The sequence below is a fragment of the Haematobia irritans genome, chromosome 4 (genome assembly GCF_050003625.1).
Source record: "Haematobia irritans isolate KBUSLIRL chromosome 4, ASM5000362v1, whole genome shotgun sequence".
NCBI classification, from domain to species: Eukaryota; Metazoa; Arthropoda; class Insecta; order Diptera; family Muscidae; genus Haematobia; species Haematobia irritans.
The window spans coordinates 129,135,397-129,423,754 of NC_134400.1; the positions used below are offsets into that span (position 1 = coordinate 129,135,397).

The 288,358-nt window shown below is 34.9% G+C and overlaps 8 protein-coding genes and 7 long non-coding RNA genes across 19 annotated transcripts; 6 read left to right on the forward strand and 9 right to left on the reverse strand.

Moving 5' to 3' along the window:
• Positions 1-4,531: 4,531 nt before the first annotated feature.
• Positions 4,532-45,665, reverse strand: teq (Tequila). 2 transcript variants are annotated; one of them, XM_075306136.1, is made up of 14 exons: positions 45,406-45,665; positions 40,354-41,410; positions 30,643-30,927; positions 30,092-30,589; positions 29,664-29,909; positions 20,808-21,335; positions 20,520-20,744; positions 18,411-20,374; positions 17,652-17,772; positions 17,187-17,578; positions 16,966-17,121; positions 5,207-6,014; positions 4,964-5,140; positions 4,532-4,903 (listed from the first exon to the last, which is right to left on the reverse strand). In XM_075306136.1, exons 1-14 carry the CDS (start codon positions 45,502-45,504, stop codon positions 4,761-4,763), a joined length of 6,699 nt encoding a protein of 2,232 aa, XP_075162251.1. In that variant the 5' UTR covers positions 45,505-45,665; the 3' UTR covers positions 4,532-4,760. The 2 variants fall into 2 exon arrangements, with proteins under 2 accessions (XP_075162251.1, XP_075162252.1); XM_075306137.1 differs by lacking the exons at positions 29,664-29,909; positions 30,092-30,589; positions 30,643-30,927.
• LOC142233365 (peritrophin-1-like) lies at positions 39,542-40,340 on the reverse strand (the record flags this gene model as incomplete). The annotated part of the gene is made up of 1 exon (XM_075304262.1): positions 39,542-40,340. A coding segment is annotated over one exon (609 nt), but the record flags the coding sequence as incomplete, so codon positions are not given.
• Positions 45,666-53,147: 7,482 nt separating the features above from the next.
• Positions 53,148-74,888, reverse strand: LOC142234929 (uncharacterized). The gene is made up of 4 exons (XM_075306140.1): positions 74,066-74,888; positions 67,600-67,851; positions 62,373-62,588; positions 53,148-53,341 (listed from the first exon to the last, which is right to left on the reverse strand). Exons 1-4 carry the CDS (start codon positions 74,814-74,816, stop codon positions 53,178-53,180), a joined length of 1,383 nt encoding a protein of 460 aa, XP_075162255.1. The 5' UTR covers positions 74,817-74,888; the 3' UTR covers positions 53,148-53,177.
• A 24,554-nt stretch (positions 74,889-99,442) lies between these two features.
• Positions 99,443-140,580, reverse strand: LOC142234928 (uncharacterized). 2 transcript variants are annotated; one of them, XM_075306138.1, is made up of 5 exons: positions 140,306-140,577; positions 123,535-125,437; positions 110,177-110,449; positions 109,900-110,115; positions 99,443-99,721 (listed from the first exon to the last, which is right to left on the reverse strand). In XM_075306138.1, exons 1-5 carry the CDS (start codon positions 140,363-140,365, stop codon positions 99,555-99,557), a joined length of 2,619 nt encoding a protein of 872 aa, XP_075162253.1. In that variant the 5' UTR covers positions 140,366-140,577; the 3' UTR covers positions 99,443-99,554. The 2 variants fall into 2 exon arrangements, with proteins under 2 accessions (XP_075162253.1, XP_075162254.1); XM_075306139.1 differs by lacking the exons at positions 109,900-110,115; positions 110,177-110,449 and having other exon boundaries at positions 140,306-140,580.
• A 12,381-nt stretch (positions 140,581-152,961) lies between these two features.
• LOC142233908 (cytochrome c oxidase assembly protein COX18, mitochondrial) lies at positions 152,962-155,638 on the reverse strand. The gene is made up of 3 exons (XM_075304972.1): positions 155,004-155,638; positions 154,662-154,937; positions 152,962-153,423 (listed from the first exon to the last, which is right to left on the reverse strand). The coding sequence occupies exons 1-3, from the start codon at positions 155,553-155,555 to the stop codon at positions 153,058-153,060; spliced, it is 1,194 nt and encodes a 397-aa protein (XP_075161087.1). The 5' UTR covers positions 155,556-155,638; the 3' UTR covers positions 152,962-153,057.
• Positions 155,639-155,800: 162 nt separating this feature from the next.
• Positions 155,801-156,262, forward strand: LOC142233909 (uncharacterized). Its single transcript, XR_012721511.1, has 2 exons — positions 155,801-155,991; positions 156,049-156,262. It is a non-coding gene; the product is annotated as an uncharacterized LOC142233909 (long non-coding RNA).
• Positions 156,263-157,156: 894 nt separating this feature from the next.
• Positions 157,157-157,520, forward strand: LOC142233215 (uncharacterized). The gene is made up of 2 exons (XR_012721357.1): positions 157,157-157,347; positions 157,415-157,520. It is a non-coding gene; the product is annotated as an uncharacterized LOC142233215 (long non-coding RNA).
• Positions 157,521-159,427: 1,907 nt separating this feature from the next.
• On the reverse strand, positions 159,428-159,919 carry LOC142235766 (cathepsin F-like). Its single transcript, XM_075307023.1, has 2 exons — positions 159,757-159,919; positions 159,428-159,690 (listed from the first exon to the last, which is right to left on the reverse strand). Exons 1-2 carry the CDS (start codon positions 159,917-159,919, stop codon positions 159,428-159,430), a joined length of 426 nt encoding a protein of 141 aa, XP_075163138.1.
• A 1,787-nt stretch (positions 159,920-161,706) lies between these two features.
• Positions 161,707-162,135, reverse strand: LOC142236841 (uncharacterized). The gene is made up of 2 exons (XR_012722225.1): positions 161,970-162,135; positions 161,707-161,902 (listed from the first exon to the last, which is right to left on the reverse strand). It is a non-coding gene; the product is annotated as an uncharacterized LOC142236841 (long non-coding RNA).
• A 5-nt stretch (positions 162,136-162,140) lies between these two features.
• Positions 162,141-162,652, forward strand: LOC142236840 (uncharacterized). Its single transcript, XR_012722224.1, has 2 exons — positions 162,141-162,379; positions 162,437-162,652. It is a non-coding gene; the product is annotated as an uncharacterized LOC142236840 (long non-coding RNA).
• A 1,501-nt stretch (positions 162,653-164,153) lies between these two features.
• Positions 164,154-164,994, reverse strand: LOC142236824 (uncharacterized). The gene is made up of 2 exons (XR_012722216.1): positions 164,434-164,994; positions 164,154-164,366 (listed from the first exon to the last, which is right to left on the reverse strand). It is a non-coding gene; the product is annotated as an uncharacterized LOC142236824 (long non-coding RNA).
• A 363-nt stretch (positions 164,995-165,357) lies between these two features.
• LOC142233243 (uncharacterized) lies at positions 165,358-165,838 on the reverse strand. The gene is made up of 2 exons (XR_012721366.1): positions 165,628-165,838; positions 165,358-165,560 (listed from the first exon to the last, which is right to left on the reverse strand). It is a non-coding gene; the product is annotated as an uncharacterized LOC142233243 (long non-coding RNA).
• Positions 165,839-166,394: 556 nt separating this feature from the next.
• Positions 166,395-183,775, forward strand: 4E-T (eIF4E-Transporter). 3 transcript variants are annotated; one of them, XM_075304644.1, is made up of 2 exons: positions 166,395-166,958; positions 179,609-183,775. In XM_075304644.1, the coding sequence occupies exon 2, from the start codon at positions 179,623-179,625 to the stop codon at positions 183,649-183,651; it is 4,029 nt and encodes a 1,342-aa protein (XP_075160759.1). In that variant the 5' UTR covers positions 166,395-166,958; positions 179,609-179,622; the 3' UTR covers positions 183,652-183,775. The 3 variants fall into 3 exon arrangements, with proteins under 3 accessions (XP_075160759.1, XP_075160760.1, XP_075160761.1); XM_075304645.1 differs by lacking the exon at positions 166,395-166,958 and adding an exon at positions 178,920-179,061 and having other exon boundaries at positions 179,568-183,775; XM_075304646.1 differs by lacking the exon at positions 166,395-166,958 and adding an exon at positions 178,929-179,061.
• Positions 167,921-221,152, forward strand: Got1 (Glutamate oxaloacetate transaminase 1). Its single transcript, XM_075304647.1, has 6 exons — positions 167,921-168,378; positions 217,169-217,276; positions 217,578-217,651; positions 217,721-218,364; positions 220,481-220,623; positions 220,700-221,152. Exons 1-6 carry the CDS (start codon positions 168,264-168,266, stop codon positions 220,846-220,848), a joined length of 1,233 nt encoding a protein of 410 aa, XP_075160762.1. The 5' UTR covers positions 167,921-168,263; the 3' UTR covers positions 220,849-221,152.
• On the forward strand, positions 195,248-196,099 carry LOC142235056 (uncharacterized). Its single transcript, XR_012721778.1, has 2 exons — positions 195,248-195,828; positions 195,886-196,099. It is a non-coding gene; the product is annotated as an uncharacterized LOC142235056 (long non-coding RNA).
• Positions 221,153-288,358: the final 67,206 nt, after the last annotated feature.

Consider the following 288,358-nt stretch of genomic DNA (forward strand, 5'->3'; position numbering starts at 1 on the left):
CTTCTGAATCAATAAATTAACACAAAACAGAGTAAATCCGTATTCTTCGTCCATTCCAAGAAACAATCAACACACGACTGACGCGCAAAATGAAAATCGTGTGTACCTGCTCAATGTTTTATATAAAATTATTTTCGCTGCAAAAAAGTTAAAAAATTAAATGGTCACGAACAAAATGTAAATGGTCTTTATGGCCATGTAATGGTTCTAGACATGTCTATACTTAACCTATAACAATACTTTTTTCCTGTAAAAAAGTAAAAAAATTGAATGGTCAGGTACATGATTTTCCCGACCATTTAATAGTCTCAAATTCTATCATTCAAATGATAGAACATGTTTGCGGTATTTTAGAACCATTCAAATGCTCATTGCCACCATACATTTTTCTCCGCTAGAAAATTATTTTTACAAAGACGAAATACATGGTTTTCGCGGCGATTACATGCTCTAGATAAGCATTAAATGGATGCGGCAACCATGTCCAAACATGGTTTTTCTGTGCGTGTGGTGACCAATTGAAAATGTAAATGTTCAGCTGACATTTTTGGTTATTTTGTATGTTCCCAAACTGCTCAATTTTAGATGGCATCTCAACGGAGAAAATCAAATTCGATAACTAAACCTTTCGTACAGGCGAAGCAACTCCTTGGATCTTTCCAGTTTAATTTTTTTGGGCATTGATGAGTTCTTGTCATTTTTGGCTACTGTCCAAGCTCATTTGTCTATATGTGATGCATCCGTTATGTCGATATATTCAGCTCACGAGCAAGTTTTCTACTACTGCGGCGGGGATTTCGATCGAGATCATTTCTGGTGTTGCGATGCAACACTTCCAGTATCACGGTAACGAGCAATAGTACGAGAAATAAAAGATTTATTCACATTTAAATGGTGGAGGCTTCTAACGATTGCCACTTGTGGCGTTCTAGCCAAAGTTTATGCAATCACACTATCACGCTTGAACTCCATAACGAATAACTTTATTTCTCTATGCAATAGATCAAAATGTTTTTGTAAACATGTAAAGAATAAAATGAACTGTCCCTGAAATAAATCGGTCAGCTGACATACGTGCTGTTTAGAAATAATAGCATCCTGAAGTTAGTTGCAATGCATATCAGCCCTACTGTACGTATGTACACAGAAAAAATTTTCCGTATTTAAACTAACGCTAAATTTAACTTATTTTTATTGTAAAAAATTTATTTGCTTGCAGTTAAATTTTATTATTTTTATCGAAATTTTCCACAGCTTAATGGCATCTTACTTGTTTTAAGTATGTCTCAAAAATTTTATGAACTAGACTTGAGTATAAAGTTCAATGACCGTACACATAGTTCAATATGAACTAAAGCAAAAGAAGATTTTCGTACGATTCCCAAAAATAGTAAGACTGAACTACTGTATGGTGAAAGTGGTCATGATTTGGCGCCAATGATTTTCTTCTTTACTTATAGTTAATTTGTATACACTCCACCATAGGATGGGGGGTATATTAACTATGTCATTCCGTTTGTAACACATCGAAATATTGCTCTAAGACCCCATAAAGTATATATATTCTGGGTCGTGGTAAAATTCTGAGTCGATCTGAGCATGTCCGTCCGTCCGTCTGTTGAAATCACGCTAACTTCCAAACGAAACAAGCTATCGACATGAAACTTGGCCATATCGGTCCACTTTTACGTATAGCCCCCATATGAACGGACCCCCAAATTTGGCTTGCGAAGCCTCTAAGAGAAGCAAATTTCATCCGATCCGGCTGAAATTTGGTACATGGTGCTAGTATATGGTCTCTAACAATCATGCAAAAATTGGTCCACATCGGTCCATAATTATATATAGCCCCCATATAAACCGATCCCTTGATTTGGCTTTTGGAGCCTCTAAGAGAAGAAAATTTCATCCGATCCGGCTGAAATTTGGTACATGGTCTTTAACAACCATGCAAAAATTGGTCCACATCGGTCAATAATTATATATAGCCCCCATATAAACCGATCACCAGATTTGACCTCCGCGCCTCTTGGAAGACCAAAATTTGTCTGATTCAGTTGATATTTGGTACGTGGTGTTAATATATGGCCTCAAACACCCATGCAAAAATTGGTCGAAATCGGTCCATAATTATATATAGCCCCCATATAAACCGATCCCCAGATTTGACCTACTGAGCCCCTTGGAAGAGCAAAATTCATCCGATTCGATTGAAATTTGGTACGTGATGTTAGTATATAGTATCCAACAATTTGGTCAATATAAACTTGACGTATTTCTTTCAATTTCGCATTTAAAAAACCTGAACACCCCTCATTTTGAAGGTGTGTGTGTGTAGAATGTTGCTCCTATTTTGATTTTGGAATTCACTCTTCAGTTGTCACAATGCCGTCCAAGCAAGAAGAGCAGCGTATCAAAATTTTGCTCGCGCATCGCGAAAATCCGAGCTACTCGCACGCAAAGCTGGCAAAATCGCTAAAAGTTGCCAAATCAACCGTTACAAATGTAATTAAAGTGTTTGGGGAACGTTTGTCGACAGCCAGGAAGTCTGGATCGGGGAGAAATCGAAAACCGGAAGCCGCTGAGACGACAAAGAGAGTTGCCGGTAGTTTCAAGCGAAACCCTGACCTCTCTCTCCGAGATGCCGCAAATAAGCTGGGTGTATCGTCTACAACCGTGCATCGAGCCAAAAAACGAGCCGGGCTATCGACTTACAAGAAAGTAGTGACTCCAAATCGCGATGATAAACAAAATACGACGGCCAAAGCGCGATCCCGGAGGCTGTACACGACGATGCTGACGAAGTTTGACTGCGTGGTAATGGACGACGAAATCTACGTCAAAGCCGACTACAAGCAGCTTCCGGGACAGGAGTTTTAAACGGCAAAAGGAAGGGGAAAGGTAGCAGATATTTTCAAGCACATAAAACTGTCAAAGTTCGCAAAGAAATATCTGGTTTGGCAAGCCATCTGTATCTGTGGCTTGAAAAGCAGCATTTTCATAGCTTCCGGGACTGTCAAGAAATGTACGTGAAAGAGTGTTTGAATAAACGTCTGCTGCCTTTCCTGAAGAAACACGGTTTTTCCGTACTGTTTTGGCCGGATTTGGCATCTTGCCATTACGGTAAAAAGGCCATGGAGTGGTACGCCGCCAACAACGAGCAGGTGGTTCCCAAGGACAAGAACCCTCCCAACACGCCAGAGCTCCGCCCAATTGAGAAATACTGGGCTATTGTCAAGCGGAACCTAAAGAAGACCAAAAAAACTGCTATGGACGAGCAGCAGTTCAAGGCAAACTGGCTTTCTGCGGCGAAGAAGGTGGACAAGGTGGCTGTACAAAATCTGATGGCAGGTGTCAAGCGTGAGGCCCGGCAATTCGGATTTGGAAAAGCGAAAGCCTAACTGAATATTTTTCCTGAATTTAATACTAATTGTACTTGAAAAAGAAATTTAATTTGATTTTTTTAAATAAACGATTTCACCAATTTACACGCGTTTTCCCTTGACCAAATTTTGACCGTATCACCCTTTATATACTTGTTTCTTCTACGAGATGATGTAATTTCGTGAACTGCATTTAAAAAGTACAACAGGATATTAAAATTTCCTAGTTTTAACAACAAAGTTTTAGTTCAATTTTCGTGCGAGGTAGTTTATTCTTCCTATAAAACAGTTCACTTTTTTTTCGGTGTATGACCAGATTTTCACTAATAAAGTCACACCCATAGAAAAAATCATGAACGGCGTGCACGTTTCAAAACGAACCGTTCATGAAAGTGAGTCAACACACATGTGATGTCAAACGAAGAGACGGTGTCAATCTGAAAGCTATAAAATGACACCATGCGTTCTCAAAACAACAAGCAGCGTTCATGATCTGAAACGTAACGGTTACGAATTTATAAAAAAAAAAAAACATCCGCTACTGTGACTCGAACCTAGAATGTCTGTTCCAGACGCGTTGATTTGCAGTTCAGTATATTGAAATTTTCCGCATATTAATTTGGTATGATATTCACTTAACCAACAAAATATTACATCTATAGTCAAATCGATGTAAATCAAAATGTACACAAGACATCTCTGTAAAATATCGTTCATATCGGATTCAGACATTGTTCTCATATGTAGTGTCACAAATTATCCAGAAACTTTTTATAAAAACCTCATGTATAACTGATCATATTTAAATATAGCCCAGGGAAATATTTTGTAACATCTCTTGGAGTTCCAAAAATCAGGCATATCGGTTCAGATTTATATGATGCTCCCCTAAATATGTACCACTTAATTTTGAAAAATACGGACATAGGATGTGGAAGTGCGAAGTATCAGCCATATCGTCCGATTTTGGATGTATTTCCCAAACTGTTCTGGATAATACCCGCCAAATGCTTATGTTACCAATTCAGTAGAATTGGTTTAGGGTATGATATAGTCGTCTTCGAGCGACTGTATACTTCTCTCTCTCTTGTTTATATACGCTAGCAATTGGCATTATGCATTATGATTGGGCCACCTTGTAGGTGCAATCTATGTAACTAATGTAAGAATTTTATTAAAAATAAAATTGTCACTATGGTTTTATATACAAAATAAAAATTTACATAACAATAACATTTCGAGATACCAATATTTGTATGGGTGTGTGCGTGTCACCCTAAAAGGCTGCAAGTTTAAAGATTCATTAAAAATTCGAGTTAATTATTTTCCAAGGAAACTAAGGACGATTGGAAAGCCTTTGAGTTATGCCATTTGATTTTATATCTTTCCTTGAGCGATCATCAAATTGATTTTTTCATAGATCCAATCGATATATTTCTCAACACGAACATAAACTCCAGGATGATTGGCATAGCCACAATGTTGACCCCATGATATAATGCCATATAAGGTCTCAGCACCTGTGAAGGGAATATATCTTAGCTAGAGCATCATCTTTTCGAATTGTCGTGGCTACTCACTTTCATCGGAACACACCAAAGGTCCACCAGAGTCTCCATCACAAGCATCTACATTTTCATCCAAATGACCGGCACAGAACATACCTTCACTCATGGCATTTCCATAGACTTCTCTACGTTTACAAACATCATCTGGTAGAATGGGTACCTCTGCAGCCCTTAGGATATTCGAAGGAGCTGAAATTGATTACAAATAAAATTAAACTTTTTAAAACTCCCCCGAAATATTCGTTTCTAACTCACTTGATGTTCCCGATTTAATGGATCCCCAACCTGAAATCGTACATTTGCGATTGGCCTCCAATTGTGCTCCCTTCTCTGGCAAACAAATCGGTTGAACATAGTCATTAAATCGTAAGGCATTCTTAAGCAAAATAATGGCAATATCATTGTTCATGTGTTTCTCCTCACGGAATCTCTCATGGATATACCAATTTTCAATATTCGAATCAATTTCCGAAGCTTCAGCTATATTCGCATAATGATCACCTACACGGACAAAATACGATCCCTTGGGATAACCAGCTAAACAATGGGCTGCTGTTAAGATGAGTTTCTTTGAGATGATAACAGCTCCACACCAATGGCTAGAAATACCACCTCGTCCACGTGTACGTATGGTGGCCTGCCATGGATGACGTCCCCTCTTGGCTATGCTGCCATTAATAACTCTCTCCTCCGGGTGGGCATATTCGTCTATCAAATTCGATTTGAAGTGGCCACATTGTTTTTGCTGATGAACAGCTTTACTGGAACGTTGCCATAAACCTTGATATTTTCCCAAATCATCTAGTTCCGATTGTTCCAATTCCATTTGAGTCTGATGCCATGCGGCATCTTTAGATGTCGCTGTTAGAGTGATTGGCCGATTGGTGGTGGTGGGTTTAGGGCCAGCTGTACATTTTAATCCCACATCTTCGGTATGTTGACAATTATTTTCACCCCAAGTCCAGTGGTTACATTGATCCAATGTAGTCTCATTGCCCAGACAGGAGACTTGATCCAACCAGATGGGACCTGAGCCGGGACCATATATATTTTTGGCCACTTGCTGTAGGAAGTCAAAGGAGTTAATTAAGGCAACAGGAATTACTACAGATATTGCACAAATAATTAGCTTAAATTCCCAAAAGGATTATCTTAAGGTTAGTATAGGAGTTGCCACAGATGATAGAATTCTATCCAAAATGGTAGATTTTTTACTATTTGGAAAATTGGTAGAATTCTCGCAGTTTTGGTAGATTTCGCAAAATATTCCTCTCCAACTAAGAGGAAGTACTTCACAAATTTTCCATAGAAATAAAATTTTGAGAAAATTTTCTATTGAAATAAAATTTTGAGAAAATGTTCTATTGAAATAAAATTTTGAGAAAATTTTCTATAGAAATGAAATTTTGATAAAATTTTCTATAGAAATAAAATTTTGACAAAATTTTCTATAGAAATAAAATTTTGCGAAAATTTTCTATATAAATAAAATTTTCAAAAAATTTTCTATATAAATAAAATTTTGAAAAAATTTTCTATAGAAATGAAATTTTGCGAAAATTTTCTATAGAAATAAAATTTTGATAAAATTTTCTATAGAAATAAAATTTTGACAAAATTTTCTATAGAAATAAAATTTTGCGAAATTTTTCTATATAAATAAAATTTTGTTAAAATTTTCTATAGAAATAAAATTTTGATTAAAATTTTCTATAGAAATACAATTTTTTCTATATAAATAAAATTTTGAAAAAATTTTCTATAGAAATAAAATTTTGCGAAAATTTTCTATGGAAATAAAATTTTCTATAGAAATAAAATTTTGAGAAAATTTTCTATAGAAATAAAATTTTAAGATAACCCAACAAAAACTAGGTAACCACATCTCATTACAATTGGCATTACCAGGAGTAAAGCTGTCATTACACGTTGCATTACATTGCGGTGAGTTATAATGACTAACTTGTAATGACAAAAATAAATACTTCTCGGTAAATTTCGAATTGTTATTCTCAAATTTCTAGGCAGTGTGCTGTTAATGACTTAATAAAATATAATATATGATGGTAATTCTGAAATTTTTTCCGTTAAGAAATTTGTATCACAAATATTCCATAATAATTGTGTTTAAAATTAATAACATTATCATATCGATGTCTCCACTCCAAAGTACGCTAAATCTAAAAAGTAAATTTTACAAGAAACAAGTTCAAAGTTGTGTTTTAGGAATTTCTCAAAAACCGTATAAGATATAAATTCACTTTTTTCGGTCTCAAAATCATGTTTATTGTAGATTTTTATACCCTGCGCCACACTGTGGAACAGGGTATTATAAGTTAGTGCATATGTTTGCAACACCCAGAAGGAGACGAGCTAGACACATGGTGTCTTTGGCAAAAATGCTCAGGGTGGGCTCCTGAGTCGATATAGCCATGTCCGTCTGTCTGTCTGTCCGTCAACACATTTTTGTAATCAAAGTCTAGGTCGCAGTTTTAGTCCAATCGACTTCAAATTTGGCACAAGTATGTGTTTTGGCTCAGAATAGAACCCTATTGGTTTTGGAAGAAATCGGTTCAGATTTAGATATAGCTCCCATATATATTTCGCCCGATATGAACTTATATGGCCCCAGAAGCCAGAGTTTTACCCTAATTTGCTTACAATTTTGCACAAGAAGAACAATTAGTACTATAGTCAAGTGTGCCAAATTTTATTGAAATCGGTTCAGATTTTGATATAGCTCCCATAAATATCGTTCGCCCGATTTACACTCATATGACCACAGTGGCCACTCTTTTACTCCGATTTAGTTGAAATTTTGCACAGGGAGTAGAATTGGCATTGTAGCGTACCAAATTTGGTTAAAATCGGTTCAGATTTAGATACAGCTCCATATATAGCTTTCGCCCGATTTACACTCATATGACCACAGAGGCCAATTTTTAACTCCGATTTAGTTGAAATTTTGCACAGGGGGTAGAATTAGCATTGTAGCTATGCGTGCCAAATTTGGTTGAAATTGGTTCAGATTTAGATATATCTCCCATATATAGCTTTCGCCCGATTTACACTCATATGACCACAGAGGCCAATTTTTAACTCCGATTTAGTTGAAATTTTGCACAGGGAGTAGAATTAGCATTGTAGCAATGCGTGCCAAATTTGGTTGACATCGGTTCAGATTTAGATATAGCTCCCATATATATGTTTTTCTGATTTCGACAAAAATGGTCAAAATACCAACATTTTGCTTGTTAAATCGCCACTGCTTAGTCGAAAAGTTGTAAAAATGACTCTAATTTTCCTAAACTTCTACTACATATATATCAAGCGATAAATCATAAATAAACTTTTGCGAAGTTTCCTTAAAATTGCTTCAGATTTAAATGTTTCCCATATTTATACCCTTCACCACTACTGTGGTACAGGGTATAGGTTAGGTTAGGTTATGTGGCAGCCCGATGTATCAAGCTCACTTAGACTATTCAGTCCATTGTGATACCACAGTGGTGAACTTCTCTCTTTTCAGTGCTGCCCGATTCCATGTTAAGCTCAATGACAAGGGACCTCCTTTTTATAGCCGAGTCCGAACGGCGTTTCACATTCCAGTGAAACCACTTAGAGAAGCTTTGAAACCCTCAGAAATGTCACCAGCATTACTGAGGTGGGATAATCCACCGCTGAAGAACTTTTTGGTGTTCGGTCGTAGCAGGAATCGAACCCACGACCTTGTGTATGCAAGGCGGGCATGCTAACCATTGCACCACGGTGGCGGTTCAGATTTAGATATAGCTCCCATATATAGCTTTCGCCCGATTTACACTCATTTGGCCACAGAGGCCAATTTTTTGCTCCGATTTAGTTGAAATTTTGCACAGGGAGTAGAATTAGCATTGCAACTATGCGTGTCAAATTTGGTTGAAGTCGGTTCTGATTTGGATATAGCTCCCATATATATGTTTTTCTGATTTCGACAAAAATGGTCAAAATATAAGTATTTTCCTTGTAAAATCGCCACTGCTTAGTCGAAAAGTTGCAAAAATGACTCTAATTTTCCTAAACTTCTAATACACATATATCGAGCGATAAATCATAAATAAACTTTTGCGAAGTTTCCTTAAACTTGCTTCAGATTTAAATGTTTCCCATATTTTTTACTAACATTGTGTTCCACCCTAGTGCATTCAATAGCCGACTTAAATTTTGAGTCTATAGATTTTGTCGAAGTCTATCAAATTCTGTCCAGATCGTGATATTTAAATATATGTAACAGGTTGGCTGATAAGTCCCCTGTCTAACAAAGAAAAACACGTTTATTTTTGTCAAAATTCAAGAGCGATACAACGATTTTAACGACCTTCCAATGTTTTGATACCATTTTGGTGGTACTCCTTCGGTTTTGCCTCAAACTAGGCCTCAGTTTCGGCGATCACCTCTTCATTGCAGCCAAATTTTTTCCCTGCGAGCATTCTTTTGAGGTCTGAGAACAAGCAAAAGTCGCTGGGGGTCAGATCTGGAGAATACGGTGGGTGGGGAAGCAATTCGAAGCCCAATTCATGAATGTTTGCCATCGTTCTCAATGACTTGTGGCACGGTGCGTTGTCTTAGTGGAACAACACATTTTTCTTCTTCATATGGGGCCGTTTTGCCGCGATTTCAACCTTCAACCGCTCCAGTAACGCCATATAATAGTCACTGTTGATGGTTTTTCCCTTCTCAAGATAATCGATAAAAATTATTCCATGCGCATTCCAAAAACAGAGGCCATTACTTTGCCAGCGGACTTTTGAGTCTTTCCATGCTTGGGAGACGGTTCACCGGTCGCTATCCACTCAGTCGACTGTCGATTGGACTCAGGAGTGTAGTGATGGAGCCATATTTCATCCATTGTCACATATCGACGGAAAAACTCGGGTGTATTACAAGTTAACAGCTGCAAACACCGCTCAGAATCATCAACACGTTGTTGTTTTTAGTCAAATGTGAGCTCGCGCGGCACCCATGTTGCACAGAGCTGCCGCATATCCAAATATTGATGAATGATATGACCAATACGTTCCTTTGATATCTTTAAGGCCTCTGCTATCTCGATCAACTTCATTTTACGGATTTGTGGATTTTTTTGATGTTTTCGTCGGTAACCACCTCTTTCGGGCGTCCACTGCGTTCACCGTCCTCCGTGCTCATTTCACCACGCTTGAATTTTTGCATACCAATCAATTATTTTTGATTTCCCTGGGGCAGAGTCTGGAAACTCATTATCAAGCCAAGTTTTTGCTTCCACCGTATTTTTTCCCTTTAGAAAACAGTATTTTATCAAAACACGAAATTCCTTTTTTCCATTTTTTTCACAATAACAAAAGTTGCTTCACAAAAGACGCTCTATCTCACAAACTAATTGACTTACAGACGTCAAATTTTGACACGAATCATTTGAAGGTTGGTACTATATAAAAATAATATGCATTTAATACTAGCGACGCCATCTATGTGTCAGACCGGGGACTTATCAGCCAACTTGTTATTAACCATAACTTTTGATAGAAGTGTCCAATAAATTCGAACTTTTGACAGGGTGCAATTCAGATTCAAAATTACTCTTCCAAAATGCACTTAAACTAGATTTCAAATGCCATTTGCCTTATAAAAAAAGGGATTTAAAATCCACTTTTAGTAGATTTCGAACTTAATGTGAATTGGCTATTGGATATATTATAACGTAATTCACGAATCCAACTTCCTTAAACAACCTACATTTATTTCTATTTTAAGTGTGAAATTAATTTGCGTGTAATCTTATTTAGATGATTTATTAGATTTTTTGTTTATTTATACAAAATTCGTTTCTATTCAAGTAGTGCTCCTATTACAGCATTCTTCGCCATATTTTGATCCATTGTAATCGGCGATAGAAATCAATATTTTCAAGATAAGCAATAAGTGGCTATTTTGCAAGCTTTGGTGTATCTACGAATAAGTGATTACATATTAGGTGATGGCCGAAGGTATGCCCGGAAGAAATACTTTCCTCCTAGGACATGCGTATGTAAATATAATCCGGAGTGATTTCAATTAATAAGTGGTTATTAATATTTAAATAGGCTTACCTACAAGATTACCGGCTAATGAAAGTTTTTGCCGGGATTTTCTATAGAAATAAAATCTTGACAAAATTTTACTATAGAAATAAAATTTAGACAAAAATTTCTATAAAAATAAAATTTTGACAAAATGTTCTATAAAAATAAAATTTTGAGAAAATTTTCTATAGAAATAAAATTTTAACAAAACTTTCTATAGAAATAAAATTTTAACAAAATTCTCTATAGAAATAAAATTTTGTTGTTGTTTGATAGTTGACCTTTAAACTGTTAATTATATTTGTTTAGTTTGGCTTGAGGTCATTTTTATACCCTGCGCCACACTGTGGAACAGGGTATTATAAGTTAGTGCATATGTTTGTAACACCCAGAAGGAGACGAGATAGACACATGGTGTCTTTGGCAATAATGCTCGGGGTGGTTCCCTGACTCGATATAACCATGTCCGTCTGTCCGTCCGTCCGTCTGTCTGTCTGTGAACACATTTTTGTGATCAAAGTCTAGGTCGCAGTTTAAGTCCAATCGACTTCAAATTTGGCACATGTTCCTGTTTTGGGTCAGAATAGAACCCTATTGATTTTGGAAGAAATCGGTTCAGATTTAGATATAGCTCCTATATATATCTTTCGCCCGATATGCACTTATATGGATCCAGAAGCCAGAGTTTTATCCCGATTTGCTTGAAATTTTGCACGAGGAGTACAATTGGTAGTATAGTCGAGTGTGCTAAATTTTATTGAAATCGGTTCAGATTTAAATATAGCTCCCATATATATCTTTCGCCCGATATTGACTAATATGGTCCTAGAAGCCAGAGTTTTGGCCCAATTTGGTTGAAATTTTGCACTAGAAATACAATTAGTAGTGTAGTCATGTGTGCCAAATTTGGTTGAAATCGGTTCAGATTTAGATATAGCTCCCATATATATCTTTCGCCCGATATGGACTAATATGGTCCTAGAAGCCAGAGGTTTGGCCCAATTTAATTGAAATTTTGCACTAGGAGTACAATTAGTAGTGTATTCAAGTGTGCCAAATTTGGTTGAAATCGGTTTAGATTTAGATATATCTCCCATATATAGCTTTCGCCCGATTTACACTCATAGGACCACAGAGGCCAATTTTTAACTCCGATTTAGTTGAAATTTTGCACAGGGAGTAGAATTAGCATTGTTGCTATGCGCGCCAAATTTGGTTGAAATCGGTTCAGATTTAGATATAGCTCCCATATATATGTTTTTCTGATTTCGACAAAAATGGTCAAAATACCAACATTTTCCTTGTAAAATCGCCACTGCTTAGTCGAAAAGTTGTAAAAATGACTCTAATTTCCTAAAATTCTAATACATATATATCGAGCTATAAATCATAAATAAACTTTTGCGAAGTTTCCTTAAAATTGCTTCAGATTTAAATGTTTCCCATATTTATACCCTGCGCCACACTGTGGAACATTGTGTTCCACCCTAGTGCATTAGCCGACTTAAATTTTGAGTCTATAGATTTTGTAGAAGTCTATCAAATTCTGTCCAGATCGAGTGATATTTAAATGTATGTATTTGGGACAAACCTTTATATAAATATAGACCCCAACACATTTGACGGATGTGATATGGTATCGAAAATTTAGATCTACAAAGTGGTGCAGGGTATAATATAGTCGGCCCCGCCCGACTTTAAACTTTCCTTACTTGTTATACCCTGCTCCACACTGTGGAACAGGGTATTATAAGTTAGTGCATATGTTTGCAACACCCAGAAGGAGACGAGATAGACACATGGTGTCTTTGGCAAAAATGCTCAGGGTGGGTTCCTGAGTCGATATAGCGATGTCCGTCTGTCCGTCTGTCCGTGAACACATTTTTGTAATCAAAGTCTAGGTCGCAGTTTTAGTCCAATCGACTTCAAATTTGCCACAAGTATGTGTTTTGGCTCAGAATAGATCCCTATTGATTTTGGAAGAAATCGGTTCAGATTTAGAATAGCTCCCATATATATATTTCGCCCGATATGGTCTTATATGGCCCCAGAATCCAGAGTTTTACCCTAATTTGCTTAAAATTTTGCAAAAGAAGAACAGTTAGTATTATAGTCAAGTATGCCAAATTTTATTGAAATCGGTTCAGATTTAGATATAGCTCCCATATATATCTTTCGCCCGATATGCACTAATATGGACCCAGCAGCCAGAGTTTTATACCGATTTGCTTGAAATTTTGTATTAGCATAACACTTAGTCGTATAGTCAAGTGTGCAAAATTTGATTGAAATCGGTTCAGATTTAGATATAGCTCCCATATATATCTTTCGCCCGATATGGACTTATATGGCCCCAGAAGCTAGATTTTTGGCCGAATTTGGTTGAAATTTTGCATTAGGAGTACAATTAGTAGTGTAGTCAAGTGTGCAAAATTTGAGTGAAATCGGTTCAGATTTAGATATAGCTCCCATATATATCTTTCGCCCGATATGGACTAATATGGTCCTAAAAGCTAGAGTTTTGACCCAATTTGGTTGAAATTTTGCACAGGGAGTAGATTTAGCATTCTAGCTATGCGTGCCAAATTTGATTTAAATCGGTTCAGATTTATATATAGCTCCCATATATAGCTTTCGCCCGATTTACACTCATATGACCACAGAGGCCAATTTTTTGCTCCGATTTAGTTGAAATTTTGCACAAGAAGTAGATTTAGCATTGTAGCTATGTGTGTCAAATTTGGTTGAAATCGATTCAGATTTAGATATAGCTTCCATATATATTTTTCGCCCGATATGGACTTATATGGCCCCAGAAGCCCGAGTTTTGGCCCAATTTGGTTGAAATTTTGCACAGGGAGTAGATTTAGCATTCTAGCTATGCCTGCCAAATTTGATTGAAATCGGTTCAGATTTATATATAGCTCCCATATATAGCTTTCGCCCGATTTACACTCATATGACCACAGAGGCCAATGTTTTGCTCCGATTTAGTTGAAATTTTGCACATGGAATAGAATTAGCATTGTAGCTATGCCTGCCAAATTTGGTTGAAATCGGTTAAGATTTAGATATAGCTCCCATATATATGTTTTTCTGATTTCGACAAAAATGGTCAAAATACCAACATTTTCCTTGCAAAATCGCCACTGCTTAGTCGAAATTGTAAAACTGAATCTAATTTTCTTAAACTTGTAATACATATATATCGAGCGATAAATCATAAATAAACTTTTGCGAAGTTTCCTTAAAATTGCTTCAGATTTAAATGTTTCCCATATTTTTTTTTTACTAAAATTGTGTTCCACCCTAGTGCATTAGCCAACTTAAATTTTGAGTCTATAGATTTTGTAAAAGTCTATCAAATTCTGTCCAAATCAAGTGATATTTAAATGTATGTATTTGGACAAACCTTTATAAATAGCCCCCAACACATTTAACGGATGTGATATGGTATCGAAAATTTAGATCTACAAAGTGGTGCAGGGTATAATATAGTCGACCCCGCCCGACTTTAGACTTTCCTTACTTGTTTTATTTAAAATTATGCAATATTTCGAAACATCTCCGATGTTCATCTTCAGGGCATTTTTTTTAGAAGTAGAGAACAATGAACTTATTTGCAAACAACATCTGTGTTTACTCGTATACACATGACCTCAAGCCAAACTGAACAAATAGAAATAAAATTTTGACAAAATTTCATATAGAAATAAAATTTTGACAAAATTTCATATAGAAATAAAATTTTGAGAAAATTTTCTATAGAAATGAAATTTTGACTAAATTTTCTTTAAAAAATAGATGTTTGATAAAATTTTCTAATTTGCTTAAAATTTTGCAAAAGAAGAACAGTTAGTATTATAGTCAAGTATGCCAAATTTTATTGAAATCGGTTCAGATTTAGATATAGCTCCCATATATATCTTTCGCCCGATATGCACTAATATGGACCCAGCAGCCAGAGTTTTATACCGATTTGCTTGAAATTTTGTATTAGCATAACACTTAGTCGTATAGTCAAGTGTGCAAAATTTGATTGAAATCGGTTCAGATTTAGATATAGCTCCCATATATATCTTTCGCCCGATATGGACTTATATGGCCCCAGAAGCTAGATTTTTGGCCGAATTTGGTTGAAATTTTGCATTAGGAGTACAATTAGTAGTGTAGTCAAGTGTGCAAAATTTGAGTGAAATCGGTTCAGATTTAGATATAGCTCCCATATATATCTTTCGCCCGATATGGACTAATATGGTCCTAAAAGCTAGAGTTTTGACCCAATTTGGTTGAAATTTTGCACAGGGAGTAGATTTAGCATTCTAGCTATGCGTGCCAAATTTGATTTAAATCGGTTCAGATTTATATATAGCTCCCATATATAGCTTTCGCCCGATTTACACTCATATGACCACAGAGGCCAATTTTTTGCTCCGATTTAGTTGAAATTTTGCACAAGAAGTAGATTTAGCATTGTAGCTATGTGTGTCAAATTTGGTTGAAATCGATTCAGATTTAGATATAGCTTCCATATATATTTTTCGCCCGATATGGACTTATATGGCCCCAGAAGCCCGAGTTTTGGCCCAATTTGGTTGAAATTTTGCACAGGGAGTAGATTTAGCATTCTAGCTATGCCTGCCAAATTTGATTGAAATCGGTTCAGATTTATATATAGCTCCCATATATAGCTTTCGCCCGATTTACACTCATATGACCACAGAGGCCAATGTTTTGCTCCGATTTAGTTGAAATTTTGCACATGGAATAGAATTAGCATTGTAGCTATGCCTGCCAAATTTGGTTGAAATCGGTTAAGATTTAGATATAGCTCCCATATATATGTTTTTCTGATTTCGACAAAAATGGTCAAAATACCAACATTTTCCTTGCAAAATCGCCACTGCTTAGTCGAAATTGTAAAACTGAATCTAATTTTCTTAAACTTGTAATACATATATATCGAGCGATAAATCATAAATAAACTTTTGCGAAGTTTCCTTAAAATTGCTTCAGATTTAAATGTTTCCCATATTTTTTTTTTACTAAAATTGTGTTCCACCCTAGTGCATTAGCCAACTTAAATTTTGAGTCTATAGATTTTGTAAAAGTCTATCAAATTCTGTCCAAATCAAGTGATATTTAAATGTATGTATTTGGACAAACCTTTATAAATAGCCCCCAACACATTTAACGGATGTGATATGGTATCGAAAATTTAGATCTACAAAGTGGTGCAGGGTATAATATAGTCGACCCCGCCCGACTTTAGACTTTCCTTACTTGTTTTATTTAAAATTATGCAATATTTCGAAACATCTCCGATGTTCATCTTCAGGGCATTTTTTTTAGAAGTAGAGAACAATGAACTTATTTGCAAACAACATCTGTGTTTACTCGTATACACATGACCTCAAGCCAAACTGAACAAATAGAAATAAAATTTTGACAAAATTTCATATAGAAATAAAATTTTGACAAAATTTCATATAGAAATAAAATTTTGAGAAAATTTTCTATAGAAATGAAATTTTGACTAAATTTTCTTTAAAAAATAGATGTTTGATAAAATTTTCTGCAGAAATCAAATTTTGACAAAATATCTATAGAAATGAAATTTAGATAGAATTTTCTATAGAAATAAAATTTTCAGAAAATTTTCTATAGAAATAAAATGTTGACGAATTTTTCAAATTATTGAACTGCGATTAAGGGGTTTGGAGGGAGTAGGGATTGTAATCAGGAACAAAAAGTCGGCTTTTGGACTTTTCGACTTTTTGAAAAATTAAAAACTGTTTTTCCAAATTAATGAGCTGCGATTAAACCGGATAGTTACCGTATACAATCATACCAAAGTATTTTTGTCTTTGAAGTTCCAATTCAATCTTCTCTGATGATTCATTGCGAATCATAAAGCACATCTCCAAAACTTACCGCTTTGCCATAGTAGCCCAATGAATTGCATACAACTTGGGCTTCTTTTACGCTAAAATCATCATCGCAAACCGTACCCCATTCACCACGATAGAAAATCTCTAGACGGCCTTCATTTTTAGTACGTCCACCCTCCAGACGATATTCGATAGGAGCCTAAAATAGAAATTCAATTTAATTTACCTATACAATCCGATTAAATGCCTCCACATTTAACTTACATTACAAACTTTGGGACTCTCATCGGATCCATCGGAACAATCGGGTGTTACATCACAGAGGAATGCTGTTGGTATACATTCCTCTGATTTGGTACATAACCAATAATTATCAGGACACTTGAGCTGTTGAACTTTACAAACCACACCCACAACTTCATCAGGACCACAATTATGAATACCCCAACCCTTGAAATCACATTCACGCAATGATGTTTCATTGCCTTTACACTCCACCTCATCCATATTGTATTGGGCATTAACATCACTTGGGGGATAATAGGAGCTACCACGTACTTCCATGGCACCCATTTTGAAGCCCAATTCATGGCACAAGACATCAGCATCTTTTAACCCGAATTTGTCATCGCAAACATAGCCCCATTTGCCAAGAACTGAATGAAGAAAATGCGAAAGGATTTTCATCACCAAACCAACACTAAGTCAATTTCCTATAACTTTACATACTTTTGACTTCGACTCTTCCCTTGTTGGAGCTCTCACCACCGGTCAAACGTACTTCATAACCCAAATGGTCACAGTTTTCTTCGTCTAATCGATTGCCGCAATTATTTACACCATTGCAAACCTGTAATTAACTTAGAAATTAGTACACAACAAAAATTTAATTTCTATTGTGGGCAACGAAATTTTAGACCAAAGAGGTTTTCTTCTGTTGTCAAAGTTGTTTATTTCAGTCTAAACAAAGATACAAAGGTACAACAAGTACTATAAACAAAAATTTATTTGCCTTAAAAGAAACAACTTTATCAATAAAATTTCGTTTCAGAGAAACGAATTGTGTTTTCACCCAGAGAAGGAATATGATCACTCCAAACATGTTTCAAGAGCAAAATGGTATTTTTGGAGGATGAACATGGAACATGTTTGTCGCAGCCATGTTATTTTCTCGAAAATTATGTATCTGATTTCGACAACCATGTATATGTTTGCCGAGAAAACCTCATATTTACGACAAAAATGTTCCATGTCCACCGCCCAAAAATAATATTTTGCTCTTCAAACAGATTTGGGGTGATCATATTTCTTCTCTGCGTGTTCTTGTGTGTAAGATCCAATCTAAAGATGCTTCGGTTACGTCCGTTTTCGACAGAAATATCGGAATCTGTTTCTATTTTCAGCTCAATAAGCTGCGTAATTTTCGAAGAGTTAACCACAATGTGCGACACCACTTAACATTTTTTAAATACCGAAGTTGAAACTTACCTCATGCTGTGCTATACACTTTCCATTTCCACAACTAAAGGGACACAAATCTCCACTTCGTATATCTATGCCAGCCGAATTGGATGGGGATTCCAAGGGAGTATCGAAAGGATTGGGTAAATGAGGATGTTTTTCATGGAATTCACGAGAATGTTGGTGTTTATGATGATTTTGGTGTTTGGAAGAACTGGGTAAATGTTGATGATGTTTATGCCAATTGGAATCATGATCATGGGTGTGTCCTTGCTGAGCCAATGTAGAACGTTCAGATTCTACGGTGGTATGGTCGAAGTCATAGAATGTAGCGGATTTATGTGAACCCGGTTGAGTGGCCGTAGTGGTGGTCACTAAACTATGCTGTTCACCTGCAAGAATAATTTCAACGTCGTCGTGAAGTGGTGTCGTTGAAGGAATACTAATACTAGGGACATGCAATAATGGATTGTGAGTGGTGGTGGTGGTGGTCTCTTCGGGAGCCGTGTCTATGGGTGCAACTAAATTCATGATGTGCGATTCAGCCTTAGCGGCCACATCATCATCTACAGTGCCGCTGCGATTGAAATAGGGTCTAAGCATGAGTTGAAGAGCCTCTTTAAGAGGTAATTGGTCGGGGTCAATTTGGCTGGGTGTGGTCTCATCAACATATTCACTTGGTCTATGTGAGGTTGTAGGAATCCTATCCTCTGGTATTTTGGAAAGCTCTAAACGAGTCGAAGGTTTTATGGCTGATTGTTGTGGGATTTTTCTACCCGACCAAGAAGCATTTCGCGAATGTGCCACCTCTGAATAGGGAGAACTGTAATGGGGTTGATGGGGAAAAGTTTGTATGGTAGCATTTGAAAGTTTTGGATATTCTACACGGGGCAAAGGTGTGGTCGCTTGTGTGGGTATTGGAATTTGAGGTCTACGATCAGCATTAATTGGTCGTGGAGTACTAGTTACTTGACCTTCGGAAAGTGGAGGTTGAAGACCTCCATATAGATTTGATTCATCTATGGTTAAAACTTTTCTAGAACCTGAGGCCACCGTATCCAATTGATTGGTGTCATGAGGCCATGGTAGACCAGGGAAGTTATTAACATACACAGTGGTCACAGTGGGATTCGACTCATCCAAGGGTCTCTGACCCAAATCATCACCTCGATTTGGAGGTACTAGATGAGCTATGGGAACATCTCCATGGGAAATAACCGTATGACCTCTCTGTGAGGTTGGAGGGGTTCGGGAAGGGGTAGGTTCCCCAGGTCTTTTAAATGAATTATGGGGATAACCTCCTGCTACTGTGGAGGAGACCGGTGAACCTGGTCCCTCTAAAGGTGGCATTAAATGTGTAACCACCGGCACCTGAGGAATGGGATTGACTACAATGGGAACCCATTGATTTCCTGGGGACACACTAGTTACAGTTCGGGTGAAATTTTGACGATTTAAATTTGGACTATGATGAGGTCTGTTGTATGAGGGATATGAAGGATCATGAGGTTGCGGAAGATTATGTGAACCAAACACTTCTTCAGAGGTTTCTTGTGATCCTATGGGTTGAGCATAGACAACAGTTGCTGTTGTAGAGCTGCCGGAGCTGGGTATGGGTGCTAATGGCTTGCTATAGGGGATATGATGATTATAATTACGATCGGGCTGTAGGGATCCCTCTTCATAGATCACCGTTCGTGTAGGGGATTGCTGATCCACATTGATGGCAGTTCCTGACCAAACATTTGTCGTGATTGCGGGAGTATTTGGCACTTGTTGCCAATTTGTGGTTGGGGCCTGTGGACGCAGAACATTCATATTGGTCCAACGATCTCCTGACCCCCTTTGATTGGTATTGGTAGTGGTCGTATGCGTTTGGGTGTAGGTATGGGTGGAAGGCTGCTGTTGTGGGGGTTGGATTTGTGCAGTTCCTGTATAAGACCACTGGCTATTACCAGATCCATAGGCTTTGGAGTCGCGATTATTGTTAGCTGCAAAATAAAATGGAAAAATGTATTGAAGATTATTTCGAAATTTCAAAAAATTTTTTTTTACAACTAAATCTAATTTCCAAAAAAGAAAATCCAAAATTTCCCGTTTTTCTCATAGACTCTTGTGTATTTTCCCATTTCTTACTTTGACTATAGCTGTAGTCATAATCACTGCTATAAACTCCATTATTACAACGATCTGTGTTCACAACATTCTTCTCAAGATCACAAATTTTACGAGATACACTGAATACCGTTCCAGGACCACAATCCATTATGTGAGTTAAACCACTGCCGCAACTCAAATATTTGTGCCAATCATAGGGATGCATATACAGACCCTCAACACCCGGAGGACAGGATATTTCCGCTAAAACAAATGAGAAAATTCAACACAAACGTTTTTTCAATCTTTGATTTGATTACCACTTACGCTGTCTCCTAACCGTACCCGATGGTGAACAATTTACCTTCTCTTTAAAATCACATACCTCCATGACTTTATCCCAAGCCGTACCGGGACCACAACTTTGCACATGGGCCACACCATTCGTGCACATTACAAATTTCGTACAATCATATGGATGAGGATAGCGGCCATTAGCATTTTGTGGACAACCAACATCTGCATCTTGGGGAGCATATACTTCGGAGTTGGGATGATAATTAGTACCACCGGTATTAGTGTTTGTTGTTGTTGTAGTTGATGTTGCTACCATTCCATTTCCTCCTGTCACAGCTGATTGGCCATAGTTACTGCCACGGCTATATGAGGAACGATCATATTGGGCTACTTCATTTTCCAAGTGACATGATCCTCTTTCGATACTAAACACCTGGCCATTGGGACAATTCTCCACAGCAATGCGACCATTGGCACAACGCATAAATTTATGACAGTCTTGAGGATGAGGATATATGGCATAGGTACCAGGACCGCAACTTATACCCAGATCACGATCTGTAAATATTTTACAAAATAATGAACGAATGCAGAACATCTCAATAGTTGGGAGAGAAAAAAGTAGAAGAGCAACATCAACGTACGGTGTGATCAGAGGAGAAACACCAAGCAGGGAATCAGACATGGAAAGAAGTTAGGGGGAAAGAACCAAAATAAAATCTACATGGGAGACCTGGCAGCACTTGTGAACAGGTGACATTCTCATATCGCCGTGATTGCAAACAGAACAAAATTTATATTCCTCTGCTTCTATGAACAGGGGTTGGACCTCAAAAACTGGATTATTTTCATTGCGGTCGTCACCAGGCAATAGTTTGTAAATGATGGGAAATGGTAATAAATAAAAAAACTCATAATAACCAATAAGAAATAACAAGTCTAAACGGCCATAAGTTCGGCCAGGCCGAATCTTATGTACCCTCCACCATGGATTGCATAGAAACTTCTACGAAAGACTGTCATCCACAATGGAATTACTTGGGTTGTGGTATCTTAAATCGTTTTCTAAATTGTGAATTAGTCCATACGTGGTATATATTAGACAAAAAGTTATGTAAGTCTACAAATAATTACGAATCGATATGGACTTTTGCACGGTACGTAGCCATAATTGAAATATGGGGGTCGCTTATAGGGGGGCTATATACAATTATTGATATGGACCAATTTTTGTGTGATTGGGGATCGATTTATCTGAGGGCTATATATAACTATAGACCGATATGGACCTAGTTAGGCATGGTTAACGGCCATATACTAGCACAATGTACCAAATTTCAACTGACTCGAATGAAATTTGCTCCTCCAAGAGGCTCCAAAACCAAATCTCGGGATCAGTTTATATGGGGGCTATATATAAATATGGACTGATATGAACCAATTCCTGCATGGTTGTTGGATACCATATACTAACATCACGTACCAAATTTCAACCGAATCGGATGAATTTTGCTCTTCCAAGGGGCTCCTGAGGTCAAATCTGGGGATCGGTTTATATGGGGGCTATATATAATTATGGACCGATTTCGACCAATTTTTGCATGGCCATTAAAGACCATATACTTACACCATGTACCAAATTTCAGCCGGATCGGATGAAATTTGCTTCTCTTAGAGGCTCCGAAAGCAAAATCGGGGGATCGGTTTATATGGGGGCTATATATAATTATTGACCGATGTGGACCAATTTTTGCATAGTTGTTAGAGACCTTATACTAACACCATGTACCAAATTTCAGCCGGATCGGATGAAATTTGCTTCTCTTAGAGGCTCCGAAAGCAAAATCGGGGGATCGGTTTATATGGGGGCTATATATAATTATTGACCGATGTGGACCAATTTTTGCATAGTTGTTAGAGATCATATACTAACACCATGTATCAAATTTCAGCCGGATCGGATGAAATTTGCTTCTCTTAGAGGCTCAGCAATCAAAATCGGGGGATCGGTTTATATGGGGGCTATATATAATTATTGACCGATGTGGACCAATTTTTGCATAGTTGTTAGAGACCATATACTTACACCATGTACCAAATTTCAGCCGGATCGGATGAAATTTGCTTCTCTTAGAGGCTCCGAAAGCAAAATCGGGGGATCGGTTTATATGGGGGCTATATATAATTATTGACCGATGTGGACCAATTTTTGCATAGTTGTTAGAGATCATATACTAACACCATGTATCAAATTTCAGCCGGATCGGATGAAATTTGCTTCTCTTAGAGGCTCAGCAATCAAAATCGGGGGATCGGTTTATATGGGGGCTATATATAATTATTGACCGATGTGGACCAATTTTTGCATAGTTGTTAGAGACCATATACTAACACCATGTACCAAATTTCAGCCGGATCGGATGAAATTTGCTTCTCTTAGAGGCTCCGAAAACAAAATCGGGGGATCGGTTTATATGGGGGTTATATATAATTATGGACCGATGCCAAATTTCAGCCGGATCGAATGAAATTTGCTTCTCTTAGAGGGTCTGCAATCCAAATTTGGGGGTCGGTTTATATGGGGGCTATACGTAAAAGTGGACCGATATGGCCCATTTGCAATACCATCTGACCTATATCGATAACAACTACTTGTGCCAAGTTTCAAGTCAATAGCTTGTTTCGTTCGGAAGTTAGCGTGATTTCAACAGACGGACGGACGGACATGCTCAGATCGGCTTAGAATTTCACCACGACCCAGAATATATATACTTTATGGGGTCTTAGAGCAATATTTCGATGTGTTACAAACGGAATGACAAAGTTAATATACCCCCATCCTATGGTGGAGGGTATAAAATGAGTCAATAGCACTTCGTATAGCACAGTGTCTCATAAGATTACTGAAGATTATTGAACAAATACAGAACATGTCAAGAATAGAAAGAATAAATAATAGAGGAGAAACATCACAGAGTGAAATTAAAAACGGAAAAGATTAGGGCAAAAGAACCAGAATATAATCTGGAATGCTCAACCATGCAAGAACAGAGTAGGAGAAATAGGCCTGACAGGCCTTGCAATCAGGTGATACTGTCATATGGCTCTTGATTACAGGCTGGACTCCAGTCAGATTTGACGCTATCAATTCCAGCGATTTGCTTGACTTAAGTGGTTCCAAAACAACAATATGGCTGATGCGTATTGTCTAATAGTTGACCGATTTATCCCAATGACACTTCACATTATTGTTTACAAACTTATAAAATCATGTTGATCTCTTGCATTCAGAAATAAAGTATTCGAGCATGATAGTGTGATTGCTTTATATTTAGCTAGAAAAAATGCATATCGGTAGAGCGCTCTAGAATTTATGTTAACTACTGTAATGACCAGGACTTGGTCTTTTAGACGCCTAGAGACAACACACTTGTTTTAATTAAAACACAACTTAGTTAAAACTGTAAAAGAGACGTTACACGATGTACTGGATTTAATCGTACAAAATTTCTTTGTTCATTTTCTTAGTTTTGAGTGATAAATTCAGAATATTTTATCATATATTCTTTAAATTTGCCATAATTTTATTTCTATAGAAAATTTTGTCAAAATCTTATTTCTATAGAAAATTTTGTCAAAATTTTATTTCTACAGAAATTTTTGTGAAAATGGCATTTCTACAGAAAATTTTGTCAACATTTTAGTTCTACAGAAAATTTTTGTCAATTTTTTTTTCATTTTGTTGTTTTTGATTTCAGCTTAAAATCATGCATTGACTAAACTACAAGTGTAGCTTAACCAACAGAGGAAAAGAATGTTTGTCAAATTTATTTGGACAAAGCTCTATAGACTGCACGATGGCTGGATGGACCCACGTTTCGGAATAACCACATTCCTCATCAGCATCCTCTACTTCCAGCAAAACTATCAACCAATTATCAGAATAAATTCAGGCAGTTCACTAAACCCAAAGTGAACCGCACTTGAACCTTCCGAAAAAAGGTTTATGATAGCCGGCCTTTGCCGAAATAAATATGTACTAACATATCTCTTTTCCTTTGCCACTGTCAAATCATCGATTTGAGTGCAGTTGGCTGGGTTTATTTTGAGCGTGCTTTCTCGTACTTCATTCGGTTTGTTTTGTTATTGTTGGTTTATTCTTCAATCATTTTCTTGTTTTTAATTTCAGCTTAAAACCATGAAATGACTAGATTACAAGTGTAGCTTAACCAACAGAGGAAAAGGATGTTTGTCAAATTTATTTGGGCAAAGCAAGATGGTTGGATGGACGCACGTTTCGGAATTACCACATTCCTCATCAGCATCCTCTACTTGCAGCAAAACTATCAACCAATTATCAGAATAAATTCAGGCAGTTCATTACACTACACTTGTAGTTTAGTCAATGCATGGTTTTAGGCTGAAATCAAGAAAACGACAACAATGATTAAAGAACAAAACCAACAATAACAAAACAAAACGAAAAATTTAATTTCTATAGAAAATTTTGTCAAAAGTTTATATCCAAAAAAAAATTTCAACAGTTTATTTTTATTGAAAATTTTGTCAACAGTTTATTTCTATATAAAATTTTGTCAACATTTTATTCCTATTGAAAAGTTTACCTCTATAGAAAATTTTGTTAAAATGTTGACAAAATTTTATTTCTATAGAAAATTTTGTCAAAATTTTATTTCTGTAGAAAATTTTGTTTTTTTTTATTTCTGTAGAAAATTTTGTTTTTTTTTTTTTATTTTATTTCTGTAGAAAATTTTGTTAAAATTTTATTTCTATAGAAAATTTTGTCGAAATTTTATTTCTGTAGAAAATTGTGTCAAAATTTTGTTTCTATAGAAAATTTTGTCAACAGTTCTATAGAAATTTCTGTCAAAATTTTATCTCTATAGAAAATTTGGTCAAAATTATATTTTTATTGAAAATTTCAATTCAATACAAAAGTTGGTCAAAATTTTATTTCTATTGCAAATGTTACTTCTATCGAAAATTTTGTCAAAATTTTATTTCTATTGGAAATTTTGTCAAAATGTTATTCCTATTGAAAATTTTACCTCTATGGAAAATTTTGTTAAAATGTTAACAAAATGTTATTTCTACAGAAAATTTTGTCAAAATTTATCTCTATAGAAAATTTGGTCAAAATTTTATTTCTATTGAAAATTTTATTTCAATAGAAAAGTTGTTCAAAATTTTATTTCTATGGAAAATTGTGTCAAAATTTTATTTCTATAGAAAATTTTGTCAACAGTTTATTTCTATAGAAAATTTTGTCAACAGTTTATTTCTATAGAAAATTTTGTAAAAATTTTATCTCTATAAAAAATTTGGTCAAAATTTTATTTCTATATGAAATTTTGTCAAAATTTTATTTCTATTGAAAATTTTATTTCAATAGAAATTTTGATCAAAATTTTATTTCTATTGTAAATGTTACTTCTATAGAAAATGTTGTCAAAATTTTATTTTTTTAGAAAATTTTGCCAAAACTTTATTTCTATTGAAAATTTTGTTAAAATGTTGACAAAATGTTATTTCAATAGAAAATTTTGTCAAAATATTATTTTTATAGAAAATTGTGTCAACAGTTTATTTCTATAGAAAAATTTGTCACCAGTTTATTTTTATAGAAAATTTTGTCAAAATTTTATTTCTATATAAAATTTTGTCAAAATTTTATTTCTATATAAAATTTTGTTAAAATTTTATTTCTATTGAAAATTTTATTTCAATAGAAAAGCTAGTCAAAATTGTATTTCAATTGCAAATGTTACTTCTATAGAAAATTTTGTTAAAATTGTATCCCTATAGAAAATTTTGTCTAAATTTAAATTCTCTAGAAAATTTTTGTCAAAATTTTATTTCTATTGAAAATTTTACTTCTATAGAAAATTTTGTTAAAATGTTGACAAAATTTTATTTCTATAGAAAATTTTGTCAACAGTCTATTTCTACAGAAAATTTTGTCAACAGTTTATTTCTATAGAAAATTTGGTCAAAATTTTATTTCTATATAAAATCTTGTCAAAATTTTATTTCTATTGTAAATGTTTCTTCTATAGAAAGTTTTGTTAAAATGTTATCTCTATAGAAAATTTTGTCTAAGTTTAATTTCTGTAGAAAATATATGTTAAAATTTTATTTCTATTGAAAATTTTACCTCTATAGAAAATTTTGTTAAAATGTTGACATCATTTTATTTCTATAGAAAATTGTGTCAAAATTTTATTTCTATAGAAAATTTTGTCAACAGTTTATTTATTTAAAATGTTGACAAAATTTTATTTCTATAGAAAATTTTGTCAAAATTTTATCTCTATAGAAAATTTTGTTAAAATTTTATTTCTATAGAAAATTTTGCCAAAATTTTATTTCTATAGAAAATTTTGTCAAAATTTTATCTCTATAGAAAATTTGGTCAAAATTTTATTTCTATATAAAATTTTGTCAAAATTGTATTTCTATTGAAAATTTTATTTCAATAGAAAAGTTGGTCAAAATTTTATTTCTATGGAAGATTGTGTCAAAATTTTATTTCTATAGAAAATTTTGTCAACAGTTTATTTCTATAGAAAATTTTGTAAAAATTTTATCTCTATAAAAAATTTGGTCAAAATTTGATTTCTATATGAAATTTTGTCAAAATTTTATTTCTATTGAAAATTTTATTTCAATAGAAAATTTAGTCAAAATTTTATTTCTATTGTAAATGTTACTTCTATAGAAAATGTTGTCAAAATTTTATTTCTTTAGAAAATTTTGCCAAAACTTTATTTCTATTGAAAATTTTGTTAAAATGTTGACAAAATGTTATTTCTATAGAAAATTGTGTCAGCAGTTTATTTCTATAGAAAAGTTTGTCACCAGTTTATTTTTATAGAAAATTTTGTCATTATTTTATTTCTATATAAAATTTTGTCAACATTTTATTTCTATATAAATTTTTGTTAAAATTTTATTTCTATTAAAAATTTTATTTCAATAGAAAAGCTAGTCAAAATTGTATTTCAATTGCAAATGTTACTTCCATAGAAAATTTTGTTAAAATTGTATCCCTATAGAAAATTTTGTCTAAATTTAATTTCTCTAGAAAATTTTTGTCAAAATTTTATTTCTATTGAAAATTTTACCTCTATAGAAAATTTTGTTAAAATGTTGACAAAATTTTATTTCTATAGAAAATTTTGTCAACAGTCTATTTCTATAAAAAATTTTGTCAACAGTTTATTTCTATAGAAAATTTGGACAAAATTTTATTTCTATTGTAAATGTTTCTTCTATAGAAAGTTTTGTTAAAATGTTATCTCTATAGAAAATTTTGTCTAAGTTTAATTTCTGTAGAAAATGTATGTCAAAATTTTATTTCTATTGAAAATTTTACCTCTATAGAAAATTTTGTTAAAATGTTGACAACATATTATTTCTATAGAAAATTGTGTCAAAATTTTATTTCTATAGAAAAATTAGTCAACAGTTTATTTCTATAGAAAATATTGTCAAAATGTTATCTCTATAGAAAATTTGGTCAAAATTGTATTTCTATATAAAATTTTGTCAAAATTTTATTTCTATTGAAAATTTAATTTCAATAGAAAATTTGGTCAAAATTTTATTTCTGTTGTAAATGTTACTTCTATAGAAAATTTTGTGAAAATTTTATATCTTTAGAAAAATTTGTCAAAATTTTATTTCTATTGAAAATTTTGTCAACAGTTTATTTCTGTAGAAAATTTTGTCAAAATTGTATCTCTATGGAAAAGTTGGTCAAAATTTTATCTCTATGGAAAAGTTGGTCAAAATTTTATCTCTATATAAGATTTTGTCAAAATTTTATTTTTATATAAAATTTTGTCAAAATTTTATTTCTATATAAAAATTTTGTCAAAATTTTATTTCTATTGAAAATTTTATGTCAATAGAAAATTTGGTCAAAATTTCATTTCTATTGTAAATGTTACTTCTATAGAAAATTTTGTCTAAATTTAATTGCTGTAGAAATTTTTTGTCAAAATTTTATTTCTATTGAAAATTTTACCTCTATAGAAAATTTTGTTAAAATGTTGACAAAATTTTATTTCTATAGAAAATTTTGTCAAAATTTTATTTCTGCAGAAAATTTTGTTAAAATTTTATTTATATAGAAAATTTTGCCAAAATTTTATTTCTATAGAAAATTGTGTCAAAATGTTATTCCTATAGAAAATTTTGTCAACAGTTTATTTCTATAGAAAATTTTGTCAAAAATTTATCTTTATGGAAAATTTTGTCAAAATTTTATCTTTATGGAAAATTTGGTCAAAATTTTATTTCTAAAGAAAATGTTGTCAAAATTTTATTTCTATTGTAAATGTTACTTCTATAGAAATTTTTTTAAAATTTTGTCTCTATAGAAAATTTTGTCAAAAATTTATTTCTTTAGAAAATTTTTGTCAAAATTTTATTTCTGTAGAAAATTTTGTTAAAATTTTATTTCTGTAGAAATAAATTTGACAAGCATACTTTTCCTCTGTTGGTTAAGCTACACTAGTAGTTTAGTCAATGCATGGTTTTAAGCTGAAATCAAAACAACAATATAATCTTATGTTTATAGAAAATTTTGTCAAAATTTTATTTCAGCAGAAATTTTTGTCAAAACTTTGCCCGAACATACTCGGAACTGGAATATTCCATCGGTAAAGATATAACAAGTAGCAATGTTTTTATATTAACCGCGAGGGTTTATTTCCCAAACATTATATATCAATTATTTAAATGTTTTTCTTAGTGTAAAAATAAAAAACATCCGCTTGGAGAAACGGACAATTGTTTGTGTAGTTGAACCTATAATGACTCAAACACTCAATTCATTTAAATAAAATCAATTTTACATACCTGCTTGAATTAAATGCTCATTGGAGAATTCATGCTGTGTTGTAGTCAAATACTCGACACGATCGAAAGCTTCCACTTTATCCCGGGGTATACATTCTTTACGAGATATACTGTAGACAGCTCCACTCATACATGTATCAATTTTTGTGGCACCATCGGAGCACTCAATATATTTGGTACAATCGAATGGATGTAGGAAGACACCAGTCAAACCAGGTGGACACATAAGATAGGTAAGACCATCAACTGCAAACAAAATAAGGAAGAAAACGTGGAGTAAATGGAAATAATGATATGGCACACCCGAAGAGAGCCTACTTTCCTCCGGAAGGAAATTTTGTGGCGCCAAAAGAAAACTTTGCTGGTCTAAAATTTCGTTCCTCGAAGGAGAAAACTCTTCCTTCAGTGTAAAATAAAAAAACACCAACCTGCCCCAAAAGTAGTTTCTATATCCGTAGATCCAGATCCCGACCACAATGACATTTGTACTTGAGGCACACGATCTCTCTGCTCCATATCCTCTTTCGACTCACAATGCTTACGGGACAAACTAAATGCCATACCGGAAGCACAAGATTCACCAGCCATACGACCAGCTCCACATGTTATATATTTTGAACTATCGAATGGATGAGGATATGAGCCACTCAATCCAAGTGGACAATAGATCATGGTATGACCATCAAATTGTTCCTCTACATTGCGATAAGCATTGCTCTTCTGCAGCTCACTTAACAGGCGAACCCTTTCGGTTTTCAACACTTGATTGGAGGGTAAACAGCTACGTCTGGTTGTACTAAAGACCTGGGTAGGGGAGCATGCGATTACCTGCATTTGACTACGCAAACATTTCACATATTTCTCGGCATTGAAGGGATACAAATGGATACCCTCGGTTCCCGGTGGACATGTAATAAGAGTTTGAGCTAAAATTAATGTAAGAATTTATGATCCTTGTGTAGATTCCTCTGGGACTTACCATACTCATAGCTCACTTCGGACACAATGTACATGACATGATCGATTTTTTCTATTTGATCCAATGATTCACAATATCCTTTGGATATACTAAAGGCAGTGCCTTGTACACAGTTTTGTATAGCCGTATTGCCATTTTTACAATTGATAAACTTGGTATAATCGAAGGGATAGGGAAAGAGGCCAGTTATCCCTCCAAGACATAGGATATCGGCATTGTGTGGTAAATCACTGTGGCCACCGTTTATTGATGACGTGGAAGTTGATGTTTGCGTATGCTGAGTATCTATTAGCGTAAAGTGAAACAAACAAATAATTTTGGGGAAAACGCATGCGGTTTTTTTTTATTATAAAGCAGAAAAGCAAGGAAAGATGCAAGCAAGCGAAAAGATTGTACATAAGTCAAGCATTACAATTCTTATAATAAAGCAGACACCCAGAGAAGGGATATAATCACCTTAAACCTATTTCAAGAGCATAGTGTAACTTGTTTACAGAGATCATATAATATGTTTGAAGCAAAAATGTGATTTTCTCGCCAAGCACAATATGCTGATAAATACACTCAAAAAACAGTTTACTTGGATCCTTCCCTTTGGATTATAGTATTGATTTCGAGCCAAAGATGGGGCTTCTCTGGCTTTACATTTAGGACCAATAAAATTAAAATTTCGATGGAGATCTCATTCATCGAATTTTTATTTTCTTTTTGTGATATATTAATAAAATTATCCATGTACAAATTCCAGTTTCAAAATCAATATTATAACAAAAACAAGTATATACGGCCGTAAGTTCGGCCAGGCCGAAGCTTATGTACCCTCCACCATGGATTGCGTAGAAACTTCTACTGAAGTCTGTCATCCACAATCGAATTACTTGGGTTGCGGTAACACTTGCCGATGGCAAGGTATCTTAAAACTTCCTAACACCGTAATATAAATATACCACATAGTCCATACGTGGTATATATTAAACTAAAAAGGCCGATTAAATACGTATATAATTAAGTTTAAAGTTTCTATAGAAATAAAATTTTGACAACATTTTCTATAGAAGTAAAATTTGCAAAAAATTTTCCATAGAAATAAAGTTTGGAAAAAATTTTCTATAGAAATAAAATTTTGACAATATTTTCTATAGAAATAAAATTTTGACAAAATTTTCTATCTTCTACATTTTGACAATGTTTTCTATAAAAATAAAATTTTGGTAGATTATTTTTGGCTCGAGTGGCAACCATGATTATGAACCGATAATGGATCAATTTTTGTGCGATTGGGGATCGGCTATATATAACTATAGACCGATATGGACCAATTTTGGCATGGTTATTAGCGGCCTTATACTAACATCACGTTACAAATTTCAACCGGATCGGATGAATTTTGCTCCTCCAAGAGGCTCCGGAGGACAAATCTGGGGATCGATTTATATGGGGGCTATATATAATTATGGACCGATATGGACCAATTCTTGCATGGTAGTTAGATACCATATACTAATACCACGTACCAAATTTCAGTCGGATCGGATGACTTTTGCTCCTCTAAGAGGCTCCGCAAGCCAAATCGTGGGACCGGTTTATATGGGGGCTATATATAATTATGGACCGATGTGGACCAATTTTTGCATGGCTGTTAGAGACCTTATACTAACACCATGTACCAAATTTCAGCCGGATCGGATGTTCCAAATTTCAACCGGATCGGACGAATTTTGCTCCTCTAAGAGGCTCCAGAGGTCAAATCTGGGGATCGGCTTATATGGGGGCTATATATAATTACGGACCGCTATAGGCCAATTTTGGCATGGTTGTTAGAGACAATATACTAATACCACGTAGCAAATTTCAGTCGGATCGGATGACTTTTGCTCCTCTAAGAGGCTCCGCAAGCCAAATCGTGGGACCGGTTTATATGGGGGCTATATATAATTATGGACCGATGTGGACCAATTTTTGCATGGTTCTTAGAGACCTTATACTAACATCATGTACCAAATTTCAGCCGGATCGGATGAAATTTGGCTCTCTTAGAGGCTTCGCAAGCCAAATCGGGGGTTCGTTTTATATGGGGGCTATATGTAATTATGGACCGATATGGACCAATTTTTGCGTGGTTGTTAGAGACCATATACTAACACCATGTACCAAATTTCAGCCGGATCGGATGAAATTTGCTTCTCTTAGAGGCCTCGCAAGCCAAATTTGAGGGTCCGTTCATATGGGGGCTATATATAATTACGGACCGCTATGGGCCAATTTTGGCATGGTTGTTAGAGACAATATACTAATACCACGTAGCAAATTTCAGTCGGATCGGATGACTTTTGCTCCTCTAAGAGGCTCCGCAAGCCAAATCGTGGGACCGGTTTATATGGGGGCTATATATAATTATGGACCGATGTGGACCAATTTTTGCATGGTTCTTAGAGACCTTATACTAACACCATGTACCTAATTTCAGCCGGATCGGATGAAATTTGCTTATCTTAGAGGCCTCGCAAGCCAAATCGGGGGATCGGTTTATATGGGGGCTATATATAATTATGGACCGATGTGGACCAATTTTTGCATGGTTGTTAGAGACCATATAATAACACCATGTACCAAATTTCAGCCGGATCGGATGAAATTTGCTTCTCTTAGAGGCCTCGCAATCCAAATCGGGGGATCGGTTTATATGGGGGCTATATATAATTATGGACCGATGTGGACCAATGTTTGCATGGTTGTTAGAGACCATATACTAACACTATGTACCAAATTTCAGCCGGATCGGATGAAATTTGCTTCTCTTAGAGGCCTCGCAAGCCAAATTTGGGGGTCCGTTTATATGGGGGCTATATATAATTATGGACCGATGTAGACCAATGTTTGCATGGTTGTTAGAGACCATATACTAACACCATGTACCAAATTTCAGCCGGATCGGATGAAATTTGCTTCTCTTAGAGGGTCTGCAAGCCAAATCTGGGGGTCCCAGGGGGCTATACGTGAAAGTGGACCGATATGGCCCATTTGCAATACCATCCGACCTACATCAATAATAACTACTTGTGCCAAGTTTCAAGTCGATAGCTTGTTTCGTTCGGAAGTTAGCGTGATTTCAATAGACGGACGGGCGGACATGCTCAGGTCGACTCAGAATTTCACCACGACCCAGAATATATATACTTTATGGGGTCTTAGAGCAATATTTCGATGTGTTACAAACGGAATGACAAAGTTAATATACCCCCATCCTATGGTGGAGGCCATAATAAGGGTTCTATGGCCAAATTTGGGAAAATCGGGCTATACATATATATGGGAGCTATATGTAAATCTGAACCTATTTCGATGAGTTTTTTCACATATTGTTAGTACTATAGAAGATTATAGCAAGCCAACTTTGAGTAACATCGGTTGATAAATAAGGATTTTATGGCCAAATTTGGTAAAATCGTGCGATACATATATATGAGAGCTATATCTAAATCTGAACCTATTTCGATGATTTTTTGCACATATTGTTAGTACTATAGAAGACTATAGTAAGCCAACTTTGAGTAAGATCGGTTGATAAATAAGGGTTTTATGGCCAAATTTGGTAAAATCGGGCGATACATATATATGAGAGCTATATCTAAATCTGAACCGATTGCAGACTTCAAGGGTTATGAAGAAGATTACTTTCTGCCAAATTTGGTGACGATCACAACGTTACCCCATTTGTATAAATCGGGCAATACATATCTATGGGAGCTATATCTAAATTTGATCCGATTTCTTCCGATAGCGTTCGTCCTTGTGCCCAAAAAAAACCCCTGTACCAAATTTCATTAAAATCGTTTAATAATTGCGACCGGAATCCTGTGAACAACAAATACATGGACGGACGGACGGACACCCAGCGCTAGATCGACTCAGGAGGTGATTCTGAGTCGATCGGTATATATTTTATGGGGTCTAAAATCAATATTTCTGGTAGGCACATTTTTTAGCAGATCAAAGTTATTATACCTTGACTACTATGTGGTTTAGGGTATAAATACTTAAAAGTAACAAAGTCTCAATTCCACTAAAAAATCAAAGATGAAAATCCTTAACATAAGTCTAAAAATTAAATATATAAGTTGATATAAAGACAATTTCTTTAAATTAAAAATATTTTTCTTTGATTTACTTACTTCAAATTCCAAAATTTTTGCCCTACATTTAATGAAAGAAATTTTGACGCAAAGATTATAATCTTTCTTTTAAATAAAGTGTCATTTTTTAAAAAAATTTGCCTTAAAATTTTGGTTACATAATCCTCCTTAGGTCGATATTTTTCTCAGTGTAGATAATTTCCTAGAAAATAACATCGGTGCTACAAACATGTTACATATTCCCCGTGAAAAAAATAACATTATACTCTTAAAACATGTTTTGGGTGATCGCAATCCTTCTTCTATACACTGAAAAAAAAGTGTGATTTCTTAAAGATAAAGCTCTTATCAACTAAAAAAGCTTGGTATCTATGCCCAAAGAAAAAATACATTACCTGCGAAATGAAATTTTAGACACACTAAATGCCCCTTTTGTTACAAATTGGTTTCTTTAAGAACAAACCAACCCGAATTTATGATAATCGATGCAATGATTGTTTTAAATTGTTATACCCTCCACCATAGGAATCGAAATATTACTCTAAGACCCCATAAAGTATATATATTCTGGGTCGTGGTGAAATTCTGAGTCGATTTGAGCATGTCCGTCCGTCCGTCTGTTGAAATCACGCTAACTTCCGAATGAAACAAGCTATCGACTTGAATCTTAGCATAAGTAGTGGTTATTGATGTAGGTCGGACGGTATTGCAAATTGGCCATATCGGACCACTTTTACGTATAGCCCCCATATAAACCGACGCTCAGATTTGGCTTGCGGAGCCCCTTGGAGGAGCAAAATGCATCCAATCCAGTTGAAATTTGGTATGTGGTGTTAGTATGTGGTCTATAACAACCATGGAAAAATTGGTCCATATCGGTCCATAATTATATATATCCCGCATATAAACCGCCCCCCAGATTTGGCTTGCAGAGCCTCTTGGAGGAGCAAAATTCATCCGATTCGGTTGAAATTTGGTACATTGTGCTAATATATGGCCGCTAACAGCCACGCAAAAATTGGTCAAAATTTATTTTCTGTAGAAATTTTTGTTGAAATATTATTTCTGTTGAAAATTTTATCAAAATTTTATTTCTATGGATAATTTTGTCAAAATTTTATTTCTATAGAAAATATTGTCAAAATTTTATTTCTATAGAAAATTCTGTCAAAATTTTATTTCTATAGAAGATTTTATCAACATTTTATTTCTATAGATAAATTTGTCAAAATTTTATTTCTATAGACAATTTTGTCAAAATTTTATTTCTATAGAAAATTTAGTCAAAATTTTATTTCTATAGAAAATTATGTCAACATTTTATTTCTATAGAAAATTTTGTTGAACTGAATTATATACGTTTTTAATCGGTCTTTTTTTTATTTTGTTTAATATATCCGCCGTATGGACCAACTTACAATTTAGAAGACGGTGTTAAGGATTTTTTATGATATGTTACCTTGCCATCGGTATGTGTTACCGCAACCCAAGTAATTCGATTGTGGATGACAGTCTTTAGTACAAGTTTCTACGCAATCCAAAGTGGAAGGTACATAATATACGGCCTGGCCGAACTTACGACCGTATATACTTGTTTTATTTGCCTTTAAAGAACAAATTTTCCATCTAAATAAAATTTTGGTTGTCCAAAATTTCGTTCCTCCGAAAAGAAAACTCCTCTTTCAGTGTAGACCTAAAGAAAAAATACTTTCCTGCGGAACGAAATTCCCCTTTCTAATATCCTCATCCAAAAAATTCCGTTTATCTAGCCATTTTGTTCCCCAGAAAAGAAAACTCTTTTTTTGATATATACACTGAACAAAAAGTGTGGCACGAAAAAGCCTAAAGTTTCTGTTGGAAGGCCTCTCCGTTCTCACCATGTGACCAGTGTTATCGATGTGCCAATTTAATGGCACATTTGCCACTAGTTGCTAGCGGTGATTTTGCGGTGACTTTTGTGTCACGTTTTTTTTTTTTGTTGTGCCACAAATTTTCACACTAATTGAATTTTTATTTTGAATGTTCCCTACGGGAAATGGATCAACCACAAGACCGATACAGGACTAGTCCCTGGTGTGCATGGACTAGTCCTAGGGACTGGTCACTTTAACATGGGTTTGTCATTAACGGGGTAAATTTACACTTTAGGACACGTCTTGGACTCGTTCCTTAGGACACGTCTTGGGACATTTTAAGTAGTAGCACCCCATAGACAGGTCCTCATGAACCAGTCTCTGACAAACTCTTAGGAATCTGTTTCAGTTTGGTTATCCGAATCGCACCAGAAATGAAAAACTTTTGAAATATATTGAACAATAGGTTATTCTGGTAATTCTACTTCACTAAATGTGTAGATCCAATAAGATTTTTATATTAAGCGAGTTTGGAAATCATTAAATTATGATTATTTAAAAACTACGACAAACTGGATCACAGGTACCAGTCCTGTGATAGGTCCGTCAGTGGCAATTTGCACCAATTTCCCGTTGGGTTGTGCCACTTTTCACTTAATTAATTTTATTCTATTTTTTTGGATAAGCCCTTCGCCCAAGCGCAAATCTTTCGTTAAAATGGCAAACTTTTAGTAAAGCACACTTAAAGGCAACAAAAACAGGGGAAATACAATCAAAATTTAGTATAAGGAATTTTGGACCATATACTGGATTTTAGCGTAGACATTTGATTTCTTTCGTCTTCCCGCTTTTGTGTTGTGGGGCATTATTGGGTCAAGATTACAGATGTAATCGATGTCTTGACAAATAGCCGAGTTTAAAAGCTGAAAACTAAACTTGTAAGCACTTTATCCTTTATCCGCCTGAAAGTATGCCGAGAAAATTGTTTATAATAGGCAAAAAAATCAGTTGGCAAATAAATTGGACATTAGAGGGTTAATTATACAGATATAATCGATGTTTTGGCAATTAACCGAGTTTACACGCCGAATAATATATTTCTAAGGACATTTTCGGACACTTACACCGCCTGAAAGTATACCCAGAAAAGTTTCTATAGTGGGTAGATCGGGTTACTCTCCTAAACTTTCTATTACGATGAGGGATTTTCGATGAAATACAATTAAACAAAGATTTCGTTACATGTATTTATCATGTATGCATTGATTACATTGATACATGCGAAATGTCGTATACAGGGTGGCTGATAAGTATTGCAATCAATTTCAGTGAAGGGCTCGTGAGCTGAACATATCGTGAACACATATTGAAAAATGAGCTTGGACTAAAGCCATTGAAGTTCAAGAAAATGCAAGAGCTCACCGATTCACACAAAAAAGTTTGACTATAATGATCCAAGGAGTTTGGTTTTCTCCGATGCGAAAGGCATTCAGAATTCGCACTTTGTGAACAAATAAAATGATCGAGATTACTTGCCACCATAACTCAACCGATAGAGTGGATCGCCGTAACGGTTGATGGTCGTTATCCGCTCGTATTAATCAACTGTGGCGTAAAATAAAATGCCGAATATTTAGGGATAATATTTAGAGCAAAATCAACCTTGTAGTCAAAATAAATGCCGAATATTATGGGGAAAATTCCCTAAAGACAATATTGAAGCCCTGGGTAGACAAATATTTCGGCCGCAAACCATTGACATTCTAACGAGACTCAGCACGTGCCAATCAAGTATGGCTGGTATGGCGGCTGCTCGCTTGATTTCTAACGCACAATGGCCACCAAAATCTCAATCCGTTGGAGTAAGTTTAGCACTACAAATTATCAAAGTGTCGATCACCTCAAGATGGCACTTTGCCGAGAATGGAGCATAAAACTTCAGAGCCACGTTCGTGCAGTGTGAGTTGTGAGTTTTGAAGGTAATATTTCGTGCTTAATGTGGCCAATTCGAAAAAATCTAAACACATTCTAAAAACAGGTGTTATTTAAGACATTTCTTGTTTTCCAACAATAAAATAAAGAAATGTTGCATTACATATCAGTCACCCACTATGAGGCGTATTTGAGATACATAAAATAACATGGTTGCGACAAATATATTATTTGTTCCCCGTGAAAGAGTAACATTATGCTCTTAAATAATGTTTGGTTTCATCATTTTCCTTCTCTGAGTTGGTCCCCAAACTCTTGGCTTGGGCTGTTGCAAAATCCATAAAATCTCAAACACCCACAATGGTTAGCATGCCCGCGCTATATTCAAAGGGTCATGGGTCCCAGTTTCGACCAAATTCCAAAACCATTTGCAGCAGTGGATTATCACCTCACAGTAATGCTGGTGACTGAGTGTTTCAGAGTTTCTCTAAGTGGTTTCACCGCAGTGTGGAACGCCGTTTGCAATTGGCTATAAAATGGAGGTCCTTTGTAATTGAGCTAAACATAGAACCGGGCAGAAAAGTTCACCACTGCGGTATCACAAAGAACTGAATAGTCAACCTCAGCCTGAAATGTCGGGCTACCTCTATACCTAACCTAACCTAAGACCCGCCGTATAGCCCAGACATTGCTCCATCTGATTAGCACTCGTGGCTGATTCCGATATTAATTCTTATGAGGAAGCCAAAACATTACACGATTCGCGGATTCAGTCAAAAGACAATTTGGTAAAAAGTTGAGAAAAAGTAGTGTCTAACGACAGACAACACGTCCATTAATCACTCTATAATATTTTTAGGAATAAAACACCGTATTCTTAACTTTGCGCTCAAAAATTCATTGTTCCAAAACGAAATTTTAGTCCCATGTAATTTATTTTCTTGTTAAAGTTGCATCGTTAAATAATATCCGTAGCCAGGTTTCGCCAGAACGAACTTTGTTTGGTTTAAAAAAAAAAATCACTTTGGCGACAAAAGCAAACATCATTGGTCTAAATTTCAAACATTTTCTAAAACCACGACTATTTCGTGACACCTGGTCACTCCTAAATAAAAACAATTCCCCACTGAAAACCCTACTCTAAAAATAATAAACACAAAAAGCCATGCAATTAAAGCTCGCGATTAAAACGCCAAAAGTGAAAACAAAACTTATATAACTCACGACTCTGTTCAAACACTGTGGTACCCCAAGAGCTACCAGAACCGCACTGTACCTTTTCCTGATAGTCACATACAAAACGAATGCTATCGAAACCGGTACCTGGACCACAGCTTTGTATATAAGTTTGACCATTGGAACACTGCAAAAATTTCTCACAATCGTGAGGGTGTGGATACAGGCCAGTAACCCCTGCTGGACACTCCACATGGTTGGAATTACTTTGGAATTCGGAATTTGATTCATGATGTCCCTCATATGATTTACCGGATATCAATACACCCGAATTTACAGAATCAACATCACCACAATGAACTTTCTCTTTGAAATCACAAACCTGATGGACACTATCGAAAGCAGTACCAGGTCCACAATTCTGTATATAGGTTGCACCATTGGCACATTGTAAAAATTTGGTACAATCAGAGGGATGTGGATATAGACCAGAAGCACCCGGGGGGCATGTAGCTTGGGATTTACCTAAAGGTTCAGTTAGTATTGGAGGAATATTATTGTAATAGGGTGTGGAATAAAAGAGGATGACATTTTTTTTTTCAAATTATTTATATTACCTTGTCTGACATTATCTTCCGATGTGGGTCGTGAACCATAACCAGTAATTGGTACACCACCACCACCTCGACCCGAACAATCCACTTTCTCCTTAAAATCACAAACTTTCATTGGTATGCTAAAGGCTGTACCAGGACCACAATCTTGTATGTGAACATTTCCATTGGCACAATTAATGAATTTCGTACAGTCCGAAGGATGTGGTTCCAGACCTTGAGATCCCGCTGGGCACAATACATCTACATTATCTGTTGCAGCATCAATATAACGTCCTGCTCTGTTAGTTGGCGAACTTGAATGCTGTTGCTGTTGTTGGTAAGTGGTTGTTGTGTGAGTGCTACTTCCCGAATTGCTTGGACTTCCCAAATTGGCACCACATTTCACTTTGTCCGGGCGATCACATTCTAAGGTCTCCGGGTTGAAAACAGTACCCACAGAACATGATTGAACATGACCACGTCCCTTCCAACAATTCAGAAACCGGCGACAATCATAAGCATAGGGCAGTTGCCCAGTATAGCCCGAAGGACATCCAGTAAAATATTCCGTCAATTCATTATCCGCTTGTTGTAGCTTACCAGATGAGGGATAAAATGTCTGGCCACCCATTTGAGATGTTTGAGTTCTCTCGGATAATGGCTGATGTTGTGGTTGCGTAGTTTGAGTTCTTTCGTATAATGCTTGTGGTTGTGGTTGAGGTTGTCTTGAATGCTGATGCTGCAACTGAGTTTGTTCATGTTGATGGTTATGATGACACTGAACTCCTGGTTCATGTTGATGACTGTGATGTTGATAGCTACTTTCATGTTGTGGAATCTGATAAGAATCGCTACTCGATCCATAGGCAGTCCATTGCTGAGTAGTGCTTCTACTTGGATTTGTTATTGTTGTATGGTAATCATTGTCATTTGCTATATAGCCTGGCTTATGGTTGTAGGTTTGAGTCTGATATTCAACTCTGGCAGGTTGTGACCAATGTTGGGTTGTCGTGTACGTTTGTCTAGTTACCTGTGGATCTGAAGTGTACACTGAGGTCTTTACTCCAGAATTATAGGTCTGAAATTATGGAAATATTAAAATAAAAAAAAATAATAAAATAAAACAAAATGAAATGAAATAATGGATTCATGTAAACGAATTGTGTACGTCTGACTGGACTCATTAAAAAAGAGACTTGCCCAAAATATAAGTCGACCTGGTTGAAATTTCGCGATAGAAAAATGCATAAAGCGACAATATACCTCAAAAACAAATATAAGTTCAACTAGACTGTATCTTATATACCCTACGTCATGCATTGCGTATAAGGGTAGGTTAGATTCAAAACAGGATTCAGGTTGTTTGTCTAATGTCTCTAACGAAGTCCTTGTTTTATTCAAGGACTCTGCCTCAAACGAAGTCCCTGTTTCGGAATCGCCTCTTCAACGATATGGTGAACTGTTTGCCTAGTAGAAGCAGGGCAGTGACAAAAGGTAGTGTTTCAAGGTCTCATCATTCTCAAAAAACACCCTATATGCACCATCCTCTGCTGTCTTATTCAGCACAGATGTGCTCGGTCGTTATTCCCATGGTCTTTCTGACTGTCGTAATATTCTCATTGAGTAGTTTTCCAAACTTTTTCTTGTCTTGGTCATCCTATAATATTTCGTCGACCTCTCGACCGTTGCATTGGTCCACATTGCTTTACGTGCCTACCGAGCCCATTCATCCAATTCTGCCCGCGTCGCCTCATTGGGCTTAGCGGAATTGGAAATTAAGGAAACCTTTAAGTTAAACAATGGATGCAGCATATTTAAGGCGGAGATATTTGCTATTGCTGCAGAACTTCTATCGATGAGGCCGTTTTTTAGTTGTGATATCAGCATTTTCATCGATAGTCAAACCCAGGCGGCACAGATAACGTCATTTCGGGCGCTTCCTCCGCTTTTTTTTATACCCTGCGCCACACTGTGGAACAGGGTATTATAAGTTAGTGCATATGTTTGTAACACCCAGAAGGAGACGAGATAGACAAATGGTGTCTTTGGCAATAATGCTCAGGGTGGGTCCCTGAGTCGATATAACCATGTTCGTCTGTCCGTCCGTCCGTCCGTCTGTCTGTGAACACATTTTTGTGATCAAAGTCTAGGTCGCAATTTAAGTCCAATCACCTTCAAATTTGGCACATGTTCCTAATTTGGGTCAGAATAGAACCCTAATGATTTTGGAAAAAATCGTTTCAGATTTAGATATAGCTCCCATATATATCTTTCGCCCGATATGCACTAATATGGACTCAGCAGCCAGAGTTTTATACCGATTTGCTTGAAAATTTGTACAAACATAACACTTAGTCGTATAGTCAAATGTGCAAAATTTGACTGAAATCGGTTCAGATTTAGATATAGCTCCCATATATATCTTTCGTCCGATATGGACTTATATGGCCCCCATAAGCAAGATTTTTGGCCGAATTTGGTTGAAATTTTGCACTAGGAGTACAATTAGTAGTATAGTCAAGTGTGCAAAATTTGACTGAAATCGGTTCAGATTTAGATATAGCTCCCATATATACCTTTCGCCCGATATGGACTAATATGATCCTAAAAGCCAGAGTTTTGGCCCAATTTGGTTGAAATTTTGCACAGGGAGTAGATTTAGCATTGTCGCTATGCGTGCCAAATTTGGTTGAAATCGATTCAGATTTAGATATAGCTCCCATATATATATTTCGCCCGATATGCACTTATATGGATCCAGAAGCCAGAGTTTTATCCCGATTAGCTTGAAATTTTGCACAAGGAGTACAGTTGGTTGTATAGAATATACTAACACCCATGCAAAAATTGGTACAATTCGGCCCATAATTATAGGTAGCCCCCATATAAACGGATCCACAGATTTTGTTTGCGGAGATTCTTGGAGAGCCAATCTTGGTTCATATCAACCCACACGCAAAGAAAAAAAAAAACGTTTGGAAAACGTGTACGGAAAACGTTTTTCTTTTGTTAGAATTTTTTGAATTGCTTCGAAAAGTATACATTTTTATCACCAAAAAAATTCGTTTGTTACAAAATTTTTATTTTTTCGATAAAAAAAAGTTATTTTTGAAACAACAACACAGTCCATTTCGTTTATATCAAACACTGTTCTTTTCTGACTTTAGGTTTTTAATAAGACACATTTTACACTTCACAGTAAAAATTTAATATAGCAGAATGTAATGTTGAACATTTTTTCGGAATTTTCCGACCATATCTGGAATATATGTAAAAAAAAAACACTGTGGTCGAAGCAGGGATCGAACCCACGACCCTTGGCATGCAAGTCGGACGTAGCAACCACTGCTCCACGGTGCCCAACTAAATGTATTTTTCTGTTAAATAAACTTTGTTTAATCGGCTTGTGGACGCCGCAAGCTATGCTATATAAATATAACTTATATGGGTAATTGTCTATTGATGACAATAACGGCTACATAGCTCAGTGTGTATTGGCTTACAAATTGCATGGTCCGCGGTTCGATTCTCCGTCCAGGCGAAAAGTAAAAAAAATTTTAAAAATTTATAAAATCGTATAATTTCTTCTACATTGTTTGTATTACAGAAAAAGGTGCTATGTTAAGAACTTAAAAACTTCGTGAAAGTGAGAAAGATGTGAGGGAAAATACAATTAGCCAGAAAATTTTTTTTTTTGTTGAGTTAGTCTTTTTACATTCTGGAAAAGAATACACGTTTATCACAAAAAGTATATACTTTTCTTCCAAATACACTTCCTTTCAACGAAAAGCAAATGAAAAACGAACTTTGTTTGTCTAAAATTTCGTTTTGGAGGAAAGAATTATTTTTTGCGTGCAATCACACAAAAATTGGTCCATATTGGTTCATAATTGTATATAGCCCCCATATAAAGCGACCCCCATATTTCACTTCTGGCATCCTAATTACCACGCAGCAGTTCATATCGGTTCGTAATTATTTATAGAATCCCCTATATATACCGATCAAGAACTGAAATATATACGCATTTAATCGGCCTTTTTGTCTAATACATATATACGCCGTATGGAATCGGGCAGCACTCAGTGATAAGAGAGAAGTTCACCAATGTGGTATCATAATGGACTGAATAGTCTAAGTGAGCCTGATACATCGGGCTGCCACCTAACCTAACCTAACCTATACCCCGTAAGGTGTTTTAAGATACCTTGACATCGGCAAGTATTACCACAACCCAAGTAATTCGATGGTGGATGACAGTCTTTAGTCGAAGTTTCAACGCAATCTATGGTGGAGGGTACATAAGATTCGACCTGGCCGAACTTACGGCCATATATACTTTTTGCTATTTTTAATTCCAAACATTTCCTTCCCAGGTGCATGATTTCAACAGACGGACAGACAACATCGATTTCAATGAATTGATATGTGTTTATCTTTTAAGAACCAATTACCAGATGTTTAGTGCAATTTAATTTCTAGGGTAGTCTTTTTTTGCTGGCCACACTTGCAAGTTAAAAATCAAAAAAAAAAAAAACTTTAAACAATTCGATTTGAGAATTCAAGGCATCACAAATTGAGGAAATAAGTATGTCACCGAAACACAACAGATTTCCATGTGTAATCAGCATTTACAATTCGAGTGAATCGATGAAGAAGAAAAACAACCGCTGCTAGATTGGATTCATTGAGAAAATCGCCAAACCATAAAAACACACTGCAATAATCATTGAATACAATCCGACGTTGTTTTTTTTTTTGCGAAAACCAAGACACAAAAACAAACGCAAATGAAAACTGACAAATACCGAAAGCTCGTACTCGACAAATACAAATGTTATCAATTTACGACTGATCTTAATTAGGTGTTATCAAAATAAATTTCCAAAGAAATTTCACACAAAAAAAATCTATTATGTTTTCTAAGAAATAATGCCAATTTTGTTAAATAATCACAGTCACTTAGGGAATTAGGGATACACACTAATTTTTTGAAAGTTTTAAATTATTTAAATTTTTATTTTTAACGAGTATTTATTTTATAATTTTTTTTTTCACTTCTCTTGTACTAACCGCATTTACACCATCATTAGCCAGTAAAAATCCATATATCAACACCCAAAAGGCGATGATACTTGGCCATGGCCTTTTGGAACATAGGCTCCACAACATTTCTCTTTGCTTTAACTTCTTTTATTGAAAATATTCACGTATTTACACTACCAATACGAATGAAATACAATTTTAAGTGAATTTTTAAGTCGAATGTTTTCCGCTTTAAAGAAAATATCGTTCCGTTTCCGCTGAACACCGGTCGCCTTTTGAATTCTCAGAGCTCTAAACTCATCTAATTAGAATACCACATTTTCCAAGTATGCACACTTGCTATAAGGTTGCTAAAGGGCGCAGCCTCCTTGAGAGTGAGAGACGTAAAGAGAGAGAGAAAGTGTGTGTTCATACTTATTTCATGTGAGAGAATCTTCATTATGTAGATTATCAACAAAGATCGCAAAGAAAGTGACCACAAATTTTACACTGAGGCCTACGTTAACAGTTTGGTTAGATGGAGACTTATCTTAAATCACCTTGTAGCATGAGAGGAAAAATACCTTTTTTGTTGGTCAACCCCGGCCCGTCCCCTTGCGTACGTCCTTAATTTTTCACAATTAATTAACTTTCATTTCTGTGCCAAAAATACTAAATTTATGCGACCTAAAAATAAATTGACAGGAAGACGGAATCCAGAGGGGATGCACGCAAAAAAATAATTCTTTCCTCCCAAACGAAATTTTAGACAAACAAAGTTCGTTTCTCATTTGCTTTTCGCTGTAAGGAAGTGTATTTGGAAGAAAAGTATATAATTTTTGTGATAAACGTTTATTCTTTTCCAGGATGTAAAAACAATTTCATAAAGACAAAGTCAAAAAAAACATTGTTTTCTTGCTAATTGCATTTTCCCTCACATCCACGAGGTTTTTTAGTTCTTAACACCTTTTTCTGTAATACCAACAATGTATAAGAAATTATACGATTTTATAAATTTTTAAAATTTTTTTACCTTTCGCCTGGACGGAGAATCGAACCGCGGACCATGCACTTTGTAAGCCAACACACTATCCACTGAGCTATGTACTTGTTATGGTCATCAATTGGAAAATATCCATATAAGTTATATTTTTTATAGCATAGCTTGCGGCGCCCACGAACCGAATAAACAAACTTAATTTAACAGAAACAAACATTTAGTTTGGCACCGTGGAGCAGTGGTTGCTACGTCCGACTTGCATGCCAAGGGTCGTGGGTTCGAACCCTGCTTCGACCAAAGTTTTTTTTTGTTTTTTATACCCTCCACCATAGGATGGGAGTATATTAACTTTGTCATTCCGTTTGTAACACATCGAAATATTGCTCTAAGACCCCATAAAGTATATATGATCTGGGTCGTGGTGAAATTCTGAGTCGATCTGAGCATGTCCGTCCGTCCGTCTGTTGAAATCACGCTATTTTCCGAACGAAACAAGCTATCGACTTGAAACTTGGCACAAGTAGTTGGTATTGTTGTAGGTCGGATGGTATTGCAAATGGGCCATATCGGTCCACTTTTACGTATAGCCCCCATATAAACGGACCCCCAAATTTGGCTTGCGATTGCTCTAAGAGAAGCAAATTTCATCCGATCCGGCTGAAATTTGGTACATGGTGTTAGTATATGGTCTCTAACAACCATGCAAAAATTGGTCCACATCGGTCTATAATTACATATAGCCCCCATATAAACCGATCCCCCGATTTGGCTTGCGGAGCCTCTTGGAGGAGCAAAATTCATCCGATCCGGTTGAAATTTGGAACATGGTGTTAGAATGTCGTCTCTAACAAACACGCAAGAATTGGTCCATATCGGTCCATAATTATATATAGCCCCCATATAAATCGATCCCCAGATTTGATCTCCGGAACCTCTTGGAGGAGCAAAATTCATCCGATCCGGTTGAAATTTGCAACGTGTTGTTAGTATAAGGCCACTAATATCCATGCCAAAATTGGTCCATATCGGTCTATAGTTATATAGCCGATCCCCAATCACACAAAAATTGGTCCATATCGGTTCATATTCATGGTTGCCACTCGAGCCAAAAATAATCTACCAAAATTTTATTTTTATGGAAAACATTGTCAAAATGTTATTTCTATAGAAAATTTTGTAAAAATTTTATTTCTATAGAAAATTTTGTCAAAATTTTATGTCCAAGAAAATTTTGTCAAAATTTTATTTCTATAGAAAATTTTGTCAAAATTTTATTTCTATAGAAAATTTTTTCCAAATTTCACTTCTTAGAAAATGTTGTCAAAATTTTATTTTGTCAAAATTTTATTTCTATAGAAACTTTAAACTTAATTATATACGTATTTAATCGGCCTGTTTTAGTTTAATATATACTACGTATGGACTACCCTATAATTTAGAAGACGGTGTTAGGAAGTTTTAAGATACCTTGCCATCAGCAAGTGTTACCGCAACCCAAGTAATTCGATTGTTGATGACAGTCTTCACTAGAAGTTTCTACGCAATCCATAATGGAGGATACATAAGCTTCGGCCTGGCCGAACTTACGGCCTTATATACTTGTTTTTTTGTACATATATCCCAGATATGTTCGGAAGATTCCAAAAAAATGTTCAACATTACATTGTAGTATATTACATTTTGAACTGTAAAATGTGTCGTATTAAAGACCTAAGTCAGAAAAGAACAGTGTTTGATATAAACGAAATGGACTGTGTTGTTATTTCAAAAATAAATTTTTTTATTGAAAAAATAAAAATTTTGTAACAAACGAATTTTTTTGGTGATAAAAGTTTAAAATTTTCGAAGCAATTCAAAAAACTCTAACAAAAGAAAAACGTTTTCGGTACACCTTTTTCAAACGTTTTTTTTTTTTCTTTGCGTGTGGATCTGGGAATGAAGCCGTCAAGTTGCGCCGTCGCCGACAACTTTTGGCCGCCGCCGCCCGTAATGTCAGGTCATTTCGACTGAAACACACAATGAAGAAGGAACAGGTTTCAAGAGCATAATGTTATTTTGTTCGGGGAATATTTTTGTCGCAAAACTATTACTTTCTCACCAATCATAAACACGCTTGCCAAAAACATAATTCCCGAGAAAATAACATGGTTGTTAAATTTTTCCCCCCCAAAAATAGCCTTATGTCCTGGAAACATATTTGAGGTGATCATATTCCTTTTCCATGTATTTCAGTCGGTCGGTGGCGAAATCGAACGGTCAAAAGTATTCGGCGGCTTCATACCATGATCCAGCCACCTTTGAGTCCGCACAGAAATGAAAGTTAATTAATTGTAAAAAAAAATCAAGAGCGTACGCAGTTGGATGGACCGGTGTTTGTCAACAAAAGGTATTTTTTCCGATCATGCCACAAAATTCGATTTTTTACAAATTTGAAAAGATGGACTCTTTGACATAATTTTTCTAACATTGGAATATTCAAATATTCGACTTTCGAAATTTGCAAAAAAACGATTTTTCAACTTCTTAAAAATTTGAAAAAGTCGTTTATCGAATTTATAGTTTTTCCAAAGTTGAAAAGGTCGATTTTTTGATTTCTGAAACCAATATAGATTTGGTGATCTAAACTAGTAATGATTTGAAAAAGTCGACTTTCAACTTTTCCACAAGTTGTACCCTCAACCAAGGATTGCGTAGAAACTTCTACTGAAGTACTTGGGTTGCGTTAACACTTGCCGATGGCATGGTATCTTAAAACTTCCTAACACCGTAATATATACCACATAGTCCATACGTGGTATATATTAAACTAAAAAAGGTCGATTAAATACGTACATAACTAAGTTCAAAGTTTCTATAGAAATAAAATTTTGACAACATTTTCTATAGAAGTGAAATTTGGAAAAATTTTTCTATAGAAATAAAATTTTAACAAAATTTTCTATAGAAATAAAATTTTGATATGGACCAATTTTGGCATGGTTATTAGCGGCCTTATACCAACACTACGTCGCAAATTTCAACCCGATCGGATGAATTTTGCTCCTCCAAGAGGCTCCGGATCTCTAGGTTAGGTTAGGTTAGGTTAGGTGGCAGCCCGATGTATCAGGCTCACTTAGACTATTCAGTTCATTGTGATACCACATTGGTGAACTTCTCTCTTATCACTGAGTGCTGCCCGATTCCATGTTAAGCTCAATGACAAGGGACCTCCTTTTTATAGCCGAGTCCGAACGGCGTTCCACATTGCAGAGAAACCACTTAGAGAAGTTTTGAGACCCTCAGAAATGTCACCAGCATTGCTGAGGTGGGATAAACCACCGCTGAAAAACTTTTTGGTGTTCGGTCGAAGCAGGAATCGAACCCACGATCTTGTGTATGCAAGGCGGGCCACGGTGGCTCCCGGATCTCTAGGATTTATATGGGGGCTATATATAATTATGGACCGATATGGTCCAATTCTTGCATGGTTGTTGGAGACCATATACTAATACCATGTACCAAATTTCAACCGGATCGGATGAATTTTGCTCCTCCAAGAGGCTCCGGAGGACAAATCTAGGGATCGATTTATATGGGAGCTATATATAATTATGGGCCGATATGGACCAATTCTTGCATGGTTGTTAGAGACCATATACTAATACCATATACCAAATTTCAGCCGGATCGGATGAAATTTGCTCCTCTAAGAGGCTCCGGAGGTCAAATCTGGGGATCGGTTTATATGGGGGCTATATATAATTATGGACCGATATGGACCAATTTTGACATGGTTGTTAGAGACCATATACTAACACCACGTACCAAATTTCAACCGGATCGAATGAATTTTTCTCCTCTAAGAGGCTCCGGAAGTCAAATCTGGGGATCGGTTTATATGGGGGCTATATATAAATATGGACCGATATGGACCAATTTTGGCATGGTTGCTAGAGACCATATACTAACACCACGTACCCAATTTCAGCCGGATCGGATGAATTTTGCTCCTCCAAGAGGCTCCGGAGGACAAATCTAGGGATCGATTTATATGGGGGCTATATATAATTATGGACCGATATGGACCCATTTTGGCATGGTTGTTAGAGACCATATACTAACACCACGTACCAAATTTCAACCAGATCGGATGAATTTTGCTTCTCTAAGAGGCTCCGGAGGTCAAAGCTGGGGATCGGTTTATATGGGAGCTATATATAATTATGGACCGATATGGACCAATTTTGGCATGGTTGTTGGAGACCATATAATAACACCACGTACCAAATTTCAACCAGATCGTATGAATTTTGCTTCTCAAAGATGCTCCGGAGGTCAAATCTGGGGATCGGTTTATATGGGGCTATATATAATTATGGACCGATATGGACCAATTTTTGCGTGGTTGTTAGAGACCATATTCTTAGAGCATGTACCAAACTCTTATAGGCTCCGCAAGCCATATATATATATATATATATATATATATATATATATATATATATATATATATATATATATATATATATATATATATATATATATATATATATATATATATATATATATATATATATATATATATATATATATATATATATATATATATATATATATATATATATATATATATATATATATATATATATATATATATATATATATATGGCTTGCGGAGCCTATAAGAGTTTGGTACATGCTCTAAGAATATATATATATATATATATATATAATTTATGGGGTCTTAGAGCAATATTTCGATGTGTTACAAACGGAATGACAAAATTAATATACCCCCCATCCTATGGTGGTGGGTATCAAAACCCTACTTTCTAATTTATCCAAATTAGGGAAAATCGAATTTTCGACTTTCCAATATTCAAAATTTGAAAAGATCGACTTCCCATTCGGAAAAGTCGTGCAATCCAAACTAATATTAATATGAAAAAGTCGACTTTCGAGTTACCAATTTTTCCAAATGTGGAAATTCGATTTGCCGACTTTTTACAAATTTTAAAAAGTCTACTTTCAACTTTTGCCAAGGTAAACTTGTCGACTAAAATTTCAAAAATATGAAAAATAGATTTTTAGACTTTTCAAAAATTTTAAAGTTCTTCCTAAGTCATTACTTTTATTATACATTCAAAAATTCTCTTCTAGAAATTGACTTATTTTCACTTCTGTTCTATTGAGGTTATATATAAAAAATGCAGTTTCGATATACATACATATATTTAAAAATTCGGAATTATATCGGATATAATAGTAGGACATACATAGCCTCTAAAACCGTACCGATCCATTTCTCGGCGGATATGCAATATGGCATAAAACATGTACAAATATTGTTCGAGACATCTTTACAAAGAGGTAAAAACTGAAAAAATGAAATTCCTTACTCAAATTCCTTGTACCTCTCCGGATCCAAATAGAACATTTTCATTGCCTTTGTTTATATCAATGAAAATGTCTATCCTGTAATAAACCAATATTCGGTCCGTAACTCAAGGCATCAGTGTAATTGCGTGTATTGTGAATGAGGGAGAGCGTAGAATTCTGTTGTGTCTGTTCTTATCACTTCTCGACGGTGTTGGTGGTGCAAAGCAAATGTAAGATAAGAGGATGCATTCGAAATCTGTGGTTTTGTATTTTCGTATTATTATAATTTTTTTTTTTTATTTTGTTTTTGTATTTTTCAAAACAAACCCTGACTTTCTTCATATTTCTGGTAAATATATTTGACTTTTGAGCAAAGAAAAGAATACAAATTATAATCATGATGTCAACAATGAATAATTATTTATTTAAATTTAAAGTTCTGATTAAACAGTAAGTAGTCCAAACATAGATTTTATTACATATTTACATACGCTGAAAAAATATAATGTTTTAGACAGAAACGAAATCATAATATACAGTGCTGTTCAAAACATTTGCAACTAACCCTAAAATTAACATAATTTAGGTAGGTTATGTTAGGTTAGGTTAAAGTGGCAGACCGATTAAGTTTCAGGCTCACTTAGACTATTCAGTCCATTGTGATACCACATTTAACTAAAAGTACCTATTACATATGGACACTTCTAGTTTTAACCACTGAACCTTCTCTATTATTTTCTTTTGTTGAACCAACCAGATTGTTCCCAAAACATTAACAGACTGCTTAAGTTAACGTTTTCCAGGTCCACCAGTAATCTAAAGCTATATGTCCCTAAAATTCGCTTAAGCCTTACACAAAATGCAGGACACTCACACAAGGGGTGATTCCTTTTCCTCCGCATCATGACAGCTCATACAATAGTCATTATACTTCGTGCCAATAGTTTTTGCAAAATCGCCTATCAGGCAGCGACCCGTTATAGCAGATATCAGGAGTGAAATCTGACGTCTTGAGAACACTAGCATATCTAGTGTGCGGTTTAAGTTTAAATGGGGCCATATTTGCTTGGTGTCGTTACAACCCTTGCAATTCTCACATCGAACATTTGCCATCATGACAGCCTTCTCACGCAGTAAGAGCTTGCAGGTAGCCATTTCGTGTCACGCGCACACCTCTAGTTCGAACGGCGTTCCACATTGCAGTGAAACCACTTAGAAAAGCTTTGAAACCCTCAGAAATGTCACCAGCATTACTGAGGTGGGATAATCCACCGCTGAATTTTTTTGTTTTTGTTTTTGGGTGTTCGGTCAGGAATCGAACCCACGACCTTGTGTATGCAAGGCGGACATGCTAACCATTGCACCACGGTGGCTCCCAATTTTCATGAAGATTAATTTAAATTTGCTATAGAAATTTTCGTTAAAAAAGTCATTTAGTTAAAACAAAAATGTATTTCATTTATTAAATAGTTCTACACTTTGCAAATTCCAAATCGAAAATGGTATTCCTTGGACACTTTTGTACGGATACGATTCCATTAAAACATTTCACAAACTTTTGCCAATCATTTGGATGTGGATATTGGCCTTCGCTATTGGGTCCACAAATAACGCCAAACTTTTTATCTGAAATAAATAGAATATGTTTTATACAAGTTACAAATAAAAATCTGATGAATGAAATTCTTTTCAAAAAGTATCACTCTTTCTCATAAAGAAAAATTTCATAGAGATATTTCTATACTTTCAGGCGGTACATGATACAAAAAATGTTATAAGTAATAAAAATTTGAAAAATATAATAAGAATTTCTGTATAATTTTAAAATTCTTTATTTCGTCCGCTTTAACGCAAGACACGTATGCCACAGTATTTTCCAAATTCTTAACAGTTGTTAAAGTGAATTTCCGGAATACCCTTCAAGGGGAGTAATCATTCCCCTTGAACCAATTGTTGAAACACTTTTGCCACTCTGATTGAGGTATATCCAAATCATGCATTCTGAACGCATCAACCGCTTCTTCAAATATCGAAAAACGTTGACCTATTATATTATTTTTTAAATACAGGAATTCGGTGAGGTCATGTCAGGACTATACGGTGGTTACTGCTTTGAGTTCTCAAAAATGCAGTTGTTTTAGAGCTCGCATTGAAGAATGGTCCATCTTTGACGGTGAGTTTTCCTGATTTTCTTGGAAGATAACTGGCAAACAAATGGTTCTTTATCGCTCAGAATTTGCTGTTCTGCGTTATTCTAGAAGTAGGATTGCGGCGTGTCCAGTTTTTCCGCAAAAACAAGCGTCTTTTGTTGGATTTGGTTCATCTTGATACACCCATGGTTAGGTTAAAGTGGTAGCCCGATTAAGTTTCAGGCTCACTTAGACTATTCAGTCCATTGTGATACCACATTTAACTAAAAGTACCTATTCTAGTTTTAACTACTGAACCTTCTCTATTATTTTATATGTTGAACCAACCAGATTGTTCCAAAAATATTAACAGACTGCTTAAGTTAACGTTTTCCAGGTCCGCCAGTAATTTAAAGCTATATGCCCTTAAAATTTGCTTACGCCTTACACAAAATGCAGGACACTCACACAAGAGGTGTTTAATTGATTCTTTTTCATCCGCATCATGACAGCTCGTACAATAGTCATTATACTCCGTGCCAATAGTTTTTGCAAAATCGCCTATCAGGCAGCGACCCGTTATAGCAGATATCAGAAGTGATATCTGACGTGTTGAGAACACTAGCATATCAAGTGTGCGGTTTAAGTTTAAATGGGGCCATATTTGCTTGGTGTCGTTACAACCCTTGCAATTCTCCCATCGAACATTTGCCATCATAACAGCCTTCTCACGCAGTAAGAGCTTATAGGTTGCCAGAGACATACCAACAGATTCCAGTTCCCCTGGAATGTGTAAGGTAGTTTCTAGCCTTGCCAACTCATCTACTCGACAGTTCCCCGGTATGTTTCTATGGCCAGGCACCCATATTAGGTGAATATTGTACTGCTCAGCCATCTCGTTGAGAGATTTGCGGCAGTCGATGGCCGTTTTCGAGTTAAGGAACACAGAGTCCAAGGATTTTATTGCAGGTTGATTGTCTGAGTATAGGTTAGGTTAGGTTAGGTTAGGTGGCAGCCCGATGTATCAGGCTCACTTAGACTATTCAGTCCATTGTGATACCACATTGGTGAACTTCTCTCTTATCACTGAGTGCTGCCCGATTCCATTTTAAGCTCAATGACAAGGGACCTCCTTTTTATAGCCGAATCCGAACGGCGTTCCATATTGCAGCGAAACCACTTAGATAAGTTTTGAAACGCTCAGAAATGTCACCAGCATTACTGGGGTGGGATAATCCACCGCGGAAAAACTTTTTGGTGTTCGGTCGAAGCAGGAATCGAACCCACGACCTTGTGTATGCAAGGGGGGCATGCTAACCATTGCACCACGGTGGCTCTGAGTATATATTAATGCCAATATTTATTGGAACATTACTTCTCAGCCAACTCACCACCTCCCTTATTGCTAATAGTTCAGCCTGAAAACATTACAGTGATAAGGTAATCTTTTCGCTATTCGAATTTCCAGATCTTTAGAATATACTCCGAAACCCACGTGTCCATCTAAATTGGAGCCATCAGTGTAGAAATCTATATATTGTTTATTCCCCGGGGTATGTGTACACTACGCCTCACTGTTGGGTATTAGAGTTTCAAACTTTTTGTCGAAAAGTGGTTTCGCCAGAGTGTAATCCACTACGTTTGGCACATCTGGCATTATTTTTAGGACCGAATTATGACCGTACATTTTTTCCGACCACAGGGATAGCTCGCGCAAGCACACAGCCGTTGTTGCCGCTGACTGTTTGGCCAAAATCTCTAAAGGCAATAGATGCAGCATGACACTAAGGGAATATGTTTCTGTCTTACTGAATGCGCCTGAGATACAAACACTGAAAAAACAGTGAACCCACCAGGAAGAAAACTTTTGATTAGTTTTAGAAAATTTTGATTTTTTTAGGAATTTTTAACTAAACAGTATTACAAGCGCTGGCATCACGCCGATATCACAAAAATAAGTAAATAATTTTCGACAAATTCAAGAAAATTTATTAGACATAAATAATTTTTTTAATTTTTTCAAGAAAATTTTGTAGTATGAAGGAAAAAATTGGAGTTCAAAATTGCAAGAATGTCTTTAGTGATATACGAAGTTCATGATGGTCGCTTTTGTAGTAAAATTTACAAATTTGAATAAATTATGAACTATTTTGTGAGAAATACGAATTTAGTAAATCTATATCCTTAATGTGTGTATAATTTTTTCCAGTCTTTTAGTTAATTTAACTAACGTACGCAAAAAATTATTAGAGTAAATGAAACTTTCTCCAAATATAATCAGTTCATGAACTAAAATATAGTTAAATTGGCTTTAGTGAAATAGTGAGTTCACTTTTTTTTGAGTGAAAGCACGCCATACGCTGAACTTTATCTAAACCTGTCGGTTGCTGAAGTGCCGGCCACCAGACTACAACACCATATAGCCACTGCAGTGTATAGCCAATGCACAATTTTCGGTTTTAGTCCCAACTTTTTATACCCCCCACCATAGGATGGGGGTATATTAACTTTGTCATTCCGTTTGTAACACATCGAAATATTGCTCTAAAACCCCATAAAGTATATATATTCTGGGTCGTGGTGAAATTCTGAGTCGATCTAAGCATGTCCGTCCGTCTGTTGAAATCACGCTAACTTCCGAACGAAACAAGCTATCGACTTGAAACTTGGCACAAGTAGCTGTTATTGATGTAGGTCGGATGGTATTGCAAATGGGCCATATCGGTCCACTTTTACGTATAGCCCCCATATAAACGGACCCCCAAATTTGGCTGCGATTGCTCTAAGAGAAGCAAATTTCATTCGGTCCGGCTGAAATTTGGTACATGGTGTTAGTATATAGTCTCTACCAACCATGCAAAAATTGGTCCATATCGGTCCACTTTTACGTATAGCTCCCATATAAACGGACCCCCAAATTTGGTTTGCGATTGCTCTAAGAGAAGCAAATTTCATCCGATCTGGCTGAAATTTGGTACGTGGTATTAGTGTATGGTCTCTAACAACCATGCAAAAATTGGTCCATATCGGTCCACTTTTACGTATTGCCCACATATAAACGGACCCCCAAATTTGGCTTGCGATTGCTCTAAGAGAAGCAAATTTCATCTGATCCGACTGAAATTTTTTACATGGTGTTAGTATATGGTCTCTAACAACCATGCAAAAATTGGTCTACATCGGCCCATAATTATATATAGCCCCCATATAAACCGATCCCCAGATTTGACCTCCGGAGCCTCTTAGAGGAGCAAAAGTCATCCGATCCGATTGAAATTTGGTACGTGGTGTTAGTATATTGTCTCTTACAACCATGACAAAATTGGTCTATATCGATCCATAGTTATGCATAGCCCCCATATAAGCCGATCCCCAGATTTGACCTCCGGAGCCTCTTAGAGGAGCAAAATTCATCCGATCCGGTTGAAATTTGGTACGTGGTGTTAGTATATGGTATCCAACAACCATGCAGGAATTGGTCCATATCAGTCCATAATTATATATAGCCCCCATATAAATCGATCCCCAGATTTGGCTTGCGGAGCCTCTAAGAGAAGCAAATTTCATCCGATCCGGTTGAAATATGGTACGTGGTTCATAATCATGGTTGCCACTCGAGCCAAAAATAATATACCAAAATTTTATTTCTATAGAAAATTTTGTTAAAATTTTGTTTCTATAGAAAATTTTTGTTAAAATTTTATTTCTATAGAAAATCTTGTCAAAATTTTATTTCTATAGAAAATTTTGTCAAAATTTTATTTCTATAGAAAATTTTGTCAAAATTTTATTTCTATAGAAAAGTTTGTCAAAATTTTATTTCTATAGAAAATTTTGTCAAAATTTTATTTCTATAGAAATTTTTTTCCAAATGTTATTTCTATAGAAAATTTTTTCCAAATTTTATTTCTATAGATTTTTTTCCAAATTTTACTTCTATAGAAAATGTTGTCAAAATTTTATTTCTATAGCAAATTTTTTTTTAAATTTTATTTCTATAGAAAATCTTGTCAAAATTTTATTTCTATAGAAAATTTAGTCAAAATTTTATTTCTATAGAAAATTTTGTTAAAATTTTATTTCTATAGAAAATTTTTGTTAAAATTTTATTTCTATAGAAAATCTTGTCAAAATTTTATTTCTATAGAAAATTTTGTCAAAATTTTATTTCTATAGAAAATTTTATCAAAATTTTCTTTCTATAGAAAATTTTCTGAAAATTTTATTTCTAAGATAATTTTGTTAAAATTTTTGTATGTCTATAGAAAATTTTGTCCAACTGAATTATATACGTATTTGATCGATCTTTTTTGATTTAATATAACCACGTATGGACTTACATACAATTTAGAAGACGGTGCTAGGAGGTTTTAAGATACCTTGCCATCGGCAAGCGTTACCGCAACTTAAGTAATTCGATTGTGGATGGCAGTGTTTAGAAGAAGTTTCTACGCTATCCATGGTGGAGGGTACATAAGCTTCGGCCTGGCCGAAATTACGGCCGTACATACTTGTTTCCTATTGCCTTTTTGCACGACTACAAAGCTACCGTTGCTTTCCTCGCCCTTTCTTCAATATTAAGCCTAAAGTTCAGCTTCCTGTCCAGAATAACGCCAAGGTATTTTGGACACTCACCAAAGGGAATTTCAATACCCCCTAAGGATATGGGCTTAACCGTGGGAGTTTTGCGATCTTTGCAGTACATGACCAATTCTGTCTTTGCAGGATTTACTCCAAAACCATTCTCTTTCGCCCATTTCTCAGTCATTCGGAGGGCTCTTTGTATGACATCTCTGATTGTGGATGGGAATTTTCCCCTGACTGCTAAAGCCACATCGTCTGCGTATGCCACCACTTTTATCCTTTCTTTTTCTAGTGAAACCAGAAGGTTGTTTATAGCAACATTCCAAAGAAGAGATGATAGAACTCCTCCTTGGGGAGTACCTCTGTTCACATACCTTTGTATGTTTGCTTGTCCTAGTGTGGCTGAAATACGTCTCCTCATTAGCAGTTCGTCTAGCAGCCTAAGTATACCTGGATCAACATTCAGAGTTGCCAGTCCATTTAATATCGAGCTCGGATGGACGTTATTGAATGCCCCCCGATGTCTAGAAACGCCACGATTGTGTATTCATTGACAGATAGTGAGCTTTCGATAAAGCTGACTAGTTCATGTAGTGCGGTCTCAGTAGACCTGCCCTTCGAGTATGCATGCTGTCCTTTCGAGAACAACCTTGAATCGATGCTAGTTCTAAGATAAATATCTATCATCCTCTCCAGAGTCTTAAGTAGGAATGAGGATAAGCTGATTGGTCGGAAATCCTTCGCACTCGAGTGAGAGGCTTTTCCTGCTTTAGGTATGAAAACGACTTTTGTTTCCCTCCACTTTTCTGGAATATATGCTAAGTTTATACATCCTTTATATATCACCGTCAACCAAAGGATAATTCTGTCAGTCACTGCTTGTAACCCTCCGGATTAATTCCATCAGGTCCGGGGGATTTGAATGACCCAAAGCTATTTAACGCCCATTTTATTTTAGATTCCGATACAAGTTCCTCGATAGGAAATGCACGCTGAGCCACTGTAGCACCGCCAGAACATGGTCCAACCGTCTGATTTCCAAAAATGTGTGTCCAATAGTACCTCCAGCGTCTCCTCACTGGACGTTGTCCAATTGCCCCCCGATGTTTTAATGAAACCTGGAGCGGAGTTAGTGGATGCTAGTATCTTCCGTAGTCTGGAAGCCTCGGACGTATTCTCAATACTGCTGCAGTAAACATTCCAAGAGTTATGCTGAGCCTTTATCAGTTCTCGCTTGTATCCTTTCAGATTCTTCTTGTAAGAGTCCCAATCCTCCCATACAGTCGACTAATATATATTCGCGTTCTCATATGCGTAAATCCGCGATTCATTAACTGCCACGATATCATAGACATGTTTCACGATCGTATTTTTGGAACATTTCTTTCGCGATTTTTTTTTGAGCGATTGACAAATTGTGTGGGATCCAGTTCAATAACTGTAGTCTAAAAACAGAAAAAATCGGTGATAAAAGCGGTAATTTTATCGACATTTTTGCGTTTTTGAACATGAAGATGCATATTTTCCGAGCTAATACATTCAACATTTTTGTTCGCCGAGTCAAGAGCTACAACTTTGTTTAATACCTCAAAAATTAGTTCACAGCATTTGTTGAGCTATGGCCAGACGAAAATTGAAAAAAAGGGCTCAAAATCGAATTTGGCGACAAAACTTTAGAGGCTCATAAAAGACAAACGGCAATCAATCTAACAAAATCCAGAAATTACTTTTCTCCTCTCATCGAGTACTTTCGACTGGGATAAGTGATTTTTTGTTTGGAAACAAAAAGTTGAATTTTGCATCACAGTGTAACCATATGTTTTTATGGAAAATATGGCCAACAACTTTTTGATCAAAAATGTAGGATATCAGTTTAGCAATGAGGTCTGCTGGACCCCACGTCAGTTATATTGTTCAAATTAGACCACCACAACTACAGAGGGTTAAGGCCAAACGTTCATGCAATATTGAATTTATGCTGGTGCCACTAATGCCTAAGGTTGTCGCAATCTCACAATAGGTGACCTATTGCGATCTTTCAATATTAGTTGACGCACAGCACAGCAAGCAATGGTTTCCGGATCAACAACTGATTCTGGACAACCTTCACGAAATTCGTAGTGAACTACTATTGAACTACGTCCTCTGTTTAAAGTTGTAAAACCTAATCTCACGAAAATGTTCACAATTTTATTCCATTTTTTTGGGCGAGATGAATCTTTCAAGTTGCAGTAAACAACACAAATAGCGCTTGTTTGTCAAAAAGTTCTGAGGACCTCAAAAATATCAAGCTTAACGATAATGCTGTCAGTTGGCCGATTGCAATACTAGGGTTGTCCAATCCCGAAATATAAAAGGCAATCATCGTATTGTGTTGTGATCAATCAATTTCACTGCTACAGCTAAATCCCAAATAATCCCAGTAAAAAAATTTGGTTGTTCTAAAGGCGCAATCACTTCCCACAATGTCATCCCATTGATGTTCTTTAGTTTAACTACATCACTTCCGGATCCAAAATGAACATTTACACTGCGCTTTTTTTGCTGGGATTCGGTTGGCAAAAAATTTGGTTGTCACAAAAAAATTGTTTTCTGTATGTAACAGGTTGGCTGATAAGTCCCCGGTCTGACACATAGATGGCGCCGCCAGTATTAATGCATATTATTTTTATATAGTAACCAACCTTCAAATGATTCGTGTCAAAATTTGACAGTCAATTAGTTTGTGAGATATTTAGAGCGTCTTTTGTGAAGCAACTTTTGTTATTGTGAAAAAATGGAAAAAAAGGAATTTCGTGTTTTGATAAAATACTGTTTTCTGAAGGGAAAAAATACGATGGAAGCAAAAACTTGGCTTGGTAATGAGTTTCCGGACTCTGTCCCAGGGAAATCAACAATAATTGATTGGTAAGCAAAATTCAAGCGTGGTGAAATGAGCACGGAGGACGGTGAACGCAATGGACGCCCGAAAGAGGTGATTACCGACGAAAACATCAAAAAAATTCACAAAATTATTTTGAATGAACGTAAAATGAAGTTGATCGAGATAGCGGAGGCCTTAGAGATATCAAAGGAACGTGTTGGTCATATCATTAATCAATATTTGGATATGCGGAAGCTGTGTGCCAAATGGGTGCAGCGCGAGCTCACATTTGACCAAAAACAACAACGTGTTGTGTTTGCAGCTGTTAACTCGTAATACACCCGAGTTTTTCCGTCGATATGTGACAATGGATGAAACATGGCTCCATCACTACACTCCTGAGTTCAATCGACAGTCGGCTGAGTGGACAGCGACCGGTGAACCGTCTCCGAAGCGTGGAAAGACTCAAAAGTCCGCTGGCAAAGTAATGGCCTCTTTTTTTGGGATTCGCATGGAATAATTTTCATCGATTATCTTCAGAAGGGAAAAACCATCAACAGTGACTATTACATGGCGTTATTGGAGCGTTTGAAGGTCGAAATCGCGGCAAAACGGCCCCATATGAAGAAGAAAAAAGTGTTGTTCCACCAAGACAACGCACCGTGCCACAAGTCACTGAGAACGATGGCAAAAATTCATGAATTGGGCTTCGAATTGCTTCCCCACCCACCGTATTCTCCAGATCTGGCCCCCAGCGACTTTTTCTTGTTCTCAGACCTCAAAAGGATGCTCGCAGGGAAAAAATTTGGCTGCAATGAAGAGGTGATCGCTGAAACGGAGGCCTTTTTGAGGCAAAACCGAAGGAGTACTACCAGAATGGTATCAAAAAATTGGAAGGTCGTTATAATCCTTGTATCGCTCTTGAAGGGAGCTATGTTGAATAATAAAAACGAATTTTGACAAAAAAAATGTGTTTTTCTTTGTTAGACCGGGGACTTATCAGCCAACCTGTTATGATGTAAAATATCAACCATATCATTTCAGATTTAAAAGCATTAAACTGCTGGGAATATTTTCTTACCATCATTAGAACTTTCTTCTGGAATATAATTTCTTTTGGATCGTCCAGTATTTTGTTTACATGGCATACATCTTCCTTTCCATGAGTTGTAGACAGAACCATCCATACATTTTTCAATATTGGTCACTCCGTTTGAACACGTGACATATTTCCTATTCGTAAAGGGGTATATAAATTTGCCGTCCAATCCCATGTGACATTGTATCGATGTGTTATCTGAAAAGGGAAAATGTTTAAAAAGGATAAATAGAAAAGACTAATGAATAATACTCGGTGTCAGAGGGACTATATACGAGTACACACAAAAAAATAAAATATTAATCTTTACATAAATTTGTACATTTTTAAAAAATCTTTCGTAAATATGATAATTAAATTGTGATTTTTTTTAATAAAGTACAAGGAAAGGGACAAAAAATATCACTAAAATATTTCCAATTAAAGAGTCGATTGAAGTTGATTTTTATACCCTCCACACCCTCACAAAAATCGCTTCTGTAACATATACTCCCAAACATATTTTGCTTCAAGCATATACATTTTTGGGTATTGCCCAGACATTTATATGTTTGATCTCTTCCAATATATAATATGTTTGAAAGCATATTGATCTAAACAATATATGTTTGGGTAGTCTAAGTTCCAAACATTTTGTATTTTTGCATCCAAATTCAATAATGTTGTCTTCCAAAAAACAATATGTTATTATGTGACCATATAATATGTTTGGAAGCATTTTGCACCCAAAAATATTATATGCTTAAAAAAAATTCTCCCAAACAATATTGTGCTCAAAATTTTATTTATTTATTTATATATTTACAATCATAATGAATTATGAAAATAAACAGGTAATATAGCTGCTAACAACATAGGTTTTCGACCTGAATGCTCAAAATTTTGTTTCTGCCCAATTGTATATTCCCCGACATCTTTCTCACTTCCACGAGATTTTTTAGTTCTTAGCACCTTTTTCTGTAATACAAACATTGTAGAAGAAATTATTCAATTTTATGATTTTTTATACCCTCCATCATAGGATGGGGGTATATTAACTTTGTCATTCCGTTTGTAACACATCGAAATATTGCTCTAAGACCCCATAAAGTATATATATTCTGGGTCGTGGTGAAATTCTGAGTCGATCTAAGCATGTCCGTCCGTCCGTCCGTCCGTCCGTCTGTTGAAATCACGCTAACTTCCGAACGAAACAAGCTATCGACTTGAAACTTGGCACAAGTAGTTGTTATCGCTGTAGGTCGGATGGTATTGAAAATGGGCCATATCGGTCCACTTTTACGTATAGTCCCCATATAAAGGGACCCTCAGATTTGGCTTTTGGAGCCTCTAACAGAAGCATTTTTCATCCGATCCGGCTGAAATTTGGTATATGGTGTTGGTATATGGTCTCTAACAACCATGCAAAAATTGGTCCACATCGGTCCATAATTATATATAGCCCCCATATAAACCGATCTCCAGATTTGGCTTGCGGAGCCTAAAAGAGAAGCAAATTTCATCCGATCCGGCTGAAATTTGGTACATGGTGTTGGCATATGGTCTCTAACAACCATGCAAAAATTGGTTCACATCGGTCCATAATTATATATAGGCCCCATATAAACCGATCCCCATATTTGGCTTACGGAGCCTCAACGAAAAGCAAATTTCATCCGATCCGGCTGAAATTTGGTACATGATGTTGGTATATGGTCTCTAACAACCATGCAAAAATTGGTCCATATCGGTCCTTAATTACATATTATGTATAGCCCCCATATAAACCGATCCCCAGATTTGGTTTGTGGAGCCTCTAAGAGAAGCATATTTCATCCGATCCGGCTGAAATTTGGTACATGGTGTTGGTATATGGTCTCTAACAATCATGCAAAAATTGGTCCACATCGGCCCATAATTACATATAGCCCCCATATAAACCGATCCCCAGATTTGGCTTGCGGAGCCTCAAAGAGAAGCAAATTTCATCCGATCCGGCTGAAATTTGGTACATGATGTTGGTATATGGTTTCTAACAACCATGCAAAAATTGGTCCATATCGGTTCATAATAATATATAGCCCCCATATAAACCGATCCCCGGATTTGGCTTGCGAAGCCTCCAAGAGAAGAAAATTTCATCCAATCCGGTTGTAATTTGGAACATGGTGTTAGTATATGATCTTTAACAACCGTGCCAGAATTGGTCCATATCGGTCCATAATTATATATAGCCCCCATATAAAACATTCTCCAGATTTGACCTCCGGAGCCTCTTGGAGGAGCAAAATTCATCCGATCCGGTCGCTAACAACCATACCAAAATTGGTCCAATCACACAAAAATTGGTCCATATCGGTTCATAATCATGGTTGCCACTAGATCCAAAAATAATCTACCAACATTTTATTTCTATAGAAAATTTTGTCAAAATTTTATTTCTATAGAAAATTTTGTTCAAATTTTATTCGGTTCATAATCATGGTTGCCACTCGAGCCAAAAATAATCTACCAAGATTTTATTTCTATAGAAAAATTTTGTTAAAATTTCATTTCTGTAGAAATTTTTGTAAAAATTTTCTTTCTATAGAAAATTTTGTCAAAATTTTTATTTCTATAGAAAATTTTGTTAAAATTTTATTTCTGTAGAAAATTTTGTTAAAATTTTATTTCTGTAGAAAATTTTGTCAAAATTTTATGTCTACTTTGTCAAACTGAATTATATACGGATTGGATCGATCTTTTTGATTTAATATATACCACGTATGAACTTACATACAATTTAGAAGATGGTGTTAGGAGGTTTTAAGATACCTTGCCATCGGCAAGCGTTACCGCAACTTAAGTAATTCGATTGTAGATGGCAGTGTTTAGATGAAGTTTCTACGCAATCCATGATGGAGGGTACATAAGCTTCGGCCTGGCCGAACTTACGGCCGTATATACTTGTTTTATTTTAATTTTACCTTTTGCCGGACGGGGATTCGAACAGCGGACCACACAGTTTGTAAGGATCAAAGAAGTAGCTGATCAATTGCCCAAGAAAAATAAAATGTTAATTTTGTAATAACAAGCAACAACCACCAACTTAATTCAATATCGCTCCCTGTTAAATAGCGCTCCAAGCTACTAAACACATATATGTTTATAGGCTATTTCTAAATTAATATATGTTTGCATTCAAGCATATTATATTTACAAACATTTTATGTCCCAAACATAATATGTTCTAACATATTAACATATATGTCCCAAACATGTTATGCTAGTTTATGAACATTATATGCTTGCACTCAAAAATATTGTGTTTAAAAATTTGTGTTCAAATTTGTGTTTACGTATAGCCCCCATATAAACGGACCCCCAAATTTGGCTTGCGAGGCCTATAAGAGAAGCATCTTTCATCCGATCCGGCTGAAATTTGGTACATGGTGTTAGTATATGGTCTCTAACAATCACGCAAAAATTGGTCCATATCGGTCCATAATTATATATAGCCCCCAAATAAACCGATCACCACTTTTGACCTCCGGATCCTCTTGGAAGACCAAAATTTATCTGATTCAGTTGAAATTTGGTACGTGATGTTAATATATGGCCTCAAACACCCATGCAAAAATTGGTCGACATCGGTCCATAATTATATATAGGCCCCATATAAACCGATCCCCAGATTTGACCTCCGGAGCACCTTGGAAGAGCAAAATTCTTCCCATTCGGTTGAAATTTGGTAGGTGATGTTAGTATAGGGTATCCAACAACCATGCAGGAATTGGTTCCTATCAGTCCATAATAATATATAGCTCCCATATAAACCGATCCCCAGATTTGACCTCCAGTGCCTTTTGGAGAAGCAAAATTCATCCGATCTGGTTGAAATTTGGTACGTGGTGGTAGTATATGATATTTAACAACCATGTGAGTTGAAATTTCTGGATGACAGTTTTTCGTAGAAGTTTCTACGCAATCCATGGTGGAGGGTACATAAGATTCGGCCTGGCCGAACTTACGGCCGTATATACTTGTTTTTAATTAATAAATTAATTCATACAATTACGTTAAGTCTATTAATACATTAAGTCTATTAATTATTAAGTCAATGATCGAAAAAATTTCTATTTTTAATTAAAAAATTGGTTGATACCATTAACTTTTTAATCAAACTCGGAAAACTAAGCCTGTTAAAAAAGTGATGGAAATTTTTTTTTTAATTTTTAATTATATATTTATTTCAAACAATCAATTTAATTCAAATTTGCTAATGAAATCAATCAGTTGTTTATGCCCAATTAAAACTGTGATTGATACTTTCATTTTCGTGATGGAAGACATTTCAATTCAAATATTATTTGGATCAATTATTTTCTTGATTGAATCACAACACACAAACAATTTTATGTGTGTTCTATCAGAGTGAGAGAGCCACAACCCAGTAAAAAAGCGCCGCCAAAAAAGTAATGAAAGACACAATCGGAACTCCGTTTTTCCAGGTAATACGTATCAGGGATTATACATTGCATTCTTGAATTTGTACTGAATCAGCTTCGAAAAAGTAATTATTTTTTTCCAAAGGTACATTTTTCATGTTGGTGAAGGACTTATACTTTTTTTTGATTTTATTAATATGTTGAAGACGATAATGAATATTTAAGACAAGGGCAAAAGCTGGTGATTCTCATATCTAGCTATGCGGATCTGTTAGACTGAGACGGATCGGATCTGTCTCATTCGAATTCAGACGTATTTGTCATCGTTATATTCTAAATTCCCTGCTTAGACCTTCATAGGCTTTAAGTGTTCAAAAATAAAATTTTCTGTTTGATTTGAGAGATGTGTTCTAAATATCTGTAGGGATAAACTTTTTGACTAAGGTTCATATTTTAATTTATGAACTTAAAGAAGGTTGCAAAATGTACCAAATATTTCGAGGAGGTACCACTGTAAATTTTATACTCAAATAGTATTAAAAAAGGTCCAAGTTCAACTTTATCAACCCAAATACGTATTTTTACTGCATTTGGTTTTTTCTGTTCAATTTGAGTCGTCATTTTTAGAGAAGATTTGAAACACTCAGAAATGTCACCAGCATAACTGAGGTGGGATAAACCACCGCTGGTCAAATGTAGATATATTGTTGGAGATTTCAACTGGTTCCGATAATTTTTGCTCCTCCAAGAGGCTCCAATAACCAAATGTAAAATTTCAAAAATTCCCAGTAGTCAATACTTACTATTTTGCACGACATCACCATGTGGATACTCCAAATCGATGGGCACAGCTAATTCAAAATTGTTTATATGATTTTTAGTATCACAATATTTCTGATGCATGCTGAACACTTGCCCTTGCCGGCACTGTTTAATGTACTGTACTCCTTTAACGCATTTGATGTAGAGTGCATTGCTGAAAGGGTGTGGGAATAGCCCAAGCACTTTTGGTGGACACTTAATGCGATAATGTCTTTTAGTAAGCTTCTGCTGACCTGAAGAGAAAAAAAAGGAAAATTTAAATAAATTATAAATAAACAAATTGTATTTAATTTAAATTAAATAATATTACAAAAATTACGTTTAATTATCTTCTTTTAAATGAAACCTATAAGTCGTATGCCTTTGAAAAAAGTAAAATTTTATTAAAATAAAAAAATTTTTGGTCTAAATAAATCGTCTTTGATTTAAATAAATCGCTTTATATTTTTCTTAAGACCCAATACTAACCGGATCGAATGATATTTGCTCCTCCAAGAGGCTTCTGGTCTGTTTATGTGGACCCAGAGAAGGAACATGATCACTTCACATTGATTTCAAATTATTTTTTCACGGATAGCATGCAACCATGTTATATTCTTCGAAATAATAATTTCGTCAAGCAATATTTCTGGGACAATATCCGTTGGACAATAATATTCCATTTTCGCCGTGCAAAATTAACAGAATGGATGAGGTGATTATATTCCATCTCTACATTTCAGTCAAAGTTGCCAGGAAATTTTTTCGGTTTACATTACAAGGACAAAACAAGTATGTACGGCCGTAAGTTCGGCCAGGCCGAAGCTTATGTACCCTCCATCATGGATTGCGTAGAAACTTTTTCTAAACACTGCCATCCACAATCGAATTACTTAAGTTGCGGTAACGCTTGCCGATGGCAAGGTATCTTAAAACCTCCTAACACCATCTTCTAAATTGTATGTAAGTCCATACGTGGTATATATTAAATCAAAAAAGATCGATCCAATACGTATATAATTCAGTTTGACAAAGTAGACATAACATTTTGACAAAATTTTCTACAGAAATAAAATTTTAACAAAATTTTCTATAGAAATAGACTTTTGACAAAATATTCTATAGAAATAAAATCTTGGTAGATTATTTTTGGCTCGAGTGGCAACCATGATTATGAACCGAATAAAATTTTAACAAAATTTTCTCTAGAAATAAAATTTTGACAACATTTTCTATAGAAATAAAATTTTGACAAAATTTTCTATATAAATAAAATTTTGGTAGATTAATTTTGGCTCTAGTGGCAACCATGGTTATGAACCGATATGGACCAATTTTTGAGTGATTGGACCAATTGTTGTATGGTTGTTAGCGACCATATACTAACACCACGTTCCTAATTTGAACCGGATCGGATGAATTTTGCTCCTCCAAGAGGCTCCGGAGGTCAAATCTGGAGAACGTTTTATATGGGGGCTATATATAATTATGGAACGATCTGGACCAATTCTGGCACGGTTGTTAAAGATCATGTACTAACACCATGTTCAAAATTACAACCGGATTGGGTGAAATTTGCTTCTCTTGGAGACTTCGCAAGCCAAATCTGGGGATCAGCTTATATGGGGGCTATATATAATTATGAACCTATGTGGACCAATTTTTGCATGGTTATTAGATACCATATAACAATACCAAGTACCAAATTTCAGCCGGATCGGATGCAATTTGCTTCTCTTTGGGGCTTCGCAAGCCAAATCTGGAGATCGGTTTATATGGGGTCCATATATAATTATGGACCGATGTGGACCAATTTTTGCATGGTTATTAGAGACCATATACCAACATCATGTACCAAATTTCAGCCGGATCGGATGAAATTTGCTTCTCTTTGAGGCTCCGCAAGCCAAATCTGGGGATCGGTTTATATGGGGGCTATATATAATTATGGACCGATGTGCACCAATTTTTGCATGATTGTTAGAGACCATCTACCAACACCATGTACCAAATTTCAGCCGGATCGGATGAAATATGCTTCTCTTAGAGGCTCCACAAGCCAAATCTGGGGATCGGTTTGTATGGGGGCTATATATAATTATGGACCGATGTGGACCAATTTTTGCACGATTGTTAGAGACCATCTACCAACACCAGGTACCAAATTTCAGCCGGATCGGATGAAATATGCTTCTCTTAGAGGCTCCACAAGCCAAATCTGGGGATCGGTTTATATGGGGGCTATATATAATTATGGACCGATGTGGACCAATTTGTGCATGATTGTTAGAGACCATCTACCAACACCATGTACCAAATTTCAGCCGGATCGGATGAAATATGCTTCTCTTAGAGGCTCCACAAGCCAAATCTGGGGATCGGTTTATATGGAGGCTATATATAATTATGGACCGATGTGGACCAATTTTTACATGGTTGTTAGAGACCATATACCAACACCATATACCATATTTCAGCCGGATCGGATGAAATATGCTTCTGTTAGAGGCTCCACAAGCCAAATCTGGGGGTCCCTTTATATGGGGGCTATACGTAAAAGTGGACCGATATGGCCCATTTTCAATACCATCCGACCTACATCGATAACAACTACTTGTGCCAAGTTTCAAGTCGATAGCTTGTTTCGTTCGGAAGTTAGCGTGATTTCAACAGACGGACGGACGGACGGACGGACGGACATGCTTAGATCGACTCAGAATTTCACCACGACCCAGAATATATATACTTTATGGGGTCTTAGAGCAATATTTCGATGTGTTACAAACGGAATGACAAAGTTAATATACCCCCATCCTATGATGGAGGGTATAAAAAAGTTTCCTACTTTCCCCTACATTCCCAAAAAGACCCTCTATTTCGTATTTTTCGTTCTATAGAAATAACATTTTGACAAAATTTTCTGTATAAATAAAATTTTGACAAAATTTTTTATAGATATAAACTTCTGACAAAATTTTCTATAGAAATAAAATTGTGACAAAATTTTCTATAGAAAAAACTTTTGCAAAATTTTCTATAGAAATAAAATTTTGACAAAATTTTCTATAGAAATAAAATTTTGACAAAATTTTCTATAGAAATAAAATTTTGACAAAATTTTTTATAGAAAAGATTTTTACAAAATTTTCTATAGAAATAAAATTTTCTATAGAAAAAAAATTTTTACAAAATTTTCTATAGAAATAAAATTTTGATAAAATTTTCTATAGAAATAAAATTTTGTCAAAATTTTCTATAGAAAAAAAATGTTGACAAAATTTTCTATAGAAATAAAATTTTGAAAAATTTTCTATAGGAATAAAATTTTGACAAATGAGATTATTAACTAAAAGTAATTAAGATTTACACTTATTTAAATTATTAAATGTTTAATACTGTGATATTTATGAAATGTAATTTCTATAAATCTATTGTAGACCCCTGAGGAAGCGATGCAATATCGTAATCGCGAAATATTGGGAATAATAAATAAAATATTTTAAAAGGACCTCGAGCTTGAAGAACCATTAATTTATAATTCTAACAAAAAGGTCGACCAAAAATCAAACAAAAACTAATAACAAAATTTTCTAAGAAATAAAATTTTGACAAAATTTTCTATAGAAATAAAATTTTGACAAATTTTTCTATAGAAATAAAATTTTGACAAAATTTTCTATAGAAATAAAATTTTGACAAAATTTTCTATAGAAATAAAATTTTTACAAAATTTTCTATAAAAATAAAATTTTGACAAAAATTTCTATAGAAATGAAATTTTGATAAAATTTTCTATGAAATAAAATTTTGACAAAATTTTATTTCTATAGAAAATTTTGTCAAAAATTTTATTTCTATATAAAATATTTTAAAAAATCTATTTTGTTTCTATAGAAATACAATTTTAACAAAATTTTCCATAGAAATAAAATTTTGACAAAATTTTCTATAGAAATAAAATTTTGACAAAATTTTCTATAGAAATAAAATTTTGACAAAATTTTCTATAGAAATAAAATTTTGACAAAATTCTCTATAGAAATAAAATTTTGACAAAATTTTCTATAGAAATAAAATTTTGACAAAATTTTTTATAGAAATAAAGTTTTGACAAAATTTTCTATAGAAATACAATTTTGACAAAATCTTCTATAGAAATAAAATTTTGACAAAAATTTCTATAGAAATGAAATTTTGATAAAATTTTCTATGAAATAAAATTTTGACAAAATTTTATTTCTATAGAAAATTTTGTCAAAAATTTTATTTCTATATAAAATATTTTAACAAATCTATTTTGTTTCTATAGAAATACAATTTTAACAAAATTTTCCATAGAAATAAAATTTTAACAAAATTTTCTATAGACATAAAATTTTGACAAAATTTTCTATAGAAATAAAATTTTGACAAAATTTTCTATAGAAATAAAATTTTGACAAAATTCTCTATAGAAATAAAATTTTGACAAAATTCTCTATAGAAATAAAATTTTGACAAAATTTTCTATAGAAATAAAATTTTGACAAAATTTTCTACAGAAACAAAATTTTGACAAAATTTTCTATAGAAATAAAATTTTGACAAAATTTTCTATAGAAATAAAATTTTGACAAAATTTTCTATAGAAATAAAATTTTGACAAAATTTTCTATAGAAATAAAATTTTGACAAAATTTTCTATAGAAATAAAATTTTGACAAAATTTTCTATAGAAATAAAATTTTGACAAAATTTTCTATAGAAATAAAATTTTGACAAAATTTTCTATAGAAATAAAATTTTGACAAAATTTTCTATAGAAATAAAATTTTGACAAAATTTTCTATAGAAATAAAATTTTGACAAAATTTTCTATAGAAATAAAATTTTGACAAAATTTTCTATAGAAATAAAATTTTGACAAAATTTTCTATAGAAATAAAATTTTGGCAAAATTTTCTATAGAAATAAAATTTTGACAAAATTTTCTATAGAAATAACATTTTGACAAAATTTTCTATAGGAATAAAATTTTGACAAAATTTTCTATAGAAATAAAATTTTGACAAAATTTTCTATAGAAAGAAATTTTTTAAAAATTTTCTTTAGAAAAAATTTTTACAAAATTTTCTATAGAAATAAAATTTTGACAACATTTTCTATAGAAAAAAAGTTTTGACAAAATTTTCTATAGAAATAAAATTTTCTATAGGAATAAAATTTTGACAAAATTTTCTATAGAAATACAATTTTGACAAAATTTCCTATAGAAATAAAATTTTGACAAATTTTTCTATAGAAACATAATTTTGACAAAATTTTCTGTGGAAATATTTGTTTGGTAGATTTGTGGGAAAATGCACAGTTTGGTAGATTATGTTTGGAACGAGTGGTAACTGGGTAAAACACATTGTTAAAGATCAATCCTTGCCGGCTTTTAATTTCCTACTCTAGATCCACCAAAAAGTAAAAAATTATTAAAACTTGCGTTGAGTCAAAAAAATCCTTACATTGTGTCCCTACGTCTACAAGACGCTAAATATTAAAAAACCTACATGTAGGGAATTTACCCAACTTCTATCAATGCTGATTTAGGTCGACCCCTCACAAATTCCCAACAAACAAAGCGTCGCCAAAAAATAGTGAAAATTTTCTTTTTGAATGCGGAAGTGGTGCAAAATTGGCGCAGAAGTGATGAATTTAACATGCACGCAGAGAAGGAATATGATCACCTCAAACATGTTTCAAGAGCAAAATGTTATTTTTGTATGGTGACCATGTAACATGTTTGTCATTAAAATGTTATTTTCTCGTTAAATATAACCTGCTTGCCGAAATCAGATATATGATTTCTGAGAAAATAACATGGTTGCGAAAACCATGGTCACCATGGTCACATGGTCACCACCCTTAAAACATGTTTGAGGTGATCATATTCCTTCTCTGAGTGTGGATTTATCATAGGACGGATGTCCACCATTTTAACTGCCGTTGCACTTAATCTGCATCACTTTTTAAGGTGTGATCCATAATCAGTATTTTGGATGTGAAGTAAAAAACTTTACTATATTTTGCCAAATAAATAATTTTTATAATACGTTTTTTTTTTTTAATTTTTAATGCATTCGAGCGCTTGTCTGAAACGTTGGACCTCAAATATTTGCAAAAATTCGCAATTTTTGTAGAATGGATATAGCATTTATTTTTCGACAAAATTTGAATAATTTGTACAATTTTATTATGTTTTACTTTGTTTTTAGCCTATTTGAAATAAAAAAAAATAAAATTACCCATTAAAAATATGAAAAAAAACGAGTTATAAAAAATTGAATTAAAAGAACTTCCTGTGTAATTAAAATAAAGAACATCAATGGGAGGACATTTTTGGAAGTGTTTTTAAAGTTGTGTCTTTAGAAGAACTACCTAATTTTTTTGCTGGGTTATTGTATCACATTTCATTATCTATCATTATCTACGAGTACTAACCTTTCGATGTCATAACATCTTTTACGCCAACCTGATTACATTGACCAAACAGTTCTGGAACACAGACATTATGATCAAAATTCATACCAAATGGACATGAGATTTCAAATGTTTGATTATTTGTGCACCATATATATTTTTGGGAACTCATATATGGATGATGATATAAACCGGGAGTCTTCAGATAACAGAAAGTATCTATACTTTGAGTAAAGCTCATATAACTGAAATCGAGATCAGATTTACAGTCAATTGAATCAGAACACCTTTCATGGCTTTCCATATCATTTTTCACAGCTAGATCTTCAAGATAACACAAAGATGAGCCATTACCGATAATTCCAATATTTGATGTGGGCGCTATCACTTTGGGTTGTTGGAATAGAGCCTGCGTGGGTATTTTAATAGGCCTTATAGTCAGATTATTATGATTCAAGCGTCCTTGATTATGGAAGGTTTGTTCATCTGGCCTTCTGTCCGGTGGCAAATAGGAGTCCTGTTCGTTATCGTCCCTTATTTTATGTTGGTGTTGATGTTGACCCATTGACATGACACTACCTTCAACATTCATTACCGAAAATTGAGATTGCTGTTGCATTGCGGCAGGTACATGGAAATGGGCTTCTTGATTTTCTTTTCTATTTCTTCCAATATTCTGCCCCCGCTCAAGTAGATCCACAGACGGATTAAAATTGTACTTGGATAAAAGAAATCGTCCCGAATGATTTGGATATTGAACAGAGGAAGCCATTGTTTGAATTTGAAAACCATTCGATGTATACTGACTCTGTTGTTGTTGACGAATATAGCCATGGTTGCTATGAAAAAAGTCATGGGCATGAATCTGAAATTAAATGAAATTTCAAACAATAACATATTAGAAATTCTGAGGAAACGGAAATTAATTGGATAAACATACATAAATGCAAATACCCTCACACGCAGAGCAGTATCAAGTACGCTAAACTCAAATTTAAAAGAGAATGTTGACCTTAGGCCAAAGACTTAATGACCTTAAAATACGAATGCGAATTTTGCTTACACACAACAAAAAACATTCTGATTCAATCACGAAATTAATTGAACCAATTAATTTTCAATTGAAATGTCTTCAATCGCAGATGATAGTATCAATTAAAAAATTAATTGAAAGTCAATTAAAAAATTAATTGATACTATTAATTTTTGTGATTGATTTTTTTAAATTAAAAAATTGGTCGAATTAATTAAAATTTTAATTGATTTTTTTTTAAACCCAATTGAAAGTCAATTAAAAAATTAATTGATACTATTAATTTTTGTGATAGATTTTTTTTCAATTAAAAAATTTGTTGAATTAATTAAATTTTTAATTGAATTTTTTTTAAACCCAATTAAAATTTTAATTGGAAAATTTTTCGTGAAATTTGTTTCTGTGTAGAATAGAAGATGCATTTTAATGAAATAACGTTTTGTTTCCTTGTACGAAAACCGATAAACTTTTCAATGAAGTCAGTTTGTCCTTATTGTTAGGTGATTCGACTTAAAACTGGGTATCTTTACATAAAATAATGTTTTTGTTTGATTAAGGTCAACTTGGCTTTAATAATTCTAAAAATTTCTTCTAAATTATTGAAATTGAAATCTGTTGACTTTTTGTATCTTGACTGCAATGCAAAAAAGCGTTCAAAACAGGACATGCTTTTCAACACTTTATTCTAAAGACTTTTTATACACTCTCCAGCAAAAAAATTTGGAAGTTCTTCCAAAGGCACAACTTTAAAAGCACTTCCAGAAGATGCACTCCCAATTTTTATTTTATTTTTTATTTTAACTAAGTAAGTTCGGCCACGCCGAATCTTATGTACCCTCCATCATGGATTGCATAGAAACTTGTACTAAAGACTGTCATCCACAATCGAATAACTTGGGTCGCGGTAACACTTGCCGATGGCAAGGTATCTCAAGACTTCTTAACACCGTCTTCTCAATTGTAAATTAGTCCATATGTGGTATATATTAAACAAAAAAAAGGCCGACTAAATGCGTATATAATTCAGATTGACAAAATTTTCTCTCGAAATAAAATTTTGACAAAATTTTCGGTAGAAATAAAATCTTGATTAAATTTTGTATAGTAACAAAATTTTCTATAGAAATAAAATTTTGACAAAATTTTTTATAGTAATAACATTTTGACAAAATTTTCCATAGTAATACACTTTTGACACAATTTTCTATAGTATTAAAATGTTGACCAAATTTTCTATAGTAATAACATTTTGACAAAATTTTCTATAGAAATAAAATTTTAGTAGATTATTTTTGGGGATCGGCTAGGTTAGGTTAGGTTAAAGTGGCAGCCCGATTAAGATTCAGGCTCACTTAGACTATTCAGTCCATTGTGATACCACATTAACTAAAAGTACCTATTACATATGGGCACTTCTAGTTTTAACCGCTGAACCTTCTTGATTATTTTTCTTTGTTGAACCAACCAGATTGTTCCAAAAATATTAGCAGACTGCTTAAGTTAACGTTTTCCAGATCCGCCAGTAATCTGAAGCTATATGCTCCTAAAAGTTGCTTGCGCTTTACACAAAATGCAGGACACTCACACAAGAGGTGTTTAATTGATTCTTTTTCCTCCGCATCATGACAGCTCATACAATAGTCATTATACTTCGCGCCAATAGTTTTTGCAAAATCTCCTATCAGGCAGCGACCCGTTATAGCAGATATCAGGAGTGATACCTGACGTCTCGAGAACATTAGCATATCTAGTGTGCGGTTTAAGTTGAAATGGGGCCATATTTGCTTGGTGTCGTTAGAACCCTTGCAATTCTCCCATCGAACATTTGCCATCATAACAGCCTTCTCACGCAGCATGAGCTTGCAGGTAGCTAGGGGCATACCAACAAATTCTAGTTCCCCTGGAATATGTAAGGTAGTCCCTAGCCTTGCCAACTCATCCGCTTCGCAATTCCCCGGAATGTTCCTATGGCCAGGCACCCATATTAGGTGAATATTGTACTGCTCAGCCATCTCATTGAGAGATTTGCGGCAATCGATGGCCGTTTTCGAGTTGAGGAACACAGAGTCCAAGGATTTTATTGCAGGTTGACTGTCTGAGTATATATTAATGCCCACATTTTTTGGAACATTACTTCTCAGCCAATTCGCCACCTCTCTTATTGCTAATATTTCAGCCTGAAAAACACTACAGTGATTAGGTAATCTTTTCGCTATTTGAAGTTCCAGATCATTAGAATATACTCCGAAACCCACTTGTCCATCCAATTTGGAGCCATCAGTGTAGAAATCTATATATTCTTTATTCCCCGGGGTATGTGTGCACCACGCCTCACTGTTGGGGATTAGAGTCTCAAACTTTTTGTCGAAAAGTGGACTCGCCAAAGTGTAATCCACTACGTTAGGCACATCTGACATTATTTTGAGGACAGAACTGTGACCGTAACCATTTTCCGACCACAGCGATAGTTCGCGCAACCGCACAGCCGTTGTTGCAGCTGACTGTTTGGCCAAAATGTCTAAAGGCAATAGATGCATCATGACATTAAGGGAATTTGTTCCTGTCTTGCTGAATGCGCCTGAAATACACAAACACGCCATACGCTGAACTTTATCTAAACCAGTCGGTTTCTGAAGTGCCGGCCACCAGACTACAACACCATATAGCATTATAGGTCTAACCACTGCCGTGTATAGCCAATGCACAATTTTTGGTTTTAGTCCCCACTTTTTTCCTATTGCCTTTTTGCACGAGTACAAAGCTACAGTTGCCTTCCTCGCCCTTTCTTCAATATTAAGCTTAAAGTTCAGCTTCCTGTCCAAAATAACGCCAAGGTATTTTGCACAATCACCAAAGGGAATTTCAATGCCCCCTAAGGAAATAGGCCTAACCGTGGGAGTTTTGCGATCTTTGCAGTACATGACTAATTCTGTCTTTGCACGATTTACCCCAAGACCATTGTCTTTCGCCCATTGTTCAGTCATCCGGAGGGCCCTCTGAATAATATCTCTGATTGTGGATGGGAATTTTCCCCTGACTGCCAGAGCTACATCATCTGCGTATGTCACCACTTTTATCCTTTCTTTTTCTAGAGTAACCAGAAGGCTATTTATAGCAACATTCCAAAGAAGAGGTGATAGAACTCCTCCTTGGGGAGTGCCTCTGTTCACATACTTTTGTATGTTTGCTTGTCCTAGTGTGGCTGAAATACGTCTCTTCATTAGCAGCTCGTCTAACAGCCTGAGTATACATGGATCAACATTCAGAGTTGTCAGTCCATTTAATATCGAGCTCGGATGGACATTATTGAACGCCCCTTCGATGTCTAGAAACGCCACGATTGTGTATTCTTTGACAGATAGTGAGCTTTCGATAAAGCTGACTAGTTCATGTAGTGCGGTCTCAGTAGACCTGCCCTTCGAGTATGCATGCTGTCGTTTCGAGAACAAACTTGAATCGATGCTAGTTCTAAGATAAATATCTATCATCCTCTCCAGAGTCTTAAGTAGGAATGAGGATAAGCTGATTGGTCAGAAATCCTTCGCCCTCGAGTGAGAGGCTTTTCCCGCTTTAGGTATGAAAACGACTTTTGTTTCCCTCCACTTTCCTGGGATATATGATAAGTTGATACATCCTTTATATATCACCGACAACCAGGGGATAATTTTGTCAGTTACAGCTTGTAACTCCGCCGGAGTAATTCCATCAGGTCCAGGGGATTTGAATGGTCCAAAGCTATTTAGCGCCCATCTTATTCTAGTTTCCGATACAATGTCCTCGACAGGAAACGACCGCTGAGCAACTGTGGCACCGCCAGTACATGGTTCAACCGTCTGATTTCCAGGAAAATGTGTGTCCAATAGTACCTCCAGCGTCTCCTCACTGGACGTTGTCCAATTGCCCTCCGATGTTTTAATGAAACCTGGAGCGGAGTTGGTGGATGCTAGAACCTTCCGTAGTCTGGAAGCCTCGGACGTATTCTCAATACTGCTGCAGTAAGCATTCCAAGAGTTATGCTGAGCCTTTCTCAGTTCTCGCTTGTATCCTCTCAGATTCTTCTTGTAAGCGTCCCAGTCCTCAGGGGCTCTGGTGGACTTTGCCTTGTTAAAGAGCTTCCTGCAGGATTTCCTCATATTACTTATTTCCGTAGACCACCATGGTGGTCGATGTTTCCCCCTTGGCTTTCCTCTAGGACATGCAGCTTTCAGTGAGATGTTGAAGGCCTTAGTAATCCGCTCCACTGCGTGTTCGATATCTTGCACATTTCTCATATTTGTCTCTGTTATTTCCGGTATCATCATATTGAACGATTCCCTATACCTATTCCAGTCAGCTTTCCTAACATTTGGCGGAAATATGATCTTGGTGATATGAACATCAAATTTAAAACTGATGTAGCGATGATCTGAGAAGCTGTGTTCACTTAAAACCTGCCACTCAGATATCATTTCATTCAGTTCTTGCGAGGCCAAGGTGATGTCCAAAACCTCTTGCCTGTTTTTAGTGACAAAGGTTGGGACATCTCCCTTGTTGCAAACTACCAGATTAGTACGCAAAATAAACTCTATTAGCGACTCTCCCCTTGCATTAGTATCACTACTTCCCCATATACTATGATGTGCATTCGCATCGCATCCCATAATGAGTTTCGTCTTTGTTTTCAGTGACTCCTCCACTAAGGTCTTAACGGCATATGGAGGCATCTCCCTGTCATGTCCCATGTAGACCGAAGATACCCAATATTTGCATTTGGCTATTTCTAAACTTGCAACGACAGTGTCTGTATTGCACATTGAAGGAAGCAGAAACAAGTTGAGCTCGTTTTTAGCCATTATACAGGCTCGATTTACATCATTACCAGTATACTGCAATAGTTTGAACCCCGGAGTACTTAATTCACATATTTTGTTTTTATAAACATATGGTTCTTGAATAAGAACTATATCTATGTCCCCTTTCATCAGGAGAACTTTTAAGGCAGCACATGCAGCCTTACAATGATGAAGATTTATCTGGAGGATCCGTAGGACCATCGAGATTTTCAACAACCGTCACATCAGCCGCTTCAATCGAGTCATCAAGAATGTCCTCTTCAGAGATATCGGTGACTCTCGCAATAACCATAGGTTCAACTTTGGTGAGTTCTGAGGCAGTAGAAGCCTCCTCACGCATACGGTATCTATCCATGTCTTCAAATGTCTTGGTATCCCCCTCGACTTCGCAAGAGGATCCGCTTACTTCTGATTCAGACAGAGGCTTGTCCATTTCTGAATCCTTTAGCTGATCGTTTTTATACACCTTCATTTGGATATAATGAAAGCCATAACATACACGGCCCTGGGACTTTGCTAGATGTGGCAAAGACTGAGTGTTCAATATAAACACTGCATGCCGTCTTGGCCCATCCACTTCATCCAAACGGCCAACCTTCCAATCAGCTGTTGGAAGATCTGGATTGCATTGTTTCAGTCTATTTAAAATAGATTCAGGGTCAGGAGGGTTTGCAGGTATCCACGCATGTGCTCTTGGTCTAGCCGGTATGTCTTTCTTCTCGACTAACTCTAGAGCAGCTCCTTCCCAAACTTCACCAATTAGTATCAGAGCAGCTTTAAAACATTCTATAGACCTCTGGTCCTCAAATGCGACTAGCTTAAATCGTCCTTGATACCAACCAGCCTCTTGGTGTCGAGGATCTGGGCCGGGAAACTTTTCCAGCACCTGTGAGTAGACGCCAGACAAGCATTCTCAATTTCCCCCCATTTTTGCTTTGGAACCATACCGTCCAATGCTCCTTTATTTATGATAGCCATCACAAGGCTGTCTTTAGCAACTGAGGCAAACGATCGTTGACCCCTTTTGGAGGATGGCAGCTCATCCGGTGATCGTTCCCTTTTTCCAGCCTCAAGAATTCCGTGAGCCCATTTTAAGGAATCGCTTTGTTTAGCCGACAACGTGCTTGGGTCGACTGATCCTACTTTCTTTAGGATAAACAAAGCATTTCTGCGTTCTTTGAATCTCTTTCGTGAGGGATTACCTCCTTTTGATGCCGTTACCTTGGAAAAGGTCCGACTTGTCAAATTGTCGCCACCTGTCGACCCGTCTACAGGTCGACTAATTGGGCCTAACTCTTGGTCATTGCCCAAATTTATAACTCCAGTCGATACCCGTCCACTGGGCCCTGAAGTTAGCAACCCAGTGGATGTCTTTGAATTTCTCTGCATGGTGGCCTAATATCCCACCACACTTGAAATTCGTAGTAGGTACTTATTACGATGATTTTATCCGCTATTAAAAAACACGCTATTAAAAAATTTTTCAGCGGTGGATTATCCCACCTCAGTAATGCTGGTGACATTTCTGAGGGTTTCAAAGCTTCTCTAAGTGGTTTCACTGCAATGTGGAAAGCCGTTCGGACTCGGCTACAAAAAGGAGGTCCCTTGTCATTGAGCTTAACATGGAATCGGGCAGCACTCAGTGATAAGAGAGAAGTTCACCAATGTGTTATCACAATGGACTGAATAGTATAAGTGAGCCTGATACATCGGGCTGCCACCTAACCTAACCTAACCTATATATAACTATAGACGGATATGGACCAATGGCATGGTTGTTAGCGGCCATATACTAGCGCAACATACCAAAATTCACCACGTACGAAATTTCAACCGGATCGGATAAATTTTGCTCCTCCAAGAGCTCCACAGGTCAAAGCTGGGAATCGGCTTAAATGGAGGCTATATATAATTATGGACGGTATGGACAAATTTTTGCATGATTGTTAGAGACCATATACTAATACCACGAACCAAATTTCAACCGAATCGGATGAATTTTGCTCATCCATGAGGCTCCGGAGATCAAATCTGGGGATCGGTTTATATGGGGGCTATGTATAATTATGGACCGATGTTAACCAATATTTGCATGGCTGTTACAGATAATATACTAACACCATGTACCAAATTTCTGCCGGATCGGATTAGATTTGCTTCTCTTTGAGGCTCCGCAAGCCAAATCTGGGGATCGGTTTATATGGGGGCTATATATAATTATGGACCGATGTGGACCCCACTTTTTGCATAGTTGTGAAAGACCGTATAACATACTAACACCATGTATCAAATTTCAACCGGATCGGATGAATTTTGCTCCTCCACGAGGCTCCGCAAGCCAATTCTGAGCATCGGTTTATATGGGGGCTATACGTAAAAGTGGTCCGATATGGCCCATTTGCAATACCATCCGAACTACATCAATAGCAACTACTTGTGGCAAGTTTCAAGTCGATAACTTGTTTCGTTCGGAAGTTAGCGTGATTTCAGCAGACGGGCGGACATGCTTAGATCGACTCAGAATTTCATCACGACCCAGAATATATATACTTTATGGGGTCTTAGAGTAATATTTCCATGTGTTACAAACGGAATGACAAAGTTATTATACCCCCATCCTATGGTGGAGGGTATAAAAAAATTATACACAAATGAAGCATAAATATTTGTTATATTCGTATATAGTTCAGAATTTCTTAAAATTTGAAAATGTCGTATGGTACTAAAGACATTTTTTTACAATAATACAACTTTGCAGTTTTGAACTCCAATGTTTCGCGTCAAACACAGAGCCACATCACAGTTGGATATCGACTAAATTGTTTCAATTAAAATTGATTTTTTTAATTAATTGATCTAACTAAAAATGTATGTGATTGGAATAAGTTTTAATTGATTTTTTTTAATAAAAACTAATTGAGTCAATTAAACTTTTAATTAAAAATGTGTTCAAATGAAATGTAAATTGAAAAAATATTCTTTGTTTTTGTTCAATATATATTGTAATTCTTTTGTCTTCATCGTTATGTATGTTATTACACTATTATTTTGTTCTCTACTTCACTTTTAGTTCATTTACAATAATACAACTTAGTTAAATTTTTGTTCGATGTAGTTCATTTTTCCCATAAAACAATTTATTATACCCTCCACCATAGGATGGGGGTATATTAACTTTGTCATTCCGTTTGTAACACATCGAAATATTGCTCTAAGACCCCATAAAGAATATATATTCTGGGTCGTGGTGAAATTCTGAGTCGATCTGAGCATGTCCGTCCGTCCGTCCGTCTGTTGAAATCACGCTAACTTCCGAACGAAACAAGCTATCGACTTGAAACTTGGCACAAGTAGTTGTTATTGATGTAGGTCGGATGGTATTGCAAATGGGCCATATCGGTTCACTTTTACGTATAGCCCCCATATAAACGGACCCCCAAATTTGGCTTGCGAGGCCTCTAAGAGAAGCAAATTGCATCCGATCCGGCTGAAATTTGGTACATGGTGTTAGTATATGGTTTCTACAAAACATGCAAAAATTGGTCCACATCGGTCCATAATTATATATAGCCCCCATATAAACCGATCACCAGATTTGACCTCCGGAGCCTCTTGGAAGACCAAAATTCATCTGATTCAGTTGAAATTTGGTACGTGGTGTTAATATATGGCCTTAAACACCCATGCAAAAATTGGTCGGTATCGGTCCATAATTATATATAGGCCCCATATAAACCGATCCCCAGATTTGACCTCCAGAGCCCCTTGGAAGAGAAAAATTCTTCCCATTCGGTTGAAATTTGGTACGTAATGTTAGTATATGGTATCCAACAACCATGCAGGAATTGGTTCCTATCAGTCTATAATTATATATAGCTCCCATATAAACCTATCCCCAGATTTGACCTCCGGTGCCTTTTGGAGTAGCAAAATTCATCCGATCTGCTTGAAATTTGATACGTGGTGATAGTATATGATATCTAACAACCATGCCAAAAGTGGTCCATATCAGTCCAATATCCGAGATGTGGTTTTGGAGCCTCTTGGAGGAGCAAATTTCATCCGAGTGAGTTGAAATTACTACATTGTGCTAGTATATGGTCGTTAACAACCATGCCTAACTAGGTCCATATCGGTCTATAGTTATATATATATATATATCCCTCAGATAAATCGATTTCCAATCACACAAAAATTGGTCCATATCAAGTTCATAATTGTATGTAGCCCGTGCAAAAAGTCCATATCGATTCGTAATTATTTGTAGACTTAACTATACATAACTTTTTTGTCTAATATATACCACATAAGGACTAACTCACAATTTAGAAAACGATGTTAAGAAGTTTTAAGATACCACAACCCAAGTAATTCGATTGTGGATGACAGTCTTTAGTAAAAGTTTCTATACAATTCATGGTGGAGGGTACATAAGATTCGGCGTGGCCGAACTTACGGCCGTATATACTTGTTTTTATACCCTGCTCCACACTGTGGAACAGGGTATTATAAGTTAGTGCATATGTTTGCAACACCCAGAAGGAGACGAGATAGACACATGGTGTCTTTGGCAAAAATGCTCAGGGTAGGCTCCTGAGTCGATATAGCGATGTCCGTCTGTCTGTCTGTCCGTGAACACATTTTTGTAATCAAAGTCTAGGTCGCAGTTTTAGTCCAATCGACTTCAAATTTGGCACAAGTATGTGTTTTGGCTCAGAATAGATCCCTATTGATTTTGGAAGAAATCGGTTCAGATTTAGATATAGCTCCCATATATATATCTCGCCCGATATGGACTTATATGGCCCCAGAAGCCAGAGTTTTACCCTAATTTGCTTAAAATTTTGCACAAGAAGAACAATTAGTACTATAGTCAAGTGTGTCAAATTTTATTGAAATCGGTGCAGATTTAGATATAGCTCCCATATATATCTTTCGCCCGATATGGACTAATACGGTCCCAGAAGCCAGAGTTTTACCCCAATTTTGTTGAAATTTTGCACAGGGAGTAGAATTAGCATTGTAGCTATGCGTGCCAAATTTGGTTGAAATCGGTTCAGATTTAGATATATCTCCCATATATAGCTTTCGCCCGATTTTCAACCATATGACCACAGACGCCAATTTTTAACTCCGATTTAGTTGAAATTTTGCACAGGGAGTAGAATTAGCATTGTAGCTATGCGTGCCAAATTTGGTTGACATCGGTTCAGATTTAGATATATCTCCCATATATAGCTTTCGCCCGATTTACACTGATATGACCACAGAGGCCAATTTTTTGCTCCGATTTAGTTGAAATTTTGCACAGGGAGTAGAATTAGCATTGTTGCTATGCGTGCCAAATTTGGTTGAAATCGGTTCAGATTAAGATATAGCTCCCATATATAGCTTTCGCCCGATTTACACTCATACGACCACAGAGGCCAATTTTTTGCTCCGATTTAGTTGAAATTTTGCACAGGGAGTTGAATTAGCATTGTAGCTATGCGTGCCAAATTTGGTTGACATCGGTTCAGATTTAGATATAGCTTCCATATATATGTTTTTCTGATTTCGACAAAAATGGTCAAAATACCAACATATTCCTTGTAAAATCGCCACTGCTTAGTCGAAAAGTTGTAAAAATGACTCTATTTTTCCTAAACTGCTAATACATATATATCGAGCGATAAATCGTAAATAAACTTTTTCGAAGTTTCCCTAAAATTGCTTCAGATTTAAACGTTTCCCATATTTTTTACTAACATTGTGTTCCACCCTAGTGCATTAGCCGACTTAAATTTTGAGTCTATAGATTTTGTAGAAGTCTATCAAATTCTGTCCAGATCGAGTGATATTTAAATGTATGTATTTGGGACAAACATTTATATATAGCACCCAACACATTTGACGGATGTGATATGGTATCGAAAATTTAGATCTACAAAGTGGTGCAGGGTATAATATAGTCGGCCCCGCCCGACTTTAGACTTTCCTTACTTGTTTTTTTTCAGTTTGTTGGTAGATATTGCCGAACTTTCAACTGTAGTTACTTGTTTTACTTATATTCCACACATGATCGGGAAACTTACATGACCAAAGTGAGACAAGACAATTAATCACGATTATTATTTTTCACACATTAGCATTTAATCTTACACTGCGGAATGTAATCTTGGATATATATATATAGATACTCATATTTTTAATCTTTATTTAACCAACCTTTTGTACAATAAAAAGACATAACCAAAACACTATAGAAGAATAAACGAAATTTCTCATGTTTCCCCTGAACACCAAACAAAAAACTTTCTCCGTTAGCAAATTTTGTTATACTTAGAACCGAGCTGACAAATTTGGAATGATTTCGAATTAAACTTCCGTTTAGTTATCACTGCATGGTTTAAAATCATGAAATTCCTATGAAATAGAAATTTGCCTACGGTCCATATCACCATTGAATCAATTGATAATAAAATCTTAAAAGGCTTAGTTAGACCTAAAATTTCGGTTATCGGCATCGAATTTCTTTCTTTTCTGCAAAGCGATTTAATTGTCAACGAAATATGTATACCTAGACCTCGCTGTGCGTCGCAGATACGTTCCAAAAACCACGACGCAAAGTGAATTATAAGTTTCTATGGCAAACTATGCAAAGATTGAAGATAGATAATAACGCAACTTTGAAAATCTAACGACGCAAAGTGAAAACTAACATAGTACTAATTCAACAGCGACGCAACTTCGAAACAACGCAAACCGAGGTCTAGATGTAGTTCATAAATAACTAGCAACAAGAAGAGACGGAGATAAGTTCTGTCATCGTGAATCTGATATGCTTTCTAGTATGGGTGGATGCTCATGACAGTCTGTCGGAAGGATTGACAGCCGGGGCTATCAGTGTTGCCAGTATTTTTCTGGTTCTTCTCCTCAAATAAGGACGCTTTCGTCCCCAATTTAAATCAAAATTCCTGTCAAAAATCTCTAAAAATGTTTGACAATTTTTTTATGAAAAAATAAAGAAATAGGCTCTGCGATAGAATATCGGTAAAAATTAAAAAAAAAAAAAACAAGTTAGGAAAGTCTAAAGTCGGGAGTTGCAGTTGCTTTTCGATACCATATCACATCCGTCAAATGTGTTGGAGGCTATATATAAAGGTTTATCCCAAATACATACATTTAAATATCACTCAATCTGGACAGAATTTGATAGACTTCTACAAAATCTATAGACTCAAAATTTAAGTCGGCTAATGCACCAGGGTGGAACACAATGTTAGTAAAAAAATATGGGAAACATTTAAATCTGGAGCAATTTTAAGAAAACTTCGCAAAAGTTTATTTATGATTTATCGCTCGATATATATGTATTAGAAGTTTAGGAAATTTAGAGTCATTTTTACAACTTTTCGACTAAGCAGTGGCGATTTTACAAGGAAAATGTTGGTATTTTGACCATTTTTTGTCGAAATCAGAAAAACATATATATGGGAGCTATATCTAAATCTGAACCGATTTCAACCAAATTTGGCACGCATAGCAACAATGCTAATTCTGCTCCCTGTGCAAAATTTCAACTAAATCGGAGTTAAAAATTGGCCTCTGTGGTCATATGAGTGTAAATCGGGCGAAAGCTATATATGGGAGCTATATCTAAAGCTGAACCGATTTCAACCAAATTTGGCACGCATAGCTACAATGCCAATTCTACTCCCTGTGCAAAATTTCAATTAAATCGGAGTAAAAGATTGGCCACTGTGGTCATATGAGTGTAAATCGGGTGAACGATATATATGGGAGCTATATCTAAATCTGAACCGATTTCAACCAAATTTGACACGCATAGCTACAATGCTAATTCTACTCCCTGTGCAAAATTTCAACTAAATCGGAGCAAACAATTGGCCTCTGTGGTCATATGAGTGTAAATCGGGCGAAAGCTATATATGGGAGCTATATCTAAATCTGAACCGATTTCAACCAAATTTGGCACGCATAGCTACAACACTAATTCTACTCCCTGTGCAAAATTTCAACCAAATTGGGGTAAAAGTCTGGCTTCTGGGACCGTTTTAATCTATATCGGGCCAAAGATATATATGGGAGCTATATCTAAATCTGAACCGATTTCAATAAAATTTGGCACACTTGACTATAGTACTAATTGTTCTTCTTGTGCAAAATTTGAAGCAAATTAGGGCAAAACTCCGGCTTCTGGGGCCATATAAGTCCATATCGGGCGAAATATATATATGGGAGCTATATCTAAATCTGAACCGATTTCCTCCAAAATCAATAGGGATCTATTCTGAGCCAAAACACATACTTGTGCGAAATTTGAAGTCGATTGGACTAAAACTGCGACCTAGACTTTGATTACAAAAATGTGTTCACGGACAGACGGACAGACGCACATCGCTATATCGACTCAAGAGCCCACCCTGAGCATTTTCGCCAAAGACACCATGTGTCTATCTCGTCTCCTTCTGGGTGTTGCACACATATGCACTCACTTATAATACCCTGTTCCACAGTGTAGAGCAGGGTATAAATATGGGAAACGTTTAAATCTGAAGCAATTTTTAGGAAACTTCAAAAAGTTTATTTATGATTTATCGCTCGATATATATGTATTAGAAGTATAGGAAAATTAGAGTCACTTTTACAACTTTTCGACTAAGCAGTGGCAATTTTGCAAGGAAAATGTTGGTATTTTGACCATTTTTGTCGATATCAGAAAAACATATATATGGGAGCTATATCTAAATCTGAACATTTTTCAACCAAATTTGGCACGCATAGCAACAATGCTAATTATACTCCCTGTGCAAAATTTCAACTAAATCGGAGTTAAAAATTGGCCTCTGTGGTCATATGAGTGTAAATCGGGCGAAAGCTATATATGGGAGCTATATCTAAATCTGAACCGATTTCAACCAAATTTGGCACGCATAGCTACAATGCTAATTCTACTCCTTGAGCAAAATTTCAACAAAATTGGGATAAAACTCTGGCTTCTGGGACCGTATTAGTCCATATCGGACGAAAGATATATATGGGAGCTATATCTAAATCTGAACCGATTTCAATAAAATTTGGCACACTTGACTATAGTACTAATTGTTCTTCTTGTGCAAAATTTTAAGCAAATTAAGGTAAAACTCTGGCTTCTGGGGCCATATAAGTCCATATCGGGCGAAATATATATGGGAGCTATATCTAAATCTGAACCGATTTCTTCCAAAATCAATAGGGATCTATTCTGAGCAAAAACACATACTTGTGCCAAATTTGAAGTCGATTGGACTAAAACTGCGACCTAGACTTTGATTACAAAAGTGTGTTCACGGACAGACAGACAGACGGACATCGCTAAACCGACTCAGAATTTAATTCTAAGCCGATCCGTATACTCCTTCTTGGCGTTACATACAAATGCACAAACTTATTATACCCCGTACCACAGTAGTGATGAAGGGTATAAATAATAATATTTATTGTCATACCAGCTTGCGATATCAGGAGACCAATGTCTTCCAAATGTTCGAAAAATGAAAATGAGAGTTGTGTCACCATGTATTTATCGACGAACATTTATTTCTAAATACTCAATTAATAAAATTGGGCGGTAAATAAATATGGAGGTTAACCAACTTCATATTGACCTTGATGGGATATATTGTCCCAATTTTTAAAAAAAGAGAAAACTCACAACCGACTAACTACAGAGGTATATCCTTTATGAACTGCCTGCCAAAGACAATGATGGGAATAATCACTGAGCGACTAACAAAATGAACTGAAAAGCATGGAAAATTTAATGAATTCCAAGCAGGTTTTCGTAAAAACTATTCTAAAGGGTGATACGGTCAAAATTTGGTCAATATAAACTTGACGTATTTCTTTCAATTTTGCATTTAAAAAACCTGAACACCAGTCATTTTGAAGGTGTGTGTGTGTAGAATGTTGCTCCTATTTGGATTTTGGAATTCACTCTTCAGCGTATCAAAATTTTGCTCGCGCATCGCGAAAATCCGAGCTACTTGCACGCAAAGCTAGCAAAATCGCTAAAAGTTGCCAAATCAACCGTTACAAATGGAATTAAAGTGTTTGGGGAACGTTTGTCGACAGCCAGGAAGTCTAGATCGGGGGGAAATCGAAAACCGGAAGCCACTGAGACGACAAAGAGAGTTGCCGGTAGTTTCAAGCGAAACCCTAACCTCTCTCTCCGAGATGCCACAAATAAGCTGGGTATATCGTCTACAACCGTGCATCGAGCCAAAAAACGAGCCGGACTATCGACTTACAAGAAGGTAGTGACTCCAAATTGCGATGATAAACAAAATACGACGGCCAAAGCGCGATCCCGGAGGCTTTACACGACGATGCTGACGAAGTTTGACAGAGTGGTAATGGACGACGAAACCTACGTCAAAGCCGACTACGACTCTTCGCTGTAATCAAAAAGTACCCGGGTCAGATATCTTAAGTGTATTTTCAACATGTATACATGTCCATTTTCAACTCCAGTTTCGAGCATGAGTATATAAGTCGGTGTGAAGGATGGCATTTTTAATAATTTCTAATTTCGCTTGAAACTACCGACAACTCTCTTTGTCGTCTCAGCGGCTTCCGGTTTTCGATTTCCCCCCGATCCAGACTTCCTGGCTGTCGACAAACGTTCCCCAAACACTTTAATTACATTTTTAACGGTTGATTTGGCAAAATTTTGATACGCTGCTCTTCTTGCTTGGACGGTATTTTGACAACTGAAGAGTGAATTCCAAAATCCAAATAGGAGCAACATTCTACACACACACCTTCAAAATGAGGGGTGTTCATTTGAGGGTGTTATTTTGACCAAATTTTGACCGTATCACCCTTTATCACGCAATGCTATGATTTGTAAGTTAAATAATCTCGGTGTTTCGACAAAGATGTTGCGTTTTATTGAAAGGGTATACGAAAAAACTGTATTCGCAGTATGGACGGGAAAGGTACTCTCTGACGATTTCATCACTAAAACAAGGGTCTAACAAGGCTGTCAACTCTCGCCCCTTTTATTTGCTCTACATTTGGATGATTTAAATGATTTTATTGGCGGTGGAACATACGTGGATAACTTAAATATTCGACTACTACTTTACGCTGATGATATTGTACTTTTGGCAAATGAAATAAACGTCTTACAACACATGATAAATAAACTTGAAAAATACTGCGAACTTTAGAATATGGAGGTCAACTTGGATAAGTCGAAAATAATTATTTTCAAGAGAGGTGGGCGAAATTCAAATGCCGAAAAGTGGTTGTATAAAGGTGAAAAAATTGCTATTACATCCGAATATTGCTACCTAGTCATGATTCTCACACCAAAACTCTCTTTTAGTAAGCATATTCAGAAGAGAAACCAATTAGCAAAAACAGCATTAATTCAACATGGAAAACTCTTCTTTCCAAGGCAAATGTGTCCCTTACGGCAAAATGGAAACTGTTTCTTGCTGTCTGTAGAGCAATCCAAACTTATGGGTCGCAAGTATGGGGGTTCGCAAAGTTCGAAGGAGTGGATGTCCTTACTTTATTCCTCATAAAGAAACTATTAAAAATGCCATCTTTCACACCGACTTATATACTCATGCTCGAAACTGGAGTTGCAAATGGACATATGTACATGTTGAAAATACACTTAAGATATCTGACCCGCGTACTTTTTGATGACAGCGAAGAAAGACTACCCCATATATTGGCAAAACAAGTTTTGAACCAAAAGTTATTTTGGGCAAAAAATATAATGGACCTCAAGGCAGAGAATAATGTTGGCACTCTTAGGTTAGGTTAGGTGGCAGCCCGATGTATCAGGCTCACTTAGACTATTTAGTCCATTGTGATACCACATTGGTGAACTTCTCTCTTATCACTGAGTGCTGGCCGATTCCATGTTAAGCTCAATGACAAGGGACCTCCTTTTTATAGCCGAGCCCGAGCGGTGTTCCACATTGCAGTGAAACCACTTAGAGAAGCTTTGAAACCCTCAGAAATGTCACCAGCATTACTGAGGTGGCATAATCCACCGCTGAAAAACTTTTTGCAGTTCGGTCGAAGCAGGAATCGAACCCACGACCTTGTGTATGCAAGGCGGGGGCACTCTTGAGATAGTCTCATAAAATCCTTGGATTAGGAAAACGAATTTGCTTTTGCAGAATTTACAATCGAAACATTTTAATTACCATATCGGAAAAGCCACTGAGACTTCCAGATTTTATAGCAAGCTTGATCCAATGGCTGGCTCTTTATATATAAATAACACTTCAACTCCAGACGAAATAATGTGGATATTAAAAACAAGAAGCAGCATGATTAAATTAAATGGAAATTGATTTCATCAATATGGAAATACTCTTTGTTCAATGTGCAACTTGAATGAAAATGAAAATTTTGCAGCATTTCTTAGGCAAATTTGCAGCATTAAATGAATTTCCATACCAATTTTTCCAGAAGGTTTGGTCTTGTCATAAATTGGAAAGTACTTCCTAGCTACATAAAAACTTGTGTAAATTACAGAAAAGAATTGCGAATTCAATTTTTAATCGTTACAATTTTCTATGAAATAATGTAACATATAAAGGGACTGACGACTTTTGTTTATATCAATACAATTCTTATTTCCTATCTTACTATACATATTTTGCACTGTTTAATTCAATCAAATAGTTTGTAAACAATTTTGGATAAAATATAGAATTACTTACTACTGCTACTACTATTGTCCAAATCAGTGATGAACACTGATGAGAGGGCAACATTTAGGCCCGATTCCTCACGAAATAATTTCACAATGTCTTAACCTAACTGATTGAATTTACAAATTAGCATTTGGGTCCCCAAAGTAAAATTCTGTGTCCGTTTGTAGTTCAAATGCTTCATTTGCACCCTTTTGTATCATTTTATACCCTAAACCACATAGTGGTCAGGGTATAATAAGTTTGATCGGCAAAAAAATGTGCCTACCAGAAATATTGATCTTAGACCCCATAAAATATATACCGATCGACCCAGAATCACCTCCTGAGTCGATCTAGCGCTTGGTGTCCGTCCGTCTGTCCATGTATATGTTGTTCATAGGATTCCGGTCGCAGTTATTAACCGATTTGGATGAAATTTGGTACAGGGTGTTTTTTGGGTACAAGTACACACGCCATTGAATTTGGAAGAAATCGGATCAAATTTAGATATATAGCTCCCATATATATGTATCGCCTGATTTCGACAAATGGAGTCACATTGCGCTTTTTTACAAACCGATCGTCATCAAATTTACTATGTGCAAACATAGTAAACTTTTTCATCGCCATTTAAGTCTGCAAAATTTCATCGAAATTGGTTCAGATTTACATAGAGCTCCCATATATATGTGTCGCTCGATTTTCCCAAATTTGACCATAAAAACCTTATTTATTAAGCGAACTTACTCAAACTTGGCTTACTCTAATCTTTTATAGTATTGACAATATGTACTAAAAATCATCGAAATCGGTTCAGATTTAGATATAGCTCCCATGTATAGGTATCGCCCGATTTTGCCAAATTTGGCCGTACCTCCCTGATTTATCACCCGATCGTAACCAAGGTTGGCTAAATGTAATCTTCTATAGCACTAACTGTATGTGCAAAATTTCACCGAAATCGGTTCAAATATGGATATAGCTCCCATATATATGTATCGGCCGATTTTGAAAAATTTGCCCCTAATAACCTTATTTTTGACCATAGGGGCATCATTTATTAACTGATCGTACTCAAATTTTACACAAGATAACCTTCTGTGGTATCAATCATACCTGCAAAATATTATACAAATTGGTTCAGATTTAGATATGGGTCCCATATATATGCATCGCTCGATTTTGTCATATTTGGTCATAATACTCTTATTTATTAACCTATGTTATTCAAATTTCAAATTTTTATGTACTAGCTGGTCGTATTTAGAATTACATGTAACTCTTATATAATAATATTACCCGATTTTCAGAAATTTGGATTTATTACCCACAACTAATTGTCCGATTTCCTCTTTTTATACCCTCCACCATAGGATGGGGGGTAAATTAACTTTGTCATTCCTTTTGTAACACATCGAAATATTGCTCTAAGACTCATAAAGTATATAAATTTTGGGTCGTGGTGAAATTTTGAGCCGATTTGAGCATATCCGTCCGTCCGTCCGTATGTTGAAATCACGCTAACTTCCAAACGAAACAAGCTATCGACTTCAAACTTGGCATATGTAGTTGTTATTGATGTACGTCGGATGGTATTGCAAATGGGTCATATGGGACCACTTTTACGCATAGCCTCCATATAAACGGACCCCCAAATTTGGCTTGCGAATCCTCTAAGAGAAGCAAATTTCATCCGATCCGGCTGAAATTTGGTACATAGTGTGAGTATATGGTCTCTAACAACCATGCAAAAATTGGTCCACATCGGTCTACTTTTACGTAGAGCCCCCATAAAAACGGACCCCCAAATTTGGCTTGCGAATCCTCTAAGAGAAGCAAATTTCATCCGATCCGGCTGAAATTTGGTACATGGTGTTAATATATGGTCTCTAATAACGATGCAAAAAGTTGGTCCACATCGGTCCATAATTATATATAGCCCCCATATAAACCGATCCCCCAATTTGGCTTGCGGAGCCTCTAAGAGAAGCAAATTTCATCCGATCCGGCTGATATTTGGTACATGGTGTTAATATATGGTCTCTAATGACCATGCAAAAATTGGTCCACATCGGTCCATAATTATATGTAGGCCCTATATAAACCCATCCCCAGATTTGACCTCCGGAGCATCTTGGAAGAGCAAAATTCATCAGATTCGGTTGAAATTTGGTACCTGAAGTTAGTATATGGTATCCAACAACAATGCAGGAATTGGTTCATATCAGTCCATAATTATATATAGCCCCCATATAAACCGATCCCCAGATTTGACCTCCGGTGCCTTTTGAAGAAGCAAAATTCATCCGATCTGGTTGAAATTTGGTACGTGGTGGTAGTATATGATATTTAACAACTTTGCCAAAAGTGGTCCATATCAGTCCATAATCATATATAGCCCCCATATAAACCGATCCCGAGATGTGGTTTTGGAGCCTCTTGGAGGAGCAAATTTCATACGACTCAGTTGAAATTTGGTACATTGTGCTAGTATATGGCCGTTAACAACCATGCCTAACTAGGTCCATATCGGTCTATAGGTATATATAGCCAACAGATAAATCGATCCCCAATCACACAAAAATTGGTCCATATCAAGTTCATAATTGTATATAGCCCCCATATAAGCGACCCCCATATTTCAATTCTGGCTCTCTACGTATTGTCTAATACATACCACGTATGGACTAACTCACAATTTAGAAAACGATGTTAAGAAGTTTTAAGATACCACAACCCAAGTAATTCGATTGCCCATGACAGTCTTTCGTAGAAGTTTCTACGCAATCCATGGGGGAGGGTACATAGGATTCGGCCTGGCCGAACTTACGGCCGTAAATACTTGTTATACCCTAAACCACATAGTGGTCAGGGTATAATAAGTTTGATCTGCCAAAAAAATGTGCCTACCAGAAATATTGATTTTAGACCCCATAAAATATATACCGATCGACTCAGAATCATCCGTCCGTCTGTCCATGTATTTGTTGTTCATAGGATTCCAGGCACAATTATTAACCGATTTTGATGAAATTTGGTACAGGGGTTTTTTTGGGCACAAGAACGAACGCTGTTGAATTTGGAAGAAATCGGATCAAATTTAGATATAGCTCCCATATATATGTATCGCCCGAGTACGACAAATGGGGTCACATTGCACTTTTTTACTAACCGATCATCGTCAAATTTAGCACAAAATAATCTTCTGCATCACCCTTTAAGTCTTCAAAATTTTTTTCCAAATCGGTTCAGTTTTAGATATAGCTCCCATATATATGTATCGCCCTGATTTTGCAAAATTAGGTCATAAAACCCTTATTTATCAACCGATCTTACTCAAAGTTGGCTAAATGTAATCTTCTATAGCACTAACTATATGTGCAAAAAATCATCGAAATCGGTTCAGATTTAGCTATAGCTCCCATATACATGTACCGTCCGATTTTTCTAAATTTGGCCATAAAACCCTTATTTATCAACCGATCTTACTCAAAGTTGGCTAAATGTAATCTTCTATAGCACTAACTGTATGTGCAAAATTTCATCGAAATCGGTTCAGATTGAGAAATAGCTCTCATATGTATATATATATATATATATATATATATATATATATATATATATATATATATATATATATATATATATATATATATATATATATATATATATATATATATATATATATATATATATATATATATATATATATATATATATATATATATATATATATATATATATATATATATATATATATATATATATATATATATATATATATATATATATATATATATATATATATATATATATATATATATATATATATATATATATATATATATATATATATATATATATATATATATATATATATTTATATAAAGGGTGATTTGTTAAGAGCTTGATAACTTTTTTTTAAAAAAAAACGCATAAAATTTGCAAAATCTCATCGGTTCTTTATTTGAAACGTTAGATTGGTCCATGACATTTACTTTTTGAAGATAATTTCATTTAAATGTTGACCGCGGCTGCGTCTTAGGTGGTCCATTCGGAAAGTCCAATTTTGGGCAACTTTTTCGAGCATTTCGGCCGGAATAGCCCGAATTTCTTCGGAAATGTTGTCTTCCAAAGCTGGAATAGTTGCTGGCTTATTTCTGTAGACTTTAGACTTGACGTAGCCCCACAAAAAATAGTCTAAAGGCGTCAAATCGCATGATCTTGGTGGCCAACTTACCGGTCCATTTCTTGAGATGAATTGTTCTCCGAAGTTTTCCCTCAAAATGGCCATAGAATCGCGAGCTGTGTGGCATGTAGCGCCATCTTGTTGAAACCACATGTCAACCAAGTTCAGTTCTTCCATTTTTGGCAACAAAAAGTTTGTTAGCATCGAACGATAGCGATCGCCATTCACCGTAACGTTGCGTCCAACAGCATCTTTGAAAAAATACGGTCCAATGATTCCACCAGCGTACAAACCACACCAAACAGTGCATTTTTCGGGATGCATGGGCAGTTCTTGAACGGCTTCTGGTTGCTCTTCACTCCAAATGCGGCAATTTTGCTTATTTACGTAGCCATTCAACCAGAAATGAGCCTCATCGCTGAACAAAATTTGTCGATAAAAAAGCGGATTTTCTGCCAACTTTTCTAGGGCCCATTCACTGAAAATTCGACGTTGTGGCTCGTTAGTAAGTCTATCCATGATGAAATGTCAAAGCATACTGAGCATCTTTCTCTTTGACACCATGTCTGAAATCCCACGTGATTTGTCAAATACTAATGCATGAAAATCCTAACCTCAAAAGAATCACCCTTTATATATATATATATGTATAGCCCGATTTCCCCAAATTTGGCCATAGAACCCTTATTTATTAACCGATCTTACACAAAGTTGGCTAGATCCAGTCCTCTATAGTACTAACGGTATGTGCAAAATTTCATCGAAATCGGTTGAGATGTAGATATAGCTCCCATATATGTATCGCCGGATTTTGAAAAATTTGCCCCAAATAACCTTATGTTTGACCATAGAGGCCTCATTTCAAATTTTAACCAAACTTTAATCAAACCCGCAAAATATTATTCAAATTGGTTCAGATTTACATATAGCTTCCATATATATGCATCGCACGATTTTCCCAATTTGACCATAATACTTTTATTTATTAACCAATGTTACTCAAATTTCAAATTTTGATGTACTAGCCGATCGTATTTATACGAACTTACATAAGAATATTCCTCGATTTTTACAAATTTGGATTTTTTACCCACACTAATTGAGCGATTTTCTCTTTTTTAATAATGGGCTCAATATTAGTGGCATACTAGCCCCGTAGGTGCAATATCAACTACAGCCAGTGTTGCTAGAAGTAGGGGAAATTCCCTATATGTAGGGGTTTTCTAATATTTAGCGTCTTGTAGGGACGTAGGGCAACAATGTAGGGACATTTTCACTCAACACAATTTGTAATAATTTTTACATTTTGGTGGCTCTAGAGGAGGAAATTAGAAGCCGGCAAGGCTTAATCTTTAACAATGTGTGCTAACAACAGTTACCACTCGTGCCACAAAAATCTAACAAAAATCTAAATTTGTGGTCATACCACAAATTACCACAAATCTACCAAACAAAGATTTCTATAGACATTTTTGTCAAAACTTTATTCCTGTAGAAAAGTTTTTCAACATCTTATTTCTATAGAAAATTTTGTCAAAATTGTATTTCTATAGAATTTTTTTCAAAATATTATTTCTATAAAAAATTTTCTCAAAATTTTATTTCTATAGAATTTTTTCTCAAAATTTTATTTCAATAGAGATTTAACAAAAAAGATTACTATTTTGGGTAGAATTCTACCAACTGTGGCAACCGTGGTGGTAATACAAATTTATATTTAAGATAATAAAGTACTTAGAACCACTTTTATTTTGTAAAATTTGTTTAAATTTAACGAAAAATATTGTAGGGAAAATTGTTTTGGAATGTATGGGAATGTAGAGAACTTTTTTTGTCCTTGTAGGGTAAACCGAACATTTTCCCTGGCAACACTGACTATGAGCTATAGTCAGATTGAGACAAAGCACCCATAGACATGTACCCCTTAATTTTCTTAAATATGCAACTGCGGTTTATCTCTCAGACCTATATGTTACCCCACAAATGCTTATGATTACTAATTCAGTAGGGGTGGTTTAGGGTATGATATAGAAGGCCCCGCCCGACTTTCTACTTTACTTACTTGTTTAATAATGGACTCAATATTAGTGGCATACTAACTCTTTAGGTGCAAAATAAACAATAGCTCCTAATATTAGACATTTCTGCTCAGATTGTGACAAGACTCCCATAAACATGTACCCCCCTTTATGTTCTTAAATATGGAAATCTCCAAAACCTATACCAATTATAGCCCAAAACCTATACCAATGATACCCCACAAATGCTTAGGTTTACTAATTCAGTAGGGGTGGTGTAGGGTATGATATAGTCAGCCCCGACCGACTTTCTACTTTACTCACTTTTTAATAATATAGAAAGAATAGGATGAAAATCATTATAGCAAACCTGAACGGATTTCAAAAAAATCCCCAAAATTTAGGGAAATTCCCCACCAAACACCCGAAAATTTTCACCCCCCATCCACGAAAAAATTTCCCCAATTTGAGGAAAAATTCCCAATACTGGCAACAATGGGAGCTATATCGACTCATGCGATGATTTTTCATTTTGTTTCCAACTAAAATTATGATTGATACTGTAAGTTTCGTGATGGAAGCAAAAAATCTATATATTCATGATTTGATTCAGTCAAAATTTAATTAGTAAATTCTTGTTTCAGCGAAACCAACATACATTATTTATTAATTTTTAAAAATATTATAATACCATAGACTGTCATTTACATGCGTTTTAATAAAAATACATCTTAAATATTTTCCATACATTTTTCTAAATCTATATCAAAAATTTCGTTGTTAGGGCATATTTTCACTTTTACGATTCCATTTTGGCATTTCAAATATTTGCGCCAGTTACTAGGATGAGGATAAGGGCCTTTAGTTTCGGGACCACAAATAACGCCAAAGTTTTCATCTGCAAATAAATAAAAAACCATGGAATATAATATTACAATAGGATTGCAAAATATCGAATATACATCGATTTTAAATGCAGGAAGAGGGCACAAAAATCCAGTAAAAGACTGTATTATTGTTATATTATACGAACTGGTACTAATACTAAGGATTGTAAATAGTCGACTTTACTTCTTAAAATGTTGAAACTCGATTCATAAGTTCTTTCCCACTCATTCAATATTCGAAAATGTCGACTTTTCTACATCTCCAATATATAGAACATATACCAGACGAATGAGCGTCAATAAACAACATTGAGGCCAATTTTGTACACCAGGAGAAAACATATTTTTCAGAGGGTTAAATAAAAAACGGAGGCTATGGTGAAAAATAAGCCGCCACTCTTCTCCCCTTTCTTTTGGAGGCTAAATACTTATTAGATGACTCTCCTAAAATTTATACAAATCCCAATGCTTACACTGCGAAAAATGTATTCTCCCAATCGACTTTTCAAATATTTTTATTTCTAATTAATTCTGTGATTGAAGCAATTTATAAAATGTATTACAAAAATATTTCCAATTAAAAAGTTGATTAAAACTTGAAACATAACAAGTATATACGGCCATAAGTTCGGCCAGTCCGAAGCTTATGTACCCTCCACCATGGATTGCGTAGAAACTTCTTCTATACACTGCCATCCATAATCGAATTACTTGAGTTGCGGCAACGCTTGCCGATGGCAAGGTATCTTAAAACCTCCTAACACCGCCTTCTAAATTGTGAGTAAGTCCATAGGTTAGGTTAGGTTAGGTGGTAGCCCGATGTACCAGGCTCACACACGGATGAAAAAGACTGTTTTTCATATGTTTGGCTATAAACATTATATGTTTGGAACACAAATTTTTAAACACAATATTTTTGAGTGCAAGCATATAATGTTCATAAACTAGCATAACATGTTTGTGACATATATGCTAATATGTTAGAACATATTATGTTTGGGACATAAAATGTTTGTAAATATAATATGCTTGGATGCAAACATATATTAATTTAGAAATAGCCTATAAACATATATGTGTTTAGTAGCTTGGAGCGCTATTTAACAGGGAGCGATATTGAATTAAGTTGGTGGTTGTTGCTTGTTATTACAAACTTAACATTTTATTTTTCCTTGGGCAATTGATCAGCTACTTCTTTGATCCTTACAAACTGTGTGGTCCGCTGTTCGAATCCCCGTCCGGCAAAAGGTAAAATTAAAATAAAAAAATCATACAATTGAATAATTTCTTCTACAATGTTTGTATTACAGAAAAAGGTGCTAAGAACTGAAAAATGTCGTGGAAGTGAGAAAGATGTGGGGGAATATACAATTAGGCAGAAACAAAATGTTGAGCATTCAGGTCGAAAACCTATGTTGTTAGCACCTATATTACCTGTTTATTTTCATAATTCATTATGATTGTAAATATATAAATAAATAAATAAAATTTTGAGCACAATATTGTTTGGGAGAATTTTTTTTAAGCATATAATATTTTTGGGTGCAAAATGCTTCCAAACATATTATATGTTCACAAAATAACATATTGTTTTTTGGAAGACAACATTATTGAATTTGGATGCAAAAATACAAAATGTTTGGAACTTAGACTACCCAAACATATATTGTTAGACCAATATGCTTTCAAACATATTATATATTGGAAGAGATCAAACATATAAATGTTTGGGCAATAGCCAAACATGTATATGCTTGAAGCAAAATATGTTTGGGAGTATATGTTACAGAAGCGATTTTTTGTGAACGTGCATAGAATATTCAGTCCATTGTGGTATCACATTGGTGACCTTCTCTCTTATCACTGAGTGCTGCCCGATTCCATGTTAAGCTCAATGACAAGGGACCTCCTTTTTATAGCCGAGTCCGAACGGCGTTCCACATTGCAGTGAAACCACTTAGAGAAGCTTTGAAACCCTCAGAAATGTCACCAGCATTACTGAGGTGGGATAATCCACCGCTGAAAAACTCTTTGGTGTTAGGTCGAAGCAGGAATCGAACCCACGACCTTGTGTATGCAAGACAGGCATGCTAACCATTGCACCACGGTGGCTCCCATACGTGGTATATATTAAATCAAACAAGTAAGGAAAGTCTAAAGTCGGGCGGGGCCGACTATATTATACCCTGCACCACTTTGTATATATAAATTTTCGATACCACATCACATCCGTCAAATGTGTTGGGTCCTATATATAAAGGTTTGTCCCAAATACATACATTTAACTATCACTCGAACTGGACAGAATTTAACAGACCTCTACAAAATCTATAGACTCAAAATTTAAGTCGGCTAATGCACTAGGGTGGAACACAATGTTAGTAAAAACAAGTAAGGAAAGTCTAAAGTCGGGCGGGGCCGACTATATTATACCCTGCACCACTTTGTAGATCTAAATTTTCGATACCATATCACATCCGTCAAATGTGTTGGGTGCTATATATAAAGGTTTGTCCCAAATACATACATTTAAATATCACTCGATATGGACAGAATTTGATAGACTTTTACAAAATCTATAGACTCAAAATTTAAGTCGGCTAGGCAAGGATATTGGTTAGATCTCGCCAAGATATGTGGTCAAGTATGGGTTGTGATATATTATTTGGTCAAGTCGGGCGACTAAGGCCCTTATTTAAACCTCAACCGTTCTGTGGAAATTCTGGCATTACAGTGTATAGGATATGACTAAGATATGGGGAAATCATCACAGAATTTTGTATAAAGTCAGGGAATTTTGGCCATATTTGTATAAACCGGAAAAACGAATATATGGAGGCTTTATCTAAATCTGAATCAAATTAGATCAAACATGACACACTTAAATATCATATTAAATATATTCTCCGTGCAAACTATGCAGTCAATTGGAGGAAAATCCCATTTTAAATGGGTCTAAAATATGAAATAGTCTACATATATATAGGAGCTATATATAATCTGAATCGATTTCGACTAAATTTGACATGCATAGTTAGAATAATAATTCTGCTATCTCTGCAAAATTTGACGTAAATGGGAGTTTAACTTTGGCCCCCGTGATCATTTGAGTGTAAATCGGGCGAAAGATATATATGGGAGCTATATCTAAATCTGAACCGATTTCAACCAAATTTGGCACACTTACCGATACTGTTAAACGTACTCCTTGTGCAAAATTTGAACTAAATCACGGCAAAACTCTGGCTTTTGAGGCCATATAAGTGTAAATCGGATGAACGATAAATATGGGAGCTATATCTAAATCTGAACCGATTTCAATCAAATTTACCAAGCATGGGTAGAATGTTAATTCTACTCTTTATGCAAAATTTCACGTAAATCAGTAGTAAACTTTGGCCTCTGTGGTCATATGAGTCTAAATCGGACGAAAGATATATATGGGAGCTATCTAAATGTGAACCGATTTCAACAAAATTTGGCACGCATAGCAACAATGCTAATTCTACTCCCTGTGCAAAATTTCAACTAAATCGGAGCAAAAAATTTGCCTCTGAGCCAAAACACATACTTGTGCCAAATTTGAAGTCGATTGGACTATAACTGCGACCCAGACTTTGATTACAAAAATGTGTTCACGGACAGACAGGCGGACAGACGGACATGGCTATATCGACTCAGGAGCCCACCCTGAGCATTTTTGCCAAAGACACCATGTGTCTATCTCGTCTCCTTCTGGGTGTTGCAAACATATGCACTAACTTATAATACCCTGTTCCACAGTGTGGCGCAGGGTATAAAAATGTCTTTGGCGCTATACGAAGTTCAACTTTCTTCACAATTAGTTCATTATACCCTGCGCCACACTGTGGGCTCCTGAATCGATATAGCCATGTCCGTCCGTGAACACATTTTTGTAATCAAAGTCTAGGTCGCACTTTTAGTCCAATCGACTTCAAATTTGGCATAAGTATGTGTTTTGGCTCAGAATAGAACCCTATTGATTTTGGAAGAAATCGGTTCAGATTTAGATATAGCTCCCATATATATCTTTCGCCCGATATGGACTTATACCCCAATTTGGTTGAAATTTTGCAGTAGGAGTACAATTAGTAGTGTAGTCAAGTGTGTCAAATTTTACTGAAATCGGTTCCGATTTAGATATAGCTCCCATATATAGCTTTCGCGCGATTTACACTCACATGACCACAGTGGCCAATCTTTTACTCCGATTTAATTGAAATTTTGCACAGGGAGTAGAATTAGCATTGTAGCTATGCGTGCCAAATTTGGTTGAAATCGGTTCAGATTTAGATATATCTCCCATATATAGCTTTCGGACGATTTACGCTCATATGACTACAGAGGCCAATTTTTTGCTCCGATTTAGTTGAAATTTTGCACAGGGAGTAGAATTAGCATTGTAGCTATGCGTGCCAAATTTTATTGAAATTGGTTCAGATTTAGATATATCTCCATATATAGCTTTCGCCCGATTTACACTCATATGACCACAGAGGCCAATTTTTAACTCCGATTTAGTTGAAATTTTGCACAGGGAGTACAATTAGTAATATAGTCATGTGTGCCAAATTTGATTGAAATCGGTTGAGATTTAGATATAGCTCCCATATATATGTTTTTCTGATTTCGACAAAAATGGTCAAAATACCAACATTTTCCTTGTAAAATCGCCACTGCTTAGTCGAAAAGTTGTAAAAATGACTCTAATTTTCCGAATCTTCTAATACATATATATCGAGCAATAAATCATAAATAAACTTTTGCGAAGTTTCCTTAAAATTGCTCCAGATTTAAATGTTTCCCATATTTATACCCTGCGCCACACTGTGGAACAAGGTATTATAAGTTAGTGCATATGTTTGTAACACCCAGAAGGAGACGAGATAGACACATGGTGTCGTTGGCAATAATGCTCAGGGTGGGTCCCTGAGTCGATATAACCATGTCTGTCTGTCCGTCCGTCTGTCTGTGAACACATTTTTGTGATCAAAGTCTAGGTCGCAATTTAAGTCCAATCGCCTTCAAATTTGGCACATGTTCCTAATTTGGGTCAGAATAGAACCCTATTGATTTTGGAAGAAATCAGTTCAAATTTAGATATAGCTCCCATATATATCTTTCGCCCGATATGCACTAATATGGACCCAGCAGCCAGAGTTTTATACCGATTTGCTTGAAATTTTGTACAAATATAACACTTAGTTGTATAGTCAAGTGTGCAAAATTTGATTGAAATCGGTTCAGATTTGATATAGCTCCCATATATATCTTTCGCCCGATATGGACTTATATGGCCCCAGAAGCCAGATTTTTGGCCGAATTTGGTTAAAATTTTGCACTAGGAGTACAATTAGTAATATAGTCAAGTGTGCAAAATTTGATTGAAATCGGTTCAGATTTAGATATAGCTCCCATATATATCTTTCGCCCGATATGGACTAATATGGTCCTAAAAGCCAGAGTTTTGGCCCAATTTGGTTGAAATTTTGCACAAAGAATAGATTTAGAATTGTAGCTATGCGTGCCAAATTTGGTTGAAATCGATTCAGATTTAGATATAGCTCCCATATATATCTTTCGCCCGATTTACACTCATATGACCACAGAGCCCAATTTTTAACTCCGATTTAGTTGAAATTTTGCATAGGGAGTAGAATTAGCATTGTAGCTATGCGTGCCAAATTTCGTTGAAATCGGTTCAGATTTAGATATAGCTCCCATATATAGCTTTCAGCCGATTTACACTCATATGACCACAGAGGCCAATTTTGTGCTCCGATTTAGTTGAATTTTTGCATAGGAAGTAGAATTAGCATTGTAGCTATCTGTGCCAAATTTGGTTGAAATCGGTTCAGATTTAGATATAACTCCCATATATATGTTTTTCCGATTTCGACAAAAATGGTCAAAATACCAACATTTTCCTTGAAAATCGCCACTGCTGAGTCGAAAAGTTGTAAAAATGACTCTAATTTTCCTAAACTTCTAATACATATATATCGAGCGATAAATCATAAATAAACTTTTGCGAAGTTTCCTTAAAATTGCTTCAGATTTAAATGGTTCCCATATTTATACCCAGCTCCACACTGTGGAACAGGGTATTATAAGTTAGTGCATATGTTTGCAACACCCAGAAGGAGACGAGATAGACACATGGTGTCTTTGACAAAAATGGTCAGGGTGGGCTCTTGAGTCGATATAGCGATGTCCGTCTGTCCGTGAACACATTTTTGTAATCAAAGTCTAGGTCGCAGTTTTAGTCCAATCGACTTCAAATTTGGCACAAGTATGTGTTTTTGCTCAGAATAGATCCCCATTGATTTTGGAAGAAATCGGTTCAGATTTAGATATAGCTCCCATATATATTTCGCCCGATATGGACTTATATGGCCCCAGAAGCCAGAGTTTTACCCTAATTTGCTTAAAATTTTACACAAGAAGAACAATTAGTACTATAGTCAAGTGTGCCAAATTTTATTGAAATCGGTTTAGATTTAGATATAGCTCCCATATATATCTTTCGCCCGATATGGACTAATACGGTCCCAGGAGCCAGAGTTTTACCCCAATTTGGTTGAAATTTTGCACAAGGAGTAGAATTATCATTGTAGCTATGCGTGCCAAATTTGGTTGAAATCGGTTCAGATTTAGATATAGCTCCCATATATAGCTTTCGCCCGATTTACACTCATATGACCACAGAGGCCAATTTTTAACTCCGAGTTAGTTGAAATTTTGCACAGGGAGTAGAATTAGCATTGTTGCTGTGCGTGCCAAATTTGGTTGAAATCGGTTCAGATTTAGATATAGCTCCCATATATAGCTTTCGCCCGATTTACACTCATATGACCACAGAGGCCAATTTTTAACTCCGATTTAGTTGAAATTTTGCACAGGGAGTATAATTAGCATTGTTGCTATGCGTGCCAAATTTGGTTGAAATAGGTTCAGATTTAGATATAGCTCCCATATATATGTTTTTCTGATACCGACAAAAATGGTCAAAATACCAACAGTTTCCGTGTAAAATCGCCACTGCTTAGTCCAAAAGTTGTAAAAATGACTCTAATTTTCCTAAACTTCTAATACATATATATCGAGCGATAAATCATAAATAAACTTTTGCGAAGTTTCCTTAAAATTGCTTCAGATTTAAATGTTTCACATATTTTTTTACTAATATTGTGTTCCACGCTAGTGCATTAGCCGACTTAAATTTTGACTCTATAGATTTGTAGAAGTCTATCAAATTCTGTCCAGATCGAGTGATATTTAAATGTATGTATTTGGGACAAACCTTTATATATAGCCACCACACATTTGACGGATGTGATATGGTATCGAAAATTTACATCTACAAAGTGGTCCAGGGTATAATATAGTCGGCCCCGCCCGACTTTAGACTTTCCTTACTTGTTTTTACTAACATTGTGTTCCACACTGTTAGAAAAATATGTTTTTCATATGTTCCGATATAAACAAAATGTGTTTCGGGCACAATTTTTAAACACAATATATTTAAGTGCAAACATGTAATGTTCCTAAACGAACACTTAATGTTTGGGACACATATGTTAATATGTTAGAACATATTATGTTTGGGGCATGAATGTTTCATAAAAATAATATGTGTGAATGTAAACATATATAAATTTACAAATTTCGAGTAAACATATATATGTTGTAACATTTTATTTAGAGAGCAACAGAGAGAGAGAGAGAGAGAGAGAGTATAGAGAAAGAAATAGAAATGGAAACCGGGAGGGTTGAACGACAGAAATCAACATAACACATCGAGATAATCAAAAGAGAGCAATTTCTGTGAAACCGCTTGTATGCGGAAAACTGTTTTATGATAAGGCCAAAAATTTGATATGCCTAAGTCTACATATTATTTAATTTGAATATTAGAATGACTATTCGCAGTAAAGAGAAAGTTGTAAATGCATTTAAAATAGTGTTAAATGCTAGTAAAAAATTGTTTACTCGTAAATAAATTTATGTGTATTTTATAAAATTATTTATTTATTTATTTATATTTATGCTCCACTCCACGTTCTTCTTTCGTTAGAGTTTTTGAATTCCTTCCAAAATTTCAAACTTTTATATAAAACAGTTTTTTGTTATAAAATTGTTATTTATGCAATAAAAAATAATATTTTATCCAAAAGCTCAGTCCATTTCGTTTATATCAAGCACTGTTTCTGACTGTAAATCTTTAATAACCCACATTTCGAAGTTTCATTATAAAAAATTAATATAGTATAAATATAAATGTGTAAATTAAAAAAAAATTGGTTCGGTCGGAGCAGGGATTGAACCCACGACCCTTTGCATGCAAGTCAGACATGCTAACCACTGCTCCACGTGGCCAACAAATGTATGTTTCTTTTAAATAATGTTATTTTTGCATGGTCTCGTGGGCACTGCAAACTATGCTATATAAATGTAACTTATAACGATAATTGTCTACTGGTGACTGTTACAGCCACGTAGCCCAGTGGTAGTGTGTTGGCTTACAAATTGCATGGTTTCCGGTTCGATTCTCCGTCAAGGCGAAAGGTAAAATTTTAAAAAATTATAAAATTGAATAATTTCTTCAACATTATTTGTATTACAGAAAGAGGTGCCAAGAACTAAAAAATTTCGTGGAAGTGAAAATTATGTGAGGGAATGACCACAATCTTCTTGGGGAGAAAAGTCTTCCAAGCATATAATATTTTTGGGCTCAAAATGCTTCCAAACATATAATATGTTCACATAAAACAAACATATTAATGTTTCGGTAGTATCCAATAATATATGTGCTTCCTGCAAAATATGTTTGGAAAATATGTTAGAGAAGCGATTTTTTTTGAGGGTGCACCCTAGTGCATTAGCCGACTTAAATTTTGAGTCTATAGATTTTGTAGAAGTTTATCAAATTGTGTCCAACACATTTGACGGATGTGATATGGTATCGCAAATTTAGATCTACAAAGTGGTGCAGGGTATACGATAATCGGCCCCGCCCGACTTTAGACTTTCCTTACTTGTTAAAGACTGTAACGTGATTACAACAGACAGACAGCCACACCCTCAAAAAAATCGCTTCTGTAACATATACCTCAAACACATTTTGCTTTAAGCATACATATATATTTATAGGATTGGCCCAATCAAAAAAATTGTTTGTATTGTTCAAACATATTGTGTTTCTCCTTAGGGCATACACTAGTAGAAAAATATTTTAATGAAATTTTCTTTGTGTGGATATATTTTTAAGGCGCCAATTGGTTACTTCCATTATTTTACTTGTATCATACTCTATAGGTCTCTCTTTCTAAACACGTATATGTTTATAAGCTATTTCTAAATTAATATATGTTTGCTTCTAAGCATATTATATTTAAAAACAGTTTATGTCCCAAACAATATATGTTTTAACATATTAACATATATGTCCCAAACATGTTATGCTAGTTTATGAACATTATATACTTGCACTTATTGTGTTAAAAAAATTGAGTTCCAAACATATAATTTTTACACCCAAACATATGAAAAACAGTCATTTTCGTCCGTGCAGACAGACGGACATGGTTATATCGTCTTAGAATTTCTCCCTGATCAAGAATATATATACTTTATATAGTCGGAAATCGATATTTCGATGTGTTACAAACGGAATGACAAACTTATTATACCCTCGTCACCATTCTATGGTGGTGGGTATAATAATGGGCTTGGACTGAAGCCATTGTTCAAAAAGCCAAGTTCCAAAAAGTGTAGAAGTGCAGAATTTTGGAGAACAAGATTGACACTAAAATGAGATGATGAGATGATTGAGTGTGATGGCTTTGTCAGCCATTTGACGGCCATAATTCGATGCAAAGGCACCAATCTAAACTGATTCTAAAATTGGTATTATTTTCGGCAGTTTTGCTTCTGGACCATACAATTTTAAAAAAAGAAAATACTTTGTTGCATTACATATCACACACCCTTTATACTATTATATTCATTGACTCATTGAATTTTTACTCAATTCAATGGAAAAACTTCATCAGAAAGTGCTAAATCATGTTCATTTTCAATTGAATCAATCAAAATTAATCGGAAAAGTGAGTGAAGCTGTATCAAATAAAAAATTAAATGGAGCCAAAAATTGTTATCTATGCACCTTCATTTCTCATGGTTTCTTCAATACCGTGAACAAAATATTCATCATCGATTTGGTGGTTGGGCAAACATTTTTGATCCCAAATGCTATAAACGGCACCATTGGTACAGCATTCAATTTCGGTAAGTCCATGGGAACATTTGACATATTTCGAATTTGAAAAAGGGTATACGTAAGTACCATTCCAATCCATAGGACACATTATGTAATTTTTATCTGAAAAAAAAACATCTTAATCACAATGAAAGTATACAAAATACATAATCATTTATTTTACCATCGCCTGGATGAACCTCTAAACCATTATATTTGATTTTAAATTGCGATATTCCAATGGGAACTGCTGTGTCAAACGAATGCACATAGTCTTTAATGTCACAAAGTTTTCGTTTGACACTAAACAATTGTCCTTTGCGACAATTTTTAATAAACATTTTACCATCAACACATTTTATGTACTGGACATTGTTAAAAGGATAAGGGAAGACACCGTCAATGTGTGAGGGACAGGATATTTTGTAGTATTGCATTACGTTTGATGTCCAGTCGTCTGAAATGAAATGAAAAGAGAGTTCATTTCAATAAACTACTCAAACACAAAGAAAAAATAGTTTTCCTTTCTTATAAAATATTTTCTTAAAGAATAAAACACGAATCTTTTTGATATATTACCGAGCACAAAAATTTGGAAGTTCTTATTTTTGGAAGTTCGAATTTTTTTAAATATTTGATGCACCCAGAAAAAAGTCACAACTTCTTTAAGTTAAAACAAGTAAGGAAAGTCTAAAGTCGGACGTGGCCGACTATATTATACCCTGCACCACTTTGTAGATCTACATTTTCGATACCATATCACATCCGTCAAATGTGTTGGGAGCTATATATAAAGGTTTGTCCCAAATAACAGGTTGGCTGATAAGTCCCCGGCCTGACACATAGATGGCGTCGCATATTATTTTTATATAGTACCAACTTTCAAATGATTCGTGTAAGTCAATTAGTTTGTGAGATAGAGCGTCTTTTGTGAAACAACTTTTGTTATTGTGAAAAAAATGGAAAAAAGGAATTTCGTGTTTTGATAAAATACTGTTTTCTGAAGGGAAAAATACGGTGGAAGCAAAAACTTTGCTTGATAATGAGTTTCCGGACTCTGCCCCAGGGAAATCAACAATAATTGATTGGTATGTAAAATTCAAGCGTGGTGAAATGAGCACGGAAAACGGTAAACGCCCGAAAGAGGTGGTTACCGACGAAAACATCAAAAAAAATCCACAAAATGATTTTGAATGACCGTAAAATGAAGTTGATCGAGATAGCAGAGACCTTAAAGATATCAAATGAACGTGTTGGTCATATCATTCATCAATATTTGGATATGCGGAAGCTCTGTGCAAAATGGGTGCCGCTGGGTGTTGATGATTCTGAGCGGTGTTTGCAGCTGTTAACTCGTAATACACCCGAGTTTTTCCGTCGATATGTGACAAAGGATGAAAAATGGCTCCATCGCTACACTCCTGAGTCCAATCGACAGTCGGCTGAGTGGACAGCGACCGGTGAACCGTCTCCGAAGCGTGGAAAGACTCAAAAGTCCGCTGGCCTATGTTTTTTGGGATGCGCATTATCGATTATATTGAGAAGGGAAAAACCATCAACAGTGACTATTATATGGCGTTATTGGAGCGTTTGAAGGTCGAAATCGCGGCAAAACGGCCCCATATGAAGAAGAACAAGTATATACGGCCGTAAGTTCGGCCAGGCCGAAGCTTATGTACCCTCCACCATGTATTGCGTAGAAACTTCTACTGAAGACTGTCATCCACAATCGAATTACTTGGGTTGCGGTAACACTTGCCGATGGCAAGGTATCGTAAAACTTCCTAACACCGTAATAAATACCACATAGTCCATACGTGGTATATATTAAACTACAAACGGCCGATTAAATACGTATATAATTAAGTTTAAAGTTTCTATAGAAATAAAATATTGACAACATTTTCTATAGAAGTAAAATTTGGAAAAAATTTTCTATAGAAATAAAATTTGGATAAAATTTTCTATAGAAATAAAATTCTGACAAAATTTTCTATAGAAATAAAATTTTGACAAAATTTTCTATAGAAATAAAATTTTGACAAAATGTTCTATAGAAATAAAATTAAGACAACATTTTCTATAGAAATAAAATTTTGACAAAATTTTCTATAGAAATAACATTTTGACAATGTTTTCTATAAAAATAAAATTTTGGTAGATTATTTTTGGCTCGAGTGGCAACCATGATTATGAACCGATAAGGACCAATTTTTGTGTGATAGACCGATATGGACCAATTTTGGCATGGTTATTAGCGGCCTTATACTAACACCACGTTGCAAATTTCAACCGGATCGGATGAATTTTTCTCCTCTAAGAGGCTCCGGAGATCAAATCTGGAGAACGGTTTATATGCGGGCTATATAAAATTATGGACCGATATGGACCAATTCTTACGTGTTTGTTGGAGACCACATTCTAACACCACGTTCCAAATTTCAACCGGATCGGATGAATTTTGCTCCTCCAAGAGGCTCCGGAGGACAAATCTGGGGATCGATTTATATGGGGGCTATATATAATTATGGACCGTCATAGACCAATTCTTACATGGTTGTTAGAGACCATATACTAACACAACGTACCCAATTTCAACCAGAATCGGATGAATTTTGCTCCTCTAAGAGGCTCCGGAGGTCAAATCTGGGGATCGGCTTATATGGGGGCTATATATAATTATGGACCGATATGGACCAATTTTGGCATAGTTGTTAGAGACCATATACTAATACCACGTACCAAATTTCAGCCGTATCGGATGAAATTTGCTTCTCTTAGATGATCCACAAACCAAATCTGGGAATCGGTTTATATGAGGGCTATACGTAAAAGTGGACCGATATGGATCAATTTTTGCATGGTTGTTAGAGACCATATACGAAAACTACGTACCAAATTTAAACCGGTTCGGATGAATTTTGCTCCTCTAAGAGGCTCCGTAGTTCAAATCTGGGGATCGGTTTATATGGGGGCTATATTTAATTATGGACCGATATGGACCACTCTTTGCATGGGTGTTAGAGACCATATACCTACACCATGTACCAAATTTTAGCCAGATCGGATGAAACATGCTTCTCCATCCATATTCACCATCCGACCTACATCAATAACAACTACTTGTGCCAAGTTTCAAGTCGATAGCTTGTTTCGTTCGGAAGTTAGCGTGATTTCAACAGACGGACGGACGGACGGACATGCTCAGATTGACTCAGAATTTCACCACGACCCAGAATATATATACTTTATGGGGTCTTAGAGCAATATTTCGATGTGTTACAAACGGAATGACAGAGTTAATATACCCCCCATCCTATGGTGGAGGGTATAAAAAAGTGTTTTTCCACCAAGACAACGCACCGTGTCATTGAGAACGATGGCAAAAATTCATGAATTGGGCTTCGAATTGCTTCCCCACCCACCGTATTCTCCAGATCTGTCCCCAAGCGACTTTTTCTTGTTCTCAGACCTCAAAAGGATGCTCGCAGGGAAAAAATTTGACTGCAATGAAGAGGTGATCGCCGAAACTGAGACCGAAGGAGTACTACCAAAATGGTATCAAAAAATTTGAAGGTCGTTATAATCGTTGTATCGCTCTTGAAGAGAACTATGTTGAATAAAAAAACGAATTTTGACAAAAAAAATGTGTTTTTCTTTGTTAGACCGGGGACTTATCAGCCAACCTGCTACATACATTTAAATATCACTCGATCTCGACAGAATTTGATAGACTTCTACAAAATCTATAGACTCAAAATTTAAGTCGGCTAATGCATTAGGGTGGAACACAATGTTAGTAAAAAAATATGGGAAACGTTTAAATCTGAAGCAATTTTAAGGAAACTTCGCAAAAGTTTATTTATGATTTATCGCTCGATATATATGTATTAGAAGTTTAGGAAAATTAGAGTCATTTTTACAACTTTTCGACTAAGCAGTGGCGATTTTACAAGGAAAATGTTGGTATTTTGACCATTTTTGTCGAAATCAGAAAAACATATATATGGGAGCTATATCTAAATCTGAACCGATTTCAACCACATTTGGCACGCATAGTTACAATGCTAATTCTACTCCCTGTGCAAAATTTCAACTAAATCGGAGTAAAAAATTGGCCTCTGTGGTCATATGAGTGTAAATCGGGCGAAAGCTATATATGGGAGCTATATCCAAATCTGAACCGATTTCAACCAAATTTGGCACGCATAGCTACAATGCTAATTCTACTCCCTGTGCAAAATTTCAACTAAATCGGAGCAAAAAATTGGCCTCTGTGGTCATTTGAGTGTAAATCGGGCGAAAGCTATATATGGGAGATATATCCAAATCTTAACCGATTTCAAGCAAATTTGGCACGCATAGTTACAACGCTAATTCTACTCCCTATGCAAAATTTCAACTAAATCGGAGCAAAAAATTGGCCTCTGTGGTCAAATGAGTGTAAATCGGGCGAAAGCTATATATGGGAGCTATATCTAAATCTGAACCGATTTGGCTGATATTTTGCAAGTTTTTCGAGACTCATAAAATATTCGGATGTACGGAATTTGAGGAAGATCGGTTGATATACACGCCAATTATGACCAGATCGGTGAAAAATATATATGGCAGCTATATCTAAATCTGAACCGATTTTTTCCAAAATCAACAGGGATCGTCTTTGAGCCGAAACAGGGCCCTATACCAAATTTTAGGACAATCGGACTAAAACCGCGAGCTGTACTTTGCACACAAAAATACATCAACAGACAGACAGACAGACAGACGGACATCGCTAAATCGACTCAGAATTTAATTCTAAGCCGATCCGTATACTAAAAGGTTGGTCTATGATTACTCCTTCTTGACTTTACATACAAATGCACAAACTTATTATACCCTGTACCACAGTAGTGGTGAAGGGTATAAATATGGGAAACATTTACATCTGAAGCAATTTTAAGGAAACGTCGCAAAATTTTATATATGATTTATCGCTCTATATATATGTATTAGAAGTTTAGGAAAATAAGAGTCATTTTTACAACTTTTCGACTAAGCAGTGGCGATTTTACAAGGAAATTGTTGGTATTTTGACCATTTTTGTCGAAATCAGAAAAACATATATATGGGAGCTATATCTAAATCTGAACCGATTTCAACCAAATTTGGCACGCATAGCTACAATGCTAATTCTACTCCCTGTGCAAAATTTCAATGAAATCGGAGTAAAAGATTGGCCACTGTGGTAATATGAGTGTAAATCGGGCAAACGATATATATGGGAGCTATATCTAAATCTGAACCGATTTCAATAAAAGTTGGCACAGTTGACTATACTACTAATTGTACTCCTAGTGCAAAATGTCAACCATATTGGGGTAAAACTCTGGCTTCTGTGACCGTATTAGTTCATATCGGGCGAAAGATATATATGGGAGCTATATCTAAATCTAAACCGATTTCAATAAAATTTGGTACACTTCACTCTAGTACTAATTGTTCTTGTTGTGCAAAATTTTAAGCAAATTAGGGTAAAACTCTGGCTTGTGGGGCCACATAAGTCCATATCGGGCGAAATATATATATATATATATATATATATATATATATATATATATATATATATATATATATATATATATATATATATATATATATATATATATATATATATATATATATATATATATATGTATGGGAGCTATATCTAAATCTGAACCGATTTCTTCCAAAATCAATAGGGTTCTATTCTGAGCCAAAACACATACTTGTGCCAAATTTGAAGTCGATTGGACTAAAACTGCGACCTAGACTTTGATTACAAAAATGTGTTCACGGACAGACGGACATCGCTATATCGACTCAAGAGCACACCCTGAGCATTTTTGCCAAAGACACCATGTGTCTATCTCGTTTCCTGCTGGGTGTTGCAAACATATGCACTAACTTATAATACCCTGTTCCACAGTGTGGCGCAGGGTATAATGAACTCATTGTGAAGAAAGTTGAACTTCGTATAGCGCCAAAGACATTTTTATTTTTTTGAACGATGTGATTTTCGTTGAAATTAGGTAGAATGCATTCCATATATCAGTTAACATTTTTGTATTTATGCACCACTATACTACAGAATGAAAAAATTTAACTGAATTGAATTCATATATGGATTGATTTTATTGAACTTTTTTCATTCATTGGGACAAATCTTATATATTTGTGGTAAACCTTTTACTTCAAAATTAGAACTGCTTACCTTCGTTTTTAAATACAGTTTTATTTATTTATATAGGCAGTTTTTCTTCAATAAAAGACATGTTTTATTAATATATTAAATATATTTATTAAGAATCAACAGCATCGACTGGCCTTGAAATATTAGTTTATTATTCCACTATTTCCAATTTCCATGTAAAGTTACCAACTGTAAAACGTAATGCTTTTCTTCTTCTTTTTCCTTTCACTTTTAATAAGATGATGCGTAACGATTTTGTCCTCTTTTTACAATTTCAATACCAACAAATATAAAAAATCATAAACCAATTTTTTTCACAAAAGGTTAGCGTCACTGTATGAATGTTACCTGTTAATTGAAAATTCCAAAATGAAGACGAATGTTTCGAAGACACTTTTTTCTGGGTGTATTTATATAACATAGTCTGCGGCGCCCACGAGCCGATGCAAACAAAACATTATTTAACAGAAACATACATTTGTTTGCCACGTGGAGCAATGGTTAGAATGTCCGCCTTGCATGCAAAGGGTCGTGGGTTCAATCCCTGCTCCGACCGAACACCATTTTTATACCCACCACCATAAAATGGTGACGGGGGTATAATAAGTTTGTCATTCCGTTTGTAACACATCGAAATATCGATTTCCGACTATATAAAGTATATATATTCTTGATCATGGAGAAATTCTAAGACGATATAAGCATGTCCGTCTGTCTGTCTGTCTGTTGTAATCACGCTACAGCCTTCAATAATGGCGCTATCGTCCCCAAATTTGGCACAGATTAGTTTTTTGTTTGCAGGCAGGTCAAGTTCGAAGATGGGCTATATCGGTCCAAGTTTTGATATAGTCCCCATATAAACCGACCTCCCGATTTGGGGTCTTGGGCCTATAAAAACCGTAGTTTTTATCAGATTTGCCTGAAATTGGAAATCCAGAGGTATTTTGGGACCATAAAGAGGTGTGTCGAAAATGGTCCGTATCGGTCCTTGTTTTGGTATAGCCCCCATATAGACCGATCTCCCGATTTTGCTTCTTAGGCGTCTAGGAACAGTATTTTCTATCCGATTTGTCTGAAATTGAAAATATAGAGGTATTTTAGGACCATAAGGAGGTGTGTCGAAAATGGTCCGTATCGGTCCATGTTTTGATATAGCCCCCATATAGACCGATCTCCCGATTTTGCTTCTTGGGCGTCTAGAAACTATATTTTCCATCCGATTTACCTCAAATTGCAAATCTAGAGGTATTGTGGGACTATAAAGAGGTGTGTCGAAAATGGTCCGTATCGGTCCATGTTTTGGTATAGCCCCCATATAGACCGATCTCCCGATTTTGCTTCTTGCGCGTCTAGAAACAGTATTTTCTATCCGATTTGTATGAAATTGAAAATCTAGAGGTATTTTGGTCCGTATCGGTCCATGGTTTGATATAGCCCCCATATAAACCAACCTCCCGATTTGGAGTCTTGGGCCTATAAAAACCGTAGTTTTTATCCAATTTAGCTGATATTGGAAATATAGAGGTATTTGCGGACCATAAAATGGTGTGCCGAAAATGGTTCCCATCGGTCCATGTTTTTGTATAGCCCCCATATAGACCGATATCCCGATTTTGCTTCTAGGGCTTCTAGAAACTATATTTACAATACGATTTGCCTGAAATTGGAAATCTAGAGCTATTTGAGGACCATAAAAAGGTGTGCCGAAAATGGTGCTCATCGGTCCATGTTTTGATATAGTCCCCATAGAGACTGATCTCCCGATTTTGCTTCTTAGGCTTCTAGAAACTATATTTACCATCCGCTTTGCCTGAAATTCTTGAGCTTCTATAAACTGTATTTATTACCCGATTTGCCTGAAATTCGAAATCTAGAGGTATTTTTAGACCACAAATAAGTGTGCCGAAATTGAGGTATATCGGTCCATTTTTTGGTATAACCCCAATATAGACTGATCTCTCGATTTTTACTTCTTGGGCGTCTAGAGACTATGTTTTCTAGCCGATTTGTTTGAAATTCTGGAGGTATTTTACGATCACAAATATGTGAGCAGCAAATGGTACCTATCGGTCCATGTTTTCGTATAGCCCCCATATACACCGATCTCCCGGCTTTATTTCTTGGGCTTCTAGAATCCGTAGTTTTTTCCCAATTTGGTTGAAATTGGAAATCTATAATAAAATTTAGACAAACGAAATTTCCTTTTCTTATAAAGTATTTTCGATTATTCAACTCTAAAATTCTCTAATATAGCAGGCGCACTGATCATGAAAATTGCTTCAAACTGAAAGTAAAATTTCCAGATTTTACTCATCGTATTTATTTAAATAATCGCAGAAAAAATCTACAGATTTAAGATTTCAAATCAAGGCGTAATTTAATCATATACACGATATGTTTATAATTTCTCTAAAACTCAAACAAAATTGGTTCTCATAAATCTAGAATCTTATCTGGTCTTCATAGGTAGAATCTTTAAAGTTTGTCTTCGGGAGCTGACTGCCTTGGGAGAAGATTTCTCATCAAACCCCCTACAATTCTATATATTATCAAGTAACCCACTACGACGAAGAGTTTTCAAAGTAAACTATCATATTTGATTGATGTGGTGGGTATTTAAAATTCGGCCCGGCCGAATTTACTGCTGTATATACTTGTTTTTTTTAATTTACACATTTATATTTATACTATACAAAATTTTTATAATGAAACTTCGAAATGTGGGTTAGCAAAGATTTACAGTCAGAAAAGAACAGTGCTTGATATAAACGAAATGTACTGAGCTTTTGGATAGAATATTATTTTTGTATTGCAAAAATAACAATTTTGTAACAAAAAACTATGTATGGTATAAAAGTTTGAAATTTTGGAAGGAATTCAAAAACTCTAACAAAAGAAGAGCGTGTACACCCTCACAAAAAATCGCTTCTGTAACATATACTCCCAAACATATTTTCCTTCAAGCATATACATTTTTGGGTATTGCCCAAACATTTATATGTTTGATCTCTACCAATATATAATATGTTTGAAAGCATATTGGTCTAAACAATATATGTTTGGGTAGTCTAAGTTCCAAACATTTTGTATTTTTGCATCCAAATTCAATAATGTTGTCTACCAAAAAACAATATGTTATTATGTGAACATATAATATGTTTGGAAGCATTTTGCACCCAAAAATATTATATGCTTAAAAAAAATTCTCCCAAACAATATTGTGCTCAAAATTTTATTTATTTATTTATATATTTACAATCATAATGAATTATGAAAATAAACAGGTAATATAGGTGCTAACAACATAGGTTTTCGACCTGAATGCTCAAAATTTTGTTTCTGCCCAATTGTATATTCCCCCACATCTTTCTCACTTCCACGAGATTTTTTAGTTCTTAGCACCTTTTTCTGTAATACAAACATTGTAGAAGAAATTATTCAATTGTATGATTTTTTTATTTTAATTTTACCTTTTGCCGGACGGGGATTCGAACAGCGGACCACACAGTTTGTAAGGATCAAAGAAGTAGCTGATCAATTGCCCAAGGAAAAATAAAATGTTAGTTTTGTAATAACAATCAACAACCACCAACTTAATTCAATATCGCTCCCTGTTAAATAGCGCTCCAAGCTACTAAACACATATATGTTTATAGGCTATTTCTAAATTAATATATGTTTGCATCCAAGCATATTATATTTAAAAACATTTTATGTCCCAAACATAATATGTTCTAACATATTAACATATATGTCCCAAACAAGTTATGCTAGTTTATGAACATTATATGCTTGCACTCAAAAATATTGTGTTTAAAAATTTGTGTTTCAAACATATAATGTTTATAGCCAAACATATGGAAAACAGTCTTTTTCATCCGTGTAGTCGAGTATAAACATACATAAATAATTTTATAACATAAACAAAAATTTATTTAGGCGTGAACACTTTTTTACTAGCATTTAACACCATTTTAAATGCATTTAAAACTTATCGTATTTTTTACTTAATCTCATTTTTACCTTTAAGGCCGAGATTAAGTTGGCATTATCGCTCTTATTAATAAAGAGGAACTAAACTTTGATTTTATACATTTTACTGTTTAATTTTTCACTGTTTCCTCCTTTTTTCATTTTACTGTCCCAAATCTAAAAAGAGTATAGTGCCCTTTCGTTATTTTTATGAAGATCCCTTTGTAATTTTTGTATATTTTCAATCGTTTTTTTTTTAATTTCCTTTGCCTGAATATTCGAACGTGCGAACCAAGAAAAAATTGTGCCCATAATTGTGCACATACATAAAATACTGCTCTCAAGGCGAAAACACATGCTGTTTTTATACCCTTCACCATAGGATGGGGGGTATATTAACTTTGTCATTCCGTTTGTAACAAATCAAAATATTGCTCTAAGACCCCATAAAGTATATATATTCTGGGTCGTGGTGAAATTCTGAGTCGATCTGAGCATGTCCGTCCGTCTGTTGAAATCACGCTAACTTCCGAACGAAACAAGCTATCGACTTGAAACTTGGCACAAGTAGTTGTTATTTGTGTAGGTCGGATGGTATTGCAAATGGGCCATATCGGTCCACTTTTACGTATAGCCCCCATATAAACGGACCCCCAAATTTGGATTTCGAGGCCTCTAAGAGAAGCAAATTTCATCCTATCCGGATGAAATATACTAACACCATGTACCGAAATTTGGTACATGGTGTTAGTATATGGTCTCTAACAACCACGCAAAAATTGGTTCACATCGGTCCATAATTATATATAGCCCCCATATAAATCAATCCCCCGATTTGGCTTTCAGAACCTCTAAGAGAAACAAATTTCATCCGATCCGGCTGAAATTTGGTGCATGATGTTAGTATATGATCTCTAATGACCATGCAAAAATTGGTCCATATCGGTATATAATTATATATAGCCCCCATATAAACCGATCCCCCGATTTGGCTGCAGAGCCTCTAAGAGAACCAAATTTCATCCGATCCGGCTGAAATTTTGGTGCATGATGTTAGTATATGGTCTCTAATGACCACGCAAAAATTGGTCCATATCGGTCCATATAAACCGATCACCAGATTTAACCTCCGGAGCCTCTTGGAAGACCAAAATTCATCTGATTCAGTTGAAAATTGGTACGTGATGTTAACCCTTCTGTGCGTGATGTGGTCCCGCTGGACTTTTTTGATTTTTATTCCTACATAACTTTATCTTTTGCATGATTTGCAGCGTGATGGTTTATGACTTCTTGTATTAAAGTGTTTTAAGTTGAAAACTGTAAATTTTTATGTGATTGAATCATTAAATTGGTTTTTATAGGTATTTTAAAAAGTTTAGTGCGATTCTGCGTGATGAGGTCCATTGGGACCTACCACTAATTGCATTAGTGGTTTTAGCGCAGTTTAACAAGTTGCATAAAGATAATGCGATTTTTGTATTTGGAACAATTAATAACAACAACATCCTTTCAGAAAATACCGTTATTTAGAAGAACTTGTCATTTTTGAAGTTTCCATTGGTTTCATTGCTTCATAGTACATAGTTTCATGTGTTCCGAGGATAGTGGATATATATAGCGAAACTATAAGTGGAAAAAAAGTTATTTGAACTTCATAGAAATCATGGTCGATCTAAGTTTTTATATTTCTATGCATATTCCAGACCCATAGGCTCCTGGAATTTGGCAAAATGTTCCTCAATTTTGACCAAGTTTGAAGCAACTATTGCACATAATACAGCGAACAAAACGAACGTCACTACAAAAAATCGGTTTGTTTTTCCTTCAAACATCCAGTTTGTTCAGAACATTCAACTTCTAAAACAATATATTGTTGCTTTGTACGTATAAGGATACTTATAGGTACCCGCCTGTGACAAACATCAGGGCCTCTAGAATACTAATCAAAAATTTAACCATTATCTGTATTCTATTAAAAATAAAAAAAAAACTCTTTATTTACAAACAAATATCTATATATGCAATTTGTGAGTCGTAGAAGACTCCACCCATAGTAAATAATCGAAAAATATCGTAGGGATAACCTCGTTTTTTATTATAGGTCCCACGGGACCTTATCACGCTGGTATCGCATCCGGTGTTATCACATACACAAGGGTTAATATATGGCCTCAAACACCCATGCAAAAATTGGTCGATATCGGTCCATAATTATATATAGGTTCAATATAAACCGATCCCCAGATTTGACCTCCGGAGCACCTTGGAAGAGCAAAATTCTTCCCATTCGGTTGAAATTTGGTACGTGATGTTCGTATATGGTATCTAACAACCATGCAGGAATTGGTTCCTATCAGTCCATAATTATATATAGCTCCCATATAAACCGATCACCAGATTTGACCTCCGGTGCCTTTTGGAGAAGCAAAATTCATCCGATCTGGTTGAAATTTGGTACGTGGTGGTAGTATATGATATTTAACAACCATGCCAAAAGTGGTCCATATCAGTCCATAATCATTTATAGCCCCCATATAAACCGAGATTTGGTTTTGGAGCCTCTTGGATTAGCAAATTTCATCCGAGTGAGTTGAAATTTGTGGATGACAGTCTTTCGTAGAAGTTTCTACGCAATCCATGGTGGAGGGTACATAAGATTCGGCCTGGCCGAATTTACGGCCGTATATACTTGTTTTTTTTTTTCAAATTGTTCCGAATGTCTATTCTCTTTACTCCGAATACTCATTTTAATATTCACATTAAATAATATTTAGACTTAAGCATATCAAAAATTTGGCCTTATCAAAAAACAGTTTTCCGAAACAACAAATAAGCGGTTTCACAGAAATTGCTCTCTTTTCATTCTTTCGCTATGTTATGTTGATATCTTTCGTCAACCCTCACGGTTTCCATCTATATTTCTTTCTCTATACTCTCTCCCTCTCTCTCTCTCTGTCGCTCTCTGAATAAAATATCACAACATAAATATGTTTACTCGAAATTTGTAAATTTATATATGTTTACATTCACATGTATTATTTTTATGAAACATTCATGCCCCAAGCATAATATATTCTAACATATTAACATATGTGTCCCAAACATTTAGTGCTAGTTTAGGAACATTACATGTTTGCACTTAAATATACTGTGTTTAAAAATTATGCGCGAAACACATTTTGTTTATATCGGAACATATGAAAAACATATTTCTCTAACAGTGTAGGTTTTCAAATCCTGGGAGGGGGCTAAACATTTTCTGTTGGGGTCTAAGCCCTCCCCCCCAGAGGCCTTTCTACGCTTATGATCGTAGCCTTTCGACTCTTATGGGCGAATTCGTTATTAAATCTTACCTGATAATGGTTCCAAAGAATGGTTTTCCTCTTCCCGATTGCACTGGACATTGTATTTGTGATCACAAATAACACCATTAAAATCTGTTCCATCAGCACATTCCATTTGGAATATTTGATAATTTGAGCATATTAAAAATTTTGAACACTCAAAAGGATGAGGATATGTACCAGAAATCATGGAATGACAAAACGTTTCCAAGTTGAAAGATGTTGCATTATGAGAAATTATATCCGAATTGTTTGCGGAATCCACGGATACACCCAAATATTTAGATGATAGCATAGTTTTGTCATCAATTGGAATTTCCGGAACTATAATGTGGGGATATTGAAAAAAGACAGGCTGCTTACTTACAGATTGAGGTTGACCATACGGAGGTCCCTGAGTGGGGATTGGATTGTTAATGTCATTTTCATCCTTATCTGCTGGTCTTCCATATGGATCATCATAACATTTCTTAGGGATATTATCATCATAATTCAAAGGTCCTCCAGATGAATGTCCACGGTGATGAAGATTTTTATTGTGATTATCCATGGGCATTTGATCTTCAAATTGATTGATTTGAACCGTTCCCTCACTATATAATGATCTTAGCGTGGTTTGATCTCCATAAGTGTTGATATTTCCATTTTGATTGTAACTCCATGGAATTTGGTGTTCCAATGGCATTTGATGTGGGTCTTCAAATTGGTTAAGTGGCACAAGCTCCTTACTGTATTGATCACCAAAATGATTGATATTTCCATTTTGATTGTAACTCCATGGAATTTGATATGAATCCTCAAATTCGTTAGATTGCCCATATGGGTGATATGGTCTTAGATGTTGATCTCCATACCTATGGGTGTTTCCATTTTGATTATAATCCCATTCTATTTGATTTTGATCTTCATATTGTTGGGAAAAAGAATTTTCATCATAATTTCCATATGGGTTTGGATTGATATCGGGGTGATAATTTTGTGGACTTTCGTATGGATCGTTATTAACATCGCCATAATTATCCATAGGCCTTTGATATGGCTCCTGATATTGATTTTGGTTCTTATATTCATCTATATCTAAAGTCCTTTGAGTTAGATTATTGGTTTCACTATTATTCAAGGGACTTTGGGATGATGTGTCATTGAGACCTCCATTGTCTTGACGATAAGGAACTTTATCTTCATCATGAAATTGTGGATTTTTATAAATATCTTTCTGGTCTTCATATATAGCATGGGATGAATCTATTGGCCTCTGAGAGAAATTTTCATATGGATTTCGATTATCAACCAAATTCTTTGGCTTAAATGTTTCTCTGTGTTGTAGCGGTCCATTTTGATGAATATATTCCTCTTGGACATATGGAGTGAAAGATAAATCCCTTGACCTCTGATAGTCATCATTATAGGCATCGTGTAGCCTGTCATTATTATGAATATTCTCCCGGTCTCCATATGAAGTTAAAGATAAATCCATTGGCTTCTGATAGCTATCTTCATCATATTGATGCATTCCTTGTCCATTGGTATACATGTCATAACCTTTGTCGATAGTTAACGATTGATCCTGATGTTGTTCAATTCCATCTTGATATTGAGATTGCTCCCTATAAACCAAATTACCATCAACCTCCGCTTGGGAATATTGATATTGTTGTTGTTGTACCCCAGGATCTTCATCATATGAAGCGATTCTCTTTTGAGGAGTTTCTTGATTGTGTCTTAATGAAACCCCAACCTTATTTGCTAACCATGACTGATATACGCTACTGTAACTAGCACCAGAAGTATCATAGAAATTCGGTATTTGATATCCATAATACATTTGTTGTTGCATTTGGAAACCATTTGAGTTCTGTTGTCTTTGTCCTTGACTGTAGGCGTAGCCTTGATTGGCTAGGAAAGCATTAGCCTAACAAGAAAACACAAAAATAAAATATTAGCAATTATATATCGAAAGGAAAGTAATTATTATGGTGTTGAAAAACGGTATTGGTTTTATTTACGGTTTATTATATTGTTTACAAGCCACCAAAACAGTTTGCATCTGAGTTAATTTAAACAAGTATATACGGCCGTAACTTCGGCCAGGCCGAATCTTATGTACCCTCCACCATGGATTGCGTAGAAACTTCTACGAAAGACTGTCATCCACAAATTTCAACTCACTCGGATGAAATTTGCTGCTCCAAGAGGCTCAAAAACCAAATCTCGGGATCGGTTTATATGGGGGCTATATATGATTATGGACTGATATGGACCACTTTTGGCATGGTTGTTAAATATCATATACTACCACCATGTACCAAATTTCAACCAGATCGGATGAATTTTGCTTCTCTAAAAGGCACCGGAGGTCAAATCTGGGGATCAGTTTATATGGGGGATATATATAATTATGGACTGATATGAACCAATTCCTGCATGGTTGTTGGATAACATATACTAGGTTAGGTTAGGTTAGGTGGCAGCCCGATGTATCAGGCTCACTTAGACTATTCAGTCCATTGTGATACCACATTGGTGAACTTCTCTCTTACCACTGAGTGCTGCCCGATTCCATGTTAAGCTCAATGGCAAGGGATCTCCTTTTTATAGCCGAGTCCGAACGGCGTTCCAAATTGCGCTGAAACCACTTAGAGAAGCTCTTAAAACCCTCAGAAATGTCACCAGCATTACTGAGGTGGGATAATCCACCGCTGAAAAACTTTTTGGTGTTCGGTCGAAGCAGGAATCGAACCCACGACCTTGTGTATGCAAGGCGGGCATGCTAACCATTGCACCACGGTGGCTCCCATAACATATACTAACATCACGTACCAACTTTCAACCGAATCGGATGAGTTTTGCTCTTCCAAGGGGCTCCGGAGGTCAAATCTGGGGATCGGTTTATATAGGGGATATATATAATTATGGACCGATTTCGACCAATTTTTGCATGGGTTTTTGAGGCCATATATTAACACCACGTACCAAATTTCAAGTGAATCAGATCAATTTTGTTCTTCCAAGAAGCTCCGGAGGTCAAATCTGGTGATCGGTTTATATGGGGGCTATATAATTATGGGCCGATGTGGGCCATTTATTGCATGGTCATTAGAGACCATATACTAACACCATGTACCAAATTTCAACCGGATCGGATTAAATTTGCTTCTCTTAGAGTCCCCGCAAGCCAAATTTGGGGGTCCGTTTATATGGGGGCTATACGTAAAAGTGGACCGATATCGTCCATTTGCAATACCATTCGACCTACATCAATAACAACAACTTGTACCAAGTTTCAAGTCGATAGCTTGTTTCGTTCGGAAGTTAGCGTGATTTCAACAGACGGACGGACATGCTCAGATCGATGCTCACACGGATGAAAAAGACTGTTTTTCATATGTTTGGCTATAAACATTATATGTTTGGAACACAAATTTTTAAACACAATATTTTTGAGTGCAAGCATATAATGTTCATAAACTAGCATAACATGTTTGGGACATATATGTTAATATGCTAGAACATATTATGTTTGGGACATAAAATTTTTGTAAATATAATATGCTTGGATGCAAACATATATTAATTTAGAAATAGCCTATAAACATATATGTGTTTAGTAGCTTGGAGCGCTATTTAACAGGGAGCGATATTGAATTAAGTTGGTGGTTGTTGCTTGTTATTACAAAATTAACATTTTATTTTTCCTTGGGCAATTGATCAGCTACTTCTTTGATCCTTACAAACTGTGTGGTCCGCTGTTCGAATCCCCGTCCGGCAAAAGGTAAAATTAAAATAAAAAAAATCATACAATTGAATAATTTCTTCTACAATGTTTGTATTACAGAAAAAGGTGCTAAGAACTAAAAAATCTCGTGGAAGTGAGAAAGATGTGGGGGAATATACAATTGGGCAGAAACAAAATTTTGAGCATTCAGGTCGAAAACCTATGTTGTCAGCACCTATATTACCTGTTTATTTTCATAATTCATTATGATTTAAATATATAAATAAATAAATAAAATTTTGAGAATTTTTTTTATGCATATAATAATTTTGGGTGCAAAATGCTTCCAAACATATTATATGTTCATATAATAACATATTGTTGTTTTGGAAGACAACATTATTGAATTTGGATGCAAAAATACAAAATGTTTGGAACTTAGACTACCCAAACATATATTGTTTAGACCAATATGCTTTCAAACATATTATATATTGGAAGAGATCAAACATATAAATGTTTGGGCAATACCCAAAAATGTATATGCTTGAAGCAAAATATGTTTGGGAGTATATGTTACAGAAGCGATTTTTTGTGAGCGTGCAGGATTTCACCACGACCCAGAATATACATACTTTATGGGGTCTTATAGCAATATTTCGATAAATTTCAGCCGGATCGGATGAAATTTGCTTCTATTAGACAAATCGCAAGCCAAATTTGGGGGTCCGTTTATATGGGGGCTATACGTAAAAGTGGACCGATATGGACCAATTTTTGCATGGTTATTAGAGACCATATGCTAACACCATGTACCAAATTTCAGCCGGATCGGATGAAATTTGCTTCTCTTAGAGGCTCCGCAAGCCAAATTTGGGGGTCCGTTTATATGGGGGCTATACGTAAAAGTGGACCGATATGACCCATTTGCAATACCATCCGACCTACATCAATAACAACTACTTGTGCCAAGTTTCAAGTCGATAGCTTGTTTCGTTCGGAAGTTAGCGTGATTTCAACAGACGGACGGACGGACGGACGGACATGCTCAGCTCGACTCAGAATTTCACCACGACCCAGAATATATATACTTTAGAGCAATATTTCGATGTGTTACAAACGGAATGACAAAGTTAATATACCCCCATCCTATGGTGGAGGGTATAAACATATTTATCAATTTAGTTTAGCCATTTTATTTCCATTAAGTTAAATTTTTGTGTGAAATAGTAAAATTTACTAGTTTCAGTAGAAAAAAATCCTAAATTGAAAGCAGTTAGGAATAGTTCATTAACTAGAATAAGACATGGAATTTTACTAATACTGTTTTCTTCGCTGGGTATAAGAATTTACTACTGAACAAGAAAATTTTATTCACTGATAACAAAGCATTCGTAAAAATAAACAAAAACCGAACTACAAGCTAGTTTTCTCAAATTTACTAAAATTTCTTATAAAATGATAATTCTGACTTCCTTTATTATAGAAAGCTTATCATACATTCGAATAACACTTGGCATAGAAAAATATTTTAGTTCATTCGTACTAAGAAGTATTCAATCCTTTCAAAACTTAAGGAAACACACTTGTTAGAATATAGGAAATTTTCCTATATTTCTTTTATCTACCTGTAATCGATACCTGTCATCGATGTAATCGATATGTTTGCGCGTGGGTTGTTTTCTTAGTTGGAATCGCGTTGTTATGGTATACGTAGAGATTGTTCAAAAATAATATAGTAAAATCATATAATAAATAACAAATCAAATATATAAAATACTAGCGTAACCCGGCCCGCTTCGCTGCGCATTCCGAAGCATATTTGTAGGAACAATTTGCGTTAACTTAGTCAACCATATCCTTCGTGCTGAAAACAAATTCGAAAATACGGAGGATATTCATATGTAAAACGGTTCGTCTTAATAAATGTCTGGGGGAGGGTGTACCCTTTCCTCCAAATTTTTTAAATAATGTTCTGTATTCAAGTAGTTGGATAATCTTCTATATTTCTTGAGAATTTTAAGTGTGGTTTGTCAAGGAAAGGTATCCTTCTCCTCAAAATTAAGCACTATATTATAATAACATACAATAAAATATTGTTTCCCATCCAATAAATCGGAAAAAGCAAAAGTAGTAAAAAAGTTTACCACATTAACCCTCTATGTTGGCTGCCAATTTCATGTAAATTTAAGTTCGTTACTAAAAAGAAGTCTGGCAGAAGCCTGTGCAAAAATCATAAAATTATGTACCGAGTTCCCATTTATGGACAACCCTCTACTTTCAATTTAAGAAAAAAAAAACGGACAAAAGGGAACCCTCTCCCCACCTTCACTCCACACCGACCTGATATCGGAATTATAAGCCTAAAGGGGCGGCCTCTCTTCCGTCCAAATATCACAAAGTCAGGTATCAACTATTAATATCGTAACCTCTCCCCAGTCCTCTGTAAATTTCAAGTAACTCGGTAAAGTTTAATTGTTTCTCTGTATGTACTTAAGAGAAGCCGATGTCTCCCTATGCCCCTTTGTTTTTATTAAAAAATCGGAACCTGATATAAATTTCGTAACCTCGCCCATTTTTTCCGTAAAATTTCAGTCGCGGGAATTTAGTTTTGTTTTCACTGTACTTTAAAAAAAAAGTCGGGCAAAGGGGCTGTTCCCAACCCTCCCCCCCACCCAAATATCGAAAAGTAATGTAGAGGATTTTTGTCTATATGCCAACCCCAACATTCAATGAAAATTTCAAGCAAATCGCATAATTTTGTTCAAAGTTTCAAAAAGTAGGGCAAGGGGGAGGTCCCTCTCCCCGTCGACATATGAAATCATCAGGTATCCGATATTAATTAAATAACCTCACTGCATGTTCTCTGTAAATCTCAGATAATTTAGAGAATTTTAGTTTTTTCACTGTACTTTAAAAAATGTCGAACAAAGGGAGGTCCCCCTCCGCCACCAAATATCGAAATATAAAGTAGCGGATCTTTGTCTAGATGCCAACCCCAACCTTCAATGAAAATTTCAAGCAAATCGGTCAACTTTGGTCCAAATTTCAAAAAGTCCGACAAAGGGGAGGTCCCCTCCGCGACCAGGTGTCAAAAAATGAGGTACCCTATTTTCACCACATGAACGCCCCCTACGATCTCTGAAAGTTTCAAGTAAATCGGTTCAGCCGTTTCGTAGCCAACTCGGACCATACAAACAAACAAAAAGTCGCTTAAGGGGAGGTACCCCCTCCCGATCAAATTTCGGAAAAAAAAATTGCGAATCTTTGTCTAGGGATCACCCCCTACTATCCCTGAAAACTTCGTGCAAATCGGTCAAGTTTGGTTTAATTTTCAAAAAGTCGGACAAAGGGGAGGTTCCTCTCCGCGACCATATGTCAAAAAATGAGGTACCCTATTTTCAGCACATGAGTGCCCCCCACGATCTCTGAAAGTTTCAAGTAAATCGGTTCAGCCGTTTTCGCGCCAACCCGGAACATACAAATAAACAAACAAACAAATAAACAAACATAATTTGAATTTTATATATATAGATTTGTTATATTAAATTAGTGAGAACAATTTTCGTTTTTTTAAAATTATTAAGCATAAATAACAAACAATAAGTCTATCAATGTTCATGATGGTGTACAAAGAAAGAAAACACCAACAGAATAACAACCCCTTCATTCATTAGGTAACATTCAGGACGCTAACCTTTTGTGAAAAAATTGGTTTATGACATTTTATATTTGTACACTCTTAGAAAAATATGTTTTTCATATGTTCCGATATAAACAAAATGTGTTTCGGGCACAATTTTAAAACACAATATATTTAAGTGCAAACATGTAATGTTCCTAAACTAGCACTAAATGTTTGGGACACATATGTTAATATGTTAGAATATATTATGCTTGGGACATGAATGTTTCATAAAAATCATATGTGTGAATGCAAACATGTATAAATTTACAAATTTCGACTAAACACACATATGTTGTGATATTTTATTCAAAGCGACAGAGAGAGTATAGAGAAAGAAATAGAGATGGAAACCGGGAGAGTTGACAAAAGATATCAACATAACACAGCGAAAAAATCAAAAGAGAACAATTTCTGTGAAACCGCTTGTATGTTGTTTCGGAAAACTGTTTTATGATAAGGCCAAAAATTTGATATGCTTAAGTCTAAATATTATTTAATTTGAATAAAGAGAATGGACATTCGGAACCAAGAGAATAGACATTTGAAAAACAAACAGCATATGTTTTCGCCTTGAGAGCAGCATTTTATGTTATGTATGTGTGGACTTGTGTTTTGTTTATCATTTTGGCATTATGGGCACAATTTTTTTCTTGGTTCGTTAAAAGAAATCAGGGGTCTTCATAAAAATAACAAAAGGGCACTATACTCTTTTTAGAGTTGGGACAGTAAAATGAAATAAGGAGGAAATAGTGAAAAATTACACAGTAAAATGTATAAAAACAAAGTTTAGTTCCTCTTTATTAATAGGTAGTCCACGAGGAGTTGACGGACACCTTCAAATATAAAAGCGGGCATTTAGTTCGAGTTTTGCAGCTAAAACAATTTAAAAAGTTTATTTTCTTTAAAATGAATTATTAAAGAATAAAAGGCATTTTAGAGCGATGGTATTAAATGCTAGTAAAAAACTGTTCACGCCTAAATAAATTTATGTTTATATTATAAAATTATTTATGTATGTTTATACTCGACTCCACGTTCTTCTTTTGTTAGAGTTTTTGAAATCCTTCCAAATTTTAAAGTTTTGTACCAAAAACAGTTTTTTGTTACAAAATTGTTATTTTTGCAATAAAAAATAATATTTTATCCAAAAATCAGTCAATTTCGTTTATATCAAGCACTGTTACTGACTATAAATCTTTAATAACCCACATTTCCATGTTTCATTATAAAAATGTAATATAGTATAAATATAAATGTGTAAATTAAAAAAAAAGTGTTCGGTCGGAGCAGGGATTGAACCCACGACCCTTTGCATGCAAGGCAGACATGTTAACCACTGCTCCACGTGACAAACAAATGTATGTTTCTGTTAAATAATGTTATGTTTGCATGGGCTCGTGGGCGCTGCAAACTATGCTATATAAATATAAAGTATAACGATAATTATCTGCTGGTGACTATAACAGCTACGTAGCCCAATGGATAGTGTGTTGGCTTACAAACTGTATGGTCCTCGGTTCGATTATCCGTGCAGGCGAAAGGTTAGGTTAGGTGGCAGCCCGATGTATCAGGCTCACTTAGACTATTCAGTCCATTGTGATACCACAGTGGTGAACTTCTCTCTTATCACTGAGTGCTGCCCTATTCCATGTTAAGCTCAATGACAAGGGACCTCCTTTTTATAGCCGAGTCCGAACGGCTTTCCACATTGCAGTGAAACCACTTAGAGAAGCTTTGAAACCCTCAGAAATGTCACCAGCATTACAGAGGTGGGTAATCCACCGCTGAAAAACTTTTGGTGTTCGGTCGAAGCAGGAATCGAACCCACGACCTTATGTATGCAAGGCGGGCATGCTAACCATTGCACCACGGTGGCTCCCGAAAGGTAAATTTTATAAAAGTGAATAATTTCTTCAACATCATTTGTATTACAGAAGAAGGTGCCAAGAACTAAAATATTTCGTGGAAGTGAAAATTAAGAGTATGTTAAGCAATGAGCACAATCGTCTTTGGAAAAAATTCTTCCAAGCATATAATATTTTTGGGCTCAAAATGCTTCCAAACATATAATATGTTCACATAAAGCAAACATATTAATGTTTCGGCAGTATCCAATGATATATGTGCTTCCTGCAAAATATGTTTGGAACATATGTTAAAGAAGCGATTTTTTTTGAGGGTGTAGGCATTGAAATTGTAAAAGAAGGACAAAATCGTTAGGCAGCAACTTATTAAATGTGAAAGGTACAAGAAGAAGAAAAAAATTACGGTTTACAGTTGATAACATTACATGGAAATTGGAAATAATAATAAACTAATATTTCGATGCTGTCGATTCTTAATAAATATATCTATATATATAAAATTCAAATTATGTTTGTTTATTTGTTTGTTTGTTTGTTTGTTTATTTGTATGTTCCGGGTTGGCGCGAAAACTGCTGAACCGATTTACTTGAAACTTTCAGAGATCGTGGGGGGCACTCATGTGCTGAAAATAGGGTACCTCATTTTTTGACATATGGTCGCGGAGAGGAACCTCCCCTTTGTCCGACTTTTTGAAAATTAAACCAAACTTGACCGATTTGCACGAAGTTTTCAGGGATAGTAGGGTGTGATCCCTAGACAAAGATTCGCAATTTTTTTTTCCGAAATTTGATCGGGAGGGGGTACCTCCCCTTAAGCGACTTTTTGTTTGTTTGTATGGTCCGAGTTGGCTACGAAACGGCTGAACCGATTTACTTGAAACTTTCAGAGATCGTAGGGGGCGTTCATGTGGTGAAAATAGGGTACCTCATTTTTTGACACCTGGTCGCGGAGGGGACCTCCCCTTTGTCGGACTTTTTGAAATTTGGACCAAAGTTGACCGATTTGCTTGAAATTTTCATTGAAGGTTGGGGTTGGCATCTAGACAAAGATCCGCTACTTTATATTTCGATATTTGGTGGCGGAGGGGGACCTCCCTTTGTTCGACATTTTTTAAAGTACAGTGAAAAAACTAAAATTCTCTAAATTATCTGAGATTTACAGAGAACATGCAGTGAGGTTATTTAATTAATATCGGATACCTGATGATTTCATATGTCGACGGGGAGAGGGACCTCCCCCTTGCCCTACTTTTTGAAACTTTGAACAAAATTATGCGATTTGCTTGAAATTTTCATTGAATGTTGGGGTTGGCATATAGACAAAAATCCTCTACATTACTTTTCGATATTTGGGTGGGGGGGAGGGTTGGGAACAGCCCCTTTGCCCGACTTTTTTTTTAAAGTACAGTGAAAACAAAACTAAATTCCCGCGACTGAAATTTTACGGAAAAAATGGGCGAGGTTACGAAATTTATATCAGGTTCCGATTTTTTAATAAAAACAAAGGGGCATAGGGAGACATCGGCTTCTCTTAAGTACATACAGAGAAACAATTAAACTTTACCGAGTTACTTGAAATTTACAGAGGACTGGGGAGAGGTTACGATATTAATAGTTGATACCTGACTTTGTGATATTTGGACGGAAGAGAGGCCGCCCCTTTAGGCTTATAATTCCGATATCAGGTCGGTGTGGAGTGAAGGTGGGGAGAGGGTTCCCTTTTGTCCGTTTTTTTTTCTTAAATTGAAAGTAGAGGGTTGTCCATAAATGGGAACTCGGTACATAATTTTATGATTTTTGCACAGGCTTCTGCCAGACTTCTTTTTAGTAACGAACTTAAATTTACATGAAATTGGCAGCCAACATAGAGGGTTAATGTGGTAAACTTTTTTACTACTTTTGCTTTTTCCGATTTATTGGATGGGAAACAATATTTTATTGTATGTTATTATAATATAGTGCTTAATTTTGAGGAGAAGGATACCTTTCCTTGACAAACCACACTTAAAATTCTCAAGAAATATAGAAGATTATCCAACTACTTGAATACAGAACATTATTTAAAAAATTTGGAGGAAAGGGTACACCCTCCCCCAGACATTTATTAAGACGAACCGTTTTACATATGAATATCCTCCGTATTTTCGAATTTGTTTTCAGCACGAAGGATATGGTTGACTAAGTTAACGCAAATTGTTCCTACAAATATGCTTCGGAATGCGCAGCGAAGCGGGCCGGGTTACGCTAGTTTAATATATTAATAAAACGTGTCTTTTATTGAAGAAAAAGTTGCCTATATAAATAAATAAAATTGTATTTAAAAACGAAGATAAGCAGTTCTAATTTTGAAGTAAAAGGTTTACCACAAATATGTAAGATTTGTCCAAATGAATGAAAAAACTTCAATAAAATCATTCCATATATGAATTCAATTCAGTTAATTTTTTTCATTCTGTAGTATAGTGGTACATAAATATAGGAAAATGTTAACTAATATATGGAATGCATTCTACCTAATTTCTACGAAAATCACATCGTTCAAACAAATGAAAATGTCTTTGGCGCTATACGAAGTTCAACTTTCTACACAATGAGTTCATTTTAACAAACAAATGAAAATGTCTTTGGCGCTATACGAAGTTCAACTTTCTACACAATGAGTTCATTTTAACTTAAATAAAGGGTCACTTCTTTCTGGGTGTCTGAATGAATTTTAAATTTGTATCACTTTCCTATATAAGAAAATCTGTGTCTTACAAAAATGTAACTATAAAGAAATTATTTATACACTATGGGAACTCTTTTTTCCCGCAAGTGGATAAAAAATTTCCCATATATGAGAAAACTACTAAAATTACATCGCTTACCGCTGAATGTAATCAATCATGGCTTCCCCATTCTATGCTTACCAACATATAGTCATTCCCATAAAAGAGAGTCTCAACCATAGGATGGGGGGTATATTAACTTTGTAACACCGTTTGTAACACATAGAAGTATTGGTCTAAGAGCCTCTTGGAGGAGCAAAATTCATCCGATTCGTTTGAAATCTGGAATATCGGTCCATAATTATATATAGCCCCCGTATAAATCGATCCCCAGATTTGAACTCCGGAACCTCTTGAAGGAGCAAAATTCAACCAATTCGGTTGAAATTTGGTACGTGGTGTTAGTAAGTGGTCTCTAACAACCATGAAAAATTGGTCCATATCGGTCCATAATTATATATAGCCCCCATATAAACCGTTCTCCAGATTTGACCTCCGGCTCCTCTTGGAGGAACAAAATTCATCCGATCCGGTTGAACTTTGGAACGCGGTGTAAGTTATGGCCTCTAAAAACCATGCCAAAATTGGTCCATATCGGTCTATAGTTATATATAGCCGATCCCCAATCACACATCAAGATTTTATTTCTATAGAAAATTTTCTCAAAATTTTATTTCTATAGAAAATTTTCTCAAAATTTTATTTCTATAGAAAATTTTCTCAAAAGTTTAATTCTATAGAAAATTTTCTCAACATTTTATTTCTAGAGAAAATTTTCTCAAAATTTTATTTCTATAGAAAATTTTGTCAAAATTTTATTTCTATAAAAAATTTTGTTGAAATTTTATTTCTATAGAAAATTTTGTCAAACTGAATTATATACGTATTTAACCGGCCTTTTTTATATACCACGTATGGACTAACTTACATTTTAAAAGATGGTGTTAGGAAGTTTTAAGATACCTTGCCACCGGCAAGTGTTGCCGCAATCCAAGTAATTCGATTGTGGATGACAGTCTTTAGTAGAAGTTTCTACGCAATCCATGGTGGAGGGTACATAAGCTTCGGCCTGGCCGAACTTACGCCGTATATACTTGTTAATTTTTGTGTTAGATCATACTATCAAAGTCCATTGTGAGTAAGTCCTCCCTTTTTGTAGAAGTAGTAATTTTCCCTTGTTAATGCAAGTTATAATCGTTAAAAAATTAAAAATTCGACACATACGATTTTTTTAATTTGGTTAAATTTGATAACATTTTCTATAGAAAAACAAGTAAGGAAAGTCTAAAGTCGGGCGGGGCCGACTATATTATACCCTGCACCACTTTGTAGATCTAAATTTTCGATACCATATCACATCCGTCAAATATGTTTGGGGCTATATATAAAGGTTTGTCCCAAATACATACATTTAAATATCACTCGATTTGGACAGAATTTGATAGACTTCTACAAAATCTATAGACTCAAAATTTAAGTTGGCTAATGCACCAGGGTGGAACACAATTTTAGTAAAAAATATGGGAAACATTTAAATCTGAAGCAATTTTAAGGAATCTTCGCAAAAGTTTATTTATGATTAATCGCTCGATATATATGTATTAGAAGTTTAGGAAAATTAGAGTCATTTTTACAACTTTTCGACTTAGCAGTGGCGATTTTACAAGGAAAATGTTGGTCGAAATCAGAAAAACATATATATGAGAGCTAAATCTAAATCTTAACCGATGTCAACCAAATTTGGCACGCATAGCAACAATGCTAATTCTACTCCCTGTGCAAAATTTCAACTAAATCGGAGTTAAAAATTGGCCTCTGTGGTTATATGAGTGTAAATCGGGCGAAAGCTATATATGGGAGATATATCTAAATCTGAACCGATTTCAACCAAATTTGGCACGCATAGCTACAATGCTAATTCTACTCCCAGTGCAAAATTTCAACTAAATCGGAGTTAAAAATTGGCCTCTGTGGTCATATGAGTGTAAATCGGGCGAAAGCTATATATGGGAGATATATCTAAATCTTAACCGATGTCAACCAAATTTGGCACGCATAGCTCCAATGCTAATTCTACTCCCTGTGCAAAATTTCAACTAAATCGGAGTTAAAAATTGGCCTCTGTGGTCATATGAGTGTAAATCGGGCGAAAGCTATATATGGGAGATATATCTAAATCTGAACCGATTTCAACCAAATTTGGCACGCATAGCTACAATGCTAATTCTACTCCCAGTGCAAAATTTCAACTAAATCGGAGTTAAAAATTGGCCTCTGTGGTCAAATGAGTGTAAATCGGGCGAAAGCTATATATGGGAGCTATATCTAAATCTGAACCGATTTGGCTGATATTTTGCAAGTTTTTCGAGACTCATAAAATATTCGGATGTACGGAATTTGACGAAGATCGGTTGATATACACGCCAATTATGACCAGATCGGTGCAAAATATATATGGCAGCTATATCTAAATCTGAACCGATTTTTTCCAAAATCAATAGGGATCGTCTTTGAGCCGAAACAGGACCCTATACCAAATTTTAGGACAATCGGACTAAACCTGCGAGCTGTACTTTGCACACAAAAATACATCAACAGACAGACAGACGGACAGACAGACAGACGGACATCGCTAAATCGACTCAGAATTTAATTCTAAGACGATCGGTATACTAAACGATGGGTCTCAGACTTTTCCTTCTTGGCGTTACATACAAATGCACAAACTTATTATACCCTGTACCACAGTAGTGGTGAAGGGTATAAATATGGGAAACATTTAAATCTGAAGCAATTCTAAGGAAACTTCGCAAAAGTTTATTTATGATTTATCGCTCGATATATATGTATTAGAAGTTTAGGAAAATTAGAGTCATTTTTACAACTTTTCGACTAAGCAGTGGCGATTTAACAAGGAAAATGTTGGTATTTTGACCATTTTGTCGAAATCAGAAAAACATATATATGGGAGCTATATCTAAATCTGAACCGATTTCAATCAAATTTGGCACACATGACTATATTACTAATTTTACTCCTAGTGCAAAATTTCAACCAAATTGGGCCAACGCTCTGGCTTCTGGGGCCATATAAGTCCATATCGGGCGAAAAATATATATGGAAGCTATATCTAAATCTGAACCGATTTCAAGCAAATTTGGCACACAACACTATACTACCAATTGTACTCCTTGTGCAAAATTTCAAGCTAATCGGGATAAAACTCTGGCTTCTGGGTCCATGTAAGTGCATATCGGGCGAAAGATATATATGGGAGCTATATCTAAATCTGAATCGATTTCAACCAAATTTGGCACGCATAGCTACAATGCTAAATCTACTCCCTGTGCAAAATTTCAACCAAATTGGGCCAAAACTTTGGCTTTTAGGACCATATTAGTCCATATCGGGCGAAAGATATATATGGGAGCTATATCTAAATCTGAACCGATTTCAATAAAATTTTGCACACTTGACTATACTACTAATTGTACTCCTAGTGCAAAATTCCAACCAAATTCGGCCAAAAATCTGGCTTCTGGGGCCATATAAGTCCATATCGGACGAAAGATATATATGGGAGCTATATCTAAATCTGAACCGATTTCAATCAAATTTTGCACACTTGACTATACGACTAAGTGTTATTTTTGTACAAAATTTCAAGCAAATCGGTATAAAACTCTGGCTGCTGGGTCCATATTAGTGCATATTAGGCGAAAGATATATATGGGAGCTATATCTAAATCTGAACCCATTTCTTCCAAAATCAATAGGGTTCTATTCTGACCCAAATTAGGAACATGTGCCAAATTTGAAGGCGATTGGACTTAAATTGCGACCTAGACTTTGATCACAAAAATGTGTTCACAGACAGACGGACGGACAGACGGACATAGTTATATCGACTGAGGGACCCACCCTGAGCATTATTGCCAAAGACACCATGTGTCTATCTCGTCTCCTTCTGGGTGTTACAAACATATGCACTAACTTATAATACCCTGTTCCACAGTGTGGCGCAGTGTATAAAAATGTTGCTAAAATTTTTAATGGAAATAAAATTTTGACAAAATTTTCTATAGAAATAAAATTTTGTTATTTCTTTTTTATAGAAATAAAGTTTAGACAATATTTTCTGTAGAAGTGACATTTTGGCAAAATTTTCTGAAGAAATAAAACTTTAACAAATTTGTCTAAGGAATAAAATTTTTCAGTATAACATTTTTTTGTTTGGTAGTTTTTAGAAAATTTTTCTCCAAATTTTGGTAAATTGTTTTTTTGGCTCGATTTGCAACCGTGGTCGATGTACAACCACTTTTGTTTCTTTAGTTTTTTATTTTCGGCGCATATTTTTGTATTAACAATTTAAGCTCAACAAAAAATTTAAAATTCTCGTATTTGCAAAACTTTTCCCAAAAATCTGAAAGAGAATAAGTCAACTGGATTTTTTAGTTTTTTTTTGTGACATTTAATTGTCCACGATTTAAATTTTGACTTTTAACGGCAAAATAACGTATTTTCTAAGACAGATCAAAAAGAACTTCATCGGAAGTGGAGAAAAAATCATAGACGATACCGAGATGCTCTTAAAAATAAATGTTTGTCAAACAATTTCCACATTTTTCTGGGGCCAATTTACAGTGCAATGGGCATTAAAAGTGTTCACATTTTTTCACATATATTGTTTTTCTGTTTGTAACAAAAATTAATATTTAAAAAGTGTTTTTTTGTTTAGCCAAACCTTTATCACAAAATGCTTCCATAGACATATCACTATTAAAATATAAGCAAACAATTTCATTATTGAAATTTGTAAGGCAATTGTATTTCGATCAGCGTATTTATTGAATTTAACACTGAACCAGCAAAACTCAAAATATCTATGAACCGCACCGAATATTCTATTATCTTTTTATTGGTTGATTTCATTTGTGAACTAAAGGCAATGGAAACTGCGCGTATAATACTAAGGCCTGAGCCTTGCATCACTATCGAACGAATTGATATGAAATGAATCTTATATGAATTCATCCATGGCTATAAATACGGATGTTGGATGTTGTCTTTTTTATTGCTCTTATTTTTATACGGTTTTGCAGAAATCAATGGCAATCGGCTACTAAGAGATCCGTTATTCCCTACAAAAGGTAAAATTATTAATAAATTTAAATAAATTTAAACTATAATCTTTCAGTTTAAATTAATTTGATTTAAATTAATTCATATTATATTGAAATACATTTATATAAATTAATTTACTCACATATAGAAAAAAGCCTGCAAAATCGGTGTCTGCTATTAACATTGGCGGAGCTATGAACACTCACTAAATGACTGAAATTTTCGACTCAAAAATTTCAAATAAGAAACTTTAGTGCTGGAGCTTTTTTTAACTGGAAGAAAATTAATTTGGGTTGTCTAGTAGGTAACGAATTTGTATACTTGTATGTGTTAAGAAAAAAGTAAAACCACTGTAAACATTTGAATAAATTCTCGATATTCTCATCTAGAAGTTACTATTATCAGCCGATAATTTTTCAAAATGAATCGTTTGAGTTAGAAAGTGTTAGTATGGCTCTAATCATGACATCCTTCCAATTTTTATACCCTCCACCATAGGATGGGGGGTATATTAACTTTGTCATTCCGTTTGTAACACATCGAAATATTGCTCTAAGACCCCATAAAGTATATATATTCTGGGTCGTGGTGAAATTCTGAGTCGATCTGAGCATGTCCGTCCGTCCGTCTGTTGAAATCTCGCTAACTTCCGAACGAAACAAGCCATCGACTTGAAACTTGGCACAAGTAGCTGTTATTGATGTAGGTCGGATGGTATTGCAAATGGGTCATATCGGTCCACTTTTATGTATAGCCCCCATATAAACGGACCCCTAAATTTGGCTTGCGAGGCCTCTAAGAGAAACAATTTTCATCCGATCCGGCTGAAATTTGGTGCATGGTGTTAGTATATGGTCTCTAACAACCATGCAAAAATTGGTCCATATCGGTCCATAATTATATATAGCCCCCATTAAACCGATCCCCCGATTTGGCTTGCGGAGCCTCTAAGAAAAGCAAATTTCATCCGATCCGGCTGAAATTTGGTACATCGTGTTAGTATATGGTCTCTAACAACCATGCAAAAATTGGTTCGCATCGGTCTATAATTATATATAGCCCCCATATAAACCGATCCCCCGATTTGGCTTGCGGAGCCTCTAAGAGAAGCAAATTTCATCCGATCCGGCTGAAATTGGGTACATGGTGTTAGTATATGGTCTCTAACAATTTTCATCCGATCTGGCTGAAATTTGGTACATGGTGTTAGTACACGCAAAAAAAATAATTCTTTCCTCCCAAACGAAATTTTAGACAAACAAAGTTCGTTTCTCATTTGCTTTTCGCTGTAAGGAAGTGTATTTGGAAGAAAAGTATATACTTTTTGTGACTAACGTTTATTCTTTTCCAGGATGTAAAAACAATTTCAAAAAGACTAGCTAAAAAAAACATTGTTTTCTTGCTAATTGCATTTTCCCTCACATCTTTCTCACATACACGAGGTTTTTTAGTTCTTAACACCTTTTCCTGTAATACCAACAATGTAGAAGAAATTATACGATTTTATACATTTTAAATTTTGTTTACCTTTCGCCTGGACGGAGAATCGAACCGCGGACCATGCACTTTGTAAGCCAACACACTAACCACTGAGCTATGTACCTGTTATGGTCATCAATAGATAATTATCCATATAAGTTATATTTATATAGCATAGCTTGCGCCCACGAGCCGAATAAACAAAGTTTATTTAACAGAAACAAACAGTTAGTTTGGCACCGTGGAGCAGTGGTTGCTACGTCTGACTTGCATGCCAAGGGTCGTGGGTTCGATCCCTGCTTCGACCAAATTTTTTTTTTGTTTTTGTTTTTTTTTTTTACATATATTCCAGATATGGTCGGAAGATTCCGAAAAAATGTTGAACATTACATTGTAGTATATTAAATTTTGAACTGTAAAATGTGTCTTATTAAAGACCTAAAGTCAGAAAGGAACAGTGTTTGATATAAACGAAATGGACTGTGTTGTTGTTTCAAAAATAATTTTTTTTATTGAAAAAATAAAAATTTTGTAACAAACGATTTTTTTGGTGATAAAAGTTTAAAATTTTCGAAGCTATTCAAAAAACTCTAACAAAAGAAAAACGTTTTCGGTACAAGTTTTCCAAACGTTTTTTTTTTCTTTGCGTGCAGTGTGGCGCAGGCTATAACAAGTAAGGAAAGTCTGCACCACTTTGTAGATTTAAATTTTCGATACCAATCACATCCGTCAAATGTGTTGGGGGCTATATATGGTTTGTCCCAAATACATACATTTAAATATCACTCGATCTGGGCAGAATTTGATAGACTTCTACAAAATCTATAGACTTAAAATTTAAGTCGGCTAATGCACTAGAGTGGAACACAATATTAGTAAAAAATATGGGAAACATTTAAATCTGAAGCAATTTTAAGGAAAAGCTTATTTTTGATTTATCGCGCGATATATATGTATTAGAAGTTTAGGAAAATTAGAGTCATTTTTACAACTTTTCGACTAAGCAGTGGCGATTTTGCAAGGAAAATGTTGGTATTTTGACCATTTTTGTCGAAATCGAAAAAACATATATATGGGAACTATATCCAAATCTGAACCGATTTCAACCAAATTTGGCACGCATAGCAACAATGCTAATTCTACTCCCTGTGCAAAATTTCAACTAAATCGGAGCAAAAAATTGCCCTCTGTGGTCATATGAGTGTAAATCGGGCGAATGCTATATATGGGAGCTATATCTAAATCTGAACCGATTTCAATTGGCACACTTGACTACACTGCTAATTGTACACCTAGTGCAAAATTTCAACCTAATTGGGATAAAACTCTGGCTTCTGGGACCGTATTAGTCCATATCGGGCGAAAGATATATATGGGAGCTATATCTAAATCTGAACCGATTTAAAAAAATTTGGAGCACTTGACTATAGTACTAATTGTTCTTCTTGTACAAAATTTTAAGCAAATTAGGGTAAAACTCTGGCTTCTGGGGCCATATAAGCCCATATCGGGTGAAATATGTATATGGGAGCTATATCTAAATCTGAACCGATTTCTTCCAAAATCAATAGGGTTATATTCTGAGCTAAAACACATACTTGTGCCAAATTTGAAGTCGATTGGACTAAAACTGTGACCTTGACTTTGATTACAAAAATGTGTTTACGGACAGAAGGACAGGCTGTAGCATTTTTGCCAAAGACACCATGTGTCTATCTCATCTCCTGCTGGGTGTTGCAAACATATGCACTAACTTATAATACCCTGTTCCACAGTGTGGCGCAGGGTATAAAAATGTTAGCGGGGTTTGCTTATTATATAACCATCCGTATTAAGATATTCAGATCTATTGTAAGGCATTTCACTGTCTACATTGCATTGTATTCATAAAATTTTGTAAATTAATTTATTGCTCCCACATAGATAAGTATTGTAAAATTTCATTTCGGTTCCTTTAATATTATTTAATTAAAGTGAATAGATTCGGTGGAATACAATAAAGTCGATGCGCATGAAATAACCACACCGGACAACAGACACACATCGGCAGATAGTCTGACATATCGAGGGCAGACAGATGAACATCGTTATAACGATCCCAGCAAAAAAAGTGTCGCCAAAAAGTAATGAAAATGTCCTTTTTGGATCCGGAAGTGGTGCAAAATTGACGCAGAAGCGATGAATTTAACATGGGCTTGTCATAGGACGGAAGTTCTCCATTTCAACAGCCGTTGTACTGAATTTGCATCACTTCTTTAGGTGTGATCCGAATTCAATGTTTTGGATGTAAATTAAAAACAAGTAAGTAAAGTCTAAAGTCGGGCGGAGCCGAATATATTATACCCTTCACCACTATGTAGACAAACATTTGTGTTACCAACTCAACTACTTCGAATTTGCTGGGAGCTATATAAAAGTTTGCATTTCCAGATACAAATACTTTTAATGGAAGCAATATTTTGTACTTCTACAAAAACTCTAGAATTAAAATTTAAATCGGCTAACGCCCTGGGATGAAACACAATGTTGGTAAAAAATATGGGAAATATGAAGCGAGAGAAATTTTAATGCAATTGTACAAAAGAGATTTATGATTTTTCAGGCGATACATATGTATTCGAGATATAGGACAATTAGAGTAATATTTACAATTTTTGCTACTCAGCAGTGGCGATTTTACAAGGATATTGGTTAGATCTCGCCAATATATGTGGTCAAGTGTGGGTTGTGATATATTATTTGGTCTAGTTGGGCGACTAGGAGCCTTATTTAAAACTCATCCGTTCTGTGGAAATCTGGCATTGCAGTGTGTAGAATATGGCTAAGATATGGGGAAATCATCACAGAATTTTGTGTAAAGTGTGAGAATTTTGGCCATATTTGTATTGCCTGTGGAAACTATCCAGTCAATTGGAGGAAAATCACATTGAAAATGGGTGTAAAATATGAAACAGTCTACCATATTTCCCCAACTCTGGTGTACGTATATATGGGAGCTATATACAATCTGAACCAATTTTGACTAAATTTGCCATGCATAGTTAGAATATTAATTCTGCTATCTATGCGAAATTTCACGTAAATGGGAGTATAACTTTGGCCCCCCTGGTCACATGAGTGCAAATCGGACGGGAGATATATATGGGAGTCATATCTAAATCTGAACCGATTTCAACCAAATTTGCCACAATTACCTATACTACTAAACGTAATCCTTGTGCGAAATTTGAAGCAAATCACGACAAAACCCTGGATTTTGAGGCCATATAAGTTCAAATCGGACGAAATATATATATATGGGAGCTATATCTAAATCTGAATCGATTTTGACCATATTTGGCACATACAATAGTATCGTTAAAAGTACCGCTTGTGCAAAATTTGAAGTAAGTCAGGGCAAAACTCTGGCTTTTGAGACCATACAAGTCCAAATCGGGCGAAAGATATATATGTGAGCTATATCTAAATCTGAACCGATTTTAACAAAATTTGACACACTTAACGATACTATTAAACGTACCCCTTGTGCAAAATTTGAAGCAAATCACGGCAAAACTCTGGCTTTTGTGGCCATATAAGTTCAAATCGGACGAAAGATATATATGGAAGCTATATCTAAATTTGAACCGATTTCAATCAAATTTACCAAGCATTGGTAGAATGTCAATTCTAGCCTGTGTGCAAAATTTCACGAAGATAGGTAGTAAACTTTGGACTCTGTGGTCATATGAGTCTAAATCGAACGAAAGATATATATGGGAGCTATATCTAAATCGAACCGATTTGGCTGATATTTTGCAAGATTTTCGAGATTCATAAAATATTTGGATGTACGGCATTTCAAGAAAATCGGTTGATAAACACGCTAACTATGACCACATAGGGGATAAATATATATGGCAGCTATATCTAAATCTGAACCGATTTTTTCCAAAACCAATAGCGATTGTCTCTGTCCCAGGAAACTGCCCTATGCCGATCGGACTTAAATTGCGAGCTGTACTTTGTGCACAAAATTACATATACAGACAGACGGACGGACAGACAGACAGACGGACAGATGGACATCGCTAAATCGACTCAGAATTTAATTCTAAGCCGATCGGTATACTAAAAGATGGGTCTATGACCACTATTTCTTGGCGTTACATACAAATGCACAAACTTATTATACCCTGTACCACAGTAGTGGTGAAGGGTATAAAAAGTCTGTGATATTTTGTCAAATAAATAATTTTTATAATTTTTTACAATTTTTAATGGATTCTAACGCTTGACTGAAACGTTTGACCTCAAATATTTTCATAAATTCACAATTTTTTCAGATTGAATTTTGCATTTTTTTTCGACAAAATTTAAATGATTTGTACCATTTTACTCTGTTTTTAAAGTTGTGCCTTTGAAGAACTTCCAAATTTTTTGCTGGGATGTCCATCTGTCTGAATTTCACCAAAAATTAAAAAGAATGAAATCTTTATACATATGATCGCAAACCAATATTTGAAACATTGATATTGGTATACCACCATTTTATGGTGATAAGTGCAAAAACCTTTACAGAATTACACAAGTAAGGAAAGCCTGAATTCCGGTGGGGTTGTCTATATTATACCATTCTCCACTGTGTACACCAAAATTTATGGCACCATCGCAAATCTATTAAATTTGTTAAAGGTTTTTACACTTCTAAAAATTCTCTACAGTTAAAATTTAAATCGGCTAACACCCTGGAACGAAACACAAGTAAAAACAAGTATATACAGCAGTAAGTTCGGCCGGGCCGAATCTTAAATACCCATCACCATGAATCGTATTATAATTTCCTTTGAAATTTCAGGGGGGTTTGATGACAGATATTCTCCCAAGCAGAGCAGTTCAACCAGTACACTTCCCGAAGATAAATTTAAAGATTTTAACTAAGAAGACTATATCAGATTCTGGATTTATAAGAACCATTTGTGTTTGAGTTTTAGAGGAACTATTAACATCTCTTGTAAGTGTGCAAGACAATGGTGAAATAACACCTTGATTTGAAAACTAAAATCTGTAGATTTTCACCCCCATTATTTAAATGATTACGAGAAGTAAAATCTGGAAATTTTACATTCAGGTCTTACCAAATGGACGTTTTTGTGAGTCTAAGATACCATATATATATTTACAATTTCAAGCAAATCGGATAAAAACTACGGTTTCTAGAAACCCAAGGAGTTAAATCGAGAGATCGGTCTTATGGGGGCTATACTATGTTAAAACATGGACCGATACTCACCGTTTTTGGCACACCTCTTTATGGTCCTAAAATACTTCTTGATTTTAAATTTCAAGCAAATTGGATAAAATCTACGGTTTCTATAAGCCCAAGACCCCAAGTCGGGAGGTCGGTTTATATGGGGACTATATCCTCTTACCTGAGAAAAAAATGTGACGAAAATTTTTCCAATTAAAATCTTAATTGAGTTTTAAAAAATATTCAATTAAAAAATTAATTGATTCAACAAATTTTTTAATTGAAAAAAATCAATCACAAAAATTAATAATATCAATTAATTTTTTAATTGACTTTCAATTGTTGTTGTTGTAACAGTTTTTAATGTAGTTTCATCCATTTTGTTCTATGCTTGTGTAGTTCAGCTGGTAGCCAGATCAAGGAACTCTGCGACAAGGATTGGGTGTGTCCAGAGTGATCTGGTAGTGAGACGGGTAGGCTTAGCTGGGCAAGCAAAAAGGTGACGAGTGTCATGTGGCCCTTGATTACATATGGGACACACGTCAGCTACGCTGCTATCAATCACTGATAAGTATGAATTGAGGCGGCTGCACTTGCCTGATCTTAGTTAGGCCAAAACTACCCTTGTCTGCCGTGGGAGGTCTCTCTCCTCCGCTGCAATGGGCGGCGGTCGGACTCCGAGAACAGGATTAACCTTGTAGCTTCTCACCGCTTCAGCTACAGTATCCTCATGAATCCTGTTCAGACCTGTCTGGTATGCTGCCTGATCTAGAGGCTCTCTTTTGTAGCGCTGGATCTCTGGCTCTAGAAGGTGAAGATCATCCACAAGATGATGATTCGGATGACAACTTCGATAGCAACCCAAGAGGTACTGCTTTGACAACATGTAGTTGTGTCGACGCACTGGGATGATCTTGGTTCCGCATAAAGGTGATCCAGGGGTGTACTGCGGAGACATCCTGTTGCGGTTCTAAGGGCAGCGTTCTGACAGGTCTGTATGTTATACCACTGCGTATCGCTCGTTTGAGTTGTCCACACTGGCGCTGCATAGTTTACCACTGACTGGCCAATTGCCTTATATGTAGTTAACAAGGTTTCTTTGTCCGCACCCCAAGTGCTGCCGGCAAGCAACTTGAGGACCTTGTTTCTACCGCGGAGCTTATCACAAATTGCAGTGGCATGGGCGGACGACTTATAAAGGCTGTCGAATGTGACCCCGAGAATCTTGGGGTAATTTGTTGTCGGAATTGTTTCGCCATCGACTCTGACATTCAACTGCCTGCGTACTTCCGCCATCCATGTAGTGTGGCTGAGGATTTGGTGGGAGATATCCTCAAATTTCTTGCAGTGAAATAACTGGTAAGATCAGCGAGGTAGACATTTAATCGATCGCAGATGTCATCAACAATGGGTCCGGATGCCATGATTGTGTAATCGTCCGCATAAGACACAATCTCGACGCCGTCAGGAGGGGGTGGAATCGAGGACAGGTAGAGGTTAAACAGTGCCGGAGATATCACCCCGCCCTGGGGAACTTCCTGTTTAACTCTACGGTGTTTTGACTTCTTGTCCCTGAATTCCACGTACGACTGGCGTCTACACATATAATTCAGAACCCAACGCTTCGTTCCTGCCGGTAGGGACGTATTCTCGATGTCCTTGAATAATGTGGGATGGTTGACCGTATCGAACGCTTTCGACAGGTCAAGCGCCACCTGTCGACGACCGTCCTATGACACGGCTTGGGCTGATTAAGTCCCCTATTGATATGTGTCGAAATGGCATGTAAGGCTGTCGTCGTACTGTGTACCTTACGGAATCCATGTTGATGGTGGGCAGCTGGAAATTTCTCCACAAGGCTGGGGAGGAGTAGTGCCTCAAGTGTCTTGGCTACTGGTAAGAGAAGGGATATCGGTCTGTACGATTCACCTTTACTCGAATCTTTGCCTGGCTTCAGTAGCGGAATCACTCTTCCCATCTTCCAGACATCGGGTATAGTGAGTGACTTCAAGGACAAATTGAGGAGTCTGGTCAGGTACTCAACTCCCAGTATTCCCAGATGCTTCAGCATTAGCATTGAAATGCCGTTGGGGCCCAGCGCCTTAGATGGTTTCGCGCTGTTGATGACATTGGTAACTTCGGCTGCGGTAAATTGTGGTGTGTCGTCGGCTCGGAGACCACGTATGCGACGAGTGGCTCTCCTTTTCGCTCTATCACTCTCGGGATGCTCGACAAACAGTCGGTTGAAGTATTTGGCGCATCTCTTCGGATCAGTCACGTCGCCAAAGGTGACTGAAATCCCATCATCCCTTGTAGCGGGGTTCGAGAGGGCTCTCACTGTAGACCACAATTTACCAGTTCCTGTGCCTAAGTTACATTGCTTCAGGTGATCTAACCAAGTGCTTGTGCTCGTCGACTATCTTACTAATCTCTAGATTTAGTTCTCGGATTCTAGGATCAGCAGGGTTAGCACGACGGCGTTCATCACGCACATCACATCAGTGTACGTGTTGTTTCAATTGTTGTTGGGTTGTTCCGGTGCCGAAAAGGGGCAAGTCATTTGTATGTGACAACCTCCGCCCAATAAGTACCCTCCCATCTCTCTCCAACGTAATGGAATATATACTCAAGACTCAAGTAGTTGAACGTGTTTTTTCGAGTGGATTTCTCGGTGAGCATCAATATGCCTGCAGGAGAGGTTACAATACATCTGCAATGCCGTTAACTATGACGGAGTATGTCAGGGAGAGGCTGAATGCTGACGATGATTGTGTTATGGTGTCCTTGGATTTGTCAAAAGCTTTTGACCGTCTGAATCATTCAATGTTAGTAAGGAAGCTGCATACGAAATATGGTTTTACGTCATCTGCATGTAAGATGGTTTTGTCATACTTAGTGAAGAGGTCTCAGTTTGTGCGTATGGGTGACCGTGATTCATATGTGGCAGATCTGTCTTGTGGTGTGCCCCAGGGCTCTGTGTTGGGACCACTGTTCTTCATAATGTTTGTTGATGACTGTGTGGATTGCCTAGATTTGTATATATATATATATATATATATATATATATATATATATATATATATATATATATATATATATATATATATATATATATATATATATATATATATATATATATATATATATATATATATATATATATATATATATATATATATATATATATATATATATATATATATATATATATATATATATATATATATATATATTTCGCCCGATGTGGACTTATATGGTCTCAAAAGCCAGAGTTTTGCCCTGACTTACTTCAAATTTTGCACAAGCGGTACTTTTAACGATACTATTGTATGTTCCAAATATGGTCAAAATCGATTCGGATTTGGATATAGCTCCCATATATATCTTTCGTCCGATTTGAACTTATATGGCCTCAAAATCCAGGGTTTTGCCGTGATTTGCTTCAAATTTCGCACAAGGAGTACGTTTAGTAGTATCGGTAATTGTGCCAAATTTGGTTGAAATCGGTTCAGATTTAGATATGGTTCCCATATATATCTTCCGTCCGATTTGCACTCATATGACCAGGGGGCCAAAGTTATACTCCCATTTACGTGAAATTTCGCATAGATAGCAGAATTATTATTCTAAATATACATGTCCAATTTAGTCAAAATCGGTTCAGATTATATATAACATAGCTCCCATATATACGTACACCAGAGTTGGGGAAATATGGTAGACTGTTACACATTTTAGACCCATTTTCAATGGAAGTATCCTCCAATTAACTGGATAGCGTTAGCCGATTTAAATATTAATTCTAGAGATTTTGTAGAAGTAAAAAAATTGTTTCCTTTATATAGCTTCCAGCAAATGTGAAGTAGTTGAGATGGTAACACAAATTTTATATAATTAATTAGTTATAGATTTTATATAATTAATTAGTTATAGAGGCAATGCGCTATTATTGGCCTTTCTGACTTATTGTATTGTCGTAAATAAATAAAGAATAATAAGTTTTTAATTTATACTATCATTTTGTGTAATTGAAGACATTTCAATCAAAAAATTATTTGGATCATTCCCTATGTGCCCTAGCTCTTATCGCCAGTTCAATTGGCTTTACGTTTCCTCTTATTCCTGATCCTGCTGTATTTTAATACGGTTTCCGGTCGAACAGTAATGTCTGCTACAACCTTCATTAGCCTCTGGCAACCTGTGAAAAGTTTTCTGGCCTCGTGTTATTTCCGAGCCATTTAACAAATTCAGTTATGGTACGCAATTCTGCCTGTAGGAAGGATATGTAAGGGGGCGTAAGACATATATATGAAAGCTATATCTAAATATGATTTTCGAAGCCCACAAAACATTCGGTTGTACGAAATTTTAAAAAGATCGGCTGATAAACACGTCAATTATAACCAGATCTGTGGTAAATATATATGCCAGCTATATCTGAATCTGAAGCGATTTTTCCAAAATAGGTATTTGCTTGGAATTGTCTTTGAGCCGAAGTAAGACTATGCTAAATTTGAGGACCTTGCACACAAAAATGCATGATCTAACAGATGGACATCACTCAATCGACTCAGAATTTGATTGTAGTATTATGGGTCTCACTGGACTGGTACAAGCTTATTGTATGCTCTACCAAAGCAATGGCGAAGGGTATAAAAAGTCTCTCTTCGTTGTACTGTGTTATCAAATTGATGATTACACTTTTTTGTATTGTATTAATTGAAATGTAATCTAATTCCAATTAATAAATTTAGATTCCGAAATGTTCATTTATGCGAGTTTTGTTTAATAGATGTCTGAGATGAGTTCGCAAGTGAATTATCAATAAATCCTCTGCTTATAATTAACATCAACTGCTAAATGTTGTAGGATAATTTTTGTTTATTGTTTTCCCTTCATCGACCAAAAGTTTGATATCCGGCCTGACGTGTCCTGGGATCTCAAGTAGGTATATTAAATTATTTTTTTTTAACTTATTACTTAACTTTTAACTTTATCAGTAAATAATTAAATGATTTATCAAGTTTGAAGTTAAAAATTTGTTATATACTCACATTGGTCTAATGAAATTTAATTTTCTTTTAATTAAAGAGTTTTCAGCAGTGACATTGAGTATATTCTTTTGTAAGTTTCCGACCCGATTCAAGTATATATTCAATACTCGTTGTACCCCCACAATTGGGTCAATTGCAATCTCTATCCTTATTTATGGGCCAGTCAAGCAAGTGACATTCAGTGGAACTTAATGGCGACTTATCCTAAATATATGGCATCTTGTAGGAGAGAATAGGAGTCACATTATCTACTCACTAGGCCTACCAAATCTATTTAATTAATCAATAGATCACTCTGGACACAAGCCATCCGACTGACAGAGATTCTCAAATTGGAGGCAGGTTAACAGATACTTAGCGCACTAATTGAACTACAAACACAAAACACTAATATAGCAACTCTTCCAGTAACTTCCACCTATCTTTCATAACTCGTTTTACCGCCTCACAAAGTTTGGGAAGATGGCTGTGAATACTTAGCGACCCATTTAGAAATTAAATAGTGCTGTCCGATTGTAAAATTATCAACATTTTTCAGATTTTCGATTTTAATAAATCTAATTTAAATAAATCTTCAATAACTGAATTAAACGTTGTCATCAACGAACACTATTTGCTCCTGGGTTTATTGGTTTTGTCACTGGTATCCTTAGTTGTTACTGCATCCGCAAATGTATTTTGCACTGAAGAAGTTTTCTCAAGGCCGGTACGTTGTTTTATTTTCATCCATATATGTTCATATGGATTCTCCAATTCACTTTTGGTTTTTGGTATTCCCAAAGCCCTTTTCACTCTAGGTGATGCCAAGACTAGATTTTGAACTAAGCCATAGGTAGAAGATGCAACCCAATAAACAGTTAAACCTGAGGGTACTGAACATGCCACAGGAACCATACAAATACTAAGGCCACGAAAAACATTTGTAATGATATTTTGAAAGCGGGTTGAAGGACGAGTCCGTAACATCGACTGCATCTTAAATATGGAAAATATCAAAAAAAATTATATTGGAGAACATATTTGACCAAGACAAGACTCTAACAGGTTGGCTGATAAGTCCCCGGTCTGACATATAGATGGTGTCGCTAGTATTAAATGCATATTATTTTTATATAGTACCAACCTTCAAATGATTCGTGTCAAAATTTGACGTCTGTAAGTCAATTAGTTTGTGAGATAGAGCGTCTTTTGTGAAGCAACTTTTGTTATTGTGAAAAAAATGGAAAAAAAGGAATTTCGTGTTTTGATAAAATACTGTTTTCTGAAGGGAAAAAATACGGTGGAAGCAAAAACTTGGCTTGATAATGAGTTTTCGGATTCTGCCCCAGGGAAATCAACAATAATGATTGGTATGCAAAATTCAAGCGTGGTGAAATGAGCACGGAGGACGGTGAACCCAGTGGACGCCCAAAAGAGGTGGTTACCGACGAAAACATAAAAAAATCCACAAAATGATTTTGAATGACCGAAAAATGAAGTTGATCGAGATAGCAGAGGCTATCTCGTAATACACCCGAGTTTTTCCGTTGGTATGTGACAATGGATGAAACATGGCTCCATCACTACACTCCTGAGTCCAATCGACAGTCTGCTGAGTGGACAGCAACCGGTGAACCGTCTCCGAAGCGTGGAAAGACTCTAAATTCCGCTGGCAAAGTAATGGCCTCTGTTTTTTGGGATGCGCATGGAATAATTTTTATCGATTATCTTGAGAACGGAAAAACCATCAACAGTGACTATTATATGGCGTTATTGGAGCGTTTGAAGGTCGAAATCGCGGCAAAACGGCCCCATATGAAGAAGAAAAAAATGTTGTTCCACCAAGACAACGCCCCGTGTCACAAGTCATTGAGAACGATGGCAAAAATTCATGAATTGGGCTTCGAATTGCTTCCCCACCCACCGTATTCTCCAGATCTGGCCCCCAGCGATTTTTCTTGTTCTCAGACCCCAAAAGTGAAAAAATTTGGCTGCAATGAAGAGGTGTTCGCCGAAACTGAGGCCTATAGTACTGCTTCGGCAAAACCGAAGGAGTACTACCAAAATGGTATCAAAAAATTGAAAGGTCGTTATAATCGTTGTATCGCTCTTGAAGGGAACTATGTTGAATAATATAAACGAATTTTGACAAAAAATGTGTTTTCTTTGTTAGACCGGGGACTTATCAGCCAACCTGTTATACAATGTTGAAATATTGTAATCTCAAATCTTACCTCTATGATGCCCAAATTGAGTAATCCCAATGCCACCGGTAGTATATAAGAACTATCGACCATCGTCAAATTGGGAATCCAACCAAAGCCTCCTATGGTCATTTCTGTAACAACAATCTGGGCTTGTAACGAGGTGGGATCCGGCAGCATATTTATCATATTACGCAAAGCCATCGACTGAAAGATCCACAAAGGTATTTGACCCCATAATACAATGAAGGTCTTTGCAGGATGACAATTATCTCGCACAATCAAATTAGTCCATTGTTTCTTTATCTAGAGAGGAAAAATAAGGCAGGCCATTAGAATATAACATTTGTTTTTAGTTTACGAAATCAATACCGATCTTTGATAAACAAGTTTAGTTTGTTGCTCAGTCCATTTAAATTTCCTCATGGCCATGGCAGCCTCCTTCTTTAATTCTTCAACAATGGCTGGCATTTCTAAACTTATCTTTTCTATGCGAGCTGTTATTTTATGCTGGTATATGGTTAGAGGTAATGTTACTACGCTTCGAAAGAGAAAAGTCGATGCAACTATCGAAAGCCACCATGACAAGCCGGTAAAGTCGTGTATTTCTATTAAACCTTGTTGCATGTATGAGACTGGTGTGCTAGTTGACAGCGACTGATAAACGCTGGCGAAAAATCCAATGTCCATTGGAGGACTGGAAGCTGTTGCAATCTGAATTCCATTGCTAATATCCGTTGAATTGTATCGCCTAGATTTGGTGGCATATGTGTCTTTATCAATATCAAGTATTTTCCTACGACGAGCTTGCGTCACAGAAACACTACCAAAGTTACGTTGAATTCCAAGTTTTACATAATCTACTTTAGCTGATAAACGTAGTAAGCAACTCTTACATGCAAAAGGTTTAAAAAGATGGCTCATTTTATCTTATATTTTTTAAAGTATATTCTACAAAATGTATTTCATTTTTTTGGTTATTGCTCTTTATCAAAACAAACAACAGCTGTCAGACAAAAGTGCCATATCAAATTGAATTGAAAACGATCTGGTAGCATCATGTAATAGCTCCCCAATAAACACACCCAACCCAATAAACACAGGATGAGCGTTTTTCAAATGCAACAACTTACCCTGCCAGCATTTCAAAGTTCCATTTCAACCACAGACTCGTAAATGTCACTTCAACCATCATGAAAAGGTACATCAAAAAGTACATGCAAGTAATTTGCCATCCCTACTGTTAAAAAAAGCCATTTTTTTGTGAAACGCCAAGCGCAACCAGCTTGTTATATTTTAATTAAATAAAAACGAAAATAAAGTTCTGAAAACATAGATTATACGCTTAAAATTGTGAAAGGTATATTGGTGAACAATTTGGTGATTTTCCAAATGGAATAAAGTGATTGTTTTTCAGATATTTTACAGACACGCTGCCTCCATGGAATAAAAACACTGGTTGATAGACGCAGCAACATGTAACTCGCTACTTGTAACTCAACATCATCATTAATGCCAAAAATTATGTTAAATGTAATGTGATAGTGGTATAAATGTTATATTTTTAAGAATTTGTAAATGTTTAATCAAATTAATAAATATCTAAACAAACGTGTTTTACTCGAACACAATGATTCTTTTACAACTATCTTAAAATTCACTTTTTCTGATTGTTTGGAGGGTCCCTTATTGGCGTCGTTCTAAATTGATCTATAAAGGCACCTAATAATTGCACTCATGCGAAACATTTTTGTAGTAACTTGGCGTGGTACAACTTCTCAATAGTGACGGCGCTTTTCCGACGAGTTTTTGATGTCGTATATGATTGTTTTCGACGTAGTGGGGATTCTCAAAAGAGTCCCCAAATTCAAAAAATGTTGGCAGGGTTAGGGATGCCAGACGTGCTCTTTTAAAGAGCACATGTGCTCTTTTTTACAAAATGTGCTCTTAAAACAAGACAGGCCAAAAGAGCACGCGAAAGTGCTTTTTTTCTGCATCACAACAAATATTAATCAAATGGTAAAAGTAAACTGAAAATATGTAAATGTCGCACTAAGAGATTTTCCTAGCCGTTATTTTCTAATTAAATAGTGTATTACTTTATATATCAGAGTCGTAGAAGAGCATGCCGATGTTGCTTCTTCACTTTGTACTCTGTTCTAAATGTAAACAAACTTCTTCAATAACGTTTTTCACAAAAACACCAAAAAATGACTTACAAAGTATTGTAAGAAAATTAGCATGAGTTGAAAGTGACTTATTTTATGTTTATGGTATGTACCTTTTTGCTTTGTTTAAATGAATTATATTTCAATTAAATTAAATGATTTTCTTTTATTTGAAAAAGTGTGCTCTATTCCTTTCGTATGTGCTCTTTTTATAAGCTGAATGTGCTCTTTTTGCCTCTTTAAAATCTGGCATCCCTAGGGTAAATGTAATTTTCAATATAAATTCAACTTGACTTGAAACAGCTCATCTTCAATACATCTTCAAATTGGTTGCGAACTACATTCAATTTGCCAAAATGTTGACGAAATCATTGAAAAGGTGTTGAAGATAATATGAGAAAACTTTGACAAAACACTACCCTAAAATGCAACGAAAAAACCATGTGGTTTTCAATACTTATTTGTGCAACGAAGTTCGTGGTCAATTGCAAGAAATAAAAATAAAATGGAAAATTTTAGACAAATAACCAAATAGTTTATAAAAATAGGTAAGTGAAAATAAAAAAAAATGAAATAAAACTTTAGGGAAGTCACTAAATGTATATCTCTTTGAAGAAAACTAAAATTATGAATTCTACGTTCTTGAAAACATTAAAAAGCTGACCGATGAAAAAATGGTTGACAATTAACTGGAACTGCTTCAAATAGTTTATAATAATTGGTACGTCAATATGAAAAATTAGATCAACACTTTAGAGAAGTCACTAAATTTAAATTTCTTTGCAGAAAACTAAAATCTTTGGATGCTACATTCTTGCAAACATTAAGAAGCTGACCAATGAAAAATGAGTGGCTTGTCGACAAGAAAAAGTTTCCAGAAACATTTCAAAGTGCAACCAATTAAAATTGTTAAAAACAACAAATTGTTAAAATCAACAACTTCTGGATGAAAATGTGCATCACATCGTCAGTGTAATTTACATCCTTTTATCTGTTTAAGGTAGGTACTATGTTCGGTTTCCGCAGCGAAATCCCATACAAAACCAAAAATGCGAAAAACTACCGAAATATTTTTTCGTTTGTGGTACTTTGTTTTTTTCGAGTTGAAAAACTGACATAAAGCGCATAGTCCCTAATTAGGTCGTGTTAAATCCTTCCATATGTTGAGATTAGTTAGTTTGAAAACATGGCGCCATTTGTAATGTGAATTAAGAAATAATTTATTTATTCAAATGATTTGTGTTAAATTATAATGCAAAAGTGGTTCGCGTTGTTATTTAAAATTGTTATACGATCGATTGACGAAATAAAAATAACATGGAGTGGTATTTTCGTAATAAACTAGCAACCACCATCTAGCCGCCCCCTACTACATGATTGAATAGAAATAATGTATATAACATGAAATTTATAGAAAAATGTTAACAAATAAAGCTCTATTTAGCGAAGTTCATTTTACAATCGTTTCTTTTTAATGGGCATCGGGATAATAAACACAAATTATGCTGTCATTTCATGGCAAATATAAAGGAGGCAGTGCTATTGATGATGCAGTACTATGGTTGCAACGAAAGGAATCACAAGAATAATTTGCTATGTTCCAAAAATAAAATTAGTTGTTCTGAACAAAGTTATACCAAAAATAAATGGTGAATGTTTATGCCACATAAATAAAAAGTTATACCCTATACAGGGTTTCATAATTTAGTGCATATGTTTCCAATACCCAGAAGGAGACGAGATAGACACATGGTGTCTTTGGCAAAAATGCTCAGGGTGGGTTCCTAAGTCGATATAGCCATGTCCGTCTGTCTGTGAACACAGTTTTATAATCACAGTCTAGATTGTAATTTAAGCCCAATCGACTTCAAATTTGACACAATTATGTGTTTTGGATCAGAAAAGAACCCTATTGATTTTGGAAGAAATCGGTTCAGAGTTAGATATAGCTCCCATATATATCGTTCGCCCGATTTAGACTCATATGACCAAAGAGGCCAAGTTTTTACTCGAATTTTGTTGAAATTTTGTACAGGGAGTAGAATTAGATTTGTTGCTATGCGTGCCTAATTTGGCTGAAATCGGTTCAGATTTAGATATAGCTCACATATATATTTTTTCTGATTTCGAGAAAAATGATCAAAATACATTGTAAAATCGTCACTGTTAGTCGAAAACTTGTAAATTCATTCATTCATTCATTGTCCATATATCTTGCATTTTATCAATTCAATTTTATTACGTGACTGAGATAGTCTCTGGTATAGAACTCTAACATCCCTTTGTGACGAATTATAAGTCGGGAACAGTGACTTTGGCTTAGGAACTACCCTTGAACGTGAGTTATGGTCTTAAGTTTATTGAATTTGAATATGAACTTTACATTATACACTATACTTTCGTTTGACAAAAAGTAATAAGGAAGTAACAATATCGTAAGACGAAGAAAAAAATATATATGTAAAAAAAAAACTAGATAAAAATTTAGTGGGTATGGAGTGGTGGTATTAAGTATGAGAAATGGTATGGTTTGTATTTCCATGATGGCTGCACAAAAACCTTTGAAAGAGTTGTACAGACAGCCACCACATGTATGAGTTTTTGGGTAAATCAACATGACCTTTTACTTTAACATGGATTTGCGATGTATTGGAGCGGCATTGTTCTTTGCGTGCATGAAGGGAAATTCATTTCAAGTTCAAGTCCTAAACCTCCAATTTTCTCAATGGCATTATAAGCTTTATCGGGCAAACCACCATTACAAGCTGAATCTGTTGTATCACAATCTAATAATTCCTGCTCGGAATATTGTTCCAGTTTATCAGTCCTGACATCATGCAAATCTTCGACATTGCCGGTAACACTAAAAGCCCAGCAAGAGCCACATTGACCTTTTCTCTCAAATCGAATTCTTTGGGCAATTCAATGTCTGGAATTTCAGTTTAAAGCAGCATTACCCTCATCTCGTTGCCACATGCCGGTACGTTGTTTATATTCGGTACTGGCCAAATCAGCAAATTCAGTGATACCATATTTGGCACTACCACGCTCATTTGCATTCAAATTCTGTATGATTTTTAAATTTTTCTTGAAAATTCTCACACGCATTTGTCTTTCCATGGTGGTGTGATAACGACGATTTTAAGCTATTCGACTTTATTCAAACTATGATGATTTTGTTCCTTATGTGTCTTCTTTGCATATTCCAATGAACGAGTAGGGGTTTTCACCAATTGTTTTGTTACTGAATTAAGTTTGTTGCTGAACGGATTGTCAATTGCTTCGGATGTAAAAGTTTGCATAACAAATTGACGGAATCCATTTGGATTATTATTGTCCAGTGCTTTGTGAGATTTGGTTCAAAACAATTCAAAAACTGGTAGAAAAACACTTCAAAAAATTATTATGAATGCGTGTATGGAAACAATCAGCTGCTGCGTATGTATACGTAAAAATATTATGACGTTTGGCGATGTTGTCAATTAAATTGCTGAGAAATAAACGCAGAATAGCTCCAAAATAGCTGTTTTCTTCGTTCGAAATCTATTGTCAACACTCTCATTTTTCAACGCGAAAGAATGGTTAAGTGAAGTTTTTTTCGTGCCAACAAACATAGTACCCACCTTTAAAATGGATATTTTGTGAATTACTTCTGCTGGAAATCTATTCTAACACGCGGTCCAGATCGTTCTAATTTCAAATTGCCCGCATATTAATAAATATTAATGCTGTTTTATGACACCAACAGGAAGGAAATGGAATTATCAATGCAAAAGTGTTTACAAATAATGTTTAAGATATTTAAAGTTTTGTTGTTTGTTGTTTTGTTCTTATTTGTTGATATGTTCAATAAGATTATTTTTCAATTGTTATTATAGTGTATTATGTAGTGTAGTGTATTATTATATATTTTATTTTGACGAAAATTAATAAATTATACAAAATTCATAGAATTTTGGCTTTGACTTTCAATTTGAAATGGGGATATCATTCATACAAATTTTGGTTGAGAAGTATTTGTAACGATGTTAATTTTTAATTTGGCTCGCATCGTAAATTGTTTGAGAAATTATTGAGTAGCGATGCATTTCAATTTGAGGATTACACTTGAGAAATTATTACTAATGTGTTGAATTTTACTGTTGAGGGTAATGTCTGTTTTTTGTTGAGAACGCGATTTTCTCAACAATTTCTCAACTTGTATATTACACTAATCCTTTGAAAAAATGTTTGAAAAATTGTTGAATTGAGTATTTTTCAAACATTTGTGTTTATTGGGAATAAAATAAATTTTTCAAAACATTTTTTCAAAGGATTAGGGTAATATTCAAGTTGAAAAATTGTTGAGAAAATCGCGTTCTCAACAAAAACAGACATTACCCTCAACAGTAAAATTCGATACAATAGCAATAATTTCTCAAGTGTTTCCTCAAATTGAAATGCATCGCTACTCAATAATTTCTCAAACAATTTACGATGCGAGCCAAATTAAAAATTAACATCGTTACAAATACTTTTCAACCAAAATTTGTATAAATGATATCGCCACTTCTAATTGAAAGTCAAAGCCAAAATTCTATGAATTTTGTATAATTTATTCATTTTCGTCGAAATAAAATATATAATAATACCCCTGCCAACATTTTTTGAATTTGGGGGCGCTTCTGAGAATCCCCACTACGTCGAAAACAATCATATACGACATCAAAAACTCGTCGGAAAAGCGCCGTCACTATTGAGAAGTTGTACCACGCCAAGTTACTACGAAAAAGTTTCTCATCAGTGCAATTATTAGGTGCCTATTTAGATCAATTTCGAAGGACGCCAATAAGAACCCCTGCAAACTATCAGAAAAAGTGCATTTTAAGGTAATTGTAAAAGAATCATTGTGGTCAAGTAAAACACGATTGTTTAGATGATAGATGTTTATTGATTTGATTAAACATTTATAATTTCTTATAAATATAACATTTTTCGGTTTATCTCATCACATTTAACATAATTTTTTGCATTAATAAAAGAATGATGTTGAGTTTTAAGTAGCAAGTTACATATTGCAGCGTCTATCAGCCAGTTTGTTTATTTTCGATGGAGACAGCGTGCCTGGAAAAATATTTGTAAAACGATCACTTTATTCTATTTGGAAAGTCGAAAATTGTTCACCATATACCTTTCACAATTTTAAGCGTAATATCTTTGTTTTCAGAACTTTATTTTATATTTTATTTAAATAAAATATAACAAGCTGGTTGCGCTTGGCATTTCACAAAAAATAAAATGGCTCTTCTAACAGTAGTGATGGCAAAATACTTTCATGTACATTTTGTACTTTTTGATATCCCTGCCAGCATTTCAAAGTTCCATTTCAACCTCATCGTTACCACAGACTCGTAAATGTCACTTCAACCATCATGAAAAGGTACATCAAAAAGTACATGCAAGTAATTTGTCATCCCTACTGTTAAAAAAGCCATTTTTTTTTTGTGAAACGCCAAGCGCAACCAGCTTGTTATATTTTAATTAAATAAAAACGAAAATAAAGTTCTGAAAACATAGATTATACGCTTAAAATTGTGAAAGGTATATTGGTGAACAATTTGGTGATTTTCCAAATGGAATAAAGTGATTGTTTTTCAGATATTTTACAGACACGCTGCCTCCATGAAAAAAAAAAACACTGGTTGATAGACGCAGCAACATGTAACTCGCTATTTGTAACTCAACATCATCATTAATGCCAAAAATTATGTTAAATGTAATGTAATAGTGGTATAAATGTTATATTTTTAAGAATTTGTAAATGTTTAATCAAATTAATAAATATCTAAACAAACGTGTTTTACTCGACCACAATGATTCTTTTACAACTATCTTAAAATGCACTTTTTCTGATTGTTTGGAGGGTCCCTTATTGGCGTCGTTCTAAATTGATCTATAAAGGCACCTAATAATTGCACTCATACGAAACATTTTTGTAGTAACTTGGCGTGGTACAACTTCTCAATAGTGACGGCGCTTTTCCGACGAGTTTTTGATGTCGTATATGATTGTTTTCGACGTAGTGGGGATTCTCAAAAGAGTCCCCAAATTCAAAAAACAAATTCAAACACAACAAATAGACGAACCTCTGTCGCAGTGTTTATCCGAACGTCTAAGGTCCGCGAAAGTCCGAAGGCATAATCGATACTACTGCATGTTTATGGGATCGATAACACATTTACCGATTATTTAGTCATCGCCGACAAGTCGTATCGATGAGACACATTGTAATGGTGTTTTCTTTTCTGAAAAAAGTGCTTTGCTGTCATTTTGTCTGTACAGAATGCGCATTTTTAAAATGTTACCAGCAACCTAAAAAAATGCTATCATTTCAGCGGGCAGAAAAGAATTCAAAGAAGGAAACAGGGCAATCGCAGCACTCTCGTTTGTTAGCAGTGCTGAAAATGCCCGTAATTTGCCTCTATGCGTGGCACTATTTTCACAACAGAATTCGAAGCCTTTTCGCACTTTTGCCTTTTTTTTTGAGAAAAGAACATAAAAAGTGCATTTTCCGACCAAAATGCAAAAAAGTGCGCATTTTTCATAAGAAAAGAAAACGCCATAAGATTCTTTACAAACACCGACAATCCTTTCGGAATAACTGATATCAGTTATTCCGGACGACAGTGCTCGTGTCGAAAATATCCCATATATTGTGCACATTATAAGTTAAGTCCGAAGGCATAATCGATACTGCTGCATGTTTATGGGATCGATAACACATTTGCCGATTATTTAGTCATCGCCGATAAGTCGTATCGATCCGACACACTGTAAGATTCTTTACAAACACCGACAATCCTTCCGGAATAACTGATAATCTATAAAGCGCCTAAGACGCATAAGTGTGTAAATATAACCATAGCGATAGGCGGTAGGCGAAACATTTTTGCCGCAACGGCAAATACAATAAGCTTGACGGCGAATAATTCCCTTTTTCACGTTTCCTAGCGTTTTTTGTTGTCAATACAGCACGCTTTGACAATATTAAACAATGAAGTTGAATAAAAACATACAATGGCTTATTATTTGTTGAGTTATTTCAAGAAAAAATAATCTACACCCCTGCCAACATATTTTGAATTTGTGGGCGCTTCTGAGAATCCCCACTACGTCGAAAACAATCATATACGACATCAAAAACTCGTCGGAAAAGCGCCGTCACTATTGAGAAGTTGTACCACGCCAAGTTACTACGAAAAAGTTTCTCATCAGTGCAATTATTAGGTGCCTATTTAGATCAATTGCGAAGGACGCCAATAAGAACCTCTGCAAACTATCAGAAAAAGTGCATTTTAAGGTAATTGTAGAAGAATTATTGTGGTCGAGTAAAACACGATTGTGTAGATGTTTATTGATTTGATTAAACATTTATAATTTCTTATAAATATAACATTTTTCGGTTTATCTCATCACATTTAACATAATTTTTTGCATTAATAAAAGAATGATGTTGAGTTTTAAGTAGCAAGTTACATATTGCAGCGTCTATTAGCCAGTTTGTTTACTTTCGATGGTGACAGCGTGCCTGGAAAAATATTTGAAAAACGATCACTTTATTCTATTTGGAAAGTCGAAAATTGTTCACCATATACCTTTCACAATTTTAAGCGTAATATCTATGTTTTCAGAACTTTGTTTTCGTTTTTATTTAAATAAAATATAACAAGCTGGTTGCGCTTGGCGTTTCACAAAAAATAAAATGGCTCTTCTAACAGTAGTGATGGCAAAATACTTTCATGTGCATTTTGTACTTTTTGATATGCTTCCCCCATCACAGTTCGCGATGGTTGTGGTGACATTTACGAGTCTGTGGTAGCGATGAGGATGAAATGGGACTTTGAAATGCTGGCAGGGACGTGTCCAGGCAACAGCAATTCCTAGTGGTGAGTTAAAAAAAAATTGATAAGTGATGGCAACACTATACCAGTTTTCGCCAAGGAGTTAGAATAAGTTTTAATTGAGCGACACGTCGCTAGCCGTCACGGTATTCCGTCGCGGATTTTGGGCTTCCCATAAGAAATACACGTAAATAAGTGTTCGCCTACCGCCTATCGCTATGGTTATATTTACACACATACACGTAAATAAGTGTTCGCCTACCGCCTATCGCTATGGTTATATTTACACACTAATGGCCAGTTTCTCATCCTCCGATTAATTTTAACCGGTGGATAGACCTCCGGTTAGTAAAATTTTTGTATGGGATCAGCTGTTTTATCGACACCATAAATAATAACAAGACATTGAGAAACTGGCCCTAACCCTGCCAACATTTTTTGAATTTGGGGGCGCTTCTGAGAATCCCCAGTACGTCGAAAACAATCATATACGATATCAAAAACTCGTCGGAAAAGCGCCGTCACTATTGAGAAGTTGTACCACGCCAAGTTACTACAAAAAGGTTTCGCATGAGTGCAATTATTAGGTGCCTTTATAGATCAATTTAGAACGACGCCAATAAGAGACCCTCCAAACAATCAGAAAAAGCACATTTTAAGATAGTGGTAAAAGAATCATTGTGGTCGAGTAAAACACGTTTGTTTAGATATTTATTAATTTGATTAATCATTTACAAATTCTTAAAAATATAACATTTATACCACTATCACATCACATTTAACATAATTTTTTGCATTAATGATGATGTAGAGTTACAAGTAGCGAGTTACATGTTGCAGCGTCTATCAGCCAGTGTTTTTATTCGATGGAGACAGCGTGTCTGTAAAATATTTGAAAAACAATCACTTTATTCCATTTGGAAAATCAAAAATTGTTCACCAATATACCTTTCACAATTTTAAGCGTAAAATCTATGTTTTCAGAACTTTATTTTCGTTTTTATTTAAATAAAATATAACAAGCTGGTTGCGCTTGGCGTTTCACAAAAAATAAAATGGCTTTTGTAAAAGTAGTGATGGCAAAATACATGTATGAAGTACACTTTGTACTTTATGATATGCTGCCCCCCATCACAGTAGGATGGTTGTAGTGACATTTACGAGTCTGTGGTAGCGATGAAGATGAAATGGAACTTTGAAATGCTGGCAGGGAAGTGTGTAAATATAACCATAGCGAAACATTTTTGCCGCAACGGCAAATACAATAAGCTTGACGGCGAATAATTCCCTTTTTCACGTTTCCTAGCGTTTTTGTTGTCAATACAGCATGCTTTGACAATATTAAACAATGAAGTTGAATAAAAACATACAATGGCTTGTTATTTCCTAGTGGTGAGTTAAAAAAAATTGATAAGCGATGGCAACACTATACCAGTTTTCGCCAAGGAGTTAGAATAAGTTTTAATTTAGCGACACGCCGCTAGCCGTCACGGTATTCCGTCGCGGATTTTGGGCTTCCCATAAGAAATACACGTAAATAATTGTTCGCCTACCGCCTATCGCTATGGTTATATTTACACACTAAGAGAGACAAAGAGCTATCGAATATAAGCGCCTTCCGTTAATCATCGCACCGCTGGGCACTTTTAGTACAAGATTAAAGAATGTGGTCAATGGAAAAAATGACTTGGCAAGACTGCCATCAAAGCAGCTGTTAATTTCTAGGTAGACAAAAAGAATTTACGGACGTGAAAAATATTACTAGCAAGAAAAAACTGTATTTATTTATAATTTCGCATCACAAACGATAATCGAAAATACAAGGCATACGAAAATTATGAAATAAACGTTGTAAAGTGCTAGGGGAAAGCAAACAATGAACTGAATTGTAAACGCGATGCAAATTTTTTTTATTTATTCACCGTAAGTCGTCTTGGTGGTAGGTACAGCTGCTATTGTGAATGCATGAGAAATTTGCCAAGTATTAACCGAACGCCGAAACGAACCAACGGCGATGACACGCAACAACACAAAGCAATAATAGATGAAGTGCAAAAACAGAACAGCAGAACAAAGAAGAAGATAACCATAAGAGCACTACGACCCACTACATAAGCAGCAGGAGTGTGAACGGAAAAAAAGCAATTGTACATTCGTAGATATACAAAAGAAATTTGATCCGGGGCTATTGGTGGACCATAAAATCACAGTTCCTCTACATCATCTACACGATAGAGAGACGACAATTGAAAAATAATTAGAGCAAAGGTTAACCAGCGGTAAGTGAAAAAAATTTATGTTCAGTGCATGAGTGCGTTTGACTGTGTGCGTGTGTGTGTGAGAGCGTGAGTGAGATGGCAAATGCAATGAAAAATTTCTTCAATCATTCACAATTGCTGTCTTCCTTCGTATTGTTAATGATAGCCACGAATAATACGAAAAAGCCATATCATTCAAAATAACAATAGAAAAGAGAAATCTGAAGAGCAACAACAATAATAAAAGAAGTATGAAATTTACCAAAAAACAGATAAAAATTGTCGGAAAAAAATTAGTAAAGTAAATCTAACAAAAAAAAGTATAATATATGGGTAGAATATTTCCAAAGACTATTTACAATATTTATATAGTAATAATACCATAGGCTAAGGAAAAGTCTAGGACTAATTTGATAAGTGCACCGTACTTTTTGATCCGCATGGGGCATGAGTGTTTTTTTTTTTAGAAAACCTGGGAGGTATTTAACATTTCATAAATCTTTATGGTGTCTGAAATGTGGATTTCAACCTTGCAGTTTTTATTGATTCTTCAACATGTATCCATTATCCTACACCATAATTAACTATCTCATCCAAAACAAACGAACAAACCAAGTGACTGCAACGGCAGACAAGTAATGTAAGTCTTTGTCGTCATTAAATGTTGCCGTTATATTTATGTATGTTTTCTTTGCCCGTTGCTTTTGCGAATATTTATCAAAATCGCAAAAACAAATAAACATTCCCCCCACTTCTCCCCTCATCATCTTAACCCAATTGTTGTAAAGCTGTAGTACACTACATTTCAGTTAAATTTGTGTATTGTTGTTTTTGCACTTGACGTCTGTTCGCAGACGAATTACGACGCAGTCGACGTTGCCCCAACCCATCATCATATGTATGTATGTACAATGTTCTATACTGTATACATACATGCATACATATCTTTCACCACATTATATTCATTCATTCAGTTATCGCCCGTTAATAACGTTCAGCTAGTGGTTGTCAGACTTTCATATAGAACGGTTGCCAGTTGTATGTTGTATTCTCGTGACATCGAATTGAAGTAGTTTTTCCTCATCGTTGCCTTAGTTTGTTGTTTTAAAAAAACCCGGTGTTGTTTGTAAAATTTCAAAATTTTTTGTTTTTACTTTTGGGTGCTTTGATTTCTTATGTGGGAAAGTTCATTGGACTTTTGAAAAGAATCGCTTCGGGCAATAAATTTACATCGGTTGAAAACAGAGTTGTAAAATAAAATCCCCAATTTTGGTGTAGCTCTTTCCAGTGTTTGCCTAAAATTCCCTTAAAAGTTAAAATCAAAAAATGTCGAGCTCCATTTTTGCTGGTGTTGAACAAGGCCCTGCCATTGAAGTCTTTGCCTTAAATCGGGCTTTCCAAGAGGATACCCATCCCAAAAAAGCTAATCTCGGTGTAGGAGGTAAGTGTAGAAATAGCAACAATATATTGGCGGCTTTTACAAATTTACCTTCTGTAAGCTATTCTATATATTTTCATATTTCTTTTTCGTCTACCCAATCAGTCATCATGCAAACTCTCCTATACATACACACAGGTATCTCAAATAATCAGTGCCGTGTCCCCATCTAGTTGGGCACCTATGACTGTATGTGTCTCAAGAATTGCTCGCTCTGTGTTTAGGATAAAAAAATGTGTTTTTTTGCGAAAATAATTCTCATTAATATTTTTTGCATTTTACTCGTTACTCACTGTTTGTTTTTTGAGTATTCTTTAGTTATTCCATAATAGCCCCACAAAAAATACAGTGAGGAGCGTTCTTATGTGATTGTATGACAACGTTGTTATTCCTCTTTAGATATTTGTGTTTCCATACAAACAGCGGCGCATTTGTACGAGATTTTAGAGGTCATCTTAAAGGTCATACGTTGGGTTTACTGGACGAAAGGCATATGAGAGGATATCCATAGACATTTCCCCTTTTCAATACCAACAATGTGATAGAAAATTACATAAAAAAACAATTTTTTTCTTCATTTCACTGGGGTTGTTTCATTCCGCTTTGTGTAATTATTAAAAGAAAATGAATGTTAAGATCGAAGGATTTCTAGTAAAGGGGTATTTGATAAGGTAGAAAGATATTCTCGATGCAGTAGCAAATGAATAAACTTTTTATATACGCCTTGTTTGGTCCTTTCAGACGCACATCCAATATCACTTATTTATTTATTTTATAATAATTATAAATGGATTTTTTTCTAGTAAAGAACATATGACATCAATAGAACTATACGAATTTACCATTTGACCTATACCTGTTATAAAATCAGAATGAACCGGCAATGTCCCATTGGATTGGTTTTACAATTTGGCCACCGTCGTGCAATGGTAGCATGCCCGCCTTGTGTAGAAAGGGTCATTGACTCAATCCCAGTTTCGATCGAACCCCTAAGTGGTTTCACGATAATGAATAGTGAGCCTAAACAAAAATAACGAGCTGCCATTATACCTAATAATGTAGTGCAATTTTTGAGCCTTTGCTATTAGCGTATGAATATGCAGAGATTGCTTTCGGCGTGAAAAAACGATGTTTTAATTTTCGGCATTTATATGCCTACTGCTTCGCCAATAAAAATGAGTTCCTTATTATTCAGCTAAATATCTAGAATGGTGTCTCAAACTGTGTCACGCTCTTACTATAGCCCCATAATAATTTTTTTGTTTTCTACAATTCATAATAAAATTTTACAATTTTAGGGTAAAATTTTAAAATACATATAAGTTTTTAATGTAGTTGTAGCAGTTTCAGGGATGCATTCTGAAATAATTTATGATTTGGCTTCATGGCCTTTATATACTTTTGTAATTTCTTTAATATAAAAAGAATTTTTATAGTTGATATGTGCCAAATCACTACCTGCAATATAGCTCTTAAAAAAACATATGTATATTTCTAATAGAATAATTTTGTTAAATACATTTTATCCGAATTATAGTCAGCCGAACTACAACAATCAGTCTCCAAGAGTGATTGCAAACTTTTTTAACCGAGGTCTCATGGGATCCATCATCAATTATTCCTTGCGGTCGCACTACAAACCTTAAACATTTTCATAATTATCATATCATCATAGAAACGATATTTAACTCCACAATAAATTTGACATAACCTAAATTGAATCATAGCCGCTCACATATATTAAGAATTAACGGAAAGTGGCACAACGGTAACGCTGGTTTCTACTAACAAATTTCTTTAGATGCTGATGTGATAATCCATATGTTGACTTCGCTCCGGGTTTCAGCGCAGCCGATTATCGAGTGAGCCTGGGTTGTAGGTAGTTAATCAATTTTGTAGAATGGTATTTGATCGGAATGGTGAATTTGAGCGCACATTCTTCCGCGCCTTACCACCAGTATTTTCGGTTGCTTGAGGTAATTTGTTGATAGATTTATGAGGCCATAAGTCTTAGGCGGGAATAATAATTATATTAATAATTAATAATACGTGAAAACACTTTACTTTCTGATCCTCCATTCGATACATTTTATAAATGGATAATCCTTCCATAACTTCTTATAAATGGATGACCCTTCCATTATTTTATGCTCAAAAAGAATGTGATTTCATATATCATAATCTACAATTGAAAAGCATTTAATACGCAATGGATCAGAATACACTTTATTCTAATGATTGAAAATAAGATGCCATATTAAATTCGGCAGAAGAGTTTACTCCAAGGAAAGAATATTGCTGAGAATTGGCAATGTGTGTTGAATGTAGTTATCTTTGACTTCTACATGCGTCTATCAATTGCACATTCAATTCAAAAGCCAACGTCATGACATAGAATGGTATGACAGCATATTGTTGCTACTGAGTTGATCAGATGGTTATTACCAGTGTATGTAGACCCTGTCATTGAATGTATCATGTCATACTGTGTGATACCACTCTGAGGAATTGTGAAATATTATAAAATTATAGCGGTACTTCCATACCGTTTGATGTCGAATATTTAACAATCCATATAATACATATATGGGGAGAGTTACCTGCTTGCTTTAGTTGAATTCATACGTTTAACAATAAATGATTGGATAAGCACTAATAAAAATATTACTTTAAACAATAAAAAATAAAGCCAATTCTGTTTTCCTTCTTTTTTTTTTAATTTTTACATTATTAATAGAAATAATAGCTGAAAACGAAAAGTTTTTCGCTACCAAAAAGTTTTTAAAAGGGGGCAACTTTTTCTTTCCATTTTCAAAATCTTTTTCATCTCTGAACTGTAAGTAATATTGAATGAATATTAGCATTTAATTTGCTGATTATATTTCCAAGCAAAATATGGTTAACTTATACTGGATGGGTGCAAATTTCCATCTTTAGCTAACGCCTCAATTTTAATCCAAGCTGTATTTGTATAAATTACTTTTAATACTCGAATATCTAATAGTCCATTCACATTAGGGTCGAAATCAACTAAAAGTAGATTTGAAATCACTTTTTATGTAAGGCAAATGAAATCTAGTTTAATGTGGATTTTTGGAATTGTAATGTTAATGAGGTATAAAGTAATGAAATTCACTTGAACTGTCAAACATATTTTTCCCAAATAACAAAAATGCATTTTGAGACATTTCCAACATGTTTAAGTGGACATTGATATTAATTTAATTTCAATGATTTGCACAATATCAATAAAAAGTGAAACACATGATTTCCGTTTATTGTTAATGGAAATCGAGATAAACTGAAGGTGGTAACAACATTTATTAAAAGCAATTAATGTTATCACCAGTCAAGTTGGATGTGGCTTTAAATCGGATCAATGACATGTGTCAGTTGAATAAACCCTTCAGAAATTGTGCGTTCTCTGGAAAAGTATACTAATATATATATCCCATAAACAAAAAATCTTGAAATCAAATAAGTATAAAATTAATGATGATATCATTACAAAGCATATTTGTTTTTATCCTTATTAATTCTACTATCCAATACAAAAGTTCACCCAGGTGTTCTAATGTGTTTTTCCAACTTTGATCGAGCCTACTGGTTTTCAAATTTTTTAAAAATTAATTTAAAAATAAGTAAAAAGCAGTTATGAATTGAGTATATCTATAGCCACAGAGAAACTGCTCTATATACAGCGGCATAATAAAGGCATACTTTTCTAAATGCCTTTTGTTTTAGATTTTATACTTACGATTTTACCAAAAGTTAAATAAATCTCTACACAGATTTAAAAATAAAATAAAATAAAATAAAATAAAAAAACGGAGCAAACACGTTTTTAAACAAATAATTTGTGCACTTGATTTTGAGGTCCACTTTAGGTCCATAGTCTAATATCTAGAAAATGATCTTTAATAGCTTGAAGCTGATTTTCCCATATGATATGATTTTCTCTACGGTGGAGGGGAGTATAGTATAATTGATCATAGCAACTATCGCAGGTATTGCTACATTCCTTAGTTGGCAATGAAATGTTAATTATTTTACTAGTTTTAAATACACAACGTCTTTTTGTTTATAAAAATTTGCGATAAGTTGTCAATTGTTTACCGGCAAAAATATATATGTATAACTAATTTAAAATCTACTATTTACCACTAATATTTACATAGGGAAATTTAGTTTTTGTGTATCTCATAAACGATTATAAAACAAAAAAATAAAATAAAACAAGTATATACAGTAGTAAGTTCGGCCGGGCCGAATCTTAAATACCCACCACCATGAATCATATATAATACTCGTAGTTTCCTTTGAAAACTCTTCGTCGGTGCGGGTATCTTGATAATATATGTAGTGTTTAAGGGGGTTTGATAACAAATATTCTCCCAAGCAGATCAATGCAACCAGTACACTTCCCGAAGATAAATTTAAAGATTCTACCTGTGAAAACTAGAACAGATTCTGGATCTACAAGAACCAATTTTGTTTGAATTTTAGAGAAATCATAAACATATCGTGTAAATGATGAAAAAAGCCTTGATTTGAAATCTTAAATCCGTAGATTTTTACCGCCATTATAATTTAAATGATAACGAGGAGTAAAATCTGGAAATTTCATTTTTAGTTTCAAGCAATTTATATGATCAGTGCTCTTGCTATACCCTCAAGAAGTAAATCGGTCAATCGATCAATGTCTTACATAATGGACCGGTAGAAATAAATGCGATACAAATTTTTACAATTTCAGGCAAAGTGGATAAAAACTACAGATTCTAACAGCCTAAGAAATAAATCCGGGAGGTAGGTCTATATGGGACCTATACCAAAACATGGACCAATACTCAAAATTTTCGACACACCTCCTTAAGTTCCTCAAATACCTCTAGAATTCCAATTTCAGACAAATTGGTTAAAAACTACGAAATCTAAAATCGGGCGATCAGTCTATAAGGGGGCTATACCGATACGGACCATTTTCGACACACCTCTTTATGGTCCTAAACTACCTCTAGATTTCTAATTTCTGGCAAATTAGATAAAAACTACGGATTCTATAAGTCCAAGAAGTAAATTTGGGAAATCGGTCTATATGGGGGCTACAACGAAACATGGACCGATACACCCCATTTTCTGCACACCTATTTGTGGTCCTAATTTTAGGCAAATCGAATAAAAACTACGGTTTCTAGAAGCTCAAGACCCCAAATCGGGGGATCTGTTTATATGGGAGATATATCAAACCTTGGACCACTACTCCCCATTTTCGACACACCTATTTGTGGTCTTAAAATACCTCTACATTTTCAATTTCAAGCAAATCGGATAGATATGGGGGCAATACCAAAACATGGACCCATACATCCCATTTTCGGCACACCTATTTCTGGTCATAAAATACCTCTAGATTACAAATTTCATGCAAATCGGATAGTAAATACACGTTCTAAAAGCTCAAGAATTAAAATCTGGAGATCGGTCTATATGGGGGTTGTACAAAAACAGGGACCGATACAAGCCATTTTCGATTTTCAATTTCAGACAAATTGGATAAAAAATACAGTTTCTGGACGCCCAAGAAGCAAAATCCGGAAATCGGTTTATATGGGGGCTATACCAAAACATGGACCGATAGGCATAATTTTCGGCACACTCTTTAATGGTCCTAAAACACCTCTAGATTTCCAATTGCAGGATTCAAATTGCCCCGGACCCCAAATCGGGAGGTCGGTGTATATGGGGACTATATCAAAACTTGGACCGATATAGCCCATCTTCGAACTTGGCCTGCCTGCAAACAAAACACGAATCTGTGCCGGACGATAGCGCTATAATTGAAGGCTGTAGAGTGATTACAACAGACAGACGGACATGCTTATATCGTCTTAGAATTTCTTCCTGATCAAGAATATATACTTTACATGGTCGGAAATCGATATTTCGATGTAGTACTGTCTTACATAAATTCTCTGAATATGATCGATCGTTATAATAGAATGTGATTTTGAATCTTGTTTTGTTTTTATTTTCCAATTGTATAATTTGGGAAATTCTTTAGTGGTGCTTCATCACAAATTAAAGACAATTGATAATGCTTTTGTGTTTATTAATAGAAACAATTTATTTCATTTAAGAAGACCTAAGATTCTTTGCAAATGCTAACATGCAAATTCATGTTGACATTTTCGCCTTCGTTTTTAACGTCTGTCACGATGACATAAATTTTGTACTCTGGAACAGAGATGACGGCGGCGATGATAATCATTTTTTTTGTACCAAATACGATCAATACTCGATACAAAACTGATATATAAAAAATATTTGTAAATATTTTTTTATTTCTGATTCTGAATTTCTGAAAAAAAAACAATGAAGAATCATTGAAAAATCGTGAAGGAATCGGATATTGTCCCAGTCTGCTTTTCCGAAAATTTGTCGACTTCTGAGAAAGAGGAATTCAAAATGTATTTCTCTGAAAAAGGACTGGTATATTGGTGTTAAATAAGGATCACACTTTCTGTACATATTGATACCACAGTGGTGAACTGAGTGTTTCCCGATTCCATTTTTAGTTCAATAACACGGGATCTCCGGGTTCGAACGGCGTTTCACATTTCATCTGCTATTTGTCCCTAATGTAACTCACGAGATAAGCAATAAACTATCACGAATCTCTTCGGGTCGGTCATCGTCAAGTCGGCTAAGATGACTAGCGACCTAAAATCATATTTGGCTCGCTGTATACCGCTTTCGTTGTGGTGGTTATAATCGAATTAAAGAAACGTTGACCAAAATCTACGGAGTACTTTCTGGGCTAGAATATCCTTTATTTTTCTTTGTTCCCATTTTTTGAAAGATTTTTAGCATTGTTTAGATTTTATACTTTGGTCACGTACAATTATATCTTATTAAAAATCATTCACAATTATTTACTCTAACAAAAAGTAAACAACAATATTGTACCCCACGAGTTTATGGTACCCCGCTAATATCAACAATTATTAGATATTTCATCGTTACATAGGGAAATAGACTAAAACAACATATGAGCTTGAATGACATCATTTAAGAAAATAATACTGTTGTTTTGTTTATTATTTTATTAATAGTACGTTTAGTCTGGGGTATGAACTGAAGGGATCTGTTATGGATGGAGTGGATTCTATGTGGATTTTTATTTGTTCAATATTGTGTTTCATTATCAGCAATAAATATGATTAGTTGATAATAAATGCCCGAAATCCATGATGCTCTTTGCATCAATTGATGTGAATAACGTAAAAATATTATTTAACAAATAATTAATCCAAAGATAAGACAAATATTCAATACCAAATCAGTTAAATGTTATGCTTGGTAAACATAGTCACGTTACTCTCTTCGCTTCGTTGATGAACACAAGTAGGTCAAGTGTTCCACGTTAATATACAATGTATTGTACATAGATTTGTACTATTGGCTGATTAACTTGCCTTCTTATCTCTTTTAGAACAACAAAAGGAAAACATGATTTTTTCGTTGACAAAATTTCAACTGATAGATCCGTGGTATTGAATTTCTCACGATTAGTGTGGACTTTCTTCGGTTTAGACTGCAAGGATGGTCATCAAAGTTCTTAGCCTCAAATAAACGATTTGCGATATTTTTGCCCAGCAGAGCTTTAGCAGTTTTAATCGGTCAGAACATTTACGTTGTATGAAGCCTGCAAAATTGACATCCGTGATGGCTAGTCCTCATTCGATTGATATTTGTGCTCAGCGAGTGATTTTTTAAGTTTCTTAAAAAGGAGCCGCCAAATTCTGGGAATATGGTTGATGGGTAGCAGTTCGACCGATTTGAACGTGGGAACAGTGTATTCTTCGCCAAAAGAGGTCGTATTATTTATTTATTTATGAAGTATATCATAAAACAAATTTATAAAATATTGTTAAAATATACCGGACAACACAGAACTGAGTCACTAAGTTAAAGGGTTGTTAGGGAATCTTTACTATGCGTATCTTTTAAACTAGCGTACCCAATAAGGACCTTTAAAATGTATAAATGTAAGATTAAATTAAACTATTACTTTTACACCTTTGTAAATTTAATGATTCTCAATGTATTTAAAACATGAAAATTCTACAGATCACTTAAAATGTCCCCATCGCTACAAAATACATAACATGGAGATAAAATCGAACTTTGAACTTTTTAAGACATCTCGGCGTCGGTAAATTTTTCATCAAACATCTCCAATAGGAGATAAATCGTACGACCAATCCTATAATCAAATTTACGTTTTATTTATCTGTTGCAGACAGAGAATGAAGCCGCCGAGTCGCGCCGCCGATTTCAGTCGCCGCCGACCATTTTTTGCCAGTCGACGCCGCCGCCGAATATGTCGACTCATCTCGACTCAATTTTAGCCGCCAATTAATCAAAAATGTCGATTTAAATCAGAAAAATTTATATATATTTGACGTATTTTTTTCAAAATTTTGAACACAACCAATCATATTTAAGCTGCTATAATAATTTAGCAAAAATTTAGCTCAGAAAATTTGAACGAAATGTAAATTTGTTTGTAAGATAGGTTGTACAACTAATCTCATTATCATTCGATTAACTTCAAATTGATTTTGTAATGGATAATTGTCCGCCGCCGAGTGAACAAATTTATATCGGCTCAGCCATCAAGCCGCCGCCGCTGGAGGCAAAAATTTAGTGTCCGCCGCCGCCGACAAAAATGGGTCGGCTTCATTCTCTGGTTGCAGAGCAGAGAATGAAGCCGCCGAGTCGCGCCGCTGATTTTAGCCGCCGGTGACCCTTTTTGGCAGTCGATTCCGCCGCCGAATATGTCGACTCATCTCGAATTTAGCCGCCAATTGATCAAAAATATTTATTAAAAGTTGAAAAAATATATTACAGCCAATTTCTCATATCCGAAACGAATGCTTTCGTTCGACTAGAATGCCCAAAACAGCTGAATTTATAAAGGAAAATCACCTGATTTTGGCATTTCAGTCGAACGAAAGCGTTCATTTCGCATTTGAGAAATTGACTGTTAATAATTGATGTATTTTCTGCCAAAATTTTTAACTTTAGATCAAAAGATTTGAATGATATATAAATTGGTTGTACAACTAATCTCATAACCATTCAGATAACCTCAATTTGATTTTATAATGGATAAATGTTCGCCACCGAAAATACAAATTTTTATCGGCTTATGCGCTTTATGCCCTTTACAGACTATCAGTTATTCTGGACGACAGTGCTCGTGTCGAACATATCCAATATATTGTGCACATTATAAGTTAAGTCCGAAGGCATAATCGATACTGCTGCATGTTTATGGGATCGATAACACATTTATAATGGGAAAAATTGAATTTTTAAGTTTAACAGGAATGTTTATTCATTTATTGCCAGCTGAAAAGAGACGAGTCAATTTTGGCGGCGCCGTCGCGACTCTGCGTCATCATTCTCTGTTGCTTACTACTATACTTATTGAAACTTCTCGAACATCGACACTCTGAAAAGCGGACAACTTTCGTGAGACGTTTGCTATGTTATCACACTAAAATTAATCTCTCATAAAAAGATATCCCTAAATGTGGACAAATTTAAGCTACTGTGAGTGTCCACTTCTGAGAGGTTTCCGCAGAGGAGGAAATACAAGAGAGCGAAACTGCGTCAGTAGGTGGCTGTCATGAGGAAAATTTCTCTAATATTTTTGTCGGCGTTTCTCTCAACTATCATACAATTTGGGTCGGCATCACCCAGTTCTGTTCTCTGCCGGCCTTACGAAAAGGAAAATAGGATTTAGAACCTACTTTGAAATAACAAAAGTCTTTTTTATAAATGTTTTCATTCTATTAAATTTTTGGCAGACAATTTGAGATTATAACTGGCGACGTTTCTATAACTAATTTATCAAAGCAGCGCTTCGAAAGCAACGCCGGTGATACCAAAACGCTGCGGTCATTGTGCGACATCTCTACGGTTGACATTTGTTTTCTTTGCAGAAGAGATCTTTTCGTCCTCTTGTTTTTGTACTCTATAGGTTACACTGTATACTCTTACCATACATTTATTTAAAAGATTTTTTGGGGATTGTGTATAAAACACGTGGCAACATTGGCTTGAATTAATTGAAATCATTAGGAGTCAAATTACCATTGCCATGGTTTTTATGCAAAATTTTCAAAAGTCGTTCAAATATAAGTATAATAAGAACGACGCATTGCTCTCTTATATATATCGTATGTATTTTCCTGAAAATCTTATGAGGGGCAAGGGGAAATTTGTGTTTATCGATTGATTTTGGCCAATATCAAGGGTGAAAAGATTTGCCAACTATTTTTGCAAACCTCTTCTACGATGCAACGTGAATGCCCCCCACAGCTTCATACCATTTTTTTTATACAGGCTTACCACCTTTCAAAGTGGCCTTTGTGCACTTACGTTTGTAATAGATTAAAGAGTGACTGTTTTTTCACCATATGGCAAGGCTATAAAATGTGTCAGCTGTATGTGTGTGTTTATGAACTAAAATATAAAAGTACCTACAAATTGAACCAACGAACGAAAGTTATAACATTTTGCATAAATTGGAATATTAAAATAAGAAATAACATTTGTTTTCTTTTATCATTGATGTTGTTGTTGCTTTTCAAAGTTTTATTATAATTATATGTGAGTATTAAGTGAATATAAGATAATTTAGTTGTACATTGGGGATTGCAGCAGACGTAGCTGCTTATTGTGTCAAAATCATGTTTTTGTTGTTTGTGACTTTCTTTATTACGACAATCGAATACCACAGCACCAGCAGCTCATCATCCAAACCTTTCATATTTCTTTTCCTAAACATGATGACTTGTGGATAAAATGCGTAAATTGTAACAAAGAAAGAGGCAGAAACAACAATAACAAAATTGCCCAACTGAAGGTATTACCAAATGCGACATAGTCCACGAGCAAAACGCATATTTGTGCAAAACGAATTATGTCTACAATAAACATTTGTAAGCATTCGGATTTCTTCTAAAGGAGATATTTGACACATTATTTCTTAGAATTAACTATTTTCCTTTGAATTCATGGACCCTTATGGGTCATCAAATATATCTTATGAATCAACAAACAGCATTTGTGAATGATTGAATGAAATTGTGTGTGTGTGTGTTTTACATTTTCAGTACTATTCCATAAACTAAAGGATTTTAATTCCCATACTTAGAGCCGAACGTATCGATGATGTCTACTGAACTCGAAGTGGCAACAGTAGCAGCAGCAACGGAACAATCATGCAGTGATAAACAAAAACAGTGCGGCGAAAACAATGACACATCAGGCATCAATGATCCAGAGCGCAACATCCCTTCATCGTCTTCCGAAGATAGTGCGTTGGCGTCCAAAGTGTCGTCATCTGCAAATGGTACATCATCTACAGCTCCCATAGATTTAAAACGGTACTCTCGTCATGCTTTAATTTCTCTACGCAAGGAACAACGATCTCTGGAACATCCTGAGTGTTCTCTAAAGCCTGAACTGCAAATTCTGTCCATTTGGAATTGTCGTCTGCGCAATGAGCTACAGTATTTGGGATTGTGGAAGGCCCCCAATAATGGTAACCAATATGGAAATTGTACTGGGTGTCCTGGTTGTAGTTCCAATGATGGCGTCTGCGATGGTATTGGCGACGACTCGGCTTATGAATTGGGTAACGATGGTGGCGGCTACATCGGTGGTTTACATCAGCCACCGCACATTGGTGGTGTACCTACTGCTTTGTTGAACAATAAACGAACTTTGCGTCCCCGTTTTATGAATCCTCAGCGTGGCATTAACACGTCGACATCTGCGATAGGAAGTGGTGGTATTAGTGGTTATATTGATCATCGCAGCATATCTTCGTCTCACTTGATGCCGGCCTTTGTGAAACGGCGGTCGGGCAATAATATTCCCGGAAAGCCAGGAGAAGGCAGTGGACCGCCCAACTTACGTAGCGTAAGTGCTGGCAGTGGCGGTGGTTACCCTGGTCCCAATGATAACGACAGTTCTGATGGTAATGATGAGCATAAATTAGTAACGGATGCATCCACTTTGCATGGCATAGGGGGTGGTAATCTCAAGCGTAAAGAGCTTCTAAAGCCCATGAACATATTCAAATCTTCCCCAAATAGTCGACCCAATAAAGATGATTTGTATACAGATTCATCTCAACCTGGTTGGATACCTCCTATGTCCAAGTTGAATTCTGAGTATTCCCCTTCGGGTGCTAAATCCCTGGCCGGTGGGAACAAGAGACTGGTGTATGAACGTCGAATCGGGAGTGGACGTTTAATGCCTCGAGAGGACAGCTGGGGTGATATGCGATCGACCGAAGGCAAGCGTTGCGAAAAGGACAAGCTGATAACATCACAAGGTAAATACAACGACAATGGTGGCATTACGGGTAACGCTGCGGACAAGTTGAACCTACGCAATGCTTCAAGTCGTTTCGGGGAGTCACGGAACGCAGACCGATCCCACTACGAACGCCATGCCCCCGTTGAAGGGCCCGAAAGTGATATTAATAATCGTGACAAGTATGATGCGAGCACTGTAGCCGGTCAACGGACAATGTCATTTCGAAGTCGGGGATTTGTGGGCAAAAGTCGAGACCATCGAGATTTTAATGACTTTCGTGAGACGCGGGATTTGCGTGCAGGTGTAACACGTGAACGCCGAGAATCGAGGGAGTACAACAGGTACAGTAAAGACGAGCCTGAATGGCTTAGTGAAGGTCCAACCTCTCAACACGATACAATAGAATTGCGTGGATTTGAGGAATTGGACATGGCGGAGACCGATGCAGAGGCGAATGGTGATAAAGACTCGCAGAACCGAAATGAAAGAAAAGATTCGGAAAGTTCCTTGTTCAATAGTAGCAGTAATTTGAATACGTTAACCAAAGAGAAACCTGATGGCTCACATGAAACACTAAACTCTGATAATAATGTCAAATACGACATTAGAGACTCCTCGGACATTGAAGTGCAAGACAAAAACTCCAATGATGGCTCTGGAAACAAGGAAGCAGCTGCAGAATCTCCTTCCTTAGATACCACCATGGAGAAACAAGCCGAGCAAGTAGTGGCGGTCTCTGTAGCCGTGGGAGCTGCCGAGGATGCTGCAGCAGTTGCCGCCGCCTCGGTTTCGGTGAGACCAAACGAAGCTGTACATATAACCGAAAGATTCTTCGAGCATTTTCTCAACATAGATACTTTGGAGAGTTCTTTGATTGGTGGCCAACAAACGGCTTTGCCATATACCGAATCTGCTGGTTCATCTCGTTTTAGTCGTTGGTTCCGTAACAACGCCGAAAACAATAACAATGACGTGATACAAAATGACATGTCATCTCCGCCTATGGGTGAAGAGAAGAGGCAACAAGGACCACCACCTCAACTACCCCATACGGACTTGAATGAGAATCAAAATGATGTAAATTCATTGATGGCATTCTTTAAAAGCGGCAATGTACCCACACCAGATTTACCCAAAGGCTTCCCCTCTGCTCAAACACTAAGTGTTGGAGAACTCGAAGCTAGAATGCGTAAAATGGATCCAAATGGAGAGGTGGGTGCCGAGGTCGGCAATTTTATGGTACACGGGTGTAACGATGGACAAATGCAAAACGCTGAAAATACTCCACAAAGTAACGAAATGTCTGGGCAAGATATGGGGGCTTTCCGCAAATTATTAGATCAATTGGGTAAGCCCAAAATGGATATGTCGATGAACATGATGATGCCACCTGGTGGCGAGCAACATATGCCGGTACCAACACCGATTGGTATGTTACTACCAGGTATGATTCCTCCACATGGTCTACAACATCCCACACCGCCACCATTAAATATGTTGGATCATGAAGATATGTTGAAGCTGATGCATCAACAGCACATGATGAGACGACATCAGACAATGCTCAAGATGATACCGCCGCAGCATCATCGTATGCCTCCACAGCAGCCATCACCCCAGCAGTATCAAATGCAGGGAGTAGGAGGAAATAAAAATGTACCAATGGTAGGTGCGTCACATCATCCTCATCTTATGTCTCCAATTATGGGAAATCATATGCAGGATCAGCCACAACAACAACAACAACAGCAGCAACAACAACAACAACCCAGACCTTTACATTCACCAACTCCATTGGCATTCACGCCCACTTCCGTTCTACGTAAAATGACAGCGGAGAAAGAGAACAATACCCAACAAACGCCAATACCCATGATATCTCCACAACAACAACAACAGCAGCAGCAATTATCTGGACCACCAATTCAAACACCTCCTCCATTGCAGCAGCACATGATAAAACTCTCTCAGCAGCAACAACAACAGCAATCACATCAACTTCAGCAACAACAACAACAGCAACATATTAACCCGCCTAGAATGATACTCGGAGCTGGAAATCTACAACATTTGCAACAGCAACAACAGCAGCAGCAACAACAACAGCCACAACAACCCCAACAAATGCCACCAAATCCCGAAGGTAGCCCACAAATGTTACCACCACATTTGAGGAATCAATCACTTGCTGGCTTGAAATGGCCACCTGGTTTCATCGGTGGACCAGTACAACATCCATCTATGGTGAATTCCATGAATAAGCCGATGGGACGTCCCATATTGAAGGGACCGGTGTCACAAGTTATGCAACATCCACAAAATCCACTAAAGCAGATGCCCAACCATCTAAACGACACTCAAAATGCTCAAAATCAAATGCAACAGTTTTCTCAACAGCAACAAAGCCAACAACAACAGCAGCAGCAACCACCACCACCCCAAATGTTGGGTGGTCATCCCTTCCCAGCACACTTCATGCAAAATCAATCACCACAAAATCAGAATCACCCACATCATTTGTTCCAACAACAACAACAGCAACAACAACAACGCTCTTTGGAAATGCAACGCCAGATATTCCAGCAACATCCATTCTTAGATATGGCCGTTGCAGCGGCTGCTGTTGCTCCACCACATCCCCATCACCAACAAACATCGGCTAATAATGAAAACAATTCTGCCACGAATTTAAATTATCAAGCGGACGGACGCTTATCACCTACCAGCAATGTGTTGGCTCAGTGGTTCTCACCTGAGGTTCTAGCCAAGGCTTCTGCAGGAAAGCTGCCATTATTAAACATGAACCAGGCCTTGAGCTTGGAAGCATTGGAAAAGAGTATACAACATTCCTCAACGCCTGTACACAATTAAAAATAAAAAGGAAATTACAAAGATGATGAAGATGAGAAATACAACAAGAAAAAGAAGAAGATAACAAATGCTTATAACATTAAATTATAATAAAAAAAATTGAAAAACAACAACAACAAACATACATATTAACGTTATTGTAATTAGTTGGATATTGAAAAAGAAGATGAAGAAGAAGAAAAACAAGAACTTGATTCAAAAAAAAAAAAAAAAACAACAAAAACAAATCACATTTTTTTCTTTTTTTTTGTTCTTTTTGTAAATTTTGAATTCGTCAGTTTTTTTTTCACAAGTTTTTTGTGCCAAAATATGGTAAAAATAAAAAGAAGATAACAAGAAAGAAAACAACTACAAAACTATGACGTCTTAATATCTATAAATTTCTATGTAACGATTAAAGTTCTGTAAACCCCTAAACAGCCCACCCTTAGGTTCATCGCAGATGTGAGGTTTTTCATAACAAATGGCAATATTAGAGGGGGTTTGATTTTTAGTGCTTATATTGAACGCCCAAGAAATCAAGTCGAAAATTTTACAATATCTATCCCAGCTCCATTCCCCGCAAAGAAAAATTAGAAATATCTTAACATCGGAGGAATATCTATTTATTCGTGTGGCCATTATCTAGAACAGAACAATTTTCAAAAATCCATTATTCATCACCAGTAATCCCCCAATTCACGTACATCCTTTCTATATACTTTGAACTTGTTTCTTAAAAAAGTATTGCTCTGTATGATTGTCCCATATTTAGTTTTTATAATTTTGTATCATAATGTCTCGCCCCTCGAACATATTGTATTTAAAATTAGGGGAAAACGAATTACCATAATATAATTTTGTATAAAGTTTGCTTATTTATATATCTTGCATATATACATACATATGTACATGTTCAAAAAACAAATCATTTTCTTTGCTTTCGTTTCGTTATTCGAAATTGATTTTATAAATAAAATATGAAATGAAACTGATAACTGCTCTGATAACCCTAAATAGTTTATTGTTTTGGGTGTAAGTTGATTAAGCTAACATTTCTTCCATTATTATTTTGTGTTTGGTGTACTATTCAAAAAGGTCTAATCAATGCGATCTGTCGTTTTTTTTATTATTTTGTAATGCATTACGTTTGATTTTATTTACATCAGCATCCTTCCAATTATTATCATGTTACTATTCTGGATTGTTGGCATGTTTGTGTTGAGTTTTTTACCATCATGTGACGCGATACGCCCTTTTTATTATCTGTTGTTAATGAATACAGCTTATTTTGATTTTATATTAAATAGAATGAGTACAGCGTTGCCACAATGAATTTTTATTTTGGACCAACATTTTTCCAAAATTCGTACCAGCGGACCATTCTTCTAAATTAAATTAATATCATTTAAAAGTTAAAAATTATCCAAAATTTTACTTCGATTTTATTTCTAAAGAATTTTGTCAAAATTTTATTTCTATAGAAAATTTTGTCAAAAATTTTATTTCATCAGAAATTTTTGTTAAAATTTTATTAAAGGCCGGTATGCACCTCTAGCGAAATTTTCGGTAGCAAAAATTTATTTAAGTCTACAACAAAAAAACAGGGCTGTGTACACAAATTTTAAACCAGCTAATCGCTTTTAAAAATTGTTAATAAAGGGTGATTTGTTAAGAGCTTGATAACTTTTTTAAAAAAAAAACGCATAAAATTTGCAAAATCTCATCGGTTCTTTATTTGAAACGTTAGATTGGTCCATGACATTTACTTTTTGAAGATAATTTCATTTAAATGTTGACCGCGGCTGCGTCTTAGGTGGTCCATTCGGAAAGTCCAATTTTGGGCAACTTTTTCGAGCATTTCGGCCGGAATAGCCCGAATTTCTTCGGAAATGTTGTCTTCCAAAGCTGGAATAGTTGCTGGCTTATTTCTGTAGACTTTAGACTTGACGTAGCCCCACAAAAAATAGTCTAAAGGCGTCAAATCGCATGATCTTGGTGGCCAACTTACCGGTCCATTTCTTGAGATGAATTGTTCTCCGAAGTTTTCCCTCAAAATGGCCATAGAATCGCGAGCTGTGTGGCATGTAGCGCCATCTTGTTGAAACCACATGTCAACCAAGTTCAGTTCTTCCATTTTTGGCAACAAAAAGTTTGTTAGCATCGAACGATAGCGATCGCCATTCACCGTAACGTTGCGTCCAACAGCATCTTTGAAAAAATACGGTCCAATGATTCCACCAGCGTACAAACCACACCAAACAGTGCATTTTTCGGGATGCATGGGCAGTTCTTGAACGGCTTCTGGTTGCTCTTCACTCCAAATGCGGCAATTTTGCTTATTTACGCAGCCATTCAACCAGAAATGAGCCTCATCGCTGAACAAAATTTGTCGATAAAAAAGCGGATTTTCTGCCACTGATTTTGGTAATAAAATTCAATGATTTGCAAGCGTTGCTCGTTAGTAAGTCTATTCATGATGAAATGTCAAAGCATACTGAGCATCTTTCTCTTTGACACCATGTCTGAAATCCCACGTGATCTGTCAAATACTAATGCATGAAAATCCTAACCTCAAAAGAATCACCCTTTATATGTTCCAAATATTCCTCAAATAAATTGTTTATTATTTACAGACCTTTTAAAACTTTTACGCACACAATGATTGTAATAAATTAAATGTTTGCTGCCAAAATATGATTTTGACAACCCTGTTATTTTCATTAGAGGTGCGTACCAGCTTACGAAATTGAACGCTACCGAAAATTTCGTTAGCATAAATAGCAATGCATTTCTTATGGGAATGAAATTTTTCGCTAGAGGTGCATACCGGCCTTAATATAGAAAATTTTGTCAAAATTTTATTTCTATAGAAAATTTTGTCAATATTTTATTTCTAAAAAAATGTATTTCTATAGAAAATTTTGTCAGAATTTTACTTCTATAGAAAATGTAGTTAAAATGTTATTTATATAGAAAATTTTGAAAAAATTTTATTTCTGTAGAATATTTAGCCAAAATTTTATTTCTATAGATAATCTTGTCAATATTTTATTTCTTTAGAAAATTTGTCAAACTTTTATTTTTTTATTTATTTATAGATAGTTAACGAAAATGTTTATTTCTCTATAAAGTTTTTACAAATTTTTCTCCCTATATAAAATTTTTGCATAATTTTGTATCAATATAAAATTTTGTATACAGTTTATTTCTGCCAAAATTCTAAATCTATAGAAAATATTGTTTATTTCTTTCTATAGAAATTTTTGTCAAAATTTTATATCTATAGAAAATATTGTTTATTTCTAAAGAAATTTTTGTCAAAATTTTATTTCTATTTCTGATTGATTATCGTTGACCTTTTTATTTTATTTTTAAGCAATACTTATCATAGTTTCGGCTATAGGTCGATTAAAAAACATAGGATTGATGTTTTTATTTAAGTTTTATTTCAAATATTTCGGTTGACTTCGTCAAAACCGTTTTCAAGGCTGAAGTGAAACAAAAAACAGAAATTTTCAAATTTAATTACAAAAATCACGAACAAACAGAATCAAACAATAAATCATTTAACTACTATTACTATGTACATTTATTCTGGTGTGCACAGCTTTACACTCTGTTTTACACTGAATCTAATTTTCTCTTATTGTATTGTATGTCTATATATTCGAGCACAGTTCTCAATGTCTTTCTTGTAATTCATTCTCTCGTAAAGTGGAGTGTTGATAATGTGTAGCATTTCAAGAGTAAATCTGCGTCTGTAGTTGTTTTCGTGGTCTAGAATTTTTACGTCTTCTAAATTTGGCTTGTGACCTGTGAGCGCACAGTGGGCCGCAAGCGATGTTTTTTGCTCCATGGGTTTTTCAGTGGCTTTAATATCCGATTTGTGAGAAGATAATCTAGTTTTCAGTTTTGTCATTGTAGTACCAATATATGTCTTTTTACATAAATTGGATTTGTCACCTTTACATTTAATCTTATAAATTACATTGCTTTTATCGTCATTTTTGATTTTAGTTTTACTAAATAATCCATTTACTGTTTTCGTAGTTTTTAACGCGAGCTGATATTTCGTTTTGTCGTACAAATTAGACTTGCACAGTCTTTCCGAAAAGCCAGATATATACATATGTCACTGGCTTGTAAATTTTAAGTTCTTTTTCGGTATTTTCATCTTGGTTGTTAATCTGCTTTGATTTTACTTTATATATTAGATTTTGAATTGTCCTTAATGGGAAATCATTATTGGTCAGTATTCGTTTGATTTTCTCTACATTTTCGAAATGAAAACTAGGATCACTAATGTTGAACACTCTCCTGATGAAGTTCGTCGCAGTATTGATTATGATACGTTTGCTATGATTTGAATAAAAGTTAAGTAGACGTCCCGAAGCTGTTGGTTTTTGGTACCAATTTAATTTAAGTTGATTGCCTTGTCTGTGTATTACTGCGTCAAAATATGGCAATTTTTGATCCTGTTCCTCTTCCTTCGTGAATTGAATTTGTCGGTTATAAGAGTTTAAAGCTTTTAGTGTTTCTTCGACGTCTGATCTTTTTATTATCGTGAATATGTCATCTACATACTTAGTTATTATACGTGGTTTAGTTATCTTCTCAAATACGTCGTCCAAAAGTTCCTCCATAATTATGTCTGCTATAATTGGTGAAGCGGGGGATCCCATGGGCATGCCTTTTAGTTGTTCATAAACCTTGTCCTCAAATTTGAAATATCTTGTATCCTTAATGCAAAATTTTACTAAATCTATGAATACGTCCTTAGGTATTTTTGTGTAGTGCTCAATCTTCGTCCATTTTCTTTCAATCGTCTGAATCGCCAAGTTTATGGGAATACTTGGAAACAGGGATACAACGTCAAAGGAGGTTAAATTTTTGGAAATAAAACTTAAATAAAAACATCAATCCTATGTTTTTTAATCGACCTATAGCCGAAACTATGATAAGTATTGCTTAAAATTTTATTTCTATAGAAATTTTTGTCAAAATTGTATTTCTATAGAAAATTTTGTCAAAATGTTATTTATATAGAAAATTTTGAAAAATACCGATTTAACGAAAATGGACCAAAATCAACCAAATTCCATTTGGTCCGACCATCAGACCAGATTTAAAAATGAATAATTTTTTGGACCAATTTTGGTCCGATCGCACCTGAATGAAAGCAACCCTGAATGAGTATGTAGGAGGAGCAGTGTTACCGTTGAAAATTTTGAAAAAGTCTCATATTCAAAAAAGGTCGCAAAAAAGTCGCATAATTATAAGGAACATCCCTTTAACATTAAAAGATATTTTACCAACTTATTGTAACATAAAATCCAGTAAAACGTAAACTTGCCAGAGAGTAAAACGGATTTTTTCTCTTTGCTGAAATAAGCAGAAATGTACGCGAACGCCATCCAGTACCAATTTACCATCAGCCAATTTAAAGCTATTAAATCAATTGAAATAATAAAAATGTTTATTTTTTTATACTACACTTCTAATTGACTCTGTGAAATGTATTGCACGTATAATTTTGTTATGACAAACTCTTGCAAGTTTTTACTGGCAAAAAAATCCCTAGGAAAAACTTGCAACTCTCTATTTCTCAAATATCACATTTGATCTCTCTCTGGCTCTGTCTTGCTAGCTTTTTGGAGTAAACGAACGACTTCCATTAAAAATTTATGATAATTATAAAAAATTATTTGGTACTAATATTTGGTTGAAATGGAATGCAATAAAACAACGACTGAACAAACTAGAACACCGTGTAGTTTAGGTTTCGTAGGTTGGGTGTCCATTGTGATACTATAGCATTTTCACTTCAAATGAAACCTTTTACATTTTAAATGAAACCTTTTTCAAACCAAATGAATCATTTTTCAAATCAAATGAAACCTTTTTCAAATCAAATGAAACCTTTTTCAAATCAAATGAAACATTTTACAAATCAAACGAAACCCTTTTCATTTCAAATGAAACTTTTTTCAAATCAAATGAATTTTTGAATTTTTAATAAAATTTTGATCCAGATTTTTATTCGAATTCATATATAGACCATTGATGGTTGGGGTATAAGTACTGTGTACATGAAGGAAACAAATGACATGGCTAAACAATTTATACTTTACGACTGAAAAAGAAGACCAGCAAAAAACGTAGTAAAAAACGCAATGATAATGTTCTTTGATATTTCAGTGTTTTAGATTTCATAAAAAAAACAAATAAGGAAACTCATAAATAAATATTAACGCTTCTAATTGTATCTTTACGTAAAGGACTTTTAGATAACGCTGACAAATATTTGATCGCAAATTCCACGTCTGCCGAGAAATGGATCAGTACACTTTTTAAATATTTTTTGGAAATTTCCATTATATTTTTGTCCTTACTGTGTTTTATATCTGGTAAAATTCAGAAAATTTTAATTTATTGCGAAAACATAGTAAAACAAATAATTTTTATGTATTGTAATGTGAAAATTAGTTCCATCTCTATTTTTGGATGTACATTACGGGTAATGACTTAGGAAGAACTTCCGAATTTTTTGCTGGGATATGAAAATTTTCCAAAAAGAAAGGTTCGGATTTGGACCGTACACAAAAAAAAGAATTTAGACTTATAATGTCACCAAATTCTTAGTTTACAACTGACTTCAAAGAAATTTGTTTTAATTTTTAAATTTCGTATGAAAAATTACAATAGTTACTAAAGGGTGATTCTTTTGAGGTTAGGATTTTCATGCATTAGTATTTGACAGATCACGTGGGATTTCAGACATGGTGTCAAAGAGAAAGATGCTCAGTATGCTTTGACATTTCATCATGAATAGCCGAACGATCTGCCACAACGTCGAATTTTCAGTGAATGGGCCCTAGAAAAGTTGGCAGAAAATCCGCTTTTTTATCGACAAATTTTGTTCAGCGATGAGGCTCATTTCTGGTTGAATGGCTACGTAAATAAGCAAAATTGCCGCATTTGGAGTGAAGAGCAACCAGAAGCCGTTCAAGAACTGCCCATGCATCCCGAAAAATGCACTGTTTGGTGTGGTTTGTACGCTGGTGGAATCATTGGACCGTATTTTTTCAAAGATGCTGTTGGACGCAACGTTACGGTGAATGGCGATCGCTATCGTTCGATGCTAACAAACTTTTTGTTGCCAAAAATGGAAGAACTGAACTTGGTTGACATGTGGTTTCAACAAGATGGCGCTACATGCCACACAGCTCGCGATTCTATGGCCATTTTGAGGGAAAACTTCGGAGAACAATTCATCTCAAGAAATGGACCGGTAAGTTGGCCACCAAGATCATGCGATTTGACGCCTTTAGACTATTTTTTGTGGGGCTACGTCAAGTCTAAAGTCTACAGAAATAAGCCAGCAACTATTCCAGCTTTGGAAGACAACATTTCCGAAGAAATTCGGGCTATTCCGGCCGAAATGCTCGAAAAAGTTGCCCAAAATTGGACTTTCCGAATGGACCACCTAAGACGCAGCCGCGGTCAACATTTAAATGAAATTATCTTCAAAAAGTAAATGTCATGGACCAATCTAACGTTTCAAATAAAGAACCGATGAGATTTTGCAAATTTTATGCGTTTTTTTAAAAAAAAAGTTATCAAGCTCTTAACAAATCACCCTTTATAACGCATTATGGATTTTCGATTGGATGAAATTTCCCATGAGAATATTAGACATCGATTAGTAATAGCGACTTTAATTTAATTAAAAATCCTAATAAATTTTTGAATAACGTTTACCATAGCTATATTCAATTAAAATCGAGCTTATAGTTAAGAGGGTGTGCAGTCCTAAATTAAGACTTGGATAATCAATAATTTCAGCATTAGTTGAGTGCACAAATAAGAAAGGAACACTTAATTCTTCAACGAAATAATTCTTCAAAAGTGTATTGTTGCTTTTAGTGATATACCAATTCCTTTCAAAATAATTTTGCGGGCTAATTATAAATTCATTCATTAAAAAGAATTCCTTTGGTTTTAGAGATTCATTTGATTCGAAAAAAGTTTCAATTGAAATGGAAAAAGTTTCATTTGAATTGGAAAAAGTTTCATTTAATTTGAAAAAGGTTTCATTTGGTTTGAAAAAGGTTTCACTTGATTTGGAAAAGGTTTCATTTGATTTGAAAAAGGTTTCATTTGATTTGAAAAAGGTTTCATTTGAAGTGAAAATGCTATATATGTGATTTACTTCTGTCTTATTATTAAGTGCTTCTATGTTTAACTCAATGACAAGTGAACTCCTTTCTATAGCCGAGTTCAAACGGCGTTTCACATTGCGGTGAAGTAATTAGAGAAGCTTTGAAGCATTCGGCATCCACCGCTGAAATACATTTTGCTATTTGGTCGAAACTGGGGTTGAATCCATAACCAAGGCGGGACATTGCACAATGGTGGCACCCATGTAAGGCGCACGGCGATGAATTCCCATTTATAAAAATTGCTTCAAATTGAAGCACTTACCGCACGCATGCGACTAAAGCCGCACATTTGGCATATTTAAAAAAAAGTCGCACAACGGTAACACTGAGGAGGAGCAGTCGTACATCAAAATTATTTTACATCCTAAATCCAATTATCGGAGGCGTAGATGGTGGGAATGTGTTGGTCGAGCTTGGATTAGAAGTGATCATTTTTGAACGCAAGTTGACTACGCTCAGGCTTGAGTGCAGCCGAAAATTGTGGTAGGCCTTCTCATATTGTTCGGATATTATTACAGACCAAGAAATGCGCACAAAAAAAAAATAATTTTTTGATTCAATCACGAAATTGATTAATCTACTTAATTTTTAATTGAAATGTATTCAATCACAGAAATAGTATCAAACCCTAAATTCAATTAAAATATTAATTGAATATTAAGTACCTGTTCGTGAAATCCAAAATCAATAAGATACAATTCGTTTTAATAGAATGAAACTAAAATAAATTTAGACACTTATTTATTTTTTATTGATTATATTGATATACTAGTAAATGGCAGAAACTAGATATGAATTTGAAGACTGCATTTAAGATCTCAATACTGGGGCTACTAATGATATTCATACCTTTATTTTGATGAAATTCGGATTGGTAATGCCCATAGGACTGTGGGATGTTTTGATAATATGTTGTACAAAAATAGTTTGTCGACATTTTGGACATAATTGACTCGTATCTTTTTGTTGAAGATGTTGGTGGGCTCATGTGAAGACCAAATTTCGCAAGGGGGCCGTTTCATTTTGGATATATATAGCGTTTTCACTTCAAATGAAACCTTTTTCAAACCAAATGAATCCTTTTTCATATCAAATGAAACCTTTTTCAAACCAAATGAATCCTTTTTCAAATCAAATGAAACCTTTTTCAAATCAAATGAAACATTTTACAAATTGAATGAAACCTTTTTCATTTAAAATGAAACTTTTTTTTCAATTCAAATGAATCTTTTGAATTTTTAATGGAATTTTGACCCAAATTATTCGAATTCATATTTAGATCATTGATGGTTGGGGTATAATTACTGTTTACATGAAGGAAACAAATGACATGCCTAAACAATTTATACTTTAAAACTGAAAAAGGAAGACCAGCGAAAAAACGTAGCCTAAAACGCAATGATAACACTGTGACGCAAAATTCAACTTTTTGACTCCAAACAAAAAATCACTAATCCCAGCCGAAAGTACTCGATGAGAGGAGAAAAGTAATTTCTGGATTTTGCTAGATTGGTTGCCGTTCGGCTTTTATGAGCCTCTAAAGTTTTGTCGTCAAATTCGATTTTGGTCACATTTTTGCAATTTTCGTATGGCCATAGCTCGAAAATTGCTTTGAATTCGTTTTTGATGTATTTAGCAAAGTTGCAGCTGGGCCAAAATGTTGAAAATATTAGTTAGAAAAATTGTCATCTTTATGCTCAAAATCGCAAAAATGTACAAAAAATACCACTTTTATCACCGTTCCGTTTTTCGGCTACAGCTCTTGAACTATTGAAAATTTTAACATACAATCGAGGGAAGGGCCTATAAAATTATAAAATTTTTAATACTGTGATATTTATGAAATGTAATTTCTATAAATCTATTGTAGACCCCTGAGGAAGCGATAACAATAAATAAAATATTTAAAAAGACCTCGAGCTTGAAGAAACATTAATTTATAAAAGTGGAATTTTTTTCGTCATTTTTGCGGTTTTCAGCATGAAGATGAAAAATTTCCGTCTTAATATATTCAACATTTTTTGTTGACCGAGCCATGAGCTACAACTTTATTGAATACCCCAAAAAAAAAACTTCACAGCATTTTTCGAGCTATGGCCATACGAAAATTGCAAAAAGTGCTCAAAATCGAATTTGACGACAAAATTTTAGAGGCTCATAAAAGTCGAACGGCAACCAATTTAGCAAAATCCAGAAACTAATATATATAAAATTAAAAACGAGTTTATATTTAAGAATGCGTGCAATCCTAAATTAAGACTTGGATAATAAATAATTCTAGCAGTGGTTGAGTGTACAAATAAGAAAGTAACACATAATTCTTCAACGAAATAATTCATCAAAAAAGTGTAGTTTTGCTTTTAGCGATATAGCAATTCCTTTGAGAATAATTTTGCGAACTAATTATAAATTCGTTCATTTAATTTGACTTGAAAAAGGTTTCATTTGGTTTGAAAAAGGTTTCACTTGATTTGGAAAAGGTTTCTTTGATTTGAAAAAGGTTTCATTTGAAAATGCTATGTATAATTATGAACTTTCATGGATTAACTTTTGCATGACAGTTAGAGGACCGACTATTCAGGAGGCAATCATATGATTTGCAGAGAAAAATGTAAACATATATAATCACGTACGTGATACAATTCTTTTAATTTGAAGTTTTGTGGCAAAATGTTAATGAAATGCGAAGAAACTCATGTGGTGCAATCTAAAAAATTACGGAATTGTAAAATATTTATAAAAATCATGAGACCGTTCTTACATTTTTGGCCATTTTTTTTTTGTTTACTATTTAAGAGTTCAGAGCCAAGCTCCAAATTTGAGGAACTACGACCGCACGCATGATATTCGCACTAAACAGACTGTTTCGGTATGTCGATTGAGCTCTACACCCTCACAAAAAATCGCTTCTGTAACATATACTCCCAAACATATTTTGCTTCAAGCATATACATTTTTGGGTATTGCCCAAACATTTATATGTTTGATCTCTTCCAATATATAATATGTTTGAAAGCATATTGGTCTAAACAATATATGTTTGGGTAGTCTAAGTTCCAAACATTTTGTATTTTTGCATCCAAATTCAATAATGTTGTCTTCCAAAAAACAATATGTTATTATGTGAACATATAATATGTTTGGAAGCATTTTGCACCCAAAAATATTATATGCTTAAAAAAAATTCTCCCAAACAATATTGTGCTCAAAATTTTATTTATTTATTTATATATTTACAATCATAATGAATTATGAAAATAAACAGGTAATATAGGTGCTAACAACATAGGTTTTCGACCTGAATGCTCAAAATTTTGTTTCTGCCTAATTGTATATTCCCCCACATCTTTCTCACTTCCACGAGATTTTTTAGTTCTTAGCACCTTTTTCTGTAATACAAACATTGTAGAAGAAATTATTCAATTTTATGATTCTTTTTTATTTTAATTTTACCTTTTGCCGGACGGGGATTCGAACAGCGGACCACACAGTTTGTAAGGATCAAAGAAGTAGCTGATCAATTGCCCAAGGAAAAATAAAATGTTAATTTTGTAATAACAAGCAACAACCACCAACTTAATTCAATATCGCTCCCTGTTAAATAGCGCTCCAAGCTACTAAACACATATATGTTTATAGGCTATTTCTAAATTAATATATGTTTGCATCCAAGCATATTATATTTACAAACATTTTATGTCCCAAACATAATATGTTCTAACATATTAACATACCCTGCCAGCATTTCAAAGTTCCATTTCAACCTCATCGTTACCACAGACTCGTAAATGTCACTTCAACCATCATGAAAAGGTACATCAAAAAGTACATACATGTATTTTGCCATCACTACTTTTACAAAAGCCATTTTATTTTTTGTGAAACGCCAAGCGCAACCAGCTTGTTATATTTTAATTAAATTAAAACGAAAATAAAGTTCTGAAAACAGATTATAAGCTTAAAATTGTGAAAGGTATATTGGTGAACAATTTGGTGATTTTCCAAATGGAATAAAGTGATTGTTTTTCAGATATTTTACAGACACGCTGCCTCCATGGAATAAAAACACTGGTTGATAGACGCAGCAACATCTAACTCGCTACTTGTAACTCAACATCATCATTAATGCCAAAAATTATGTTAAATGTAATGTGATAGTGGTATAAATTTTATATTTTTAAGAATTTGTAAATGTTTAATCAAATTAATAAATATCTAAACAAACGTGTTTTACTCGACCACAATGATTCTTTTACAACTATCTTAAAATGCACTTTTTCTGATTGTTTGGAGGGTCCCTTATTGGCGTCGTTCTAAATTGATCTATAAAGGCACCTAATAATTGCACTCATGCGAAACATTTTTGTAGTAACTTGGCGTGGTACAACTTCTCAATAGTGACGGCGCTTTTCCGACGAGTTTTTGATGTCGTATATGATTGTTTTCGACGTAGTGGGGATTCTCAAAAGAGTCCCCAAATTCAAAAAATGTTGGCAGGGATATATGTCCCAAACATGTCATGCTAGTTTATGAACATTATATGCTTGCACTCAAAAATATTGTGTTTAAAAATTTGTGTTCCAAACATATAATGTTTATAGCCAAACATATGAAAAACAGTCTTTTTCATCCATATATGGATCGACTGAAAAGCCCAGAAACAGCTGATTTTTGGTTGTAAATTCAGCTGTTTGTTTCTATTTCAGTCGATCGACAGAGCTCGATCGACATATAGAAACATGCTGAAAATCTATTGCAAGAGTATTTTATGGATTTTTCGTAGTCTGAAAAATTCAAAATTCCGGATTTTTTTTTGTATTTTGTGCTTCTATGAATAAATAAAAACAAATAATTTTCCGAAGCATAACATACATCTTTATCCCCACGGCGACAAATCTTAACGCAGTTTATTATAAATGACTGAGTCTTGCGTGCGACGCTTTGCAGAAGTTAAGTTACCCAATCGGTTATAGCAATTTTGTGATCAAAAATATTGTTTTAATTTGTCTTATCTGTTTAAAAAATGTGTTTGTTTTTATTTAAAATCAAAAACAATGGAAGATGAAGATGGGAAAATGGCAGCAGAGGATATCAAACCATTGACGGCGTTCGATGCAAACGTGTCGTTTATGATTTTTTGTTCCACAAACTAAACTAAGAATAAAAAGAAATTTATATCAGAGAATGACGTAGAACAATCGGTCAAAAGTTTCTCATTATTATTTACACAAAATTTAACATAATTTGTGAGTTTTTAACAAAAAATATTGCAAATTAAAAATGAACGAACGTCTATGTATCGAACAGCGTAAATACAACTTTTGGTATGACGTCGCCCATTTTCCAATCTTCCTTTTCTATTGTTTTTGTTTAAAATATAAGCATAATGATATTCATACACACTTCGTTGTAATCAAAAACAATAGAAAAGGAAGCTTGGAAAATGGGCGACGTCATACCAAAAGTTGCATTTACGGTGTTCGATACATACACGTTCGTTCATTTTTAATTTGCAATATTTTTTGTTAAAAACTCACAAATGATGTTAAATTTTGTGTAAATACTAAGGAGAAACTTTTGACCGATTGTTCTACGTCATTCCCTGATATAAATTTCTTTTTATTCTTAGTTTAATTTGTGGAACAAAAAATCATAAACGACACGTTTGCATCGAACGCCGTCAATGGTTTGATACCCTCTGCTGCCATTTTCCCATCTTCATCTTCCATTGTTATTGGTTGTAATCTAAAAAGCATTAACACACATATTTTCAATTACAAAAGTTTCAATGCGTTTTCTCAAAACCTTGCGACACTGTCGTTTCGAACATATATAGAATCAGCTGCTTTTAAGCTACCACCATTTTTTTTGCAACAAGTGATAGAGGAATCTTGTTTTTAAAGGGCTTTCATGTTATTTTATCACCCAATATATCAAACATATAGAAAACATATGAAAAATTGGATATAAAAGATTTACTTCGGTTTCCTTCTTTTTTAAAATAAGAAAGATTCCATTAAAAAAAAAATCCGTTAAAAATTTTCCCGTCTGTGAGGGGAAAAGTAGTTCACGGAACAACGCCTACGGGAAAAATTCCCCGCAAGTCTTTCATGTGAAACCCAGAACATACCTGATAGTTTCATTCTCTGACAGCCACAATATATTCAGCTTGGTTTTGTTATTCGTATGTTGTTAGATAGAGAAAAAAGGCTACTATACCACATTACCAACCTGTACCACATTTGCTGCAGTCACACGCACAGAAAAAATATGTTTGAACATGGTTGCTGCATCCATTTAATGCTTATCTAGAGTATGTTATTGAAACCATGTACTTTGTCTTTGTAAAAATAATTTTCGAGCGGAGAAAAATATATGTTGGCAATAAGCATTTAAATGGTTCTCAAATGCTGCAAACATGTTCTATTATTTAAATGATAGAATTTGAGACAATTAAATGGTCGCGAAAATCTTCTCTGCGTGTACGCTATAAACCGTCTTAAAAAATAATTTTTCTTCGATTTGCCTGAAATTCGAAACGTAGGAGATATTTTAGGTTCATAAAGACCCGTGTCGAATTTGTTCTGCATCGGTCAATGTTTGGCATGGTCAGTTATTCATTTGAAGTCTTGGGTATCTAGACACCATAATTTTTATCCAATTTTCCTGCAATTGGAAATAAAGATTTAAGATCGGCAAGTGTTGGATATAGCTCACACATTTGATTCCTTGGGCTTCTAGAAACCACAACCTTTTTTCGATTTGCCTGACATTGGCAGTCTACAGGTAAGTATGGGAGCCACCGTGGTGCAATGGTTAGCATGCCCGCCTTGCATACACAAGGTCGTGGGTTCGAGTCCTGCTTCGACCGAACACCAAAAAGTTTTTCAGCGGTGGATTATCCCACCTCAGTAATGCTGGTGACATTTCTGAGGGTTTCAAAACTTCTCTAAGTGGTTTCACTGCAATGTGGAACGCCGTTCGGACTCGGCTATAAAAAGGAGGTCCCTTGTCATTGAGCTTAACATGGAATCGGGCAGCACTCAGTGATAAGAGAGAATTTCGCCAATGTGGTGTCACAATGGACTGAATAGTCTAAGTGAGCCTGATACATCGGGCTGCCACCTAACCTAACCTACAGGTAAGTATTTTATGTCCATAGAGATATATGTCAAAATTTGTTTATATCGGTAAGTACTTGATATGGCCGTCATATACGGTGGTTACCCGATTTAACTTGTTGAGGAGGTAGAAGATGCACTCATCACATAATTGTGCCAAACTAGATGTAAAATTTCCGTATTTTAAATATTAGGCTCATTTGTTTGCTGTTTCAGCTGTTTTTTCTGTTTTAAGGTGAGTACTATGCTCGAGTTTAGCCGCTAAAGGTAAGTACTATGTTCGCTTTTCGCGTTGAAATTTTCGTGGTTACTTTATTAAAACAGTTCAATATAAAGCAGATAAATTTGCACAATTGATGCACTGTTTCTTTGTTTCTCTAGATTTCGCCAAGACTTTACAGGAATATGTTTGTTTTCGTTTATAACTTTGATTATTTAAGGTGAGTACTATGTTCGGCTTTTTCACCAAAACACTAAATTAAAAGTACAAATATATTTATGAAGACGATTATATTTTGATCAAGTCTTGCCAAATATAGGATGGAAAAGATCCAAGGAATTGTTTGCAAATAATTTTATATTTCTAAATTAATTAACTAAAAAAAGTAACCGTGAAAACAAGCTGGTTTTCAGCTTGAAAAGTGAACATAGTACTCAGCTTTAAGGAAAAGTAATCGCGAAAATAAAGTGGGTTTCAACACGAAAACCGAAAACCCACCTTAAAGTGAAAACTAAATCAGTAAAAAAGGCATACATATAAAGGGTGATTTGTTAAGAGCTTGATAACTTTTTTTTAAAAAAAAAACGCATAAAATTTGCAAAATCTCATCGGTTCTTTATTTGAAACGTTAGATTGGTCCATGACATTTACTTTTTGAAGATAATTTCATTTAAATGTTGACCGCGGCTGCGTCTTAGGTGGTCCATTCGGAAAGTCCAATTTTGGGCAACTTTTTCGAGCATTTCGGCCGGAATAGCCCGAATTTCTTCGGAAATGTTGTCTTCCAAAGCTGGAATAGTTGCTGGCTTATTTCTGTAGACTTTAGACTTGACGTAGCCCCACAAAAAATAGTCTAAAGGCGTCAAATCGCATGATCTTGGTGGCCAACTTACCGGTCCATTTCTTGAGATGAATTGTTCTCCGAAGTTTTCCCTCAAAATGGCCATAGAATCGCGAGCTGTGTGGCATGTAGCGCCATCTTGTTGAAACCACATGTCAACCAAGTTCAGTTCTTCCATTTTTGGCAACAAAAAGTTTGTTAGCATCGAACGATAGCGATCGCCATTCACCGTAACGTTGCGTCCAACAGCATCTTTGAAAAAATACGGTCCAATGATTCCACCAGCGTACAAACCACACCAAACAGTGCATTTTTCGGGATGCATGGGCAGTTCTTGAACGGCTTCTGGTTGCTCTTCACTCCAAATGCGGCAATTTTGCTTATTTACGTAGCCATTCAACCAGAAATGAGCCTCATCGCTGAACAAAATTTGTCGATAAAAAAGCGGATTTTCTGCCACTGATTTTGGTAATAAAATTCAATGATTTGCAAGCGTTGCTCGTTAGTAAGTCTATTCATGATGAAATGTCAAAGCATACTGAGCATCTTTCTCTTTGACACCATGTCTGAAATCCCACGTGATCTGTCAAATACTAATGCATGAAAATCCTAACCTCAAAAGAATCACCCTTTACTTATTTGTTGCAAATTCTATTATAACTTGATGGGGAATAGCCAAAAACAAATTTTCACAAAGTTTGTATTCCTTAAAATGGATTTTTAAAGAAAAGTAATCGTGAAAAAATGATGATTTTAAGCTGAGTGCTATGTTCAGTTTTCAAGCTGAAAACCAGCTTGTTTTCATGGTTACTTTTTTTAATTAACAGATTTAGAAATATAAAATTATTTGCAATCAATTCCTTGGATCTTTTCCATCCATTAAGTTGAGTACTATGTTCAGTTTTCAGGCTGAAAACCAGCTTGTTTTCACGGTTACTTTTTTTAATTAATAGACTTAGAAATATAAAATTATTTGCAATCAATTCCTTAGATCTTTTCCATCCATTAAGTTGAGTACTAGGTTCAGTTTTCAGGCTGAAAACCAGCTGGTTTTCACGAAATATAAGATTATTTGCAATCAATTCCTTGGATCTTTTCCATCCATTATTTGGCAAGACTTGATCACAATATAGTCGTCTTCATAAATATATTTGTACTTTTAATTTAGTGTTTTGATGAAAAAACCGAAGATAGTACTCATCTTTAGCGGCTAAACTCGAACTTAATACCTACACACAAAAAAATTTCACGAAAATTTTTCCAATTAAAATTTTAATTGAGTTTTAAAAATATTCAATTAAAAATTTAATTGATTCAAAAAATTTTTTGAAACAAAAATCAATCACAAAAATAATAGTATCAATTAATTTTTTAATTGGATCAATTAACTTTTTAATTGACCTTCAATTAATTTTTTAATTGATACTATCATTTCTGTGATTGAAGACATTTCAATTAATTGGATCAATTAATTTCGTGATTGAATCAGAAAAAATTTTTTTTGTGTACCTTTAACTATATTTCAGCTATGTCTACTAACAAATTTTTTGGGTGTAAAATTATACTAAATTTTTGTAATTCTTGGCCTATCTTGCAAGGAATAATAAATAAAGAAAAAAAAATTGAAAATAATAAATGAAAATTCCTAAAGCCTATTTTACTTTATTTTATTCCATAAAAGGTGATCGGACGATTTTTGTATATTAACATTGTCATTCCGTTTGTAACACATCGAAATATTGCTCTAAGACCCCACAAAGTGGGTTGTGGTGAAATTCTGAGTCGATCTAAGCATGTCCGTCCGTCCGTCTGTTGAAATCATTTTTTTTAACTTTCTTTCGTACAAATGTCACGTCACGTAATTTTGGTAATACCCATATGTATTCTGGGTCGTGGTGAAATTTCGAGTCGATCTAAGCATGTCCGTCCGTCTGTTGAATGTTGAATGGGCCATATCGGACAACTTTTTCGTATAGCCCCCATAGGTTAGGTTAGGTTAGGTGGCAGCCCGATGTATCAGGCTCACTTAGACTATTCAGTCCATTGTGATACCACATTGGTGAACTTCTCTCTTATCACTGAGTGCTGCCCGATTCTATGTTAAGCTCAATGACAAGGGACCTCCTTTTTATAGCCGAGTCCGAACGGCGTTCCACATTGCAGTGAAACCACTTAGAGAAGCTTTGAAACCCTCAGAAATGTCACCAGCATTACTGAGGTGGGATAATCCACCGCTGAAAAACTTTTTGGTGTTCGGTCGAAGCAGGAATCGAACCCACGACCTTGTGTATGCAAGGCGGGCATGCTAACCATTGCACCACGGTGGCTCCCTTATAAACCGACCACCTAGATTTGACTTGCGGAGCCTCTTGGGGGAGCAAAATTCATCCGATCTGGTTGAAATTTTGTACGTGGTGTTAGTATGTGGTGTCTAACAACCATGCTCATATTGGTCCATATCGATCCATAATTATATGGTATATTGCCCCCATATAAACCGAAACCTCAGATTTTACCTCCTGATTCTCTTGGAGGAGCAAACTTCAACCGATTCGGATGAAATTTGGTACACTGTATTAGTAAGTTGGCGCTAACAACCATGTCAAACTTGGTCATTATCGGTCTATAGTTATATATATATAGCCCTCAGATAAACCGATCCCCAATCACACAAAAATTGGTCCATATCGGTTCATATTTGTATTATATAGCCCCCATAGTTCAATTCTGGATTTCTAATTACCGCGCAAAAGTTCGTATCGGTTCATAATTATTTGTAGACTTCCCTATATATACTTTGTTTTGCCTAATATATACCACAAATGAACTATGTTACAATTTAGAAGACGGTGTTAAGAAGTTTTAAGAAACCTGGCCATCGGTAAGCATTACCACAATCACAATCTTTAGTAGAAGTTTCTACGCAATCCATGGTGGAGGGTAGACATATTAATAAATAGATCAAGAAAAATATCAGTAGTATTGGTTAGGTTGTAGTCACATAAGCTACTACTTTTACAACTTAGTACGCTCATAATTTTCAAGAGTGTATAAAATTTAATAAAAACTATAAAAACAATAACATGGTTATGGTTTAATCTTTAAGTGCCCAATATATTTCTTATCTCGAAATTAGTGATGGTTATTCAATGCATGGAATTTTGGCATAGCGATACCACCGTCTTAAACGTGAACTTTCTATAATGGTGCAAAGTTTCCTTATTGCCACTGCCTGTTGGGGATTTGATATTGTCCAGAGTATATATAGTGATTTTAAATTAGTGTACGTAATAGATTAGATTTGTTGTTGATTTTATGATTTTGTGGATGGTAAGCAAGATTCTATTTTGTTTTGCGTTTCATATAATAAAATTATGATTTATTAATGAAGAGGTTTTAATTGCAGGTGTAAAAAATAAACGATATTAGTAGACCAAAAATGTATGACGTTTTTAAATGAAAATGCATGTGTTAACAGATTTTAGGTTTCTTCTAAATTAAAATAAGCCTAAACTGAAAAAATTATAAAATTAACTCTAAGTTATTCAATGGTGTTATATCTCCTCCATGTAATACTGGATTGCTTCATGAAGCTCTTAAACCAGTCAAACCAGCAAATATTTTTTACTCATATAGAATACATTACATTACAATAAAAATATTTTTCAAAAACTATATCGATATGTTAAGAAAGTGCTCCAGGAAAAAAGTTTGACACTCATTTTGGGCAAATATTTGCCTAGTGTGACCATAGCCTTAGTTTATCCTGCAATTGTAATTATTAATTAATTAATTAATTTTTAATTAAAAATGTATTTCAAACAACCATTTGTTAATCCAAATAAAAACTCTAAGCCAATTCAGAAAGTAATTAAAAATAGTTACCTTTTTATTTTAATAAAAAAATTGAGTTTTGCAATCAACATCAATTAAAATTTTGATTGAATCAATTAAAAAATTAATTGAAATTTGCTGAAAAAAATCAATTAATTTTTTAATCAAGAATTTTTTCTATGCCCAATTAAAACTGTGATTGATACTATCATTTTCGTGATTGAAGACATTTCAATTAAAAATTTAATTGGATCAATTAATTTGGTGATTGAATCAGAAAAAAAAAATTTTTGTGTGCACTGGGGATTTGGAGCCAATGTTTTTTATACTCACCACCATAGAATGGTGGCTGGACGTCTACACGGACGAAAACGACTGTTTTTCATATGTTTGGGTGTAAAAATTATATGTTTGGAACTCAAATTTTTTAACACAATATTTTTAAGTGCAAGCATATAATGTTCATAAACTAGCATAACATGTTTGGGTCATATATGTTAATACGTTAGAACATATTAAGGTTGGGACATAAAATGTTTGTAAATATAATATGCTTAGATGCAAACATACATTAATTTAGAAATAGCCTATAAACATATATGTGTTTAGAAAGAGAGACCTACACACAAAAAAATATTTTTCTGATTCAATCACGAAATTAATTGATCCAATAAATTTTTTAATTGAAATGTCTTCAATCACGAAAATGATAGTATCAATCACAGTTTTAATTGGGCATAGAAAAAATCCTTGATTAAAAAATTAATTGATGTCATTAGCAATTTTCAATTAATTTTTTAATTGATTCAATTAAAAATTTAATTGATTTTGAATGCAAACCCCAATTAATTTTTTATTTAAAAGTGTAACTATTTTCAATTACTTTCTGAATTGGCTTAGAGTTTTTATTTTGATTAAGAAATGTTCATCACTTTTTTTAACTGACTTAGTCTTCTGAATTTGATTAAAAAGTTAATTCTATCAATTAATTTTTTAATTAAAAATTTTAAAATTTTCAATCATTGACTTAATTAACCTAATGTTTCTATCTTGATTAAAAAGTTAATTGTATCAATTAATTTATTAATTGAAAAACATTCAACTTCAATTAACTTTTTAATTGGAAATATTCTGGTGATATTTTTTTCTGTGTAGAGAGTATGCTGCAAGTAAAATAATGGAAGTAACAAATTGGCGCCTTAAAAATATATCAAAACAAAGAAAATTTCATTAACCCTAGACAGTCATCATTCGTCAAAATGACGACACGTAATTTCATTTTCGATTTATAATGCATTTTAGTCTATTGGGAAATGGTAAATTTAAATAATACTAATTAGACTGTTTTATGAATTTTTGTTTTATACTAATTAAAACCAAATTGAATGTGAAAATAAATTAAAGTTTGGTTCACTTTTTCGCTCACGATGAAAATTATTGCGTCGTGAAATGAGCCGTAGTCAAAATGACGAAGGATGACGTTAATGTACAAAAAATAAGGATGACTGTCCAGGGTTAAATTTTTCTTCTACCAGTCTATGCCCTAAGGTGAAACATAATATGTTTGAACAATACAAACAATATTGTGTTTGGACCAATCCTGAAAATATATATGATTGAAGCAAAATGTGTTTGGGGTATATGTTACAGAAGCGATTTGAGGGTGTAGGCGGCTGTCTGTCTGTTGCAATCACGCTGCAACCACACTGTTAGAAAAATATAGTTTTCATAGGATCCGATATAAACAAAATGTGTTTCGGGCACAATTTTTTTAAACACAATATATGTTACGTAAGCGAAAAAAATGTAATGTAGGAACATTACATTTTTTAACTAGCTTTAAATATTTGGGACATATATGTTAATATGTTAGAATATATTATGTTTGGGACAAGTGTGTATGTAAACACATATAAATTTACAAATTTCGAGTAAACATATATATGTTGTGATATTTTATTCAGGGAGTGACAGAGAGAGAGTATAGAGAAAGAAATAGAAATGGAAACCGAGAGGGTTGAAAGCAGGGCTGCCAAAAAAATTTCAAGAATAACCGTCACTTTTTTCCGAAAAAATCGTTATAATCGTCACTCCCATTTTAAAAATCGTCAAAAAATCTGCAATGTTAATAATATTAAAACCAACTAAATTTTTGGTTAAAAACAAAAATATTTATTTCATATAAAGGACAGAAAACACAACTATGCATTTCAACAACAAAATCATAATGAATTCAGTCTTGTATAAAAATAAAATAAAAAAACATTTTTATGCAATGCTATGCTATGCAATTCCAAAAATAATATAAAAAATATTTTTTTTAATATATAGTTTTACTTCAGTAAGTTTTTTATTTAAAAATAAAGATCTTTAATATTTACATATGTGTTGCCCGGTTTTACAAAATTTGACAATTTGCAAAAAATTTTATTAAAAATAAAATTTTGCAAAATTTTCTTAAAAATACAAGTTTGCAAAAATTTACTATAGCAAATAATTGCCAAAAATGTTCTATAGAAATAAATTTTTGCAAGAATATTCTATAGAAATAAAAATGTTCAAAAATTTTCTACAGAAATAAAGGCTTGAGAAAGTTTTCTATATGTTACAAATACAATTTTGACAAAATTTTCTATAGAAATAAAGATTTGACAAAATTTTCTATAGAAATGAAATTTTAGACAAAATTTTATACTTTATAAAATTTTGACAAAATTTTCTATGGAAATAAAATCTTGACAAAATTTTCTATAGAAATAAAATTTTGACAAAATTTTCTGTAGAAATAAAATTTTGACAAAATTTTCTATACAAATAAAATTTTGACAAAATTTTCTATAGAAATACAATTTTGACAAAATTTTCCATACAAATAAAATTTTGACAAAATTTTCTATAGAAATACAATTTTGACAAAATTTTCTATACAAATAAAATTTTGCCGAAATTTTCTATTGAAATAAAATTTGAACAACTTTTTCTATAGAAATAAAATTTTGACAAAATTTTCTATAGAAATTGTCAAATGAATTCTCTCGTTTGCTGGCTCTAATCTCCAAAAATCGGGAATGTAAATACAATTAAAATAAAACATATGTTTTGGTTAAAAACAAAACACACAATTCTATAAAAACACACAATTCTATTATAATTTTTACATGTTTGTATTACCCATTCTGAGTGAGTTAAAGCGAACGCCATCCAGTAACTATTTTCGAATTCTACACATTCAATTTCAGCTTCTAAACATTAAAAACAATAAATGCATCCAGATTTTATATTCTAACTCACATAGTGGTTAGGGTATAATAAATTTGATCTGTAAAAAAATGTGCTTACCAGAAATATTGATTTTAGACTCCATAAAACATACTGATCCACTCAGAATCACCTCCTGAGTCGATTTGTTTGTATCCGTCCGTTCATCGGTCGGTGTGTCTATATATTGTTTGCAGGATTTTAATGATTATTTTGATGAAACTTGGTCAGAGTTTTTTTTTGTACAAGGACGAACGCTATTGAATTTGAAAAAATCGGATCAAATTTAGATATAGCCCCCATATATCATATATGTATCTCCAGATTTCAACAAATAGGTTCGTATTGAGCCTATTTACTAACCGGTCGTCTTCAAATTTAATACAAGGTAATTAAGCACCCTTAATGTAAGCAAATTTAACCGAAATTGGTTCAGATTTGCTCGATTTTCCAAATTTTTTGAACGGTGTAAATATCGTCATTTTCGAGGCAAAAATCGGAAAAGGCTATTTTTCGAGTCAAAAATCGTCAAAATGCCGATAAATCGGCAAAATTGGCAGCCCTGAGCATAACACAGCGAAAGAATCAAAAGAGAGCAATTTCTGTGAAACTGCTTGTATGCATAGACCTTATAATAAATAGATGATCCACTATTCTCTTTAAAAAAAAATGTGTCAGTCCCAAAAATTAATTTTCTGACATTTCGTTTTGATTTTTTTGTAAAGAGTCAGTCCCAAACATTAATTTTCGCGCATTTGCTTTTGTGTTGTTCGTAAAGATCAATGCTGCTCAAAATTAAATTTCGTATTTTCGCGGTTTTGGTCACAACTTTTTGTTCAAATATGAACTTTTAATATATTAATTTATTTATAAATCCTCTGTTGCATCATAAACGTTCTAATTTTGTGTAAAATTGGCAAACTACAAAAAGGAAAACGAAAGAGAATGTAAGCGTGCTCTTATTTTTCTCGTTTATTCTTAATCTTCGGAACTGTCAAACATAGTTTGACTCATCTATGTATTATAACGTCTATGCTTGCATCTTGTTTCGGAAAATTGTTTTATGTGTTCATTTCTTTTGGCAATGCATGTTAATAAGGCTTCGCCAAATATTTGATATGCTTAAGTCTAAATATTATTTAATTTGAATATTAAATTGCGTATTCGGAGTAAAGAGAATAGACATTCGGAACCAAGAGAATATACTTAAAAAAAAAACATGTGTTTTTACCTTGAGAGCAGCAATTTAAGTATGTGTGGACATGAGTTTTGTTTATCATTTTGGCATTATGGGCACAATTTTTTTTGGTTCGTCAAAAGAACGTACGACGGGTAAGTCAAAATATTTAGGAAGAAAGGAAATTAAAAAAAAAAAAAATAAAATAAAACAGTGGGAAATATATAAAAATTACAAAGGGATCTTCAGAACACCATAAACAAGTTTAGTTAGTTCCTCTTTATTAATATGTAGTCCAAGAGGAGTTGACGGACACATTCAAAAATAAAAGCGTACATTAAGTTCAAGGCTTGCCGCTAAGATAATTTTTCATTTTTGCGACCAAGCTCGAATTTCTAAAAGCAGAATAACATAACTTTTTTTGGCAAAATGTATTAAAACTTGATTGTGGTGTATTATATTACAACAATTAAAAAAGTTTATTTTCTTTAAAATTAATTATTAAAAAGAAAACGTGAAAACATGGTCATTTTACGGCGATAATGCCAACTTATGTTAATACCGGCATTAAAGGTAAAAGTGAAATTAAGTACAATATTATTCGTTAATAAATATTCATATTTGTTTTTCTAAATACGATAAATTTTAAATTCATTCAATATGGTGTTAAATGCTAGTAAAAAATAGTTCACGCCTAAATAAATTTATATTGTAGAATTATTTATGTTTATACACGCTCACAAAAAATCGCTTCTATAACATATACTCCCAAACATATTTTGCATCAAGCATATACATTTTTGGGTATTGCCCAAACATTTATATGTTTGATCTCCACCAATATATAATATGTTTGAAAGCATATTGATCTAAACAATATATGTTTGGGTAGTCTAAGTTCCAAACATTTTGTATTTTTGCATCCAAATTCAATAATGTTGTCTTTCAAAAAACAATATGTTATTATGTGACCATATAATATGTTTGGAAGCATTTTGCACCCAAAAATATTATATGCTTAAAAAAAATTCTCCCAAACAATATTGTGCTCAAAATTTTATTTATTTATTTATATATTTACAATCATAATGAATTATGAAAATAAACAGGTAATATAGGTGCTAACAACATAGGTTTTCGACCTGAATGCTCAAAATTTTGTTTCTGCCCAATTGTATATTCCCCGACATCTTTCTCACTTCCACGAGATTTTTTAGTTCTTAGCACCTTTTTCTGTAATACAAACATTGTAGAAGAAATTATTCAATTTTATGATTTTTTTTATTTTAATTTTACCTTTTGCCGGACGGGGATTCGAACAGCGGACCACACAGTTTGTAAGGATCAAAGAAGTAGCTGATCAATTGCCCAAGGAAAAATAAAATGTTAATTTTGTAATAACAAGCAACAACCACCAACTTAATTCAATATCGCTCCCTGTTAAATAGCGCTCCAAGCTACTAAACACATATATGTTTATAGGCTATTTCTAAATTAATATATGTTTGCATCCAAGCATATTATATTTACGAACATTTTATGTCCCAAACATAATATGTTCTAACATATTAACATATATGTCCCAAACATGTTATGCTAGTTTATGAACATTATATGCTTGCACTCAAAAATATTGTGTTTAAAAATTTGTGTTCCAAACATATAATGTTTATAGCCAAACATATGAAAAACAGTCTTTTTCAACCGTGTATAAAGGACAGAAAACACAACTATGCATTTCAACAACAAAATCATAATGAATTCAGTCTTGTATAAAAATAAAATAAAACAAGTAAGGAAAGTCTAAAGTCGGGCGGGACCGACTATATTATACCCTGCACCACTTTGTAGATCTAAATTTTCGATACCATATCACATCCGTCAAATGTGTTGGGGGCTATATATAAAGGTTTGTCCCAAATACATACATTTAAATATCACTCGATCTTGACAGAATTTGATAGACTTCTACAAAATCTATAAACTTAAAATTTAAGTCGGCTAATGCACAAGGGTGGAACACAATGTTAGTAAAAAACAAGTAAGGAAAGTCTAAAGTCGGGCGGGGCCGACTATATTATACCCTGCACCACTTTGTAGTTCTAAATTTTCGATAACATATCCGTCAAATGTGTTGGGCGCTATATATAAAGGTTTGTCCCAAATACATACATTTAAATATCACTCGATCTGGACAGAATTTGATAGACTTCTACAAATCTATAGACTCAAAATTTAAGTCGGCTAATGCACTAGGGTGGAACACAATGATAGTAAAAAAATATGGGAAACATTTAAATCTGAAGCAATCTTAAGGAAACTTCGCAAAAGTTTATTTATGATTTATCGCTCGATATATATGTATTAGAAGTTTAAGAAAATTAGAGTCATTTTTTCAACTATTCGACTAAGCAGTGGCGATTTTACAAGGAAAATTTTGGTATTTTGACCATTTTTGTCGAAATCAGAAAAACATATATATGGGAGCTATATCTAAATCTGAACCGATTTCAACCAAATTTGGCACGCATAGCAACAATGCTAATTCTACTCCCTGTGCAAAATTTCAACTAAATCGGAGCAAAAAATTAGCCTCTGTGGTCATATGAGTGTAAATCGGGCGAAAGCTATATATGGGAGCTATATCTAAATCTGAACCGATTTCAACCAAATTTGGCACGCATAGCTACAATGCTCATTCTACTCCCTGTGCAAAATTTAAATTAAATCGGTGTAAAAGATTGGCCTCTGTGGTCATATGAGTGTAAATCGGGCGAAAGCTATATATGGGAGCTATATCTAAATCTGAACCGATTTCCACCAAATTTGACACGCATAGCCATAATGCCAGTTCTACTCCCTGTGCAAAATTTCAACTAAATCGGAGCAAAAAATTGGCCTCTGTGGACAAAGGAGTGTAAATCGGGCGAAAGCTATATATGGGAGCTATATCTAAATCTGAACCGATTTGGATGATATTTTGCAAGTTTTTTGAGACTCATAAAATATTCGGATGTACGGAATTTGAGGAAGATCGGTTGATATACACGCCAATTATGACCAGATCGGTGAAAAATATATATGGCAGCTATATCTAAATCTGAACCGATTTTTCCCAAAATCAATAGGGATGGTCTTTGAGTCGAAACAGGACCCTATACCAAATTTTAGGACAATCGGACTAAAACTGCGAGCTGTACTTTGCACACAAAAATACATCAACAGACAGACAGACGGACAGACAGACAGACAGACAGACGGACGGACATCGCTAAATCGACTCAGAATTTAATTCTAAGACGATCGGTATACTAAACGATGGGTCTCAGACTTTTCCTTCTTGGCGTTACATACAAATGCACAAACTTATTTTACCCTGTACCACAGTAGTGGTGAAGGGTATAAATATGGGAAATATTTAAATCTGAAGCAATTTTAAGGAAACTTCGCAAAAGTTTATTTATGATTTATCGCTCGATATATATGTATTAGAAGTTTAGGCAAATTAGAGTCATTTTTACAACTTTTCGACTAAGCAGTGGCGATTTTACAATGAAAATGTTGGTATTTTGACCATTTTTGTCAAAATCAGAAAAACATATATATGGAAGCTATATATAAATGTGAACCGATTTAAACCAAATTTGGCACGCATAGCTACAATGCTAATTATACGCCCTGTGCAAAATTTCAACTAAATCGGTGCAAAAAATTGGCCTCTGTGGTCATATGAGTGTAAATCGGGCGAAAGATATATATGGGAGCTATATCTAAATCTGAACCGATTTCAATCAAATTTTGCACACTTGAATAAATGGCGAAGTGTTATGTTTTTACAATATTTTAAGCAAATCGGTATAAAACTCTGGCTGCTGGGTCCATATTAATGCATATCGGGCGAAAGATATATATGGGAGCTATATCTAAATCTAAACCGATTTTTTCCAAAATCAATAGGGTTCTATTCTGACCCAAATTAGGAACATGTGCCAAATTTGAAGGCGATTGGACTTCAATTGCGACCTAGACTTTGATCACAAAAATGTGTTCACAGACAGACGGACGGACGGACGGACATGGTTATATCGACTCAGGGACCCACCCTGAGCATTATTGCCAAAGACACCATTTGTCTATCTCGTCTTCTTCTGGGTGTTACAAACATATGCACTAACTTATAATACCCTGTTCCACAGTGTGGCGCAGGGTATAAATATAGGAAACATTTAAATATGAACCAATTTTGAGGCAATTTCGCAAAAGTGTATTTATGATTTATCGGTCGATAGATGTGTAATAGAGTAATAGGAAAATTTGAGTCATTTTGATAAGTTTTCGACTTAGCAGTGGCGATTTGATAAGGAAAATGTAGGCATTTCGGCCATATGACGGAAAATCGGGCGAAAGATATATATGGGAGCTATATCAAAATCTGAACCGATTTCAGAACCTTAATTCTACTGCCTGTGCAAAGTTTCAAGTTCAATTCTACTCCCTCTGCAAAATTTCACGTAAATCAGAGTAACACTTTTGCCTCTGTGGGCATATTAGTCCAAATTGGGCGAATGATATATATGGGAGCTATATCTAAATCTGAACCGACTGCAACTAAATTTTGCACAATTAACGATACTATAAAATGTACTCCTTGTACAAAATTTCAAGCAACTCAGGGCAAAACTCTGGCTTTTGAAGCCATATAAGTCAAAATCGGACGAAAGATATATAGGGGAGCTATATCTAAATCTGAACCGATTTCAACTAAATTTGGCGCAATTAACGATACTATTAAACGTACTCGTTGTGCAAAATTTGAAGCAAATCAGGGCAAAACTCTCGCTTTTGCGGCCATAGGAGTCAAAATCGGACGAAAGATAATATGGGAGCTATATATGAATCTGAACCGATTTAGCTGATATTTGGTAGCTTTTACGGGACTGACAAAACATTCAGATGTACAAAATTTGAAGAACGTCGGTTCATAAATACGTGAATTATGATCAAATCGGTGATAACTATATATGGCAGCTATATCTAAATCAGAACCGATTTTTTCCAAAATCAATAGCGATTGTCTTCTACCCGAAGAAAGACATTGTGTCAAATTTGAGGACGATCGGACTTAAACTGCGACCTGTACTTTGTGCACAAAATTACATATACAGACAGACGGACAGACGGACAGACGGACAGACAGACAGACAGACAGACATACGGACATCGCTAAATCGACTCAGAATTTAATTCTAAGCCGATCGGTATACTAAAAGATGGGATGGACCACAGTAGTGGTGAAGGGTATAAATAGCTCACGCCTAAATAAATTTATGTTTATATTGTAGAATTATTTATGTTTATACATAACTTCACGTTCTTCTTTTGTTAGAGTTTTTGAATTTCTTCGAAAATTTCAAACTTTTATACCAAAAACATTTTTTTGTTACAACATTGTTATTTTTGCAAAAAAACAAAAATAATATTCTATCCGAAAGCTCATTCCATTTCGTTTATATCAAGCACTGTTCTTTTCTGACTGTAAATCTTTAATAGCATACATTTCGAAGTTTCATTGTAAAAATTTAATATAGTAATATATAAATATAAATACGAGTAGATGGGAGAAGTTTAAATTTTGCTTTATTTTTGTAAGGGACGTCACTTTCCCCGATAATATACACGGAAGTGGATAGCACCTTTAATCTTCCCTGAAAATTCCAAGAAAATCTAGTAACATTTCTTCAAATGTGTGGCAAGAAGAAGGTTCCCTCCCCGTCGAAATACCTAAACAACCCCATATTTCATAACCTTCCCCCACGGCCTTCCAATATTCTAACAAGTGTGCTTCCTTAAGTTTCACGCAGAGAAGAAACATGATTGTCAAAAAATTATGGTAGGAGCTATTTTTGCGGCGACCATGTAACATTTTAACCTGCAACCATGTTGGCTCAGTGAACATGGTTCTAAGAAAAATGTAATTGTCCTCATCTAAAATGTTATTATATTGATAAAAAGAATTTTGTTTGAAAGAAAAGACAATGGTCACGATTTAAAATGTTATGGTATTCATTAAAAATGTTTTTCTCCTAGTTAAAAGAACATGGTTACAACCTAAAATGTTTTGAAATTTATGAAAAAACTTTTTTCATCGTCGAAAAAAGGACGCCACTTGAGAAAAGAAAACACAAAATTAACTTTATTTGTTTGTGTTTATTTATTTATAAACTAATTCATTGTTTATTTGTATTTATAATGCCGTTCAAGCAAACATCATACATCTTTACACACTCTATTTAATTTCAATTTCAACAATAAGTAATTATTCCATATTTACATCGTGCCCATCAAATGTACAAACGCAGACATCATGTAACTGCAAATAAAAATAAATGATACCATATAGCAAAATGCAGAACAAAAAACAGGTACATTTTTTTCAGTTACACTTTCCTTTTTTGTGTTCACATAAAACCACGTGCCACTTCTGAATAAATAAATGAACACAAAACACAGTAAATCCGTATACTCCGTCCATTCCAAGAAACAATCAACACACGACTGAGGCGCAAAATGAATATCGTGTGTACCTGCTCAATGTTTTTATAAAATTCTTTTCGCTGCAAACAAGTTAAAAAATTAAATGGTCACGAAAAAAATGTAAATGGTCTTTATGACCATGTAATGGTTCTAGACATGTCTATACTTAATCTATAAAAATACTTTTTTCCCTGTAAAAAAGTAAAAAAAAATGAATGGTTAGGTACATGATTTTCCCGACCATTTAATGATCTCAAATTCTATCATTTAAATGATAGAACATGTTTGTGGTATTTGAGAACCATTCAAATGCTTATTGCCACCATACATTTTTCTCCACTCGAAAACTATGTTTACAAAGCAAAAACAATAGAAAAGGAAGATTGGAAAATGGGCGACGTCATATCAAAAGTTGCATTTACGGTGTTCGATACATACACGTTCGTTCATTTTTAATTTGCAATATTTTTTGTTTAAAACTCACAAATGATGTTAAATTTTGTGTAAATAATAATGAGAAATTTTGACCGATTGTTCTACGTCATTCCCTGATATAAATTTATTTTTATTCTTAGTTTAATTTGTGGAACAAAAAATCATAAACAACACGTTTGTTTGGCCAGATCTGGAGAATACGGTGGGTGGTGAAGCAATTCGAAGCCCAATTCATGAATTGTTGCCATCGTTCTCAATGACTTGTGGCACGGTGCGTTATCTTGGTGGAACAACACTTTTTTCTTCTTCATATGGGGCCATTTTGCCGCGATTTCGACCTTCACTGTTGATGGTTTTTCCCTTCTGAAGATAATCGATAAAAATTATTTCATGCGCATCCCAAAAAACAGAGGTCATTACTTTGCCAGCGGACTTTTTAGTCATTCCAAGCTTCGGAGACGGTTCACCGGTCGCTGTCCACTCAGCCGACTGTCGATTGGACACAGGAATATAGTGATGGAGCCATGTTTCATCCATTATCACATATCGACGGAAAAACTCGGGTGTATTACGAGTTAACAGCTGCAAACACCGCTCAGAATCATCAACACGTTGTTGTTTTGGGTCAAATGTGAGCTCGCGCGACACCCATTTTGCACAGAGCTTCTGCATATCCAAATATTGATGAATGATATGACCAACACGTTCCTTTCATATATTTAAGGCCTCTGCTATCTCGATCAACTTCATTTTACGGTCATTAAAAATCATTTTGTGGATTTTTTTGACGTTTTCATCGGTAACCACCTCTTTCGGGCGTCCACTGCGTTCACCGTCCTCCGTGCTCATTTCATCACGCTTGAATTGTGCATACCAATCAATTACTGTTGATTTCTCTGGGGCAGAGTCCGGAAACTCATTATCAAGCCAAGTTTTTGCTTCCACTGTATTTTTTCCCTTCAGAAAACAGTATTTTATCAAAACACGAAATTCCTTTTTTCTGATTTTTTTCACCATAACAAAAGTTGCTTCACAAAAGACGCTCTATCTCACAAACTAATTGACTTACAGACGTCAAAATTTAACACGAATCATTTTGGTACTATATAAAAATAATATGCATTTAATACTAGCGACGCCATCTATGTGGCAGACCGGGGACTTTTCAGCCAACCTGTTATCTCTCTGAATTCTTTACTTTTTGTTTTGCCTTTTTTGTTGTTTTATTTAGAATTGAAGAAGGAATAAAGGAAAAATAAAATTATTTTGAGTTCCTTTATTGCTGCTTTTTTATTCGTTTCGAAATGAAAAAATTAATTATGTACTCATTTCTGCACGCCACTGTAGTTCTAGTAAAGCAATTTAATTAAATTTCCCAATTCAGACATTATGCTATGTTTCCAGTAAAAAAGCCTTTAAAATGAAGTGTTGAAAAACATCTCATATTTTTGAACGTTTTTTGGAACAAAAAACTCAACAAATTTAAATTGAAGATTCTTTCGAATTATTGAAGCCAATAATGATTGTAGTCAATCAAAATTTTCTTTCATGTTAAGGTACCCAGTTTTAAGCCGATTCACTTAAATATAAGGACAAAGCAACTTCATTGAAAAATTTATCGTATTCTAAGGATATGAATTCAATTTCAGTGTAATCACAATTTGGTCTTCATAATCGGATCCGCTCGACTTTAGACTTTCCTTACTTGTTTTTTTTTGCTGTTATGAATAACAAAATTCTTTTAGTGTACAAACAATTAATCGGCTAAAACTTTTCCAAACATTCCATACTCCTTCATCAAAGCATCCTTTAATAATAGATAGAGCATTTATTGGTACTCCACTCAATGATTAAACATTTAACACCTTTCTTGTTTGCTTCAATTACTTGCAGCTTACCGCACAAGTGAGGGTAAACCATGGGTGCTGCCTGTGGTTCGCAAAACCGAAATCAAAATTGCTGGTGATGAGTCAATTAACCACGAGTATTTGCCAGTATTAGGTAAGTACTTTAAAAGTAACTTTTTATCAGGGTAATGAAAACAATGGAAAATGCTAGTCGGCTAAGTAAACGCCACGACAGGAGCTATGCTGATGGAAATAAGGAAGGCATAGTAAAGAAATGGATGGCTAAAAGTAATAAAAGGATTAGGATAATGTTTAAATGCAAAGAGCCATCGTCCACAGTACAAGGCCTTGTTAAGCATCTCCCTGACCTAGTTTTAAATATCAGAGCATCAATCCTTGTTAGAGTATTTTGTATTTTAATTAATGCCATCATTTTATTTGCTATATTATTCTAGGCACGGAGCAATTTACCAAGGCCGCCACTACATTGCTGTTAGGTGAGGATTCTCCAGCTCTTAAGGAAAACAGGGTTAGTCAAATTCTTGCAATTCTATACATAAGTCATTGAATTTTATTTTTGTTTTGTCCAAATTTCTAGGCTTTTGGCATACAAACTCTCTCTGGGACTGGTGCTCTACGCGTTGGGGCCGAATTTTTACGTCGTCAAATGAAGCGTACAGTATTCTACTATTCCGATCCCACATGGGAGAACCATCACAAAGTTTTTATGGATTCTGGTTTTGAAAAACCCAACACATACCGCTATTGGGAACAGAACAAGCGTGTTCTTGATATTCAAGGCATGTTGGAAGATCTAGAAAAAGCTCCTGAAGGTGCTGTGATTATCTTGCATGCTTGTGCCCATAATCCCACCGGTTGTGATCCCACCCAAGAGCAATGGGTTCAAATAGCCGATTTGATTGAACGCAAAAAATTATTCCCATTCTTCGATTCGGCCTACCAGGGCTTTGCTAGCGGTGATCCTGATTATGATGCCTGGGCTGTTCGTTATTTTGTAAAGCGTGGTTTTGAGCTCTTCTGTTCCCAATCCTTTGCCAAGAACTTCGGTTTATATTGTGAGCGTGTTGGAAATTTGACCATTGTTTGCGACAGCACCGTACACAAAGCTGCTATCCAATCACAATTCACTTTATTGATTCGTGGAATGTATTCTAATCCTCCTGCCTTCGGTAGCCGTATTGTATCCACTGTTTTGAATAATCCAGATTTGAGAAAAGAATGGTAAGTAAGAATAATACAGTAAGGCCGCATCATTGGTTTATATCGTATCTATTGGGGAATATTTCTGTCCATTGCGTGTGTTATTATCACGGTTGCCACTCGTGACAAAAATAATCTACCAAAATTTGAAGAAAATTCTACCATAAATCTAGCAAATTAAAAAAAAATCCAAATAAATTTGACAAACAAAATTTTATTTCTATAGCAAATGTTGTCAAAATTTTATTTCTATAGCAAATTTTGTCAAAAATTTATTTCTATAGAAAATCTTGTCAAAATTTTATTTCTATAGAAAATTTTGTCAAAATTTTATTTTATTTCTATAGATAGATGTCAAAATTTTATTTTATTTCTATAGCACATTTTGTCAAAATTTTATTTTATTTCTATAGAAAATTTTGTCAAAATTTTATTTCTATAGCACATTTTGTCAAAATTTTATTTCTATAAAAAAATTGTCAAAATTTTATTTTTTGTAGAAAAATTTGTCAAAATTTTATTTCTATAGAAAATGTTGTCAGAATTTTATTTCTATAGGAAATTTTGTCAAAATTTTACTTCTATAGGAAATTTTGTCAAAATTTTACTTCTATAGAATATTTTGTCAAAATTTTATTTCTATAGAAAATGTTGTCAAAATTTTATTTCTATAGAAAATTTTGTCAAAATTTTATTTCTATAGAAAATGTTGTCAAAATTTTATTTCTATAGAAAATGTCAAAATTTTATTTCTATAGAAAATGTTGTCAAAATTTTATTTCTATAGAAAATTTTGTTAAAATTTTATTTCTATAGAAAATTTTATTTCTATAGAAAATTTTGTCAAAATTTTATTTCTATAGAAAATTTTGTCAAAATTTTAGTTCTATAGAAAATTTTGTCAAAATTTTATTTTTATAGAAAATTTTGTCAAAATTTTATTTCTATAGAAAATTTTGTCAAAATTTTATTTTTATAGAAAATTTTGTCCAAATTTTATTTCTATAGAAAATGGTGTCAAAATCCTATAGAAAATTTTGTCAAAATTTTATTTTATTTCTATCGAAAATTTTGTCAAAATTTTATTTCTATTGCAAATTTTGTCAAAATTTTATTTCTATAGCGAATTTTGCCAAATTTTATTTCTATAGAAAATTTTCTCAAAATTTTATTTCTATAGAAAATTTTGTCAAAATTTTATTTTTTATAGAAAATTTTGTCAAAATTTTATTCTATAGAAAATTTTGTCAAAATTTTTTTTCTATAGAAAATTTTGTCCAAATTTTATTTCTATAGAAAATGATGTCAAAATTTTATTTCTATAGAAAATTTTGTCAAAATTTTATTTCTATAGAAAAATTTTTTCAAAATTTTATTTCAATAGAAAATGTTGTCAGAATTTTATTTCTATAGGAAATTTTGTCAAAATTTTACTTCTATAGAAAATTTTGTCAAAATTTTATTTCTATAGAAAATTTTGTCAAAATTTTATTGCTATAGCAAATTTTGTCAAAATTTTATTTCTATAGCAAATTTTGTCAAAATTTTATTTCTATAGAAAATTTTGTCAAAATTTTATTTCTATCGAAAATTTTGTCAAAATTTTATTGCTATAGCAAATTTTGTCAAAATTTTATTTCTTAGCAAATTTTGTCAAAATTTTATTTCTATAGAAAAGTTTGTCAAAATTTTATTTCTATAGAAAATTTTGTCAAAATTTTATTTCTATAGAAAATTTTGTCAACATTTTATTTCTATAAATATTTTTGTCAACATTTTATTTCTATAGAGATTTGTCAAAATTTTATTTCTATAGAAAATTTTACTAGGTTAATACTGCGGAACACATTTCTTTCTAGCAAGCACTTTGACTGAACTTCGGCAGTGGAACATTTGTGTATGTTCACCTGCTCCACCATCGGTCGGTTTAGCTCCGGGAACCGAACTGAATCAAGGTCCGGGCTTTTCGTCTTGCTCAGCTTTGATAAAGTCGAAACGGACAATTTTTCCCGTGTTCACATAATAAATGGGTGACACATAACATGATACACTGAGGGGACAACATCTTCTCGACCTTGCGACCTTGTGATTCGTCGCATTTATTGACCTCCTTCTTAATTTTTCCCCTAATTTTCAGGATGGATTGCATTAAAACTATGTCCGGCAGAATTATTAAAATGCGTCAAGCCTTGAGAGGACGCTTGGAAGAATTAAAAACACCCGGTACATGGAATCATATTACTCAACAAATTGGCATGTTCTCCTATACAGGTCTAAATGGTAAGTTTTTTTATTGCAACTAAATCTATAGAATTCATAAAATAAATATTTATTTATTTTCTTTTAATTTATATAGAAAAACAAGTACGTATTTTAATCGATGAGTATCACATTTATCTTCTAAAAACTGGACGTATCAATATGTGTGGTCTAAATGAAAGCAATGTGAACTATGTGGCAGAGGCCATCAATGCTGCCGTATTACGTGTGGGCAGTCAGTTGTAAAACCAAAAAAAAGCAATGCATTTAAAATTTTCATATATATGTAGATAAGTTCCTTAAAAGCTAATAGAAACAAAAAAACAAACAAAAAGAACATTATTTTGTAGTAAAATTATTCTATGTAGATACAATTTATTATCCACCTATATGGTTTCTTTGTTAAGCAATAAGCTTACATACTATTTGAAGATTTTTTTAGGGAATTTTCATAATAACCTTTCAAAATAATTAAACACAAATCATTTTAATGTACACTATTTAAAACTTGCATAATAAAACGTACAATTAAAAAAATAAATAAAACAAATATTATCTATTGTTGTTGTTGTTGTTGTAACAGTTTTTAATGTAGTTTCATCCATTTTGTTCTATGCTTGTGTAGTTCAGCTGGTAGCCAGATCAAGGAACTCTGCGACAAGGATGGGGTGTGTCCAGAGTGATCTGGTAGTGAGACGGGTAGGCTTAGCTGGGCAAGCAAAAAGGTGACGAGTGTCATGTGGCCCTTGATTACATATGGGACACACGTCAGCTACGCTGCTATCAATCACTGATAAGTATGAATTGAGGCGGCTGCACTTGCCTGATCTTAGTTAGGCCAAAACTACCCTTGTCTGCCGTGGGAGGTCTCTCTCCTCCGGTGCAATGGGCGGCGGTCGGACTCCGAGAACAGGATTAACCTTGTAGCTTCTCACCGCTTCAGCTACAGTATCCTCATGAATCCTGTTCAGACCTGTCTGGTATGCTGCCTGATCTAGAGGCTCTCTTTTGTAACGCTGGATCTCTCGCTCTAGAAGGTGAAGATCAACCCTTACATTCCTGGGTGGAGGTTGTCTATCCACAAGATGGTGATTCGGATGACAACTTCGATGGCAACCCAAGAGGTACTGCTTTGACAATATGTAGTTGTGTCGACGCACTGGGATGGTCTTGGTCTCCGCATAAAGGTGATCCAGGGGTGTACTGCGGAGACACCCTGTTGCGGTTCTAAGGGCAGCGTTCTGACAGGTCTGTATGTTATTCCACTGCGTATCGCTCGTTTGAGGTGTCCACACTGGCGCTGCATAGTTTACCACTGACGGCCAATTGCCTTATATGTAGTTAACAAGGTTTCTTTGTCCGCACCCCAAGTGCTGCCGGCAAGCGAGTTGAGGACCTTGTTTCTACCGCGGAGCTTATCACAAATTGCAATGGCATGGGCGGACGACTTATAAAGGCTGTCGAATGTGACCCCGAGAATCTTGGGGTAATTTGTTGTCGGAATTGTTTCGCCATCGACTCTGACATTCAACTGCTTGCGTACTTCCGCCGTCCATGTAGTGAATAGTGTGGCTGAGGATTTGGTGGGAGATATCCTCAAATTTCTTGCAGTGAAATAACTGGTAAGATCAGCGAGGTAGACATTTAATCGATCGCAAATGTCATCAACATTATCAACATATTATCTATTAAATTGGGCTCATGAAATCAGCCAGAAATTTTATAAAACGAAACAAGTATGGAAAATCTAAAGTCGCGAAGGGGCGATTATATTATACCCTGCAACATTATGTGGACCAATATTTCTGATACCTTCTGAAATATTACAGTTTTGTTGGGAGCTACTATATAAAAACGATGTATATGTTGTACTTATATAGAGTTTTGATATTGCCCCTTGCTGTTTAATTGCGATTTAAATTCTTTTATTAGACATACCTTAAATTGAACCCAATACAAAATATGCCTTTGTCGAGACATAAAGGCTTTTGCAGCGCCTCGTAGCTGCTTTTTTTCATAAACGTAACCCTCACGATCTGACCACTTAAACAGTGAAATCATGTCTTCCATAGACGCCACCCAATTTTCCACAGGATAACTCGAATCTTCACTATCGAAGGTTTCCACCAATTCTTTAAATGAGAGTGTGCGACTATTTTCCATATATATTCGTTGGCACTTTTCTACAGATGTTTCCTGAACACTTCTTTTTTTCCATATTGCCATCTATGTTTTCATCCTGGTTTTTTATTTTGTCTTCTGCATCAATTGTCTCGCCTGCTACAATTTTCATGAGGCGAAATTTCAAAACAGCCTTCGACCCAGCGGATGACTCTTTGCGTTTTTCTAATTCTTCTCTCAATTGTGCTAAATTCATCTTATCCACGGATGACAAAATTTCGTCTTGGCTTTGTTCTGCTTCTTGACTCATCATATTCTTCCTTCACTCGTCGTTATTCGTCTTTATACGTCTTAAATCTTTTTTTTTAATCTCTCTATGCTGCAATTCACAACAATTTTTTTCTTTTGGTTGAGCCTCCTAAAAATGTAAAGAATGTGATTTGGTTATATAAAAAAAATAGTTCTTTATTAGAATGTATTCACAGAAAAACACAAACACGGTCTAACAAAGAAAAACACATTTTTTTGTCAAAATTCGTTTTTATTATTCAACATAGTTCCCTTCAAGAGCGATACAACGATTATAACGACCTTCCAATTTTTTAATACCATTTTGGTAGTACTCCTTCGGTTTTGCCTCAAAATAGGCCTCAGTTTCGCCGATCACCTCTTCATTGCAGCCAAATTTTTTCCTTGAAAGCATCCTTTTGATGTTTGAGAACAAGAAAAAGTCGCTGGGGCCAGATCTGGAGAATACGGTGGGTGGGGAAGCAATTCGAAGCCCAATTCACGAATTTTTGCCATCGTTCTCAATGACTTGTGGCACGGTGCATTGTCTTGGTGGAACAACACTTTTTTCTTCTTCATATGGGGCCGTTTTGCCGCGATTTCGAGCGTCAAAGCCTCCAATAACGCCATATAATAGTCACTGTTGATGGTCAAGATAATCGATAAAAATTATTCCATGCGCATCTCAAAAAACAGAGGCCATTACTTTGCCAGCGGACTTTTGAGTCTTTCCACGCTTCGGAGAAGGTTCACCGGTCAGGAGTGTATTGATGGAGCCATGTTTCATCCATTGTCACATATCGACGGAAAAACTCGGGTGTATTACGAGTTAACAGCTGCAAACACCGCTCAGAATCATCAAGACGTTGTTATTTTTGGTCAAATGTGAGCTCGCGATAAACATGTTAAATGGTCACCATCCAAAAATAATATTTTGCACTTGAAATATGTTTGAGGTGATCACATTCCTTCTCTGGTGTAGTTCTTCATGCAAAATTAAATAGACTCGATTATTTGAGATGCTCATTGTATTAGCAATTTCACGCACTTTTATTCGTCGATCATTTAATACCATATCATGCACTTTGGCTACAATTTCTGTTGTTGTTGCAGTTTTTGGACGTCCACTACGTGGTTCATCTTCAATGCTTGTACGACCACGTTTAAATTCAGCAACCCAATTTTTTACTGTTGCATACAGCGGTGCCAACTCTGACGATTTTTTGTCATTTTGACGATTTTTGATGGTAAATTTGGCCTCTGACGAAGTGACGAGGATTTTAAACAACGTAGTTATGAGTTTACGATTTTTTTAAAATGCTCGAAACAAGTGTTTCCTTTTAACGTTTTTATGACGATTTGACGATTTTTTAAAGTGATGTAGTTATAAGTTGACGATTTTCAAAAGTTTTAATGTAAACAAGCTTTTTTTAATGTCAATAATATGACAATTTATATGTAGCTTGCTCCCAACCGTCTCCAATGTAGAAAGAAATTTCAAAGTAATCAATACAAATAGAGCTAAAATGCGGAATTCGTTTGAAACTTACACCCATACACCGAAAGAATTTTCTTCGTAAAAAGAACGAAAAATTTCGTTAAAAGTACGAAATTGGTCATTGTTTTACAACCAAAGAAACTTTTCATTAAAAGTACGAAATATTTCGTACTTTTAACGAAGAAAAGTTCTTCTAAAATTTTCGTAGTTTGTAAGAAAAACATTCGTACTTTTTATGAAGAATTTTCGTACTTTTTATGAAAAATCTTCGTACTTTTTATGAAACAATTTCGTTCTTTTTATGAAAATGTTTCGTACTTTTTATGAAAAACTTTCGTACTTTTTTTTGAAAAATGTTCGAACTTTTAGAAAAAAAATTTATAGTCGAAAGTACATTTGGTTTGGTAGTTACAAGTGTGAAAAATTACATCACTACTTTACTTCTTAAGTTTTTGAATACTTTTTAGTTTTATTGCTTCACTTTTATTCATAGCGCTCTATCACCCAAATGAGAAGTAGCATAGACATGCATAAAAAAATAGACTAAAAGAATACGCTCAAGCACATTATAAAAGACAATTTTATGTCGCGAACGGAAATTTTACAAATTCAATGAAACTTATTCGTTATTTCAAAGAAAATGTTTCGTACTTTTTATGAAGAAATTTTAACGCAGAATGTTTCGTAGAATATTCGTAAAAACTTCTTCACAAAATTCATGAAATTTGAAGAAAGTTTCGTTAAAAGTACGAACCTTTTACGAAGAAAAGTTAATGTAGAATATTTCGTAGAAGTTTCGTATATTCGAAAAAATGTTCTTCGTAAAATTTACGAAAACGAATGAAAATTTCGTTATTTTAATGAAGAATTCACGAAGAATAGTTAATGAAGAATTCTTCGTAAAATTAACGAAGAGAATTCTTTCGGTGTATGCAATAAGGTTACAGAATACTTCAAGCCTACTTTTGCCATATAAATTCATTCGATAAACTGTCAATAAATTGTTTTGCATATGGGCATTAAACATTGCTAGGTATTCTTTTGTCTAAAAACTATTTAAAACTAAATAATTCTGATTGATATGAAGCCAGTTTAGTTAAATTCCCTTTATTCATTACCGATAATAGTAAAACAAGTATATACGGCCGTAAGTTCGGCCAGGCCGAATCTTATGTACCCTCCACCATGGATTGCGTAGAAACTTCTACGAAAGACTGTCATCCACAAATTTCAACTCACTCGGATGAAATTTGCTAATCAAAGAGGCTCAAAAACCAAATCTCGGGATCGGTTTATATGGGGGCTATAAATGATTATGGACTGATATGGACCACTTTTGGCATGGTTGTTAAATATCATATACTACCACCACGTACCAAATTTCAACCAGATCGGATGAATTTTGCTTCTCCAAAAGGCACCGGAGGTCAAATCTTGCGATCGGTTTATATGGGAGCTATATATAATTATGGACTGCCATATACTAACATCACGTACCGAATTTCAACCGAATGGGAAGAATTTTGCTCTTCCAAGGTGCTCCGGAGGTCAAATCTGGGGATCGGTTTATATGGGGCCTATATATAATTATGGACCGATATCGACCAATTTTTGTATCAAACTTTTTTAGGTTTGCGACTGTCGCAAAGTTGTAAACGTCGTAAACGTCACATACGCGTCGTAAATGTAGAAAAAGTAGCAAAAGTCGCAAACTCAAAATACTTTAGTTGCGTCAGCTAGACAGCGAATTCGATGATATCCAAGACGATATATATATATATATATATATATATATATATATATATATATATATATATATATATATATATATATATATATATATATATATATATATATATATATATATATATATATATATATATATATATATATATATATATATATATATATATATATATATATATATATATATATATATATATATATATATATATGGGAGTTATAACTAAATCTTATAAATCTCTAAACCGATCTATTCCAAAATCGATAAAGATCAAATATGATCTTGCATACAAAGGGCAGTGGGTTTAATCCCTGTTTCTTTCGAACACAAAAAAGTTTTTCAGCGGTGGATTATCCCCTCTCAATAATTCTGGTGCCATTTCTAAGTGTTTTAAAGCTTCTATAAAAGGTTTCGTTGCAATGTGAAACGCCATTTGAACTCGCCTTTGAAAAGGAGGTCCCTTGTCATTGAGCTAAACATGGAATCGGACATCTCTGAGTGATAATAGAGAAGTTTATCACTGTGGTATCACAATGTATTGAATAGTCTGAGCCTGAAATATCGGCTTGCTACTATACCTAACCTAATGCAACAAAGTAAGTAAAGTAGCTACTTTTTTTAAGTGTTATTGTTCACATCGACATCGATTCAAACATTAGTATTTTTAGTGCCAACCTTACTCTTCAAAATACCCCTGGCGCAAAAGTCCAACGGATTCAGTTCCGGGGATTTTGTTGGTCATTTTGCGGCCTCATTTTTAAGTCATTCTTAGTTGACGCGTGCTGAGTCCTATTGGAGTATCCATGGCTTTCGGTCGAGATGTTTATGGTCCACACCTTTAATCTCGACGGTGCATGTGTTCTGGTGGCCAATCGAAGGTGTAAATGTTCAGCTAATCTCTTTGGACTGGTTTATCATCAAAGAAAACTAAATTCGTAACTGGTCACTTTCGTTCAAGCGAAGCAACTCGTTATCTTTTTCCAGTTTAAATATGTTCGTGCATCAGAGAGCTCTTTCTCTGTTTTTGTTTGGAACTTCAATGGTTTTAGTCCAAGCTCATTTTTTAAAACTGCCAGTATAACGGTAATGAGCAATGGCACCTGAAACAAATGTTTTATTCACATTTAAATTCTGAGGAGGTCTAATGAATGTCACTTGTAGTTTTTCAGCCAAATTTAAATTAAAACAAGTATATACGGCCGTAAGTTCGGCCAGGCCGAATCTTATGTACCCTCCACCATGGATTGCGTAGAAAGTTCTACTAAATACTGCCATATACAATCGAATTACTTGGGTTGTGGTAATACTTGTCGATGACCTTGCCATCTTAAAACTTCTTAACATCGTCCTCTAATTTGTAAGTTAGTCCATACGTGGTATTAGCAAAATAATATATAATTCAGTTCTTGGCCCGGTACATGGTCCATAGGGAAGTGTATAAATAATTACCAACGGATATGAAATTTTGAGCGGTAATTAGAGAGCCGAATTGAAATATGGGGGTCGCTTTATAAGGGGGCTATATACTTTTACGAACCGATTTGGACCAATTTTTGTGTGATTGGGGATAGGTTTATCTAGGGGTTATACATAACTATATCCCGATATGGATCAATTTTGGCATGGTTGTTACCAGCCATATACTAGCACAATGTAAAAATTTCAACCGAATCAGATGAATTTTGCTCCTCCAAGAGGCTCCGGAGGTCAAATCTGGGGATCGGTTTATATAGGGGCTATATATAATTGGACCGATATGGACGAATTTTTGCATGGTTTTAAAAGACTAAATACTTAGATCACGTACCAAATTTCAACCGGCTCCGGAGGTCAAATATGGGGATCAGTTTATATGGGGACTATATATAATTATAGACCGATATGGATAAATTTTTGCACGGTTGTTATCAAATTTCAGGCGGATCGGATGAAATTTGTTTCTCTTATAGGATCCGAAAGCCAAATCTGGGGATCGGTTTATATGGGGGCTATACGTAAAAGTGGACCGATATGACCCATTTGCGATACCATCCGACCTACATCAATAATAACTACTTGTGCCATGTTTCAAGTCGATAGCTTGTTTCGTTCGGAAGTTAGCGTGATTTCAACAGACGGACAGACATGCTTAGTTCGACTCACAATTTTACCACGACCCAGAATATAACAGGTTGGCTGATAAGTCCCCGGTCTAACAAAGAAAAACACATTTTTTTTGTCAAAATTCGTTTTTATTATTCAACATAGTTCCCTTCAAGAGCGATACAACGATTATAACGACCTTCCAATTTTTTGATACAATTTTGGTAGTACTCCTTCGGGTTTGTCCAAAATAGGCCTCAGTTTCGGCGACCACCTCTTCATTGCAGCCAAATTTTTCCCTGCGAGCATCCTTTTGAGGTCTGAGACAAAGAAAAGTCGCTGGGGGCCAGATCTGGAGAATACTATGTGTCAGACCGGGGCCTTATCAGACAACCTGTTATATACTTTATGGGGTCTTTGAGCAATATATCGATGCGTTACAAACGGAATGACAAAGTTAATATACCCCCATCCTGTGATGGAGGGTATAATGAAAGTGCATGCTTGAATTCCATCATTCGGAAGTTAGCGTGATTTCAACAGACGGACGGACATGCTTGTTGTTGTTGTTGTTGTAACAGTTTATTGTGATTTCATCCATTTTTATGTTATACGCTTTGGTACATCAGCTTGTGGCCAGATCGAGGAACTCTGCGACTAAGGTGGGGTGCGTCCAGAGTGACCTGGCGGTAAGTCGGGTTGGTTTAGCTGGGCAAGAGAAAAGATGACGCGTGTCGTGTGGCCCTTGGTTGCAAAGTGGACATACGTCAGCTACGCTGCTATCAATCACTGATAAATAGGAATTGAGGCGGCTGCACTTGCCTGATCTTAACCAGAGATGGTCTGTATCAAACATTTTTAGGTTTGCGACTGTCGCAAAGTTGTAAACGTCACATACGCGTCGTAAATGTAGAAAAAGTAACAAAAGTCGCAAACTCAAAATACTTTAGTCGCGTCAGCTAGGCAGCGAATTCGATGATATCCAAGACGATGGTATGTGCGAAGAAGTTGCAATTCTTAGGAAAGTTCGGTTTTTTTGTCCCCACATTTTTCCTATTGCCTTTTGCACGAGTACAGGGTAACCGTGGATTTTCTCGTCCTTTCTTAGCTTTAAGTTCAGTCTCCTGTCCAATATAACCCCAAGGTATTTTGCACACTCACCAACGGGAATTTCGATACCACCTAAGAAAATAGGCTTGACCATGGGAAAACTTTCACAAATTTCTGCAGAAATTTGGTTTTCTACAGTAGGTTTACGACTTTTGCGACATACGTATTATACCGTCGCAAATGTATGTCGCAAAAGTCACAGTTTGTGACAGGCCAACCCTGATCTTAACTGGGCTAAAACTACCCTAGTCTGTCGTGGGAGGTCTCTTTCCTCCGGTGCTATGGGCGGTGGACGGACTCCGAGAACAGGATTCACCTTGTAGCTTCTCACCGCTTCAGCTACAGTATCCTCATGAATCCTGTTCAAACCTGCCTGGGACGCTGCTTGATCTAGAGGTTCTCTTTTGTAGCGCTGGATCTCGCGCTCTAGATTATGTATATCAACCCTTACGTTCCTGGGTGGTGGTTGTGTATCCATGAGATGGTGGTTTGGATGATTACTCCGATAACAACCCAGGAGATACTGCTTTGACAACATGTAGTTGTGTCTTCGCACAGGGATGATCTTTGTCTCCACATAAAGGTGATCCAGGGGTGTGCTGCGGAGACACCCAGTCGCAGTTCTGAGGGCAGCGTTCTGACAGGTTTGAAGGTTATTCCACTGCGTATCACTAGTCTGCGCTGTCCACACTGGCGCTGCATAGTTTACCACTGACCGGCCAATTGCCTTATAGGTAGTTAACAAGGTTTCTTTGTCCGCACCCCAAGTACTGCCGGCAAGTGACTTGAGGACCTTGTTTCTACCACGGAGCTTATTACAAATTGCAGTGGCATGGGCAGACGACCTGAAAAGGCTGTCGAATGTGACCCCAAGAATCTTGTGGTAATTTGTGGTCGGAATTATTTCGCCATCGACACTAATATTCAACTGCCTGCGCACTTCTGCCGTCCATGTAGTGAATAGTGTGGCTGAGGATTTGGTGGGGGATATCCTCAAGTTTCTCGCAGTGAAATAACTGGTAATATTAGCTAAGTAGACATTTAAACGATCGCAGATGTCATCAACATTGGGCCCAGATGCCAAGATTGTACAGTCATCCGCTTATGATATAATGTCGACGCCGTCAGGTGGGCGAGTAATCGAGGACAGGTAGAGATTAAACAGTGCCGGAGATATCACCCCACCCTGGGGAACTCCCTGTTTAACTCTACGGGGTTTTGACTTTTTGTCCCTGAATTCCACGTACGACTTGCGTCCACACATATAATTCAGCACCCAACGTTTCACTCCTGCCGGTAGGGACGTATTCTCGATGTCCTCAAATAATGTGGCATGGTTGACCGTATCGAATGCTTTCGATAGGTCAAGCACCACGAGGACCGTCCTATGACACGGCCTGGGCTGATTAAGTCCCTTATTGATATGTGTCGAAATGGCATGTAAGACGGACATGCTTAGTTCGACTCAGAATTTCACCACGACCCAGAATATATACTTTATGGGGTCTTAGAGCAATATTTCGATGTGTTACAAACGGAATGACCAAGTTAATATATCCCTCATCCTATGGTGGAGGATATAATGAATGTGCAAACATAATTTTTGCTTACAAATGTTCCAAGTTCCCCATCCAAATATAACATTAAACCCTATGAGGTGATTATATACCTTCTGTGCGTGGGGAGTTGGTTGCAATACATATCAGCCACCCTGTAGGTGATTACGTGATATATTAATCGATTTTTGGACGTTTTATATACCCAACATATCTGTATCCATAGACAAGAATTCATTAAAAAACTCGTCTAATACACATACGAGTAGGTCCTAAAGTTTCAGGTACTACCTTACGTGGTGCTATCTTAAGGGACATTTCTTATATGTTCTCCATGGTGGTGAGTATTTAAAATTCGACCCAATTGTAAAGACTTGTTTTTGCTAACTAAAGTTCGCGACTGTGACCTTTGAACGTAGGTTATCTGATGGTATGTGCGAAGAAGTTGCAATTCTTAGGAAAGTTCGGTTTTTTTGTCCCCACATTTTTCCTATTGCCTTTTGCACGAGTACAGGGTAACCGTGGATTTTCTCGTCCTTTCTTAGCTTTAAGTTCAGTCTCCTGTCCAATATAACCCCAAGGTATTTTGCACACTCACCAACGGGAATTTCGATACCACCTAAGAAAATAGGCTTGACCATGGGAAAACTTTCACAAATTTCTGCAGAAATTTGGTTTTCTACAGTAGGTTTACGACTTTTGCGACATACGTATTATACCGTCGCAAATGTATGTCGCAAAAGTCACAGTTTGTGACAGGCCAACCCTGATCTTAACTGGGCTAAAACTACCCTAGTCTGTCGTGGGAGGTCTCTTTCCTCCGGTGCTATGGGCGGTGGTTGTGTATCCATGAGATGGTGGTTTGGATGATTACTCCGATAACAACCCAGGAGATACTGCTTTGACAACATGTAGTTGTGTCTTCGCACAGGGATGATCTTTGTCTCCACATAAAGGTGATCCAGGGGTGTGCTGCGGAGACACCCAGTCGCAGTTCTGAGGGCAGCGTTCTGACAGGTTTGAAGGTTATTCCACTGCGTATCACTAGTCTGCGCTGTCCACACTGGCGCTGCATAGTTTACCACTGACCGGCCAATTGCCTTATAGGTAGTTAACAAGGTTTCTTTGTCCGCACCCCAAGTACTGCCGGCAAGTGACTTGAGGACCTTGTTTCTACCACGGAGCTTATTACAAATTGCAGTGGCATGGGCAGACGACCTGAAAAGGCTGTCGAATGTGACCCCAAGAATCTTGTGGTAATTTGTGGTCGGAATTATTTCGCCATCGACACTAATATTCAACTGCCTGCGCACTTCTGCCGTCCATGTAGTGAATAGTGTGGCTGAGGATTTGGTGGGGGATATCCTCAAGTTTCTCGCAGTGAAATAACTGGTAATATTAGCTAAGTAGACATTTAAACGATCGCAGATGTCATCAACATTGGGCCCAGATGCCAAGATTGTACAGTCATCCGCTTATGATATAATGTCGACGCCGTCAGGTGGGCGAGTAATCGAGGACAGGTAGAGATTAAACAGTGCCGGAGATATCACCCCACCCTGGGGAACTCCCTGTTTAACTCTACGGGGTTTTGACTTTTTGTCCCTGAATTCCACGTACGACTTGCGTCCACACATATAATTCAGCACCCAACGTTTCACTCCTGCCGGTAGGGACGTATTCTCGATGTCCTCAAATAATGTGGCATGGTTGACCGTATCGAATGCTTTCGATAGGTCAAGCACCACGAGGACCGTCCTATGACACGGCCTGGGCTGATTAAGTCCCTTATTGATATGTGTCGAAATGGCATGTAAGACGGACATGCTTAGTTCGACTCAGAATTTCACCACGACCCAGAATATATACTTTATGGGGTCTTAGAGCAATATTTCGATGTGTTACAAACGGAATGACCAAGTTAATATATCCCTCATCCTATGGTGGAGGATATAATGAATGTGCAAACATAATTTTTGCTTACAAATGTTCCAAGTTCCCCATCCAAATATAACATTAAACCCTATGAGGTGATTATATACCTTCTGTGCGTGGGGAGTTGGTTGCAATACATATCAGCCACCCTGTAGGTGATTACGTGATATATTAATCGATTTTTGGACGTTTTATATACCCAACATATCTGTATCCATAGACCAGAATTCATTAAAAAACTCGTCTAATACACATACGAGTAGGTCCTAAAGTTTCAGGTACTACCTTACGTGGTGCTATCTTAAGGGACATTTCTTATATGTTCTCCATGGTGGTGAGTATTTAAAATTCGACCCAATTGTAAAGACTTGTTTTTGCTAACTAAAGTTCGCGACTGTGACCTTTGAACGTAGGTTATCTGATGTCCAGCTACCCTTTTTATACCCACCACCACCATAGAATGGTGACGGGGGTATAATAAGTTTGTCATTCCGTTTGTAAAGTATATACAGTCTTGATCAGGGAGAAATTCTAAGACGATATAAGCATGTCCGTCTGCCTGTCTGTTGTAATCACGCTATAGCCTTCAATAATGGGGATATCGTCCTGAAAATTGGCACAGATTCGTTTTTTGTTTGCATTTTTTGTTATAGTCCCCATATAAACCGACCTCCCGATTTGAGGTCTTGGGCTTATAAAAGCCGTAGTTTTTATCCAATTTGCCTGAAATTGGAAATCTAGAGGTATTTTAGGCCCAAAAAAAAAGGTGTGCCGAAAATTGGGTCTATCGGTCCATGTTTTGGTATAGCCCCCAATAGACCGAACTCCCGATTTTACTTCTTGGGCTTCTAGAAACTGTATTTACTATCCGATTTGCCTAAAATTTGAAATCTAAAGGTATTCTAGGACCATAAAAAGATGTGCCGAAAGTGGTGCCTATCGGTCCATGTTTCGATATAGCCCCATATAGACCGATCTCCCGATTCTACTTCCTGGGCTTCTAGAAATTGTATTTACTATCCGATTTGCCTGAAATTGAAAATCTAGAGGTATTTTAGGACCTTGAAGTGGTGTGTCGAGAATGGGGTGTATCGGTTCATGTTTTGGTATAGCCCCCATATAGACCGATCTCCCGGGCTTCTAAAATCCGTTTTGGGCTTCTAAAATCCGTAGTTTTATCCAATTTGCGTGAAATTAGAAATCTAGAGGTATTTTAGGATCATCAAAAGGTGTGCCGAAAATGGTGCTTATCGGTCCATGTGTGGGTATAGCTCCCATATAGACTTATCTCTCGACTATACTTCTTGGGCTTCTAGATTTCGTAGTGTTTACCCAATTTGTCTGAAATTGGAATTCTAGCGGTATTTGAGGACTATTAAGAGGTGTGTCGAAAATGGTGAGTATTGGTCCATGTTTTGGTATAGCCCCCATATAGACCTACCTCCCGAAATTATTTCTAGAACTTCTAGAATCCGGCTGACCACAAATAGGTCAGCCGAATATGGTGTGTGTCGAACGATGTTTTGGCTCGACACTCACCATAGACCGATCTCCCGATTTAACTCCTTGGGCTTCCAGAAACCGTAGTTTTTATCCGATTTGCTCGAAAATGTAAATATACTGGTATTGTAGACCCTCAAAAATCTGTATCGCATTTATTTTGACCGGTCCAGTTGGTAAGACATCGATATAGACCGATTTCTCTTTTTGACGGTACATCCAAAGAAAAAATATTTTCCTCCGGAATGAAATTTTAGACAAACGAAATTCCCCTTTCGTATAAAATATTTTCATTTAGAGCAAATAATCCATATTTTTGATAAGTGATTAAACGACTGTCTCTAAAATTTGTGTCAAAAGGAAACTTTGCTTGTCTAAAATTTCGTTCCTAAGAAAAAAAACTCTTCTTTCAGCAGGCACACTGCTCATGAAAATTGTTTGAAGCTGAAAGTAGAATTTCCAGATTTTACTACTAGCAATCATTTAAATAATGGCGGTAAAAATCTACAAATTTATGATTTCAAATCAAGGCGTTATGCCATCATTTGCACGATATGTTTATGATTTCTCTAAAACTCAAACAAAAATGGTTCTTATAAATCCAGAATCTGATCTAGTCTTCATAGGTAGAATCTTTACATTTATCTTCGGGAAGCGTACTGGATAAACTGATTTGCTGGGGAGAATAATTGTCATCAAACCCCCAAAAATTTGATATATTATCAACTAACCCGCTACGACGAAGAGTTTTCAAAGGATTCATGGTGGTGGGTATTTAAAATACGGCCCGGATAAACTTACTGTTGTATATACTTGTTATAAGCTCTCATCTCCAATCACCATCATTAATAGCTAGTAAGCCAAATTAAACAAAAATGTTGTGTCATTGTTCCCACAACGACTTGATGGTGCTGCCCGAGACATAATGTCTACAGACTCCTCTGAGATTATATTCCATAGACTGTTTACTAATGGTGGATTTCCGTTTTGTGCTAGACATCCCTTATCTGAGGAACCTTCTTTTACGGTTTGTGCACAGGGATTGATGGTTCGCTTTTAGTCTACTAGATTGTCGTTCCCTCCTCAGACATTGGTGGTTGCGGTTTGTTAGACACTAATTACGTTTATAACGCCCTCAAATCATGGCCACCTTTAATTACTGTCCATTTTCTCCGCCACATTTGGAAATGCGAACAACAAAACCACAATGTTTTTTTTTGTTTGGGAGCTGGTTAGTTTGATAAGTAATGAGGGAATGTTTCGCGGCAATTCCAGGTTTGTAGATCTCTACGCTACAAGAGGCCATCATTAATCACATCAAGTTAACGAAGAAAAAGTTTACCTTTTTGATTTCTTAATTTTTTTTGTGGCATTCTCTCATTTGGCCACAATTTTTATACCCTCCACCATAGGATGGGTGGGTATATTAACTTTGTCATTCCGTTTGTAACACATCGAAATATTGCTCTAAGACCCCATAAAGTCGTGGTGAAATTCTGAGTCGATTTGAGCATGTCCGTCCGTCTGTTGAAATCACGCTAACTTCCGAACGAAACAAGTTATCGACTTGAAACTTGGCATAAGTAGTTGTTATTGATGTAGGTCGGATGTTATTGCAAATGGGACCACTTTTACGTATAGCCCTCATATAAACCGACCCCCAGATTTGGATTGCAGAGCCTCTTGGAGGAGCAAAATTCATCCGATCCGGTTGAAATTTGGTATGTGGTAACAACCATGCAAAAAATGGTCCATATCGGTCTATAATTATATATAGCCCCCATATAAACCGATCCCCAGATTTGACCTCCGGAGCCTCTTAGAGGAGCAATATTCATCCCATCCAGTTGAAATTTGGTACATGGTGTCAGTATATAGTCTCTAACAACCAAGCAAAAATTGGTCCATATCGGTTCATAATTATATATAGCCCCCATATAAACCGATCCCCAGATTTGACCTCCGGAGTCTCTTTGCGGAGCAAAATTCATCCGATCCGGTTGAAATTTGATACGTGGTGTTAGTATATGGTCTTTAACAACCATGCAAAAATTGGTTCATATCGGTCTTCTTCTAAAGGCACAACTTTAAAAGCACTTCCCAAAATGTCCTCCCAAAGAAATTTTTTATTTTAGCTGTACAGGAAGTTCTTTTAATTCAATTTTTTATAACTCGCTTTTTTCATATTTTTAGTGGCAATTTTAAAATGTTTTGTTTCAAATAGGTTAAAAATAGATTAAGAATTAATAAAATGGTAAAAATTATTTAAATTTTTCTGAAAAAAATGCCAAATCCATTCTAGAAAAATTGTGAATTTTTGAAAAAATTGATGCCGAACGTTCCACACAAGCGTAAGAATGCATTAAAACTCATAAAAAATTTTTTAAAAATTATTTATTTGTCAAAATATCACAAAATTTCTTAATTCACATGCAAAACACTGAATTCGCATCACACCTTAAGAAGTGATGCAAATCCAGTGCAACGGCTGTTAAAATGGTGGACATCCGTCCTATGACAAGCCCATGTTAAATTCATCGCTTCTGCGCCAATTTTGCACCACTTCCGGATCCAACAAGAACATTTTCAATACTTTTATGGCGACGCTTTTTTGCTGGGTATGTATAGCCCCCATATAAATCGATCCCCAGATTTGACCTCCGGAACCTTTTGGATTAGCAAAATTCATCCGATTTGGTTGAAATTTGGTACATTGAGCTAATATATGGCCGCTAACAGCCACGCAAAAATTGGTCCATATCGGTCTATATATTATTATATATAGCCAATGGCCAATCACACAAAAATTGGTCCATATCGCCAAAAATAATCTACCAAAATTTTATTTCTATAGAAAATGTTGTCAAAATTTTATTACTATAGAAAGTTTTGTCAAAATTTTATTTCTGTAGAAAATTTTGTTAAAATTTTATTTCTGATGAAAATTTTGTCAAAATGTTATTTCTGTAGAAAATTTTGTCAAAATTTTATTTCTATAGAAAATTTTGTCAAAATGTTATTTCTATAGAAAATTTTGTCAAAATTTTATTTCTATAGAAAATTTTGTCAAAATTTTATTTCTATAGAAAATTTTGTCAAAATTTTATTTCTATAGAAAATTTTGTCAAAATTTTATTTCTATAGAAAATTTTATCAAAATTTTATTTCTATAGATAATTTTGTCAACATTTTATTTCTATAGAAAATTTTGTCAAAATTTTATTTCTATAGAAAATTTAGTCAACATTTTTTTTCTATAGAAAATTATGTCAACATTTTAGTTCTATAAAAAATTTAGTCGAACTGAAATATATACGTTTTTAATCGGTCTTTTTTGATTTTGTTTAATATATCCCCCGTATGGACTAACTTACAATTTAGAAGACGGTGTTGAGGATTTTTAAGATACCTTGCCATCGGCAAGTGTTACCGCAACCCAAGTAATTCGATTGTGGATGACAGTCTTTAGTAGAAGTTTCTACGCAATCCATCGTGGAGGGCACATAAGATTCGGCCTGGCCGAACTTACGGCCTTATATACTTGTTTTTTATTTAAATGAAAACAAAGTTCAACAAAAAGGGCCAGTGGCTAAGCGTAGTAGTGGTGGTGGTATTGGTTTTCTTTGGAGATGGTTTTCCTTTTTTTGTTTAGTTTGGTGATGATGCCCAAGGCCTGAGAGAAGAACAAAGTCATTAAGATTAAACGATGTGTTCCGAATTACGAAGCTGTAACCTTAGATGAAACCACACTACCTTCAAAAGTTATAGGTCATCTTCTAGTATGTTCGATATTGGGAACACGCAATGGCCAATGACAGTGGTCAAGGTGGATCTGATATTGAAAAGCCTGTTTAAAATTTTCAATTTCAATTGGATGGTCGTGGTTGGAAAATGAATTTTCTTTGTGAATAAGAATGATTTGTGATTATGATGATCTGGACCAGAGAATGATGCCGACTAATTTTTGTCGGCGGCGGCTGACACTAAATTTTTGACGGCTAAGCCGATATAAATTTGTCCATTCGGCTGCGTACAATTATCCATTATAAAATCAATTTGAAGTTATTCGAATGGCAATGAAATTAGTTGTACAACCAAACTTACAATCAAATTTACATTTCGTTAAAATTTTCTGAGCGAAATTTTTGCAAATCTTTTATAGCAGTTTGATATTGATTGATTGTGGGTGGAAAGTTTAAAATTTTTGGCAAAAATACGACAATTATTAATTTTTTTTTTTGCGATTTAAATCTATATTTTTGATTAATTGGCTGCTATGGTTGAGTCGAGATGGGTCGACATATTCGGCAGAGGCGTCGACTGGCAAAAAATGGTCGGCGGCGATTGAAATCAGCGGCGCGACTCTGCGGCTTCATTCTCTGACCTGGACTATGGCGCCTTTCAGGAGCTCTGTGTTCAATACACGCAAAAAAGTAGTTCTTTCCTCCCAAACGAAATTTTAGACAAACAAATAGCGTTTTCCATTTGCTTTTCGCTGTAATGAAGTTTGCTTGGAATAAAAGTATATTATTTTTGTGATAAACATTGACTCCTTTACAATTTCAGACTAACTCAAAAAATTTTTTTCTGGCTAATTGCATCTTCCCTCACATCTTTCTCATTTCCACGAGGTTTTTTTAGTTCTTAGCATCTTTCTCTGTAATACAAACAATGTAGAAAAGAAATATTCAATTTTATAAATTGTTTAAATTTTACCTTTCGCCTTGCCGGAGAATCGAACCGCGGTTTATAAGCCAATACACTATCCACTGGACTACGTAGCTGTTATTGTCATCAAAAGACAATAATCGCTATAGCCATAAACGCACAAGCAACACAAACAGTCAAGCAGTTATATTTATAAAGCATAGTTTTCGGCGCCCACGAGGCGGTGTTAAGAAACTTTATTTGACAGAAACATACCTATATGTTTCTGTCCACTATGGATCAATGGTTAGCATGCCCGGCTTGCATACAAAAGGTAGTGAGTTCAATCCCTGATTCGACGAAACACCAAAAAAAAATTTTTTTTAATGTTCGGAAGATCCCGAAAAGATCTTCGACAGTACATACTACTATATAAATTTTTTACTATGAAACTTCAAAGACTTAAAGTCAGAAAAAAACAGCCATATAAACAAAATGACCTGTGTTTTTGGATTAAAACTTAAAAAAAAAATTAACAAACATTTTTTTTGGTGATAAAAGTTTTAAATTTTCGAAGAAATTCCAATAACTCTAACAAAAGAAAAATGTTCAGTACACATTTTCTCAACGGTTTCTTCTTTGGGTGTATCTAGGATCAATAAACTCATTTATCTCATTTTTATTCTAATTTAAGAACAACTTCTTTTATTCAAAAATCTTTTTCTTTACTTTAAAAATATTGTGCCTTCGTTTAATACGACTTTAAGGGAGAGACGCAAATTTCCAAAATATAATATGCCCATCTTGTACTTCGAATGTCACTAAAGAGATTTTTATAAAAATCCACTTTTTTCCTTCATTACGATATTTTCTTTAACAAGTGAAACAATAATATAACAAGTAAGGAAAGTCTAAAGTCGGGCGGGGCCGACTATATTATACCCTGCACCACTTTGTAGATCTAAATTTTCGATACCATATCACATCCGTCAAATGTGTTGGGTGCTATAAATATATAAAGGTTTGCCCCAAATACATACATTTAAATATCACTCGATTTGGACAGAATTTGATAGACTTTTACAAAATATATAGACTCAAAATTTAAGTTGGCTAATGCACTAGGGTGGAACACAATTTTATGGGAAACATTTAAATCTGAAGCAATTTTAAGGAAACTTCGCAAAAGTTTATTTATGATTTATCGCTTGATATATATGTATTAGAAGTTTAGGAAAATTAGAGTCATTTTTACAACTTTTCGACTAAGCAGTGGCGATTTTACAAGGAAAATGTTGGTATTTTGACCATTTTTGTCGAAATCAGAAAAACATATATATCGGAGCTATATCTAAATTTAAACCGATTTCAACCAAATTTGGCACGCAACGCTAAAATGCTAATTCTACTCCCTGTGCAAAATTTCAATCAAATCGGAGTAAAAGATTGGCCTCTGTGGTCATATGAGTGTAAATCGGGCGAAAGCTATATATGGGAGGTATATCTAAATCTGAACCGATTTCAACCAAATTTGGCACGCACAGCTACAATACTAATTCTACTCCCTGTGCAAAATTTCAATCAAATCGGAGTAAAAGATTGGCCTCTGTGGTCATATGAGTATAAATCGGACGAAAGATATATATGGAAGCTATATCTAAATCTGAACCGATTTAGCTGATATTTTGCAAGTTTTCGAGACTCATAAAATATTCGGATGTACCGATTTTGAAGAACATCGGTTGATAAACACGCCAATTATGACCAGATCGGGGATAAATATATATAGCAGCTATATCTAAATCTGAACCGATTTTTTCCAAAATCAATAGCGATTGTCTTTGTTCCAAAAAACGACCTTATGCCAAAAATACATGAACAGACAGACGGACAGACAGACAGACAGACGGACAGACGGACGGACGGACAGACAGACAGACAGAAAGACAGACAGACAGACAGACAGACAGACAGACGGACATCGCTAAATCGACTCAGAATTTAATTCTAAGACGATCGGTATACTAAACGATGGGTCTCAGACTTTTCCTTATTGGCGTTACATACAAATGCACAAACTTATTATACCCTGTTGGTTGAAAAAAAATTTTTTTTCGCTTTTTGAATTTCTCCATTCAAATTAACTTCCAGGGCACAACTTCTAAAGCAATGCAAAGGATCCAAAAAGTGAGTACTTTCGTCCTATGACAAGCCCATGTAAAATTCATTGGAGATGATCCAAGTTTGTACTACTTCCGGATCACAGATTGGGGATCCAAACTACTTTTTTGGAAGCTCTTTTTTTGCTGGGAACTCTGAAGGTCAAATCTGGGGATCGGTTTACATGGGGATTATATATAATTAAGACCGGTATGGATCAATTTTTGCATGGTTATTAAAGACCATATATTACCACCATGTACCAAATTTCAACCGAATCGGATGAATTTGGCTCATCCATGAGGTTACGGAGGTCAAATCTGGGGATCGGTTTGTATGAGGGCTATATATAATTATGGACCGATGTGAACCAAAGTTTGCATGGTTGTTAGAGACCATATAGTCTAACAGCATGTAACAAATTTCAACCGGATCTAATGAATTTTGCTCCTCCAAGAGGCTCCGCAAGCCAAATCTGAGCGTCGGTTTATATGTGGGCTTTATATGATTATGGACCGATGTGGACCAATTTTTGCATGGTTGTAAGAGACCATATAGTCTAACACCATGTAACAAATTTCAACCGGATCGGATGAATTTTGCTCCTCCAAGAGGCTCCGCAAGACAAATCTGGGGATCGGTTTATATGGGGGCTATATATAATTATGGAACGATTTGGACCAATTTTTGCATGGTTGTAAGAGACCATATAGTCTAACACCATGTAACAAATTTCAACCGGATCGGATGAATTTTGCTCCTCCAAGACGCTCCGCAAGACAAATCTGAGCGTCGGTTTATATGGGGGCTATAGGTAAAAGTGGTCCGATATGGCCCATTTGCAATACCATCTGACCTACATAAATAACTACTTGTGCCAAGTTTCAAGTCGATAGCTTGTTTCGTTCGGAAGTAAGCGTGATTTCAACAGACGGATGGACGGACGGACGGACATGCTTAGATCGACTCAGAATTTCACCACGACCCAGAATATATGGGGTCTTAGAGCAATATTTCGATGTGTTACAAACAGAATGACAAAGTTATCCCCATCCTATGGTGGAGGCGCCTTCATTCTCTGTTAGAAAACTTTAGATCGGTTCGGTCCTTCAAGGGAAAACTGCTTCAACTTTTTTTCTCTTATCCACTACCATGTTATTTTCATTGCATGAATCTCGCACTGGCCCACTGTTTATGCAACGAAAGGGGAATCGTAGAGTAAACACGCTCTTTCTCCAAGCGTAATATTTTATGCCAAGTATCGCCATTGAATTTTTATGGCAAATTAGTAACGATTTTAAAGTGAGAATATGGAATGTTTAATTGCGGAGCAACCCATGCATAGATGAATCAGTGAATGGAGTAGGCTGAAGTATGTAGTTCACATAGTTTTTTTTCTTGCCTTATAACTGTTTCACTTGGAGTACTTCAATTGGATTAGTTATTGTTGATGATAGCGGTTTAGTTTGAGTTGTCCATTAATGACCATGTTTGGAGTTGGACAAAAAGTGGACTATAACACGAATATCTAATTGCTGGTTATTTAGGCCTTTTTGACGCCTCTTCTAATTCAACTGTAAACTGTATGGTCATTCATTAGGGAGAAACTAATGAATGATTGGAGAAAAGCTGTAGATAAATACATCACATTGCAATTCTTAATAACATAAAACATTAGAAAAACATATTTAAGTTTTGTAAGTTTATAAGTTCGGATTAGAAATATACACTCAAAAAAAAAAAAAGAAGTTCACTTGAATCCAGGGATTTTGACCTTGCTTTAAGGATTTAGGTATTGATTCCGAGCCAAAGATGCAGCTTCTTTAAAATAAAGACAATTTTCAGGAAGGTATCTAGTTTTAAATCTAGGCTCCATAGAATTAAAAAAGTGAACAAAACAAGTATATACAGCAGTAAGTTCCGACGGGCCGAATCTTAAAAAACCCACCACCATGAATCAAATATAATATTTTCCTTTGAAAATTCTTCGTCGTAGCGAGTTACTTGATTACAGAGGGGTTTAATGACAGATATTTCCCTAACTAGTACGCTTTCCGAAGATACATTTAAAGATTCTACCTATGAAGACTAGACCAGATTCTGGATTCAAAAGAACCAATTTTGTTTGAGTTTTAGAGGAATCATAAACATCTTGCGTAAGTGTGCACGAACATTATGAAAAACGCTTTGATTTGAAATTTTAAATCTGTAGATTTTTAAAACCATTATACAAATGATTACAAGAAGTAAAATCTGGAAATGGGCTATACCAAAACATGGACCGATGCACAACATTTTCTGAAAACCTATTTATGGTCCTAAAAAACCGATAGATTTGAAATTTCAGGCAAATTGGATAAAAAATACACCCTAAAAAATCGCTTCTGTAACATATACCACAAACTTCTTAACATCGTCTTCTATTAAATAAAATAAGGCAGATTAACTACATATGTAATTCAGTTCTTGGTCGGATTTTATAGGGGAGTCTATAAATAATTATGAACCGATATGAATTTTTGCGTGGTATAGTTAGGTTAGGTATAGTAGCAGGCCGATATTTCAAGCTCGCTTAGACTATTCAGTCCATTGTGATACCACAGTTTTGAACTTTTCTCTTATCACTAAATGCTACCCGATTATATGTTAAGCTCAACGACAAGGGACCTCCTTTTTATAGCCGAGTCCGAACGGCGTTCCAGATTGCAGTGAAACCACTTAGAGAAGCTTTGAAACACTCAGAAATGTCACCACGCCCTCAAAAACAAAAAAAAAACAAGTAAGGAAAGTCTAAAGTCGGGCGGGGCCGACTATATTATACCCTGCACCACTTTGTAGATCTAAATTTTCGATACCATATCACATCCGTCAAATATGTTGGGGGCTATATATAAAGGTTTGTCCCAAATACATACATTTAAATATCACTCGATCTGAACAGAATTTGATAGACTTCTACAAAATCTATAGACTCAAAATTTAAGTCGGCTAATGCACTAGGGTGGAACACAATTTTAGTAAAAACAAGTAAGGAAAGTCCAAAGTCGGGCGGGCCGACTATATTATACCCTGCACCACTTTGTAGATCTAAATTTTCGATACCATATCACATCCGTCAAATATGTTGGGGGCTATATATAAAGGTTTGTCCCAAATACATACATTTAAATATCACTCGATCTGAACAGAATTTGATAGACTTCTACAAAATCTATAGGCTCAAACTTTAAGTCGGCTAATGCACTAGGGTGGAACACAATTTTAGTAAAAAATATGGGAAACGTTTACATCTGAAGCAATTTTAAGGAAACTTTGAAAAAGTTTATTTATGATTTATCCCTCGATATACATGTATTAGTAGTTTAGGAAAATTAGAGTCATTTTTACAACTTTTCGACTAAGCAGCGGCGATTTTACAAGGAAAATGTTGGTATTTTGACCATTTTTGTCGAAATCAGAAAAACATATATATGGGAGCTATATCTAAATCTGAACCGATTTCAACCAAATTTGGCACGCATAGCAACAATGCTTATTCTACTCCCTCTGTGGTCAAATGAGTGTAAGTCGGGCGAAAGATATATATGGGAGCTATATCTAAATCTGAACCGATTTCAACCAAATTTGACACGCATAGCAATACTAAAATGTTAACTAAATCGGAGTTAAAAATTGGTCTCTGTGCACGCAAAGAAAAAAAACGTTTGGAAAACGTGTACCGAAAACGTTTTTCTTTTGTTAGAGTTTTTTGAATTGCTTCGAAAATTTTAAACTTTTATCACCAAAAAAATTCGTTTGTTACAACATTTTTATTTTTTCAATAAAAAAAGTTATTTTTGAAATAACAACACAGTCCATTTCGTTTATATCAAACACTGTTCTTTTCTGACGTTAGGTCTTTAATAAGACACATTTTACAGTTCAAAATTTAATATAGTACAATGTAATGTTAAACATTTTTTCGGAATCTTCCGAATATATCTGGAATGTATGTAAAAAAAAAACAAAAGCAAAAAAAAAACTTTGGCCGAAGCAGGGCTCGAACCCACGACCCTTGGCATGAGAGTCGGACGTAGCTACCACTGCTCCACGGTGCCAAACTAAATGTTTGTTTCTGTTAAATAAACTTTGTTTATTCGGTTCGTGGGCGCCGCAAGCTATGCTATATAAATATAACTTATATGGATATTTATCTATTGATGACCATAACAGGTACATAGCTCAGTGGTTAGTGTGTTGGCTTACAATGTGCATGGTCCCCGGTTCGATTCTCCGTCCAGGCGAAAGGTAAAAAAAAGTTTAAAAATTTGTAAAATCGTATAATTTCTTCTACATTGTTGGTATTACAGGAAAAGGTGTTAAGAACTAAAAATCCTCGTGGATGTGAGAAAGATGTGAGGGACAATGCAAGTAGCAAGAAAATAATGTTTTTTTTTGAGCTAGTCTTTATGAAATTGTTTTTACATCCTGGAAAAGAATAAACGTTTATCACAAAAAGTATATACTTTTCTTCCAAATACACTTCCTTACAGCGTAAAGCAAATGAGAAACGAACTTTGTTTGTCTAAAATTTCGTTTAGGAGGAAAGAATTATTTTTTTGCGTGTGGTCATATGAGTGTAAATCGGGCGAAAGCTATATATGGGAGCTATATCTAAATCTGAACCGATTTCAACCAAATTTGGCACGCATAGCTACAATGCTAATTCTACTCCCTGTGCAAAATTTCAACCATATTGGCGTAAAACTCTGGCTTCTGGGACCGTATTAGTCCATATCAGGCGAAAGATATATATGGGAGCTATATCTAAATCTGAACCGATTTCAATTAAATTTGGCACACTTGACTACACTGCTAATTGTACACCTAGTGCAAAATTTCAACCAAATTGGAGTAAAACTCTAGCTTCTGGGACCGTATTAGTCCATATCGGGCGAAAGATAAATATGGGAGCTATATCTAAATCTGAACCGATTTCAATAAAATTTGGCACACTTGACTATAGTACTAATTGTTCTTCTTGTGCAAAATTTTAAACAAATTAGGTTAAAACTCCGGCTTCTGGGGCCATATAAGTCCATATCGGGCGAAATATATATATGGGAGCTATATCTAAATCTGAACCGATTTCTTTCAAAATCAATAGGGATCTATTCTGAGCCAAAACACATACTTGTGCCAAATTTGAAGTCGATTGGACTAAAACTGCGACCTAGACTTTGATTACAAAAATGTGTTCACGGACAGACGGACATCGCTATATCGACTCAAGAGCCCACCCTGAGCATTTTTGCCAAAGACATAAGCCGAAGCTTATGTACCCTCTACCAGGGATTGCGTAGAAACTTCTACTGAAGCCGATGGCAAGGTATCTTAAAACTTCCTAACAACGTAATATATACCACATAGTCCATACGTGGTATATATTAAACTACAAAAGGGCCGATTAACCTATAGAAATACAATTTTGACAACATTTTCTATAGAAGTAAAATTTTGACAAAATTTTCTATAGAAATAAAATTTTGACAAAATTTTCTATAGAAATAAAATTTTGACAAAATTTTCTATAGAAATAAAATTTTGACAAAATTTTCTATAGAAATAACATTTTGACAATGTTCTCTATAAAAATAAAATTTTGGTAGATTATTTTTTGCTCCGGTGACAACCATGATTATGAACCGATATGGACCAATTTTTGTGTGATTGGGGATTGGCTATATACAACTATAGACGGATATGGACCAATTTTGGCATGGTTATTAGCGGCCTTATACTAACACCACGTTGCAAATTTCAACCGGATCGGATGAATTTTGCTCCTCCAAGAGGCTCCGGAGATCAAATCTGGGGAACGGTTTATATGGGGGCTATATATAATTATGGACCATTATGGACAAATACTTGCGTGTTTGTTAGAGACTACATTCTAACACCATACTCCAAATTTCAACCGGATCGGATGAATTTTGCTCCGGAGGACAAATCTGGGGATCGATTTATATGGGGGCTATATATAATTATGGACCACTTTTTGCATGGTCATTAGAGACCATATACTAACACCATGTATCAAATTTCAGCCGGATCGGATGAAATTTGCTTCTCTTAGAGGTTCCGCAAGCCAAATCGGGGGATCGGTTTATATGGGGGCTATATATAATTATTGGCCGATTTGGACCAATTTTTGCACGGTTGTTAGAGACCATATACCAACACCATGTACCAAATTTCAGCCGGATCGGATGAAATTTGCTTCTCTTATAGGCCTCGCAAGCCAAATTTGGGGGTCCGTTTATAAGGGGGCTATACGTAAAAGTGGTCCGATAGGGCCCATTTGCAACACAATCCGACCTACATCAATAAAAATTACATGTGTCAGGTTTCAAGACGATAGCTTGTTTCGTTCGAATGTTATCGCGATTTCAACAGACGGACGGACATCGCTAGATCGACTCAGAATTTCACCACGACCCAGAATATATATGCTTTATGGGCTCATAAACCAATATTTCGATGTGTTACAAACGGAATGACAAAGTTAATATACCCCTCATCCTATGGTGTGAGGTATAAATATAGAAAATAATCGAAACATACTTTCGTTTAATTAAAACTATTTTTTTTATAGTAAACACTCTTTAATATCGTGTAAATTTAATGTCCTAAATTTAGGTTGTATAATCTTTAATATTAGGTCAATATTTTTCCCAATGTGCCAAACAATGTCATATTATCATAATTACATAATTAACCAATATTATTGAGGTATCTCTTGGTCTTAAGTGTTAACCTACTATATCCGATGTATCAAAAAATCTTCATTAAATTTTGCACAATGATTCATGTGATGGTTTGCTACTTCAAAAACCTTCACTGAAAAAAAAAAACATGACCGGTGCCAAAGATTTTGTCTTTACTTTAAAAATGTTGGTATTGATTCCGAGCCAAAGAAGCGGAGAATACAAGTAAGGATACTTTTAAGACATAATTCTCTTTTAAATTTGGTTTTTGTGTACTTGCTTCTAGGAAACAAATTTTAATTTTTCGCTTTTTCAGCTTTTTTTTCTTCATATGCTATCAAAGTCTTTTAAAAACTTTATTTTCCAAATTCAGACTCGACTTCCAGTAGAAATTATGCTTTGTTTCAAGCAAAAAACGTCTTTAAAATAAATTGCTGAGAAACATGTCCTATATTTGAACGATTTTTTGCTTTGTAGTCAACAATTTCATTAAATTTAAAGAATTTTTCTGAATTATTAAAGTCAAGTTGACCTTAGCCCAAACATTTTTTCTTTTATGTTATGATATCCATTTTTAAGGGAAATCACTTAATTATAAGGATAATACGACTTCATTGAAAAATTTATTGACTTTTGGACAAGAAAAAAAACTTTATATTAGAGAAATGCGTGTTCTAAACAAAATTTGCATTCGTATTTTAAAGGAAATCTTTAACTTTACGACAATAATTTTTTCAGTGTTCTTACTTTTATGTTATACTCCAAATCAATATCAAAACCAATTAGGGAAGACCAAAAACCATGTTAATTTCCTATTTATTTAGGATACTTTAATTTGCCTTTTTGGATTGCAATTAGGAATATTTTAAATCAATTCCAACAAAACCAACAACAAATTGAATTTCTCATAGAACATGGATGCATATTTGTGATAATTATATAATAATGGCGAACTGGTGAGCGTAATCAGTTCACCATTTCATTTGTAACACATTGTAATGATAACATGAGCCACCGTGGTGCAATGGTAAGCATGTCCGCCTTGCATAGACAGGGTCGTGGGTTCGAACCCAGTTTCGACCAAACACCAAAAAGTTGTTTCAGCTGTGGATTATCCCACCTCAGTAATTCTGGTGACATTTCTGAGGGTTTCAAAGCTTCTCTAAATGGGTTCACTGCAATGTGGAACGCCGTTGCGACTGGGCTATTAAAAGTAGGTCCCTTGTCATTGAACATAACATTCATTCATTCATTCATTCAGTGTAGATACCAATTTTATATCCTACACCTCTATGTGGTCCACTCCCATAGTGCTGCAATGGTTATCATGCCCACCTTGCTTACAAAGTGTTGTGGGTTCAACTCCAGTTTCGACAAAAATGTGGAGTATTCCCTCTCAATAATACTGGTAATTGCTGAGTGTTTCAAAGCTTCTCTAAGTGGTTTCGCTGTAGTGTAAAACTCTGTTCGAACTTGGCTTGATAAAAACGAGGTCCCCTGGCATTGACATGGAATTGGGTAGTATTCAGTGATAAGAAAAAATGTCACCACTGTGATATCGAAAGTTTTTATTCGACTAATCGATTTTTTGGAAGAAATGACCTAATCGAACTTCTATGTTAACCAAAATCTGCTAATCGACTTTTGATAGCGACCAAAATCGACTAGACGACCTCGAGAGGAAATAATCAAAATGTCGAATAGGGATTGTAATGAGAATCATAAAGTCAACTTTAAGATTTCTTAAAAAAATTAAAAAAAAGGTTTTGTAAAAGTCGACATTTCGACTCGTTTTTCAAAATTTGGAATAGTCGATTTTTCCACTTTTTAAAAATTGGTCTTTGGTTTTGTAAAAGTCGACATTTCGACTCGTTTTTCAAAATTTGGAAAAGTCGATTTTTCCATTTTTTAAAAATTGGTCTTTGGACTTTTACTATTATTGAATAAATATAAATTTTGATGTCGCGGCTTTCAATTTTTTTTTTTTTTTGAATTTTCGGTATAGAAAGAAATATATCAAATTCCCATTTCCATCCAAATTCTACGTTTTGACCATACGCAAAATGAGTAATTCGTTCCTCCCAAACGTAATTTTTGGACAAACAACAAACGTTTAACAAACACTTTACGCTCTAAAGACATTTGTTTGGAAGAAAAGTGTATACTTTGTGTTGTTTCTTTTACAGGATGTGAAAACAATTTCATAAAGACTAGCTAATTTTTTTTATTTTCTAACTAATTGCATCTTCTCTCACATCTTTCTCCCTTTTCAGTTCTTAGCCTTTGTTCTCTATTACATGCAATGTAGAAAAAAATATTCCATTTTATAAATTTTTTACATTTTACCTGTTGCCCGGTCGGGGAATTGAACCGCGGACCATACAGTTTATAAGCCAACACACTATCCACTGTGCAACGTAGTTGTTATTGTCATCATCAGACAATTATCGCTATAGCCATTAACGTCCAAGCAACCCATACAGTCAAGCAGTTATATTTATAATTCATAGTTTCTGGCGCCCACAACTCGATTTAAAGAAACTTTATTTAAAAGAATCATATATCTTTCGTACAAAGGATGTACCAAATTGGAATCGGATATAACGTAAGTGCAATCGGAAACGTTCACAAAAATGAAAACGATTTCATGAACGGCATTGGTTTTTCTTTGGCCATGAAAAGTCTTAAAATAATTGTTAGACGTTGTTATGGCCAGTGATGCCTGTATTGGGGATTATTCCCTAAATTGGGGATATTTATCCATGGATGGGGACGACAATTTTGTGTTGGGGACTTTGGGATTTTGTGGGGAATTTCTAGAAATTTAGGGATTTTTGTGGGCGTTTTTTGAAAACTGTTCATTATAAAAGTCAGGTTTAGAATAATGGTTTACAACGAATTATTTTTTCTACACTCGTCCAAGTAAAAGAAGTACAGCGAATACTTAAAATATAACAAGTATATACGGCCGTAAGTTCGGCCAAGCCGAAGCTTATGTATCCTCCACCGTGGATTGCGTAGAAACTTCTACTGAAGACTGTCATCCACAATCGAATTACTTGAGTTGCGGTAACTTTTGCCGATGACAAGGTATCTTAAAACTTCCTAATACCGTAATATATACCACGTAGTCCATACGTGGTATATATTAAACTTAAAATGGCCGTTTAAATACGTATATAATTAAGTTTGACAAAATTTTCTATAGAAATAGAATTCTGACAAAATAAAATTTTGGCAACATTTTCTATAGAAGTAAAATTTGGACAAAATTTTCTATAGAAATACGATTTTGACAAAATTTTCTATAGAATTTTTACAAAATTTTCAAAATATTTAAAATTTTGACAACATTCTCTATAGAATTAAAATTTTGGCAAAATTTTCTATAGAAATAAAATTTGACAAAATTTTCTATAGGAATAAAATTTCGACAAAATTTTCTATAGGAATAAAATTTCGACGAAATAAAATTTTGACAAAATTTTCTATAGAAATAAAATTTTGCTAGATTATTTTTGCTCGAGTGGCAAGCATGATTATGAACCGATATGGACCAATTTTTGTGTGATTGGGGATCGGCTATATATAACTATAGACCGATATGGACCAATTTTGGCATGGTTATTAGCGGCCATATATTAACACCACGTTGCAAATTTCAACCGGATCGGATGAATTTTGCTCGTCCAAGTGGCTCCGGAGTTCAAATCTGGGGATCGGTTTATATAAGGGCTATATATAATTATGGACTGATATGGACCAATTTTTGAATGGTTCTTAGAGACTACTAATACCATGTACCAAATTTCAGCCGGATCGGATGAAATTTGCTTCTCTTAGAGGATCCGCAAACCAAATCTGGGGATCGGTTTATATGGGGGCTATATATAATTATGGACCGATATGGACCAATTTTTGCATGTTTGTTAGAGATCGGATGAATTTTGCTCCTCTAAGAGGCTTCGGAGTTCAAATCTGGGGATCGGTTTATATGGAGGCTATATATAATTATGGACCGATATGGACTAATTTTTGCATGGTTGTTAGATACCATATACTAATACCATGTACCAAATTTCAGCCGTATCGGATGAAATTTGCTTCTCTTTGAGGCTCCGCAAGCCAAATCTGGGGATTGGTTTATTAGAACAATTAGTAGTGTAGTCAAGTGTGCTAAATTTGATTGAAATCGATTCAGATTGAGATATAGCTCCCATATATATCTTTGGCCCGATATTGATTTACGAGTATATGGCCCCAGAAGCCAGAGTTTTGCCCTAATTTGCTTGAAATTTTTCACCAGGAGAACAATAAGTAGTAGAATTAAAATACTAAGTATGCATGTCAAATTTGGTTGAAATCGGTTCAGATTTCGATATAGCTTCCATACATATGTTTTTCCGATTTGAGCAAAAATGGCCAGAATACCCACATTTTCCTTATAAAATCGCCACTGCTAAGTCGAAAACTTGTAAAAGTGACTCAAGTCTTCCTTTAACTCTAATACATATCTATCGACCGATAAATCATAAATACGCTTTTGCGAAGTTGTCTCAAAATTGGTTCAGATTAAAATGATTCCCGACTTAAATTTTAAGTATATAGATTTGTTCAGATTTAAATGTATGTATTTGGGAAAAAAAGAACTTTATATATAACACCCAACACATTTGGCGGATGTGATATAGTATCGAAAATGTGGATTTACAAAGTGGTGCAGGGTATAATATAGTCGGCCCGCCCGACTTTAGACTTTCCTGACTTGTGTTTAGAGGACTTTGATAGCACATGTAGAAAAAAAAAAAACTGAAAAAGCGAAACATTAAAATTTGCTTCCTAGAGTCAAGTACACAAAACGAAAATTTAAAAGAGAATTGTGTCTTAAAAGTATCCTTACTTGTATTCTCCGCTTCTTTGGCTCGGAATCAATACCAAAATTGTTAAAGTAAAGACAAAATCTTTGGAACCGGGCATGCTTTTTTTTCACTATACATTCCACTATGTTTGGTCAAGTCATTTTCCTACTATTGTGAAGTCATTTCGTGAGGACTCGGGTCGAAATGTTGCTCATATTCCATAAATATAGATGAAGTCTATTTGCATAAGATAAATATTTTTTTGATGATTCGTTATTTCCATAATAATTTCTAACGATGCCTTGCATCTGATGATATTTTTATCAGTCGTTACCTCGCAGTCTAGCATATCAAAAATGTTATATATTTTTCAAATTTTTAAATTATTATGGATTTTCTACTGGAGAACCTGCTCCTTTATTGTTTCATAAAAACTATTCAAAAATTTAAAATGGATATTTTTGGGGACGAAAGCGTCCCAAATTCGGGGACAAGAGGCTGGAAAATACTGGCAACACTGGTAATGGCAATTACTCCTGTGGTGCAATGTGCTAAGTCGACTGTCAACACAGGTTCGAGTCACGGTAGCGGAAATCGTTTTTTTTTTTTCAATTTTATTTATATAATCGTAACCATTACGTTTTCAGATCATGAACGCTGGTTGTTGTTTTGACAACGCATGGTGTCATTTAATCGTTGTCAGATTGTCACCGCCTCTTCTCCGTTTGACACTACATGTGGGTTGATTCACTTTCACGAACAGATCGTTTCGAAATGAGAAAGCAGTTCATGATTTTTTCTACACACACAAAAATATCAATTAATTTGATTTTCAATACAATTAAAATTATGTTTAAATTTGAGCTAACATTGTAATTTGTAAATACAATTACGATTTTAGTCACTTTAGCAACCAATTTTGTTATATCAACAAAAATTTTGTTGAACTTAAAAATTTTCTGTAACAACAATTTATTGTTAGCTCAAAAATTATAATATTATTTTCTATGTATGGATGTTCGGAAGGCCACAATTCTTTATATGATTTTTAGCACCAACTCTTGTGTAGATTATACTAAAGTCTGCTCTGCCCAACTTTCCTCTCTTTCCTTGCAGAATTTGTTATGCCATGAAAATTTTGCACAATGTTCTGATTATGTTTTGATGCTTTTGATATCATTTTTATAATGAATTAATTATGCTATTGACCATACTACAACTAATATTATTAAATGATAAACTAATTAAAAAATATTTTTGGATGGCATAATCCACAGAAATTTGGTCTATCACAAGCAAAGTGCTAAAATGGAATTTTAAATGAATTTTTGTTGACAATTTAGCATCGATGCACAATTAAAGTTTCTACATTTTAAATTGAATTTAATAATGCATCATCATTGTGAAATGGTTTGTATCCCCGATTCTAGTGACATTCTTAATTTTTCAGATAATTAGTTAGTATGGTACTATCAAGTGTTTGGTCATAATTCCAAAGTTGTTGGTAGAAGTACAGAGATTCTCTGAGGATATAGAGAAATAAATATATACACTCCGGTACTAAGTCATTGTTTCACCAAAATTGAAAGTGTAAAATAACAATAAAGACTTTCTAGCGAAGCCACCATGGCGGATTGAAGATGTTGGGAGAACGGGCGGAAACAAGAAACATGACGAACCATTAAAGGACAAAGGGGAGACGGTGGGTGTAATGGCGGATGCCGCTACAAACCATAATCGTATACCTGAGGTGGTCATAGCTGGCGAATGTGATAATCTTACGCCAATAAAATGGTCATGGGAGAATAGGATCCTAAGACAGATACATGAGGGTGGTACTATGCGTATATGTGGAGGACCCAGACACTGAGATCCTGTTCTGATTACTGAACCACAGCACACTCCTGCATGCAAAAGCGTTTGCCATTTTGGAATGTGTTCAAAAGCTCGGAATTAACACAGGGCCACAAAACATGATGATTTTCACAGATTGCAGGAGGCATTATGTTTCCATCGTGAATCGTATTGGAATTGGGAAAAGTATGATCAACGAATACTCGGAATACGGCATTATCGGCATCATATGGGTGGCAGGACATATCGGAATACGGCGAAACGTAAAGCCAAACGTACAGAACGGGCCGAGTTGGATGAATAGGCACGTGAGACACTCAAAGCGATATAAACCAATGCACCGGTCGGTAGGCCTACAAAAATAACGACAGTCAGGAGTGCCGTGGGAATTATGACTGGGCGCCTACGTATAAGAAAGAGTTGGTTAGGTGGCAGCCCGATGTATCAGGCTCACTTAGACTATTCAGTCCATTGTGAGAAAGAGTACACCCAGAGAAGGAATATGATCACCTCAAACATGTTTTAAGAGCAAAATGTTATTTTTGGGTGGTGATCATGTAACATGGTTTTCACAACCATGTTATTTTCTCGGAAATCATGTATCTGATTTCGACAAGCAGGTTATATTTGTCGAGAAAATAATATTTTAGTGACAAACATGTTACATGGTCACCATACAAAAATAACATTTTGCTCTAGAAACATGTTTGAGGTGATCATATTCCTTCTCTGCGTGTACATCTGCGCCGAATGGTAGCAGCAGAGGATGGTGAATGTAGGGCGTGTTTTGAGGATGATGAGACCTTGGAACACTACCTTTGCCACTAAAGAGTTAACCACATCGGTGAAGAAGTTATTCGGGACCTGGCCCAGCATGGAAACAGGGAGTGGAAGCAAATTAGAGAATTCGTTATGGACACAAACTTCCTGGAATAAATTAAGGGTATAATGGAATCCTCTTTTCAACCTAATCTAACCTAACCTAATCGGGAGGCCGGTGTATTTTATTTTCTAGAAGCTCAAAAATTCAAATCGGGAAATTTGACTTTTTGTCGACCTAAAAATATTGAATCTGTGACAGACATCGTTCGCATATCGCTTAACTATATCGGAAATCGATATTGCGACGTGTTAAACACACAATGGGAAACTTGTGCGTATACACTGAAAAAAAAGCGTGCCCGGTTCCAAAGGTTTTGTCTTTACTTTAAAAAATTTGGTATTGATTCCGAGCCAAAGAAGCGGAGAATACATGTAAGGATACTTTTAAGACACAATTCTCTTTTAAATTTGGGTTTTGTGTACTTGCTTCTATGAAGCAAATTTTAATATTTCGCTTTCTCAGCTTTTTTTCTTCATGTCCTATATCTGAACGATTTTTTGCTTTGTAGTCAAGATGCAAAAATACAACTAATTTAAAGACAATTTCATTAAATTTAAAGAATTTTTCTGAATTATTAAAGTCAAGTTGACCTTAGCCCAAACATTTTTTCTTTCATGTTATGATACCCATTTTTAAGCCAAATCACTTAACTATAAGGACAATACGACTTCATTGAAAAGTTTATCGACTTTTGGACAAGGAAAAAACTTTATATTAGAGAAATGCGTCGTCTAGGCTAAGCAAAATTTGCATTCGTATTTTAAAGACACGAAATCTTTGATCTCACGACAATATTTTTTTCAGTGAAAAATCACATTGTACAAAGAAAAGCTGTTGCCTAAATATACCCATAGCTTGCAAAAAATCTACTGAATATGAACTCTAGAACACCAAATAAACCGATATAACGCGAACTCACCGATAACTAAATATTGCACTGAGAAAAAAGCACGCCCGGTTCCAAAGATTTTGTCTTTACATTAAAAATGTTGGTATTGATTCCGGTAAGGATACTTTTAAGACACAATTCTCTTTTAAATTTGGGTTTTGCGTACTTGCTTCTAGGAAGCAAATTTTAATTTTTAATTTGTATACCCTCCACCATAGGACGGGGGTATATTAACTTTGTCATTCCGTTTGTAACACATCGAAATATTTCTCTAAGACCCCATAAAGTATATATATTCTGGGTCCTGGTGAAATTCAGAGTCGATCTGAGCCTGTCCGTCTGTTGAAATCACGCTAACTTCCGAACGAAACAAGCTATCGACTTGAAACTTGGCACAAGTAGTTGTTCTTGATGTAGGTCGGACAAATGGGCCATATCGGTCCACTTTTACGTATAGCCCCCATATAAACGGACCCCCAAATTTGGTTTGCAGACCCTCTAAGAGAAGCAAATTTCATCCGATCCGGCTGAAATTTGGTACATGATGTAAGTATATAGTCTCTAACAACCATGCAAAAATTGGTCCACATCGGTCCTTAATTATATATAGCCCCCATATAAACCGATCCCCAGATTTGGCTTGCGGAGCCTCTAAGAGAAACAAATTTCATCCGATCCGGTTGAAATTTGGTACATGGTGTTAGTATAATATCTCTAACAACTATGCAAAAATTGGTCCACATCGGTCAGTAATTATATATAGCCCCCATATAAACCGATCTCCCGATTTGGCTTGCGGAGCCTCTAAGAGAAGCAAATTTCATACGATCCGGCTGAAATTTGGTACATGGTGTTAGTATATGGTATCTAATGACAATGCAAAACTTGGTCCACATCGGTGCATAATAATATATAGCCCCCATATAAACCGATCACCAGATACGTGGTGTTAATATATGGCCTCAAACACCCATGCAAAAATTGGTCGAAATCGGTCCATAATTATATATAGCCCCCATATAAACCGATCCCCAAATTTAACCTCCTGAGCCCCTTGGAAGAGCAATATTCATTCGATTCGGTTGAAATTTGGTACGTGATGTTAGTATATGGTATCCAACAACCTTGCAGGAATTAGTTCAGATCAGTCCATAATTATATATAGCCCCCATATAAACCGATCCCCAGATTAGACTTTTGGAGAAGCAAAATTCATCCGATCTGGTTGAAATTTAGTACGTGGTGGTAGTATATGATATTTAACAACCATGCCAAAAGTGGTCCATATTAGTCCATAATCATATGTAGCCCCCATATAAACCGATCCCGAGATTTGGTTTTGGAGCCTCTTGGAGGAGCAAATTTCATCCCAGTCAGTTGAAATTTGGTACATTGTGCTAGTATATGGCCGTTAACAACCATGCCTAACTAGGTCCATATCGGTCTATAGTTATATATAGCCCTCAGATAAATCGATCCCCAATCACACAAAAATTGGTCCATATCAATAATTGTATATAGCCCCCATATAAGCGACCCCATATTTCAATTCTGGCTCCCTACGTACCGTGCAAAAGTCCATATCGATTCGTAATTATTTGTAGCCTTACCTACACATACCTTTTTTGTCTAATATATACCACGTATGGACTAACTCACAATTTAAAAAACGATTTAAGATACCAAAACCCAAGTAATTCGATTGTGGATGACAGTCTTTCGTAGAAGTTTCCATGGAGGAGGGTACATAAGATTCGGCCTGGCCGAACTTACGGCCATATATACTTGTTTCAGCTTTTTTTCTTCATATGTTATCAAAGTCCTTTAAAACGATTTAACGACAACTTTATTTTCCAAATTAAGACTCAACTTCGAATAGAAATTATGCTATGTTTCAAGTAAAACAAGTAAGGAAAGTCTAAAGTTGGGCGGGGCCGACTATATTATACCCTGCACCACTTTGTAGATCTAAATTTTCGATACCATATCACATCCGTCAAATGTGTTGGGGGCTATTCATAAAAGTTTGTCCCAAATACATACATTTAAATATCATTCGATCTGGACAGAATTTAATAGACTTCTACCAAATCTATCGACTCAAAATTTAAGTCGGCTAACGCACTAGGGTGGAACACAATCTTAGTTAAAATATATGGGAAACATTTAAATCTGAAGCAATTTTAAAGAAACTTCGCAAAACTTTACTTATGATTTATCGCTCGATATATATGTATTAGAAGTTTAGGAAAATTAGAGTCATTTTTACAACTTTTCGACTAAGCAGTGGCGATTTTACAAGGAAAATGTTGGCATTTTGACCATTTTTGTCGAAATAAGAAAAACATATATATATGGGAGCTATATCTAAATCTGAACCAATTTTAACCAAATTTGGCACGCATAGCAACAATGCTAATTCTACTCCCTGTGCAAAATTTCAACTAAATCGGAGTTAAAAATTGGCCTCTGTGGTCATATGAGTGTAAATCGGGCGAAAGCTATATATTGGAGCTATATCTAAATCTGAACCGATTTCAACCAAATTTGGCACGCATAGCTACAATGCTAATTCTAATCCCTGTGCAAAATTTCAACCAAATTGGGGTAAAACTCTGGCTTCTGGGACCGTATTAGTCCATATCGGGCGAAAAATATATATGGGAGCTATATCTAAATCTGAATCGATTTCAATAAAATTAGGCACACTTGACTATAGTACTAATTGTCCTTCTTGTGCAAAATTTTAAGCAAATTAGGGTAAAACTCTGGCTTCTGGGGCCATATAAGTCCATATCGGGCGAAATATATATGGGAGCTATATCTAAATCTGAACCGATTTCTTCCAAAATCAATAGGGATCTATTCTGAGCCAAAACACATACTTGTGCCAAATTTTAAGTCGATTGGACTAAAACTGCGACCTAGACTTTGATTACAAAAATGTGTTCACGGACAGACGGTCATCGCTATATCGACTCAAGAGCCCACCCTGAGCATTTTTGCCAAAGACACCATGTGTCTATCTCGTCTCCTTCTGGGTGTTGCAAACATATGCACTAACTTATAATACCCTGTTCCACAGTGTGGAGCAGGGTATAAAAACGTCTTTAAAATAAAGTGTTGAAAAACATGTCCTACGAGTATATTTGAACGATTTTTTGCTTTGTAGTCAAGATACAAAAAGACAACAAATTTAAAGATAATTTCATTAAATTTAAAGAGTTTTTCTGAATTATTAAAGTCAAGTTGACCTTAGCCCAAACATTTTTTCTTTCATGTTATGATACCCATTTTTAAGTGAAATCACTTAATTATAAGGACAATACGACTTCATTGAAAAGTTTATCGACTTTTGGACAAGGTAAAAAACTTTATAGTAGAGAAATGCGGCTTCTATGTTAAGCAATGTTTGTATTCGTATTTTAAAGACATGAAATCTTTGACCTCACGACAATATTTTTTTCAGTGTGCCTAGAACCAAAATTAGCCAGGAAAGGGTTAATTTTATTTCTATAGAAAATTTGGTCAAAATTTTATTCCTATAGAAAATATTTTCAAAATTCTATTTCTATTTCTATAGAAAATTTTGTCAAAATTTTATTTCTATAGAAAATTTTGTGAAAATTTTATTTTTATAAAAAATGTTGTCAAAATTTTATTTTTTAGAAATTTTTGTGAAAATTTTATTTCTAAAGAAAATTTTGTTTCTATAGAAAATTTTGTGAAAATTTTATTTCTATTGAAAAATTTGTCAAAATGCTATTTCTATAGAAAATATTGTCAAAGTTTTATTTCTGTAGACAATTTTGTCAAATTTTATTTCTAAAGAAGATTTTGTGAAAAATTTTATTTTTATAGAAAATTTTGTTAAAATTTTATATCTATAGAAAATTTTGTTTCTATAGAAAATCTTGTCATAATTTTATTTCTATAGAAAATATTTTGTGAAAATTTTATTTTATTTCTATAGAAAATTTTATGAAAATTTTATTTTTATTTAGTCAAAATTTTATTCCTATAGAAAATTTTGTCAAAATTTCATTTCTATAGAAAATTTAGTTTTATAGAAAATCTTGTCATCATTTTATTTCTGTAGAAAATATTTTGTGAAAATTTTATTTCTAAAGAAAATTTTGTCAAAATTCTATTTCTATAGAAAATATTGTCAAAATTTTATTTCTATAGAAAATTTTTTCAAAATTTTGTTTCTATAGAAAATTTTGTCAAAATTTTACTTCTATAGAAAATATTTTGGGAAAATTTTATTTCTATAGAAAATTTTTTGGAAGTTTTATTTGTATAGAAAATTTTGTCAATTTTTATTTCGATAGAAATTTTCTCAAAATTTTATTTCTATAGAATTTTTTTTCAAAATTTTGTTTCTATAGAAAATTTTATTTCTATAGAAAATATTTTGTGAACATTTTATTTCTATAGAAAATTTTGTGAAAATTTTATTTTTATAGAAAATTTTGTCAAAATTTTATTTGTAGAGAAAATTTTACCAAAATTTTAATTCTAAACTTAATTCTATAGAAAATTTTGTCAAAATTTTACTTCTATAGAAAATTCTGTCAAAATTTGATTTCTATAGAAAATTTTGTTTCTACAGAAAATATTTTGGGAAAATTTTATTTCGATAGAAATTTTGTCAAAATTGTATTTCTACACAGAAAAAAATTTCACGAAAATTTTTCCAATTAAAATCTTAATTGAGTTTTAAAAAATATTCAATTAAAAATTTAATTGAATCAACAAATTTTTTAATTGAAATAAAAATCAATCACACAAATTAATAGTATCAATTAATTTTTTAATTGGATCAATTAATTTTTTAATTGACTATCAATTAATTTTTTAAATTTTTTAATTGATACTATCATTTCTGTGATTGAAGACATTTCAATTAAAAAATTAATTGGATCAATTAATTTTGTGATTGAATCAGAAAAATATTTTTTTGTGTGTATAGAACATTTTGTAAAAATTAAATTTTTATTTCTATAGAAAATTTTGTGAAAATTTTATTTTTATAGAATATTTTGTCAAAATTTTATTTTTAGAGAAAATTTTATCAAAATTTTATTTCTAAAGTAAATTTGGTCAAAATTTTGTTTCTATAGACAATTTTGTCAAAATTTTACTTCTATAGAAAATTCTGTCAAAATTTTATTTCTATAGCAAATATTTTGGGAAAATTTTATTTCTATAGAAAATATTTTGGAAGTTTTATTTGTATAGAAAACTTTGGCAATTTTTATTTCGATAGAAATTTTGTCAAAATTTTATTTCTATAGAAAATTTTTTCAAAATTTTGTTTCTATAGAAAATTTTATTTCTATAGAAAATATTTTGTGAAAATTTTATTTCTATAGAAAATTTTGTGAAAATTTTATTTCTATAGAAAATTTTGTAAAACTTTAATTTTTATAGAAATTTTGTCAAAATTTTATTTCTAAACAAAGTTTTATCAAAATTTTATTTCTGTAGAAAATTTTTTCAAATTTTTATTTCTATAGAAAAGTTTGCCAAATTGTATTTCTATAGAAAATTCTGTCAAAATTTTATTTCTATAGAAAATTTTGTCAACATTTTATTTATATAGAAAATTTTATTTCTATAGAAAATTCTGTCAAAATTTTATTTGTATAGATAATTTTGTCAAAATTTTATTTCTATGGAAAATTTTGTCAAATTTTATTTCTACAGAAAATTGTATTTCTACGGAAAATGTTTTCAAAATTTCTATAGAAAATGTTGTCAATTTTTATTTCTATAGAAAACTTTGTCAAAATTTTATTTCTATAGAAAATTTTATTTATTTCTATAGAAGTTTATTTCTATAGAAAATTTAGTCAACATTTCATTTCTATAGAAAATTTTGTCAAAATTTTATTTCTATAGAAAATGTTGTAAAGATTTTATTTCCATAGAAAATTGTATCAAAATTTTATTGCTATTTTTTGAAATGCCTCTTAGTTGGAGAGGAATATTTTGCAAAATCTACCAAAACATCGAAAAGTGTACCAATCTACCAAACAGTAAAAAATCTATCATTTTTGGTATGACTTTCCTCGTTCCTGAATACTACCATCGATTCATGAAATCCCCAATCTCAATGATTTCTCATATGCGTTTCCCCAATAGTCTGTCATGGCAAACACCTTCACAGTCTGAGAATGGTGATTTACTTATGGTCATGTTTGGCTGTATGTTTGGCGATTAACTGAAATGTTTATCCTCCGAATGCATTGGAGAGTTTTAATGGAGTGCTTAGATCGCAATAACAGAAAGCAACTTGCAACATATTTGTGCAGACCATACCGTAGTGCAATGCATTTAGAGCGAGCTCTGCCACCCTCAAATCACAACAAAACGGTCCAAACACTTAAGCTTTGACTAAATGCAATGGCTTAAGCGGGTTGCTATTTATATATCGAGAGTGCAGATTAGGCTAAAGTGACAGCCTGGAAAAAGCCAAGGAATTGCTTAGCTTGTACGAAAGAGGTCAATTGCCGTATTTGGCTTTCTCCAATAAGAAGCCGTTCCAAATTGAGCAGTTTGTGAACATATAAATTGTTCGGGTTTACTTGACATAGAGGTCAGATTAAATGTACACCTTCGATTGGCCACCAGAAATCAAATGCTGCCGATGTTAATGGTGTGTGTGCACTGCATGCCCGGTTCCAAAGATTTTGTCTTTACTCTAATGATTTTGGTATTGATTCCGAGCCAAAGAAATGGAGAATTCAAGTAAGGATACTATTCAGACACAATTCTCTTTCAAATTTGTGTTTTGTGTAATTGAGTCTAGGAAGAAATTTTTAATTTTTTTTTCAGCTTTTTTTCTTCATATGCTCCTTTAAAAACGTGTTAACGTCAACTGTTATTTCCAAATTCAGAATCGATTTCCAGTGGAAATTATTCTATGTTTCAAGTAAAAAACGTCCTTAAAATAAAGTATTAAAACCATCAATCAAGATGCAAAAAGACAACAAATTTAAAGACAATCTCATTTATTTTGAGGAATTTTTAAAAATTATTAAAGCCAAGTTGACCTTAGTTAAATGAAATTCTCTTTCATATTAATTAATTTTTTTCTATGTATAATTTTGTCCAAATTTTATTCCTATAGAAAATTTTGTCAAAATGTTATTCCTATAGAAAATTTTGTCAAAATTTTATTTCTATAAAAAATTTTGTAACGATTTTATTTCTATAGAAAATTTTGTCACAATTTTATTCTATATTTATAGAAAATTTTGTAATTTTTTTTGCAATTTTGTCAAAATGTTATTTCTATTTTTTAAATTTGTCAACATTTTATTTCTATATAGAAAATTTTGTCAACATTTTATTTCTATATACAATTTTGTCAAAATTTTATTTCTAACATATATAGAAAATTTTCTTAATTTTTTTTCTTTTTGTATGAAATTTTGTCAAAATCTTATTTCCTTATGCATTCATAATTACTAGGAACTCCGAACTCCCATTTTCATATCTCCAGCATTTGGAAGACGATTACCAAAATTGTCAAAAATGTATTGGGGATTTTTGTGAGGAATTTAAATGTAAAGTGGGGATTTTTGGGGACGAAAACATCATAATAGGTTGGCTGATAAGTCCCCGGTCTGACACATAGATGGCATCGCTTGTATTAAATGCATATTATTTTTGTATAGTACCAACCTTCAAATGATTCGTGTCAAAATTTGACCTCTGTAAGTCAATTAGTTTGTGAGATAAAGCGTCTTTTGTGAAGCAACTTTTGATATTGTGAAAAAATGGAAAAAAAAGGAATTTTGTGTTTTGATAAAATACTGTTTTCTGAAGGGGAAAAATACCGTGGAAGCAAAAACTTGGCTTGATAATGAGTTTCCGGACTCTGCCCCAGGGAAATCAACAATAATTTATTGGTATGCAAAATTCAAGCGTGGTGAAATGAGCACGGAGGACGATGAACGCAGTGGACGCCCGAAAGAGGTGGTTACCGACGAAAACATCAAAAAAATCCACAAAATGATTTTGAATGACCGTAAAATGAAGTTGATCGAGATAGCAGAGGCCTTAAAGATATCAAGGGAACGTGTTGGTCGTATCATTCATCAATATTTGGATATGCGGAAGCTCTGTGCAAAATGGGAGCCGCGCGAGCTCACATTTGACCAAAAACAACAACGTGTTGATGATTCTGAGCGGTGTTTGCAGCTGTTAACTCGTAATACACCCGAGTTTTTCCGTCGATATGTGACAATGGATGAAACATGGCTCCATCACTACACTCCTGAGTCGAATCGACAGTCGGCTGAGTGGACAGCGACCGGTGAACCGTCTCCGAAGCGTGGAAAGACTCAAAAGTCCGCTGGCAAAGTAATGACCTCTGTTTTTTGGGATGCGCATGGAATAATTTTTATCGATTATCTTGAGAAGGGAAAAACCATCAACAGTGACTATTATATGGCGTTATTGGAGCGTTTGAAGGTCGAAATCGCGGCAAAACGGCCCCATATGAAGAAGAAACAAGTAAGGAAAGTCTAAAGTCGGGCGCGGCCGACTATATTATACCCTGCACCACTTTGTAGATCTATATTTTCGATACCATATCACATCCGTTAAATGTGTTGGGGGCAATATATAAAGGTTTGTCCCAAATACATACATTTAAATATCACTCGATCTGGACAGAATTTGACTTCTACAAAATCTATAGACTCAAAATTTAAGTCGGCTAATGGACTAGGGTGGAACACAATGTTAGTAAAAACAAGTAAGGAAAGTCTAAAGTCGGGCGGGGCCGACTATATTATACCCTGCACCACTAAGTAGATCAACATTTTCGATACCATATCACATTCGTCAAACGTGTTGGAGGCTATATATAAAGGTTTGTCCCAAATACATACATTTAAATATCACTCGATCTGGACCGAATTAGATAGACTTCTACAAAATCTATAGACTCAAAATTTAAGTCGGCTAATGGACTAGGGTGGAACACAATGTTAGTAAAAAAATATGGGAAACATTTAAATCTGAAGCAATCTTAAGGAAACTTCGCAAAAGTTTATTTATGATTTATCGCTCGATATATATGTATTAGAAGTTTAAGAAAATTAGAGTCATTTTTTCAACTATTCGACTAAGCAGTGGCGAATTTACAAGGAAAATGTTGCTATTTTGACCATTTTTGTCGAAATCAGAAAAACAATATATGGGAGCTATATCTAAATCTGAACGGATTTCAACCAAATTTGGCACGCATAGCAACAATGCTAATTCTACTCCCTGTGCAAAATTTCAACTAAATCGGAGCAAAAAATTAACCTCTGTGGTCATATGAGTGTAAATCGGGCGAAAGCTATATATGGGAGCTATATCTAAATCTGAACCGATTTCAACCAAATTTGGAACGCATAGCTACAATGCTCATTCTACTCCCTGTGCAAAATTTCAATTAAATCGGAGTAAAAGATTGGCCTCTGTGGTCATATGAGTGTAAATCGGGCGAAAGCTATATATGAGAGCTATATCTAAATCTGAACCGATTTCCACCAAATTTGACACGCATAGCTATAATGCTAATTCTACTCCCTGTGCAAAATTTCAACTAAATCGGAGCAAAAAATTGGCCTCTGTGGACAAAGGAGTGTAAATCGGGCGAAAGCTATATATGGGAGCTATATCTAAATCTGAACCGATTTGGATGATATTTTGCAAGTTTTTCGAGACTCATAAAATATTGATATGTACGGAATTTGAGGAAGATCGGTTGATATACACGCCAATTATGACCAGATCGGTGAAAAATATATATGGCAGCTATATCTAAATCTGAACCGATTTTTTCCAAAATCAATAGGGATCGTCTTTGAGCCGAAACAGGATCCCATACCAAATTTTAGGACAATCGGACTAAAACTGCGAGCTGTACTTTGCACACAAAAATACATCAACAGACAGACAGACGGACAGACAGACAGACAGACAGACAGACAGACAGACAGACAGACAGACGGACATCGCTAAATCGACTCATAATGTAATTCTAAGACGATCGGTATACTAAACGATGGGTCTCAGACTTTTCCTTCTTGGCGTTACATACAAATGCACAAACTTATTATACCCTGTACCACAGTAGTGGTGAAGGGTATAAATATGGGAAACATTTAAATCTGAAGCAATTTTAAGGAAACTTTGCAAAAGTTTATTTATGATTTATCGCTCGATATATATGTATTAGAAGTTTAGGAAAATTAGAGTCATTTTTACAACTTTTCGACTAAGCAGTGGCGATTTTACAAGGAAATTGTTGGTATTTTAACCATTTTTGTCGAAATCAGAAAAACATATATATGGGAGATATATCCAAATCTGAACCGATTTCAACCAAATTTGGCACGCATAGTTACAATGCTAATTCTACTCCCTGTGCAAAATTTCAACTAAATGGGAGTTAAAAATTGCCCTCTGTGGTCATATGAGTGTAAATCGGGCGAAAGCTATATATGGGAGATATATCCAAATCTGAACCGATTTGGCTGATATTTTGCAAGTTTTTCGACCCATAAAATATTCGGATGTACGGAATTTGAAGCAATTTTAAGGAAACTTCGCAAAAGTTTATTTATGATTTATCGCTCAATATATATGTATTGGAAGTTTAAGAAAATTACACCCAGAAAAAAGTGACCCCTTCTTTAAGTTAAAATGAACTCATTGTGAAGAAAGTTGAACTTCGTATAGCGCCAAAGACATTTTTATTTGTTTGAACGATGTGATTTTCGTAGAAATTAGGAATAATGCATTCCATATATTAGTTAACATTTTCCTATATTTATATACCACTATACTACAGAATGAAAAAATTTAACTAATTTGAATTCATATATGGAATGATTTTATTGAATTTTTTTCATTCATTTCGACAAATCTTACACATTTGTGGTAAAACTTTTACTTCATATTTAGAACTGCTTACCTTCGTTTTTAAATACAATATTATTTATTTCTATAAGCAATTTTATCTTCAATAAAAGACATGTTTTATTAATATATTGAATATATTTATTAAGAATCAACAGCATCGAATCTCTTTGAAATATTAGTTTATTATTAAATGTAAAACGCACTTTTCCTTCTTCTTGTACTTTTCACTTTTAATAAGTTGCTGCTTAACGATTTTGTCCTCCTTTTACAATTTCAATACCTACAAATATAAAAAATCATAAAACATTTTTGTTGCAAAAGGTTAGCGTCACTGAATATTACCTGATAATTGAAGATTCCAAAATGAAGACAAATGAAAGGGTTGTTATTCTGCTGGTGTTTTCTTTCTTTATACACTATCACGCACATTGATAGATTTATTTAAAAAAACGAAAACTTTTCTCACTAATTTAAAATAACAAATATTTTATATATTTTATTTGTTATTTATTATATTATTTTACCATATTATTTTTTAACAATCTCTCCGTATACCAAAACAACGCGATTCCAACTAAAAAAAACAACCGACGCGCAAATATATCGATTACACCCACGCGCAAACACATCGATTACGATGACAGGTATCGATTACAGGTAGACAATAGAAATTTAGGAAAATTTCCTATATTCTAACAAGTGTGTTTCCTTAAGTTTTGAAAGGATTGCATACTTCTTAGTACGAATGAACTAAAATATTTTTCTATGCCAAGTGTTGTTCGTATGTATGAAAAACTTTCTATTATAAAGGAAGTCGCAATTATCATTTTATAAGAAATTTTACTAATTTTGAGGAAACTTGGTTTTAGTTCGGTTTTTGTTTATTTTTACGAATGCTTTGTTATCGGTGAATAAAATTTTCTTGTTCAGTAGTAAATTCTTATACCCAGCGAAGAAAACAGTATGAGTAAAATTCTATGCCTTATTCTAGTTAATGAACTATTCCTAACTGCTTGCAGTTTAGGATTTTTTTACTGAAACGAGTAAATTTTATTATTTTTCACAAAAATTTACCTTAATGGAAATAAAATGGATAAACTATATTGATGAAAATTTTTTCCTTTAGTTTCGAAGGCACTTTTTTCTGGGTGTAGAATCATTTTTACAACTTTTCGACTAAGCAGTGGCGATTTTAGTTACAAGGAAAATGTTGGTATTTTGACCATTTTTGTCGAAATCAGAAAAACATATATATGGGAGCTATATCTAAATCTGAACCGATTTCAACCAAATTTGGCACGCATAGCTACAATGCTAACTCTACTCCCAGTGCAAAATTTCAACTAAAGCGGAGTTAAAAATTGGCCTCTGTGGTCATATGAGTGTAAATCGGGCGAAAGCTATATATGGGAGCTATATCTAAATCTGAACCGATTTCAACCAAATTTGGCACGTATAGCTACAATGCTAATTATACTCCCTGTGCAAAATTTCAACTAAATCGGAGTTAAAAATTGGCCTCTGTGGTCATTTGAATGTAACTCAAATTCCGCACATCATAAAATATTCGGATGTGCGGAATTTGAGGAAGATCGGTTGATATATACGCCAATTATGACCAGATCGGTGAATAATATATATGGCAGCTATATCTAAATCTGAACCGATTTTTTCCAAAATCAATAGGGATCGTCTTTGAGCCGAAACAGGACCCTATACCAAATTTTAGGACAATCGGACTAAAACTGCGAGATGTACTTTGCACACAAAAATACATCAACAGACAGACAGACAGACAGACGGACATCGCTAAATCGACTAAGAATTTAATTCTAAGACGATCCGTATACTAAACGATGGGTCTCAGACTTTTCCTTTTTGGCGTTACATACAAATGCACAAACTTATTATACCCTGTACCACAGTAGTGGTGAAGGGTATAAATATGGGAAACATTTAAATCTGAAGCAATTTTAAGGAAACTTCGCAAAAGTTTATTTATGATTTATCGCTCGATATATATGTATTGATAGTTTAAGAAAATTAGAATCATTTTTACAACTTTTCGACTAAGCAGTGGCGATTTTAGTTACAAGGAAAATGTTGGTATTTTGACCATTTTTGTCGAAATCAGAAAAACATATATATGGGAGCTAAATCTAAATCTGAACCGATGTCAACCAAATTTGGCACTCATAGTTACAATGCTAATTCTACTCCCTGTGCAAAATTTCAACTAAATCGGAGTTAAAAATTGGCCTCTGTGGTCATATGAGTGTAAATCGGGCGAAAGCTATATATGGGAGATATATCTAAATCTGAACCGATTTCAACCAAATTGGTCACGCATATCTACAATGCTAACTCTACTCCCAGTGCAAAATTTCAACTAAAGCGGAGTTAAAAATTGGCCTCTGTTGTCATATGAGTGTAAATCGGGCGAAAGCTATATATGGGAGATATATCTAAATCTGAACCGATTTCAACCAAATTTGGCACGTATAGCTACAATGCTAATTCTACTCCCTGTGCAAAATTTCAACTAAATCGGAGTTAAAAATTGGCCTCTGTGGTCATATGAGTGTAAATCGGGCGAAAGCTATATATGGGAGCTATATCTAAATCTGAACCGATTTGGCTGATATTTTGCAAGTTTTTCGAGACTCATAAAATATTCGGATGTGCGGAATTTGAGGAAGATCGGTTGATATACACGCCAATTATGACCAGATCGGTGAAAAATATATATGGCAGCTATATCTAAATCTGAACCTATTTTTTCCAAAATCAATAGGGATCGTCGTTGAGCCGAAACAGGACCCTATACCAAATTTTAGGACAATCGGACTAAAACTGCGAGCTGTACTTTGCACACAAAAATACATCAACAGACAGACAGACGGACAGACAGACAGACAGACGGACATCGCTAAATCGACTCAGAATTTAATTCTAGGACGATCGGTATACTAAACGATGGGTCTCAGACTTTTCCTTCTTGGCGTTACATACAAATGCACAAACTTATTATACCCTGTACCACAGTAGTGGTGAAGGGTATAAAAATGTGTTGTTCTTTGTTAGACCTGGGACTTATTAGCCAATCTGTTAATTTGGGGACAAGAGCTAGAAAAATACTGGCAACACTGCTATAGGCATACACTGTTAGAAAAAAATTTTAATGAAATTTTCTTTGTGTATATATATTTTTAAGACGCCAATGGTTACTTCCATTTTTCTACTTGCAGCATACTCTCTAGGTTTCTCTTTCTAAACACATATATGTTTATAGACTATTCCTAAATTAATATATGTTTACATAATATGTTCTAACATATTAACATATATGTCCCAAACATGTTATGTTAGTTTATGAACATTGTATGCTTGCACTTAAAAATATTGTGTTAAAAATTTTGAGTTTCAAACATATAATTTTTACACCCAAACATATGAAAAGCTGTCTTTTTCGTCCGTGCATTTGGCGGAATTTCGATGGACGTGGCAGGTCCTTCTGGAAACCGATAAGTCATTGTGGTCATGAACTACATCAGCAAATTTATTTATTAAATTATTTCAACATCTTACAAAAGATTTCAAAGTTTATCATAAGAATAATATACGATTCTTCCAAACAAATTGTTTTCGGTGAACGATCTACGTTGGTCTAAAAACTTGTTGGGGAGGAAAGAATTTTTTTAGTGTAAGAATTTAGTAAAATTATTACTAGGACACAAAATAGAAATAGCAACCCTCTTACAGTTCAGTAGAACTGCCACAAATATTAAATGGCCAATAGATGAAGCATTAGATACACGCAAGCCATTGTATACCACTTGCTGCAATGGAGCCACCTCGGCACTCTAATAGCAAACGGCACCCATCATGCGCCATACTTCATTCTCAAATGTGTTGCCACTTTGTTTGGCCTCCATCCACAATATAGTAGATGGTACAACCCATACAAAATGTTTACAAATATTGTGTGTGTGTCTGTGTGGGAGCACTTACCCAGTGGCGTAAATCGAGAGCACTTTCGATTTAAAGCATTCACTGAGCCATTATTTTAGAGGCAATACTCATATACTCCCTTTTGTAAGTCCTCTTACTTCTTTACAAAAACAGTTGATACTCATTCGTCAACGATTGCTTAGACAAGGCCTTAAAAAGGTCTTTGTTTGTTACGATCGCTATCCCTTTTCTCATAGCATACTTGTCGAGGCCTTTTGAAATGGCTTATCTGAGACATGAGTTTGAAGGCACATTTTTAAAGAACTCTTCATAGGCCTTTTTTGTTATTGTGAATTACAATATGTTCTTGGAACGTTGCAAAATAAAACAGGTCAACTCATATTCTCATAGCAAATTTCTTTAAATTACGACACCTTTAAAAAGCCCTTATGCCCTAAGTCAATTCATAAGTTTTTCGACAAGGAGTCGAACTAAATGTAACGGCTTAAAAAATCAGCTCATGTTCCCCTTTATACAATCCTTCAATCCAAAAGAACTTTGAAACCCCGTATGCCGTAAGTTCGGCCAGGCCGAATCTTATGTACCCTCCACCATGGATAGCGTAGAAACTTCTACGAAAGACTGTCATCCACAATCGAATTACTTTGGTTGTGTTATCTTAAATCGTTTTCTAAATTGTGAGTTAGTCCATACGTGGTATATATTAGACAAAACAGGTATGTGTAGGTAAGTCTACAAATAATTACGAATCGATATGGACTTTTGCACGGTACGTAGGCAGTCAGAATTGAAATATGGGGGTCGCTTATATGGGGGCTATATACAATTATTGATATGGACCAATTTTTGTGTGATTGGGGATCGATTTATCTGAGGGCTATATATAACTATAGACCGATATGGACCTAGTTAGGCATGGTTGTTAACGGCCATATACCAAATTTCAACTGACTCCGATGAGAGGCTCCAAAACCAAATCTCGGGATCGGTTTATATGGGGGCTATATATGATTATGGACTGATATGGACCACTTTTGGCATGGCTGTTAAATATCATATACTACCAACACGTACCAAATTTCAACCAGATCGGATGAATTTTGCTTCTCCAAAAGGCGCCGGAGGTCAAATCTGGCGATCGGTTTATATGGGGGCTCTATATAAATATGGACTGATATGAACCAATTCCTGCATGGTTGTTGGATACCATATACTAACATCACGTACCAAATTTCAACCGAATCGGATGAATTTTGCTCTTCCAAGGGGCTCCGGAGGTCAAATCTGGGGGATCGGTTTATATGGGGCCTATATATAATTATGGACCGATTTCGACCAATTTTTGCATTGGTGTTTGAGGCCATATATTAACATCACGTACCAAATTTCAACCGAATCGGATGAATTTTGCTCTTCCAAGGGGCTCCGGAGGACAAATCTGGGGATCGACATGGGGGCTATAAATAATTATGGACCGATGTGAACCAATTTTTTTATGGTCATTAGAGACCATATACTAACACCATGTACAAAATTTCAGCCGGATCGGATGAAATTTGCTTTATATGGGAGCTATATATAATTATGGACCGATGTGGACCAATTTTTGCATAGTTGTTAGAGACCATATACACGCAAAGAAAAAAAAAGAACGTTTGGAAAACGTGTACCGAAAACGCTTTGCTTTTGTTAGAGTTTTTTGAATTGCTTCGAAAATTTTAAACTTTTATCACCAAAAAAATTCGTTTGTTACAAAATTTTTATTTTTTCAATAAAAAAAGTTATTTTTGAAACAACAACACAGTCCGTTTCGTTTATATCAAACACTGTTCTTTTCTGACTTTACGTCTTTAATAAGACACTTTTACACTTCAAAATTTAATCTACTACAATGTAATGTTGAACATTTTTTCGGAATCTTCCGAACATATCTGGAATATATGTAAAAAAAAAAACAAAAAAAAACTTTGGTCGAAGCAGGGATCGAACCCACGACCCTTGGCATGGAAGTCGGACGTAGCAACCACTGCTCCACGGTGCCAAACTAAATGTTTGTTTCTGTTAAATAAACTTTGTTTATTCGGTTCGTGGGCCCCGCAAGCTATGCTATATAAATATAACTTATATGGATATTTATCTATTGATGACCATAACAAGTACATAGCTCAGTGGATAGTGTGTTGGCTAACAAATTGGATGGTCCGCGGTTTGATTCTCCGTCCAGGCGAAAGGTAAAAAAAAATTTTAAAATGTATAAAATCGTATAATTTCTTCTACATTGTTTGTATTACAGAAAAAGGTGCTAAGAACTAAAAAAAAACTTCGTGAAAGTGAGAAAGATGTGAGGGAAAATGCAATTAGCAAGAAAACAATTTTTTTTTGAGTTTGTCTTTATGAAATTGTTTTTACATCCTGGAAAAGAATAAACGTTTATCACAAAAAGTATATACTTTTCTTCCAAATACACTTCCTTACAGCGAAAAGCAAATGCAAAACGAGCTTTGTTTGTCTAAAATTTCGTTTGGGAGGAAAGAATTATTTTTTTGCGTGTACTAACACCATGTACCAAATTTCAGCCGGATCGGATGACATTTTCTTCTCTGAGATGCTCCGCAAGCCAAATCTGGGGATCGGTTTATATGGGGGCTATATATAATTATGGACCGATGTGGACCAATTTCTGCATGGTTGTTAAAGACCATATACTAACACAATATACCAAATTTCAGCCGGATCGGATGAAATTTGCTTCTCTTAGAGGGTCTGCAAGCCAAATTTGGGGGTCTGTTTATATGGGGGCTATACGTGAAAGTGGACCGATATGGGCCATTTGCAATACCATCCGACCTACATCAATAACAACTACTTGTGCCAAGTTTCAAGTCGATAGCTTGTTTCGTTCGGAAGTTAGCGTGATTTCAACAGACAGACGGACGGAAATTTGGTACATGGTGTTAGTATATGGTCTCTAATGGCCATGCAAAAATTGGTCGAAATCAGTCCATAATTATATTTAGCCCCCATATAAACCGATCCCCAGATTTGACCTCCGGAGCCCCTTGGAAGAGCAAAATTCATCCGATTCGGTTGAAATTTGGTACGTGATGTTAGTATATGGTATCCAACAACCATGCCAAAAGTGGTCCATACCAGTCCATAATCATATATAGCCCCCATATAAACCGATCCCCAGATTTCACCTCCTGTGCCTTTTGGAGAAGTAAAATTCATCCGATCTGGTTGAAATTTAACAACCATGCCAAAAGTGGTCCATACCAGTCCATAATCATATATAGCTCCCATAAAAACCGATCCCGAGATTTGATTTTGGAGCCCCGTGGAGGAGCAAATTTCATCCGAGTCAGTTGAAATTTGGTACATTGTGCTAGTATATGGCCGTTAACAACCATGCCTAACTAGGTCCATATCGGTCTATAGTTATATATAGCCCTCAGATAAATCGAGCCCCAATCACACAAAAATTGGTCCATATCAATAATTGTATATAGCCTCCATATAAGCGACCTCCATATTTCAATTCTGGCTTCCTACGTACCGTGCAAAAGTCCATATCGATTCGTAATTATTTGTAGACTTACCTACACATACTTTTGTGTCTAATATATACCACGTATGTACTAACCCACAATTTAGATAACGATTTAAGATACCACAACCCAAGTAATTCGATTGTGGATGACGACAGTCTTTCGTAGAAGTTTCTACGCAATCCATGGTGGAGGGTACATAAGATTCCATGGTGGAGGGTACATAAGAGGGCCTGACCGAACTTACGGCCGTTTATACTTGTTTATTATTTATTTAGTGAAAATTAGTTCGATGAATACAATCTTCTCTCCAGTTGTTAAGAAGAAGACAATTTAATAAAATAGATTGAAAATATCATACGAAAAAGTGGTAATTGTATATAGTAAAAATAAGTTTTAACCCTAGCTTTGGCACTATATACAAATGTAAATATTTCATTTTTGAGACTCTTGCCATTTCAACAATATTTATCCGATTTTTAAGAAATTCGGACTCAGTGGCTAATTTTTCGTGCTCTTTCATAATATGTACAAATTTAACAATATTTTTACAATATCGCAATTTTTCAATACATTTTTGTATTTTTCTTCAAAATCTGCCACTATTTACAAATGTAAATATTGTGGTTTAAGATACTTTTAGTTGAGATGTTGTGAATTATTTCATATGAAAATAATACAAATAAAATAAGGGAAAAATACAACTTAATATATATATATATATATATATATATATATATATATATATATATATATATATATATATATATATATATATATATATATATATATATATATATATATATATATATATATATATATATATATATATATATATATATATATATATATATATATATATATATATATATATATATATATATATATATATATATATATATATATATATATATATATATATATTGGGCAACTGTAGCATTTGGTTTGTACCCACGTGTGCTCCACACAGACTGGATTTTTACATTGCCCACTTTTTTGCCACATTTTTGGAAGCGTCCTATCCGTTTTTCTCACCAAGGTAGCACATATAGCAACCGGTATTTACTTTTGAATATCGTCTATCACTTTCATCAGGCATAAAAGATATAGCCAACGATTGTATAGGTTCGCCGATAATGTGTCTACAATGCTCAATTTGTTTTTTTGTAATTGCAAAATTTCACGTAGATCGGAGCAAAACTTTGGCGTCTGTGGTAATATGGGTGTATATCGGGAGAAAGATATATATGGGAGCTATATCTAACTCTGAACCGATTTCAATAATGTCGAACAGATAATGTTCAAAAACAACAATATTTTTTCTGTAGCGAATATCACAATGCAAAACAAACATAAACAAGTATATACGGCCGTAAGTTCGGCCAGGCCGAAGCTTATGTACCCCCCATCATGGATTGCGTAGAAACTTCTTCTAAACACTGCCATCCAGAATCGAATTACTTAAGTTGCGGTAACGCTTGCCGATGGCAAGGTATCTTAAAACCTCCTAACACCATCTTCTAAATTGTATGTAAGTCCATACGTGGTATATATTAAATCAAAAAAGATCGATCCAATACGTATATAATTCAGTTTGACAAAGTAGACATAAAATTTTGACAAAATTTTCTACAGAAATAAAATTTTAACAAAATTTTCTATAGAAATACACTTTTGACAAAATTTTCTATAGAAATAAAATCTTGGTAGATTATTTTTGGCTCGAGTGGCAACCATGATTATGAACCGAATAAAATTTTAACAAAATTTTCTCTAGAAATAAAATTTTGACAAAATTTTCTCTAGAAATAAAATTTTGAAAAAATTTTCTATAGAAATAAAATTTTGGTAGATTATTTTTGGCTCTAGTGGCAACCATGATTATGAACCGATATGGACCAATTTTGGTATGGTTGTTAGCGACTATATACTAACACCACGTTCCTAATTTGAACCGGATCGGATGAATTTTGCCCTCCAAGAGGCTCCGAAGGTCAAATCTGGAGAACGTTTTATATGGGGGCTATATATAATTATGGACCGATTTGGACCAATTCTGGCACGGTTGTTAAAGATCATATACTAACACCATGTTCCAAATTACAACCGGATTGGATGAAATTTGCTTCTCTTGGAGACTTCGCAAGCCAAATCTGGGGATCGGTTTATATGGGGGCTATATATAATTATGAACCGATGTGGACCAATTTTTGCATGGTTGTTAGAGACCATATACCAATATCATGTACCAAATTTCAGGCGGATCGGATGAAATTTGCTTGTCTTTGAGGCTCCGCAACCCAAATCTGGGGATCGGTTTATATGGGCGCTATATATAATTATGGACCGATGTGCACCAATTTTTGCACGGTTGTTAGAGACCATATATCAATACCATGTACCAAATTTCAGGCGGATCGGAGGCAATTTGCTTCTCTTTGAGGCTTCGCAAGCCAAATCTGGAGATCGGTTTATATGGGGTCTATATATAATTATGGACCGATGTGGACCAGTTTTTGCATGGTTGTTAGTGACCATATACCAACATCATGTACCAAATTTCAGCCGGATCGGATGAAATTTTCTTCTCTTTGAGGTTCCGCAAGCCAAATCTGGGGATCGGTTTATATGGGGGCTATATATAATTATAGACCGATGTGAACTAATTTTGCACGGTTGTTAGAGACCATATACCAACATCATGTACCAAATTTCAGCCGAATCAAATGAAATTTGCTTCTCTTTTAGGCTCCGCAAGCCAAATCTGGGGATCGGTTTATATGGGGGCTATATATAATTATGGACCGATGTGGACCAATTTTTGCATGGTTGTTAGAGACCATATACCAACACCATATACCAAATTTCAGCCGGATCGAATGAAATATGCTTCTGTTAGAGGCTCCACAAGCCAAATCTGAGGGTCCCTTTATATGGGGGCTATACGTAAAAGTGGACCTATATGGCCCATTTTCAATACCATCCGACCTACATCGATAACAACTACTTGTGCCAAGTTTCAAGTCGATAGCTTGTTTCGTTCGGAAGTTAGCGTGATTTCAACAGACGGACGGACGGACGGACATGCTTAGATCGACTCAGAATTTCACCACGACCCAGAATATATATACTTTATGGGGTCTTAGAGCAATATTTCGATGTGTTACAAACGGAATGACAAAGTTAATATAGCCCCATCCTATGATGGAGGGTATAAAAAGCGGTTATGAAGTTAAAAATACCAAAGGAAACAAAATATTTACATTTGTAAATAGTGGCAGATAATGCATAGAAACATTGGTGCCTAAGCTAGGGTTAAGAGTAAATTAAATTTTTTCTAATAAAATAAAAAAATGCACAAATTGTGTTTTTTTTTTTTATTTAGATATGAAGTTTAGGATAGGCTATGCAAGCAAGGCTTTTAAATAGCCTTCATTAAAAAGGCATTGAATTAGCATTATTATAAACACCTATTAAGGGCCTCTTGTTATATATGCTTCGACATATACATTATAAAAGGCCTTATTATATTATACCTTATAGAGAACGTATTTGAGGAAACTCATAAAAGGCCTTAAAGTAATGACCTAACATAAGCCCTTATGCCGTAAGTTGAAGTCGGAGCCCTTGGTCGGCAATGACACCCTGTGTAAAAAATCAATGAATATGTAATGGGAAATCAATGGCTTGTGTCTGCAAATAAATGCCTTTCATAAGACCTTATGAAGAGTGATTTCCGCCGCTGGGTAGATCTTGATATCAGAGACATTTAAACTTTTCAATAATATTGTTCATGTTTATGGTATTACCGACCATTCAATATGATATGTACTCAAATGATACAATGTAGTCTAATGGAGTGTCTATCGTGCAGGCCAATACTACGAGTACAATGGCAATTCTCAATGTATTTGATACAGTATGAAAATCTCTATGATGGTCAATAAAAGGTGAGAAACGTTTGACATTATTCATAAATTTGAAATTGGAGAAATGGTGACCATGTAACATGTTCGCTGCAACCATGTTTTTCTCGGAAATTATATATCTGTTTTCGGAAGGCATGTTATATTTGCCGAGAAAACAAAATTTTTGCGACTAACATCCAAAATAACATCCAAAAATAACATTTTGCTCTTGAAACATGTTCGAGGTGATCATATTGCTTCTCTGGGTGCAATTTTAGGGGAGGTTAATGTGATTTTATATTAAACATCTTACGATCCACTATAGAGAGCTGTCCGATTTTCAGAGTGTTCTAGTTTTGGGGGTTTTACAGTATTTCAACGGGATTTGCCAACTCATTTTTAGACAGAGTTGGCCAATCCTCGATGATGGTTGGTTAAATATATTAACCTGTATTCAATGTGTAGGCGATTGTTAATTGTTTAAACCATGTCATCAGACAGATGAACGAAGAGAATAAGAAACTCAGCATGAAAGACATCGCATCGCATCGCATCATCGTATGAAATAATATGGGGCTCAATGGAACAGCCTGTCTCTAGTCATGGGATCCCTGTGCCGTAGCAATTTATTCTTAGTTATCGTACTAGATTCTAAAATATGAGTGAAGGATGTTTCGACGGAGTTTCACATTGGTTCAGGTGGAAGTCATTTGGGAATAACCAAAACAGCCGAGTAAGCTACGATTCTACTAGATTGGATGCCAAAAATCAATTGCTGAATGGGCAGCCATTTCCGAGAAGTGTATGAAGGCAAAAGGACCAACAGCGAAAAGCGAGGTCATATGCAAGTGTATTGGTCAAGAGACCCATTTGGTAAAATTGAGACGTGGTAGGTCCTTCCCCACCTGGTAACCGATATTTCCAAGGACTACTTCAGCAAATGGCCAGAGGTTTATGTCATTTCAAACCAAGAAGCAATGCAGATTGTGGATGTGGTCAATCATAATAGGATATATCTCTACGGGATGCTGTCTGGACAGAAAGGCGATAGGACCATCTTTGAAAAGTTGAGGTCATACGCAAGAGCCCCATTTGTCAACCGAGATTCACTAAGAGCATAGAAGAAATTTTGAATTTGCCATATCCAAAGAGAAGTGTGAATCTTTTAGGTTAGGCTAGGTAAAAGTTCTCTGCCCGACCGTATGTTTAGTTCAATGACAAGGAACCCAATTTTTTATAGCCGAAACCACTTAGAGAAGAAACTGCTTTTGGTGCTCTCTTAAAACTGGGATTGAACCCAATAGCTTATCTATGCAAGGATACTGGGACTACGCCATTACATCCATTGTAATGAATGGTACACGCAGAGAAGAAACATGATTGTCACAATCATATTCAAAGAGCACAATAATATGATAGGAGCTATTTTTGCCGCGACCATGTAACATTTTCACCTGCAACCATGTTGGCTCTGTGAACATGGTTCTAAGAAAAATAAATAAAAAAAAATAAAATTGTACAAAAAATTGAAGAATTTTGTTTCAATCGAAAGACAATGGTCACAATCTAAAATGTTATGGTATGTTTTATAAAATTATTTTCACTGCAAACAAATTACAAAAATTAAATGGTCACGAAAATAATGGACATGGTCTTTATGGTCATGTAATGCTTCTAGACATGTCTATACGTAACCTATAAAAATACTTTTTTCCCTGCAAAAAAGTTAAAAAATTGAATGGACAGATACATGATTTTCCCGACCATGTAATGGTCTCAAATTCTATTATTTAAATAATAGAACATGTTTGCGGCATTTCAGAAACATTTAAATGTTTATTGCCAGCATATATTTTTCTCCGCTCGAAAATTATGTTTACAAAGACAACACTCAAAAAAAAAGTGAACTCTCTATTTCACTAAAGCCAATTTAACTTTCGTTTAGTTCATGGAATTATTATGTTTGGAGAAAGTTTCCTCTACTCTAATAATTTTTAATTAACTAAAACCGAGGAAAAAAATATACACAAATGAAGGATAAAGATTAACTAAATTCGTGTATTCCACAAAATAGTTCAATATTTCTTTACATTTGTAAATTTTACTACAAATGCGTCCATCATGAACTTCGTATGTCACTAAAGACATTCTTGAAATTTTGAACTCCAATTGTTTCCTTCTAACTACAAAATTTTCTTTAACAAGTGAAAAAACTTAATTATGTCTAATAAATTTTCTTGAATTTGTCGAAAAATATTTACTTATTTTTATGACATCGGCGCGATGCCAGCGTTTGTTATACTGTTTAGTAAAAATTTTCTAAAAATATTCAAAATTTTCTAAAATTAACCGAAATTTTTCTTCCTGGTGGGTTCACTGTTTTTTCAGTGAAAATACATGGTTTTCGCGACAATTACATAATTTAATGCAACCATGCAACCATGTCCGAACATTTTTTCTGTGCGTGTAGATAGGTATAATCGCACTCTGGAGGAGCATCTTCGAAAAGTGGTGGACGACCATAACAGGTTGGCTGATAAGTCCCCGGTCTAACAAAGAAAAACACATTTTTTTTGTCAAAATTCGTTTTTATTATTCAACATAGTTCCCTTCAAGAGCGATACAACGATTATAACGACCTTCCAATTTTTTGATACCATTTTGGTAGTAAAAACCGAAGGAGGTTTTGCCTCAAAATAGGCCTCAGTTTCGGCGATCACCTCTTCATTGCAGCCAAATGTTTTCCCTGCGAGCATCCTTTTGAGGTCTGAGAACAAGAAAAAGTCGCTGGGGCCAGATCTGGAGAATACGGTGGGTGGGGAAGCAATTCGAAGCCCAATTCATGAATTTTTGCCATCGTTCTCAATGACTTGTGGCACGGTGCGTTGTCTTGGTGGAACAATACTTTTTCTTCTGCATATGGGGCCGTTTTGTAACGATTTCGACCTTCAAACGCTCCAATAACGCCATAAATAGTCACTATTGATGGTTTTTCCCTTGTCAAGACAATCGATAAAAATTATTCCATACGCATCCCAAAAAACAGAGGCCATTACTTTGGCAGCGGACTTTTGAGTCTTTCCACGCTTCGGAGACGGTTCACATACCAAATTTCAACCGAATCGGATGAATTTTGCTCTTCCAAGGGGCTCCGGAGGTCAAATCTGGGGATCGGTTTATATGGGGGCTATATATAATTATGGACCGATTTCGACCAATTTTTGCATGGGTGTTGAGGCCATATATTAACATCACGTACCAAATTTCAACGGAATCAGATGAATTTTGGTCTTCCAAGAGGCTGCGGATGTCAAATCTGGTGATCGGTTTATATGGGGCTATATATAATTAAGGACCGATGTGGACAATTTTTTTGATGGTCATTGGAAACCATATAGTAACACCATGTACCAAATTTCAGCCGGATCGGATGAAATTTGCTTCTCATAGAGGCTCCGCAAGCCAAATCGGGGGATCGGTTTATATGGGGGCTATATATAATTATGAACCGATGTGGACCGATTTTTGCATGGTTGTTAGAGATCATATGCTGACACCATGTACCAAATTTCAGAGATCATATGCTGACACCATGTACCAAATTTGCTTCTCTTAGAGTCCCCGCAAGCCAAATTTGGGGGTCCTTTTATATGGGGGCTATACGTAAAAGTGGACCGATATGGCCCATTTGCAATACCATCCGACCTACATCAATAACAACTACTTGTGCCAAGTTTCAAGTTGATAGCTTGTTTCGTTCGAAAGTTTGCGTGATTTCAACAGACGGACGGACGGACATGCTCAGATCTACTCAGAATATATATACTTTGTGGGGTCTTAGAGCAATATTTCGATGTGTTACAAACGGAATGACAAAGTTAATATACCCCCATCCTATGGTGGAGGGTATAAAAATAATATGCATTTAATACTAGCGACGCCATCTATGTGTCAGACCGGGGACTTATCAGGCAACCTGTTATAGAACTGTCCACAAAGAAAACGAATTTTATATTTTATGACTGAACTCTGAATTTGCTATTCTCCCTGAGCTGTCGTTTCGCCAGATTTTACAATGAGGCTTTTATGTATCATTGATCAACGATATTTCTATCAATCTCCGCCACTAGAACTTCGGTATGCAGATGCTACTCTAGAAGAGAAGGAATTGAAAGGAAGAAGGAACTGCGTTAACCCACATTGAACTCATAGGAGAAATTCCTAAACCACGGCTGAAGGCCGGCCTTTTATTTCACTTTGGAATCGCGTTAGCCCACTTTGTACTCGGTCTATTGGAACAAGTCTAAGAACCGGCCGAATACCGCCCATTTATATCACATTGGAATAGCGTTTTCCAAAACTAGACTATACCTGCATTAGATCATTTTCATGGGACGCATATTCATAGCTCAAATTTGGGCAATTAAGCGTGAAAATTATTTAACTGTAAAATTAAATAAGCGGAGATTAGTGTAATAAATAAATATGCTCTTTACACCCAGAGAAGGAATATGATCACCTCAAACATGTTTTAAGAGCAAAATGTTATTTTTGGATGGTGACCATGTAACATGGTTTTCGAAACCATGTTATTTTCTCGGAAATCATGTATCTGATTTCGGCAAACAGGTTATATTTGACGAGAAAATAACATTTTAGTGACAAACATGTTACATGGTCACCATACAAAAATAACATTTTGCTCTTGAAACATGTTTGAGGTGATCATATTCCTTCTCTGCGTGTAGTGCCTGCACTTAAACATTGGTTTTCCATTCTCTTTCCATCATTAGCGTAGCTAGACAATTTTCCTAGGGGGGGGCTATAGCCCCCCTAGCTAAAAATTAATGGACTGAAGACAGGGTCAATTAATGTTTTATTTTATAAAAATAAATAAAAACTCAGGCTTCAGCTTAACTAGACAATTAATTTATAATAAAGCAACTAAAAGTAGTTCCACATTTTTCCAGCAAAAAAAATTGGGAGTTGTTAAAAGGCACAACTTTAAAAGCAAATTATTTAAAGTATGTCGACAAAATGCAAATTACATTCTAGAAAAATTGCGAAATTTTGAAAATGTTTTAGGTCAAACGTTCCCATTTCACACTATTTATTTGGGAAAATATCACAAACATTTTTAATTCACACTGAATTCGGATCACACCTTAAAAATGATGCAAATTCAGTGCAAGTTGAAATAGTGGGCATCCGTCCTATTCATTTAAATTCATTGTTTCTGCGCCAATTTTGCACCACTTCCGAACACAAAAAGAACAGTTTTACTATTTTTTTTGACGATTTTTTTTTGCAGCGTTATTAAGATATTCATTTATGAAAGAATAGTTTTAATATCGTTTAATATTTTTTTAAATTAAATCGACTAAAACTCTGACTAAACAAAATAATAAAGGTAGTTTAGTTATTAAACTAAACATAAATTTAGGAACTTAAATCATAAGTTCAACCACAGTTTTATTTCATAAATATCAGACTTCAAACATTCACTTATAATAATTCACTTGTATAAAAAAAAAAACTATATATTGCCATCGGCAACTGCTACCATGAAAGTCTTTAGCGGAACTTTGTGCGGTTGTATTGACTTGTTTAATACTATATAAAAACAATGGAAAATCGTAAATAGGTTTTCAAATTCTGGGGGGGCTAAAATTTTTCTGGGGGGGTCTAAGCCCCCTCCCCAGAGGCCTTCCTACGCTTATGCTTTCCATGTTCTGGACCTGAGTCTATGACCTTTGGTGCAGAGTTTATGTCGTGAGACTTTAGTCTGTACGTGGATTAACAGTTTCCCCCAGAAAACTTTGTTTTCTAGAACCCTACCTTTGATTAGCTTGGTGTCTGGTACTGTTTCGGAACAGACATTGGTTTTGATTTTTAGTCAATTTTACTGAATTCTCATTCAAGCCCCTCGCATTGCGATAAATGATTCAATTTCCTATTAAATTACTACTTTTCATTAATAAACTTTGTAAAAACTATAATTAAATGTGTGTGTTTTTGATTAAAAAATAAAAAAATTGCACTACTTGTACTTTCATTATGGATTTGGCGCATTACATGATTTTTGTGATAATTTTTCTGTATTGGTTGGTTTTTTTCCCCTAAATCCATCTGTTTTTGTGGTCCAAGTCATACAAAATACAAATGAAATAAATAAATTAACTAAGTTTAATTAATAATATGTCGTCACTTACAGAGACTCTCTGCTAGGCTCCAAAAAAAAAACTTTTGGTTTTTATTGGGGGCACCAACAATAATATGGTAGACATTAATGTCTGTCGCCTAAGTGCTAGTAGTATTGGTGTCATAACGAATCTATTTTAAAGACCATAATTAAAGTCTTGTTTTTATTTTTAAGAAAACATGTGCATACATAAACGAGGTGCATGTAAGCCGAAAAAAAGAAAATATATTTATTGCTTAGACCATAGAAAAATAATGGTTTTCATTTCATTTTGGTGTAAACAAATAAATGTTTGGAACTCAATTTTTTACGAAATTATTTTTAAGTGCAAACATATCAATCAATACTTTTTAATGCAATTCTAGAGATTTCCTCTTTGATCGTAGTCAAGTCTCGGTGGAGGTTACTATTTCGGACATACCATGGAGCGTTACTGCACTTCTTATCACTTGGTTTTGAAACGTTTGTATTTTTTCGATAGAACTGTTTGACGCATATCCCCATAGTTCAATATTGGTTTTATGCTTGTTTATCTATTAAGAGTTTATTATTTGTGGAGAGGACTGAATTTTTTCCAATTAACCAGCTTAGGTTGCGATATTTAATATTTAGTTCTTCGCACTTTTTATCAATACACACAAAAAAAGTGTCTCGTAAATTTAAGAAGATTTTTACAATAATTTATTACAAGAATTTTCCAGAATTTTAGTTCATTTTTCATATCTTCAACGAAAATTAACTATTCGAAAGGAAATTTTACAAATTTTAAGTAGCAATCGTTTAGTTCATGGCCTACAAAATACAATGGAAACTTCCTTAAAAATTTTCTTAACTGTTAGTTAAAAGTTCTTTTGTCATACTATAAAACTACTTGTGAAATGTAAAGTACTTTCTAAATAATAAATTCAATTTACTATAAGATTTTTTTGTATGAGAAAATATTTTTTTACGAAAAATGAACTTGAAAGCGGATAGCAATTTCTTACTGGCAATTCCTATAGTTAATAATAGTTGGTAGAATATTTCTCAATGTAATATTTTTAGTTCACATAAAGGGTGATACGGTTTTGCATTTAAAAAACCTGAACACCCCTCATTTTGAAGGTATGTGTGTGTGTAGAATGTTGCTCCTATATTTATTTTGGAATTCACTCTTCATCGCGAAAATTCGAGCTACTCGCACGCAAAGCTGGCAAAATCGCTAAAAGTTGCCAAATCAACCGTTACAACTGTAATTAAAGTGTTTGGGGAACGTTTGTCGATAGCCAGGAAGTCGGGATCGGGGGGAAATCGAAAACCGGAAGCCGCTGAGACGACAAAGAGAGTTGCCGGTAGTTTCAAGCGAAACCCTAACCTCTCTCTCCGAGATGCCGCAAATAAGCTGGGTGTATCGTCTACAACCGTGCATCGAGCCAAAAAACGAGCCGGACTATCGACTTACAAGAAGGTAGTGACTCCAAATCGCGATGATAAACAAAATACGACGGCCAAAGCGCGATCCCGGAGGCTGTACACGACGATGCTGACGAAGTTTGACTGCGTGGTAATGGACGACGAAAGCTACGTCAAAGCCGACTACAAGCAGCTTCCGGGACAGGAGTTTTATACGGCAAAAGCAAGGGGAAAGGTAGCAGATATTTTCAAGCACATAAAACTGTCAAAGTTCGCAAAGAAATATCTGGTTTGGCAAGCCATCTGTACCTGTGGCTTGAAAAGCAGCATTTTCATAGCTTCCGGGACTGTCAACCAAGAAATTTACGTGAAAGAGTGTTTGAATAAACGTCTGCTGCCTTTCCTGAAGAAACACGGTTGTTCCGTACTGTTTTGGCCGGATTTGGCATCTTGCCATTACGGTAAAAAGGCCATGGAGTGGTACGCCGCCAACAACGTGCAGGTGGTTCCCAAGGACAAGAACCCTCCCAACACGCCAGAGCTCCGCCCAATTGAGAAATACTGGGCTATTGTCAAGCGGAACCTAAAGAAGACCAAAAAAACTGCTAAGGACGAGCAGCAGTTCAAGGCAAACTGGCTTTCTACGGCGAAGAAGGTGGACAAGGTGGCTGTACAAAATCTGATGGCAGGTGTCAAGCGTGAGGCCCGGCAATTCGGATTTGGAAAAGCGAAAGCCTAACTGAATATTTTCCCTGAATTTTATACTAATTGAACTTGAACAAGTATATACGGCCGTAAGTTCGGCCAGGCCGAATCTTATGTACCCTCCACCATGGATTGCGTAGGAACTTCTACTAAAGGCTGTCATCCACAATCGAATTACTTGTGTTGGGATAACACTTGCCGATGACAAGGTATCGTAAAACTTTTTAACACTGTCCGATTAAATACGTATATAATTCAGTTTGACAAAATTTTCTATAGAAATAAAATTTTGACAAAATTTTCTATAGAAATAAAAACTTGACAAAATTTTCTATAGAAATAAAATGTTGACAAAATTTTCTATGGAAGTAAAATGTTGACAAAATTTTCTATAGAAATAAAATGTTGACAAAATTGTCTATAGAAATAAAATGTTGACAAAATTTTCTACAGAAATAATTTTCTTACAAAATTTTCTATAGAAATACAATTTTGACAAAATTTTCTATGGAAATAAAATGTTGACAAACATTGCTATAGAAATAAACTTTTTACAAAACTTTCTATAGAAATGAAATTTTGACAAAACTTTCTATAGTAATAAAATTTGACAATTTTTACATGGGTGTTAGAGGCCATATACTAACGAAATGTACCAAATTTCAACCGCATCGGATGACTTTTGCTCCTCCAAGAGGCTCCGGAGGTCAAATCTGGGGATCGGTTTATATGGGAGCTATATATAATTATGGACCGATATGGACCAATTTTTGCATGGTTGTTAGAGACCATATACTTACACCACGTACTAAATTTCAATTGGATCGGATGAATTTTGCTCATCCAAGAGGCTCCAGAGTTCAAATCTGGGGATCGGTTTATATGGGAGCTATATATAATTATGGACCGATATGGACCAATTTTTGCATGCTTGTTAGAGACCGTATACTAACATCAGGTACCCAATTTCAAACGGATCGGATGAATTTTGCCCCTCCAAGAGGCTTCGGAGGTCAAATCTGGGGATCGGTTTATATGGGAGCTATATATAATTATGGACCGATATGGACCAGTTTTTGCATGGTTGTTAGAGACCATATACTAACACCACGTACCAAATTTCAATCGGGTAGGATGAAGTTTGCTCCTCCAAGAGGCTCCGGAGGTCAAATCTGGGGATCGGTTTATATGGGAGCTATATATATTTATGGACCGATATGGA

What these genes read in the sequence shown, in the direction of transcription:
- LOC142234928 (XM_075306138.1), bottom strand. Translation starts at nt 140,365, where the DNA reads ATGAAATTGTTTGCTTATATTTTAATAGTGATATGTCTATGGAAGCAT. An exon ending in GGAAGCATTTTGTGATAAAG is followed by an intron (nt 125,438 to 140,305) that starts GTTTGGCTAAAC and finishes TTTTCTTGTTAG; the next exon opens with GCTAATGCTTTCCTAGCCAA. An exon ending in AGAAACCATGAGAAATGAAG is followed by an intron (nt 99,722 to 109,899) that starts GTGCATAGATAA and finishes ATTTATTTGCAG; the next exon opens with ATGAAAACTTTGGCGTTATT.
- LOC142234929 (XM_075306140.1), bottom strand. Translation starts at nt 74,816, where the DNA reads ATGGCTTCCTCTGTTCAATATCCAAATCATTCGGGACGATTTCTTTTA. An exon ending in AGATGTTATGACATCGAAAG is followed by an intron (nt 67,852 to 74,065) that starts GTTAGTACTCGT and finishes TTTTCTCTTCAG; the next exon opens with GTCAGCAGAAGCTTACTAAA. An exon ending in AGAAGAAAGTTCTAATGATG is followed by an intron (nt 53,342 to 62,372) that starts GTAAGAAAATAT and finishes TATTTATTTCAG; the next exon opens with ATAAAAAGTTTGGCGTTATT.
- 4E-T (XM_075304644.1), top strand. Translation starts at nt 179,623, where the DNA reads ATGATGTCTACTGAACTCGAAGTGGCAACAGTAGCAGCAGCAACGGAA.
- Got1 (XM_075304647.1), top strand. Translation starts at nt 168,264, where the DNA reads ATGTCGAGCTCCATTTTTGCTGGTGTTGAACAAGGCCCTGCCATTGAA. An exon ending in CAGCTCTTAAGGAAAACAGG is followed by an intron (nt 217,652 to 217,720) that starts GTTAGTCAAATT and finishes CCAAATTTCTAG; the next exon opens with GCTTTTGGCATACAAACTCT. An exon ending in CCAGATTTGAGAAAAGAATG is followed by an intron (nt 218,365 to 220,480) that starts GTAAGTAAGAAT and finishes CCTAATTTTCAG; the next exon opens with GATGGATTGCATTAAAACTA.
- LOC142233908 (XM_075304972.1), bottom strand. Translation starts at nt 155,555, where the DNA reads ATGAGCCATCTTTTTAAACCTTTTGCATGTAAGAGTTGCTTACTACGT. An exon ending in AACTTGTTTATCAAAGATCG is followed by an intron (nt 154,938 to 155,003) that starts GTATTGATTTCG and finishes TTTCCTCTCTAG; the next exon opens with ATAAAGAAACAATGGACTAA. An exon ending in TCAATTTGGGCATCATAGAG is followed by an intron (nt 153,424 to 154,661) that starts GTAAGATTTGAG and finishes TCCATATTTAAG; the next exon opens with ATGCAGTCGATGTTACGGAC.
- teq (XM_075306136.1), bottom strand. Translation starts at nt 45,504, where the DNA reads ATGTTGTGGAGCCTATGTTCCAAAAGGCCATGGCCAAGTATCATCGCC. An exon ending in GGGTACGGTTAGGAGACAGC is followed by an intron (nt 20,745 to 20,807) that starts GTAAGTGGTAAT and finishes CATTTGTTTTAG; the next exon opens with CGGAAATATCCTGTCCTCCG. An exon ending in GGGAAGAGTCGAAGTCAAAA is followed by an intron (nt 17,579 to 17,651) that starts GTATGTAAAGTT and finishes TTCTTCATTCAG; the next exon opens with TTCTTGGCAAATGGGGCTAT.
- LOC142235766 (XM_075307023.1), bottom strand. Translation starts at nt 159,919, where the DNA reads ATGGAAAGACAAATGCGTGTGAGAATTTTCAAGAAAAATTTAAAAATC. An exon ending in CATGTGGCAACGAGATGAGG is followed by an intron (nt 159,691 to 159,756) that starts GTAATGCTGCTT and finishes TTGAGAGAAAAG; the next exon opens with GTCAATGTGGCTCTTGCTGG.